Source organism: Lichenostomus cassidix, chromosome 12, assembly GCF_008360975.1.
Source record: "Lichenostomus cassidix isolate B80296 chromosome 12, HeHo_3.0, whole genome shotgun sequence".
Lineage (NCBI taxonomy): Eukaryota > Metazoa > Chordata > Aves > Passeriformes > Meliphagidae > Lichenostomus > Lichenostomus cassidix.
Genome location: NC_139493.1, coordinates 10,536,921 through 10,777,638, shown reverse-complemented (window position 1 = coordinate 10,777,638; position 240,718 = coordinate 10,536,921). Strand labels below are relative to the sequence as shown.

The window sequence follows — 240,718 nt, the reverse complement described above, 5'->3', positions numbered from 1 at the left end:
CCAGGCTCAGGCACTGAGAGCAAAGGCTGCAGCTCCAGGGAGTGGTGAGGAATTTTAATTCAGATCTGCTCAGCACATAACCCACAGTGCTTCACTTCCATGTGCTGCTGGTTAAGCATCAGAGGAGGGAGAAGTGGGGCTGCAATCCACTGCAGAGCTGCTGCTGGGGGTGAGCAGGGACTTGCACCCCTCCACCTGCCACTGCCCCTGCTTGGCTTCAGGCAGAATTTCATCACAGGGAAAGGGAGATGGAGCTGAAGGGTTGTGCAGGTGCCACCACGCTACCAGACACCACCAGTGCCACACACACGCTGCAGCCTGGCCTCCTGCCAGCACCACTCCTGCTCACCCAGCCCCTCAGAATGGGCTGGGGGGTGTTGATCCATTTGCTCTTCTCTCCACAGGTCTCCTTTGCACACAGAAGAGGGTAATGTTCTCCCAGCTTATCTGTCTGGGATGCTCTCTTTCTCCATCTGATGTGGAGCTGCTGCTCACCTTCCTGCTGCTCTCCCAACAGCTCTGCCTTATTAAGCAAAGCCACCACGACTGTGAGCAAACACTGCAGAACCCACACCTCCCAACAGGCACAAGGCAAACAACCAGCCTTCCCATGGCCACCACTTCTCAAGAGGGAGGGACACGGGATTAATTTCCCTTCCCTCCGGAGGAAACTCTTCAGTGTATGGAAACATTCCAGGAATTCAGATGAAAAACAATTCCTAAGAGATCAATTAAGGGTTTGCATAGATCGCATGATATGTGCTATCCAAAGGAAACTTGGCAAAGAAAGCTGCATGGCCTGAGGGGAGTCGATGGGAGGGCAAGATGTCAAGCATGGAAAACACTTGTCTTCTAAGAAAACACACAAAGACAAGAATGGCAGATGGGAAGGAAGGGCAGCTCAGGGGCAAAGGACAAGTGGTACCTTGTCAGTTGTGGAAGGTCCATGACCAAAGGCAAGAAAACCTCTGCCAAAGCACAGTAAATCCTGGCATGATTCAAAGCCCCAGGAAAAGCTGGGCTTTCCAGCCCTCCCAAAGTCAGCAGCCTCTAGGTCAGCATCTTGTCTTCATTTACAGTTAAAAAAAAAAAGCAATGGCAACACCAGCAAAGCTCTCTGCAGGCAGACACAGTGAGCCCTGGAGCAGAAGATATCCACATGCTAGAAATAAACAACTCTGGCTCCCCATGCAGAGGAAAAAAATCAGTTTTTCCCTCTGGCTGGAATGCAGGGTCAGCCTCGTGCTGCAGTGACAGCAGTGAGCCACCCTCCCTGTGGGCTGCACAGGGCAGCCCTTGTCTTTGTCACATCAAAAGCTTCCAGGGCTCAACCCGTGCACTTTTAACACCAAGTCCTTTCCTCCCATGCTGAGCTTATGTACATCCCATGCTGAGGCTGCTCGGTGCTAAAACCCAGCCCGGGGGCACTTGTGTGACTGGTGAGTGCTGGATCCCCAGTAAAGGCTGGAGTTGGCATGTGAGCCTGGCGTGCCTCACTGTAGTACCACGAGCACTGTGGCCAGCAGAGCAAGAAGTACTGGCCCCTTGTGAGCTTCCAGACTGGGAAGGCTGTTGTTGAATTGCACACCCGACTGGGAAAGGTCACAAAATCAGGAAATAAGAAATACCACCTCCCCTGCCCCCAGGAAGAGCAGGAGCAGTCACCCCTCACCCCAGGAGCAGTGTGGCCACAGCCAGCACTTTGAACAGCTTTGAAGATGCTGTGCCCGACTGGCACTCAGACCAGAGAAGCACAGCAGGAAACAACTCCCCTGAAGCATTTTCTGCTTCTCAAAGAGAGCCTTTGGAAAAGGGAAGGAGATAGAACTTGCCACCAACAAACTTCTTATGAAACTCCTGGATAATTTTTAGTTTTAGATGCAGGGAGAAGGGCGATGGAAGGAGTTCTAGAGAGCAGATTGCTGGCTCCTGTTACGGAAGCAAGCTTAATAAAATTCATAGAAATATTGGTAGTTCTGCTTTGCTGTGCCAAGAATGTGTTAGAATAAACCCTTCTGAGCAGAAGGGAGAGATACAATGTCAACTTAGCCTTGATATGAAAGATCAGCCTTCATCTCCTAAAGCACATCTCAAGCAGCAGTAGCTAATACACTTGCCTTCCCTCAGAGTAGGTCTCTGCACAGCCTGCCTCAAACAGTTCATCACTGTCACAGTCTTGTACAAATGGTACTGGGATGACCCTGGCTCATAAAGAAATGATAAAGGAATAAAGAGGGAGCCATTTTTCCTTACTGGAGTTTAATGACATTGCAGTGCAACACAGACCAGCCCGGTTTCCTCCATGGGAGTGCTACATCAAGTTATTTTGAAGCAAATCTACTCTACCCTGAGCCCATGAACAGAAGCATCTGGCCACACCACAGCACTCTCTTCACTTCCTTTTCCTAACCCAACATGCCAAAGCAACAGCCTTGCCTTCTGCCATACCAGCGAACACAGCAGACTGCTGCTGTCAGGAGCAAGCAGATTTCAATTTCAGTCCTGCTCTCTTTCCCCTTGAGCTTGCTCTGCTGGTAACAGGAGGAAGGAGAGGAAAACTCTCACACTCATTTTCAGAGCTTATTTTGGGAACTGGCAGCCAGACCCTTGGGACCAGAGCTAGTTGTTTGCATGGTACTGATTCTCTTCCAAGGCTTTCCTTAATCTGCTGAAATGCCCTTCAAACCTTGCCCTGCACTTGTAGGCTTACAGTTAACCACAGCAAGGGAAAACAAAGGGCATGAGCATTCTTGTCCCCTTTTCCCCACATGCTGATCACATGTAAGCTTGAAGTTCATAGCTTGCCTTTGGCTTAAGGATCTGCATGTCCACAGCTGCACCCCAATGTGGCTGCTGTTCCCTAATTAACTGCACCTCTGCAGCCCTTGCCTTGGTCATTGCCAAAAACCCTCCTCCAACTTCCAACCTAAAGCCCTTGAAACCATTTGCAGCCTACAAAAGGGCTCTCTTTGTCCTTCTCTCTCGGCACTTCCCCAAGGCAGGCAGCAACCCCAGCAGAGCCAGCACCTTTATTCAAAACAGGCCCCAGCTCTGATAAATGGTTTGCTGGTGTGGCCTCTCATCTTCAGGAATTTGTTACATGAAATCTGTTTTAGCTTAGAAGGTAAAACAAAAAACCTGCTCTTCAGCACAGCCACCCGCTGTGAGCAGAGAACCAAGCCAAGCCATGGTTTCCCATCACCAGTCCTAGCCAGGCTCACTCCTCCCTGGGAGCTGAGCACAGACACATTCCAGCTCCCAAGCCTGCTATGGGCTTTGCCAGGCTGCCCACAGCAAGAGACAAAAACAGTGTCACCCTGAGCAGATGAGTCTGTCAACAACACTGACTGAGAGTTGCTACGTGGGAAGTGCCAGCTCCAGTTTGACCATGACAGTACAACAGGAACAGCTCAAGCCTCTTGCAGAGGCTCATCCTTTACTCCAGGCTCTCACAGCACAGTGCTGCTCCTTGTGTGCACTGTTTGCTGAGTCCCAAAAACCTGATTAAGCCTTGAACTTTTCTAAGTCCTCTCTTCAACAGCATTAGTCATTCAGATGTCAGTATCTTCTCTCCGAAAATTGCATGTTCCTACACAGAGCAACAGGGACAAGATGGATGCTTGTTCCCTGAATGCCAGTCACGCTCTGAAGTCAACAGGGGCTGCACAGGCAGCTCCGTTTACCCAAACAATTGTAGCCACCCAGGCATACGACAAAGCAGACAAGAAAACAAGCGCCTGTGTCCTCAGAGAGGAAGGACTGCCCAGGCACTTCAGCAGAGTCAAGGTTTTGGAAAAAACACATGCTTCAGACTCCAGCAGTACACTGAACAAGTCAGAGTAGTGAAGCACAGAGGCTGAGAAATCTCCATCCTTGGATTTAATGGAAAGTCAGCAATGACAGGGGGACTAGATGACGTGAAGAAAGGGAAAGACAAGTTACCTTTTAGCAACAGCCCAGAGCAACTTTCTGAGACTAACATCATCTCCCTGACACACCACCACTGCAGTGAGCACAAGCCTGTGGCATGGTGCTGCTAAAGAAAAGGAATAATCCTTGGAAAAAGAAGACAGTAAGAACAAGTTAGTGCTTTACTCACCTGTTCAGGTGTCAGGACTGTCCAAACTGCTTGGAAGCCAGGCAGTGCAGAGGCAATCCTTGGCCTGGGTAAGGGAAAATGAAAGAGCCCAGAGAGTCCTTTCAAAAATAAAGCCATGCTGATGTCAGTTGGTAACAAAGACACCACAGCCAGAGCAGATATAGTGAAATAGACTATTTTATTGCTGCACACATGCTTACACGTTTCTTCTTAAATATAATGTCGCTCTGGTAAACTTTACAATCTTCTTAATTCAGCAAGTGGCTAGTAGTAAATAAAAAGGACAGAGGCAACAAAACACAGAAAGGACACTGGCAACAGAAGAAAAATCAGAAGATTTTTATTTTGTGATAAAATTATTTGCAGCAAGAATAAAGTGAATTCAAATCTAAGTTTTGTCCTGGCTCATCTTAATTAGAGAGCTTGCCTGCATGCTGACCATCTGCTTATGCATGCTTTTGGATAGCCCTATTTTGCCAAAAGGGATGGGGGGGAGTGAAAGGATCCCGAGTAATTGGACAATCTGACAGGCCTCACAGATGTGACCACTAAGTGCACGCAGACAGATGAGGCATTTGCTTGGAAGCCCACGTGGACTTGCTCTGCTGGGGAGGCAGATCAAAAGGCCACGCTGACCTTTTCTCCCACATGTACAACTGCAGCCTCACTTGCTCCACGCTGAAGGACGCAGGAATGGAATTATTCAAGAGCAGCCATATGGAAAATGCTCCCCAGCACTGCTGCTCCTCCTCTGCCTTCCTGCTGCTTTGCCCACTGCCAGTGTCCATTTGCTTTAGCAGCTGAGGCATCTGCAGAGAAAAGCATTAGCACATTCCTTGATAATTCTGCTTCTGCATCTCACTCAGTACAAGCAGAAGGCAAAGGCCACGTCCTGTTCTCCAGTGGCTCTGTGCAAGCCTCGTGGGCTGTCACAACCACTGCTGTGGAAAGCTGACTACTGAGATGTCAGAAGCAGAATTTCTGCTGGAGGACAAGAGATGTGATAAACTAAACCTCCTGCTTATGTTCAGTGTTATCTTCAGCCACATACAGAGGAGAAACACAGGCGAACTGAACCAGCTGGGTTAAGCTGCTGGTTTCTGTAGCAGGCTTTCATGAGCCTGACACCCCACTCAGAAAGAAAACAAGCAGTTCTCCTTTCACCCTTCTTTCTCCAAAATATATGAGACTTCAGATTAATGCTTCCTCAATAGCCCTTCCCCTCCCCAAGTTCACAGAGATGCCTTGATCAGTACAGTTGTGCTGGGCTCTTCAGTGGTCCTGTCAAAGACACACTCAGCTTAGAGGTGGACATGGAGGTACATTCCACAAATCACACAACAAATGCAAAGCTCCTCTGCATGTCACTGTCCCAAACAGAAGCACACCCTTGCTGCTTCCTGCTTCCATGCAGCAACACACTCCTGCATGGACACATCCTCCACCCTCACCCTAATATGACTGCAGAAAACAAACCACAACAACTCCTTGCACTTCTTCACAAGGGTTTTGAAACAGAATTGAAAAACTGCTTGAATAGCCCTGCCACCACCATCCCCTGCCCCAGAGACTTGATCTGTACAAGAGACACCACTTAAACCCAGATGACAAAGTGTACAAACATCTGGAGTTCAATCATATCAATGAACCTCATTCCTGCTCCTGCTGCCCCAGCTCTAGCCCCAGCTTCTATTAAGTGCAATCATCCTGACACATGATTTTGCCAAAGTCTGGCTTTCCCCAAGCACAGTGGCCAAAGCCCATAGTCTCCTCCCCACCCTGAGCCCACCCTGCCTGGTGCAGGTGGTGCCCAGAGCCTGCCCATGTAGTGCCAACAGGTTCAGTGCAGCACAGCTACAGGCAGTGAGGCTGCAGGTCTCACCTGCTGTGGGGTGTCAGTCTCTCACCTGGGAGGTTACAAAAGAAGAAAAACCCATCCTCCCAAATACATCCACACCTGAAGCAAGTCCCTGCCAAACCCTGAATCTCCAAACCCTTTAGCCATGAGAGGCACCACCACCATTACAGAAAACAACACCCCGAAGCTGCAGGGGATCCTTGTCCAGTTCCCACATCACACAATAAATGCACACCTGACACAGTATATTTCAAGCCCTTGCCTCATCAAGTGACCAAAATTATTACATGAGTTGGACATAGAAGCCTAGTGCCTGTGCAGGATTCTCCATGTGCTTCACTCAATGCCTCTTCCCCCTCCCAATGCACAGCAGGGAAAAGTATGCCCAGCCTGTGCCCTGGAGACCTGAGACTCTCCCAGCATCTCATTCCAGAGATGGACGGCTCCAAGGGCAGCCTATCTGGCAAGGCAAGCTTTCTGCAGGGTTATCACCTGCTGATTAGTGCCAAGGAGAAGGAACACCATTACCCTCATTAGGAATCCAGGCAGACAGCACAAGATAACAGACCTACTGCAGTCTACAGATTTCAAAAACATTCATTAATGGAAACAGTGAATTTCCTGGAGAACAACGAAGCTACCAGGCTCAAGGCTGAGCAAAGCCAGAAAGTCATAGAGTAGGACAGCAGCCCTGTAAGAGATGCAAAAGGCTCCTCTCCTTTTAAAAAAGATTTCCACTGACCCCTCTTTCTGGACCCACCAGCAACTCAGCCTTGCCCTACCACAATGGACAAAAATAAAGGGAAAAGTGCTGTTTCCAAGAAGAATGTGCTTCCTTCCCCTCTTAAAAAGGCTGCTCTCCCTTCTTTTGTGCATTGAAAGCTACTGCTTTCTAAGAATGAAAGGATTCTGGTCTCTACTGTATTCCCAAAGAAGCTTGTTCAGAAAGCAAAGCTTTTAAATTCTGAGCACTTCAAAGCAATGAAAAGCTAGGGAAGACCTGGAAATCACTTTGTTTTGGTTTTTTTCTTTCCATCTAAGTACTAAAAAAGCAGGTGAAGACAGTGCCTTCCACATAGACAAGTCCCTATTACGGAACCACTGCCCACTTCTGCCAGTCTTATAATGCTGACAAGTGACAGTGCTGACCTCCTTTCCCATATATTAAGAGTTTAATCCAGTTTTCTTCCTCTGCTGCTGGTAATTCAACAAATATTCTGGCAAGAGCCAGTTTCAGAAGTGTGTTGTTGGACCACAGAACAGGATGGGTCCTAACCCCAGGCAGTAGGAAGTCCCCAGAACAGCTCCCTCACCACTCCCAACAGCTCACAGTCTCCTCTCTGCACTGTATTGCACAAAGGAGCAGCTACTGACTGAGGCTGAGCTTTGGGAGCTACTTCTGAAAGGAGAAACAAAAGAACGAAGTAAAACCAAACACAAACCAGAAATGCAAATGTCCAGACACAAATAAATTAAAAAGAAACCATGCCTGAAGGTGGATGGGAAGGAGGACAAAGAATGGGAAGTGGGACATTCAGACTCAGATGTTCTTGCCCTCCGAGCCAACGCAGTGAGGGCTGTGCAGGCTGCATGAGACAGGCAGGGTTTGCACACATCAGCACTCGAGCCCTATACTGGCCAGGAGGTTCTCCAGAGCTTCAAGTTTCTGGTTGGCTTCCTCAATGGCACTGTAAGTCTGCACATTGCTGGTGATGTGGAAGCGGATGTCATCGACCAGAGGGATGGAGTCAGTCTCCTGCCGCTCCTCCACAGCCTCTGCATTCTCCTTCACAGCAGCTACAAACTCCTCCAACTCCACCAGCTGCACCAGGACAAGAGAACCATTAGACAAGAAGACAGGCAAAGAGATTAAAGGGTTGGGATAATGGTCTCAGACACTGTTTAAGGATCCCACAGAAAATGAAGGATTGCTAGGGTACATGGAGACACAAATCCTCCTACATCTCCTACAGACATCACTTGGAGATGCACCCTGCCATCCATCCTAAGGAGGCAGTAATACTCCAACAATAAACAGTCTCAGTTGTAAGCAATCTGCACCTCCAACAGTGCACTGTAACACCCTTTAACTAAGCATCCCTGGTTCTGGCATTGGGGCACATGAACTTACACAGCATTCCCCCAGGAAAGGCTCCCCAGCAAGAACCAGATGTTACCAGACTTTTTACTTTTGGGCAATGTTTTGTAGCAGAGAAGCCAGTGGACACTTGTGCCATTTCAAAGCTGGGAGCCACAGATGACTACCCTCCCTTGAGTCAGCCCCACCAGCACCAACAAGGCAGCTGCTCTGCTCTGCACCTAACCTGACAGAATTGGGTCACCCATGAATGATTCTGCATCAGGTTCCCTGGAACGTGTGGTGAGCTCAAGGGTGAGAGGCAGCTTCCATCTGTCTGTGCTACTGAACTGTGCCTGGGCACAGCAGGTTGCTGAGTTCTGCTCCATTACCACACTGCCAAAGTCTCTCCCTGCTGCCATCAGTGCATCTCCACAGGATGCTGGCAACCACTCATGTCTGAACATCAGCTGGGGTGGCTCTGGCTGTGCCAACACCCTTAAGAAGGCACATTGCCAATGCTGGGTCCAAGGACTCCCACTCAAGCTAGAGATGGGGAATGTAAGGGGAACACACAAGCAAAGCCCTACCCTGATCACTACTTAGGATATTCAGCAGCTTTCAAACCCTTTTCCAGAAGCCAGAATCTGAGTACATGCTGATATGTCTGTCATCCCCAAGCTATACACTGAAGAAAGTAACAGCCCCAGAAACATTTCCTTCATTGTTTTCACATGCCAAAAATATTTTCACACCTTTCAAGCTGCAGGTGAAAATGTTACATTCCCATGTGAACTGTACAAGCCATTTATAAAGATCTGTCTCAGGATAAAAACACTTCTTAGATTCTAGTTTATCCTTCCATATGGCAACTTTCTCCAAGAGTCCTGAGACTAAGCTATAATCACTCAGGATAACACTTAAATGGAGCTCCATAAGGAAAACTTCTGTGTTAAATTCATGACTTCTGGCTGTTCAACAGCAAATTTTCCCCTGTGGAAACCCTTACTATTTGATTTGTCATCCTGGAGGAGATTAGAGGTCACATTGATTTCTCCTATCTAGAGCATTATGCCAGGAAGAACCCCACCGAGCAAACACCAAAAAATATTTCCTGCGCAGAGCTCCCCTGCACACCTGGGTTCTCCAGTAGCCAGGCAACACCATGGCTACTTGGGGCACAGTGGCTGAAAGTTCAGTGAAAACCACCTGCCCTTGGTACTTGCAAATATTTTTGGGCAACTTTTTCACCCCACATTCCACAGGGATGTGCTAGACAGGGACCAGAATCTGGCTTACTGTATGGTGACATCAGGTACTGCCACACTCCTCCTCCTCCTCTGTCCTAACTCACCATGTGCTTTGCTACTTAACTGCTGTTCATTTTCAGGAAGCACATTAATCCAGAGAGGACAACCATTAACTACACACCAAAGTACAACCATTCAATCTGTTTTCTCTACAGCTCAGATCAGTGACACGTGGCCACTGCCACAGGGACTATTTCGGTACCTTCTCAATGATCTTGGCCATGTACTCTGTGCACTGGTCCTCCAGTCGGGTCAGCTGGAACAGCTTTGCAATCCTCCAGATGCTGATGATGTTGTCCTCATCGAGGATCTGTGCCAGGGTCCTGCCGCAGAGGCGCTTGAGGCCAGGCAGCAGGTACATGTCTGCCACACACAGCACGTCGTAGGCGTTCTCTGGGGACAGCTGGCAATGCACACAGGAGAGTTACTGCCCAGTCCTGAGCACACTGCTTGTCCCTGGCAAACTGATGTGTTGTTAGGCCCATTACTGGACAAGTGCTCACCATGAAGAGAAAGGAGCTCAGCCTTTCAGGCTGGGTTTCCCACTCAGTTACCACTGAGGAGTTTAAAGGGCAGCAGGGAGTTTCTTGTGCTGCAGGTAACCCCTCTAGCTAAGCACAGGGCAGTGCTGAAACACCAAGTGCACTTGGCTGCTAAGAAATGTTCAGCGTGGCAGTGGCAGGAGGTTGCTTTACCAGACATGCTTCCAAGAGACAAACAGAAGAGGCTGGCAGGACAGGGAACTTAGTCCCCACATTTTTTCTCCCACTTTATACTGCTGGACTTACATTTTCTGAAAAACATGCAAAATTCCCTGAAATTTCTTCCTCAAATTGGCTCTGCTAACTCAGCCAGCACAACCTCCCTGGCACAGGGGTACACTCAAGGATAGAAAATTGTACACAAAATATACTGTAGGTAAGGCCCAACTGGGTAACAAATACATATAGTACATCAAATACCAGTGGACCTTTAACCTGCATTCAAGCTGGATGAAATTATTGCACCAAACTTAAACTGTTGTGAATGGCTTTACACATTTTCAGGTTCTTGGGCAAGAGAACCACCTTCCCATTTTCCTCTTGGGTACTCGCAAGTGATCTGAGGATAAAAAAATGCTGTAGATAAAGTTGGACACACCACCTCCAGCTTCACTCAGCCTCTTCCCCCTAGCTGGGCAAATCCTATTTTCATCAGCCATCTGTGTCACTAACCTGGAACTAGAGCCTCTCTCTGTTCCTGCTAATGTGAATTGCAAAGAGCTCAGTTACCCACACAAATTGTTACAGTGGATCTGCAGGACACAGCAAGCCCTGGCTGTGCAGGAGGCGAGGGTCCTTGCACTTAGAGACCAAACCCCACTTGTCTGGATGGAGCAATGATAACTGGTGCAGCCTGGTCCACTCCCCTGATAACTAGTGAGCAGCAAACACACTGCTGTGCACATCCACACATGTGGTTGTTCACTCTGACAACCGCAAACAACTGATTTTTTTCTTCCCACACAGCTGTCTGCACCTGTGTTTGGACAAACAGCTCCCAGCAAGTGACCCAGCTGTGTAACACCCTGAGGCAGCTGGGCAGAAGAATGTAAGATGTAGGAGAGCCTTGACATGAGGGCTGCATACACATGGAAAAACAGAGCTCTTGCGATTATTAATCACGTGCTGCTTTGTCCCTACATAAGCTGCAGGAACCTCAGGAGTTAGAGGTGTTTGAGTCAGTGGTATTGATGGCTGCAGCTCCCAATTGCTTCATCAGAAACAAACCTGGCAAATGCTCCTCCAGGAACAGCCCTCGAGCCTACACAAGTATTCTGATCAGCAACTTGTCTTTGTGCCTGGAACCCTTTATGTCCTCTGCACACACTCTTCCCCCCAACTGCAAACACTGTCACTACTGCATGGCAGAGAAACACCATAAATCCTTTGTTAAAAGAAACATGGAATTGAGAGTGCTGATACTTAGCTGGAGAAACGCAGGATAGGGAGAACACTCCATATGAAAATGTGGAACTTAAGCTATATTCCTGTCTTCCTGACCATTTTTTCTGGTAGTTTCTCATGACAGGTGAACTCTGCAGAAGCTCACATCTTAGCAGCTTGGTTTGAAACCCAAGCTATGCACCATTCTGCACACAAAACAAATGAGTAAGATCCTTTCAACTCCTACACGTTGTTGGTCTGTCCTCCTGACCCAAGCCCAGACAGGGCAGCTGAGGCACCCCTTGGAAAGCAATAGCTGCTTGGGAAACATCCTTCCTGTGAGTCATCATGAGGAAAGCAGGCAGACTGGAGAGGTGCAAGGGAACAGGGTCAGGCTGCAGTCACAAGGTCAGGAGGATCTTCAAGCAGCTTCTTTCCCTCTCTGCCTTCCCTTTCAGCAAGTGGCTGAGGGAAGAGTGCAGGCAAGTGAAGGATCTGCTCTCTGGCATACCAGTGGCACTCCCACCTTTGCTGCCTGCCAAACACATCTCTCCCCACTGGTGCCCGGAGGTGAACAGAGCAGCAGAAACAAGGTCACAGCTGTATGCACTCTCTGTATGTGGCACCTAACCCAGAGCACAAACACTGCTTGGAGAAGTGACACTGGCAGGTGCAGCAGCATCTCCAGTCACTGCCCCCATGCCAGAACGTGTTCTGGGATCTTGCAGAGGGACCTGATGAAAGCATTGGCCACAAAACCAAAGCAGGAAGCTAATTAAACACTGGGATTTGCTGCACCTTCCATTAGGCAGAAAACTAAGTGAGTTAGGGCTATTTTGTTGCTCCCTGTGATCCTGAGCACAGCAAGGCACTGGTCTCCCAATGGAACCTTTGCCTACCCCAGTGATAAATAACAGTGAAAATAATGACTTGCTACAAATGGAAAAGTAGGCTATGATGCCAAGAGTAAATAAGCAGAATCTCTCAACCTATCCATATCTCCAAATGTGTTCAATCTGCCATCTACTGGCAGCTGCTTCCCTTATCTTTCCACAGAGCCCAAGAGGGAAAGCTGCAAAGCCCTGTATTTATCACATCCATAAACAGCAGGCAACCTAATTTCCAGGGTTTTACTATGGGATAAAAGACTAGGAATTTACTTCCTGAACTTCATGCCCATGTTTAGGACATGACTAGGAATTACTTCCTGGCTAACAGCACATCCCAGTATGTGGATTCCTGAGGTAGCAGAGTAGGTCAGTGAAATTCAAGAATACACACACAGACCCTGCTCCAGATTTAGAAAAATACTGCTGAAAACACCTCAAAGCTGACCAGCACTGAAGGAAGGACCAATGGCCAGCCTCACCTCTGTATCATCACTGTAGATGTAGTAGAGAACCCGGATGAAGATGTCTTCTGAGATGTTGTGGAGAGTCACCACAGGGATGCTGGGCTGTGTCTGCAGCTCCTCACTCTCACTGAAATGATCTTCAAGGAGGGCTTTGAAATAATCACTGCGACCACAGAAAAATGCCTGGAGAGGGAAGAAAAATCAGAACAGTAGTATTTTGCTTACTGCACCAAACCAAAGGGCACTACCAATCAGCTGTCAGAGCAGCTCAAAGATATTTCAGAAGTTGAGACGCTGTAACTTTGATTTTCCCTACATTTTGAAGATATATCTCCAGTATTTTTCCACACCTTATTCTATTCATGCCTTCCTTCAGAACCACAAACACAATTGGTAAACTTATGAGATTCAAAATTAGCATGGCACTAGGGCAGGAGCTTGAGTTGAGGTTGGATCTCAAAATTCATTCTTACTGCTGTTCACCTGCAGATCAAATATTCCCCTCCTCAGACACTGAACTCACAAGCCAGCAGCAGCAGAATTTGCAGCTGTGAATGCTGTAGCTGAACTTATAAATTTATCTCCACAGCTCTGCAGGAAAACCAGGCTTTGGTGCTTTGTTAAATGCTTTAAATGCAGTTTTCCAGCTGAGTCAATGCTGCTTTTGCAGAGTGTCTCCAGCACAGAAGGAGTGGGGAACACAAGCAGACTAGATTCATGGCAAAAAGGGAGGAGAAGGAAGTACAGCACAAGCACATACCTTATGGCACAAGAAGTTGTAATCTTCCACCCGGAAACACACATCAGGACAACTGTTGAAGTTGTCGGTGCTGTCAAATGGCAACTCCCCAAAACCAACCTAGGAAAAGAAACCAGAAAACCCTTCCTTTAACATTCCTGAAGAACTTGAACTGCTGATAAAGAGGTATCCCTGACACCATTGGAAAGAGGTTTTTTGCCATCTAACAGGGCAGATAATCAAGTGGAGGTGAAGTTTACTTCATGCAGTAGGTATCATAAGCATACTGGAGCTTAGGGCCAGCCTTTTACTGTGTACATGTAATAACATATAGATTACATCCATGTATACACCAGTTCGAAATGGTTTGGCCACAATTACTGCCTCACTTGAATAATCCAATATTGCTAAAGCATATTTTAGATTTCTGTTCTGATTTGCAGCCAAAAGTAGTGCTGTTGCAGTATTAATACTCAAGTGAATTATTTTAACACCAACACACCTCCACCCAATCTCACATGGCAACAATGATAACACACACCAAAAGAAAAATCTGTTTGCCTTATGTTATTTTAAAGTGACACTTCCAAATATTTTCCCTTTCACCTTATTCTATATACAGTGTCATTCAATTGTAAAAGAGTTTCTATTCCCAATCATGTAAAGACAATGTCTGAAAACAAAAGTTTCCCCTGGTTCTTGCTTTCCAAACACATGCTCCTGAGGTACCTGGGACGAGGAGTTTATTCCTGCTGTCTTTCATCTAGGAAAATTAAATCCTAAATTTGAACCTAGGAAAACCCTGGGCTGATGATAAAGATCAGACTCACAACAGCAGACTGTCCATTTCCAACCCACCTGCCTTCCACCCGACTTTCAGCTCTACTGAGCAGCCAGATGACTCCTCCCCACTGAGCTAAACAAAGACACAGCCTGGAACACGCTGGTGGGAGCTCTCAGCCAGGCTCAGCTCACACACAGTGAGGTTTCTCACAAAACAGGTTCTCGGATGTGGCAAGGCACCAAGCTGGCAAAAGCTCACACCACCACTGACCATGGCAATCTGGACCCATCTATCATGCTCTTTGTCCACAACAATATTTGGCAGCTTCTGATTCCTAATCACAGGAGAAGCCCAGTGATCAAAATCATGTACATGGCTGTAGCTGTAATGCTGGCTCTCCATGGCACCTTCTCCTGCAGTCTGGGTCACAAACTTTGATAAGAGGCCACTCTGTGGCACAGGAATTTTAGTTGAGACAAACGCCACATCTCCTACATGCATCCCTTCTTTGCTCTCCTCTCACCGTCCAAAGGTAAATCTCTAAAAGGAGTCCATCCCTTGGAAATGGATATTGGAGTTTTATTTATCTCAGAGTTTGTCTCCCAAATTACAAATTCCTCTGGGCTCAATTTCCTGCTTTTAGCCTTGCCTGGTCTCCACTCTGCCACTCAGGTTTACAAGGTCATTTCCAATTCCTATTATAAAAGCAGGTTCATGTCTTTGTTTCTCCCATTCAGCCACTCCCATTCAGCATGAAGTGGCTTTGCAGAATTTTCCCTTTTACTCCCCTTTCAAGTCTCTACTACTTCTACTCTCCTCCCTTGTCATGCTTGAGGAACCTAATCTCCTTTTCAGGATCTCCCTGCAGAAAATTGGCTTATTCCTCCCACCACCCCTATTCATACAGCCTCCTTCACAGGCCTCTGTGCAGGCAAAGCACAGCTGCCAAAGTCAAGTATTCTGTCCAGGAAACACAACACTGTCCAGCCTACAAGGTGCAAACACATTCACAATAACTCAATCACCATATAGAAATACTCTCAATACTCTCACTCTCCACCATCACATGCGGAGGATCAAGTCTTTGCTGCTACAAATTTCCTGTTAGAGCTTAAATAGAAATGTCGCTGGAGGCAAAAACATACAAAACAAATCAGTGGCAGCAATTTGTACCTTGGCCAGATTATCTCAGCAAGAAAATTGTAAATAAATTACAACACAAAATACAGGGGTTAGTGATCCAAGAGAAGATTAGCAGCTCGCAACCAGATGCAAGTGGATTGGAAACAAAAAAAAAATTAAATTGGAAACATGTTGTAAATATTTCAGTTAATTTTCCTCTGCCAAATGGGCAAAGCAAGCACAGGAGTCACTGCCATGGACAACCACAGTACACAGGTGCAGACAGACAAGATGGAACCCATCTATTTGTTTCAAACTTCTTCCTATGCATTACAAGATCTAGTTTTACCCCAAAAGTGGCAAATGGTCAGTGTGGATGGAAAGAACAGTATTTATTTCATGGCAAACTCTGTTCCTTTTAAGTCTGATTTCATCTTGGTTTGGAACATAAAATCTCAGTTAAAAGATAATTGAAAAACAGTTACAAGGAAACCATGTGCCTACAGTGTTATATTCTGGAAGCCCTGGAGTCTGTAACTCAGAGGTCACCTGGCAGACATGAAATTAAGAACCAGGCAGACAGTGAGAAGCCACATGGTTTTTGACAGTTGCCTGGCTTTTCATGGTATTTTCCTTAAATCTGTCACTGCCAAATTTTATTGCAGCAAACTGAGGAAGCAGCTGTTGTGGACAGAAAATTCCTGGCCATTACTACTTTAAAACAAAACAGAGACAACAACCACACTCGTAAAAGGAAACACTTAAAAAAAAAAGGCTTTCAAGTACAAACAGGAAAGAGAAACAGGTACCAGAATTATAAAACTGTTTGAGATTCCAAAGAATAGATAGCTCTCACTCTAGAAAGTAATAATAATGAGTCCTAATTGGATATCAAATGTTCATTATTGGTTTCGTTATATAACATACTACCAAGTATGAAATTGGAATGCACAAAGTTTCCTGCATCATTCAAATATCAAAGACATTACACGTTTATATTGAAACATAAAGCTGATTACATCCCCATTTCATATATTATGGCATTACATGACATGCAGCAGCTCAGAATGTTTCTTGCCAAATTCTGGAAACACTGGCTTTTATCCACAAGCCAAATACCTATTTTGTTCTGCATAGGCTGGAAAAAAAAAAGTATGTTTCTCTTGACAACACAGATATCTGTGCATGACTGTTCAGTTGTTCCTGACATTTTAGGTTACACAGTTTGTATACTATGCCTTGTATGGCAGCAAACCCTGCAAGAATGAGGATGTGCAATGCCTCTGTCCCAAAACAAAGATGTCCAATTCACACAATTTAACAATATGGAAACATTAGAATGAGATATAAATAGTATTAGGATGAAGAGCTTTGTTCATATATTCTTTGTAAATTAAAAAAACAAAGTGCCTAGAGAGAGAAAAATGGGAATCCTTTAGAACTTATCAGACTTAAACAAAGCACCTACACTTGTGCATGGTATACAAATTCTTTAGTGAGCAGGTGTGTGCCCATGCCCTCTTCACTTGCACAGCTGTAATAAGTCTAATGCTGCCTTCATTCCAATCTGTGAACACAGCAAGAAAATCACAGCTCACAACTCACACCACTGTCAAATGATTACATTATTCCAAATTTCCTCTTTTCCTTCCAGCTGCTATTCTACATTAAAGAATTAAGAAAGAAAGTGTTTCTAGCTCTCTAGAAGAACAGCTTAACCCAACAGGACTATGCCATCAAGGTCTAAAAACAAGCAATCAATCAGGAAGTATTCTTTTTATTTGTAAAGTGACTTGAAATATATGTAAATCTCACTGTTGGGGGGTCCATGATCCTTTCTTTAATTCATGGGGAGGTAATCTGAAGCTCACTTATAGTATCACCTCCCTTTAAAGCCTGCAAACATACAGAAAAGTATATTGGAAGCCACAAATAAATGTAGAGTTATTTGGAGGAGGCAGGTTACATGGGAAAGATTTCTGAATTGGTAGTTGTAAACTTGATGGAGAAAAACTCCCTCTATAGTGAAATATATCTGAGAAGAGCCAGCACATAACACGTTGGCTTATTAAGGTAAGAAACCTTTTCCATGTACACACACACACTCTCTCTCTCTGCACCAGACAGATCTATTTGGCAGCAGACAGAAAGAGACAAGGCAATAAAACTTTGCTACATCCCTCAGTCATATAATCTCTGGGCACAGTAGCCACCTAAAATGAGTCCACCTTATTAAATACAGTGGTTTGTATAAGAAAGAGGAAGATAAAGGACATATGTAAGAGTAAAATTAATCTGCTGATATTACAGAAAATACCAGATGCAGAAAGAACGAAGACAACGAATAGTTATCCTGTTCTGCAAATGGGAGAGAAGATCCACATATATGACCCCAACTAATAATATGATGGTATTTTAACATAGTGATCATCAACCTGCGGGGCTATTTCTGAGGGGCAAGACATAATTAGGAAAAGCAGACCTGTTGCCAGTCAAGTTAAATTCTCTTCAGAAGGACTCATTTCTGCTGGAAATATTTTCAGGGTTTGGAGGCATCTCTCCACTGCAGTGTGACAGTTTCTAGCAAGCAAGCCCAGCAAGCCATCTTCCACCTATATATCCCTTTGGGTACCAATGCCTGATGCTACAACATTTCTAATTCTCAAGAAGGATGGCAAAGAGAAGAGCTGGGGGCCAACTCTTGTCCCATTGTATTCAATGGGGAAATCCACACCAATCACATGGAAAGGGTTTTATTTACCAAGATTCTGTAGGCAGGAATATCCAAGGGGAAAGACCAGCACTGACAGCCTCATTACACAATTTTACAGCATTTCCGAGCAATAAAAGCCTTTCAGCATTTGAAGCACCAGCAAACCAGCAAGCACTACAGTCTCTATAGCAATAATTGACTGGACACAAGTGAGCAGATATCCCAGCCCCACAGAGCCCACAAGGAGTAGAAGTGCTCCCTACCCGCAGTTCAGCTGGCAGGGCGCAGTCTGCCAGGAGAGCCAGATCTTCCTGCAGCCGGCAGTTACCTGTGGGCTCAATCGTCAGCACTTTCACACAGGTCCCTGGCTTGGAAGAGACTGGAAGAAGCAAAAAAACAAAAGAGCAGAGATGCCTAAATTCCTCTACAATCATTCTCTCCCATTTAGATAAAAGACACTCCAGGAAAACCAGTAAAATTGCTGTTCAGCTTTTACTGCAAAACACACACAATTCTATACATACACACATTCAGCACCCCTCAGTACAGCTGGTGAGCAGGGCTGGAAGGGGATGCACATATTGTTGTCTCTCCTCAAACCTCTTCTTAATTCCTTATGCTGGAATATCAACTATGGCAAACAAAGTTGTCACAGGCATATTTCAAGCCCAACTGGCTCTTTGGAATCCATGTCATCAATTACAGTTAAGGACCATGGATAAGGCTGCCCTGATTCCTGCAGGAGCCACTCATACACTGCCTTCCCCAGCCAACCACCCCTACAGCCAACAGTGTCACCTAAGGTAAAGCCCATGCCAGGGAGCTTTTAAAATTATTCTGCTTCCGTGCCTCTCTGCTCTGTCACATGCTCTCACTTGGTCCCATTTCAGCCATGCCATCCTGATTTCACTGCAGGGAACAAAGGGATTTATTCTTGTTTAGCCAATAAGTTCAGCAGGTACAAGTCTGTCCTCTACTCTCCATCTGTAGATCCCTGAAGCACAAAGACCCCAAAGTACCCAGACTCCTGCATGTGCCTGAACTAAGCATCACTACAACCAAAGAGCTCAAACAGACCATTCAGAGACAGCAACTTCATTTGTCTTTTTTAGACCTAGTGTGTCTTCCTGTCTTGCCTCATCAGCCTACAGAATAAAACAGCCCATTAAAGGAAAAGCAAAATACACGATCATACTTCATTGGTCTTGCTATGACCAAAGTTGTTGTGGAGCTCACAGAAGCCAACCCTAACATCAACTGAGTACCAGCCCAAAGTATACTCATTGTGATACGATGCCACTGCCAGCATAGCCTTTCCTGTTTCTGGCTACCTTGATCCACCACCTCAGCTCACCACCTCAGGTTTGTTCCCAGGTCAGCACAGTTTGAGGGGAGAACTGGAGCGTGTAAGACATCCAAGAGTCCCTGACACATTGGGAAGCATGTGAAAAAAGACAGAGGACCACTGGAAAATGCAAAGTTGTGGTGAGGAAGGAAGCCTTAAGATACTGCTGGGAGCCAGAGAGACACAGAGTTAACTCTGAAGCATTCAGAAGAATATCTGACAGGTATGATTCACCACATTAAAACCCCTCACAGGTGAATCACGCCACCTTGAGACCTCATTTCTCCTGACATTTTGCACAGCATTACATGAGCTCCATCAGATGACTCTATTGGGTCGTGGGCGAAACAAGACCACAATGCACCACAAAACAAGATCTCCACCCCCTCCTCCACAACACTGCTGCACCCTTCAAATATGCCAGCACTGTACCTCTCCATAAGCTGAACATCCCAGAAAGATTTCTGGAAAGGGAAGGATAATCTACCAGTACAAAATAGCCAGGTACCATGATTGCTATACACAAGGCTCACCAGCAAGGAGACAGGCTGCCCTATTAGTATGAAATGCTACCGTCAGATAGATGATTTCCAGCGTGAGTAACCCAAGAGGAGGCCTGGCACCAACACAAACCAGACTGAGTGCATTTTCTCAAAGAGCCCTGACCAAGTACTTACACATCAGCATGAGAGATGGAAATTTCTTACTTTCAAATTAGAAATTCTTCATGGCAGAGAGACACATTTGTATTTCTGTAGTACTTATTGTAACAGTCACCAGGTCAGGCTCTGTAAATGCTAATGGAGCCAGCAAGTTTTAAGTAGTAGTCAAGGCAAAGAGCTCTTCTCTTGGGATCCACAGAGCATCTGTGCACTTTCCCAGTGACACAAAAGAACAGTGATTTTTCTGAGAAGCAAATCTATTCAGACACTGCATCTCTCAAATCCAAGGGCACAGCAATTGGTATCACACTAAAATCTTTCCTAACAGACATAACAAAAATCAAAGTTGTGAAATAGGAATAAGCTGCTGGCTGCCAGTGGGCACCAGGGACCATGAAAGAGGAATGCAAGAAAGAGGAATGAAGGGGTTTCTGAAAAAAGCAACATAAACAATGCAAGGAGCTGGAGGGAATAACCAAACTGTAACTGAAGCTGAGACTGGGTTTCTTCCCTGTCGAGCACAGCTGTATAGCATTGAACATCACCTACCAATGCATCAGCTGCCTTGGTTTTCCTGCTCAATGTTTCATTGTAGTCTTCTGGTTAAATTGAGCCAATGTACTACAAAACGTAAGAGTCACAAAAAACCACACTAAACTCCCAAAACTTCAAAATGATGCCCCACTCAGGTACATCTTCCTCCCAATGGCACAATTAGCTATAACCACAGATTCTGCACATCCAGTGTCTTTGCTACAAAGGTAAGCATCACAAACCCTGCCTCACCCTTTTTGCCCTAAAACTTGCTGAAGTAACTGCAGAACATTTATTTTATAACACGTGCACTTCTAAAGGAAGGATTATGCTTTTATCTGGACAAATTGTTTGAACTCTTCCAAACACTGCAATAGTTTTTTCTTGTTATAGCCACAATATACACACGGGGGAATACAGGCAAGCATTCACACCCAAGTATATCTCAGGTGCAACAGAAGGCACTAGGTCACCCTCTTCCTAAACTGCTGTCTGTGCATGCCAAGATACTAAGTGCTTTTGAAGTACTGATTAACTCTAGATAATGAGATTGCAGACACTGCAATTATCCAGTGGAGCTACAGAGGCTCGAGTTCATGTTGTTTTCTTGTTTCAACTTCATAATACAGATGCAAGACATGACCCTGCTCTGCAGACCTGAATTAGATGTCTATGCCACAGCAAGCACTTAGAACAGGCAGAGGTTCCTAACACACTCAAAGGAACAGTCATGCTTTGTCAAGTGCCAGACATGATGTGATCTAAGATCTTTCCAATTTTTTAACTTCTATAACTCTCACATATATATATCCCTTTCTGCAGAACCAAGTTTTCCTGGCTTCCACATAACATTTAAGAAACAAACTTTTAACAGTTGCTCTATTTGTTTGAATCCAGCCTGTCATAAATAAAAGTCAAGCCTAGTACTTCCATCAGTGTTTTAAACCACCCACTGATTGTCTTCTGTCAGGCCTCAGAATTGAAGGACTGTTACCTCCTCAAAGAACACAGAAAGTAAATTATTTGTCCAGTGCCATTATATTTCCAAGTGGTGCTTTTATCTGAAACTTGCAACTAACCTGAAACTTTACTTCATTATTTTCCATTTGAAAACCTACCAAGTCAGCCTTTTTGCAGTTCACAAATTTAAGTACCTTCTTTTCCTTCCACAATATAATATGAGATTTTAACTAAATGAATTAAGGTGGAGTGTCTCAGCTAGACCCTGGGAGAAAAAGATAAAAAGGAAAAAAAACAATCTCCAGCATCTCACTGAATTACTCTTGATATCAAAAGACAACACAAGATAATTTTGTTACCTGATTACTCAGTTGTTTTTATTTTATATTCATCCACCACTCCCCTTTTCTACCACTTACTTAATACAAACTGGTATCTTACAGTTTTTGTAGATACCAAGAAATGCATTTCTAATCTCTTCACATCCATGTTTACATGGCTGAACACCTATGATACAGCTTCCAAAAGGACTTGCACCCTGGTCTACATGGGAACAGCTGTACTGTGGTAATCTTGTACTCCACCACCACCAAACAACTGCACATGCTTAAAGGGAGACAAGCACATGGTAATATCTTCCATGTGATCTGTAGAGGAGGAATTTCTTGAGCCAGAAGTTTTCTCTCTATTAGTTAAGCCCTGTAACCTCAGGAGGCTGAATAATCACAACTCATATTCAAAATAAAAAAGTGGAACAGCTACACTTGTGCTTCTTAGATCAGGGAAGAAGATGCTATCGGCTTTAAAGCTACAGACTAGAGTCTCTTCTAAAATCAAAATCAACTTGACTAAAGCAAAAGAGTTAATTCAGAGCATGGAATGGGAATCAGAAGCTTCCAGCCTGAACGTTTTGTTACCCAATAATTTCTTCTGCTTCATGACTAACACCACTTGTGCTGTTTTGATTCTTCTTCACGTGTCCCTTAGCTTGAGCTAAGGAAATGAATGATAAACTCCAACTGTTAGTTTTCATGCAATAAGCTTATGTCATGATTAAATTACAAGCTATTTGGATAACAAAAAGTCCTTAAATAGGGTATTGTTTCATTTAAGGTTTGGCACATCCATATGTCATTAATATACACATTCCTTCAGAAATATTTTTCTACTTTTAAAAAAAGCATTACATCTCCCTCTGCACCCATTTTGGGCCAATTATAACATTTTACTTTGGTTAGGGGTCAGATAAATGCAGAAAATTACTTCTAATAGTATATATTTTATCTTCTCAGGGATTTAAACAAGCTGTCTGCTGCTGGAAGGCACTTCCTAATATATACTCCACTGTGCTCACTTGAATGTCTGGTAACCACAGCAAAGTGCTGCCATGGCTGCTCTACTATAAAGAAGGTATTCAATATAAATTATGAACATGCATGTGTCACAAACCACTACAGCTGCCCAACAGAAAGACCATGACTGAAAACTAGCATGCAAACACAGAAATTCCACAACAGGATCATTTTCTGGATGCCCCAAGGACACCATGAAACATCCACCATCATACTTTCCTGTTTCTCCCTGGAAGGGCACACAGGCACAGCAGAGACAACAGCAAGTCCAATGCTTACCAAATTCATAGACTTTTTTACATTTGGTCTCCAAATCATCAATGAGGTCCTGCAGCCGACATTGCTTGGCCAACCTCTTGCAATCACTGACATATTCTACATCAATATCAAGACGACCTGTCAAGAAGAAATGCAGTCATCTCCCTTAATCCACATGATTTAGGTGTAAAAATGGCAAAAAATAAGGTCTGAAGACCTGATGGCACAGAAATTCAGTAGATACACTGCCTCACTTTTCAGCATCCATGTACAACTCAGTCACAGAAGCTAAGACTTGGTACCTCCCCATCACCCACCACTTAAATCAGTAACAGTTTAGCATTTCATTCACAGTTCCACTTTCCAGGGTCTACCCTAAAAACTTCATTCAAGAGTCCAAAGACCAAAGAGGCTATACAAAATGTGTCTAATTCCCTCAGAAAATATAAAAAATAGCAGCACAATATCAGCAGCATGCCACCACTGGCTACCTGGGTTTTGGTAAGAATAGAATTTAGGCTCACAAGTTTTCATCCCAGGATCTTTATCATTGAAAATGTGGCAAGGGACATTTCTGAACACACTGCACTGGAAAGGAAGAGCCCTGAAGACAATGTTATTTTCTGGCACCACCTCCTGGCCTGAGAGAGTTCAGCATTTAGCATGCCTACAATACTACAATGGGCATTTTCACAGAAGGTTTAGGATCAATTTCTGTTTAGAAAAAATACTAGAAAGTAGTCAAAACATTCAGCATGCACTGCTCAGGTCTGCCAAACTGAAAATGTCCTACATGGGAAACTGGCTTTTCACCACCTTAGGAGACTGTTATACCAGATGACAGATTTTCCTTCCTTAAGTTAGAAATACAGTCTTCAAATCCATCCAACCAATCAACCTAAGCTGATTTTGGTTTTAATTGACTGTATAGTTACTGGCAGGACAACAACTGGCAAAAGGTACAAACAACTTGGAAGTGCTGGTGATTGCTCACATTCTCCCTTTCTGCCAGCACAGAGGATTTGCTGGCGACTCAAGCACCCAAACCCTGCTGAGTGCAAGCCTGTGCCACTCAGTGTAGAAGCACAGACAGCTGCCCACCAGCCATGTGTACACACATGGGAGGGTAAGGTCATTTACCTGTGTATAGATACTGCAGAAGAGCACCAAAGGCTGCTGGGTTAATCTGAAATAAAACAAGAGAAAGTCACATTTGGAATCACCAGGAATTTAACAATACGCTTGAAACAAAATCCTGAACAAGTGAAAAAAAACGCCACTTAAATAAGAACTCACACACTGTACCTGATTTCCTTGCTCCTCACATAACTAATGCTGCCACTCCACCTGGCTTACACAGCTCCTTACTGTCTCAACTGGTACTAATACCTCAGGTACCTCAGGGGACAGGACCTGACTAATGGAGGAACTCCACACACATGGTTGTAATATAGGCTCTGTAAAATCCAGGTTTTTACTGATCATAAACATTTCCACCTCTTCCTAATTCCAGAGGAAAGAAATGTTCTTGTACAAAGAGAGAAGAAAGCAGTATTCTGAGAAACTGGAATTATGTTTGTCACAAGAGGATTTGCACTGCCAGAGTCAAGTTACAGAAACATGTGCTGGAGTATTGGTGGTTAATGGATGGAATGCACTTATGGCCTATTTAGTTCTTGCTGCAAAGGCAACAAAAGAGACTCAATTAGTGCCAATTATGGAGGCAATGTCTTCACCACAGACCACCTGTCCACCAGGAATTAGACAGACTCAACTCATCCCACAGAGGGGTCGTGACACAGCTGGCAGATGGTAACAGCTACCTGCCACTGCAATTAATTAAGACATGTTTAAGCCCACGACAGAGGGAACAAAGGGGAGGTATGCAGTCTGCAGCCTTTTGTTATCTGAATAAGATGCTATTTTACTGCATAAAGTGCCTCCACAAGCCCTTCGCCTCAACTAGGGTCATTCTGAGCCCCAGGAGCTATTCACTGTGGAAGTTAACCCTCAACCTGTCTTTCCTACTCACTTACTTCACCCAGTTGAAACAGCAAAAGAAAGGATAGAACTGGAAGCATAGCCTTGCTCACCAGTGGGTGCTTCAACACTATCACATTTTTCCCCTTCCATTTGGTCTCAAACATCTCTGCAAAGTAGGCGCTGCGAGCGCTGAGGATGCAGCGGTGGGCACAGAAGGATTTGCCATGAACAATGAAAACAATGTCACTCTGGTAACCCTGCTCCAGCAACCTGTGAGGAACAGAGAGAAGGGAAATTCATTGCAGGATGAAAAAGGAGAGAATGGAGTTAAGCTAGTGAGGAACATGGTACAATTAGGTTTAAATGAACAAATAGCTCTGGGCATTACAGTCTCTCCCTGTCCAGGGGGAAGGCCAGCACAGGGGCTGGTACTTCACAGACTGGACTGGGATATCTCATTCCCTTCCATAACTCAAAGAAGTTTTGTTAGTGCAACAGGGAGGCTGGAGAATGAAACATTCCTGCCCTAGGTGAACACCTGAACACAGGGAACAGATTTGAAAGTGGAAGTAGTTGCCCACGAGCACATCTCTAAAAGTTAATACTGCTTTTAAATTGTCAGATGTCAAAAAAAGCCCTGCAGGACACACTTTCAAAAAGAATTACCCCATTACAAAGTCAGGTGCAACCTCCCTGCTCTCTGGGCACTGTCAGTGTGCACCCTGTAACTATGTCACAAAGAGGAGAGGACTTGGTGTCACACGCCCTCAGAAGAAGGAAGGATGTGACAGGCATGAAATGCAGACAATTACCACATCAGAAGTGAAGCCTTGTTTATGCCTGCATGCCCACACCCTCATTCTTTAAAAAGAAGAAACCAAAACTGCTACTCCTCGAGCTTTCAGAAACCATCACCAGTGTTTCCTAATGCCCATCATTTCTTGCATATATATCCTCACAAACATCCCCAAGAGGTCAAATCAGGTGGACATCAGGCATGATTCTCCTTCTAGAGAGCTAGACTGGCGCACAGAAAGGTATGGGGTCACACACAGAGATGATGTCAGTCTTGAATGCTGATCTCAGTCTCCTGCCACTAGAACATCCTTCCTTCCAGTGTCTTGCCCCAGGTTGCCTTTCAAAGCTGCCCTGAACAGAGAGCTGGAATATGCAGATGAAGAGCTCAGGAAGGATGAAGGGATGCTCTGCACATGCCTCATGTCCTTACCGCTGCAGGAAGACATCATAGTAGTCCCTCTTCATGCACTTGGCTGTGATCTGTTTGTACTCCTTCAGCAGCCGGCGAATGGCGTCACTCAGAGCTCCGTACAAACAACGCTCCCCATCAAAAGTGTTTGCCTCACACTTTGCTCCTGCAAAAGAACCACAGGCACAGGCCAACAGGCACAGTTAGATCCTTTTCCAGTGTCCTCAGATGGTCACTAGACAAGTATGGCTTCTGGCTGCTGACATGTTTTACTGTGGTCCCCTCTGCTGATGACCGTATTTACAAAAACTGAGCTTCCATCACATGTGTACAACCTAAAGCTGCTCTCCCACAACTGAATCCCTTTCTGAAGAAGTCATGGCTTGTTTAACCTGACCTGTGTAAAAAGCCTCTCGGCATGGCTCCAGCAGCATTCTGGGAAGACAAATCTCACTGTACAAAGAGTGCAATCACTTATTGGACTGTTAAGAGCTCCTCCTAAAAAGCAGTTCTGCTTTGTATAAGACAGGAGATGCCTCTTTAGGTTAGAATCTGCCAGAAATGTGGAGGACATTTGCATTTTCCTATTTGGAATTACAAAAGTGGTTGATTAAGATGCTGGGAATGCAAGAAAAAAATAAAATCTTTTGAGCTCTGACTCTGCATTCTGGTTCCTCTGGCAGAACACTACCAGCACCCACAGGAATTTGGGTGCTGAGAACCAAATGGGTAGGCACTTGGCTTGAAGAATTTGTCTTGCTTTGTTTGAAATTAGCAAAATCCCTTGCATTTCACCTTTAAGTCCTGCTTAAAAAGCCAGGCTGTCAGAAGAGTATGAGAGAATTTTACATAGACAATTCTTCATATGAAGTACAAGTCTTAGATCAGCATATTCCCAACACCACTGCAGCCTCACAAAACAGCTGTGATTTCAGAAAGTCATGCTGCCTTGACCTATCACAGACAGCTTCCCCTTCTGTGCATATTCAAGATTTCAAGCAAATCAAGAAATTTCAGGCAATTTCAAGAAGCAAATTCAAGCAGCAAATGGCCTGCAAAAGGAACCATGAAGGTGTGTGCAGGGCTCCTTCTGTAGCCTGAGATCGCTGATCAGATGGTTGGTTGTAACAGAAGAAGTTTCCACAAGGGACACCTAGAAGGATATACAATGCCAATGGACCAGAGAAAGATATTGCACACATATCAGGACACTTTTGCTCACCATTGGCTAGAAGGTAACGTACAAGCTCCTCATGTCCACACAGGCAGGCGTAATACCTGACAATAATGAGAGAAAGAAGATTAGAGATGCAGTAGGAAGCAAAACTTGGTGTTTTGGCACATCACCACACACAGAGCACAGCACTGAGCATCCCTGAGAAGCTTAGGAGACGACTCCTCATAGGAGTGAGGAATCACTACCAAATAGCACAGAAGCCTGATCTCAGCACCAGACTGAGCAGGATCTGTTCCCAGCAATCCTAGACAGTGCAAGGAGATCTCAAGGTCCCAGTCTGAGTTCAGCATCCTCTGTTGCACCACTAGCTGCCAAATCCACCCACATTTTAATGGAGATCATTTCATGGGCACTCAGCAATCCACTGAACTCTCAAAAACACTCCTTCCTCCTTCTGTTGTCAGTCTGGCTGCTACACACTATGCCAAGAAGGGAACACACCCGCACTGGATGCACAACAAATCCACCCCCCTAAATTCTACTTACAATGAGTTTTGTTTTCTCTTTCACAGTCTAAGCCTTTCATTATTGTCTCTGACAAGGACCTCAAATTGTCCTACAAACTAGGAGAATTCTGTAATGTGCACTGCAGCAGCCAAATATTACTCTACCTTTACTTTGGGAAGTTATTCTGTACCCTAAGTATATCGCAGATGTCTAAATGTACTTTGGAATTGTGAGGAGGTAAAAAGTTCACAGCACATTCCTCAGTCCCTCCATGGGGATTCCTCATTACCCACTGCATGTTCACAGCCCTGCCTGACAGACTATGGTCCCACAGTCACTTGGCATTTTACCAGGCCAAGCTTTCACCTGAAAAGACATGCTAGAATTTCACCGATTATGGTGGGGAAAAAGCCTAATCCAGCCAAGAGCAGAGTGCTTAATCCAGGTAATTCTGTCACAAAATCCTGGTTCTGAGCATCACTACAGCAAACTGCAACCAACTAGGGAAACAAAGATACATTTAGCACAGCACCCACAGGAAAGAGAAGCAGAACTATGTAGCCAAAGCTCCCTACAGGCAGAAGCTGAGACATTTTGTAACAGTGCTTATAGATGTGGATATAGAAAGAGTAAAGGAGCTCTGAAGGCCCTACCCCCCACCCAGCCAGTGCTCCAGGCTGCAGCACTCACAGGGGTGTACTGTCCCATTTATCACGGACATTAATTTCCACATCTCGCTGTTCAAGAAGGTATCTGTAAGAAAAGGGAGAGAGTAAAGTTATAACTTCATGCAGCTACTCACTCCTCATGAGAGGTAACTCACGCAGTTACCTTCTCCTCTTTCAGATGTAACTTTGAGTTCATAGATTAACTTCCAAAGGTATGACAGGATCTTGCACTGGGCTTGGGGAGCTGTTAGCTATGGCTGAAGGGGCATCAGCCAGATCTTCAACCCAAAGAATGGCGTTCTACAGCGTGGCCTGGCAGTTCCCTTCAATCTTAAGTGGTGCACATGGGGAAAGAGGAGACTCAAACCCATCTCTAAAGAAGCTTGAGTACTTCTGCAGCGCCTTCACGTTACCCAACAATGTTTCCAGCCTGGATGTTTACAAATAAGTGGCCAATTTTACAAGGCCAAGACTGGACTCCCATCCTGCTCATGGCTTTTCCTGATAAAAGCAACAACATCAGTGTCACTCCAGACTGTTCTTAAATTCTGCCACTTCCTTGTCCTGCACGTTTAGGCTTGATCAAATGCTGCCAGCACTCCCTCTTTGGCACCTTTAGAAGCTGGGCTTTGCCTTGCAGACAAATCTGCACCGCCTGGCTGTTGTTATAGCCTGTATTGCAACAAACAAAAAGTCCCTCTCAGCCTTCACAAAAACTCTCAAGTCTTGGTTTTTTATCCCCCACCACGTGAGTCCTCCCTTTCACGTCTCAAACTTCAGGTACCTCTGAGCACATTCAACATGCCAAGAAACTCAGCTCCTTCACTTATCCTTCCTTAGTAAGAACCTTGAAACAGAGGTGGCTTCTGATTATCTGGCGTATCACACCTTGAGAGATGGAAGAATCAAGTAGCACAAAAAGGTGAAGAACAGCCTTAGATTCAAATAATGAGATGCAGGGAAAGAGTCCTTTGCAAACCCTGGACCTTTGCATTACAACATCCCTTCACCCTGCAAACAACAAGCCCATCTGCCTCCTGATCCGAAATCACTGCAGTTAAGCTGGGCTGCTTCGGTATGAGCAAGGAGACTTGACCTGAAATTTAGTGTCCCCGTATTTCTCAGAGATACTACCACAGTCTACAGCACAAGGTGTCTAAACATTTCCACGATATTTGCTTCCCAGGGATGCAGCTTCCTACCAGCCCAAATTCCATTTCCAACGGTAAAGGAAGAGCAGCTGAAGAGAGGAGCCTTGTGCAAGGACATTTAGCACAGGCAGCACCCACACCCACGAGTACGCAGAGCCCGTCTGACACTCAGACACCTGCCGGAACCGGCCGCACCTCACCCGAACCTGAGCAGCCCGGCAAAGACCCGGCAAAGCCCCGGAGCACACCCAGCTCCTCGGGGTGCAAACGAGCTGCATTTATGTACGAGAAACAAACTGCTCTTTCCGCACCCCGGCCGCCCTGAGGAGCCCCAGGGCTGCGACAGCCGCCCTAGGAAGGCCGGAGCGAGAGCAAACACGTCCCGGCGAGGCCAGGCCGCCCGGCAGGCCCTGCCCCGCTTGCCCCGGTGAGCAGGGCGGTTAAAGGCAGCGGCGGTGCGAGGGACCCGCTCCCCGGCCCGGCTCACCGCACGCGGCTCACGTCGCCCTTCTTGCAGCTGGTGAACAGGTCGCTGGTGTCCATGGCCGGGCCAGGCCGCGGGGCGGCGGCGCCGCATTGACGCGGAGAGCGGAGGAGCGGCCGCGGGACCGGGCCGGGCCGAGGGGCAGCGGCGGCGGGGCGGGAGCGGCGGGCGCTGTAAACACGGCGGAGGCACCGCCCGCCCGGCCCCGCACTGACCCCTGCAGCGCCCCCTGCGGCCCGGAGGAACAACTGCAGGCCGCGCTGCCCGGGGACGCGCGGAACCAGCTGGGGCAAGGGAGTGATGGAACACACCTGAGATGGGGACTGCGCTGGAACACACCTGGGGACTGACCGGGAACACACCTGGGGACTGATCAGGAACACACCTGGGGAGTGCGCTGGAACACACCTGGGGACTGACCGGGAACACACCTGGGGACTGACCGGGAACACACCTGGGGAGTGCGCTGGAACACACCTGGGGACTGACCGGGAACACACCTGGGGAGTGCGCTGGAACACACCTGGGGACTGACCGGGAACACACCTGAGATGGGGACTGCGCTGGAACACACCTGAGATAGGGGGACTGATGGGGAACACACCTGGGGACTGATGGGGAACACACCTGGGGACTGACCAGGAACACACCTGAGATGGGGACCTGCTCTGGAACACACCTGAGATGAGGATTGAGCTCAGAACACAGCTGATAGAGGGTTTGGAACACACGGCAGGGCTCTCTCTGGACTACGTGCAGCTGTGGTGAGAGGAAATCTCATTAATCCGTACAAAGGTGGGTGCCAAGGGAATGGCACCAGACTCTTTTTGGTGGTGCCCAGGGACAGGGCGATGAGCAAAGGCCATAAACTAAAACACAAGAAGTTTTACTTCAACATGAGGAAGAACTTCCTTATGTTGAGGGTAGCAGAGCACTGGAACAGCTGCCCAGAGAGGGCAAGCTCCACCTGGGCACATTCCTGTGTCACCTGCTCTAGGTGACCCTGCCTTGGTGGGGAGACTGGGCTGGATGATCTCCAAAGTCCCTCCCAACCCTCATAACTCTGATTCTGTATGGGGTCCAGGCCTGGAGCAGGTGTGGGAGATGGTGGAGAGCTGTGAGGGACACATGTGGCACAGGGCTGGGCACACAGGCAGGGGCTCTGCTGGGGAACAGAGGCTTGTGCTAAGCCACTCTAGCAAGAAAGGTATCGTGGGCTGGTCCTGATGGTACCAGAGGGGTAAAGTACCCCATGGGGGAATCCTGTTTCCACAGCCTGGGCACCTGGCATGGCTCAGGGCTTCTACAGAAAGCTGTGATGGAAGAATTAAGGAGTGCACTGTGAGGAAGGGAGCCAGGCTGACGGCCCCCACCCCAGCAGAGGGAGCCTAGCCAAAACTGCATTACCAGATACAGCAGACATGAATTCAGGAAGATCTAGCCAATCAAAGCACTGTGCTCAGGTCAGTGTTCAGACACCCAGGAGGTGCGTTTTATTGCAAAGAAAACAAAACCACAACCCTGTTATTTCCAGGGCCAGACACAAGTGTTTCTAAGAGTTCTCCAGCAGCAATCCCGAGCAGTGGCCAGGGCTTGCAGACAGTTTGTGTCCAGCAGGAATGAAGGTGTTGAGAAGAACAGCTCAAAGCCTGGCTGTCATCTGAGATGAGCACATGAGGCTCTCATGAGCCAGCACAGATGAAGGTGCTTGTTGTGTCTGACTGTTCAAGCTGTCCCAAACCCTCTGTGAAGGAGAGATCTGCTCCTGCATGGCTGCAAAGGCAGATGGGAACAGACGAGATGCTGACGGCAATGGCTGCAGTGGGACCCTGCTGCAATGCTCTGAAGTCATGCTGCAATAGTCCTTAGGATAATTCACACCTTCATTTCACATCATATCCTCTGCCAGAGGGATCCTTAAAGTGTATCGTGAACTGTATTCTCAAGCTGCATGACATCCTTCACAGCACAGTTACCAGGTCACTCCTCATTGTTTCTTTCCACCCTTCATACTCCGAGGCAGCAGGCAGGATACAGAGCCCTCTGATACGTTAGACTCCATGTTACAGGCACAGTTCCAGATATGTGGGTGACACCTCAGAGTAATCTGCAGCTTGGCCATGCCAGACCACATCTGGCCACCATCCCACAGAGATGGAGAGCCACTCTGATCCTGCCCGTGCATCCAGACGATGCCATCACTGGTGTTCCCCGAGGCACTGCACTCTTCACACCAGCACCTGGTGCTCTCTCTGAAGAACCACCTCCATTTCAAGGCAAAGTCTCTGCATTCTAGCTGTGGTCCCAAGGAGCAGAGGCAGCAAGCGGCAGACAAAGCAGGAAGATGGAGCTGAGACCCTGTGCTGCTATCCAGGGCCTCTATACCGGTGACTCCAGAGAATGTCCCATTCTCACTCCTTTGCAGACAGGGACATCCTCACACAAACCATCCTTGACATGCCTGGTACGAGCCTCTCTGCTCACAGTCGACTCATTCAGCCCCTCGTGAATAAAGCAGGTTATCCTAGGCAAGTCACAGGAAACAAATATCCAAAGCTAAGAGAGGGGAAAAGTTCTTTCTTTTCTTTTTTTTTTTTTAAATTTTTCGTTTCCAACTCCCAACCACCACCAGGTGTCAGTGCGACCAAACATTTGGCAGACGGAACTATGGTGATGTCCGAGTAGGTGGCAAAGAGTTTTCCAGGAATTCCTTTGTCTCCTGCATCTGCACTGCCGCCTGGCACACTGCTCTGAGAAGTCCAGCTTTGACAGTTTTTATTAAAAAGAAGTTTAACTACATTAGGGTGATAGAAAAGCTTCCTGTTACAAATACTAAGACAAAGGTTTTCTTCCTCTTTACATCCTCCCTGCACAGAGCTGGAAATGCAAGCACTGAACAGAGTAAGTGGGCTGCCAACAGCCTGTCTACAGTGCTTCCCAGCCCACAGGTCCCCGGAGATGACCTGTTTCTGCAGGGCTGGCAGGAGAGGGACAACAGTGCAATCGACTTGACAAGATCAGCCTAGTGCAAAAAGATGATACAGAGAAAAAACAAACTGTAAAGGGATAAAAAGTATCACCAGACTAAAGTGAAATTCTATCAACCAGTAGATTTCTGAAGCTAAACTGGGATCATACAGCCAGGTGCACCCTGTCAGAGACAGCAGAAAAGTGTCCTCAGCCTCATGACTGCCACCATTAAAGAGTCTCTCAGACCACCTGGATGCTCCAGACAGAAAAGAGAGTCTGGAAAACCTCCAGGCCACAAGAGGCCAAAGAGCAAATCAGGAGAATTTGCTAGCTCGTTATTGAGCACACATAGTCCCCTTGGTTTCTTTAAAGTTTGAAGACTTTACATGAGATTGGGAGGTGCTGAGCCCAGCCCAAAGCATTGCTGTATCAGTGCCTTGTTGTTCTCTGAATTAGGAGAGTGGAGAGAAAACAGGGCAGCAAAGCAGCTCTTAGCAGGGACATGCACCAAGGAAGCAATTTGTGGGTGAAATGATTCACATCTGATTGGTGGCATTATCTTTTTAACAGCCACTGGGCATTGAAAACATATTTGATGAGGATTATTGGACTTTGAAACATTTACACGGTGCAGCTGCCTAAAGGCCATGGGCATGCCAGGCCCTGTTATGCTAAGTGCTATACAAACTCAAATTTTAACTCCATGCTTTAATTTACTCACCATAACAATCTGCATTTAATCCTGTGAGCCCCGAAGTGCCTTCAACACAGCCAGTGGACTTGTGCAGTTTCACTGCACAGACCCATCAGTGAGGGGTGGTCATAGAGGGCCATGTGTGGCTGTCCATGCACATGGACTGACCCCCACTACCAGCTGCTGGGACAGGAGAAGGAACTCTGAGCATCTCTGCAACTCTACCAAGATATAAAAGGAGCTGATGATCACTGTCTCCTACATAACACTGGGAAAGATATGGAGGCAGGCTAAAACCACTGAAAACTGGATAGGAAACCAAAGGTTATCACCTTTCTTCAATCCCTAATAAACTGGTATCAGAGTGGTCCTACATTGAGGTGATCTGTGATTCAGTTTGTATGCCAAGCGCTACACAAACTGCAACAACAGACTTTTACCTTGACTTTAGGCACACACACCAAGGAGGAACATGCTAACAGTCTCTATACATACAGTGACAGATTTACAGGCTCAGCATCAGGCTGCACAACTGGGGCCTTTCTGTACAAAGGCTCCCTTAAAGACCAAGTGTGAAGCTGCATCTCGCAGCAAGCAAAAATGCAGATCACCACGAGGGAGAGAAGTACTGGTGCCTCTGACCGAAGCGAGTCCCTCAATCCCTCGATGACAGAAGAAACAAATGTTCTGGGATTTCAGGCTTGACAGTAGTTTAGGCAGGGCTCAGAGAACAATTATGCATATTCACGTGCCTTTAGCACACATCTTCAGGGAGCTGGAGCCTCAAAGTTGCCTGAGGCACACCTGAGAAACATTCATTGGGGAGCTCTTACATCCGATTCTCATCTCATCAGAGCTGGCTCTTACATTGTTTAAATGCAGTGATTTTAAAGATGTTACCCCAATTTATACCTGTGGGATATTAAACACTTCCACCCTTCCCTCAGGGCAGGATGCTGAAATTGAAACAAAAGGATGAGAAAATTACTTGTTTCCCTATTTTAAAAGTTTCACATAGTCTTTATCACAAAATGACCAACTGAAACCAAACTATCCTGAAAAATAGCACTGCAGTGGAGAAGGCCAGCCAGTCTAAAACTTACACTTAGACAAGGGATATTTTCCTGCTGATTTCCCAGGCTGCTGTGAAAGAGGCATGTAAACGTCATTTTTGAGCAACTCTCCAACCTAAAGCACATTTCCATCTAAAATGCTGCACCATGGCACCGAATTTTATGCAATCAGTTGTGCAAGGGTAAAGTGCTCAAACTTTGCAAGCTCAGCTTGGAGTTATGGAGCTGAAAAAAGGAGTGGGGCTGTTTGTGGTATGGGGTGAAAGAAGGTGATAGCAGGGAGTGGGTGGGAGGGGTGTTTTTCCCCAAATGTAAACATCAGCTCTCACACAGTTAGTAGCTGAATGCCAGAGCACTAGAAAACCTGTTTTCACATGGAGAATGCAAACTCTGCCCAGGACATTGACGGAATCTTGGCTCCCCTCCATCCAGAATGCACAGATTTTACTGCACCTGCACGGACTGAATGTGATCTCAAGGTCAGGACCTGGAAAGTGAATTTGCTCCCCAGATCCGGACTCTTGGGGGCAGACAGCCCCACCATCTGGTTTCTCCAGTCCACCCACTCTCAGCCACTACCACAGAGCTACAGTAAGTGCATTTAAAGGTGATGAAAGCATTGGTGCTACTGATAGGAACACACACACAGAGACCTATAAACCCACCCCTCCCGCTTCCCTCGGTTCAGTGATCCTCCTGGCTCCAAGCCTCAGATGCAGGCTCAGGACTTCCACAGGGAAAACTTGCCCAAAGACCTGTTCAAATGTTTTCAGAAGTTCCTGAGAAGCCACCTGATCCCATGGTCCGTCAGTCAAGATAGGAGAGAAACAAGTGTGTTCAAGAGGGTGGTTCCCTCCCTTCTTCTTCTAAAGATGCGTGTCTTCCTCAAACACATCCACATCCTCGCTCGCCTGCTTATTGATCAGGACATCCCAGCTGTCAGGGCCATTGATGGTGTTTCCACCGTTCACGCTCGGCTTCTTCTCCTGCATTTCCGACTGGCTGTCACTGGCCACGTCCAGGGTGGGGTTGTCATGGCAGCCGTTCTCAACAAAGCGCAGCTCCTCACCGTGCGACTGCCAGGGACCAGAGGACACAAATGGAGACAAAGGGAGACAGGTCTTAATGCTGCTGAGAAGCACAATCAGGCTATGAGGGTCACTGAGAACTTTGTGGGGTCAGTGGGAAAAGGTAAATTTACTCCTAGCCCAACCCTCGCAGTGGAAATGAGCTGTTCTAAGCACACTTGAATGGACTTACACCTGAATGGACTCCACTGCTGCTCCAGAAGTGTACCCAGCTATGTCCTATAAGTGGACAGGGGAAATAATCTCCCTCTTAACTTTCCAATCCCCTCCATCAAAACGGCAAAGAGTCTGGTCACCTTCTCCACCCATCCAGTGCTCACCATGTTCTTCATCTTGGGCAGGCGCCTCTGCCAGCAGTTGTAGATGAGCCCCAACACAATGATGATGGCACAGATGGAGCCAATGATCACCAACACCACAAAGAGTTTCCCATAATCACTGCGCGTCTGGTTGGGGTGCGACTGGCAACTGGTCGTGGTTGAGTAGTTCTGGATACCAATCTGGAAAGAAGGAAGCAGTACACTGAAAGTCCTGGCCTGCAGGCAGGTGGAAATCCTGTTCAGACTTTACAGGGTCCAAGTCCAGGACCATGAATGTGGGCAGAGGAACTAAAAGCCAGGGTTGGAGAGTCAGGCTGACAATGTCTTACATGACTGAAAGACACATAACTATACACAACACCATTTTCCATCAAAGCTGACATGTCAACAAATGATAGTAGGCACAATCTTATTTTGCTCACCTGCACAAGGATCACACATTTGTGTATGACAAGGAGGCTTTCATGGGAAAAACTGTCCCAACTGAGAGTTCCCAAGACAAACTGTGGACCACTGATGGGTTCTGAGGCCTTGGTAACTGCTTGGCAGAGAATGTAACCCTAACAAATAGGTTTCCTTTAAAGCTCAGGTCCTAAGAGGGCATAGTGGTCTTTATGAGGTCTTGAAAGTGGACAGCTGCCCACTGAGCCTAAAAGCTTAGGAATAGCTGCCCTAGAAACTGGCCCCCCGTGGCTGTGAGCAAACAGCCCAACGCTGGTCCCAGTGATTTGGCAGATTTGAAACAGGTTACATATCAGTTCAATAGCAAGTGTGACAAGTGTCAGAGGATATCCTCCCTCCTCCTTGCAATCTCATGCTCATGCAAGGGCAGCACAGTGAGCAGTGTTTCATTCTTGACAGAGCCAGAGAGTCAGAGGTATGTGGCAAGGAGGCTCTGGTAGGACTCACATTAACATGGGGTCACAGTTGCAGAGTCAAACCTTGCAACCACACAAATCCTTCTTTCTGGACAGCTCTAGGTGCTGATACTTCAGTCACACAATTTCTACAGAGTTGGCTTTTTGCACTTTCTCTGGTATAAGCCAATCAATACACCACTGAGCACTTAATTTGCTTTGTCTAACTGCACCAGTTTGTTAGGTCAGGGAAAAACCTGAGAGCAAACAGCCAGCAAGGCAGTGGCCCGACCCTGCTGTTAAAATCAGCAAAATTACTCCAGTGGTGCAAAAAACTCAAGCAGAATCAGCCCCTCAGTGTCTACATATCCTGTAGGATGAAGGGGCAAAGCCAGAGGTCATGGGACTGATTTGCCCTCATCTCTATCCTCTTCCAAACTGCCCATGGTTAGAATATGTGAGGTCTAGAGGCAGCTGGCAGAGGAGTCTGGCATTTACTGACTCAGGTCCTCTGCCTGCCCTCTGTTTAAGGAGTGAAATGCAGACCCTGGAATTGCAGAAGGCATGTGAACGTGTCAAGAGAAGCCAATGTATTTAAAACAGCTGCAGGGGGAGCAGGGCCAAATGTGGGGCTCTGCAGCATCCACATTGCTCTTGACAATAGTATAGAAGGGGTGACACTGAGAATTCCAGCAAAATCAATGTGTGAAAAACAGTTTCACAGCCAAGCCAGAAAAGCAGGGAGGGAATAACCCACAGTTACTCTCTTAAAGAGAGAAGACATTTGATGGCCTGGCAACTACCAGTGAGGGGAGAAGGGAGTTTGCCAAGGGTCTGACTCATCTGTTTGCCTGCTGTTGGTTCAGCACTTGGTTAGACTGAGATATGCTCTCAGTTTGCAAGTTGCTTATTTTAATTGCATAACCGGACTTAACAAATGGATGCAGGCAGACAGGCTCTTACCTCAGCTAAGCTCCTCTTAACATCCCCCAGTGCCATGAGAACATCTTTTGTAGGGATAACGCCTGTAAAGTAGAGGAAGAGATCAGTGTTGCTCTCAGCTCAGGTTACTCAGTCAGATGTATTCATCAGTCTAAAATCCCCAACAGGATGGAGGCACAGGAATACACTATTTTGTTCATTGGTGTTTTATGTCAGGAGGCTGAAAGAACACAGGATCACAGACATGGGTACCTCCAAATACTCTTCCAAGGAATAAAAAAATCCAGGGATGAACTGATACCAGAGCCACCTAGGTACCCTCCCCACCACCAAAGCTCTCAGGATGTATGTCTGCTCTGGCAGCAAGCAGCAGCACTCAAAAAGTCATGGAGACAGGTTCATAAAGGTCACAGAGGCCATAATGTCAACAGTAGAAGTCTCTGTCACTAAGCAGGCCGCAGAAGCGGTAGAGGAAAAAAAAGCCAGGAATAAAGAGATGCTAAAATGTTCCAGTCCAGCCCATGTTCACTGTCAGCTTTTGTTTCTTTGGGGATGAGGGGAGGCACTATCAGGACTGTCCTAGTTCGGACAAGACTTAAGAACTGATAGGTTAGGAGGGGAACCAAGAGGAGGCTGTCATATCCTGCCATGGAGGGGAGTACATAAGCATCAGGAGAAAGCTGACACATGCTTAGGGAAAGGCAGTCCAGGGAGGGAGCAAAGCTGAAGGCAAAGTGCAGAAGATGGAGGTTGTGCAAGCAGTGAGGGACAAGGCAGAAGGCAAATTTAAAAGAGTCTCATGTCTTCAGTCCTTCTCCATCCCTCAAGTCCAATGAACACTGGGAACTGGTGGGATTGAAATGGACTGGAAAGCAAAAGCTCCTTCCAACATGAATGTGTAGCTCTGTTCAGGAGCCCCTTAAATACATTCCCCATCACAGGAAGGCTCCTTCAGCCAGCACTTACCCTGTTCCCCTGCCAGTGTCATTAGCAAGTGCTTGTCATTCTCATTGGGTTTGCTCAGAGAGATGAGCCAGCGCTCCTGCAGCCCTTCTGCCTGCCTGGAGAAGGCATCCTCCACCAGTGCCAACAGCTGGGGACCTCTCTCCAACCGAAACTCCTCCTGCCACAGGAAAGAAACCTTGGTAAGTGCATGGGGGGGACAAGGCAGCTGTAGCACTGCAGGTCTGATACAGCTAACACCTCACTTGTGCCCAAAAGCCAGCGGTGTTAAACCTGGTGCAATGCTTCCCTGCACAGTACCCAGGCTGGAGTCACAAACATCTCCTGACGCACCAACCCTCCTCCTCAGCTCCTGTGGCTGCCACATGTCCACACCAAGCCCAGCTCCCCTGGCACAGAGGAATCCTGAAGCAACATTATTGTGTAAGGTGAGAAGGAAGCAGCCAGGCTATTCCCCACAGCAGCGCTGGGTCAGCGGGTGCCGCTCAGCCTGACATGCTCCAGCCATCCCTCGGCAGGCTCTTTTGCTGCTTTCTCACTCCTGTGTTTCTATTCTTATCTCCAGTTGCCATGCCAACCTGAAGGCCACACAGATGATTAATAAAATGGAGAGTTCTTGTTGCCATGGCAATTTGAAGCGCTCAGGGCAGGCACAGGCCTGTGCCAAAAATGGCCTAATTGGAGAAGACATCGATGACTGGGGCCTGAATCACAAGAGCCTGGCAGTGCCTCCTCTCATCAAATTATGGGTTTTGGTATGGGGAGGCAGGAGGAGCTGCGTGAGGAAGGAGCACCGTGATGCAGCACCACAATGCTCAGCTGCAGCTCCAGCTCATGGTCCCATGCCAGCCTGAGGCTCTCTTTTGGGGCAGGCAGAGGAAGGGGGAGCAGCTGAGCCAAGAGCAGGAGGACAGAAGTGAGATGTTTCTGGTGATGGGGAAAGCAGAGGTTGCAGAGCACTGATGAACTCTCCATGGTGGAGAGGATGGAGCAGTGAAGGAGCCTGAATGCACCTGTACCAAGGTGGAGGTCACCTCCCGATGCATAGCCAGGTACCACAGCTGGGTCAGACCCTGCAGTCCTCATTTGGGCAAACTTCCCAGGTATGTCGAGTGGGAGATTTGCCCAGAGAGAGACTGAAGTGATTCTCTTCCCTGGAGCCCCCTGGGAAGACAAACTGGCTTCCAGCTTAACCAGGCAATAGAGACATCACCCCAGGGGCAGGTAAAAGCCTGGTGCCACAAAGTGTATTTTTTTATACACAAAAAGGCCAAGGTGCAACCCTCTGGAAGGGGCTAAGCACCCTCCTCCTCTCTCAGCTTTTCAGTGGGATTTGGTACCACCTGAGATCATGGCAACAAAACATTGAAATAGGTGAGGAATCCCCATTCACACTAATTCAAACTACAGCATTTGCAACACCAGGCTCTCCCTTACAACCCCAGAAACCCAAACATGGCAGAGCTCAGATACAGCAACCAAAAAACAAAAGGGACAGGCAAACAGTAGCTGAGGTGCCCAAACTGAGCAAATTACCAAGGGTAGGAAACAAACTGCATCAGCATCAGTGGAAAGGAGAAGAGCTTGATTCCAGCTTCATTCATGCAAAATGGTAATGGGAGGCAGGGAATAATGCGATGCTCATGTTAAATATGTATGTCGACAAATGTCCCTTTGAATAAGGGGTAGTACAGCACAAATCATTCACTGGGAAATATGTTTTGAAACATGAAATCAAGTAGAAAAACAGTTCAGTCCTGCCTATCCCAGGGCACCATCTTCCTCCAGCAAGGCAGAACTGAGGATTCAACAGCAAAGACATAATTTGATCAAGAGACATCTGCACATCTGCTTTTCAGTTCTTACCCTTACAGAGGTTTAAACAACACAAGTACCAGTGACCACAGGAAGGAAGCTACAACATATTACAAAATTATCCAGTATTTAAAGTCCACAGAGATAGGAGAGAGAGTGAAGGAAACAGGGCAGAAGGACTCTGATTTTCAAGGACTCATTTTGTGCATTACACTTGTGAACCATAGCAGAGATACTCAAAACCCTCCACACTGGTTTGCCTACAACAGGAGGAAAGAGACTGACTTTTCATCTATTCTTAGAGCAGTCAGCATGCGTCACTGTGTATAGGAATTTCCCTGTATTCCCTGCCCCCAGAAAGGTCACCTTTAAAAATAAGAGAAATAAACCAACCAAGACCTCACAGTAGTGGCAACAGGTCAGGGCCACAGAGCAACCCTGCAGTAACAGAACCAGCTGGCTCTGCCCTGAGCAGAAGCCCCACAAAGCAGGAGTGCAGACACATGAGGCCAGAACACAATTCCTCAATGAAACATTTTGGTCTCAGGCTGTCAAGCTCATAATAATTTCTTAGAATTATGAAAGGCACCTTGACCCCAGGCCTTTCACAACTGGTTTTTAAGTGCCTGATAAAAGGCCCAGCAGAAGTGAACAAGCCCTTTTACCAGGGATCCACAAGGGACTCTGGGCTCATGAATTAACTGCAGCTTTATGAGGATGGATGGACAGGCATTGGATTAGCAGAGCATGGCTGGTTAACAGACCCAGATAACACACAAGATAATAGGGTGGGGAGAAGAGACCCTTAAGGAAGATTTAGTGATAACTGCTTGATACTTATCCATGCACAGTGCAAATGGGAGTCCCAACTCCTCTGAGCCATCAGAGGATCGTTACTATATGCTGTAAGGAATGGAAGGAAAAGGAAGAGAAGGAAGTAGAACTGCACTTCAATCCTGCAAGAGGTGCAATGTTAAAAGATCTCATGTCTCATGACAATCCAGGTACTGACTGGCACAGACTAGCAGCCAGAAGTTAGGAAAAAATCCAGTATGGGACTGACATGTGCTAGACATTGAGCAAAATCATCTCTCTCCACCCACTCTTTTTCCCTTTTGTAGAACAGGAATATTTCTGTCCTCCTCCCCTTCTCTTCACAGCCTCTACAGGTTAAGTTGAGATTTAGTGTTTTTAAGATGTTTTGTGGTGAAAGCAGACAGCAAGAGCTGTGCCTGCCTTCACTTTCCTAAGCACCATTCCCCCCACCTCATCAGATCTCTTTGGACTGACTTACACAGTCAATGTTATCCGACATATTCAGGATGATATAGTTCTTTCCCGCAAGGTTGCTCCAGTCTTTGCAGATCACCTGGAGAGACAAGACAAAGACAGCTGGGTTCAGGCATGAATGTAATTCTGCTGCTGAAAGCACAGGGTACACAAGGGACAGAAGCAAGGGGCTGTGCCATACTCCCAGAAGCACTTCTCAACGGACCTCACTGTCCTCTAACTCTCTGTTCTAAGGAGCAATCCCCATTTCAGTGATTCCCTCATGGAGCTGGGACAAAGTTACTCTGCCAGCTTGCCACAGCTCAGCTTGACCTTCCATCTCCATCTAGACTCAAGGAGGACACAGGTTCTCAGAGGAAAGCTCTCTCGCCTGCAGCTCTATCAGCACTTAACACAAAAGCTAACCAGGAGCCTCTGCAGTCCTTAAACAAACTGGTGAGACAGGGCAGCACTTTGTAGGAAAGATAGGATGCACAGAGGAGCTAAGCCACTTGCTCAGGCTCCTGGGTACCATGGGGCAGAAAGCAAAATTAAAAGCTTTGCTTGGTACTTTCTCACCAGTCAGCTCCTGCTACATATCTTCTCTTAACCAGCTGCCAGTTTGCTGGATTCAGGAACTGCAGTTCACCCCTCCTCTCCCCCAGGCTCTCCTAGACCAGCATCCTCACACGTAACTGCACTCTGCTCCACCTGCTCTGCATCTGGTCCCTGCAGACAGCAGCAGCAAAAAAAAGCACTTTTTTCTCACTCCCTTTCCAGAAATCCTTGGGGCCATGTTTGTCCTGACACTTCCAATAAGCCAGGCTGAGGAAACAAGGAGCTTTCTCTGCTGTGCGTGCCCCAGAGGGAAGGCGTTCAGCCTCTGTTTATCAGAAGTATGATTTCTTGCAGTTGGGAAGATGTGAGGGGGCAGGGCATTCACCAAGGATGATGGATACCCTTAAGAACTGCTGTGAATAACTCTCCTGAAAATTCAGTCTTGACTGGGTGAACAGAAAAAACTACTTCTAGCAGTCAGAATTAGCGACAGGGTTAAACACCCCCCCCAGGACTGAGCTACCCAAATATCCTCACTGCAACCTCCCAGCCCACTCCCTGCTCCCAGTGTGACCTGTGCTGAGTCCCAGGGCAGCTCAGTTGGCAGCATGGCCATGCGGGCATCCCCAGCCTGTGGTGACGAGCTCCTCTCTGCAGCCACAGTCTCAGTGACTGACTCGGTGTCATTCCAAATGGGACCCAGTGCAGCCTCATCAGCTCTGTCCCACGGAGACACAGAAGGGGGGTGCTGCTCACTCCCAGGGAGAGTCTGGGTGCCTGGGGAGCTGCTTGCAGGAGAAGGTGTCCCCACAGGAGTTTCCACTGTCTGCTCCATTTCAGTCAGCATTGTGGGCTCTGGCACCTCCCACTGCACCGTGGGCTCCGAGACCTCCTCCCTGGCTGAATGCTCTTCCCCACCAGCCTCCACCGTGGTCTCTGCAAGCTCTGCTCCCGTGGTAGCCACAGTCAGCTCCGAATCTGCTCCCCCAGCAGCCCAAGTGTCTCCAGTTGTCACCTCAAAGAGTTCTTCTGAAACACTGGGAGATCTTGCAGCAACAGTAGTAGAAAAAGTAGAGGACACAGGTAGAAGACCTGGTCCCATGCTGCTCCCAAGGTCTAAGCCTGGAGAAACAGAGTCCTCTTCTTGCCTTCCTATGGCTGCCTCAGTCACAACACCTGGCCTGGCGGACGCTGTGGAAAACAGAAGGGAGAAGGAGTCCTCTTGGTCCGCTGGTTCAGAAGATGTAACTTCTGGTCCAGAGGTCTGGAGGCTCTCTATTCCTCCTCTTGAGTGGTCTATAGGGAGCAGCCCCTCCTCTTCCTCTAGCGTGGAGAAAGGCGTGTGCAAGTCAGGCTCCACAAATTCTGCCGGTGGCTGGACAGTGGCCATTTCCCAATTGTCTGTTTGTGTCCCGTTTCGTTTCAGCAATGCCTTCTGAGATGTAGCAGGAAAGGTGTAATCTAAAAAGAGATCCAAAAGACTTCATGTCACATCTGAACTAAGAACTCTGAAAGGGAGAGAATATCCCATTATATGTGTCCTGCCACATGTGGGGGTCAAATGGCAGAGGCCTCTAACAGCAGGCAGCCTGCCACAGCAAAGAACAATCCCATCCAATATGTGCACTTCTCCATCTCCCCATCCCATCCCAGGGAACCCACATTCCCAAGGGATTATTTCTGTGTTTGTTCTCTCCACATCTTTCTGTCCCAAGACACTTTCACAGACACTAACATATAACAGTTCTGACACGTGGCATCTCTAAATTGAGGTTATGAGTGTTAGGAATCAAGCTGCACCCCAGAGATTCATTTCAGATTGGATTGAGAAAGATATGGGGTGGTAGCAACAGTCAGCCACAAGCTAAATGGGAAATACTAGAGAAGAGAAACTACAGCACGGAAAACCAAATTCTCCTTCCTGGCACATCCAAGTAATACCACCAAACCCTGAATCAACCTGGGCATCTTTGAAATGCAAAATTTTTGTTTGTACAGCACTTCAGAGCAGAACAGTCATCCCACAAACATCTGCATTAATTTTGCTTTGCTACAGCAGCTGAATATAACTCCCCTCCCTTCAATTCCAGCCCCTGTTGTTCTGTGGCTCTGACCATGAATGGAAGTGTTGTTGCTAGACAAACATAGATGCTGAAGGAGATGCACCTCACAAATGTAAGGTCAGAGCAGGCAGGGGGTTCTTCTGGAATCTAACAAGGAGCTGGGACCCCAGGAAAAGGAAAGTATTTGGAAGATCAGATACATTTAGCTCAGAGTGGCAGGCACAAATCCAGCAAGCATAAATCAATCTTCATCTTTCTTGAGAAAATGCCCATACCCACGGAGCTCTGTTTCAGGAGTCTGCATCCCAATTAACTTCCCTTCTCCCCAAGACAAGCACAGCACATTCTCACTGAGAAGAGAAGGAAGACGATCCTTTCACAGCCAGAAATCAGCCCCCTGCCCTGTCTATGGTTATTAAGTAAATGACTGTCTGAAATTCCCAAGGCTCCCGTCTCCTCTCCTGCCTGCCAAAGCAGATGCTCTACTGAGCACAGTGGGCAGCAGCTGTCTGGATGCCTTACAGAGATCTGCACAAAAAACTCCATGCATCCCTGACTCCAATCCATTGCTCGCTGCTGCCAGAGTGGGTGTGAGCTCCCAGGCAGAGAGGGACATGTCAGCAAACACATCCATTGCCCTGGTTATTCCCTGGCAATCAGGACTGCCCATACTACTCCTGCCCACCCCTCAGGAGCAGAAAACACACTGTTCCATCGACCGCAAGCAGCAGGTGTAAAGATGCTCCTGTTCAGCTGGTGAGTGGCTTTCCTAACCCGCAGCTCATTCCCTTTATGGTGTCAGCAGCTCCTTCCAGATGTTGCCAAAAGATAAGCATGACCCTGCTGCTGACCTTCAGAATCATGGTGTGGGGATTGGCTCCCAGCTCTGTCTGCAAAGAGGCCACTGGGATTCACTGCCCAGGGCAGGCAGAAGTCATGTTGCTTTGCTGCTGTGTCTCACTAGAGAGCACCTCCTGAGTGACACCCCACCCAAAGACCCTGAGGCTTAGAAGATTTTTGCTTCCCAACAGCCAGCTGGTGATGCTTCCTCAAAGGCCAAGGAGGATGGTAAGTGTAATCAGCAGCAGCACAGACCAAAAAAAGCCCATCTCTCCCCCACTGCCTGGCACTGGTTTTCCCAAAGGCCCATACCAACAGGTAAGGTCCCAGTGTCTGCAGACACAGCCACTGCCTTGCTGCATGGAGGGTGGGTAACAGCAAGAGATTGAGGAGGTTTGGATGGGACCGTCTTCAGACAGACAGTGAAGTTTAGTGCATCACCCAGGGCTCTGCTACTCCTTCTGCTGCAGGCATAACTCAGGGTTTGCACCAAGAACCCCCTCTGCTCTGACATGCTCTGGGTGAAAAGTGAGGGTTTCGCCCCTTTAAACAAGGCCTTGTCAGATGAGATGTTATTTTCAAGGATCAGTGATCCAATCTGCCATCTCTTTTGCCTAAAGACATTCTAAGCTATTCTAAACTCCTCTGCACCTCCTCTCCTCCGTGCTCTTCTTCCCACCTGGAGCAGAGCACGAACTGGCAGGCAGATGGGCACAGCAAAAAAAACAAACCACGAACAAGCAGCATGAGGTTTGTCCCAGGGGAGCGAGAAATGCTCCCAGCCTGCCAGCTCTCCTTTGAAGTCACACACTCAACCTTTCCTTAAAGTGCTCTGTCACAGATTAGTTGGCTCCCGTGGGGGAAAGCCCCGCATGGTGCAGCCGTACTGCCTTTCCACCAACAAGATCTAAAGATCTCAGAGGAACTGCTGCCTCTGCCATCTCTCCCGGGCAAAGAAAGTTTAGGGAGAACCCATCCCACTCTCTCCCAGCAGACTTCTATCTTACAAGGCAGCCAAAGATTGAAACCTGAGCTGCTTCTCTGGGCCAACAAATCAACAGGGTAGAAGCAGACACAGGAATCCTCACACTTGCTACTAACCGAGTTAACATTCCCACTTGTCATCAGCTTCCCCACTACCCTGCACGTTAAGCTGGGAACATCCTTCTCTCTGGGTCATAAGATCTCACTGATTAGGAACTCAGCTCCTCTCAAATCTTGAGAGGGCTGTTACACAGATTCATGTAGAGAATGGTGAAACTTGGGGCATTTTGGTCAGAGTGTGCTGGACTGTGCCCCTTAAAACAAGGAGCTCTCCATATAACCCTATTACCAAAGGGGTTCAATCCTTTCCCAGGTTCAGGAAGGACCACAGAATCATCAAGGTTGGAAGAGACCTTCAAGATCTAGTCCCACCATCAACCCAGCAGCACTGTAATCATCCCTAAACCATATCCCCAAGTGCCACATCCAGATGCCAATGATGATGATTCAATCTTTCCTTCCAGACTCTTCAGCTAGACAGTTCCTGTCTGGAATCAGCTCCTGCTGTCTCACTAACAAGGACATCTGCCAACTTCTCAAGATCAGGTGTCTTTAAGGCACTCATATTTTCTTTTAGTTTACACCCCTCTTCTACAGTTTGAAGGAATTTTTGCACCCTGTCCATCTCCCTGGTATGATCTCAGCCCCTAAGCTGGTCCCAGCATCTTCTTCCCAAGCCTCCATCCAGACAAGCTGGTCTGTCACTCATCTGTGCAATGCAGAGCTAAGAGCATGCCCATTTGGAGAGTCTTCTCAGCATTTCCCTCGATTCCCCTTCCCTCCAACCCTCAGGGAGCTCAAAGGGCATCTCCCATTTTTAGCATCTCTTCCAGCACTCAGGTAGCAGCTCCCCTTCAGCAAATGGTCTCCTACAACCCCCTTGGCCCACCTCATTGTCCTCTGGCTTCAGCAGATCCTCTACACCTGGCTCCCATGCTCCGGGCACATGGCAGTGCACCCACAGACCTTTGCACCTTCCAATGCCAGTGCCATCCACTCCTGTTCCCACCAGCCTTTGTGGGGAGAAGCAGCAACCATGGAACAGAGGCAGAGAGATGCAGGCAGCCTGTGCTCCTGCTGCAGAAATGGGACAGCCTTCTGCTACAGGAGACAGGTATTATGGAGGTGGCTGCAATGCCAGATTTGCCTGGCTCGTTTATCAGCTCATCTAATGTCAGGGAGGAAGCAGAGCTCTGCCAAACTGAAGGGTGCCTGAGGAGGGAGAAGGTTGGAACTGCACACACCATCAGCTCCTTCCCTGCCAGGGTCTGCCATCTCCCACCAAGATCAGCAGTAGGCTGGAGCACAAGAGGAGCTTGTGGCCACACACAGACATGCCATGTGCTCCTCTCCAGCCATAAACAAGAGCAGCCAAGCCATGATGGAGCTGGCCTGATCACAGAGGGGGACAGCTCAGGGGAACCAACCAGTGGAACCATGAAACTGTCCCAGCACCTCTGGCCAAACAGTCTAGCAGGGATGGACAGAGGAGTGTAGCACGCAGACACATCATGTACCCTCCCAGAGCTTCTCAGCCACACCATCCCCTAGGGAGTCTGGTTCACCGATATGAAATTCCACACCTCTATCTCACCTCTTTGCCACCACATCCTTAGCTTCACCCCTTAATGCTTTCCATCAGTGGTGGTATTACTCATATTGCAGCATCCAGCTGCCTCCCACAATCCCCCAGCTTTTCCCTTCCAAGCTCTCTTACAAAAACTCTCAGGCAGTATTTTTTAGAGAAACCATCCTTCACAGCTTTTTCAAGTCCTGCCCTTTGCACCTCCCAGCAGACCTGGGTCTGGGTCGCACAGATGCATTTCCTTCACCTGGGGAGATGATTTTCTCTGAGAGAGATGAACATTCAAACCTCTGCAAAAGCCACCATTCAGGCAATGTCCTGCTTCCTCTGAAATCAATACCAAAACTTCCCTGACACCAGATGGGCCAAGATGTGGCGCTGTGCCAAAGCACGATTCCCCAGCCAGACATTTAATTCATTACATTCCTGTTTCTCTGTCATTCAGAAGAGATGGTTTCAGTTACTGCCCTACAAGGTTCCCTACCCTGTATTTGCTATTAACTGTTTAAAGCAACTGTGACAGCTCAGGAAGAGGGTGATCCTCATTGTTTTTAGTACACATAACCTGACCATAAGGTGTTTATTGGATTAAACTGGAAGATCATGTTAACCAGTGATTGAATTAGTGATAACTAGAAGGTACTGTAATAAAGACAAGACCACTCCTGGGCTCCAATCACAACACATAGCACCACTCTAGAATATCTGCCAACCTTGGGAATCACAAGGTGCACTCTGCTAAAAATGCAGCCAGGTCTGAAACTGTATCTGCTCTCCTTTTTGCAGTATAGAACAGTAAGGCTTACTGCAAAAAAAGTCATACTCCGGCTGATTGAAACTGCAGGGGGATTTCAAAGAGGCAAAATACAATTACTGGTGCTGGAATTGAGCCAGTTGGGGCTAATATACTAATCTTCCAGAAGAGCTAGGAGAGGTTATTATCCGCAACTCCGGGACAAGTCCACACACACAAAAGAGATCACAGTCAAAAGAGAGACCCAAAGTAGAAAAGTGGTTAGGCTTCATTATGGTTGAATTTGCTTGAGGCACAGACCAGGCACCAAGGACTACAGCTGTTCCCAAATAGCCTCATACCTTATTCCAGTTCAGTGCACGGACTGCAATAAAGCCAGAATAAGCCATCCTCACCCAAACACAGTCAGTCAGGGATAGCTGCACCAGAATTACCAGAGAAACCCTCTGTCACGGGTCAGCCTTTGGCACTAATGTCTTGACCGAGCTGGCTTGTCCCAAGACAGATCACCCAAGGTGTCTCTGTACACTAAACCAGGGCATAAACAAGAGGCATCCCAGGAGCTGAGCTCGGGCAGTCGGCTGCTCAGCACTAAGCTGCTTACAGAGACAGTCTTTACCAGGTGCTTCATTTCATTAATGCTTGGCTTGAAGATGGTATTAAGAACTGAAGATCTGCTGTCAGTCTGGATGAAGAGGCAGTAGATTTCAGCAAGGCTGAGAGATACCGGGATCTCTCTGGCCAGAGGCAAGTAATTCATCACAGAAGGAAGTGAATCTCACTCTCAGAAAAGATGGAAGGTATTTCATTTCATTAACTGGTCAGAAAACTAACTTTTCCTTGAATATAGTCTTTCTAATTTGTCTGTCCTGCTACCCCTCATCCTAACTCTCCTGGGAATCCCTTCTGCTAATTACTATGAATAATTAAAAGATTACAATTTCCTCCCCCATCCCACAAAGCACCACATGCTGTCCTAGGAAATCACCAATCTATAAGACTAGATTTGATAGCTCCCAGTACAGTCATGCCTTGGTTTTCAAACCCCTTGGAGCTAAAAGAGCAGTCCCTGGCTGCAACAAAAAGAGCTTCATGCTAACCCACTGTAACACTGGAAAATGGGATGATGGACTTCAATCATTGAGTACTCAGCTGTTGGGGAGGGGAGGGGAGGAGAGGAGAGGGACTAAGTGCCCTCATTCACTAGACATTCACAAGTCTTGTGTCCATTTGCAGGAGCCCACACCTCCCAGAAATTAATCATTAGGCTGCCTCAGCCTCAAGCCTTCACTGGAAGAAAGGAACATGTGGGGCAACAAGTCCTGACTAAGCCAAAGGAGAACACCGAGAGGTGCAAACAGGGAGCACTCCAGGGTGGATACACCACCATGTAATTCTTTCACCAAAAACAAGGGACTCAAAGAGACATGCAATCCTATTGACTCCTATCTTCTAACCCTAGAGCTGGATGAGATATTTTATCTGTTGCCCAGGATGTCCACGTAACAGTAGGAAACACAGGGGACTGGAAGCCTCCAGGTAAAACAAGATGAAGAAATGGGAAGAAAGGAAAGGAGGACAGGAAGAACCAGATGCAAGACCCTGCAGGTTCATTCTCTCTTCAGACTTATCTGTGGCTCAGACCAATTTGCTACCAAAGGTGAAGCAAAGCAGCCAAACCCAGACTACAACCTGAGAAGCTTCCGGGTTCCCTGGATGCCTGAAGGGATGCAGAAGTGACAGGTTCACAGCTCCACGGACTTGCCTTTTGGCTGAAGTACAAATCACACACTGCTTCTTTCCATAAGGATAAGGCATCCAAATTCCCACCAGACCTAATCCATCTCTCCCACATGTGGCTCCACTGGGTAGCAGCTGTGCATGGGGTGACACACATGCAAGAGCACACTTCTGTGCACCCTCAGACAGAATGAGACAAATGTCAGGGCCCTTCCACAGGCTGGTGCTCACTGATGTCAATATAGATTCACTGTTCCACAGCATAAATCAGCAAAAGCATATTATTCAGGAGAACCAGAGCCCCAGGCTGAGCTGTGCTCTGCCACTGGGAGTTTGTTCTCACTTTCTAATGGACTAACAGGTGGCCCTAGATGCCACATGTTTTCTAGAAATATTTTTAAAGGCTGTTTTTTGTGCACTTAACAAAAAAAAAAAAAAGGCAGCAGCTGCAGATTGTTATTGCTTTTTAGCTCTTGCAGCCTCAAAGTCACACAAAGGGGAGTGTCCCCACACAGACTTCAGAGTGACATAGAAAAGGAGCGATGGTGATGACTAAAACAGCTTTCAAATTGCAGATCTGGCCTATCTGCAAGACCACCACCAGTTGAGGCCCAAAATCTTTATACAAACACAGAAAGAAGCCAGCACAGGTCTCCTCTCATAACAAGTAATTTTCTCTCTCTAGGAGTACAACAATCCTGCCCTGTGCCTTGATTGATGCAGTGTCTCCAGTGTATGCCTGGGACAGAGCTACCAACTATGCTGGGCTATGCTTCACTGAAAGAATTCTCACATAAGGAAAACTTACACCATAAACTTTTTCCTTAAACAGCAGCTGTTTAAAACTGTTTAATGGGTTTATACATTGAAAATAACCTAACAGATGTCATCACACAGTTCCACAACGTATCACATGGCATCTGTCACACATGCAGCATATAAGTTCCACTGGTTGTCTCTCATACAGAGGCTCTGCATGACAGGAGAAGACTGCCCAATTTAGGGATGCTATTACAATATCCTTTATTGTAAAATGACACACGGCAGGTTTCTAATTAAATTTTAAGTAGAAATGTGCTCCCAGCTCTTGAATAATTCAAACTGTTCTATTAACCAAGGTTCTGAAATGCCATTGAGACATGAGCTCTGGACACAGCAACGGTCAGAGGAAGAAACAGCACTTGGAAGCAGAGCAGTGGTTAGCTGGGCAGCGGATAGGGCAGGGTATGCATAAAGGACAGCTGAAAGAGCACATCTGTTCCTGGAGGAAAGTACTGCAGGCGAGAACGGAAGGAGAGAGCAGCGTGTTCTGCATGCAAATGGGGCGAGGCACGTGCAAGAGGCAGGGCTGGGTTCGGTACCCAGTCATCTCCCTCTCAATGCACAAGCACATGCTGTTCTCCAAGTCACGTCCAGATCTCTGAGGACATGCAGGTGCCTGCTGGCACACCAAGAAAAGCGCCGCTGAGCGCTGCCAGCGCGTGAGAGCAGCTGAGCCAGAGCACATCCCGGGGATGCTCCGGCAGCAACGGCACCATCTGCCCCCAGCATCGCCGCACCGGCACAGCTGCCCGCGGCCAGGCCTGCCCCAGGGCAGCCAGAGCACGGCCACACGAGTTTAGCAGCACTGCCAGTGAGCAAAGGGCTTTGGAGACCTAAGCTGGGATGGCCCTCACCCCACACAGCATGCACTGTGCCCCAGCAGGCAGCCCGGGCCGCAGCTCTGCCGCAGCTCTCAGCCCTGTGGGAGCACAGGTGCTTTTTAAGGTCACAGAAATAGGAGTGGAGATAAAACCAGACTTGTGCTTTCTAATTGCAGACCTCAGTGAGACCTGCTGAGAGCGATACTGGATAAGGAGGAGGGATAAGGGCTGAAGCCTGGCCCTTGGGTAACACTTAATACATGTCCCACATGACATTTAAGAGCAGGAGCCTGTGAAATAATCTCCTAAGCTACTGGAAACCCTGCAATGCTCCTCCTCCTTCCTCCCAACCTTCTCTCTGAGAGCATCTCAAAGCTCATGAGGGGCTTGGGGAGAGACTACTGAGGGTACTCAGTTGTCTCAGAAAAAGCACTCCACAGAGGAAAGCAAGCTCCAATGCCAATGAAACCCATTTTGGCCATGACTTCTCAGGAAGCAGCAGGACAGGGTAGGCAACAGGACAGCTGCCCAAGGGACAAAACCTGCTGTCTTCTCTTCTCTTGGGCCAAATCTACACTGAAGTCATAGAGTGAGGAATCCAGAATTTGACCCACAGAACACAGCTCTGACTCAAAACCTAAGATGGCCTTGATCTCAGAGTCGGGCTCTTGAGACCTGAAAGATGTGCTTAATAGACAGCAACAGAAGAAAGTGAGAGAGAAGAGAGCATAAAAGGGGGAAAGAGAACAGAGGCCGTGAGACAGTGGGAAACTAAATGGAGGCAATACTTTTCCCAGCTCATAGCAGCTCAGGAATAAAGGCTCAGCTGTAACTTGGTTTCTAAAGCCTGTGCTTGCTCAGGGTTCACTGGGGACACATCAGGCACTGAGGTGAGAAAATAGAGCTGACGTTTAATCTCAGGCCCTCTTAGCGAGAGTTGTGTCAAAGCAGGAAGATAGATTCCTGCATCCTCCCACTTCCCCAGAGCCCCTGCAGAGTGGGGAGGATGGGGAGGAAGAATGGGGTCAAAATAACCTACCTGTTGCTGGTCCCAAGTCCAGGTTGGAGTCATTGAGCTCTCCCCCATCTTCCCAGAAGTACTGTGGGGGCTGCAGGATCTTGGACTCTTCATTCTCCTCGCTGGCAAAGCCTGACCCTGGAGCAGCATGCAGAGAGCCAGGGGCAAGGTCCGGCTCTGCAGCCTCTGGGCTGGTTTGCTCATGGGAATTCATGGCCTCCAGGTGGGACATCACAGCAAATTCCAGCAGGGAAGTTGATGTGAGGCCATCGGCAGTTGGGTCCTCCGAGGAGGCAAGGCAGAGGCACAAGGTCCCTGTATAATGACAATAAACACACATCAGAGAGAGGACTGACACCCAACGGGCTTGCCTTCCCCTTGCAGCCTGCTCCTGCCAAACCAACCTGCCCCGAAGATGGGCTGTGCTCTCAGCTGATGAGGAAAATTAGGCTATTTTGGGAAACATCCACAAGCATGCAGATGAACATTCACATCCAGGAGGAGTCAGTGCCAAGCAATCATCCAGCCGGGGGCATCTCTCTTTCTGGGGTGATGATTCACCCTCTCTGAGGTGTTTTTGCCTCTGTTAAAGGATGGGGTGCCCTGTTAATCACCCATCTGGAGAGGAGGTGGAATGCCTTGTATTTCAGCCATGAAACTCTGGCCTAGTGAAGACAATGACAGTTTCTATCAGACTGTTCTGATCTACAGCTATATTACATGCAGGGGGACAGATTCAAACCAATATTATTTGCAACCAGTATTAACAATGTTTTAAATCTGTAGGGTGAAAATTTTTTTGTTTGAACTTCATTGCACTCATGTTGCTGGTATTCATGAGGAAGGGCTGACCGTTACAGGCAAGAATTATATTGTGTCAACAACAAACATCCACTTAACACTAAGCAGGGAAGCAAGCTGCATTTTGCACTTTTCTTTCAACATTATACTCTTATTATTTCCATTTTAACCATTAGAAGGATTGACTGACACTTCTTGATTCCTAGATGAGACTTTAATTGTGATTTGTGTCAAGGTACATTCACATGCATATTGAACTTCAATCAAAATGCAAGAAAACAGCACCTGGAACTTGGCTTTATTCAGCCGATAAATACCCTGATAAATATGGAGGCATAAGGAAAAAATAAAATTACCAAAAGCTGTTTTACATTTAAAACAGTTTTGTTAAGCAAGCGAAGTAACTAATTTGGGTGAACTGAACCATTTACTTTGCAGCCCTCTATTATTCAGCACATCAAAACTAGAAGATCTCATCCTCTCACAGCTGATTTTTATTCATAGATTAGAAGAAAAAAAGGACAAGTTTTCTTGCTTTCTCAGCTCAGACTCAGTTTCTCAATTGTTAATGAACTAGTCACTGAACTGAACTAATTGAATAAGCTGAAATGAAGACTAATTTGGTATTTTTCTTTGATAACTTATTTTCTAGACAACAGAAATGCAGCAGCTCTAATCCATCTGGACTTCAGTTAAATATCTGATACAGTGCCTCATGCAGAATTACAAGAGACACAAGAAAAGAAACGTATTAGATGGAAAACCGTAAGGCATTGGCTATACAAAAATGACAGAGGATTGTGCTCGAAGGAGGCTACTAGTGGAATTCCTCAAGGTTTGTCCTTGGATCTGCTGTTCTGTCACATTTTCCTAAGTGACCCTGGAACAAAAAGTAGGAACATGATAATGAAATTAGCCAAGGACACAAAGCAAGGAGACATCCTCACTGCACAGAAAGACTGTAGGTACAGTTACGTGATTGTGAGAATGGGAATAACAGAAATACTATGAAAAGAAGTAGAATAAAGTGGCAAGTCACCCCCTTGGGAACTAGCACAAAACATTTCTGATACAAGATAGGAAAACATCCATTAGGAAAGTCTTAAGAGGAGAAACTCTTGTATTAGAAACAGCTCTGAGATACCACTGGAATGCAGATGTGAAAATCCTCACAGAGTCGTGAAGTATTAGAAACAAATTTTTCAAAGCACTGCTGAGACATCACCTGGATGCTGCACACAGATCTGGATACACATGGCCTGAAATGATTTAAGCAGAGCTGAACTGCCTGCAGGCAAGGGCACAGATGAGGCAACCTCCTGATGTTGCTTCCCACCACTGTGCCCTACAACTCCACATCCCAGAAGCACAAATCCAAATCAGGGCAAGTGCTAAAATGAGCTATGAGGCAATGGCAGATGGGTTGGCCCTGGTGCTTTCCTTGAAAACATTGACTTGTTGGCACAGAAAGTTTGGGAGTCGCTGCTCACCTGCCAGACTGATTACCAAACCTGCCCTGGGAATGCTAGAAGCCAGAAATGCATTTCTTAAGTCTTCTGCCTGCTCTGACCCTCTCCACCTTCCTCTACTATTCTCTGAACTCAGCAAAATTCAGTATTGGTTACCCTTTCCCAGAGATGCTTGGGCCAGGCTTCAGCACTTCTCAATCTCATTTATTTTGCTCTATTGATCCAAGGCAAGATCAGCTGAGGCCTGTGCAGTAACAAAAAGGGAATGGCAACAGAGGCAAGAGTATCAAAGGGGAAGAGATCTACTGCAGCATCAGAAAGCTAACCAAAACCCTCAGGCTGCCCCTGGGGATGCGCTGGCTCCCGAGCTGTGCACGAACAGTGAACTCCACAGCTGGAATCGAGAGCTCATACATCTTTTGTGTATGAGCATGGACCTGGGAAAACCTGGCCAGGCCAGCCCTGTGCTGACTGAGGGGTGCTCAGCAGGCTCCAACATGAGCTTCCCCAGCTGACAGACAACACCTGCATCACTGACAGAGCAGCCCACCAGAGAGAGCACTCATCTTGAGGAGCTTACAGCTTAAGCAAACATGACAGAGAGCAGCAAGGAGGAGAAAAGAAACATTATTCTCAAAGTTATTCAGCAAAGGAGAGCAGAAGGATAACAAGAGACCATGGCGGGTCCAAGGCCACATGGAATATTTGGTTTATATGTGACTACAACTGACTGCCTGGATCCTTAGCAAGCTCTTTATCCACCCCAATGCCTCAGTTTCCCTTGACTTCCATTTGCAGTTCTAGAGACACTAATCAACTAACCACACTACAAAACACATCCTGGGTCTCTCCAACAGCAAGACAAAGCCTCAAAATGTACCTCTGTGCCAGCATCTACACTGCCTCAAACCTCTGTTTCCGTCAGCTACACCCTGTTTTGGCTGCCTCCAGAGCTCAGCCACAGCCCATCCCACCACTTCTACAACAGACATCTCAGGGCAGGTGAACCTGGTAATCCAGAGAGCTATTTCCATCTATTCAGGAAGCTTGGATGCTGGGAGTTTGTTTACCCTCCTTTAACTCTCGAGTGTTTACCCAGTTAAAACCCCCTAAGCTGCATTATCTGGTTTACTGGGATGCTGCGCTTTCCTCAGCCCAAGATAAAACTACACCACCTCATCCCTAAGAATGAGTCATGCACAGCCTGAGCAAGCCAGGTTTCTCCTGGGCTGGATGTGAGTAACACCTTGGAGCCTGATCCACAGACACAGGATTCAGAGACTGGTCTGGGGGAGCCCTCTGTGCCAGCACCAGCACAAATGCCCCAGGGCTAACAGCACCACCACAGCAGGGTACAAATCTGTACCTCTCCAGACACCATCCTGACATCACTTCATTCACATCTTCTGCACCAGCAGCAAAAACTCAAAGGCTTGGGGGTGCCAAAAAGCAGCCCCAAGATTTGCCATCTTCTCCCTCTCTTTCAAGCCTCTTTCATAAAGAAGCTCCACGCAGCTGTCAACTCCGAGGCAAAGAAAGAATCAAAGCCCGAGCTGAGCTGGGAGGCAAGGGAGCACAGCTGAGAGAGGAAATCTAATGCCCAAGACCTCAGTTGCAGGCCATTTTCCTCCTAGGATGGGGAACAGGGATTAGACAACTTCTATCAGCCATCAGTCTCCTGATTTTGTATTCTAAAAGGCAAATCAAGTGATAGGAATAAAGAAACAAATGAATAAAGCCCCGCAACTGTAGATGGGAGGGAGTAGGGAACGGAGCCAGGGCTCGCCAGCTGCTTCAATGGGGCGTTTGTCTCTCATTTCTATTTTTGCGGCACCTCTGCGTAACCTGGAGGAGATGAGGCTCTGCATGCTAAAGAGGGCAGCCAGCCTTCGGGGAAACAGCAGGGCTGCGAGCACGGGAGGAAAAACCCTCCCAGAACAGACAGAGGAGGGGCGGGAAAGGAGAGAAAGTGGGAGAGGTAGGTGGAGGGGGGAGAGGGAACAAAGGCGGAGAGCACCAAAGCCAGGATGGGAGCTCCCGCGCTGGCTGCGTGCTGTCCTGCTGCCAGCACCCACAGAGGTGACACGAGGAGGCGATGCAAAAGATGTTTCACCTCCGTAAGAAGCAGAATGGGGCGATTCCAGCAGCAGGGAATAATGCTGCAGTGTTACCTTTCTGAGGCCGCTGAAAAAAAGCCAGCCAGGAAGATACAGCTGAAATGAGTTTGCTAGTGCTGACCTCACCGACCCCTCAGAAAACAGTTCTAAGTCAAAGTGGAGAAGCTTGTTCTGTTCAGTTCAGCAGAGGATTCAACACAACAGCACCAGACAAGGAGATGGGGGAGTTTTGCTTAACAGCAGAAAAAAAATATCTGAAGAAAGAATATCTGCCATCTTTCTCACAAAGTGCTGTGAATAACAGCAGTTTCACAATTCTAAATAATTCTAAAAGAACCCCAAAGTGTTTTTTACATTAGCTGACCGAGAATCACTTCATCCCTTTGCCACAAAGCAAATCACCTCTCCATGGGACAGGGCAGCTATTTAAAAGCTCCCAACTGGCCTATTGAACAGGACTAGAAGTGAAAGAGGAAATAAGTCATTTCTGTGTCCAGCTGAAATGAGAAGAGGGATTTGGGGAGATGAAATGGAATCTGGCTGTGACTGTGTCAAACAACCTTTAAAATTTTTTTTCTTTTTAATTAATAACAAGCAAACCTCAATTTCTCTCCAAGGAAACACACAATCATCCCTTAAGATGTCATCACATCGGCTTGATCTATAGAGGGGCTGGAGTGCTCTTCAGTTTAGCCAACAGAAGGTTGGGTTTACCTCTTCTTCCTGAGGTTGTGGCTACACCACAGTGCCACGGAGGCAGGATCAGCCTGCTGAAGGGACAAACATTTGCCTGGGGCACACTCTGACTTACCTGCCTGTCCCCACCAACTAGCAGAGCCTGCAAACCCCACCCAGGCACACTTGCACAATGGGTACCAGGCAGGGAGGTCACAGCATCCTGGTATTGCCAATGCAGCAGCCGCAACAATGTCCATCTGGCCCTGCTACCGTTGACCTTCCTTTCAAGCCCACCCCACAGCCAGGAGCTACCCAACAATGTTATTTCCTAGGAGAGCTGGGTCAGGAATGGGTCATTTACTGATAATCGGTTAGGACAGAAACACAATGACCAGATGAGGGAAGCATCTGCCAGGGATATTCCCTCCCCCAGACCACCGCGCCTGGAAAGGCCGGGGAGCAAGGCCCAAGGGCAGAGAGGAGAGAGGCCCCAGGGCAGAGCAGCCAACGGCACAAACCACTTCCAGAACACAACAAAACGCAGGGTAATTTAAATAACAAAAAAAGGATCCCAACCTTGGCCAGTGGAGGAAGAGAAGGAAATGTTGTTTGACTGAGTGACATCCAAACTGATTCCCACGCAGTCACCTGGAGCCTCTGCACTCCAAACCCTCAACAGCTTGCACATGGAAGCATATGGGATGACTGTGCATCAAACCAAGTTCTTTTGGTGTTCATTCAGATTTACAGACCATACCCATTCTGGGACACTCCACCTAAGAGACCTCTCCTAGTCCAGTTCCCACACAGATTTTCTGCTGCTCTCCCACACGGCACTAGACTACCTACACATCCAGCCATGGCCCTAATCTCCAAGATCATTTCCAATTAGGGCTTCAGAAAACGAGATCAGACTGCCATCCTCCTCTGCTACTGCCAGCAACCAGGTCCCTTACTGAGTGTCCCTCTAAAACCATCCACCTTCCTGTGGCTCCAGTACATTTTAGAAAGCCATAGGAAAAGCACTTGGGTCTGCGGGGAGCACATACTTACGAACCTGCACCAACAAGAGGGACAAGGCACAATGGAAGAAGCCCTTGCAATGGGACAGCTCTTTAGAGGGATGCTGTGCCAGCATCTTGAAGCTTGTACAGCTCTTTACAGCAAGCATAATGAGAGCTCCAACACCCAGATGCAGGGAGTGTGTGTCTGCACGTACTGAGTGGGCACTACCTCACAAAGGATTGCCAACATCTGCTCCCATGGCATTTCAGCAGAGGACTTCCACAGCACACAGGCTCAGGTATATCCACAGGAAGCAGCAAGGCACTGCCTGGGGATGCACCTGCTTTTGCAGATAATTGCAGATGTGCCATTTGTCAGCACCGAGGCCTGATGTCCCGGGGTGCTGGGCATCCTCATCCCAGAGCCAAGATGAGTCAGTCCTTAGGATCTGTAACATCGGGACTGCTCTAAACACCTCCACCCATCTGCACACAAGAGATTCCATGCACCCAGGTCACAGCAACTTCGACAAGCCTGCCTGTCCTTCCCCCTCAGGAAGGGAGGGAGGGAAACCATTGGCTCAACCATTCATGCTGGGAGTCACAATCTCACTTGGTTTCAGTCTCCCAGACTGTTTGCCTTCACTCCCTCCCCAGATTGTCTCGTAGCCTTCACACCTCCTTCCTCTGCTGCTGCAACGTCTGCTCTCCTCCTCGATTCTCGCAATTGACAATGGCAGCTCCCAGCTCAGGGCCGGGGGAGATGCAGCTCCTGGGGAAACAGCATCGGGTAGACAGTTCTACACAGAAGTGGATTTTCTTTCCTCAGTTACCTTTCATAAGCCTCTTCAAACAGCCCACAGGCCCCCAGAGGTTAACAGACCACGGGATGAAAGCCACTGATCTAACACAAAAACCACAGCCCACAGACTTCTTTGCCCTTTCAAAGGCCCAAAGCATTTCACCTGTCTTGCCATGCCTGTGCATCCTCTTCTCACTCTGCCCAAGTCTGGACTCTGTACCCCACAATGCTCAGTCTGATTTCCAGTACACCAAATAAAGGCTCATGGCTGCTCCATCTGCAAAGCCTCCCTTCCCAGGCACAGCAAGCCCTACTTCAGGTGCCAGAGGGACTTCCCTTGAGACACAGTCGCCTGTCAAAATATAACTGAAGCCTTTTACACCCCAAAAGGTCTTTAAAACTCCCAGCACAACACTGAGCACAAAATGGTTGCACTCCACTCCAGCCCCTGCAGCAGAGCAGTGATAACTACCCTGCTACACACTGCACCCACAAGATGCTCCACTCTCTGAATAACCTCATGTATCCTAGGCAAAAATAGCTCATGCAAAGGTTTGTTAGTCCCAGGACATATATATGGGCACTGACTACCTTCACAACACCAGGCAGGACAAGAAGAGCCATGGTTGCAGCTAGCATATAGAGGGAGGGCTGTAAAGCTGGCTTCCCAACACTAACACATTAAACCTAACCAAGAATGTACATCCAAAGCCTGGTAGCCACAACAGGGCTTCACCAAGCACAGGGACAGTGGGGGGCTGATCTGAGCCCCAGCAGGATGTATCTTCCTTGCCAGCATCCCTGTCCCTCTGAACAAACCAACACACGTGTTTGCTTTGCCTCGGTGCAGGCTGCGCTCGTGTGGCTGACAAATAGCCTCTCTCCATTCTTTCAGGATTACGTGTTTCAAATAGTGCCCTGGTTTCGACAAACAGCCAGCAAGAATGAGGAGCCAGTTCACCCAAGCACCAGCTACAAGCCATGATGCACCTTCCTCCAGCCCCTCTGCCCCGGCCCTGCAGTGGGGCTCTCGCTGCTGTTGCTGCTCATCCAGGTACCCACAAAATGCCGGAGCTTCTTCCCATGCAGAGTGAGTGGAAAAACTTCTGTGCACTCTGATCTGCAGCTCGTCGCCGGCAGCTTCCCCTTGAGGGCTTAATGTAGTTATTTCTACCCCTGATGCCTATAATTAAATGAACATTTCCTTATGGCAGCGAGGCGGCCAAGGAAAAACTGACTACAGGGAATTTTCATTCATCCTGATCTATACTCCCTCATCTCTGGCTTGTTCACACAATGCTAATAAGGCATCTTCTAAGCAGGCAGAAAGAAAAAAAGAACTTAAATAGCCCACATACAGACAAGCACCTGGGGAGACAAAAAGAGGAAGGAGACCAATCCCCTCCTTCTCCCCCTGCATCATTTTCCTACTTGCAAAACCAAAGGGGCTCAGATACCCTAGAGCCTGGAGAGATGTTTCCACACTCTGCCAACAGACTTGTGCTACCCACCAGTCTGATGGGACCCTGATGAGGCACATGCCCCATTTCAGCACATCCTGCAGGTTTGTGGAGGCTCCCAGTCCAGGGAAGCCTCCACAAACCTCCATGTGGGGAACCGTGCACAGTCAATCCATCCCTCTCTCAGGTATTAACTATTCCTGTCCTGTTGGACTGGAGAAGTGAGACCAGAGTGCACTGAATTATTTCAGACTGGAACTGATCCTGAACCACTGAGCAAAGCTACTAACCAGAACAGAGCTTGATGTACAAATACCCAGCAGTCTGCATCTCCACTTCTGACCTCCCATCTAGGTAGGGGCACAGTTTTCTAGGGACGCCTGGCCAACTGAGTCCAGCCACAGTGCTGCCACAGCCCACCAGGATTACAAATTTCACTAGATTAGGAAATGAGCTGTCCCTCGGAGCTCCTCACCTCCCAGCCCTATGCCTCTCCCTGCTAGGACAGCACAGAAGATCACAGGGAAAGCAAAAGACCCAAATCCTCCATATCACCACCAGCTGGACAACAATACTAGCAAGTTTCCAGCAGCCCCAGCAGAATAGGAAGCATATTCTCCCCTCAACACAGCAGTACTAGTGGTGGTCTTTTTGGCTGCCACATTTTAAAACCACCATGAGGTCCATTTTCTTCCTCTGCAGAGTAAATGTAGCTTTCAAGCTATGGGGATGAGGCCAACCCTTGTTGGCAGATTGGCAGGGTGGGAATATGACAGCTCCCCCCCTCACATCTTACACCCTTCTCTGGAGGAGACAGAGGTTGGGCTGAATTTGGGGACAGGGGCTTCCTGCTGAGATGCAACTGAAGAACCTTTGCCAGCTGTGCCTGTGGTTTTGCCTTAATGTGGACAACCTGCCTGAAGGAAGCCACAGAATTGGCTCCCTGCTCAGCTCTGGAAAGACTTATTGCTTCTGTGCCACAGAGTATTGGCACAAAACCCCAACAGGTTTTCAGATCCATTTTGCTCTTTAAGCTCACTATTGTTTGCAAACCTAAAACGCTTTATCTCTTCTCTTTAGGGAGCCCCAGACGACACAGACTCCCAGCTCACGGACAGAGCGGCTCCACAGATGACACATTCCCCCAAGAACATTTTCAGGAGATTGGGGTAATAAGAGAGATGTGCCAGGGGACTGGATGTCACTGTATCACAGCTCGGTCGTGCTGGAAAACAGTGACTGGTTGGTAAGTCAGCCCTTCCCTCCCTGCCAGAATGACTCAAGACAAAGACTCCCCCACACTTCAAATGTCCCCGTTCAGAACTCCTGTTCCACACTAACCAGATTTCTGTACAAAGGGATGGATTAGGGAGGAAGAGGACAATCTCAGCCTCACGAGTCTTTGGGGGATGCCTTTGTTGGGAAATTTCCCCAGACTATTTAAAAATAGAAGCAGAGCCTTCATAACTATTCCGAGTATAATTATTCCTGCTCTTAATTGTCTTTCCCTGGCACCCCACCTCTCCTCCAAATTTGAAGAGGAGGCTCTTGGGGAAACGCGGAGCAATTTGCGGCTGCCCGTTCTTTGTACCAGTTTCGCGGTAGTTCGCAAAATCACCGCGACGCCAGACCAAGCCATCGATACCCGGGCGGGCAGTCTGGGGCAGCGCTGCCGCAGCCGAGGCTGCCCGGCCGGGCCGAGTCGTGACCACCCTCCTCCCGGGGTCGGTGCCCTACGGCGTGCGGGGTCCCCGCGGGTCCCGCGCCGCGCGTCCCATCTCCGGGACAGGAGAGCCGGGAGAGCTCCTGTCCCCGCGGGGTGCAACCCACGTGCATCCAGCCCGCCATGCCGGCAACGCGGGGGGCCCTGTCAACCCCCGGGGTCCCGGGGCAGAGCCCACCTGCCCCAGAGGGCTCTGATGCCCGGGTGAGTGGCAGTGCCCGGTACCCAGGGAGAGCTCCGGGGTGGGAGACTGGGAGGCGGCGCAAGTCCCGGTACCCGGGTCAATGGTGCCGGCGGAGAACAGTGGGGTGATGGAGACCTGCGTGCTGCAGAGGTCCCGGTGCCCCGGGGCGCTGGACCCGTGGTGGACCGCTGTTCTCCGGAGCGGGGGGGTGAGCGGACCCGCCTCCCGCCGGGGGTCCCGGTGGCCGCGGAGGGGATGGACACCCACCCGCCGCCCGGCCCGCCGCGGGGCGTCCCGCCCCAGCCCGTGGGGATGGCGGCGACCCCCGCCCCGCCAACCTCACTCACCGGCGCCCAGAAGCAGCAGCAACGCCGGGGCCCGGTGCAAGGGCTGCATGGCGGCGGCCGCTGCCCTGCCGCGCCGCCTCTTCACGGGGAGCGGGGCCGCCCCGCCGCCCGCCGGGCTCTGCCCCTCGCCGCTGCGCCCGCCCGCCGCCCGGCCCCGCACCGCATCCCGCCGCCCGGCGCCGCCTCCTCCCGCCGCCGCTGCCGCCGCTCCGGGGGCGGGGAGCCCGCGGGGGGGTCCGCACTGCCCGCCGGCTGCGCGGACCGAGCGGCGGGGCGGGGGCGGAGCGTAGCCCTCGGCTTGCTCCTAATTTCTGGCCGCGGAGCCACCGCCCCCCGGGCCGGAGCCCCCCAGCCGCATGGCCCCGCACGCCGCCCCCGGTGCCCACAACGAGTGCCGGCGGCGCGGCTGCTTGCGCCGGGCGCGGGTGATCAGCCCCGGGCAGCGGGGATGCGCCGAGCCCCGCGGGCGACAGGGGCACAGCCCCCGGGAGGACAGCTCACTGTCAGCCGCAACACCGGGGCCGGCAGCGACGGCCCCCAGGCCAGACACCCTTTGCATCCTCCTGCTGACATCTCTTTAGCTGCCCTCGGCTCACGGAGCCACCGCTTCTCCCTCACCCCTCTGCTCACACCTCACTTCATCACCTGGAACAATTTCTCCCACTGGGCAAATTCATTTCCCCACCTCTGGAGTCCATCTGGTCCAAGCCCCTACTCAGGTGGGACACCTACAGCCAGCTTTCTAGGACCACGACTGGATGGCTTTGGAGGATCCCCGAAGCTGGAAACCCCACACCTTTTCTGGGCAACCTGTGCCACTGCTCAGTCACCCTCATAGTAAAAATGTGCTTCATGATGTTCAGAAGGAACCTCCAATGTTTCAGTTTGTGCCCATTTCCTCTTGCCCTGTCACTGGGCACCACTGGAAGGAAATGTGGCCCTGGATACCATTAGTATCTCTGTGGCAAAGGCACATTGCTGGCTCACATTTTATTTGGTGTTGCCACAACCTCCAGGTCCTTTCCTGCCAAACAGGTCCCCAGCTGGGTGCCCCCAGCATATACTGGTGCATGAGATTGTTCATGCCCAGATACAGCCCTTTGAAAGCCTTGCTGAACTACAGGAGGTTCCTGTCAGCCCATTTCTCCAGCCTGTTGAGGTCCCTCTGGATGGCTGCTTGACTCTCTGGTTTGTCAGCCAGATGAATATATGCCGCTCTTCCCAGTTTTGTGTTGGGATCCTGAACTCCACCATCTCATGGTCACTGCAGCCAAGTCTGCCTTTGACCTTCACAGCCCCAGCCAGCCTCTCATTGCTGCTTAATGTGAGGTCCAGCAGAACATCTCTTCTTGTTGCCTCCTTTATCATTCGCTGCATCCTGAGGCTTGGAGTGTTGCTTCTGTTATCTGAAGCTGTGTCCATGTTGGAGCCTCTGCCCTAGCAGGGACAGCTGCTTCCACACCTGCTGGGAAAACTATTCTGTTGTATGACACCACCATATCCAGGACTGTCACACTGATCCTGATTCAGCTGATGTCCCTTCCCTCATGCCCTTCTGTGCAAACTGCTGTGGTTATTAAAAAAAAAAAAACCAACCTATATTGCAGCCATTCTTGGGTTTATAGCTCTTGGAGCAGTTCTGGTGGATAGCACAGCAAAGGAACATGCTGAATATCCTGCTGAAAATCATTATTACAGTGACAGGGCCAACTGCTCCAATTACACTAAATTTCAAATTAAACACATCTTTAGTGGCCTCAGGGCACAACATTACAGTAAATGACTCAAGCAAGGGCTTTGTCAGACAGGTGTCCAAGAAATAAGGCTCAACAGGTCCTGTAATACTGCAGCAGTTGAGAGGGAACACATGCCAGCTCTTTGCACTTCAATCCGTCTTGCCAGTTGGATGGGCTGCAGCCATCCCACTCCCCTCCTGCAGGCCTACAATGCTTGGCCCTGCAGAAGAGCTGTGGAACTCTTGGTCCATCCCCAGACAAATGTTTGAGAGACCTGGTCAAGCATCACAAGACTGCAAACATGATATGACTCCAAACCAAAGGACCTGAAAGCCTATTGGTCCCTTCTCACTAGGCACTCAGCTCATGTTTGCAAGTTTTCCTCAGCAGTGGCTAGGAATCTTTTTTTTTTGTTTCAAAACAATTTTCTCATCACAGGCTCTAGGAGGGCAGGAGATGATAAAATCCAACATTGCAAGTTCTGAGTGAGGAAACCACTGTTCTGTCACAGCCTCAGCAAATGCCTTCATTCTTGCAGTGCTTGTGCTTGTGTGTCTGTTGCTCTGCCTCTCCCACACAGCATGTCACTGAGACAGAAGGACATAGGTCTGAAGGTGATCAGGATTTTTAATTCAAGCATTCTTATTCCACAGATAAGTGTTCATTAAAAACTCTCCAGAGCCTTTATTTCCCTGTAATAAATTGATTTGTTGTTGTTGTTGTTGTTTGAAGAATGAATCTCCTGAAGGAAAAATTAATGGTATTTTTTTTCTGGCATGAACTTGCTGTTTTTCAACAACTAGAGAAAGGTGTCAACGTGCCAAAGGCTGCTGAACTCTGTAATGAATCAAACAGCCACCTGAGAGTACTCAGTATTATCCACAGAGACCTTTACAGTTCCTACCAGACTGGCACTGGCACATGTCACCCCTTTGTGCAATTGCTGGCCTCTTTTTGCCAGCTCTCTCCTGTCCTCTGCTCCAATGCTGCAGCTTCCCCCAGCATGACCAGAGCAGGTAACAGACTGGCTGCACCCCTTCCTCAGCATGGCAAGGCAAAGCTGACAGGCTTGGACCAAAGTACTTACTTTTGGCTTCTTTTAGACCACATCCATCCAGTGCTCTGAAAGTCCTTTTTATCCCAGAATCAATGCAGCCCCCAGCCCCCACCGAGCAGGAAATGCAGCAGGAACTACAGAGCTGTCGCTTACCCATTAGATGCGATAAAAACACTTTAGTGCACTCAGATTCTAGCCCAGGCATGGCATTTAATGAATGCTCTTGTCATTTTTCACTTTGTTGCTGGTAATTTGGCTGTCTTCACATGCAGGTGGCTTACTACAAGTGGGTAACTAAAAGCCTTTCAGATCTCCTGACCCTGCCATATCCAGCTCCCAAATCTCAGAAGCTCATGGTGCTCCCTGGATTTATTTTGACGTTATACATCAATCTCAGACTGAGCAACAAAAGGGGAGTATGAAAGGAGAAGATACATCTTAGGCAAGAAAATTAAATAAAATTAGTGGCAACATCGATCAGCCAGGTCAGCGCTGCCAGCAGAGCAGAAAACAGCCAGCAGAGATGGGCAACACCAGTTCTCTTTTAAAAACAGCACCAACTTCAACCCAGCACAGCCCCTGCATCTCCATTTCACACTCCCTGGAATAGGTGCAGCTGGCTACGCTCTCTTCTGAGGCATTGACAGCTTTATAGTCAAAGGCTTGTCATTTCTCATTTGATCTTCTTCCAGCCTCCCTACCTGGTCTATATTCTCATATGATGTTCAGAGCACTGGTAAAAGAGGCTTTACAATTGCACTAAATGCTTTTTTTATAGCTGCTTCAAAGCTGTTCAGAAATTTTTCTTGGTATTACCATTATCTGTGCTTTTCTGTTCTTCCCCAAAATTGTTCAATTTCACAGTTACGTCTGTTAGGCAGAATCAGAAAGCAAGCGTGTATTTTAGGCTGGCAAAACTGAAAATCCTTCTGCTGTCTCCCCCTGTAAGTTACTGTAAGAGCTTTTGCCTTCAGGAAATTCAGCCAGCTTTCCCATTTCAGTGTAAGGGTCACATTTTGTTCCAAGATGCCTGCAAACAAATATTACTGAGGTAGAGGAATGAGGTGATAGCTAAGGGAAAGAATTTGGTGCCTAAGACTTGTCACTTAAAAAGAAACTAGCCACAAAGTCTAATCTCAAGAGAAATTTAACTTATTTTGATACTCCACTTCAAAAAAAAAGCAGCAACTCATTAACTTGAAATATGCTGGTGAGATGTTTTATTCTCCTAAATACAGCAAAACTGAGTTCACCTACAAAGGTGAAAGTGATATATTGCCTGTGCTCAGCAGAGCAAGAAAGTAAATAATAAGCAAAACAAATAAACAGTCAGATGTCTCTTGCTTTTCTGGCAGTGTTAGAAAATGCAAGACGTCACCACTACCAGGAAAAGGGTTTAACCTGCCCACTGACACTTACTTGTCAGGGCAGCAGAAGGTAATCTGTGCCCAACCTTAGATCAGAAGGAAACAAACCTATTCATGGGCTGTTCCCATTACGCTGATTGCTGGCTCTTTGGAACAGAGGCTGGGTGACACAGCAGGCTGGTGGCACACCATGCAATTTAACTCAATAATCTATCCAGCTATCCAGCCTTTTGGAATCCCAGCCCTCTAGAAGAGGAAAATTCCCTGCCCAGTCCAGCCCCTACTTCCTTAGGCACAAAGGAAGATTTAACCTCTCTCTTGTTCCACAATATGTTAATTTGAATTTTTACTAAGGTGAGGCTGCACCACCCTACACCCCCAGAGCTGCCCCAAGGCCTGGCTGAGCTGTCCCTCCTGGACTCTGGGCATGGCCAAGGTGCTCACCTGTGCCCTGACCACCAGCAGTCCCACCTGAGGGGCAGCACATGAAGGCCATGGGGCTTAAAGGGCGGAGCACGGGGTCAGCACATGGTCACAGCCTAGGAGCCTGCAAGGAGCTCCTGTCCTGACCCTGCTGCAATCCTAGAAGGTGGTAGCCCTCTGTGTGTTTTTCTAGATCTCTTCTCTCCTTGGGTCTTTCTCTCTGCCTCTTTCTTTTCCTACTTCTCTTTGCCTGGAACTTCTGGGTATGGTGGCATTTCATAAGTGTAAAGGTTTTTCTCAGTCGGGCTAGGTTTGTGCTGAGTAAATACTAAATTAACACTGAGTACTGCTATGCTGAGGGGTTTTATGGAGCATTCTATGTTGTATTTTATCATTTGCCAAAGATGGTTAATTTTTGAGCATTCAATTTTGATATCTTTGTCTGTAAGCTCTAGTGTGATTTTCACCTCTTGTGTATATCTGGTGGGGATTTGGCTTTTGCACTGAGAGAGCAACAGAACCTTGAGTTAAACCCCTGGATCTGAGTGTCCAGTGCTTGACAGGTGCCTCCATTGCCAACTGCTCACCCTTTAATCTGTGCCAGCTATGGTGATGAGCCCCTCTGGGCCAGTGCCAATCTGCCATCAGGGGCTGAAGTTAGGCTGGAGAGATCCAAAGAGCCTGGAGCTGCAGGCACAGTGGGGCTGCAAAGGGCCTGCTGGGGCCATCGCAGCAGGGCCCTGACATTGCTGCTCCTGTCTCTTTCTGAGCTGGGAAACCCAGGTAGTGTGCTGGGGTAATTAACTAGGAACTAGGGTTAGGGTTACACCTAGAGTTAGGGTTGAGAAATCCAAAGGGCCTGGAGCTGCAGGAGCACTGGTGCTGCAAAGGACCTGCCAAGGCAAACGCGGCAAGGCGCCAAGCTTGCTGCTCCACACCTTTCTGATGTGGAACCCCCACAGGGGTGAGCACCTTGGCCCAGCCACGAGCTGCCCTGTGGGCTGGGCTTGGGCTGCAGAGAGCTGTGGAGCCTACAGCTGCAGGGACACTGGCACTGGACAAGCCATTGCAAGGACATCCATCACTGCAGGGTGCTCTCAGAGACTGGAGGTTGCGTCTTGAAACATCACGGAATGGCAGTGCCTGGGTCTGCTGGGAGGGGCTGGCTGGAACCTCTGACAAGTTTTATATATGCTCATTTGCTGACTTAGCCTTTTAATTCTGGGACACTGTGTAACGTTTTGACTGTACCAAGCAGGGGTGAGTACCTGCTCTATTCATGGATAGCCCAAGCATGCAGCCATTCTCTGGGCAAAACCACAGTTCCTGCTCTCATCCAAAATCCTGCTGGGGAAGATGTATAATAAACACTTTTAGAGGAGTGACCTGGAGTAACGAATGCCTTCCAGGATAGGCTGTAATTAGATTCTGCTCTATTTAGAGCCCAAGAAAGATTTTCTGTATCAGTGTGAGCATTTCTTCACCTCTGCATCAGCTTGCTCCCCTTAGGGGATGGCACACTGCTCACCTGGAATACAGTGCTGCTACCAGCCCTGCTTGTTTCCCATCCCCTGTTGTAAATTGCAGGGGAAGAACAGGCACAAGTTGTGCTTTACTTTCCCAATTTCCTTCTGCTCCTGCTGCCTCCCATCCCTGAAGGCTCCTGTTTCTCTCCTCACCAAAGCCAAGCTGATTGCTACGTTAATAGCCACTCTGACAGCAAACCTCAGTGGATTCCTAGAGGGCACAGCAACACACAGCTATACTGAATTTGATTAAGGGGCCAGAATAACCTTTAACAGAGTCACCTGGGGCAAGGTGGCAGACAGCTCTCCAGCTGAAAGTTCACACAGGTTTCCCCACAGCCCAGGGGACAGAGCTCCCCACTCGAGGGGAATGACAACCCAGTCACATTGCTGTGTCAGAGCTAGCATGCAGAGGGATGGTCACAGCCTTCCATTTACATGAGAGGTGACTTTTGAGCCCCCAGTCAGGAAGGAGAAAGGAGCACATCTCTTTGGGGCTATTCACATCATTTAATCTGGGCCTCTGTACAGCTTAGAGAGCCCCTTTATCTCTGTGTTGAGCTTATCAACTCAGACAGTAAGCAAATGACTTTCTGGAAGGGATGAAAAATCTACAGAAGTGAAGATGTCATGAGGGCAGCAAGCCTAAGATCTTCTAAAGCTTTTGACTGGGGCAGAAGGACAAGCAGGATAAAGCCCAGTAAAGCCAAGAGGCTGATGACAAGGCACAGGGGCTTAGTCTCAGCTCTGCCTGTTTGAGAGATATGACCAGAGCCCAAAGAAGTGACTGTCAAACCCTTGCTGTACCAGGTTTGAGCAGCACACATCAGGGAACTGAGAACAGCAGCCATAAGGACAGGGCCTCCAGTACCCAAAACAGACAAGCAGCTCAGAGATGACACCCAGATTTAGCCAGAAGTCCATATTCTCAGAGAAGCTCATGGTCATGAAGCCAGACCACCACCAAACCAGCCAGTCCCTAGGTCAGAGGCAAGGTCTGCTGACAGCAGCCATAGTCAGGCATCATCCAGGAATCACTTGGCAGTTCCATTGCAGTAGAAGATAACCAAGAGAAGAAAGGCAGTCCATGGATCACAGCCAAAAGCAATAGGTACTGTGAGGAGGCATAAGGAGACATAAACCAGTATTTCCCCCTCAAAGCTCACATAGGCCCCAGGCTGAGCTTACGTAGAGCACCAGGCCATAGGTGTGGGTAGAGGCCCAGGAGAGCCTTAGTCAGGGCAATTAAGGCTCATTAGTACCCTCAGAGCTCAGACAATATAAACCTCTCCTTGAGCAGTAACCTAAGAAGGTGAGGGGGAGTTCCTGTCTCTCCATGTGTAAAGTATCTTCACTGGGTAGAACCCACGGGTGGTTTATAGCTTTTCTTACTAAACTGAAAAGGCTAATGCCCTCTTCAGAAAAACTCTTGCTTTTTTAATAGCTGATTAAGCTGGAATGTGGGTATGTATTTTCAGAGTGGAGGGATCAGCCTGTACCTGAAGAGGCTCTGAGGAGAGCCATTCACTGACTCATGGGAGCTATTGGCACTCCTACATATGGGTTTCTATGGGATTTGGTGGGACTGAAGCTCTTCAGCATCTTTTAGACAGGATCTGTTTAGACAATAATTGTCAGATCTCCCTGAGCACTAGATAATCCAGAGAAGAAACTTGGCACTTCCTCTGGGTTCCCACAACAGCCTCACCGCTCCTTAAGAGAGAAGTGACTTGCAAGATGAGCAGAAAGGAGTACAAGCCGTTCCAAGGTGCTTTTGCTGTAAAGATGCAGAGCTCAGCAGCCCCTCAAGGCTGCTCACAGATGTTTAGGAGAGGCCGAGGAGCATGCTGGATGGCTGGAGTCCTTGGCAAACCAGAGCTCCATGATAATGGAGACATTAAATCAGTGATGGCAGCAAGAACTGCATAATAGATGCAAAACACAGCAGAAGCCTGATCCAATTTTGGCTCTGCCTTGTTAAGTAGAAAAGTATTTTAGGAGATGGAAAAATACTAGGAAGTTCAGAGTGCATCCTCACTGCAGCACAGTAGGAGATGTAGCTGTTTGCAGTGACTCACCTGTATCTGTGGATACACATCTGCTGTAAACATATTCCCGTAGTGTCTTCACATGTTGGAATTCAGGTGAGTTGAGGTCAACAAGGGCAGAGCTGTGAGCATCTGAAACAGCCCTCCTGGCTGAACTGCAGCTGGTTGGACTGCTGTAGGGTGGGAAGATGCCACTATCCAACACAAGTGCTGCATTGTGAGCACAGTTACACTGGGAAAGTTCTTGTCAATCAGTTTCCAGACAGCTCTTTAGTAAACAGTGGAGATGGACAGAGCAGGTTCCAGCCAAGATCTGGCATGGGAGAAAGCAAAACACTGCCTGTCCAGAAATGCTGCATGTGCTAGTTTTTCCAAGAGGCTTTGGCATTAATTTGAGGAAAAACACACATTACTGAATACAGAATTTCACCTATTCAGGGGGCATCTGCCATTTGACAGGCAGATGGTGGTGGCACACGGGATAAGCCTAGGACTTGCAGATGTAGTGTGTGGGTTTATGGTCACAATAAAGGCAGAAGCTAAACCCTGTTGGTAGGAAGGAAAGAGCTTGCAGGAAAGTACTTATCCCCCTCTTTTTCCCAGATCACACATGCTGATGTGTTAGCTGGTATCTGCAGGCACTTGCTCACGCACCCCAAGCAGGTGCAGTTTGTGTGTGTTGTGTATTTGTTCCATGTTGAGCTAAAGTCAAACAGCTTATTATGAGATGCAGAGAGCCCTGCTGCTCTCTCAGGAGTGTGCACACAGCATGTTCAAATTAAACTGGATCAGGATCTTGCCCATCATGCCCTTTTCAAATCCAGATGCTCTTTGAAGCCAGTCTCACCCAACATTTGCTAACAGTCACAGTCCCAAGGGGAAGATGACCACAAGAATGGACACCACTTGTCTCCATAGAACCTTGTCTCCTTTACAAGGAACACCCTTATCATCTTCCATCTGAGCCCAGGCATAGCCTTTTGTGGACAGACCTCACTTCCCCCCAGCTCTTGCCTTTGTCCCTGGCTTCTGGGGGCACTGTCAAGAAGCAAGAAGCCAAGTGCACAAGCTTGGCTAAACTCAAGGTTGTCAGGGGAGCAACTCCTCATTCCATGAGTGTGGCTTGGCTTGCTGAGCTCCAGAGCCCTGCAGCAAAATCCTCACTATGTTCAGTGGGAGCATGGCTCCTGGCAAGGCAGTCCCTGCTCAAAGCAGCATCTGTTTTCACCTCTGTCTGCACCCCTGTCCAGACCAGACACCTGATGCTGTCAACAGCCAAAGCTTGCTCCAGGGAACCTGAAAAGCTCAGTGGCCGTGAGAGGAGGAACATGCCTTCAGACTGGCATTAACACTCCACTGAGCGGCTGATGCCAGCATCAGAGAGGGCGCAGCTGCAAGAATTCATTGCACTGCTGGATGCTGGCAACACAACAGGGTGGGAGGGCACAACTGCCTTTGTGTTGAGGATTTGGGAGGCAGAGTGAGCAAAATGACAAACAAGCGACTCCAACAATGGCATCTCTCTGTTGCCACTGCTCACTTCATGTGCCAAGTGAGGTGGGACCAGAGTAAACGAGGCAGGAGAAAGCTGTAGGACAAAACTGAAAGGTGCCTGTCAACAGCCCTGTCCAGCAGCAGGGCAAGGAGTTGGGAAAATCAGGAGTCCCACTCTGTTCCTGTGTATTCTCACATGGTTTGCAGTAACATGTTTGGCCACCTATTTAACTGTGGGTCACTACAGGCATAGCAGAGGCTTCACGAGGTTGCATTTAGGAAGCATTTTGTATTTCTCCAGTGTGACACAAAGCCTCTTTCTCCTCCCACACCCAACATTCATTCCCACAACACACCAGTTTCGCTTGACAAGCTTGTTTCATCCCTTGTTATTGCTGGTTTTGCTCTCACGGCCAGGACCTTCCCCAGCAAGGTATGTGGCTTCCCACAGAGCTGGGCAGTGTGCAAGCACTGGCAGTTGCTGTCCCCAGGGACAGTCCTTGTGGCCTCTGGCAGTAGGAGGTAAGGTGCTAATAGCTGTGCCAGCCCTGAGGAACCACACTGGACCTCATCAGGCAGTTGCAGGCACACAGCAGCTCGGCCATCCCCAGCACAGACCCGACCCAGGCACATGTTCAGGGGCAAAGGGAAGGAATACCAGGAAAGTGTGTCTATGGGCTGCCTGCAGAAAGTCCTGGTAGACAGAGACTCAGTGGGAAGGGAAAAAAACAGCCAAAACAGTTAAACAAATACACAGGAGGGAGCTGGCAGGCAGAGAAGGCAACATGCAGAGCCAGTTTCAGGCTGAGAGTCATGTGCTCAGCCCCCAGCAGGGCTCCAGCACTGCTGCCTCCAGGCTGGGAGGACACACACGCACACATATCACCGTGACAAACCCCACGGTGGCAGTGTCGACAGCCAGGGACACGTCTGCTTGGCCAGCACGCAACTGCAGCAGCCAGCTCACAAATTCTCCCACTCTCAGGCAGGAGCTTGGAGATGCCATAAGGTCCTGCAGCTCTGGCCAGGAAAAGCACATTCACTGCAGAGCTCAGCTGTGTCCTGGACAGGGATTACTGCTTCTCCCAGACTGGAATCCAAGTGGCAGCCAAGACACGAGATCAAGGCTGTCTAACCCAAGTGTGCATAAGGAAGGAAGGTGGGAAATACTGTGATGGGACAGTCTCAATGGGATACAAACATAAACAGGCAAGACAGGGAAGGAGCCACTGCAGGTGGGCCCTTGGTGGGAAAGGTGTTCATGGCACTGTCCTATGGGCAACCATGTCCTATCAGTCCACAGATCTCTCTGCTAGAGTTGAGAGCCAGTGCTGGCAGTTCCTACTAACTTGAAGAGCAAATAAGAGATGTGCTTGTGCCCAATTCCACAAACTGCTGAGCAGCTGGGCCAGCATCAAGGTTGCTCACTTATGCTCTTTCTTTCACTCTTAGCTGCAGGAGTTACCAAAAACGAAGGAAACATGTGGCTAGCACAGTTTTTCCCATGAGAAGTTTTCTTGTGTTTTGTAAATAAAGATAAAGTTTGGATGTTTTTGGAACAGTGTCCCAGAACTTGGGCAGTGCAGGCCTGGCCAATCAGGCCTGGGGGAAGGCTTCTGACTGACCAATCTGGGTGACTTTTGAGAACTCTATAAATGTGATGAAATCAAAACAATAAAGGTCATTCCTTCTTGCCACTGAGAACCGATGCATTCATTACTCTGCTAGCTGCTCAACAGCGACAGAAACACAGGAGTATTGAAAATCAAATGTATTTAAAACACACATAGTAAGAAAATTGCATGTGAACATTGAGCCCATCCTGTCCTCCCTGACCATGTCCAGCTTAGGGCTCCTCCCTAACCATGCCAAAAACCAGCACCATGGGTACTTCACCCTCAACAAATGGGTGAGAGAGAGAGGGTCTTCAGTTTACATAGCACTTGGATTCAGCCATAAACTGACATCTGCTGACAGCTGCACAGAGATAACACCCAGTAAGGCATGGGAAGCCTCTCCACCAGGGCTTCTGGAGATTCCCCAGCAGGTACTGAAGGAGTTTCCACTACCCACACAGATCATCATTCAGATCAGAAAGAGCTACATTTTGTTTCAGTTATCTTCCTCTGCCTCCCCCCTTCTGCCCTGCAGAAACCAAGCACAAGGTCAACCCATGTGGGCACCTGGGGAAATGTCAAGTGTCAGGCACGAAGGCCTGGAGCTGAGAGGCTGGCTGGTTCATGGAGAGTTGAAAGCAGTTTCAATTATCACCCATCAGGCTGTACAGTCGCCAGAGATGGGAACAGAGAATCCCTGAGGGTGCTTGCAATCCAAGGGGCATGGATAATGCTTTCCGAATGCTCCCACTCAGTGCCTCCTGCAGAGGAGCCCGTAACAACTAGTGACAAACAAACAGAAAACATGCCATGTATATGGCCAGCAATTCTCTCTCCCTGCTGTGCTTAGCTACAAGGCAAAATAGAGAACAAAGTTGCTAAACAGACTTGACTGGGCATTTAACTACTTAATTCTGTTCTGTTTACAAGGTCTTCAGCAGCTCAGCACTCCCTTAGTCCATAAGGCACAAAGCAAACAAGAGGATGTGCAGCCTAGTCCCTCTGGCTCAGGATGTCTGTGGCATTCCTGGAGGGCTAGAAGATGGAGGTCTCATCTCACAGAAGCACGTGGCAGACTCTGCTGCCAGCCTCAGAACTGCTGGACAATCAGCTTCCGCTTCATATCCCGGCTGAACCTGTTCATCTTGAACACTTCACTGTCATAGAAGGCTGAGAGGTTGTGGATGTTGATCTGCCGAGCCTGGGAGAAGGAGGAGGGGAGAGGTAAATGTTTATTTAATCAAAGTAAGAACCATGTGGTCTTCCATAGCAGAGACTGCATAAAATTTGACAGTCAGCAATCTCTGCGCTGCTCAGCAGGAACCAGAACTGCAGTAGCAGGGGAGACTGCAGGTCAGGAGGAAGGAGCATTGGCAGTGCTGAGCTGAGCCAAGAGAGGATGCTGGCTCAGCATCTGTCTGCTCTCTGCTCGTCCCTTGACTTCCACCAGAGCTAGAATCTAACTCGTAGCCAAAAGCCCCCAAAACCTCACCCAGGGGGAAGAGTTTTGCAAGAGACATCTGGCTGGGGGTGGTCACCCTGGCAACACCACGCCGTGGCTTTGGAAGTAGTTACTCTGCATATTTGATGCAAAGAGCCAAAAAGCACTAAACCAGGAATCAAACACTGCTTTAATGCCAAGCAAGGTCAGTACTTTGCACAAAAAGGCCGAGTCAGAAGTGCAGCCGTTGGACAGGATGAAGATGCATTAAGGACGATGCAACTGAGTCTCAGGAGGGATTGGAAAAGTTCATACACATAGATTTTTCTGCTTTTTTCTTCAATTTCTTTAAATGCAGATGGCTAGCGAACTTGAGTTCTCATTCACCTGCATAAGCACCATACTACAGGATTTACCATTCCAACCCCAAAACTTTATGGGGTGCATACAAACCGAGAAGGAAGAATATGGTGCTTCCAAACAAGAGAGGAGCAGATACAGAGGAGACAATCCTGACGCTGGCTTAAGCTGATTAACACCAGTCTTTTTTATGGTATCATAGAGCAGGAAGGGAATTTGAAAGTCTGCAAATGCCTCTGGTGCTGAGGCTGCAGAGAGAGCATGAACCAGTCCCAGAGGCAGCTTGTTATAAGCCCATACCTTGTCCACCAGGTCCTTCTCTGGGACTTCTATGGTATCTTGCTGGGCTCCATAGCGGTTTCTCTGGTATGTCACCTGCTCTGCCACCAGCTGCTTCAGGATGAAGAGCAGCAGCTCGTTGTTGTCTCGCTTGAATGAAAGGTAGCGGGAGAATGTCTGGGAGGGAGGATGAGATGAGCCATGAGGATCAGGAACAGTGATGCACTGCAGTGCCCAACATCAACCAACCCCCTCCTCCCACAGAGCACAAGGGGAACCTAATGACACTGCTGTCACCTGTGCCCTTAGTGTTTCTCAAATGACTTTGGCCTTGTCAAATCCCTCTGACAGCTATGACACTCCTCTGCTGCCTGCTCTTATTCCCATCTAGAATCTCGGTAGGGGCCCAGGTGCCTTTTGGGGGCTGGCACTGCACTGCTGTGGAGCTGTGCTGCCCACGAGGACACAGCTGTGGGAGGGCTGACCCTGGGCAAGGCACAGAGCAGTTTTCCTTAACCCAGAGTGCCCTGTGCCTCCCCAGCAGACGCTCACACTTGGCTGGCCATTTGAGGCCACAGAGAGAAGCTACAAGTTGTCCAGACAGAGGGCACTCAGCAGTGGATAAATGCCAGCCTGTGGCCAGCCAAGAGCTGTTCAGAGCCAGCCCCTGCTACTCAGAGAACAGGGCAGACTGCACACTAACCCACAGTGAGGACTGCCCTGTGGTTAACTCTATCCTGAGAGCCCAATAAAAATGTGAAGAAACAAACTGCCTGCTCTGCTTGATCACCTGGCAGCAGCAGCAGTGGGAGCCCTGTGCCAAAATAGCAAGCTCAAGGTATACTTCCTTCTCAGGCCCAACAAAAACATTGCCTCACCCCAGACTAATTAGCGGCAGTCATGGAACAGTGCCTTGTTTGGGGTCCCTCCTTGAAGGCACCCAGCTTGAGCTGTTGTTATTGCACCATGATTAAATTATTTTAAGTATCCAGATGTCTGAGACTCTGCCATGGGAAACCTGGGGTCAAGCTGGTAAGGAAACCTCACTGTGACTGTGGTATGTGTAGCTGTGAAATGGCCTTGGTCTCAGCTCAGGTAGTGTTAGTGTGACTGCCAGAGTGGCTCCCAGATGGTCAGACAAGGAACTTCCTGAACACATCAGACCCACAGGAATGCATTTACACAGGCTCAGCGCCTGGCTCCACAGCACAGATCCCTGCAGAGCATGGAAGAGTCTCTTCCCACAGGCAGGGCAACGCAAGGGCTGCAGGTTGCATTGTGAGGTGCAGCCCCAGCCCCCAGCCCAGCCGGTGCTCACCTTGCGCATGCTGCGCATGACGCTGAACTTCTGCGTGTCGATGAAGCTCTCCAGCATCACCCGGATGGCCATGTTGACATCGTCCTCCACCACGTAATCCCGCAGGTGCATCCGGGCGTGCGCCTCGGCCATGCGGATCATGGACTCAATGTGCCGCACCGTGATGGGGATGCTGCCCGTTGCCTAAGGGCAAAGAGGAGGAGACAACACCTTACTGAAGGATACAAGACACAGGGCAAGACAGGTGCCTTCTGGCCCAGAATCCAGTTCCTTTCACACTGCAGGGAGCTCTCTGCACCTCTGAGGGTGACTGAGGCTAAGGAGGCTCTGCCACCTGCTGGCACAGACACAGCGCGTGGCACAGCCTCCCTGTTCATCTTAATTCAGCACAAGGGGATGCTGTGGGTCACTGTGCCACTGTTTAGGGTCTTTCCAAGATTAGCAATCCAGTTTCCTCCAGCAAATTTTAGCAGTTAAAGAAACAAAAAGCCAATCAAAAAAGGTAGTTTCCCCAAGCTCCAAAGATTTCCCTCTGACCTCAACAAATTCCTCTTTCCCTTGGAGAGCATGAAATGAGCTTGAAACATCCCACAGAAAAAAGAGAAGGACATTTCTACAAATAATAATGGCTCCCTGTAATATGTCAGGAGCACGTGGATCTGAGTGAATGCAAACATCTCCTGTGGGCCTGCCAGACTGGGTGACAACAAAAGGACTTTGCTATGGCAGGCACTGTACATGTGTCCAGTCCATCAGTCCACACATCACCAACAGGCGAGACTCTGCATTTAGATGAAGAATCATCTGTTCAGCAGACACTGCAGGATCTGCCTGTCTCTCACAAAACAGTGGCACAGACTTTTGTGATGGGAATGGCAAGAATGTGTCGACATATGCTGGAGTAGTCTCAGGCTGATTTGCAGTCTAGATACATAAGGCTCTTCTCTCCTTTCCTCAGTATGCTCACCATAGACTCCTTCCTGAGGTCACTGTACATCCTGGCCACCTTGTCCTGGTCCATCTGGTTGAGTTTGGGGTGGACCTTCTCTTTGGCATAGATGATATATTTCCTCAGGATCTCTTGAGGAATGGGCTCAACCCCATACGTGTTGGGAAGAATGACCTCATTAGTGTCTCCATTCACTGCCTCCTTGCTGCCTGGGTGGTGCTTGACATGGCTGCCAACAACGAACCGGGCAAGCATTTCATCCTACAAGAGAGTAGTGCATTAACAGACACTGAGCACACTCACTGGACTCACTGAGAAAAAACTCAGTGGGCAGCTGCACTCACTGGACAGAAAAAACTCAGTGGGCAGCTGCAGCTGAGCATCCCAACAGCAGCATTAAAGCCCAGCACACGCTCAGATTCCTGGCACAGCCCCTACCTGTACTGAGTCCACCGTGTCTCTCACCACACACAGGATATCGAATCGAGAGATGATGGGCTCTGTCAGGTCTACGTTCTCTGAGAATGTCAGTGACGGGTCGTATCGCCCACCTGGGTCACAGAGACAATCCAGGTCAAACAGGCTCCAAGGCTGGAGCTTTGGAGGAAGGACAGACCTCCAGCACATTACAAGAGACTATTCAGCTTGCTTTATCTCTGCTCCAGACTGAAGGAACCAGGCAGAGGGAAGGGAAGCTGTGCCATTGGTCTCATGACTGTGGATTTATGCTGAGAGCCTGAGATAGTCCTGTAGTCTTCCAGCACTTACCTATGGGATTGGCAGCAGCAATAATGGTGCAGCGAGCTTGCAAGGATGTGACAATGCCTGCTTTGGAGATGGAAATGCTTTGCTGTTCCATGGCTTCATGGATGCTGGTCCTATCCTGATCATTCATCTACAGGAAAGCAAGAGTGACTTAGAGTGAATCTATGTCCAGACCCCACTGCTCAACACACCAAGGGGAATCAGCTCCAGATGCTCTGAAAAGGCGGCAAACTGCACTATGGACTAGCAAAGGCCTAAGCAAACTGCAGGAACTTTGGTCATCTGGGTGATGTTACCATGAGTTATGGAACGTCCTCAGAAGACAGAGGTTACAATCAGTCTCTTCACAGCTAGTCCTTCCCAGAGAGATGAAGCTGGGCTCACCTTGTCGAATTCATCAATCAGGCAGACTCCTCTGTCAGCCAGCACAAGGGCTCCTGCCTCCAAAGTCCACTCCTTGCTGACTGGGTGCCTCTGGACATAGGCTGTGAGACCCACAGCAGAAGCACCCTGGCCAGTGGTGAAAATTGCTCTGCTCGATGCCTTCTCCACGTATTTAAGAAACTGTGATTTTGCAGTACCAGGGTCTCCACACAGAAGCACATTGATGTCACCACGAACTTTGTGTTTGCCACCTAAAAAAGCAATAGGAAAGCCACATGGCAGCTGAGTGCATGGCTTGGCAGCAACCCTGCCCTGAGCACCACAAAGCTGAAGGGAGGGCAACCAGCAGGCATGGCAACCAGTTTACAGGGAAGTTGAGGGAGAAAGGAAGTCAGTTTTGGAGGCAGTTGTCATTGTAAAACAGACTTGCTAAACTTGCTGACACATCCTAACACATCCTTCTAAGTACATGATAATAAATAAGGCTGCCAGAAGGTCAAACCATGCCAGAAGGAGCATTAAACATGACCTCCTAGAGCAGGGATAAAAACTTGCCCAGGTTTGCAGCAGGAGCTATTTTCAGTCACACCATTTCTACTGTCACACCCGAGTTTTCAGTGTGATAAAACAGCCACTTCAGAGATACCCCTCAGTCTGTTAAACCTTGTCTGTTACCAAGCACACAGACAACTCTAATCACTCTCGTTTCAATGGCACAGACAAACCCAGGTCGTTTTGCCTTCCCCTGAGTCAGGCAGGACCAAGGGACACAAGTGACACTCACCTGGGTTTTTGGGCTCTCCGCCAAAGAGAGCTAAAGCCAAACCCCTCTTGATATCTTCATGTCCATAAATAGATGGGGCAATGCTGGCAAAAATCTGAAAGGGAAACCAGAGGAGTTGTCCAGGGAATACCAGTTCCCATTCTGAGCAGGATTTTGCATGAACATCAGCAAGGTGCCATATCTAAACCTACTCTTAAGATACTGCTGTTTCCAAAGAGTGTTTTATTATCAAACTTTTTTGATAATAAAACACTCTTTGGAAAGAGTGTTTTTCAAAGGTAACTACCCACCCAGTGTTGCCCAGAGGAGCTTCACAAAAATGGTTCTGTTGAGGCATGGCAGATTATTTAGTCTGGTGCTGCCACTGCCTCCACAACCCTGTTGTACACAAGGCACATCACAGTGGCTGTTATCAGCTCTTGTGAAGCTGGAGACCTTGATCTGAAGCTTACTCATTGCACATGACAGTACCTGAATGGGCTATGCCACACATAAATTGTCATCATAGTAAAATATTAAGAACAAATGGCTTATTTTCTCAAGAGTATTCTGAAAATAACCTGATGCTAGAGACTACTCATGTTAAAACACTCCTGGCTCGACTGAAGCTGCTGCATCCACTGCAACAGCAGTCACTGTAACAACAGCACAGCCAAGGCAGTGAAGATCCCAGAGAGATTAAACCTGTGAGGTTGAACATGCACCAGTACAGGAGCTTTATTCTTTCAAGTATTGGATTCATGTCTTAGCATATAGAGGAAGCAAAGCTAAAATCTTTACCACAACTTAAGCTAAGCAGTAACACCCCCTTTAGGAGACTAGAGATGCAGTCATCAGCCCCACAGAACACTTCCCCCACTTGGCTTTTAAGACACAAGGAGAGAAAACTGATCAGATATGAGCAGTGTCTTGAGTGTCTCTCACCTGGCTTCCAGCCCTGTTGTGATGTAGAAGAAGAAAGGGGAAGAAACAGAAGATAAGGAAGGGGAGAAACAGAAAATTTGACCTCCAAAAGTACAAGGGAAGTTTCTTATTTACTTCCCTCCTATAACTGACTCTCATCAACAGCTGTCTGAGAACAACAGAAGGCCATTCAGAGAGAACTGGGATTTCTAAAAGTTCCTTTAACCACTGTTTGGCCATCTGACCTGTTTCACCACTTTCTGATCCAGCTGCCAGGTGATGGCAAGATATCAAGAAGAAAAAAAGGTATGTCTGAGGCTGACCCACCTTCTCCCCAATTTGCTCATCTTTGGACAGACCCACAATCACTTTCACATCTTCATCAGTCAGTTCCCCAACAGCCAGCTTGTTGTCCTTCTTGGCGATGTGGTTGGCCAGAATCACAGTTGCAAACACTGGGAACCCATGGGCAGTGTTCAAGGAGCCATCGTAGTTGTTGTGGTAGATCCCTGTCAGCTCCTGGCAAGCAGGAAATGCTATGTCAGTGCCTGCACAGTCCAAAACAACCCTCTCTCCATTTTAAGGTAAGTCACAGAAGTAGGTGCTAAAATGTATCTGAGAACAACCCCATACCACATTCCCACAGATATTCTGGTGATGTTACTGTCAGAATTTAAAAATGCCCTGTGCTCTCCCCATACTTGAACAATGTACTCACAATCTCATCTCCTGGCTTGCAGCTGTCCACCAGATCAGCGAGGAGAATGGCATCCTTGGAGCGGGGCAGCCTGCCTGCAGCCACCTTCCCAGGGCTCTCCTGGATCTTGATGCGCTGGTAGTTCTGATAGACCGTCTGTAGGAACAAAATCAAAGTCACCCAGCAAATCCAGCAGGCACCAGCATGGCTTTTCACAGGCACCTCAGACAGCAAGGCCATTCAAAGATTTACTGGACATCAGTTAGAAAATTATGAACATGGGAGGATGGAAGGTTGCGAGGAGCAATTCCAGGGGGTGATAGACAACAGTGGGGACAGGAAAGCACTTTGCTGTGTCTCACCACTGTGTTTCAGCCTCCACACTGCCCACCCAAATACTGGGCCAGTTCCTGGGAAAAGGATGCTTCACTTTGATAGTTAAAGGTATCAAAGCAATGAATAAAAGCAATGAATAAAAGTCAGCAATGAATATAAAGCAATGAATAAAAGTCAGAAGCTCCACATCAATGATTCTGCTCTCTGGTTTCCTAAGCTGACAGATCAGGACAGACTGACCTAACTTGGGAAATAGAGCTGGACAACGTGTGCCTGCATTTCTAAAATATGAATAAATAACTCTGTACCACAGAGATAATTGTGGCAAAAGATTCAATCCAAACACCTACAGCGTGGCAATAAATTACTTTTGATTGCTAAACTGAGTACAATCAGGTCAAGAGCTCAAACAGACAAGATCTATCTTCACAGCCCCCTGGATCTAGCAGTAGACCCCTCTCCCCACAGCAAGCTGTTCCAAGGGTGGGAGACAAGGCAGGTCTGGAAGGAACAGGCAGTGGAGCAGGATGAGCAGCCAGCCCCAGCCAGGCAAGCACATCACCTCTTACCTCTTCCATGTTGATTTCAAAGGGGCCAAGAGACTGACACTCTGGACAGGATCCAGGTTTCACCTCCTGGTTCTGTGACTGGAAAAAGGGTCCCAGGATGAAGTTGCACTTGCTGCAGTTGTATTTGACCATGCTGAGCTGAGGCAGGACCCCTGTGCAACTTGTCACCACTCCACTGGTCCGGATCAACTGATTCAAGTGCAGTTGCCTGAGGAAAGAGAGAGATATGCTGAATGCCTGCAGGGAATAGAAGGCAAAACACCCTTCAGAAATGCTCTTGCTACAAGGCACAAGTTTACCTCAGGGATGCTGAAAGTTCATCCTTGGTATGATTTTTCTCATGTGCTAAGTTCATCTATCCTTTTAGATCTACCCACAAGTTTAGCTCACAGGTGAGTCCTGAGCACCCCAAAGCCTAATGCAGGCCCCACAGCCACTGCTGGTAGTTCTGCTCTTACCTGAGTGACCGCAGCTCTTCCACCAGAGGGAGGTGGGAGATACGGACATGGATCTCCTGAGCAATACGATCATACTTGGGGTACATGGCCAACACCACTTCCTTGGCTGCTTCATCAAAGATCTTCAGCATTTCTGCTGGGGCCTCGGGCAGAAAGTAGGCAAGGACATGCTCCTGGGCTGCCAGATCCTCATAGTTCACCACCAGACTCTCTCTGTTCTCTTAAGAAAAAGATGGGGTGAGTTGTAATTTCAGCCTGTTCACTCCTCAAGGAGTTTGCAAAGGATCACCAAAACAGACAAGCCTGAATCCTGCAGATCTCTGCACCTTCCCTGAAAAATGTTTAGAGGTTAAAATTTGAAAATGGGTGGAAAACCCTTTTAAATTTATTTCTCTAACACATTCTCCTCATCAGTACCAAGCTTGTGATTGTTCCTCTCCAGTTCTGCACAGATACTTCCCAGGCTCAGTGTCCCTGAGATTCAAAAGCCTCAGCCCAACACACAACTCTCTCAGAGACCTCCAGGAAACAGAAGTTAATAGGAGACATTATGTGTGCTGAATGGCTGGCAAAAAAACCTCCTGTGTCTTATGTTCATCGAAATGGATGAGACAAATGCCTTTTATTTCCCAGCTTTATAAAACTGATCCTGTTCTACTGCTCAAGCTTCTGCTCAATATAAAGAAGAAATACAACAAGTGCAGTTACATGAGCTGTTCCTAGATGTGACAATTTCTGCTTTTAAAACTCATCAATGACAGCCTTAATGACCGTTTCTTCTGGCAGCGCCTAGTCAGAATACAAGGCTGCAACACTGACATGGTTTCCAAAGTCACAAGGTCTATTTGTGTCCCCTCACTGGATAATCCAGTTTCCAGTGTGAGAAAGTAACTGGTGCAGACAGCAAGCAATTGTTGTCTCTTTCAGATCACAAACTTGCAGACCACTGTCTGCTGCCCCACATACTCTTCTGCTAGCATTTCTACGATATGAATATTAATGAGGAGCAGACGCCAGGGGCCTTCTAATTAGTCAGCCAGAATCAAAGAAGACAGTAGACATGTTTCCATTATTCATTTATCTCCACCAGCATCAGGGCTTCTTAAAGTGCTGATTCAATGTCTGAAACAAAGCAGGAAGGCAGAAAAATATCCACCTCTGGACTGGATCACCACAAAGTACCGTGACCCACATAAAGAGAGAGAGAGCCTCCAACAACCCAGCCCTACCTTTGCACATGTCACTGATCCTCTCCTTGAAGACATTGTGCCCACGGTCATCCACATGGGTCTTCAGGAAGTTCTTGAAGCGGTGATAGATCTCAAGCCGGGGAGCTGCCATGGAAACCCATTCCCTCACTGAGTGCCCTTTCATGTCTTCCAGATTCTCAATGCTCTCAATCATGTCTTCATCCTCCTCTTCCATGCCTTCGGCAGCCCGCTCTGCCAGCCGCCTCTTCCGCGCAGGACGGTCTTCATCTTCATCATCACTGTCTGAGGGTTGGAAGGAAAAACGGTTCAAGAGCTGGGATTCCCATTCCCACTCTTTGGGTTAGTCACAGGGGGATTGCATGGGCTGTGGAAGTAAAGACATCAGAGCCTGGGATACAAACCAAGAGACATCCCAGGCCCAGCCGAAATCCAGTTCCAGACTAGCTCCTACATCTTCCACAACATAGCTAAGACTTTAAGGATGTGAATAGGAAGATTTGTATGCAACAGCACACATTCAAGCCCATTAATGCACTGACCAAGGAACAGGCTTAAAGTGCATTGAAGGCCCTTCCACACAGCCCACAAAAGTCTGTACAGGAGCACCAACATCAACAAACTCTACAGTATATGCTTGGTTGAACCCAACTCTTTGACACAGGCCCAGGATCCTGACTTTGTTTCAGCAGTAACCAGAACAACACACCAAACGAGCTCCTAGGAAGCCCAAAGGAAAGGGATCATGCACTGGGGAATCCAGCCAAGCCCACAGCCAGCGATTTCACTAAGAGCCCAGATACACTGGAGCTCTAGAGACCTCCCTGCTAACCTGAGGGTAAAGAGCCCAGCTCCCCCACAAGGGCTGGGTTATCATCAAGCACCCAGAGTGGCACACTCGGTACAGCTCGTTGCACCTACCATAGAGCAGTCCCCTCCTCATGCGGCCCATGCCCTGCTCCAGCTCGCGGTCCCGCTGCCTCATCACTCGCTCAGCAGCTTCCCGCTGGCTGGCAGTCAGCTCCTCCACATCTTCATCATCCAGGGCCAGGCCCTCTGCTTCATACACATCCAGCTCCGGGATGGGGCGGTAGTCCCTAGCATACACACAGAGCATGGAATCAGGCCAGGAAAGCAATTCTGCAGCCCTCCTCTGGCTACTGCTGGGCAGGTGTCAGGACAGTTTTTCTGCAGCAGGACAGAATGTGTTGAGCAGGAAGGCACTTCCCAACGGAAGATGTCCTGCAGTAAAGGGCTTCAGCACCACTGTTAGGAATACCAAGGGCTCCAGCAGCATGGTTAGGAATGCCAGCATTCAAGCCTTTGTGTTGCAAAGTTCAGCTTGCCAGGCAGGCCTGGCTGAGTAAAAAAACGCCAAAATTCATGCCGGCAGGAGTGAAGAGATGGGATGGATGCACATCATGCATCCAAGTAGATCCTGGTGTACCCATCCTGGACCACGATGGCATTTTGCTCAGTTCTCCCAGGATTCAAATGACACCATACCCTGACCTTTCTCCACTTCCAGCAGTTCTTCAGCCCCCTCACCTCAGCTACCAGCACAGCAGAAGGATTCAAAAAAGGCCCAAGAGCCCCCTCCACCCGCGTTGGTGGCTGCACTGACATCGCCAGCACCCCATCGCCAGACTCCCCCCACCCCCAACAGTATCCTTACCTTTCCATCCCTTCCCCAATGAGCTCTTCCCCTTCTTCCTCCTCTTCGGGGAGCCCCTCGGTTCCCAAGAGCCCTTCGGACTCATCCTCGAAGGGGGGCAGGTCCCGGCCGGGGCTGGACGTGAAGGCATCGCCGCGGCGGGAGCTCCGCACGGGGCTGGTCACCGCCGCCTGCGACTCGGAGGAGTCCTGCGAGGGCAGGAGCGGGGTGAGGGCGGGGGGATCAGTGCCTCCCGGGGCCTGGGCGATGCAGGCCGCGATCACAGGAGGGTATATAGATCACCGATAAGTCATAATTAGCCCTCCTCGCAAATGACAATGGAAGTATATGGGGGGGGGCAGACGGGGGTAAACCCATCCTCCGAGCGCAGCGCAGCCGGAGCAGAGGGGAAGGGTCAGATCTGCCCCGGCCCGCTCTTCTCTGCGGCGCCGGGGACACCAGTGTTTCGGGAGTCCCCGCCGAGCGCACCCCCTTTGCCCTCCCCACCCCGAAATCCTCTCTGGACCCCGCACGGCCGCAGCGCCAAGTGTCCCGCAGCGGGGAGGACCCGGAGCCCGCAGCCCGCGGGGGTGGCACCCCAACGGCCCCGCTGCCCCGGCCCGGCCCGGCCCGGCCGCTCACCGCCATCTCCGCCGCTTCCTGCCCCGCCGGATTCCGCGCGAAAACTGCCCACGTGGTCACAAAAGCGCGCGAAACCTCATGAATAATGGATAACGGGGCGGGCCCCGCCGCTGTGAATATGGATGAGGCGGGGGCGGGAGCCTGCAGCGGGAGGGAGCCAGGGCCACCCCCGGCCAAAGGGCTCGGGAGCCTGGTGGGCGGCAGTGGCAGACTTTGGCAAACATTTGGGCATTTCCCTGTGGGCTCAAGGGGTGTCCTCCTGCCGGTGACCCGAGTCACGGAAGAGATCGCACTGTGAATTGCCGTGTTCATGCCTGCCTCTTTGGCAGGCAGCTAAAATCAAGCCTGGCTTGACCGGGTTTGCCCCTGACTCAGTTGAATCACCTTTGTTCTGATTCTCGCTAAAACTACAAGACGTGGGAAGGAGTTTCTGACATTCTATGGGGGTTTGGTTGTTTTGGTTTTTTTTTACTGTGAGCCGCTATGTTCTAAAAGTAACAAGGAGCTGATCAGAACTGTTCTGGAGGTACATCTGTCTCTCCAGCTGTTCAGTGCAGCGAGCAAATGCCATTTGGGAGAGGAACTGAAGTAAAGCGTCTGTCCCATAGAGACGGGAAGAGGAATTCAGAGAGACAAAACAAGCAATGAGCTGATGTTTGGCAAGGAGGTGGAATGCTCCCTCCCAGGCCACTGGGTCTTGCATAACAGCAGGTGGTTTGGATTTTGGAGACCTGCATTCTCTGAAGGGTTTCTGACCACTATTTAGTATCAGGCTATTTCTGCTCTTGGCTGCTCTCGAGCATGGGACAGTGACCGTGAAACAGGAGACACCAGAAGCAAAAGTGACTGAAGAGGCAGCTGACAATCTGAAATGGCTCTTCCAGGAGCCCAGCTGGATGATTCAGGCTGGTACTAATATAGCAAAGCAGGAGCATCATCATATAAATAGGAGAGTGGTTCAGCCTCTTCTCTGTGACACATGACGGGGAGCTGGCTGGTGCTCAGAATGAAACAGACACAGGGACCTCCCCAAGATGCCCTGACTTGTAGGGTCCTGGAGACCACCATGGTCTGGATGTGGTCACAGAATCACAGAACCATGAAGGTTGGGAAAGGTCCCCAAGGTCCAACCATTATAACCCAGCCCTACCAAATCCACCACTAAATCATTTCTCTAACCACCACATCTGTGTCATTTTTGAACACTTCTGGGGATGGTGATTCCACCACGTCCTTGGGAAGCCTGTCCACTGCTTGAGCACCCCTCCAATGAAGAATTCTTTCCTAATGTCCGGTCTTTTCTGACCTAAAAGATCATATGGCTTAAGGGAAGGCAGCCCAGGACATGGCTAAGTTGGTGCTGACAAGGCCCAGAAGACACACTGTGATGAACCGGTGTCACCACAGGGTGCCACTGTCTCTCCAGGCACTGGACAGCTGGATGGACAGACATCCAGACATCGGTGCTGCTGTGTCACACCAAGTGACACAGCAAGGACAAAGGGAGTGAGGCCTGCCACCTTTACATGGCAGGAGATGGTCAGAGGAGATGATGCAGAGAGCAGCAGTGCTCAGCTGAAGTAGAAGGATGTGTGCAGGTAAGTCCACGGAGCAGTCCTTGGAGGTGGGAGAGTTATGTTTGCACACGCCATGCTGGGGCTGACAGGCAAGGCTGGTTAATACAAATGAACCATAAGTGTGGATCCCCACCTCCTGTTTCATATAAGTAGTGAGTAAGGCAGGAGGTGAAGTGTCATGGTCCTTGCAGTGACACCCAGCAGACTCCTGACCATGAAACAGCTTTTGGATCTGGTGTCCCAAATACTGGGCTCCAGCCTCAAACTGAATCAGATTGGAAGAGCAGGTGCATTGGAAAGCAAAATGTCTCCTCCTAACACAGTTATGTGGGAGGTAACACATTCAACTAGTTAGTGCCTGAGGCTACAAGTGAGAAGACATGGATTTTACTTGTCTGTTACCAAGGCACTTTTTAGGCAGAAACACTCCACCTCTCTTTAAGCAGAAGTGTCCCTTCTGTAACTCAGAGATCTTGGTGTCAGCCAAGCCTTTGAGCTTGGATCCATAAATAGAACATGTCAAAATATTGCAACATATCATTAACCTGAACAGCAGTATGAGATGAGACAAGCTAAGGACTGGCTTCTCCAGATGTCATTCCAAAGGCATGACACCAGCATGAAAACATGTTTCAACCCTGTGCAAAATCAGAGGAATAGGGCTGAGGCAGGCAAATCTCCAGCTACAATCCCTTCATGAGGCTTGCTGAGGTGTAGCTGGAAAATTTGACCTGAGAAGAGGATCAAGCAGATTCAAGATGAGCAAGAGCTACATGTGAGGAGGGCCTGGAACCCTCTGTGTGTGGTGCTTGGTAGAGAAGAATATGCAACCTTGACCAACGTAGGGATCTTCTAAAGAGGTGTAGGCTCTGTAGAGCAAACTTCAGCTTAGCAAAAGCCCTGCATTCCTACAGAAGCAATGCCTGCAGCCACAGGTGAACCACAGGTAGAAAACCATGCTAGAATGTATCCTCCAGTCCTTGAAATGACTCAGATAACAAACGCTCTCCTTGACGCTTCCCTGTCAGTCAGCTCTTACTGCTGAGAATAATGTGCTGTGCTTAGCAGGTTATTTCCTTTAATTTCCTATATAAATCTTGGCTCATTTGTCACAGTTACTTCCTTGTTTACTATACTAAGCGTCCCTTTGGTTTGCCTGGTATTTGCACCGCCAAATCCTGCTCATTATTGACGGTGTTTCCCCTTAGCAGCTGTTGGCCAAGTTAGGCTGAGTTTCCTCAGTCAGCTTTAAATTCTCCTTAAAAGCCAAACTCCCTGGTTGTTAATCATTCTCCCCTGCAGGGACTTATTATCGACTCTCCCTCAATTATTAACTGCCCTGCCTCGGATGCCCAGGCTGTACAGAATTCCTGCGCAGGTGTATCCTGTTTCCCCTCGGAGGTGTGTGACGCTGGGTTGCAGAGCTCTCACGGTTGGGTGGCATGTTGGGCTGTGCGGGCTGGTCTGGGGGGCGGGATCGGGCTGTAAAGGACAGAGCCTGCCCGGCACAGGCGGACCCCACGCCCCCGAGGTCGCCCCCGAGGTCGCCCCCGAGGTCACCTCCGAGGTCACCTCCCTGGCCATCCCCACCGGCCGCCCCACGCCGCCCTGAGGACCCCAGGTGGGTCAGGGACGAGGCTCCTTTAAGGCAAGGCGAGCCCTCCCCTTTAGTCCCGCCTCCCGGCCCTTCCTATTGGCTCTCTACGCTATTTCTTTTGGCCCCTCTGACAGCGCCCGCTCTCTGATTGGTCCAGCCGGCGCCCTCTCGGGGACCGTCTCTCAATAGCGCCGCCGGGCTCGGCCGACAAGCCCCGGCTGTGGCTGCTGTGTCTCCGCAGGGCTGCGCGGCGCTGCGCTCGGGCCGCTCTTGTGCCACGCTCCCCGGCCGAGGGGAGCGGTAGGGCCGGGGCTGGATGGCGGGGCCGGGGCCCCGGGACTGAGCGGCGGCGGGTACGAGCGGGGCCCGGCGGGTACGGGCGGAGCGGGGCCGGCGGGAGGGGTGACGGGGCCGGAGGGACGCTGGGGCGCCTCAGAGCGGGGCGGCGGGGCCGGGGAGCGCGGGGAGCGCGGGCCTCCCAGGGCCTCCTGGTGCAGCCCGGGCGCCTCACGGCAGGAGCCGCGGGGACAGCTCTGCCCGGCGGAGGGTGCGATGGAACTGCAGCGGGTCTCCAGCTCTGCCGCTTCGGCAGCCTGTGAAACAGGCGGTGCGTCCTCAGCGCCTCGGAACGAGGTGACCACGCACTGCTACTTGTGTTGCGTGTTGTGCGCCCGCCTTCCAGAGGAATCAAAACCAAAACAGGAGAAACCTCGGGATATGCGTTGCTGAAATACGCCTCTGGGCCAGGGCTCTCTGTGTCTGAGCCTTTTGGCTTTTTGTTGGTACTTCTGCTTTCGGTATTTTTCACCGCTTTTTTTTTTTTTTTTCCACATTGTAGTTATTTTATTTTTAAGCTAAGTTCGGAACGACATGTGAGAATCGAATTGCAGGGCAGCGCCTTCATCACTGAGGGAAAATTCATGAAATTCTAAGAATGAAACGAAAAATGCAACTGTTGTGACAAAAAGTGGGGGTTGATGAGCGTTCTTAAAATGGAAGAGAAAAAAAAAGACGCTCTTATTTTTACTTTTAGTATATATTTTTTTAGTGTATTTTTATTTTTAGTGTCTTTTGTTACTTTTAGTGTATTCGGGTTTTTTTAAGCATTTAAGTTATTGAAGTAACAGTTGTATTTAAGCAGGGATCTGGTCAGTGCAGTTTTTATTGCACAAACAGAATACTGTAGGGAGCAATCTTAACCTCACCATGACCTGTAATTAAGAGACTTTCTGATAATGTTTGCAGGAAGGAAGAAAAGTTTCCATTTTTTTTATTAGAGTTGAAATTCTGGCAGTGTGTAATTCACCTTTCTATAGGTGGGCTTTGAGAATACAGAGAATTGCCAGCGATGTAAGCTCTCAATTTCAGTGAGCTTTGATATTGTTACGGTGCCATGATTCAAGGAACAATATCCATTGGTGAGACAACATTTCCCTGAAGGTACAGCAGAGCCTTTCCCGGTGCTGTCAGTGCAGCCCAGGAGTCATGTGCCTGTTCTTGCTCCAAATGCAGCTTGTCCAGGGCCTGGACTGAGGAATTGGCCTCGACCAAGTCAGTCTGACTTCCTCTGGAGAGCAGAAAAATATTTTGTTTTCTGGTGTATAGAGCTACATGCTGGATGGAAAGGGGAGACCATGACTGCAGCACTGGTTTCTTTTAATGCGGCTCTGGGGTGATTTTGTCCCCATTGCGTGGGCTGGGCTGGCTGAAGCGGGCAGTCCCGTGCAGGCAGGGTGTGGTGAGTGAGCTCTTGGATATGTTCAGCTGACTGGATTTATTTAGCACTAGACGGGGCAAGGACAGTGTACTGTAAGGAGCAGTGTTGCTGGGGGTGACAGTCCCTAGTTGGATCCTTTCTATCAATTCCTGGTCCTGTTGCTGCAGGATTTTTGCTGTTCATTTGGACAGGAATGGGCCGGTTCTCTACATCCTTGCTGTAGGCCGTAGCTATTAGAAAAGCATGACCACCTTGCTGTCTGTCTGATGGCCTTGGCTGCCCTCTCTTACCAGGATGCATGTTCTGGTGTTCTGCTTTGGGTACATTTTATCTAGGGAGGAAGAATACAAGTATCAGGCTGTAGCGAGCAGCCTGGCTGAGAGGTGAGCTTGATTCTGCTTTGCCCTTTGAAACCTTGTGACTGGAGTTCTGTTATGTGTGGCCAACTCCTCTCCTTATCAGCGGCTGCTGTTGCGTGATAGTGCTGGCTTCTAGAGAAAAATAATGGAGCCTGTTTGCTCTTTTCATAAGAAGTTGTTTTTCTAATGTAAATCTCTCACAGCTTTATGCTTGAGCTCTTTTCAGTGTGACAAGCAGATGGAATTCTTTGTCCCAGAAGAGCTACTAGGAGGTTGTGATGGTTCACAGTTGACAATATTACTCTGCCTGTGGTCTGTGAGGTTTTTCTCTACTTTTCCCCAGCTTTTTAAAAAATCGTGTAGAAATTTTTCCGTGTTGGCAGATGTGACCGTGCTTGCCCTTGCTGCTACTGAGATGTAACTGGTGTTACAGAGGAAGAGAATGGAGCAAAATTGCTAAGAGAAAATCCTTCTCAACAATGTCAATTCAGAGAACTGAGAAGCTGAAAGGAAGAGAGGATACTTCTGCAGAAAAGTCTGGAATGTGAAGCTTGGTTGCTGGAACCCGTAGTTAGAAGTAGAATTTTTTGGCCAAGGTTTTGCCGCCTTGGCACGAAGCTGCTCCTTCCAGGTCTGTGTGTTTATTTACTGTGATGTCTCTCATGCAGCACAGCATACGGCAGTCACGAAAGAAAATCCCAGCTCAGGGAGTATCTGTCAGCAAGGATGAATCAAAGGGAGGGTTTGTTGGCTGAGTGAGGGTGGGATGATTCCCCTGCCCCTTAGAGAACTTGGGAAGTCTCAGCCTCTGAAGAGAAAGAAGAATCTGTGACTGACAGTCTCAAGCAATTTGTGGAGAAGGTGCTACTGAACTCTGAAAGCTCAGCAGATGACACAGGGCTGTGCTGATTCTTTCCAGCTTGTGAGTCACCCAGAACCTCTAAGGGAAAATACCTTCTGAGCCCTGTCATGGGGGCTGTCAGTTTTCACCATGCAAGTCAGGGCTGAAGTCAAACAGGGAGAAATTTTTTTGGAGATAAATCCCGGATTAGCTATAACACACAGACTGCTCAAGAGCTGTCCCTGGCAATGTGCATCTTTAAGATGTTGGCTGACAGAAATTTATCTTTTTTGCATCTGTCGGTTGTCTGCGATCTCTTCTTTGGGGGTTGTCAAGAGGGGTGATTGGACCCTGTGTTTGTATTCAGCTTGTAGCTACAGTAATGCTTTAACAGTGAGGGTTCTGCTTTAGGGTGAGAAGAGATTTGCTCAAAACCAGATTAGTTCTGTTGTCTTGCAGAGGGTTAGAAAAAGAATGCTGAATCTTGTTTTTTGCCAGTGTTAAATTTGAAAGGTAAAGACTGTACAGTCCCTTTAGGTGGGTGTATGTGAGGCTCTTCCCGGTCTTGGACTTCAGGGTTGGTAACAGCAACAGGTTTTCAGTAGAGGCCTTCATCTTTTCTTTGCAGTAGTTGAAATCAAATCATTGACTGTCACTTCATGATCTGGGGACCTAGAATGATGAGTGTCCTGGATAAGTAGGGTTTTTGTCTGCATCTGATGATGCTGTATATTGCTGTTGAGTCCTGATTTCTTCTAGGAATCTGCCAAAGCTCAAAGAATCACAAAATTTAATCCCACATAGCACCATTTGAAGGTGCTTGTTACTCTCATATAAAATAGTTGGTTTATACTAGTCCACCCTAATGGCTGTGTGCAGACTTAGGGCAGGTGGCATTTTGTTGTGTAATACAGCCTTTGACATGGTGATAATTGGCTGTACCATGCAGGAAGCAGTTGTGCAGGGACCTAATATCAGGGATCTGTTGTTTTAACTCTGACTCACAACTGATTTAATATTGCTTTTTTTCTCTGCTTACACTGTCTGACCTGGACCAGAAGGAAGACAGGATGTTCCGGTCCATGATGTCTGTGATGACATTCTCTCTGTCTGACAACATCACACATTCAACTGCCCTGGTCACAGCACTGGATAATGTGACAACTCTCTCCCCAATGACAACGCCGGTGATCAATGACACAAATATTACAGTGCCGCACAAGTGCCTGTTGTTGCTCTATGAGGACATTGGGAAGTCCAGGTGAGTTGGAGGAAATGGGACCAGAGGAAACACAGGGCCTTTGCCACAGGAAACAGCTTTGTTTCTCAGAGTTCAGTTGAGAAGGGACTGGGGCTGGTGCCTTCCCTTTTAGAGGCTGAAGAACAGGGATAAAACCTGTTTTAATTTCTTTTTGCAGAGTCCGCTACTGGGATCTTCTGCTCCTGGTTCCCAATGTGCTTTTCTTTATGTTTCTTCTCTGGAAGCTGCCCTCTGCCAGGGCCAAAATCCGGGTCACTTCCAGCCCAATCTTCACTACATTCTACATACTAGTGAGTACCACTCTGTGCCTTTGAACTGATGAGTGGTTTTTTTATTACCACTCATAAACAATGTCACTAAACTAGTGGAGTGAGCCTAGACCAGCTCTTGCAGGGATAAAATCTGCTTTTCGTTGAAGGTGTACTACGAGAAGTGGACACAAAGATTTTTTTGCACTCTCTGAATTCAACTTTTAATAGATTCTGGGACAATATCTGCTGGATTTGAGTGGATTTTTCTCTCCTGTGGTGATTTTTTTATCTTTTCCTTTTTCCTTCCTTTGTTGCTCTAGAACACCATTATATTCAGGGACCCTTCTTTTTTGTCAGTGTTTTGTTATGGAGTTTTCCACCCCAGGAGGGATTGTTGTTTTCTTCTTTCATGTCACTGCTGTACCTTCTTCTGCTAAGGAGGAGATACTCATCCATTTGTGACTTATTGGTCATTTTCATTCTGTTACCACCTTAGAATCAACTTGGACTCTTGGTTCTCTGATAGGTTTAGCTGTCTCCTACCTTCATCATTAGGATCAGCCTGTGACTCAGAGAATTTAATCTGGAAAAATCTGCTTTTCTAGAGTATAAATCTGCACAGTGGAGTGTAGATACATCCAGCAAAGCTCTTAATTGCATGGTAGGGCTGTGACAGCACAGGGGTTGGTAACTGAGCCTCACTGAGCTGTCATGCTTAAAAATGATACATAAAGGGACTTGGGGATCTCTATGTTGCACTGTACAGCAGGGTAAGATATTTTAAAGCTGGTGGCTGCAGGTGACTTTCCTCTGCATTCCTGAGCATTGTCAGTGTGGAGTGAGAGGACTGCAGACTTATTTTTGTCACAGTTGTGAAGTGTGGCAGTTGGTATGGAGTGGTTTCTGTTATCTGATGTAATTGGTTTAGTCAGACATACCAACCATTTGGTTTTGTAGTTTTGTAGAGGGATATGTTTTCTCTGTTTCTTTTTCCCCTCCCTTGCCCCAGTGGAATGAAGGGTGGGAAGACTGTTAAGATACTGTTTTAAAGACTGGGTGAAGAACTCTTTGGAGCTTAATCTGACAGTGGAGGCAATTGTCCCTTCCTAAATTCTAAGGCAGTACTCCTATCTAACAGGTCTGAGGAATCTCTTTCAGAAAATTAACCCTAGTCTGCTACAGGAAATTCTTAGTACACATTATCAGTCTTGAAAGATGACCTGGAAATGGCATTCCAAAAGGGTTTCTGATCACTATTACATATATGCCTTTTGACATGAGCTCACTTTTGCTGTTCTTTTGCAGGTATTTGTGGTGGCTTTAGTTGGCATTGCTCGTGCTGTTGTCTCCATGACTGTGAGTGCCTCTGATGCTGCCATGGTTGCTGACAAGGTAGGTGCAACACTGATTTTAGAGGCTGTGCTTTGTGTGCTTCTGATCACAGCAATCTGCTCTGGCTTCCCTCTTAGGTGTGTACAAGAAGAATGTGGTTTTTTTGTAGTACTCAAAGCTATGTGTGCTATGGAATCCTGTTTTGAAAGCTGGATCTAAATTATCACAACATCCAGGATGGTAAAACAATGGATTTCCTAAAATAGACACACAAATAGTGGCAGCAAAAGTTTCCTGTTACAGGGATGATATGATTCTCTTTTTTCAAGAGGTAAACATTCAGATACCTTTAGTGGATAGGCAAGACCTGGCCTTTGTTACTCTTGCAGTATTCCAATGGCTCTTTGAAAATGTTTAATTTTTTTGTATTAAATGCAAATAAAACTAACTTCCCTTTTGAGATTGACACCTGAATGTCCTTGCAGCCACTCTGAGCACAGGGTGAACCCTTAGCAAACAGGAAATATTTTTGTACTTGCTCTTCCTTTCTAGTAATTTGACTTGTAGCAGAATATTACTTAAAACAAAAAGCTGTGCAGTTTTTGAGCTGTTAGAGAAAGAGGGGCCACCCACAGAGTACAGGTCTTTGGGCTTTATACTCTGGGATCAGTGTGGTTCCCCTGTTTGTCTATTTAATGTTGCTGTCAAAGCATTGTGATGAGCTGCTGTTGTGAGTGGCTGAATATTTGTAGCATTTTCATTCACCTCTGTCCAACAGATGTAGGTCCAGGACTTGAATAATGAGGTGGAAAGGTGTTTTTCTTCAGCTCTTGTGTTGCTGCTAAGTGCAGCAACTGGGAAATCATGTAGCAAGACAGATACTCTGGCTGTTTTTTTTCTATAAACACATGTTCTATCCTGTCTTTTATGTTTCTTTTGTGTTCTCTGACATATATGCACACACAGAGTATTTAATGAGATTAGAAGCATCTTATCAAATGCCTCTTAAAATATTATGTATCCTCAAGAGAGAGTACCATTCAGTGTTCAGAGGTAAAGGGTTAATAAGCCAGAATATGGAACCTTGTTCAAGGTTTAGCACTGATTTATTGCATGACTCCCTGAAAAGTTGCCTCACCTGCTTTTTTTTGGTCTTGTTTCACCAATTAAAACATGAGATTGCGAATGACAGGCTGGAACGGGGAGTGCTTTATACTTGAATATGCCTTAGATTTAAGGACCAGTAGCTTTGGAAGAGGGGAGAATACAGAGTTTGTTCAGGCATATCTGCTGCTCTAAGAACGGGCCCTGTTTCATGTTATACTTTTGAGGTCATCATGGCCTTGTGCTCTTTGGGAGCACAGCAGCAGGAGCACATCTGAGACAAGTGACAGATCCTCAGCTGGGGCAAACCATGGCCACTTCCTCTCTGTAAACCTGCTATTTGCTCATTCCCACACAACTGTTCTGTTTCACAAGCACAAACAGGGCTTGGAACAAGCATGTGATTGGTATCCCTACAAAGCATCAGAAGGGCTTGTGGAAATGACCAGCCATTGAGGTTGCCATCCCCTGGAGTTTTGCTTTATTAACTTCAAACTGGTTCCTGGCTCCATCTAATCATGTTTGTCTTGTTTCTGTTATCCCTCAGATCCTGTGGGAGATCACAAGGTTCTTCCTTCTGGCGATTGAACTGAGTGTGGTGATTCTAGGCCTTGCCTTTGGTATGTGTCAGGAGGTTTTTTGAGTGCTTTGAATGGTGCCTTTTCCCTTTCTTTCCACAGAGGCTGCATCTATAATTTCATGGTGATGCTGATTCTCTAAAGTGAAGAGGCTATAGAAAAACTTACAAAGGGTATATTGTGGAGTTTTAGTTAGAAGTGGCTGAAAGCCTGGTTATATTTACAGATCTATGGCTTGTGCAATTTAAGGGTTTATATGTGCTTTGTTTGTCTTGCACTCATATGATAGAGTATACAGCTTAAGTAAAGAAGATTTTTATGCCAAGATCAACAGTCTGATCTTTGCTTCAACCCCATTTTATTTAAGATGGTTCCTTTGGGGGCCCTTCTATCCCTTTTATCCCATCTTTGATTTGGTTATATCCTGGCTGCATTCAAATGCTTTATCTGTACCTGCAATTGTAATTCTACTTTTTCCAGTTGTGCAAGTGGAAATGCCTCTTCCTGTGGGTCAGAGGTAGAGGAGAGGGGTTGGTAGGTATCACTGTTGCATCTTTTAGTGGGACACCAGAGCAGTATTGTTTTCATCATTTTACGGCTCACAGAATAATTAAGATTAGAAGAAGCTTCTGGAGATTGCCTGCTTCTGTATATTCCAGTACAGATTTCTCTACCCCAGCCTCCCACCAACTCTTTTTCCTGAGAAGAAGCTTTATTAACATCTCAGTGTACCTGATGCTAGAGTCATTCCTGCCTTTTTTTCTTCTGTAACCTCAGCAGAACAACTTAGTTGTTTTCTCTGTATTAGTGTGGACAGGAGGAAAGCAAGTTACAATCTATTATTTTTATAAGCAGGATTTTGCCTATGAATGGCTCAACTCTTCAAACAGGGTTTAGTGAGCTTTAAGCTTCACTTGAAGGCTTCTGGAAATGTTTTCCTTTATTGGTTCTGGAAAGAACTGATTTTAACCAGTGCTGGGATTACATCCGGAGTCACTTCTGTACCCTGTAATTACAGGTCACTTGGAGAGCAAGTCGAGTGTGAAACGTGTGCTGGCAATCACCACTGTGCTGTCTCTGGCATATTCTGTCACCCAGGTGAGTATGTTGAAGCAGAAGAATTAGTCTTTGCAGAAGAAGGGACAGTGCTTGAAGTTGAGCAGTAAAGTGTGTGACTCCTCTGAAAGTGGCAGCTCTGCTCTTTGGATGAGGTTTTGGAGGAAGACCGAATGCTTGTGGCAGTGTATAAGCAGATTGTATCTGCTTGTCCTCTTCACTGCATAAATAGCTCAGATAAGGTGAAGAAATAAGATGAGGTTTGGATGGATTGCCTTGTTTAGTGAACCTTAAAACAAGAGTGAGGTTTTCCACATCTGAGCCACAAGTTCTGGATCTGGCCTTAAGGGCCATGAAAACCATGTTCTTTCCAAGTAAGTGCACTGCAGTGGCCTCTTGTCTTCTGAGTCTTTGAGAGCTTTTGAGAGCTGAGAGCTCTTGCTCCTCTTCAAACTAGCAGCTGGCCTGCTGGCTCAGTTTATTAGCCAAGGCTTCATGTCCCTGAACAATGCAATCTGTGTCTGGGTTTATTCTCCTCCTCGGCATGTCAGTGGTCAGCCCATGTCTCTATACTCAGGGCAGTGCCAGAATAACACACAGGGCTTTGTTCTGAGACCAGGCTCTTGGCTGCAGAGAAACTGAGCTGATCATTACCACATGATAAAGCTGGAGGAGCCTCATAAAATATCAAGTGTTTGAGCTATATCTGGGTCCAGCAGTGTTTACAAGCACTTCTATCTCCACTGTCTGTATGGTAGCTCCTAAACAAGACAGTGTCCTTTCCCAAACTGACTATATTCTGAATGTTTCAGCAGAAACATTTGCTTTAAAGATGGAAATGGAGCTCTAGGTCTATTTTAGACAGATAAGTGCTTGCATCCCCTGTCCACCTCAGTCTCTCTTCTGGAATGTCATTGATGCCAGTTTCCTTCAGATGCAGATTCTTGCCACTCTTTTCCTCTCACTTCTTGTCTTCAGTTTCTTATTCTTCTGTGTGAGCATAACTTGGTCTAAGCAGGGCAGGGCTTGTTTGGGTCATGGGGGGGCAGGCCAGCTGTTTTCTGAACTTCTTTAAACATAGTGTCCCTTGTCCAGGCTTGCATTTCAGTGAGGGTACTCCCTGTAAAAAAATCCTGTTGGTGCCACTTCTCTCCTAGGGCACCCTGGAAATCCTGTACCCTGATGCCCACCTCTCAGCAGAAGACTTCAATATCTATGGCCACGGAGGGAGACACTTTTGGCTTGCCAGCTCCTGTTTCTTCTTTTTAGTAAGTACTGGGAATGTGTTATGCACTCTGATAGCTTCTTTGTATTTTCTAAATGGAGCAAGGAGGATGATTTGAGTACAATCATGCCTTAATCCCCCTCCTGCCTTATACAGCATGGCATTGATGCTTCCCATGTGCGGGGAAGCTGGAGCAGTAAAGGTGCAGTGGGAGTGGTGTAAGCTGAGGCAGCTGGATTCCAGCTGAATTCAGATGTTCTTCCCTCCCTTGTTTCTCAGTGAGCAGCTGTTTTATGCTGATGGGGGTGAGTTGAGGTGCCTTTGCATTTGTGTTTAATATCAGCGGTTTGTGTTTCTGCCCCAAAACATCCAGGGCATGCATGATCCCACATACCTTTCCTGCAAAGATTGTTGAGTTCAGTTGCCAAGCAGTCATAGAACTGTTAGTTCTTTGTCTCAACAGGTGTATTCCTTGGTGGTGATTCTGCCAAAAACTCCTCTGAAAGACCGGATTTCTTTGCCCTGTAAGTAGGCAAAGAGTTCTTTGCCCTCTACTCTTTTCCATAGTAGAGATGGGTACAAAATCAAGGTAAAGCATAGATAGGAGTAAAAGTTTCCTGTATGTGTTTATTCTGCAGATGCATTCCATGTCTCAGGGTTCAGATAAAAAAGCAAAGGACTTGTAACTTATCTGTAGAAAAATTAGTATGTTGTGCCTTTGAAGAGCAGAGTAAGAGCAGTTACACTGCTACTTTAGTAGCTAAACAATTACATTAGGAAAACAAGACCTACTGCTCAGTTAATGATAGAGGTATAATGTAAATATATAATCTTCTGAGAGCCTTAAGAAATGGCTTCTTAATAACAACTTCTTTTGAAATGCTTATATGATGTTGAAGTGTGCATGCTGGTCATCCCCTGGGAAGGGAAGGCTAAGTGGGAGCTTCTCAACAATTTTCATCTGGGCTTTTACTTTATTAAGATGCTTCCATTTGTTTTGTTTTTTGTTGTTGTTGTTGCAGATTATTTGCAGTTCTTGAATAGAGAGAGAAGCTGTTATAAAGGTGTTTGCACTGAGCTCTTCTCTCTCTAACTAGCGTTGGCATCCCTGAGGGAGGGGATATGCATATCATAAATCACAGGCATGGGTCCTGGGCCTGATCTGTCTGGTGTCCAGCATACCTTGCTGCTCCTACTGGGGTCTCCTGAGCAGTTTTATTAGTGCTGTACATTGGAAGGGCATAGCTTCTGGTTCAGCTGGGCTGTCTTTGTTTGGTTTTCTTCCATTCAATTATGTGACTGACACTGGCTCCAGATGCTTGCCAATTAAATCTTTGCATGTGTTGCTTTCAAAACCCATCTTGTGTGTGTGTGCACACATGCAGGAGGGTATGGTTTAGTCCATTATACCACCATCATTGCTGCCAGCACAGGACAGGAAAATGCAGGCTTTATTCTTCAGCAGGTCTTAAAGAGACCTGGTGGTGAGATGCTTCTGCTTGGTTTGGCATCTCCATCAACCAGATTTCCTTTGGTCTGGTGTTTGAGGTTGAGCTTCATCTGTATCCATGTTTTTCCCACAGCCAGGAAGAGCTTTTATGTTTATGCTGGCATCCTGGCACTGCTGAACCTGGTGCAGGGCCTGGGCAGTGCCCTCCTCTGTGTGGATATCATAGAAGGACTGTGGTATGTACACTGCGGGAGGAGGTCTGCAGCCTGGCTGTTGTGTTGCATTTGATTGTCCTTCAACACTGCCTCTCCCAAGGAAACAAACCTATGCTGTGTTCCTAAGAAGGAATAAACCTGTTGGTTCTGTTTTGGGCTGAAAGACCTCTAAGTAATCAGGAAACTCTCAGTGGAGATGTTGTGGAGCTGCATGTGCTGCAGTGGTCTTGAGGGTGCTGAGTGAGAGTAATAGTGTGAATCCACTGATGTCTGGCCATTAATTGGTAATAAGAGAGGAAATAGTCTGTTTGCTAGAAATATGAAGATATCCTTTTATCTGGATTCTTGTTCTACAGGGAACAGTGTCACATCTGTGAGTCAAAATTGGAGCACTGACACTCTGCCCTTGGTCAGACTTTGAGTTTTGGCTTGGTACCCCCAAATGTCTGGAAGCAGTGACACATGTTGATGACAATGGCTGTTACTTTACATCAATTTAAATCTGTTTAGTATGATTTTTCTTGATCTCTGGACACTTTGGAGGGAAATTGGATCATTTGGGAGCATGTGAGGGGTGTTACCCATCTATATGGTGTTTGAGTACTAAATCCCTTCATATTCCCTTTTCCTGTTGACAGCTGTGTTGATGCTACCACATTCCTTTACTTCAGTTTCTTTGCACCTCTTATCTATGTGGCATTCCTGAAAGGCTTCTTTGGGTGAGTAGCCAGGAACAGGAGTTCAGAGAGTATATATTGTCATTTAATTGTTTTGCACTCAGGTTTTCACAATCTGTATGATAAAGACAGCAACTAGAATGCCAGTTAGAGAACCAGTCTTACTTTTTGCCCTTGAAGAATTTCGTGTGTGACCCGGGGCTGCTCACTTCTAAGCAGGGCTCCTTTGTATGCAGAGCAGAGCTGATGGCTGTATTCCTCTCTCACATTTCGGAGGATCATTTCTACAGCATCGGCATCCTGTGTAGTACAAAGTTTTTCTGCTGAAGTTGATAGCTAAATCCCTTAGTGAGGGATTGAATCCTGGGAGCTTAAATGGTCTTCTTGGTGGGTTTTGGGGTAGTTTTGTAGAAAGGGTGTGGGGTTGGATAACTCTTCAGCTGAGGACTTTACCATGGGCCCAAAAGTCACCAGTGAAAAGCCCTGGGAACGGCGATTCGCGGGCCGGCGACGCCGCCGTGTGGCCAGTCACCGGAAATGCACCCTGGTGGGAAAACCTGAGTGGATTAGTGTAGGGTTTAGTATTTGTTGGTCATGAGCAAGAAACAGCAGGATTTAAAGTAACTAAGAGCATAAAGTACTTTTAAAATATAAAAATGTACCTCTGCATCCCTTTGAAATTAGAAGGGAATGCTGTCTGGAGTTACAGATGAAAACTGCTGATCCACCAGTATTCGTACTTTTTCATGATGTGCACAGGTGGACCTTGAAGTGTACTCCTCTTCTGACTCATTTTGGTGTCAGTAGCCAGGCTGCTGTGGAGTTCAGTAGTGTTTGGGTGCTGTTGCCCTCATTAATTCAAAACTCCCAAAGATGGGAGTACTTTTCCCCACAGTAGAGTCAGGATTCTGCCGTTTGTATTTCTCTTAAGTGACTTCATCCAAAACTTCATTTAGCATTACTTTATGGCAGTTACCCTGCCAAAAAGAGAGTGTTTGAGGTCTGGATGCACAATTTCTTAACGCTGATGAGTTTCAGTTAAGGATAGGTGCCTGCGATACCACATTGGTCAAACATGCATTTTAAATCTTCTATCACTCCAGGTCTGAACCGAAGATCCTTTTCTCCTACAAATGTCAGGTGGATGAACCTGAGGATGTTGATGTGCACCTACCCCACCCTTATGCAGTTGCCAAGAAGGAAGGAATGGATTCTGGGTTCTACTCAAGCACTCAGATTGACACCACAGCCTACCTGGATGACGTGGCCTCTATGCCATACCACGTGGGCAGCATCAACAGCACAGACAGTGACCGCTGGAAATCCATCAACGCCTGAGGCAGGGCACCTGAATCACATGATGCCTCATTCCTTTCCTTCCAATCTCCCTGATACCACAGCTGGTAGGATGTCCACTGGAAATCTGTCCTTGGCTACCTGCCATGGCTTTCCTCTTGTCCTTAGGATTTCCAAAACCTATTGTGGAACTAAGTTGGCAATACAAGCCCTTTTGGAAAGAACACTTTGTTTCCACCTGAGAACAATGTAGAGCAGTTTTGTTCATAAACCTTTAAACACTGAACTTTCCTGATTCTCCACGTTCCAAATGTGAATATGACCCAGAAGATAGTCCTGGCTGACACCTCTTCCTTTTCAGTGACTGAAAGCACCTGTCTGCCACTTGGGGGAATAGTGTTTAGGGATGAGGGTGCTGATTTGTCTGCTGTATTGTACATATATAGAAAGATAGTGGTGGTTGAAACCAAAGATGGTCTTCCTGGGCTCTTTCAAGCAGCATGGCTGCCTGCATCTTGCTCTAATGCAACAGCACAGGTGGTGATAGTGTCTGAAGAGGGAAATTGGTCACTGGGGCTCACCCCTGGTTTCAGCTAACACTGATGAAAATTGTGAATTGGAGTTGCTAGTGGTTAAAAGGAGTGTTCTGAGTGTATGGGGAAATGTTATGAAGAGGAATGAACTCTTCTCTGAGCCCAGGGAATCTTTGGGGAAGGCTGGTAGCTCACAGCATGGATGTGAAGTGACTGAACAGTAGGGGGACAGAAGGACAGACAGTGCTGCTGTCTAGCGGAACTGAAGGAGCTGTGAACCAGTCTGTGGAGGCTGTAGTGCTGTGCATTTGAGCTCACAGGAAAATCTAAAGTAACAGCACTGAATCAGGGCTGAGTAAAACCTGTGAGGTAGGTGCATTTTCCATCTGCACCATGCTTCATGGCTTTGGCAGGGGCTCGGAGAGTGCTGTGAAGAAGGACAATGACTCTGCAAATGAAGGCTCCAGGGACATTCAGGTGCTTGAGGCAGAGCAGAAGCCTATGATGAGTCCAAGCTGTGAGAATTTTGTGACTGGAAGCTTGAACACCTTAGATGTGCTAGAATCAAGCTGGCTGGTGTGCTTCAGTGTGAGGGAAGTAGGAGATGGATGTGTATCTCTGGCATGATACTTCTCTTATGCTGCAGTTCAGATCCCTAGACTGTTCCTGGTCTGAGTAAGTTTTGTGGCCAATATGTTGAAAATACTTATGTGCATGAAGAGAGTGGTCCTTTTGAAAGCTTTCCGTAACTTCTTATTAACCTCTTCCATGCTGGAAAAGGGACTACTGTTGACTGAGCTGTCTGGCATGCAATTTCAAGACATGGTGTTCCAATCCAGGGACTGTTCATATAAAGGCTGCATCAGTCTGGTTTCTGGGATATCCTGTGCTTTCCAAGGATAAAGATATGTATTCCTCTAGCTTTGGAGGTGCTTTCCTACCTGAGTCCTCCAGGTTGGTGGAAATCTGCTATAAGCAATTTTCCCTTAGGGATGGCAGAGAAGAGGGAATTTACAATGTTTGGGGGCTGTGTGGATCTCTTGCCCCAACTAACTGCTGTTCCTGAAGAATACTGAGGTGAGAGTTTCTGGGAAATTGTCATGCAGGGTGCTCTGTGGAGGTGTTAGTTTGGATCATTAGCAGGTAGAGGAAAGCATTTGCTACTGGGTGTTCCCACCACAGGGAAATAAAACATGGGTAAGAACATGAAGTTCATATTGGTTGCCAAAACTATGCAGGCCTTTGATTATCCTTTTTTGTCATTGAGCAATGCAGCTTCTCTGTCTGCCTGGGGACTTTGCCCCCAAGGCCTCTAACTAGCACTGGCACCTTGAAAACAAACAGTGCCCCTACCCCCTCCTTTTTTTAAATTTATTTTTGGAGAAAAAAGGCTTCCATCTTTCTGTGTGTGAGAGCTGAGTAGTTTCTTGTAGGTCACAGCCTTTCACATTTCCACTTCATGCAATGACTGCAAGGGCTGGACAAGCAGCTGGCCAAGTCAGCCCTTGCCACGTTAGAGAAAAGTGTTCCATGCTCCTCTGTCACTGCAGTCAGTCGGCCTGAGCCACGCTGGACTGCTTGCTGTAAAAGGGATGGATGATGTGGTGCCTGAATTGCTGTGCTGCTGCTCCTAATGCTGCTTACAACACTGATCCTGAGCTGCTGTTGGTTAGAAAGGGTGGGGGAACCTGCAAAGCTTCCCTGGGCCTTGGACAGATCAAAAGAGATGAAGATTTCAAAGCAGTTGAGAACTAAAGGAGCAACTGCTTTTCCATCCCAAGGAGTATTGCTGACTGTCAACACCCTAACTGAAAGGAATTACCTGCCCTCCTTGGTGATGTGAAGAGCCTGTTATTAATTTGCCTTTTTACCATCTGAATTCAGTGCTGAAGGATCACCTGTGCAGCTTGTTGACACATCCATCCTGACCTTTGCTGGCAGGACTCCAGTATTTCTGGAGTGTCCCATGTTCTGCTGCTGAGGAGCTTCTGCACTAGGTCATAGACTGACCTTCCTCCTGTTGTGTATTTATGTATATATATAATGCTTTGGACCATCTTTAAAGTGGTTTTTGAGCTGAAGTGTGTTATGTGTGGGAGGGTGGTAAAAAGAGAGAAAATATAGAATAAATGTATATTTTTGTTTGTAAAATAAATAAAATTAAGTTTGGCATAAATGGTCCTACTTTATTTCTTGAATTAGATATACTGGGGAGAAAAAATAACTTGAAAATTTAAAAATAAAGATTGCAGGGAGGCACAGGTGCAGGTATGATGTAATTTTGTTTGCCTTTGCCTGCTCTTCCTCCTGGATCTTTGCAGGTGATGTCTACCACCTGACTGGAGTTACACCTGGAAAGGGCCTAGAGAAGGATGACAGGAATAATCACAGTTACAGAAACACTCCTGGAGGAGTAATTACATGGTTGAGAACTTGCCAGCCTGGAAGAGCAATGGTGCAGGTCTGTGAAACGCTGAGAGAGAACAGGTGAATAAGGAATAGCTGTTCATGGACACTTTCAGTACATAAACCAAGTGCCATCAAATGGAGTGAGCAGGTGGCAGATGAGAAATGAGGAGGCAGGTGAGGGTGTTCTGGGAAGGGAGCTTCAGCCACAGCTGTGCTCCTGCCAGGCTCTGTGCAGTGTTTCTGGGGTGCAAACAGCTGATGGTGCACGATGCCAATGCCCTTGGCTTGAGAGCTCAAGCAATGGACCAAGCCTCCAGCATAAAACGTACTGCACTGTTAACAAAAATATTCCCTGTTTCCAGGAATGTGCTCTAGAAGAGGCCTGGATGTCTGGGGGTGTTGGAGGGGTGGAGAGTCCCAGATTTTCCCTTAATGCTGTCCTGAGTCCCACTCGGAGGCAAAGCTCTGGTTGCTACATTAGCCACAGTGAGAAATAAGCGTTAAACAGTTAAAGCTGCTCCCATGCACTACTGAGGGGTAGTGTGTTGAGTAGATAAGTAACTCCTTGATACCAACTGGCCCCTGTTTCTGGGAATGCAGAAAGCTTGTTTGAAAAGATTCTGCAAAGCTGTTATTACTTGGTCCAGCTGCCTCGGTGTAGCATTATCTCATTCCTTAGGTTTAGGCTGAGGATCAGCCATGCCTGATGACAGGCCGTGGTCTGACCTAGGCAGGACCCACCCGTGGCAGGTCGAGCCGGAGCAGAGCGGCTGCAAGGAGCACAGGTGAATTCTGCCCCCAGCGCAGCTGCTGTAACTGACGAGAGGTCATCCTTCCTCGGCTTGGGAAAACCCCGTGAGTTGGGCGTGTAGCAGGAAATTTTAGAGGCAGTTTTGATGCCGCTTTCGCTCCCAGGGCGGTGTGGAGGGCGGGCACACCGGGACAGGACGGACACTCTCCGCTATTCCGACGCGCGTTAGCTCCTTGCGCTTTCCCGGCGCCGTGCGAGCCGCCGCTCCCGGCACAGACTACAGCCCCCAGCGTGCACCGCGCCCGGCCGCCAGCACCGCGCCGCGCTATTGGCCGCTCGGGCGCCGTGGCCAATGGAGAGCGGGTATATTGGCAGGCGGTGAGAGGGCAGAGGTGCCGCTGGCCGGCGGTGCGGGAGAGGGGCGCGGCGGGGACAGGCGACCCCGGCCGGCATGGGCGGCAGCGAGAGCAGCCAAGGCGGCAGGAGGGTCACCTTCGGGCTGGATGAGCGGGAGCAAGTGCGGGTGCTGCAGGGCATCAGGGTGAGGCGGCCCGGGGCTGCGGTGGGGCCGGGTGATGGAGGCGGGCAGGCTGTGGGGGCGCAGGGAGCGGGGCTGGGGAGCAGTGGGGCCGTGAGGGCAGGGGAGCGAGCTGCAAGGCTGGAACGGGCGAGTGAGGGAAGCCAGCGAGGAGGAGCGGAGGGAAAGCTGGGAGACTGAAGGAGTAGGGGTTGGGAAGTGATGGGGTGAGTGTGGGAAGGAGGGCTAGGGGCCTGGCCTGGCTGTTGCGGAGCGGGGACACTTTAGCTCCGCTTCCAAACTCAGCTCTCAGCGCCCTTTCCCTCCTCGCTGCTTAATGGCCTTTTTTTGCCTTCTTGTGCTTCGCAAGCAGTTTGATGCTAAGGGCGCTGCGCGGCTCTGAGGGCATCCAAGAGGAGACAGAATCCGAGAGGAGACAGCTGTGCCCTTGTTTGTACTGCCAAGAGCTCGGGCAAAACAGCGCTGTGTGAACAGGGAGATAAGAGCGGGGAAACAGCGAGGTGTTAGTGGGAGCGGCAGTGGGAAACTGCTGCTCGACCTTCGCTCGGAAATTGACAAGTGTTGTGGGAACAAGCCCTGCAGAGTGGCGGTCCTATCTTTAAGGAATTTTTTTCCCCCATGAATATTTTTGTTTATTTTTTACATGTTAGGTTTTTTAAAAAAAATTTTTACTATTACCGTAAATTTCATTGCTCTTGCTTCGTGATACTCTTTTCTGTGATTTCTCCCTAAAATTTGCTGGGAATGAACATACAGAGTGTGTTTTCCTGTGGCTACTTATTTTTCACTCATTTTGACTAATTATTTGATGAAAGCTAAAATTGTGCCTGTCTCCCTGTTAAAGTGTTTGATGGAGATAAAGTTGTTTTTGCCTAATTTCTTTTTACAGGATATAGACAAGGATTTGTGTCTTTAAAATCAGGAACTGGTCATGATAGCAAAGTATAATGAAGATGTTAAAAATGCTGTTCAGTTGGGTAGTAGTGGCATAACTAAAAATACTGTGGCAAGTATAGGTGGGGGAACAACCCCACTTCATTTTGTTCTGCAGCCAGACCTTCTGACCTTGGGAGGAGGAAAGGTTCAATTTTAACAGTGCTGTGAGAAGCCTTTTGGACTGAATTGCCAGAAGACTTCAAGTTAACTTTTCTTTTTTTTTTTTTTCCTTCCACTTCTGGTAAAGTTCTCCCTATACAAAGGGTTGACTTGTTTAGGGGTGCTTTCCACCTTTGTTGGTGTTTGTGGAAGATTGTCTAGTGAAGTTTTTAGGATCAGGCAGTAGATTGGAGGTTTTGTCACTTACTGATAGGGCATGGGTTTTAAAAATGTAAAGTCAACATACAGGTGCTGACCACCTGGGTTAGAGCAACATTGCAATGAGGTAACTGACAATACTTTTATAGCATCATGGGAATAACAAACAGGGAGGTTCCCAGTGAAATACACACCAGAACCTGACTTGGTTAATGTCTTCCCTGGTTGTATGTTTCAGCTCACTGAAGATGTAGTGAACCGGATGAAAGAAAGTAAAAGGGACAACCAGAGATCACCCCGTGCATCCAATGGCACAGCTCCATCTTCACTGGCTGCAGAAGGGAAACCCAGACCTACAGGTACTCTTGGAGCAGTGCTGCCAATGTGTGTTACAGAGGATGCCTGTGTTTTTCATTACTACCTCGTTGTGAGAGGAGCTCTTTGATTAGCCTGGATCACTCTGTAAACATTTCTAGCATTTCAGTGCAATAAACAAGGTAGGAGTATTTTGTCTTTAATTTCTGGCAAGCTGCCTTGTCTGTTTCACGTGCACAGTGGGAGTATATGGTGCATGGGTGAGGGAAGTAGTGCTTTTTATTCTTTGGAAAGAAGCTGATAGGGAAGGATAGTCTGTCTGGCACAGCTTAGACTAAGTGGATGATGAAAACTTGGTTTCTGAACTCATCTTTCTTTACAGGTCAGAAAACTATTTAATTTCTATTGGTGCTCAAATATGCTTTGTTGATATATATCAGTAGTGTGGATTTTATTAAGGCATCCAGACTTGCATGAAGTTAGGGAACCAGGCCTTTGCATTTAGGGATTTGTTTGCTGTCAGCCTATGCCTTTCCTGAATGTAGATTTAGCCTTATGGATGGCCTGACCTCCATCAGATAATTTCATCTCCACTTGTGGAATCTCTTGTAATTATAAGGAGAGGAGGAGATCGAGGGGAAGACTTATTGGAACTAGAGGAAGAAAATGGAAAGTAGGTCTACAACCATGCTTGTGTTTCTGTATAATAAAGGTTTGAGGAGTTAATATCCTCACACAGAAGATTTCTGTAGCATGCCTTATTCAGTGTGCTTGGTTGAAGATAATGCTGTTGGTGTCACTGTTTCATAACTATTAGTTGTCACAGGTTTTTCTTCTCTTTTCTAGGAATTCAGCCACCAATGGCAAGTGACTCTGCTGCAGAGCAGGAGCTCTACAGGAGGTGAGGTGAAGTTCTTGAAAAAGACAGTAGTTTAGCTCATTTTGGAATATATCTATGTATGCTTATGTCCGTGTTTTACATCAGTCTGAGCATAATGAGTGTGTGTTTGAAAGTGGCTGAACATGAGCCAGGTGGCCAAGAGGGCCAGGGCAGTGATTGTCCCCCTGTACTGGGCACTGGTGAGGCCACAGCTCAAATCCTGGGTTCAGTTTTGGGCCCCTCATGACAAGACACACATTGAGGGGCTGGAGTGTGTCCAGAGAAGGGCAATGGAGCTGGGGAAGGGGCTGGAGCACAGGTCTGATGAGGAGCAGCTGAGGGAGCTAGAGGTGTTTAGCCTGGAGAAGAGGAGACTTAGGGGGAACCTTAGGGCTCTGCAACACCTGAAACGAGACTGTAGCCAGGTGGGGGTCAGGCTCTTCTCCCAGGTAACAAGTAACAGGACCAGAGGAAATGGCCTCAAGCTGTGCCAGGGGAGGTTTAAATTGGGTATGAGGGAAACACTGAAAGGGTGGTCAGGCACTGGAACCGGCTGCCCAGCTAAGTGGTGGAATTCCTGGAAGTGTCCAAAAGGCTTGTTGATGTGGCACTTGGGGACATGGTTTAGTGGTGAATGTCGTGGCATTGGGTTAGTGGTTGGACTTGATCTTTTCCAGCCTTAACAATTCTGTGATTGTATTCTATTCTATGATTACATTTTAATGCTTGAGAATCCCCTTTGAAGCCTTTTTCAGTTCAGGGCTGCTTCTCTTAGTGCTGTTGCTGCATGCATTTTGTGTGACTTTCTTTCCTGTCTATGAGCCAAAGAGCAGCATTGTCAGCCAGGCTGACTCCTTTTATTGTTGTATGTCCCTTGATCTTTTCCAAAGCAGCGTCTATTTGTCTAGCTAACTCCTTCCTATTTTCACTATTTTCAGGTGATAATTAAGTACTTAATAGAGCTAAATATAACTGAAGCTTATGTGGTACTATGTCTATTGTTGCCAGAATTGTACCTCACTGGAATTGCAGATCATATTTAAAGGGTGTTGGGCTTTTGAATTCCTGCTGATAATGGGATTGTGAGCAGATTTTGTGTCAAACAGACTCCGGATTTGTGTTTTGGCTCTAAGCAGGGGTACTCCATGACAAGCCAAGACCCTGCTGCCAGAAGTCTGCTGATGACCTTCTCTCTGCTTTTGGTGCTCATACAGGTATGAGCAAGAACAGGCACTGGTCCATGAGGAGTTGCTCCGGCTGGCCAAAAGAGAAAGGGAAGCAGCCAGTGAGGCCAGGGAAAGGAACAATATTAATGAGGAGAGGCAGAGAACAGCCCAGCGGGTGAGTAACAAACCCCTGCTATGTTTCCCTGCAGGACAGGCTAAAATAGCTCTGCCTGAAGGGATTTGTTTAATGTCACTTGTGTGATGAACTTAGAAACTTGGGTTTAGGCTGAAGCACTCCTCACCTCACTCATCGCTTCACATTTGGCTCACAGTGCAGCTGCAAGCTCCACTTGCATCATGTCACTCAGTGCTGCAAAGGCATGAACAATGGCTGTGCTGGGGACAGCTTTACCAGTGGCAGGGAGTATGGTGTATGTGTGTGTATATGGGGTCCTTGTCTAGCTACAGAGAACTCTTTTCAACTCTCAAGTGTATGAAATGAATGTTTCAATATATACAGGATCACATTCTGCTGACCTGATGTATCCTGAGACTTTGCTCTCTTTTTTCTAGGGTATAACTGTGCACATACACAAATTAATAAAAAGTAATAATGTCTTCCTTTGAGTCTTTGATGATGCTGGTAGCAGAAGAACTCTTATAAAACTGTCAAGTGTTGTAACCTTTGAAGAAGGTCTAGGATTGATTTTTAGGGACTAGGAAGCATAAACCCTTTTTGTACACAGCACTGCCTCCCAAAGCAATTTCTTCTTGCCAGGCAGGCAGACTTACTTTTGGTGACTTCTTGCTGCAGATTTTACCATTAGTGAGGCACCTTGGTGTTGTTGAGATGACCCATTGGGTTGCTGTCATACCAGTGCTGAGAAGAGCAGTGCTGGAGGCAGAAGTACAGTGAGATGAGGCTGAGTAGAGCAAAAGACTTCTGTCAATCACTGCAGTACACTGGGATTGTCATTGGTGCTTAATATTCACGTGATACTATTTTACATACTGCCATTCCTGTGGCAATGGTCTACTGCCTGTGAGCAGTGCAGAGTCTTGCTGGAACTGCCACATTTTCCTGATCTACTGTGGTGTCAGAGTGTGACAGTGAGGTGGGACCACGTTTGCTACAGGGAGATCAAACTGCCCATTCATTTAGACTGTGGTATTAAAACTTTATTGAGAGAGCTAGACTAAGAGTAATTCTCTTTGCCTGGTACATATTGAAAGGATAGTTTAGGGAAAGGACAGATTGGAGTATGGATAGTCTTTACTGTGGTTCTTCCGTGGTACTGATCTGTATCTTAATCAATCTGTGCTTGATTTAAACAAAGAATCCTTCTGAGGTTTGGGGTTTTTTTCAATATATTGATTGCTTATGGGCCTGGCTTACCCAGGTGAAATGTGAAGCATTTTGAGGTTATAAATATATTTTTGTGGACTGAATAAATAAAACTTATATGAGAATGGCCATAGTGGTTCAAAGGAAAGGTCTTTATAGCTGTAGTCCATCTCTGATAGTGATTTCTAGTAGCTGCTAATGGAGAGCATATGAACTGAGCAGGTGTATAACAGTATTTCCCACCTATACCCTTGCAAATTCTGCTGTTCTAAGAGTTAAAGGCTTCGAAAGCAAGAGGTTGTATTTTCACTTTAGTGGTTACTAGTCTTTAAGGAAATTTTCTTCTTCCAGTGAATTGGTCTGTTTGTGGTTTTGGACCTGACTGTGCTTTTTGTCTCCGTGATAAAATTTGTGTATGATTGGATTGGTAGGTCTCTGAGATTGCTCTCCTAGATGCATATAGCTTGTGAAGGGCTGCTGTGTTGCAGGAAATTTCCTCTTGGTAGATTGTATCCTGACAATGGGGTGTTGCATCATTGCTGAGCTTCAGATCAGTGGTATCTGAGGCAGGTGACTGCTGCTCCTCTGCATAGGACATCTGGGTCAGCAGGTGCAGTATTAACCCTCTTTTCACTAGAAAGAGAATATTCTCTTTATGAATGCAATTAACTGGCTTCTGTAAAAACAAGGGGAAGAAGCTGGTGGATTTATTGTCCAATCTAAAGATGTGGCTTTGCTCAAAGTAGAACCTTGCCCTGCAATGAGGTGGAGTGTAATCCTGGAGAAATGTGACAAGCAGTATTTGTGAAATGTGAAGAGGGCACCTCTAAAATTAGTTGGGACCTGACTGCTTACATACAGAAGATTTTCTATTAGGTGAATTAGCTTTTGATCCTGTAGTGTTGCATATCCAGGCATTACATACGTGATGCCCTGTAAAAATCTGATCAGGGTTCCCTTGTGATAAACAGTGACCATGGTATGTTAGCCCAGAATGTGGTCCAAGAATGAGAAACTGTTAAATTGCATTGCTGTTTAACTATTTCTTGCTCAGTCATAAATTAAGGTCCTTAAAAAATGGGATAGTCTAGTCTGTCCTTGCAAAGATGGGGGCAGAACTATTGTTTGTCAGCTTCTGGGTATTTTCCTAAGCAGGAGCTGTTTTGGCCAGACTTAAATTATTGGGGTCCCTATCCGACTTGCTGTATCAGCTATGGTTACCTTATTGTACTGAGTCAATCCTACTCAAATGATGTCTGTCCTTTGTCTTCCAGTATTGTTATCTTCCCTTAGTAGGAATAGGGCTTGAGTGTTTCTTGATCTTGTGTTCTTTAGCCCCAGCAAACGGGACAAATACTGGGTGTAAGCTGCTCATCCAGCTCTTGTGGCAGTCTTGTCTTTCAGGTAGAAGATAGTGTAACTCAAGGTACCTAGTAGTAATCCAGGTGCAGGTAGCAATGGAAATTATCTGCTTGCATTTATAAGGGAGAAACTTCCAGGGTTGTTTTTGTTGTTGTTGTGACCTACTAGGGAAGTGTGGTTAAAAACAGGGCAACTCCCATGAACTCATAATTTGCTTCTTAGGCAGCACTTAATTTGGTAAAAATTCATAACCATGCCACAAATAATTAGAAAGTTTTTTTAGTATTTATTTCTTCAGTATTTGCAGTAAGATCTTGTGCTGCCCTGTGCCCTTAATATATCTATAGTTCAGTGAGTAGTAGCCCTCTCTCGTACTGTTGTCTCCAGCAGTGCTGGAACATTCTCCTTTAACCAAACCACTTGTTATAAATCCAAGTACCATAGCTGTATTTTGAAGTGATTTCATTTTGATTGTGCTGAACATTGCTTGTCATTTAATCTTTTCTTTATGATATTCACTCACTGACTTTTATTATTGGAAATATTGCTATAAGCACTTCAGTGTTATTATATAGTGCACATGAAGAGAGGGTGGACAAGAATTAAGCTCTGATAGGGAACTTGCTGTCAGCTTCTGGGGCTAGTTACTTGATTGTTTATGGGGCAGGGTACAGATTAAAACTTATTGTTATTTTACTGTGGTTTGTGTGTTTTTGCTTATTTTTTTTCTCCTTGAAGCGTATTGGTTTCAAGAGGGATTTAGAGTTAAGTACCTGGGTCCTGTTCTACATTTTTTCTTGATCTTTCTTTTTCTTTTAATGACTTTGAACAAGGTACTTAGCTTCTAGATACCTTAGGTTTTGAGTAAAACTCCTTACAGCTTTAGTTTAAGAAGCAAAACAGCTCTGTAAGTAATAGTGCAGCATTCACTTTCCTCTTTGAGTATGGCTTTTTGATTAACCCTGGGGACTGGCTCAAGTGGAAGTAGTCAGCTAAGCTGCTGTAGAAGAACTCTCCCCAATTTGTATTAGAGATAAAATGTTTTGTTTGTTTGTACAGCACTGCAGGATCATGGTGCTGACTGGACTCTTTGAATAATTTAATGCTGTGGGTACTTAGAACACAACAAGGATTATATGTACAGTACTTCAGAGCAAGGCCTAGGGTGTTTAACTAATGCTGGTGGCGTGCCTTAAGTCTCATGTGAAATACCCAAGAATTAACACAGCTATCTTTAAATCCTTTTCTATTTCTAGCATGAGGAACTTGCAAAGTTGCAGTCAAGTTATTTAATTGCTTCACTATGTTGTGAATAGTCTCACCATTCCCCTGTACCAGAAGCCTTTCCTTTTTCATTTCCAATTAATCAAAATGTGTTCTCTTAACTTCTCTGTTCTTTTGGTTTTTGGGGTTTTTTTATTTCTTTCCTACCAATAAAGGAAACTTTGCAAACAAAGCTGCTCTTTTTCCTTCTTTTTTGCTTTTCTAATCTCTGAAAGTTGAGCAGCATGTGCAGCATATGCATCGGGTGCCTCTTGGAGCCAGTGCCTCTCTGCCTGATGGTTTTCACTGAAACCTTTAAGACAAATCAATGTGGGATGGGAATGGATAAAAGCAGAAGCTGGGGGGGAATAAAAGCGATTAAGCGAAGACATCTCATTACTACTCTAGAAAGGGAGGATTATAACTTATAAAATAGGAGGATCTCATTTAGGGGCCATGTGCACTTGTGTTATCAGGACAGAGGGAGAGCAAATAGAATAAATGAAATTAATACTTTGAAAAGAAGCATTACCCGGATTTAAGAATTGAACTAATATGATTTGTGCAAAGCCCTGAAGTTCTTATCTCCCCATTTAATACCCCAAGGATAATGGCTTTGTCAGAGTTATTGACCAAAAGTCATCATCTTCCTTCTCACTTTGAAAGAGTGAATTGAGAAATGGGGTGATGGTAGGACAGACTTTGCACTATGACCAGCTGTTTCAGACAAGACTGACGGGCACTGGTTGCTGCGTGAAAACAGACTGGGCACAGAATTCCTAAATTGCTGAGAAAGTTTATCCAGCTGTCCATGATGGACAGCTTGCTATTGCAAGTGTTTCTAATCAGGCCTGTTCACTGGTTTGCAACCTTCACTTTGTGGTGGTCCCAGCATTGGGCTGTTGTGACCTAGAGTGGCTCAAATTACGGGCCTGGAAGAAAATACGAGGATATGAGTTTGTCTCTGGTTGCTCCAATAGCTGATTATAATTGGTCATTGGCTGTTGAATTCTTTCAGATGATTTCTTGCCCAGATATAATCTCTTTGTTTTTCAGAGCCTCTCATCTCCTCTTCTTGATTCAGGAAAGGTGGAATGAAGGAAGAATGCATGACTGGGAATGCATTTGATCAGGCAGTGGGTTTTGATAACAGTGTCACCTCGTGAATGTGGCATTCTGAGCTCTTGGGCTTTGCTTTGGCATACTGTGGACACTTTCACCTTTAGTTTAGTGTATATTGGGCTGCTGACATTTTAACTGGTATGTTTTCTTCTCCATTTCAAAGAATGTGGAGGTAAAACTGCTTTAAATTGCTGAAAATAGCATAAACAGCCAATTCATCGATGGGTACAATGGAGGAGAATTTTGGTGGTACGAAGTGATCAGATATTTTCTTTTTCACTTTGTAGGGATGTAGTAATGATTCTATTGGCCTATTTGTGGAAAGTTGCCTTTATATTTGTGGTAATTGATGAAGCTTTAAGTGAATCTTGTGGAGTTTTTTTGCTGTGAATTGCCCACTGTTGTTGATCAGTGCCAGCTGTAGATGCAGCTGAGCTGGTACTGAAGATTGTTTTAGAAATGGCACTGAACATGATTTAGTTTGTTAAGGCTTTCATTTACTTTGTGATAAGCTGGGGATCAGCTTCATCCTGCCTGATTAGCCATAGGTAAGCATTCCTAGATTAACTGGGGTTTTGTTGTGTGTAATCTCCTATCATTGTGACAAGCCGCGGTGACCGGATGAGGCCCAGCAGTAGTATGGTGTTTGTTGGAACTGTGACAGCATGGAGCCATCAGTGAAGTGACACTGCTGCTTTTGAGGTCAGGCCTCTATTGTCAAAACTTGTCTTTTTTTTCCTCCCTGTTTGAGTTGATGTAATGAGAGGTATTGTCTCTTTGAGCTTTGCATTATGGTTTGGAAACTGCTCACCTCAGGGACAGTTTGTTTGGTCCTGTTGGCTCTGCAGCTAAAATACAGCACACCCTTCCCTTTCTAGAGTTGTAAACCCGTGTGTAGGAAATAGGTTGGTTCTGGAAGGAGACATAGCTAGCACATGGGGGTTTGGTGTTTCCTGGCTTTTTATTTTCTGTAAATATTTCTTTATTTTTTATGGGTGAGGCAGAAAAACATTGAGTGAAATCTGAAAGTATGAAGGCTTGTTTTAAATAATAGTGCAAAACCAGGAAAAAGCCCCTTCAGTTTCATTTTCATTGATATTGCAGTTATTAGCAACACGTGTTTATGAAAGATACCTATTTTTTTAGACTAATTTTTATGTTTTCTTTAGAAAATGAGTGGTGCATTTAGTTATTAGAATATTCATTCCTATCTAACAGTATGGGTGGCACCAGTTGTGGGGGCGGCACCTCCTGGAGATGGTGGTTTGCTGTGGTTGGGCTCTTTGCAGAGCATTCACATGCTGTGTGTCAAACACCCAGACCTGCCCTCAGTGCTTGCTGAACCAGGTAGAGCCCTGACTAGGTTGGCAGGATTGGCAGTTATCTTGGGCTGGAAGTTGCAATGCAGTTGTTTTTGATTTGCTCTCACTAACTGACAGCTAATTCTTGCACTAATTGAAAAAAGCTGCCTTTTAAATATGTTGATACAAATGGAAACATGTATTTTTAGGTTTGAGACTTAATGATTTATTACCAAATGTCGCAAGCTAATGACAGGGGGTTTTAAATAGCTTCAGTCCTTGTTCCTTGTCCTCATTCTTGCCGTGTGAGCTTTAGACACTTCTCCAGACTTTCTCCTGAAGCAAATGTGTTAGTGTAGGGACACTTTAAAGTTAGGGGTCTGTTATTCTATAGTCTCAGGCCAGAACATCCCTCCTTTTCCCTACAGTTGGGCTCCTCTTTGTCTGCTACCTTCTGCTATAAAGGTGGGTATATTTTTTGCAGTGAAAGAATTACTTTTTTAAATGAAACCATTAAAACATTAAAGATTTAAGGCATCCCTATAGGAAATAATCTTGGAGTGTTAAGTGATGGACTTTGGAACGGTTTGCATTAAATTTAAGCTTGGCATGGTGAGGATTTACATGTCTTCTACCTCCAGCAAGCTAATAACTTCTGGTCTCTGGAGCATCAGTGAGGTCTAAATTTAACTAAAGCAATTTTGGAGAATGTGCACTACAATAAAGGCAGAAAGTGAAAACACAGCCAACACAAAAGAGAACGTCCTCTTCTCTTGAGGGAAGGAGAAGGTGTTATCTGGCTAAGGGTTAGATTCTGCCTATGTACTGCTTATTTTCCTGCTACTGCTGCTATGATTTGTCAGACATTTATAGCACTTTTTTTAACAGCTTCCAATTTCTGCAGCTAGTCTTTTATCTCCTGACTGAAGGTTAATTTGTGTTTGGAGAGTTTTTGCAGATTTCAGCAGCTGATGGTCGTTTGAGCTTCTCGTTTTTGTAGTCTCTTGAGCTAAGGGACCTTATCACAAGGTTGGCCTTTTTTAAAATCCAACAGCTGCAACAAATTGAAGTTGTCTGTGGTGCTGCCCACTTCCCCTGTCTTGCCTTCAGTTTTCTGTGCCCGTATTTCACACTTTTTTTTTTGTCTAGCAAGTTTATATACTCCACAGAAACTTCAAGATTCATTTGTTCTGACTTATGGTTACTGTAAAGCCGTTTCATCACTTAAGAAGTAAAAGATAAGATTAGCCTTCATTTTCCCCTATTTATAACTATTAAATAATTAATAAAGAAATAGGAGAATAATATGTTGATATTTTTCTGTGAATGGTCCAGCAAATCTAATAGTGCATCTTCTTATTCTACTGTTAGACTACTGTGGAGTAGCAGAATTCTTCTCTAATTTAAAGTTCCTTTGGTGGGGGGGATAAACAGCACAAAAGAGGCTCAAAGGTCATTCTGTATCTTAACTGTTCATGGATCACCACCTCCTCCATGCACTGTGGTGTCCAAGTCGGAATCACTACATTCCACACCTTCATCCACATCCAGTTTACCAATCTCACTCATAGGTAAGTTGCAGGTTATATTAGCAAGATGTTCAGCTAATAGGAAAATTCCTGGTGGGCTGGAATGTGTCTGTGTGACAGCACCTGTCAGTGCACAGCACAACTGGCATGGGTGTTGCAGTGAGTTTCCCATGAGTACACCAGCTGCTCCTGGGAACACATGAGCTTCTCAGGCCCACCAGAGCAGGTGTGCCTTGGTCAGGATCATATTTTCTCAAATACAGTGTCTTCCACAAGTCCCACTACAAATGGCTTTGTTGGATCATACTAGCAGATGAAATGGAGTCTAAATGGTATGGTCTGAATCATCAAAATAAACACTGATGTTATTTCTTTATTTCTCACCTTAAAGAAGAGTTAAAGTGAGCTGATACTAAGATGAAATTTCACTGAGGCTTTTTACAGTTTGTTTAGTCCCCCTGCTACAGTTGGGCATCCTCAAACCTGCCCCAATTTGCCGATGTTTATTTTAATCCTTGCCTGCTTCCCTCTTTCTCGCTCTCTGTCTTTTTACTTTCCCAAAGCTGCAGGACAGTTTGCTACTGCTGCCTCTCCTCGTTGGTGGTGTTATCAGGCACGTGTGCAGCGGGTGAGATTGCAAACGCCGCTGTTCTCTGGGATTCTAAGCATCAGACAATGTTTTACACGGCGTCCCATTCTCTAGCTGGCTGGTTGGACATGATGTTGGTACCTTATCTTCACGCTGACACACACTGGACATTAATAGAAATACATTGCTGAGGCACATGTGTGGAATTTCAAGCAGCCTTTCTAGCTGTGCTTTAGATAGTCTATTGTGTGCTTAACCTCTTGGAAGAGGTTTTGATGAGAAAGGCATGATGTTAACTCTTGGGCGGCTGGGTGGACTCTCTTAAGAGTTCCTTATTATAGCCAGCGTAGTATCCTCCTAATTGAATGCTGCTTATCTGTTTTGGAGTTTCAGCAGTTTTAAACCTATCTTTCTATGACCAGTATTCCTCCTTCCTAATGCAAATTTTTAGGGAAGAAATAGCTGTGTTTTGCACATGAGGATGAGGTAGGAAATGTGTTGCTGCAGGGGGAGCTGAGCTGCCAGCACCCTTGTGTAGCTTTGTCTAAAGTCTGTCCCTGTATTATTTTTGGCTCTCTGATTGCTGTATATCAACTAAAAAAATGACCTGGATGCAGCTGCTTCTATTTGCCAGGAATTCTTTCTGCTTTTGGAGCACATCAGAATTTTTATCGTTTCCTTTGTACTGTGTCTATATACTTTCTCTGCTTGTTTGCTGTGACCATCTGCAATTATCTATATTATTTATGAGTGCTGAGTAAAACATGATGGAAAGTAGCTTCTTAAAAGGGGCTGTACTAAGGGAAAGGAAATGAGCTGATGACTTTGATTTTTGGACAATGAAAATAGAACACCTGCAAGCTTGTGAGGGAGGGAAGGAACTGGAGTTAGCTGGATTTCTTTTTCCTGTCTGCGCATTACATTGGGGGTTTAGAGCCTTTTTAGCCTTGAAGACTTTGTGATAATGGGCAACCTTGAAGGATGATACAGTAGGAATCGAGTAAAAATTGATCAAACAGACAGATGAAGCAGGGCTATGTATAATTACTGTCCAAAAGAAAAAAGCTTAGAAAAAGTTTAATACTTACTTGAATAGAACATTAGACTAAGGATACATTTGTTAAATAACCAGTGCTCTTCCAATTAGGTCTGAGAGCTTTCCATGTACATTCACTGCATCTTCAGCCTAATGCTTTTGCTATGGGAAAAGTGGTTCACTGTCTGGCAGATGATTTCAAGCCCCTTTCTTTTTTCAGACATGCAGGTTCATGTCTCTTCCCTTCTCTCCATCCTCTCAACAGAATGGATTTGTTCCTTGGTTCATCTCGCTGTAGCTGTAATTGGCACTGTCAAGCTGAAACTCTGACTGCCCCCCCCACCAGCTTCCAAAATTCCAATGCATGAAAGGTTCCTTACAAAAGCTGTTCTCTTCCCAGCTGAGGACCCGAGCAACCACTCATTTTTGTATTTTCATATGATATGCTCTCCTAGTTTAACAGCTAAATGTGGAAAAAGGGGGATTGGAAATAAAGATATGTTAAATACCAAACCAAAACAACCAAGCCCTCAAAACCAACAAACCACACAAAGCAGCACCCTGAAAAAAAGCCCCAAACCAGAAAAACTTCCCTCCAAAGCAACAACAGTAATGACAACAATCACTATATCAGCTGAAAATAAGCTTACATGTTTCTTAAACCCTTTTTCCTAATTTTTGAGCATAGAAGAATTTTGTTTCATTTACAAAACTTGAAAAAGTATGGGAGCTTTAAACTGCAGAGCCACCTGCAATTTTAAAGATAATGAATGTCAGTCCAGCCTATAGTTTTCTATAATTTAAAAAGTTGTCTCCCCAGCTGCTGTGCTGTTTCCTGTTCAAGACTCAGCATTTTGCAGTGTAATTTTTCAAAGCTTTGTGCTACTGAAGGTTATCATAGGGTTCTGTTAAAAACCTGCTTGCCTGTGATTTCCTGTTAAACAGTGATCTGCAAAAAGAGGTGGTTCCCTGCTCAAGTAAGAATTTGATACTGTTCCTTTCCTGAGAACAGAAGTGGGATGCATCAACACCCTTTCCCATCTGATGGCTCTTCAGAGGTCACCTCTCAGGTCACTGCCCTTGTTCCAAATTGTGCTGAATGTCTAAATGCAACCTTGAAGCTGTTGCCAACCATGTGCATTTTCTTTTTTTTTTTTTTTCCCCACTAGTGTAGAAGTAGTCCATCAAATTTCATGCATCTGGGGTAAAAATAGGAGTTTTCATTGTAATTAATCTAGGTGGAGTATCAGTTTGTGCCCAAATTAAGTGGGGACCATTAGCTATGCTTCTGCTCCAATAATGTCATCCTACCATAGCAGGCTTTTTTTTTTTCTGAGCTTAATAAGGAATATGGTAAGGTACCTGGAGGGAGAGGAGCTCTAATGGTCTTAGCTGCCATTCTCCTCTGTGTAGATGGGAGTAATGTGGTTGATAAATACTTCACTGCCTCAGGCCTTGCAAGTGCAGGCTGCTCCCTTAGGAAAGAAAGTAGCTCAGGGTGTACCATGGGTGTTCTTCAGGTGGAATTGAACCACCTAGATGGAAGAGATTTCCTCCAGCATAGGAGGAATTTTAATCCCCCCTAATTTCGGTGTTTTGCTGTGAAGTATCTTGGTGAGCAGGTAATGGTAGATAATAGGTTTTTCTGACCACATGCAAATTTAGGAGGAATTTTACCTTGTTGTTCGCATATCTGTTTAGAAGTCACATCTGCTTTCTATACAAGGAATATGTCTTGCTGGGCATTCTAAATTTGCAGCAGAAGTTCACATGTTTATAAGAAGGAGTAATAGGCTTCCATTTAATCAGACTAATTTCCTCTAGTTGCTTGTTGCCCAGCAGATGTTGCTGTTGAGCTTGGTTAGGCCTCGCTGTGCAGCTCATGGAGTCATCTGCCTATTTTAAGAGCTGTGATGCAGAGTGATTGGGAGCTAGGTTTCCTCCTTGATAATTCATGTCATCTACTGGTAAGTCAATACACTGTCCAGAAGCTTAAGGTACATCTTGTGTGGGCGTGTGTGTAAATAAATAAATGGTATTAGGATGTCTTTTTTGACCCACACATTATGTTTTTCACTTCATTACTGACTCTGAATTCTTCCTAAACTTTCTGCTTTCATTAGCAAAGCAGCTTGATAGCTTGATTTTTATAATTATTTTTGAGGGAGGGTGTTTTTTGGTTTTTCAAGGAAGCCTTTAAAATGTGAACGTGTAAAGAGAGTCTGATAAACAATCTATGAACTGCATATCCTCATTGACATATATACCTTTGCGTTTAGGATTTGGGAAAATCTGTCACTGGCCTGGGAGGTGAATTATGTTTCTTATTTGGGGTCAATACCACTGCTCAGTTCAGTGGCTGCTATGTATATTGATCTTGAGACTCTATGCTCTGCTCTGCTGTTCTTTGGGATGTGATTCTTGTTGTAATACCCTTATTTTGGAACTAAAACGTTTTTAACGTGCATCTTGGTTGCATGCCAGAGATGATGCCTTCCTTCTCTGAGTTAATGCTTTTTTCCAGCAGTGTTGAGAGTACTTGGAAAGCAGCAGTGAGTGTTTCCTGAAGGTGGCACTGAAGGGACACCCATGAAGGCTTCTTTCCAGGGGTGGAGCAGGAACTGCTGAGCCCTCAAATTGCTTGCATACCGATGAAATGTCTCAAAGTTTTTGCTTATTTGTTTTCATTCCGACTCTAGGTTCTCCAGGAGTTACCATAATATTTTTCAGGATGAGTTTACACTAACTTTTTGAAGTTCCTTGGTTTCTATAAAAACTGTAGAATCATAGAATGGTTTGGACTGGAAGACCACCCTAAGAATCATCTAGTTCCAACTCTCCTGTCGTGGGCAGGGATGCCATTCTCTAAGTCAGGTAGCTCAGGGCCCCATCCAACCTGGCCTTGAGCACTTCCAAGGATGGGGCATCCACAGCTTCTCTGGGCAACCTGTTGCAATGTTTCACCACTCTGAGTAATGATTTTCTCCCTAACATCTAATCTAAACCTGTTCTCTTTCAATGTAAAAGCACTGTCTGTCATCATTTGGACTTGTGAGGTCACTGTGTACTGATACAATTTACAAACCGGAGATGTGTGCTGCTTTTGTCTTTTATTTTCTGGCCATGCTGCTTGGGGCTCACTTTCATGCTTAATGCACAGATCTGGAACTTGTGACATTGCTGCATGTCCAGGCTGCAGAGGGGAGGACAAAGCTGTTGTGAAGATTGTGCAGGTTTCCACACAAATGGTGTGGTAGTTCAGCCACCTCAGATTTCTCTTTGTTCTTCAGCTCTCTAGTTGGTTTCTAGTAGCGTTTCTTGGAAGGGTTGATAATAGCTGCTGAGAGCAAGTTTGGTTTTGGAAATGGTGGAAGAGGCTGGCAGATGCTGTCCTAATGACATCATGCTTGCCATCAAAGCAGAAATCACTGCCTCCATTCCTCAGATCCCCCTGATTTTACCTGTACCTTAGCCTTCTAATGAGATAATGCCTCCAAAACATCCGCTGTAAAATTTTTGTATTGCATCTGTGTCTCTTTGGCTTTGACTATCTGCAATCAGACTATGTAGACTGTCTGAGAAGGCCAGAAAAAAAGGAGGCGTTTCTGTCAGCACAATTTGGAAATGTAAATGCAGTGCTTTTGTAAAGGTAGTATTTCAGGTCAGTCTTCATTGATATGGTAAGTTTCTGACTGATTTGAGTAATTTGGAGCTTAAAACATAAAGATGATCTAGCTGGCCTAGGCTGAAATGAATTATTGCTTTTAGAGCAGAATCTTCTCTTGAGAGAGAAGCTGGTGGTTGACTGGAATTCCTGCAGATTCTTGGGCAGGAGATTTGTATCTTTTCATCTGTTTTCAAGAAGGAGAAACAAGTTATAAAAACCACTTAAGGTTCAGTTAAGATTTATTCTGGCTGCATAACTGCCTCCCATAATAACTTTAATATGCATCATCCTGAAACTCCTAATTGGCCCTGGTGTTGGCAGGGCTTTCAGACACAGCAGAATCTCCAATGTTCAGCATCTTTTAGGAAGGAATGTAGCCAGAGAAGCACAGAAGATGAAATGGCTGCCTTATAAATTCTGACTGACCTTGAGAGTCCTTGTTTTAACAAGCAGGAGGACTCTGTTGAAGCCATCTAGGTGAGACCAGTGGTGGGAGTTGTCTGTAGGTGGGCAATTGGTGAGGCAAGAGGAGAGGATGGGGAAAGGTCTTGTGGGTTTGGTGGGAGGAGGTGGTTTCACTGTGGGCCATGTACCTACTTACCCTGTTGTTTCTGTTGGTTGGAGTCTTGTCTGTACTGACACTGATTAATTTTTTTCTCTGATAGGTGTTTGTGGGGTTGGGCTATGAAGGCCTGTGGTTTGAACTAACCCATTTTGTCAGAGCTGGTTTCTTTATTTAGCAAATTACCCCAGTCAGTTGTTCCTCTCTGCTTAGTGACTGCCTGGTCCCTGTGTGGGTGCTCATGAGGCATATCAGAACCTGACTGACTGGAAAGGTTGAAATTTTCCTTAGCTTCTCCTGTGCTCCCCTTTTACCTGGGTGGGGGTGGAAGCCTGTCAGGCTATGCTGGGGTTGTGTGGTTTCTGTGAATGATGGAAGACTGTTGTCCTTGCTCTCCTGGGCTGACAGTTGGACACCTTGTGCAGACCCTAAATTCCCTTTAAAACAAAGCATTTGGCTTAGTTTATTTCATTCCATTAAGTAATTTCACTGCTAATGCATAATTATCTACAGCAGTGACACTCGTCTATGCTTTAATTATCGCAAAGCTGCACAAGTCCCCCTCCCCCCTGCCTGGAAGTTGTCACTTGTGCAGGGTGGTTTTGCAGAGATAAGTGTGTAATACACGGCAGTGCTTTGGGTCTCACAATACTCAGTTGCTGATTGCTAAATGTAGGCAATAGAAGAGGCAAGGATTTTGGTTTTAGTGGTTTTTATCCGTGTGGAGTGAGACACGTTGGGAAGGAAAAAGCTTATCAAAACTTCATAATACTGACTTGAAGATAAAGGTGTGAGCAAGTGCTGATTGGAGGCATTAAGCTTACAGGTGTTAGGAAAATTTGGAAGCATAAGTATTTGTTTTTCTTTTGAAGAGATGCAAGAAATGAAGCATCGGTGATCCTGGGCAGCAGCCCAAGAGCCATGTTTGTGTTTAAGGAAGATTCTTTGTATTTATCTTTTTTTCTTCTCCCCCTCCCTGCTTTGTTACTGACTCTTTTTTGTAAACATCCTCTCAGAGTGCAGAAGAGCTCAGTAAAAATTATTGATCCAGCCAGTCATTGTGAGGAAATACAACAGAAATTCAGGGTATTTACTTCTGAACTGGGAGAAAATGCATACTTGAGTGAAATACCTGCTGTTTCTTAACACCACACACTTGTTTGTTAAGGACTGATTTTGGTAAAGGAAAGAACAAGGTCAGCATGATCTGAGTAGAGGTTGTGGGCAGTATGATACCTGTGTCATTGAAAGGTAAAGGTCTGTTTGGGAATTAAGTGATTTATAAAAGATTTCTAAACCCTTGCAAAATGAAGGCAGAAAAAGCCGGAGGGAGCTCATAATTATACTTCTCTAGTTTCACAAAGCTGAGAGAACTGGGTTGGAGACACCTCATTTAACTTGCAATGATGCGCTGAGGTTTGTGGATGAAGAACACCTGGACCATGTGTCAAAAAGTGAGCAAATCTTGAGAGGGACCTGATGGAAATGAAGATGATGTGAGGAAGCAAAACCTATGAATTATCTTATAATAGATGGAAACGAGGCCATTTGTTGGTGTTATCTGCTGGCAGAGATGTTCTGCCAACTACCTTTGTTTGGAACTCTGGCCAAGATGTGCAGTATGTAATTGTGCTCCAGCTTCTATCCTGACTGAATTCTTAGGATTGAAATTACACTTTTTCACATACAAAAGCATTGAATTTTTTTCCCTTGTATTGTTATGATGAAGGCAATTTTTGGTTGCTGACTGTCAGGAGTGAGAAAGGGAGGACTGTACAGCTTGTGTTACAGCATGCATCCTCAGTCTCTATTGCACCTGGCTGGCAGCAGTGGCACCTGTTTGAGCAAGATTCCTTTGGCCTAGAAGTATGTTGTATATTTTCTTTGGCCCAAGGACATAGTGTTAAGTGTCACTTGAAGACCTTGCAGCTTGCTGAGCTCTAAAGCTTACCATCGAGTTCATACTTGTTTCCTGCGGTACTTATCACTGTAGTGGTTTATGTACTTCGCAGATAAGTAGGTTGGTGTAATATGGTGGTCAGTTTGGCTTTCTTCCTCAGGAAGAACTGCACTTCCTACAAGAGGTTATATGCTCACTCAACAGTAATTTAGTCTTAGAGCTTTCTTTCTGGGAACCTGAACACTACTGAAAAATTTCCAAATGTGTCTTCTCTAAATGCTGTTGGTTGAAATACCTTTCACATCTGGCAATGAGTGCTCACATAGAAAGAATTTAAAGTGACAGAACTGATACCCAGAACAGTTGCTGGGTTTTTTGTTTTGTTTACAACATGTCTCAAAACCTTCCTGTAGGAGCACAGAAGTAAACACTGACTTAGTGGCTTTTCTGACTCACCTGATAAAATCAGCTTGCCAGGTTTGATGTTTCCATCATCGTCTATGTTATCTGATTCTCTGGAGCTGTGCTCTCAACTTTGTAATTCTCTTTCCATGTAACGATCGGATGAGAAGTTACTCTTTAAAAAAAAAATTATTTTTGCAAAGATACAAAGGAAAACAGGGAGATGAGGAGAACTTCATGATGGAGGTGATGGAGTTCCATTGCCTCAGTTCTCTTGGCTGACATGAGTGAGATACAGCATGGAAAGAGCTTTCCATATCCCTGTAGTAAGGGAGATTAGTTGATCATTGTAGGGGAACTGCTGCAGAGAAGAGTGGGTGAATTATTCCACTGGGGCACGTGTGGGAGAAAAAGTAGTAACAAACCCCATAAGCCTTGGGGTTGGGTTAAGAGGGAGAACAGCACTTCTTGGCTTTGTGTACATGTGATGCTTTTGCCTCCTGTGAGTTTGTTGGCTGGTGTGGAGAGAAGCGATCCCAGCCTGGCAAGTCAGCCTCCAGTGTGGCTGATGATTAATTGCCCTTTTTAAATTGCAATTATGTCAGTCACAGAACCTGTGAATATTAATTCCGGATTTGCTGCTTGAAACAGTGAGCGCTGATGAGACAGGTCCACTTTACTCATGTTTCAGAAGTGGGATAAGTGCTGCAGCCAGTAGCTATTACTGAAAAGAAAGGCTGCTGTGACTCTTAGCTTTGCTTTTTGTCTGTCTTGCATCTTCTTTTCCAGTGTTTCTGTTCCCTTCTTCAGAATACTCCCTGTGCTTACAATGGATTTTCCACACTGACAGTAGAAGGTGGCAGGCTGACACCCAGAGTGAGTTAATCACTGCAAGCAATATGAGTTACCTGGGTTTGGTGGATGGCTTTCCACCATTCACTGCTGCTTCCTGAATCCCTTAGAGACTTAGAATGAAATAGGGATTGCTTTTTTGCTGCTCCAGCTCTTTCCCTTCATCTCAAATGTGTGTAAGCATTCATTCCATTATACTTGGATCTTTTGAGATAATTTTCTGACTGTACCCTCTTGGAAGGGTATTAACAGGCAAGCATCAGTACACCATGATGGTTTTGCCTTCAGTAATCTGCTTGAATACATGAATGATGAAAATCTTGGTTTCTTCTGTGGTTTGGGTCTCTCTTATCAGTCCTGATCCTGTCTAGTATTTTCTGCATGGAATCAGGACAAATTATTGCATCTTGCTTGTGCTTTACTTTTCTTGGAGTAGTAGTTATCTCAAAAAGTCTTGTCATGTGTTGATATTCACTGATATCTTTGAAGGTGAATGGTGTGGTATGTTTTTAGAAAACAAAAATAAAGCCCCTCAGAACCCTCTAGTGTTTTTTTATGCTTTTTTGTTTGTTTTTTAAAGATTTGTCTTTCATTTAAAGCTTTTCCAAGTTTTCAATTGTGAGTGATTTTAAATACCTACTTATTTCATTGTTTGCTTGTGGAGTTGGTATATGCTGAGTTATCAAACTGACTTATGATTTACAAGAAACAGAATTAGATGGTCGAAGTTGCACAAAAATTGTCCCCTGTTTGTTCTTTTAGTTCTACATTTTCTGTAGTTTGTATAAGTTGATTGTTTCCTGAAAGTTTTTAAGAATGGAGGCATCAATGATCTGAAAGTGTTGGGCATGTGAATGTGAACTAATTACTTCAGTTGCTCACTGTAGTTACTGTCCTACTGAGTTAAAGGCACTATGTGATAACCCCTTCACATGCAAGGGATGTGACTTGGAGGCAACAGGAGGGCTCTTGTAGTTCTGTGTCAGGCTGCCAGGGAAAGGCTAGAGGAAAATTAGATGCAGCAGAGAACAGAAAAAACTATTTTCAGTTTTTGCTTGGTGTGGTCCTTTCCTGGAAGAAATATCTCTAGCAGGCAGTTAAGTATATTTTGCTAAAGACTTTTTACCAGCCTGGGTAGGCATCAAGAGCTGGCCTAGGACAGCAGGTTCAGTGCTTCATTCTGGCTTTTCTGTTTTCCCCATTTTTCAGCTTTCATAATTGAATGGTAAATTGCTTGTTTTCATCTGACCCTTTCATTTTGGAAGGCTCCAAGCAATCTTGTATGGCTGCAGTTGCCCTTTGAGGTGAAAATGAAGCATTTCATTTTATGAAACGAAGATGTTGAATAGACAGTGCTTTAACAACCAAGTTAGCTTCTTGTCGCTAGTTCTTGTGGGTGTTATTTTTATCCTCCTCCTCCTTCCTGTTTCCCTGCACTTTGTCTTTACCCTGGTGTAGGAGCTGCTTTGTCCAGTGCTCAGGTAATGGCATCTAAGCGTGGGTGTCACATGAGAAAGTGGTCACTTTTATGACTGCTCGGAAGAGGTATCAGAATTGCCAGCACCCCAGCTTCTCAAACTGTCATTTGTTGGTATAGAGTTTGCACTTAGAAACCTGTTGGCAAAATGCAGAGTTTTCAGCAATGTCTGGCTGATACTGAAGTTTCCATTGCATGGTAGGACTAGAGCAATCAAAAGCTTCAGCCTCCATTTCTGTTTGGGTAGTGTCTGTTTTCCCCAAAAATGCTTTGAAAGCTTTGTTTTGTTATCAGAAACTGAGCTTTAGTTTCATGTCGCTTGTCCTTAGGATAATATTTCCTAGCTAAGTGGGTATTTGGAACATTAATTTTAATTAATTGAAGTAGTTTTGAAATACATATTTTTTGTACTTAAATTGTTTCAGTAGGATTTGTTTCTGTAGGACTGTAGCAGAGTCTGCATTACAAATCCTCCCTACAAGACACTGCCAAGACACTCCCTGTTTTAGGTGGCACCTGACAGACAAGTCTATAACCTGCTGCTCAGTGGTGTGAGGTGTGTACACTCCTCCTGTTGACACAGGGTGCAAATATCAACTCTTGTTCAAGAAATCCCAAGGAAAAGTCACGTTTAAAGACTGTAGGATTAGAGGTGATTTCTGTCTTGAACAACATGTCTAATTATCCCTCACAGGGGAATGATTTGATACTCTGGTGATTTATCTTGAAAAGGAGTTTAAGGATATTGGGCCAGGAACTAGACATTCTCATTCAGAAAGTTAAGGTGTTTTGGAACAGAATATGCTGATCATCACCATCATGTCAGTAATTTCAGTTTTTGGGGACTGAGAATAAATAGTAAAACTTGCAATGGCTCTTTGTCTTGTAAGAAAGAAAGATATGGCTGTAACTTGTAATGTGACTTGAGAGAGCAGCCAGTACTGTGGAAAGCTTGGGAGGAGAAGGCAGTCTGCTTCTGTGTGTTGGTACCCTAGCTGGGGTGTGTATATTTCTTCCCCAACATCATTTTAGTAGACCTGGTCCTTTTTACTTGGCAATTCCAGTGCTTGTGATTTGAAGGTAGGCTTTTCTTCCTTGGGGGCTGTGGTCTGAAAAGCTCAAGAGCTCAAGCTCTGTGACCAGTGTGAGGAGGAAGGTGGGGATGGAGGAAGGTGTCTTCAGCTGCTGCCTGTCTCATTTCTGTCAATGTAAAGAGCTTTACAGAGACAAGTAATATTTTTCAATTGAGTTTCTCTTTTAAAGACACTCTGATGCTAATGTTGATTTAATAAGGTTCTCTGGTTCTCTCTCCTTGCTTAATTTGAAATGTCTAATTTTGTGCTTCACAGTTCTGAGCACAGAATTAGTGAGGGAAGAGGAGCCGGAGGCAGGAGGAGCAGAGTGCCACACCAGAAGTTGCCAGGGGAGATTGATTCAATAGAGTGAAAAGGTGCAAAAGGTTGTATGTCCACAGTTCAGAGCAACGTGATGATGGTACTAATGAGAAGGAGAGCTTGGTCCTTTAAAATGTTTTAAGATCTCTGTGGGTGTATAACCAACATTAAATGGAAAAGGGAGCATTGAAGTGTTGGTTTCTTTGAGTGGATTTTTCTTTTGATTTTATATGTATGTAATATATAATATATGACAGGCAGGAAGGATAATATTCTGAGATAAATAGGCATTTTAAGGTTTTTATTTTAAAGGTTGTTTTGCTAAGTGTGGCATTTATTTTCAGAAATGTTGAGAGGTTATGAGAGATTGTGAATTTGATCTGGCTAATTTATTTTGTCTGAACCTGAATGTGTATTTTTCCTGCTGGAGTTTTGTGCTTGTGGAAGAAGCTGTTGACATCCATGGACATTTAATTTCTTTGTCCTGGGGGTAAATGTAAACTCCCCAAAACCACAGTGCCAAAAGATTATCTAAAATATTGTGCAAATAATAATGGTAGTGGAAGCTTTTTATTTGCCTCCTGCTTTGTTAGTGAGCCTTTCCTCTTCCTCATAGGAAACTACTCCTATACAATGAAGTTAAAGCCTAATTTGCCTCTTGCTTGAGTTGGATGACAGTTCTTCACACAACTGAACCGGGCAGTGTAAAAGGACTGCAAGATGTGTTCAGCTTAGTTTTATGATAAGCTGCCAACATGTTTCTTTGAAAACCTCATTAAATTGCAATTAAATCCACAGGAAAAGAAAAATAGGCCATCTCAGTGAATACTTGGTAGATGAGTTTGTGGTTTTCAGTGCTGGCCAGGGGCATGATCTGCTTCTTGCTGTTGGAGCTCAGTGAAAGCTTTGGTGAAGTCTCGCCACAGAATTACCAGAAAACAGCCCCCAGCACTAGAAGCTGTATGATCATCCTCTGCTTGGGTTTCTTTCATGCCCTTGGTCAGAGAGCAGTATCTACTTCTTGATTAAAACCACGTATAACACCCGTACACCCCCTTTCTTCTCACATTGTTTCTGGTCATAGGATCTGCTCTTTTGCCAATTGCTTCTGCTGAATTTGATAGCTGGATTCTGCAGAGTTATCTCAAACATTTGGTTGGGGAGTGCATTTGACCAAGCAGGCCTGCATAAGGAATGAAGCTTTAGGCTCAGCTGTTAATATAGATTCTAAAAAAAGCCTAAGCCTGCCTTTGAGGGTTTCTTTTCTGCTGACTTTCAGTGCCTATAGTGACTAGTCTTCAGGAATATTTATCAGATCACTTGCCTGTCTGGTTATTTCCAGTCTATTGCACTCGTCAACTCATTTGATCAATAAATCAATCAACAGGTTCTTAAAATTACTTTCACTGACTTTGGAGGTATAGCATACAAAAGGAGTCTACAGAAAATACGATTGTGTGTGCCCCAACTATAATTACAGAGCAAACAGAGTAGAGATAAGTTTGTAAATAGGATCTACTACAATAAATATAGCAATCTGTCTTTAGGGTTCTGTGATACTGCGTTGGATTGACTCTTTCAATTTGCAAACTCATGAAGCCTGAATCTTGGCTCTCTCAGGTCATCTGACTGCTATATTTAGAGCATACTGTATTTTAAAGCTAAATTTCAAGCTTCTTGCTTTTGATTAAAAGGTCCAGAAATAAATACTTCTCTGGTTCCTTCGCATGTGACATAATTTTTGAGCTTCAGGAGCTTCACTAACAGCCAAATGTTTTCTTAAACTCTTTTGCTTAACTCTTCTTGTTGTACCCAGTCTATGCTGCCATCTTCTCCACAGCAGCAAGACCTGGTTTGTGTTCCTTGTTGACAGACTTCCAGGTACTGCTCCTTCATAGAAAGAGAGAATGCTTTCCTCCTGCCCTGAATTTTCCAACCATCTGCCTTGAACATTGCCCAGTAAATGTTCATTGAATCAACTTTGAATTCTTGTAGTTTTTAGAAACATTAAGCACTTGCACAATGGGAAAACTGCTCTTTGCAAATTGTCCTATCAAATGGAAATCAAAATTTTGCTGGCAGTGACATAGATTTGCGAGTTGCTCTTGATACAATCATGCCCTGGAGATTGCAATGTGAAAATAAAAAAATGCAGTTTTACAATAGCCTGAAATCCTTGTTGTTGCTGAATGGGACAGTCCTCTTTTTGCAGATGATTTCGTTGTGATATACTTAGACTTCATTAAAAGATGCAACCTTGCAACGTTTTATCACAGCCTTGAGAGGAGCCGAGAGTGTGTGTATTTGAGAGCCAGTATATTCTCTTCCTAAAACACACAGTGGGTTGCAAGTGCTTTGGAAGCAAGAATCAGAGTCTCTAGTGGACATTTTGTCTGTAGCTCAAAACCACAACTTAATTGGCAGCCTTTTCATAACTGACTGGCCTAGGATGAAGGGAATGCTGCAGGTGAAGATCCAGGTATATTTTCAGAATTGGTTGTAGGGAAATTCAGTGCTGGCTGCCTGTGTGTCTGAAGTGACTGGAGAAATGAGGGAGATTAAGTTCCTCACTTCTGTGTTTTTCATTTCCTGGGCAGTCTCTGATTTTTCTTTCTATGTGTTTTTACTTTATATTAAAAGAAATATTATGTATTTCTTTAAAACTGTATAGTATTTGAAATAATAATTTTTAAATTAAAAAAAAAATTAGATTTCTCTTCTGGTGGCAGGAAGTTTGTATTCACTATACTGTGCTAACCTGTATCCTTTGGCTGGTGCTTATAAATACCTGTTTTGTTCAGAGGCAGGTAAAAATTGCATGTAGTATCTGAGAGCAAATGTGGGAAGGGAATTCCTTCTGAGCACACAGGGTTCATAATTTTTACTTCTTGGAGGCACATGGGTTGATTATGAATACCATCTTGATTTTTTTCAAAACAGTTTGTGTGTGTGGTACTATGTTTGACACGGAAGCTAATATATTTGGTATTTAAGAATCTGGCGAGAGAGCTCTGTCCCCATACGCAGGCACAGCAATGAGACTGGGATGTAGGCATGCATAACTGTTATTTTCCCCCGTCTGTCCTATCCCTAGAAAGCCATATGCCACCCTTAGGCTAGTGTAATGGGAGTCTGCATTAATGATTATGAGCTAGAAATAATCCAAGAAGAGTTGGGTGGCCTTTGTTTCTAGCTTTACGAGAAGTACCTTATTGACTCAGTAGGGTTTAAAATTTGTTCTGGGATAGAAAGTCATAATTAATACAGATTTTCGTTATGCTCTTTCTTGAAGTTTTGGTTGTTGGTTTGTTTTTCTTTTTCTAAATTGGTCAGGGACTTGGAGATTCTTAAGTCTAATAGGCAGAGTAGGAATTTAAGCAAGAAGGTAAAAATTTAGAGCGAGTTGTTGACTCACCTGCTATCAGAAATAAGCATCTTGAGCATGCATCTCTAGAGAACCTACGCTCTGCAAGATTTCTGTAGCCATTGAATGTCTGTTGGCAGCCTAAAAAATGAAAACTGTATGTATGTATGTATAGAAGTGGTAATGGGAAAAGGAGAATGTGGAAATGGGCTGGAGTATTAAAGCAAGCAATGAAAGCAGATGGTTTACTTTGGATTTTATAAAATAGGTTTCTCTTAATTTTGTTTTAAATGAAAACCATCAACGGTCAGCATTGCAAACCTATTTGTAGCCGTGCCATAAGTATCAGCACACAGTTGTCCCTGAATCATAAAAGGGCAAAGGTTTTTTTGGCTGCTTCCCATCTTCACGTTTACAGAATTGTGTATGGTCTGTATACATTAGAGTTAAGCAATTTCATCAACCTTTCCTCAAAATTGGTTGCTGTGTGTCTCTTCCCTCTCCTTCTCCCTTGTCAATTGGTTACATCTCAGACTCTCATTACATTTAGTATTGATACTGCTTCAATTTTTCACTAACCTGGAAGAATTGAAGAGTCTGGAGTGGATACTGAATGTCTAGATATATTCTTTAAATTTCTATCATTGTGGACCATGATAAATTTAGAGCTGGATTATTGCTTTAAGAAGAAATGACTGTTTGCTCATTCAGTGATGAAGTCTGGTCATCAAGATGTTGGAATATGTGCTGCAGAGCTCTTCAGATACTGACATGAGTGCAAAAGTTGTTGCCAACAGCTGTCTTGGGTTTTGGGCACCTGCTGCCTCATTTCTCGCATCTCCCACTCCATCTTCCACTCCTGAAGCTGGCAGTGCCCCTAAAAATACTTTGTGTTGAGTTCTTAAGTAGGAGGTCTCCTCCAAGCTGGTAATCTGGATTCATGAGTCATTGGTCACACTGCAGTGAAATCTGTTCTGCCACAGAGTTACTGACTATGACAAGGTAATGGGCTTTAGGGGGAAGCTGATTCCAGTCAGGCTGCAAAGGCATTGTCCTTCCGAAAGCTGCTGCCCTGTGCTGATCCCTTCCTCCCTCCCTGCCAATTGCAGAACTGTGTTTTGATTCCTCACTGACATTTTTACATTTCCCCAGACTGAGACAGACTTGAGTGGTGTGCATGATGTGTAAGGGTGATGTAGCGTATGGGTCTGGGAAAAGTTGCTGGAAATTGTCCTTAGGAGCGAAATGCTAATGTGGTGCTATATTCTTGATTCTGTTGGAGGTTGGACTGTTGATACATGTGTGGGAAGGCATCCCCTGCCTGAATAATCAGTGCTCAAATGTGAAATTTTCAGACGCATAGGTGCATTACTCACACAGTTCCCATATCCATCCAGAGTCTTCTCCAAGTGGGCTGTGTCATCTTTCCCTTCTGTGTAAATCCCTAGGACAGAGGTTGCTAGTTTGGCCTGAGATCCTTTCTATAACCTTTTGCTTCTGATACAGTTAGGAGCAATATCTTGATAGGGTTTTGACATCAAATTATTAAGTCCAGTATTTATTCTGGTTCCTGTGCTTGCTGTCCAGTGGGTTACCTGGAAGAGAAAAAACCCTTTTCAGAAGAAGAGTTCAGAAGTATTGACCAAGGGTATTGAAAGGTGACTTGTGTCCCAGGGCTGGAATTATAAAATTCATAAGCTGCCATCTGGGAGCTGGAAGTGAAGGTCACTTAGTTAGGAAGCAAGAAAACCAGATATTGCTCATTCCTTAAACGGATTGCTTAAACTTCCAAAATATTAATGGACAGGCTGTGTCTCTTGTTATCAGTCAAAGCTGGTAAATGCAGGTCTGCAAAGAGATCTTGGCACATGCTTAAAAGTTAGCAAAACTTAAACCAGTAGCCCTCTTGAGTGTTCATTTTTGTATTATTTTATTAGTGTATTTTATTTAGTTGGGTTTTTTTTTCCAACGCAGAAATATGTCCTACTGCATTTACACATGCAGTTTTAATTTACACATGCAATTTTAATAAATACGTGTTTTAATTTTCCAGTTTCCGTTCAGTGGAGTGTATCTATTCCTATCTTTGGCGTAAAAATGTTCCCCCCTCCTGAAGGCTGACAGAATTAGAGCCTTTGGCAGTACCTGCAGAAGAGATGCCCTGCGACTAGTAACAGTGTTGTATTCCCTAAAACCCTAATTCTGCTGCTGTACATTGTATCTTACGGGGCACATGTTGGTGATAGGGCTGGTTTCTTCTTGCTCTCTTCTCAGCCCCTGTCCAGTGCCACGGAGTTTGTACCTTGTGTTTATTTTGTCATGCAAGTGTTTGTCCACCAGGAATGTGTCAGTTCATGGCTCAGGCACCCAGGGATGACAGATGTACATCCAGTAAAGAGTTAGTGGTGTGCATGACCTACCTGCTGAAATACTAGCAGGCACCATGAATAGTGCTGTGTTCCTCCTGTCCATCTGCTGAGGATGGACAGCCTTGCAATTGCTAAAATATAAAACCAAAACTAAGCGCATCTGTCCTGGCTGTAAAAATCATCAGGAAGAAAAATGTTATTCAAATTAGGCTTCTGTCAAGATTGGTCAGTGATTACCAGTAAACACCTGTTGTATATTTGTTTGGCCAAGGACTTGATGCTGCTATATCAAACCTGTCTGCAGAAAGGGGGGAATTGGCTTCTCCCATTTGAAATGTAGATGTTCAGTTCCAGCCCTCTGAGCTGTTGCAAAGGATGAGGATGGACGACACACATACCTGGTGACACATCATCCCTCAGTTACCTGAAGTAGTCACTCTGTGCCATTAAAATGATGGCAGATCCCATAAAAATTTTACCCTCCACCGTCTGCTCCCACTGGCAGTGAACTATGACCAAGAGGAAAGTTCCTTGTGCCCTGTCAACTCCCCTCAAATAAATAATGATAATAAAAAAGGCCAGCCATTCTGAAGTTCCTGCTTAGCCAACATGCTGCTGATTGAAGGTAGCCCTGAGAGGCAGGGAAGGCTTGCAGCCCTTGACAGGAAATGAGAGCTGTGCCTGCTTCATTAAATGCCTTGGCTTCAAAAGGAGGTGGTTATGGGCATGAAATGTTTATCATCTTGTATTTGCTTTGCTGCTACTGGGTTACTGTGTAAGTAAAAAGGAGTAATAAGAAAAGAAGAGGCAATACTGCATCTGCTTTATCTGCTTGTCTGCACACTTAAATAGGCTTGTGGACAAAAGGAGCAGGTGGAGGCAGCTTGGCTTTGACAGAGGTTTGGACTGTGCACTGAAGAGGTTTTCAGTTGCCTGTGAAGAAGGATCTGGTTGGTAATCTGATCAGTCAACTGGCTTTCTGTTAGCAATCACTCTTTGAAATTGTCTGTGGAAGAAGATGACTTGCTACATAGGTCAGCTTGTGTATTCAAAAACACCCTTTAAAAGATTACTCATTCTTGGCACATAATTGGAAGCAGCACAGTTGTTGACCACCTTCTTTTGAGTCTGCCCAGCATTGCCACGTTCATTGGTGCATGTTGTGTATCAGCATCTCTAACATTGTGCAGCACCTTGCATGGCTCCCTGAAACTGGCTTTTCCCAGCTGCCTTTGTTTAGCTCCCACCCTACATGGGGATCCTGCAGCAGGCTGTGGGGGCTTTGCTTTGCTTTTGGTTCAGGGGGTGCATGTGCTTTTGTTGTGCTTTGGCAGCACAGTTCCCAACAGGGGACAGCACTGCATTGCTTAGATGCTTGTCATTTTTAAGGAACTCTTCTAAACTTGTCATCCTAAAAGCTATATTGCACAGCAGCAGGCAGCCTCCATAAATCACTGATTTCTCTTTTTCTTCTCTTTTCTTTCCTTTCTATCTTGTGCTCTCTTTTCTCCAAGCCTGTGGATTTGGACGCCTGGGTAAGCTCTCTTTTTTGTCTGGATCTTGCTTATTCCAAGTGTCATGTTGTTACTGCGCGCGTACAGATTGTTATTGCTGAGCACAGATGCAGGATTTTATTTTCTGTCATTACATTTTAAAAGGTGTTCAGCTAGAAAATTGCATATTATTTCCTCCATAAAGATTTCCACTGGTTCCTTTTGTGTAGCTTACAGCTGCTGAAACCAAACTTGATCTGGTGATGTGTATTGTTGGCCAAGAGAGTGGCAGAAACAGGAGGAAATGAAGGTTATACCAGTACTGCTTTTTAAGGCCATGAGTTGCATCTGGTTTCTAAAATAGAACCTGGTCACCTGCCTTCAACAGAATGAGAAGTAGGACAAAAAGGCAGTGATTTGTAGGCCTCGTGTGTCTGGAACAGTGATTGCAGACAGCTCCACGGTAATGGTGATATTTCTGCTGATGCCAGTGGAGGTTGGGTCGAGGCTCCCCAATGGCTACTTGCCTGGTACAAGCCTCCCTGTAAAGTTCGGCCATTCAGTCTCAGGCATGAAGTACACAAATTGCCTTTTACTATTTCAGTGTTGCCCTTTCAGCTCTGCCATTCCCTTTAGACTTGGCCAGGAACATGCCAGCTAGCTAATTTTGGAGTTAGCTCTGTTCTTTAGTGAATTGCTGTCAATTCCTTCTTCTCATCTTGGAGTCCTTAATAGCATTTGTTTTTCTCCCCTGCCACCTGGACTGCTACCAGAACTGGAAGAGATTTTGGAAAGCATGAGGTATTAGAATTTGCAGTTGTGAAGTGTGGCAAGCTGAGGTGCCCAGCCAAAACATCTTTGCTGTGCTGCTGCAGAGATGTAGCTGCCTACCTTTGGGGGAAGCTGATAATGCCTCTCAGCAAAGACAGGATGATGTAGAAACCAGGCATTTGATAGACTCGAGAACCTTTCCTTTATCCTTGTAGCTTATTTCCTTGGATTGCTTCTGACTGATTATCTAGGCATCATCTTGCTAGTTTGTCTGTGAGTGGTGGAAGTGCTTTGCCAAGAAGATAAATATTTTTGCAGTAATCTTGCCAAATGCTGTGACTTGCCTTTTAGGAAGTTCTTTATAGGCTGAGGTTTGGACCTTTCCTTCTAGCTTGAGTTGCCCTTTGCAGGGAGAGAGAGAGAGGTTTTGGTTTTTTTGTCCTCCAGTAGAGTCTTCTCCATACCCTCTTCCCAGATCCCAGAATCCAAACATTATTGAGGAGAGAGACAGCCTGATGGTAGCTATCAGCTGTGGGCTGTGCTAACACTGCACTTTATTCCTGGGTGCCACATTCCTTGCTATCTTTTGACCCTGCCAAGAAGCCCTTTTTTTTTTCCCAGACAGATTTCCTCCCTAGTTTTCATGTTTAACAAGGTGATGCAGTGGGACTGTGATTAAAAATAAAAATCTGGTGATATTTTGGGGTGGGGGGGGTGAAGCCAAAGCTAATCTGGGAATGGTTGTAGTTAGAGTGAAGCCCAGCTCTAGATCAGTTGCACAGTGTGATGTGTGGCATGTTGGTGTCAGTTCAGGACAAGGCTTAGAGTGTCTGGCTTTGTTCATAGAGAATGAACCAATAATATTTCATTACCTCAATTAGGAGCTGGTGAAATACTTCTTTTGGCTTGTCTCTCAGCTAGCAGGCCAGTGCTCGAATGCTTTAGTTGAGCCAGTATATAATGTATAGCTTTAGAAATGTGCTTGCACAGTTTGTTTCTAAATGGGTTACTTGATAAAGGGAGAGAAGGAGACAGAGAATCACACATAACTCTGCCCTGGTTCTTTGTCACTGTTCAAAGCAGCACTGAGATAACCTGAAAAACCTTGGGCTGCAGAAAAAGTGTAGAGATAAAGTAGAGGAAGAATTTGAAAGAGCACCCAACCATTCCGTGGATCCATGCCCATGGAAGCTGTATCATGTTAGTAGTATGCCTTCACTGTCCTTTTGTAAGAATGCAATGCTTGTAAATTCTGACACCATCACAGGGCATTCTTGAGCATTTCTTGAATCTATCTTATACCTAGCTTTTGCAGAGAGGCCAATTGCGTACATGTTCTTTTATAAATACATCTCCTTTTCTAAATTTGCAATGTCTTCCTGTGTGTTCTGTAGCTGAGTATGCTCTTTCTTCCCTGTCTCTGTTTTGTTTCCGTGTTCATACTTCTTGGACATCACACTGTGTTCTACACATCTTAGGTGTCATCTCTGGGCTTTGGTCACCACTTGCACAATATATTTGAGCTCCAGTGTACTTCTGCAGCATGGAAGTGAAATACAGCTTTTTGATACCTGATTTTCAAATCAGTGTTATCATGCATGTTTTCCCTTCTCCTTCCTTCTTTAGTTCTAAAGGCATTTTTTTTGAAAAGTGTATTGATGCTTTGTTTGGCACTTGCTATCTCAATCCCCTGTGAAATTGTAATCATCTCCATAGCAGCCAGTTCTGTCTGGGACATCACAGGCTTCTGACTTCAGGTAGGGAATAAGCAGCAGGCCTAGAGGAGCTCTTAATAAATATCCTGTATTCATTCAAAATGTCCCTGGTTGCCTAACCCAGTTTGGAACAGTGAATATTTCAAATGACACATGCTCTACTATAGCGTTCATACTTCAAACATCATCATAAAGTGTACTAAAGTTTTTAGTAATAACAGCTGGGGATAGAGGGAAACAGAAAGCAACTTTGAAGCAGATCTGTCACAAATAGTGTTTCTCCCTATACTTCAATGCACTGAAACATCAGCAGCTCTTGAAAACAAGCAAGGCATTGAAAATATGTTTGTGTTGCAAGTACGAGGTTTCTCTGTAGCCCCTAGTTCATCATACATTATGGGTGATAAGTGGGACAATAGGGAATAATATGGGAGAAATTACTTAGGGGGAAGAATGGGGAGTACTCTGAGGTTGTAGTCTGCAGTTGGGAGATCTGGATTTGGTTCTTTAACCTCAGTTTTGCAGGATGCTGGGGAAGCAATGAACAGAATGTCTGTCTGCTGTAGGGTGGGTTGGTGTGGAGGCATTGTTCACTGGGGGCATTCCAGCTCCAGTGAGGTCAGCTTGGCAGTCCATGGGTTGTCATTGTGCAGAGCAGCACACCCCTAACGTGTCTGCATCTCAGCACCCTACTTGAGAGATCAGGTATTTGGTTTGTGTTGCCTTCCAGAGGGGTTGTAAGGAAAATCATCCTGGATTTCTTGGTGAAGGAGGTCAGGCAAGCTCACAGGTTAAAAAGCTGAATGACTGTGTGGGTTTGCTATCCACGTCTCCCCAGAAACAGAATAAAGCTCTTGCACACCAATGTTGTTACATGTATTGATTTTTGTTCTTCCAGAATATCCATCATCACGGGAGACTAGCACTGATACATAATTATTTAGATTAAACAGAAGCTTTCTTGAGTTGATAAGAATTCATTATTTTGCTCTCCTTTTTTTCTTCCATCATATGAGATGCACCTCCCATCTGAATCATTCAGAGGGGTCAGTATTGTCATACTCTTCTTTCTCTTCCTTATTTATTTTATCCTTAAGGAAATACAAGTCGCTTGGTGGAGTAATCTGATTTTATGGGTGTTATGCAGAAAATCTGCTGGAGAATCCCAGTCGTGTGGTCATCCACCAGACCACCTCACCTTCTTACATCTGTTTAATTTCATTTGAAATTGCTTAGTCCCTTTCTGTGTTATAAGGTTGGTTCAGAGGGACAGCTGTGGTTGTCTTACCAGAAAATGGTTATAATTTTGGCACTTTAAAATACCCATCAGTGCCCCTATTGTTGCTGTGAGATGTCTTTTGTCCGGCTGCATGTATGGGGCAGCTCATTCTTATCACTCTCCCCATCCTATTCCAGCTGGTTTGTGGGTGGGAACTTATGTAGCAGCTATAGGTTAAAGAAAAGCCAGAGATTTTGCTTTTAACCTAGTGCCTTTGAGAGAGAGAGGATTTAGATATGAGTCTCTACTGCTTGTGCCTTATCCTGGTCCTGTTTCCTGGGATAGCAAACAGGGAGACCAAAATATTTCTTTTTCTTTAAAACCAAACAAAGAAACACATACCACCACCACACCCCTACAACCTTCCTATTTCATGTATTCCTTTTCTTGCTTGCTTATCAACCACCCTCCCTGTCTAGATCAAAATCTCTTCTAAGCCCTATTATACCACTGTATTTCCATCAGCAGGGGAGCAGAAAGAAGGACATGCACAGCAACTTGCTTTCAGATGTAATTTTTCTCGTTAGCAATGGCTTTTGGCCATAAAATGACAGGTCTGAGCCCACGGGGATATTTCTGTCCCAGCTGCTTAATCATGTTGGACCAGAATTTTCTGTGGTTGTACCATCATCAGAATTTAAGAGCAATGCTGCTGGGATGCAATGGATTGGCAGGGTTTGTGTCCATGTTAAGCAAACGCAGCAAGGCCCCAGAATTGCTGCTCCTCCATCTTTCTGAGCTGGAGAACCCAGGTACTGGGCTTGGGTAATTAACTAGGGCTAGGGTTAGGCTTAGGCTAATCATCCTGGTTTTGAAAGGTCTTCTGCTTTCTGATAATTTATGTGGCCCCAGAAGTTTTGAGGCGGGATGGGGAATGAAGAACAAGCGCCATTTTTTCTTGCTCTGGTTGCTTGTTATTTATAAACTTCAAAAGTTTGATTCAGTTCCATCAATGTCATGTTTTCTTAATGCTAGGTCAGTTCAGGGGTGGGAATGTAATGAAGTGGTGCTGGCTGTAAGGAGCTAGAAGGCTACAGCTGTTGCTGTACCCACACAGACTTTTTAATTGAGTACTGTTTAGCTGATGAATACCAGATTTACTGTTTGGAAAGTGTCACGCTTATGCTTTTGAGGATAGAAGAGAAATTCTCTGACACCCATCTCCTGTCTGAGTCTGCAGCACCAGCCAGAGGAGCTCTGAGGGTGCTGATGGGGAATGCACAAGACAGCATGTGGAGAGAGTACTTAATTATCTGGATAGTCCTGTGTATGTCTGTTGTAGGGAAGTATTTAATCCTTAGAAGCTTTTGGACACTACAGGGGCTATGAGTTTATAAAGAGGAGGATTTGAGGAGATTTTTTTTTTTTTTTTTAAGGTAAGGGGAAGAGCATTTGAGTAATGACTATCATGATTCTTGGAAAAACAATGACATGGATAATATGGAGTTCTGAAAAAGGGAATGGAAAAGTGTCACCTTTCTATGATTAAATGTTGTCACTTAATATGAAGTAAAATCAGGGTTTTGAGTTGGTGTATGATGCTAATAAGAGCATTTCCAATGTTGGGGGATAACCCAAAATGAGTTGCAATACCTAAGGTTTGTAGTTCCATTGAGGAGGATCCCATGCATGAGTCCTGAGCAGTGATTTTTTTCTTTTTTCTTTTTTTTTTTCTTCTTTTTTAGTTCCTTCCAGTCTGTGTCCCATGTGCTTTCCTTGCACTCCATTGTTTATTTTTAATTACTTCTACTGATGCTGTTTTGTTGTCCTTCCCAGGTTGTGGAGCTGCAGGGCAAGGAGGCAGAGTTGAAGCGACAAGAGGCTTTCTACAAAGAGCAGCTGGCTCGCATTGAGAAGAAGGTAAGGTTGTCTTTATTTCTGGTCTCTCCAGTGGTAGGACATGGATCTGTGAGGATCCAAGGGATGGAGCACCAAGAAATGTTGTGCTGAAACCTGAAGCTGTCAGCTCCCAGTATCTTATCTGCCCCCCACCCCTTACATATGTGATGGAAAAGCTGTACAAATCTTTTGAGCAACTTGCATTTGAAATATAAAGGTTGTTTTAACTGGATGATTTTTAAAAAAAGATTTCTGGTAGTTCAAACTCTATTATCTTTTTCACCATGGGATTTACGTGAAAGCTAAATTGAAAAAAAAAAGTGCCCTGTTTTTTATTCCTTTTGTTAAAAATCCTTTCCTAAATTAAAAAAAAAATCAACCACCACAACATAAATCTTGCTATAAATATGAATTAAAGTTGTATTATTAATTTTTCTCTGGGGAGCCAAACAGTTCAAAGAGTGGTGCTGCAGTACACTGCCTGCATCTTGCTGGATAAGCCTTTGAAATGAACGTGATTTAAAGAGACACTGTCAAGCATCTTTTAAGCCTGAAATGACCTTTGAAAATCCATTTAGGGATTTGAATCTCTCCCCTAAACGTGGGATTTGCTTCTCTGTTTAATTGTTTACCATGATGAGTTTTTAAAAATTGATGCCATAAAAATAGGAGCAGCCATGCTGTTCCTTATGAACTAATGTGTTCTTCACTTCCTGGCAAAATGAAATAATGTTATAAGTAGTCTTTATTTTTTAATAAATGTGGAGAATAATCTTCTCCAATTTGAAGCAATTAGAAGTCCTGACAGGGAGTTGCATATATTCAACTTGTAGTTGTGTTATGTGACTAAAAAGAAATGCAAACAATGAAAAGGGTGGGTTGTAAAGAGACAGAAATCAATCAGTTTTACTACCAACATGTAGCAGGATGCTGAGTATGGAACATGGGAAAATTGTAGATTATAGAAACGGTAGGAAGCTGTTGGCATATCTATTCCTCTTTTCATTCCCTGCTACTGTATGATTGTCCATGCTGCATTTTTTTAAGCCATCAATGGTAAAACATGCCTGTGAGCAAATTCACATGATACAATTTTGCAACACTTTAATCCATGTGATTCATTAAGAATAAACTATTAAAACTACCACTCAGTGTTGCATTCGTGTTTTAAATTCTATTTCTAGATAATGGGGATTGTTCAGTGAAATTGCAAACAATCTAGCAGCTATCGTTCTAATTATCACAGTTGTCCATATGTTCATACGCAAAGGGAATTTTTGCAATTTCTTGGTCCCATGCTGTGTGCTTCTATTATATTCCTCTCTCCGGATCTGGTTTCATGAAGCGGAAATTGCAGGGAAAACCTGTGTGTCTGTCCTTTATGGACAGTGGAGTGGGGAGAAGTTTGTGTCAAGGCTTCATTGTCCTCTTTTTGATATCTTTTGTTGCAGTTTGTGTTTTCAAGTCCGTGTCTCTTGCTACAGGGACAGCTTTATAAACAATGTGATGGATATTTTAGTGCAGGATCTTCTCAGGGAGCTGAGGTGGGCTGCCCATAGCCCTATTCAAACTGCAGAGCTACAGAGAAACTGTCCTCTAGTTGTTATGTGTACAAAAGCAAGTAGATTAAAAGAACAGGTTTTCTATCCTCTCTTGAAACACTGGATAGTTTCTGACCCGTAAAGACTAGCGTTTTGCTGGTAATAAAATAGAAGAATGCCTCCAACCGTTAGTCTGGATTGGAGTGGGAGGTGGTGGGGGCTAGAAGGGAAAGGAGAGAAATGTACTTGAAACAGTGTAATAAAGCTTAATTGTATTAGTTTTGAAAAAGGTTTTTGATCTTCTCTGTGGATAATTTTATTCCTATAATGGTTGGAAAGATGGAAAATGCAGCACAGAACAATCTTTTTTATTAGCTGTTGCTTTTATATAATTCTGCTTTTATTTGTTGAATACACGCAGACCTTGACATTTATTTATTTATTTTTCCTTCCACTGTGCTAAAGCTTTCCAACTCAGGCTTAGATATGTTTTTATATATCTATGTATGTGTGTGTCTATATTAGAAAAAAAGCTCTCAGTAAGGGGGATGGTGGGGGAGAGCTCTGAAATAGAATTTTGCTTTTTCTGCTGTTTTAAGAGGGGATGGTCACTCAAAGTGTGGTTACTGGTAGTTCAGAGGTGTTTGGCTGTGAGTGAATGAATATGATGGCTCAGTATGGAGTTAGCAAGCTGAAATTTCTCCTTCTTAGGACCAGGCTATCAGGAATTCCCCTTTCTCCTCCCCTGGTGTGTCCAGGTTGGCTTTGTCCCCACTTCTGCATGATAACAGAATTCAGCAGTAGGAGACTTAGAGATTTGTTTTTGAAGGATGTTTTGAACTATTGATGTTAAAAACCCAGTATCTTCCCAGTAGGATGCTAAGAGTAATTGTGTTACATACTCCTTACAACATAAGAGCTGCTTAGTGAATCAAACACAGAGACTGTCCTGCTTCTTCTGACAGTGGTCAGTTTGCAAAGGCTTTGAAGGAAGAATAAAAAAAAACTCACCAAAACAAAGCCACAAAGAAAACTTTTGGAGAGCAGCTTTGAGAAGGGTCCTCCTAAGTGTCGTCAGTTGGAGGCAGACACATGCCCTGCTGCACAAGAGTTTATTTTCATTCAGTAATTCTATTCACAGAAAGCTGGATTAGTGCCATTGTTCTTCTATGCATCTCAGGCATTTTTCCTATAGCCCTATTTAGTTCTGTGCCTCCCAAATCATGTGGCAGTGTGTGCCACAGGTTAACTTACATAATCTATAAATTCTCTGTTATCAGCTTCAAATATTTTTTTTTGCATTTAATAGCCTTTATGTGAAAGAGATAAAAGAAATTCTCTTCATTATTCATTGTCTGTAGACTTCTGTTCCCTCTTTTACCTTCCCATTAAGGTGAGCAGTCCTTGCCTTTTCAGCCTCTGCTTGTGTGAATGATTTTTTTCCAGGTTTCTCATTCTACTTGTTTGTCTGTTGGCACTTTACCCCTTGCAGCTCTGTCTTTGAGAGGTATTGACCAGAATTGAACTCAGTGCTTCCCTTGAATGCAGCAGATTGTGTGAATACATTATCCTTTTATTTTGTAATCTCTGAAAGAGTACTGTAATCTACTGGACAGAGCAAAGAATTGGAAGGAAAAACCTGCTCATTTTCTAATAGCCGTTTCTCTTTTGGGAGTTTGAAACAATTATTTAGTCCATCTATCTCGGTTATTCCATCTATATGATGGAACAGCTTATAATGGGAGGGCAAAGTGTTGTGAAACAGTAAAGCTATAAAAATGCTAAAAAGGCTTTGCCTTTAGTTTTGCATGAGATGAACTATGGGTGTACCTTATTTCAAACAGATCTCGAGAAACTCAGTTTTTCCAGACAGTTTTATTAAAATTTTCACGGGAAAAGGCATGTACGAAAAAATAATTTCAGTGTTTCAGCTTTTGGGGTTTTCCCTGCTCTTCTGCTAAAGCCCTGGAAGAAATGAGACAATGAGTGCAGCAGTGCTGTGTCACACTAAAGATCCGTCTAGTTCAGTATGCTGGTCCTGACTGTGACTGAAAGTGAATGTCCAAGGATAACTGTAAGAACTGAACAGATTGGAAAAGAGGTTGTGGAGTCTCCTTCAGTGGAGATAGTCAAGAGCCATCTGGACACAGCTCTGTGCCATGTGCTCTGGGATGACCCTGCTCGAGCAGGGAGGTGGGACCAGATGACCCACTGTGGTGCCTTTGATGGCTAAAAAAGGGTTACCTGATGCAGAGGCTAAGACAAAGTTAAGAGAATAAAAAGTGGACAAATTTATTAAAGGCCTTAGGTACATTCAGGGCAAACAAAGCCCACTCATGAGGCCACACCCAAAAATGGCCAGCGGGTCATGAGCTCTTCACATTTTATACGTTCTGTCTTATTGATATATTGGGCCTTGATTCTCCAGTCACACCCTCAGTCAATGATGTCAACCACCCCAAGCCTGCTCCCCCCAGTTCAGTTATTTACATATTTTGGGGCTCTGAGGTAGCAAAAATATCCTTGGATTTCCACTCAGAGGAGATTGTTTTGGCTGAAGTGCTGGGAACAGAAGTTTTTAACATTTTATGTGAAGCCCAGAACTACACCAAAGCTATAGATACATGAAGAATAAAAGCTAAAAATTCTTAACGCATCACCTTCCAATCTGACTCATTCAATGCAAGGTTATGGGGTACTTGCCCCAGATTTTTTGACCATCCTGGCTAGTAATTTTTGGAACTTCTCCTCATGAATTTAATCCTTTCTGAGAGCTATGAGCCAGGACTGTGTGCGCAGTGCTCGGGATGCAGGGGGACCACGAACATGTGTGGCAGCTGTGTCAGAATCACTGTTTGGTTCTCTGTTTCTTTGTGGTGCCTGACACTTGATTTGCACTTCTGACTTGTGTTGAGCGAATGCCACACACCACACTGCTGCTACTGGCAGCATTCCGCTGTTCTGAGTGCAGACTTGAATATATCCAGTGGATGTACTGGGATTAAACCAATGCTGGGATTAGTTGCTGGGAATATTCTTCCCACTGCACCCTTCGTTGTCAGTTTGTTTGGGGTTGTGTGTGTGGAAGGAGATGGTAGGTTTTGTTCTACCTGCAGTGCATTGCATGCTTCTTAGAGGGTTTTTTTTTAAAATCAAATTTTATTGAAAGAATTTCTTGCAGAGGATCATTATGCTGGTAAACCCGTTCATCTTCCTCACTTTAATTTTGATAGTTTGTTGCAGTTGTGTGTTTCTGTCTATTGGGTTGCTTGTATGTTTTTGTTTTGGAGTGCCTGAAATATATTGGTAATCAGAAAAATTAGACGGGAAAGCTCCTTTGAACTGACTGTTTCTTATATGACTGTGTGTGATTGCACAGCTTGGAGCTGGTCATACAGACATTCCATTCTATACCTGTGTTTCCAATGTGGTTGTCCAATCTCCAATAAGTAATCCAGTAATGAGACCTGACTAATCTAAGTGGTTAAACTTCTAACTCTGACTTGTTAGAGCAATTTTGCATCTCATCCATGTAATTTGAATTGTTTCATAGAAATAGTATCTTCTCTCAACTGTTTTGAAGGAGGTTTTGTACTGTGGTGTTCCTCTGGGTAGAAAGAATGGGAGTTAGACCTAATAATCTGTAGGGAGAACCTTAGAAACACTTAACTTGAGAAGCTCAAGATGATGTTTTTTCATGCATTTATTTGTTACTGAGAAGTGGGCAGGAAGATGGAGCAAGCTTGTTGTAAATAGTTGACGTATATACTGCTCAGAACTGGGATTTTTATTAGGGATTCTGTGTATACTTTGTCCTGCTTTCTCCAAGTGGTAGAAACATCCTTTAAAAAGTATCGTCACTTTAAAAAGTGCAGTCTCTCCTGGAACCCTTCACACGCCAGGAGATTTGACTTAGCATATTAGTTGTATACGTTCTCCCAAGTAAATATTTGTTTGACTCCTTTTGCTATTTGGCCTCTTGCTGAGTTTAACCTGACAGAAGCTAAGGGCAGTGCTACACTACAACAAAAACATGGGCAGCTCTTCGGAGTAATGTGACACAGCAGAGAAAGGCTGAAGGTAATCTTGGAAGATAAAGTGAAACTCCTCGCTGTAGATGATGCCGTCTCTTTGTTTGGATTTTGCTAAGCTCCAGCTCCCACGTTATCTCTTGTTAGGCGGCTGTGGGCTACTGTGAGCAGTGGGTGCATTAATATGCAACGTTTTTCTGCTTGTAGTTTTTTAGAGCAGTAAGTAGCACAAGAGGTATTCATAAGCTGTAGAGTATTTGTGCAAGTGGGAAAGGAATGTATTGAATACATACCTTTTTTATTAATAAGGTTGACTGCACCTTTTTCTCTGCTTGGCTTCACAAATCTTGTAATTTTGTGTGTGGCATTTATCTTGTTTGGTTTGTTTAAATTAATCTCTTTTTGCCCTTGTACTTTCCATTTAATTCATGTTTGTAAAGCATTTAGGATATGTAAAGAATGGGAGGCGAAGTTATTTTTGTTTGTTATTCTTATTGGCCTTGATCCTCCTTCTTGGAGCTGTCTCCCACTTTGGTGTGCCAAGGTCACCCCTAAATGAAAGTCTACTGTCATTTCTGGTTTATGGCTGGTAACTTGTCTCAATAAAATTTACTGCAGAAAAAAGTGATAGAAGCCTGAAAAAAACCCCAAAAGCCTTACAGAACAATACATTGATGTTGGATCTTCATCCTCATCAGTTTAAAGCAGACTCCATGGGGCTGCACAAACTGGTGTCACCTGACAAAGGTGACAGGGGACTTCTATTGAAGGGGATGAGAAATCTATTCATCGAGTTGGGATGCCAGGCTTGTCTGTATCCACGAGACCTAGAGATCAGTTGCCTACCTTTGAAAAAACAGGCTGTGTTCAGGTGTTATGTCCAGCCAAACCCTCTGCCCTCTCAGTGGGAGTTAAAGACTCAGTGCCGTTTGGTCAATGAATTGATGTGTCCTGGCAGGTGTCACTGACACCATTTGCTTTCTCCTGTGATGTCTTGGGGCTGTGTGTGAGCTATTGTCATATGTGTAAGAGCTGCTTTGTTTGCCTCCAGCCCACCACCAGCTTGTTGCTCTAGCCAGTGCTGTGGGTACCTGGAGGAAGAACAGCTAGTGTGAAGTGAAGTTCTGGTCTCAAAAAATGTGCTTCTCTTTCAGAAGAATTTCTTGTCCCCATCTCCATAATTGAACCTTACAATATTTTTTACCATTTCAATTTCTCTTCTGATTTGATTTGTTCAGTTCTCTATTCATCCCCAGCCTTTCCTACAAACCCTTCCTCTCACAAACCCACCAATGCTTTCTTTGAACCTACAATATCTATGATCCAAAGAAGCAGTTTGCCTTTCAGGTCAGTAGAGCAGTACAGCAAAGCACCCAGTTCATCAAACTGTTGATTTAATCCTCTGAACACAAGAATAATCCCCAGCGTAGTTTTCTGAGATAGGCTGACAAGATCTATCCTAATCATTCAGATTGCTTCCCAGTCGCTCAGGTTGCTTGTCTGGAGCTGTGTGGATGCTGCTCTCAGGTGACAGTGGCTCTGTCAGTCTCCCAGGGCACAGCCTTTGATGTTTAGAGAACGGAAGATCCTGTCCTGTGCGTGCATTTAATTTCTGAATGGGAGCAAAATGAAAAGGGAATGAACCTGAAATCATCATCTGAACTGCTTCCAACCTCACATCCTCTTCCCCTTTTCAGTTTTGCTCAGACATTAAATGCCATGCTGGGGGAGGAGGAGGGAGGGCAGCATCCCTGATTTCTGCTTTCTGTATCCATTAGGGCTGAATAGCATCTAGAGGAGGGTAATGCTCCTCATAGTCTCCCCATCTGCAGGGTGAGGTTCTTTCCTTGTTGCCATTGGCCAACACACAAACTGACTTCCAGTACCTTGTGCTCAATTCACCCATTTAATAGCTTTTTTTGCTGAAAGGTTGTGAAGTTTAGTAGTTAATATACCTCAGTACACAGCTTTCAGAGATCAGATAAATTGATTGGTAATTTGATGAACTCAAAGAACATCTATAATAGGGTAACTAAAACGTGTTAGATGTCAGCACAGCCTCCTTGCCTTCTCTGCAGTGTGTATGTTCTCTCTTCAATATGTGTTGACTGGTGTACAGTACATTACATCAAATTACAAGCAGCCTCTATGCAAACAGCAGCTAAGTGTTTGCTTCCTCTTCAGCCTGCACGATTAGTGCAGAGATGCGTTTGCAGTCTGTGTGCTGAAGGGTGAACTGTCAGAGCCCTACGGTGATTTTGTTTCCCTGGCATTTAGAGCACCTTTGCAGAGGGAGAGAATGATGCTTCATTTTGGAGGAATCCATCCTCAGGCTCGACTTGTGAAATAAATGTGGCAATGTGTGGTTTGAACTTAGTGTCTTAACACTGAATTTAGCAGCTGAATTTAGATAACAATCTGGTATCTGGTCTCATCAGTGTATCACTATGAAGACTTGTTAAGGCAGAACAAAAAGACCTAGAATGTGATCTTGTCTCTTTGTTAGAACTCCACACTGGAGCATTCGTCAAGTCTAGTCCAAAAAGAGCAAAACAAGAGGTTCTTTTGTCTTACTTCTGAGCGCTTTCCCCATTATCTAATATTTCTTATACCCTCCCTAGCCATTTTTTATTCAACCCAGTTTCCCCTTCATTTCATTCAGCTTCTTATTGCCTAATAGTTTAAATTTCTATTTCCTCCCACTTTGTGTTGTTTACATGCTTGTCTATAAGCAGGATTGGTATTTATAAGTGTGTGTATGTATATTTATATAGATAGAACTGTTACCAGTAAAACCAGTGCTACTTTTCTAGTGGAAAGCATTACACACACACACATTTCTCCTGTTTTTACTGTGGTGCAGTTGTACCTCAACAGCATCTACATCACCCTGCTGCAATAAATACTAGTGCTGCCTGTTATTTCCATGTAATTCACCAGCCAGTGTACAATTAATTTCTGGCCCTGTTATTGCAGTATTGGCTATTTTATGAAACTATAGAGAGTTAGCGCAGTGAATTGATTAAATATGTTCCAGACCTTGGGCTGGAGTCTGTGTGTCTGCTGGGATTTCAATGATTGAAGCTTGTACTTCTCTTGGGATATTCCAGGTTTAGACTTAGTCATGGAAATTGGTTCAGGTAGACAAAACTTCCCTGTGTGTGTGGAATTCACTTGCATAAGGGCCTGACTTAGGGGAATCTGAGATTTCTATTTCAGCCCACAGTGGCCCTTCCACATGTGGCAGGAAAAAGGCATTACTATTGTGATTTAAAAATAAAGCCAACACCAGGATTCGTTTTGAAAAGGTCCTTAAAATTCTCTCTGCCCTTACAGAACATGCTGTCATCATGTTAATGGAAAATATGGCTAATAATTACTCTATAAATTGGGCAGACTCCTCAGAACATCTCAAATTTGTGCTGAATTAAGTAGTCCAAAGATCAGACTTTAAAAAGCAACTACTCCATATTTACAGCGGCTGTACCTTCTGAAGTGTTTAGTAGTTTACTGTGGGTGTGTTAAATACATGTTTCATGACAGCCTGGGGCCACTTCTCTGAAGGTTTTTTCCCCATCTGCCAGTCATTTTAAAGAAACATAAATAAAAGAGCTACTCCAATTTCTTGAACATATAATGCACGTTCCCCAGAGACCAGGGTGACTCAGAAGTAGCTTGTAAATAACATGTTTAATGTTTTTAAATAGATGTGTACCATCAGGCTCACAGTGAGGTCTTCAGCCACTGCAAACTTGCTTTGCCTGTCGCAGAATCTCCTGCAGTGATGAGGGGTGGGTTTTTGTTTGGTTGGTTTTAGGGTTAATTGGTGGTTTGCCCATACATTCTGCTGCCCCGAGGATGATCCCAGTTGCAGTTTACCATTAAACACCTTGGCTCAAATGATTATTTCCTGGCTCACGCATTTGCATTTCAGCCCCATTGTAAATAAAAATGAAATCTCCAAGAGGCCACAGAGGAGCAAGAGATGGAAGTGTAGGACCTGAAAGAAAGCTCTAAGCCTCTGCTTTGAGAAGACTTATAATAACTAGGTTATTTTATGTGAAGAGCTAGCTTTTCTTTTCCTTTCCAATTATTGCATTTCAAGTATTGTAATAAGAAAACCAGCTTAATTCCTTCTCCTTTCTTCTCCCTCCCTATTCTTCTGAACAGAAGCCAAATTTTTTCTTTCATAATTTCAAGCTGCAAGGTTGCTTTGAGCTTCCATGCCTGGGTCAATTGAGGAGTGCCTGGGTTGTGGATTTTTTTTTCCTCTAGAGACGTCTCATGATGTACTGGACGGTACACAGAAATCATCTAATTTGCCCTGACATGCAGCAAACTTTGAACTGGCTGGACTGTGGTTGTTGAGCAGAGCAGACGACTCATATGGGCGTGTAAAAATGCTGTATTGTGTGTCTGTCTGAGCATGTATATGCATTTTTTTAACCTCATTTTTTATAATAGTTATGTATACCGCAGAATTTCCTTTGGCTGTTTAGGGAATTAAATGTAGTGTATGAGACCTTTCACCTTTAGGTCATTTGTTGAGATGCAGCTTCCGTTCGCAGCAGCAAAAACCCATTACTGCCTGATGGCTAATCACTCATTTATGTGGCACTGAGATAACTCTTCCTTCAGTTAGAGACAAGGGTTTGTTGCAGGGAGAACAAAAAAAATCCCCCATAATAGTGTCCTGGCTGTCTATTTCTGGGATAGGCAGAGGATGTCCCAGGGAGGAACACAGTGTTTGTCATTGCCAGCTGAAAGCAGGACAGTGCTGGGTTTTAACTCTGTGTGTTAATTTGTTCTGTGGAGAGAGGATTTAGCTCCAGGTCTGTAGTGTTTGTGGTGTTTGCTTTTATTCCCTCCTGTTGTTCCCCAGCAAAAGCATAGTTCTGTCCCTTCTTTGTGTTCCTGTTGTCTGAGCTCAAGCTGTCCCCAGCTGAAGGGCTTGATTTTTTTGCTTGGTCTTGTGCAGTAGATACAGGTGAAATATTGGTACTTTTTTCCCATGAGCCTGAAAAAAATATCCACTTGTAACAAACACTGTTTCCCAAGCCTCTTTTTGTTACAAAGTTGTAGTTGCAGCTACAGGAAAAAAACCCATGATGATTAGGATGCTTATACCAAAAAGTTTCTTCTGGAACTTTAAGCCTGCCTTTATCTTCTCTTTCTTTAGTGCCAAGTTCAAGGTCTCTTGTTGCTTGCATGTGGTACTCCTTACTGTTGGAGACTGTGATTAAATTCTGAGTAGATTTAGCTTGCATCTATGGGTGTGTGGTACACCATGCATGTGACATTCTTCCATTTATATTCCTGAGAAGCCTTGGCAGCAAGGCATTGTGAGATTTTGCAGATTTAATGCTAATAAATTATTCTTTCTATTATTGGTTAATGAGCTAAAAGCGAGACTTGCCTTGTTGCCTTTCCTCTGCCTGGATTTTGTAATGAAAGTACCATAACTGAGCTGGTGGTGGCTGAAAGCTGAGTAAGGCCACAGGTGATGTCCTGTCCCCAGGCTGTGTCCAGAGTGGTCTCTGCTGCAGTACAGGAATGGAGCAGTTGTGTGGCTGGCCCTTCTCTCTGTGGCTGCTTGATTTTCATGTTAATATTTGTGGCTCAATAGCCCCACTGGGAAAATGCTTCTCTCTACTGATTGGATGTCTGTGGTCCTTCTGGGCTTCTCTTTGGAGACTTCCCTCTTTGCCAGCTGCAGAGGTGTCTCTTCAATGCCTCTTAGGAAGTGGCAAAACAGCTGCATTAAAAAACAGGTGAAAGAGAAGATTGCTAAAAGCAGAGAGAGAATGAGACTGTCAAATGATGGAAAGGAAATTGCTTACAAATATTTTCTGATTTCTTTCTTATCCCTTCTGCCATCCTCTCTCCTTTGTCCTCATTGTGGTTTATTTTTATCTTAGGATAAACATCGTATTTATTTTCTCTTTGCTGTGTGGAGAATTTCAATCTTTTGAATAGCAAAATATATATAAAAAGATACTGGTGTTCCTTTCTCTGGAATAACTGATGCCTTGCAGGGAGAACTAGAGGTTATGTGACAGTTGTATTGTAAAGGCAGGCCAAAGGAATCTGTGTTAATCCATTTTTTTTCTTGTTATCAGTGTTTCATTTGATATTTTATTTTTCTTTTTAAATAATAATCAACAATATTTCTTTGCAGAAAGAGCCTAATAAAATTTTTTGCTACCTGTAAAAGAAATACATCATTGCTTTATAAGTTCATCCAACTATTAATAATAAAGGAGAATGACATAAAGTTATCCTTTGTAATACTATTTTTGAGCTGTGGAGCTGGGAACTTTTTCCAGGTATTCATTAACTGGGGTTTCTAGCTCACTGGAAGATAAGAGAACATTGTCCCCATTTTAAAAGTGAGACCTTAATGCTTAAGGTTAGTATTTTCTATAATAGCTTTTGTCTCTTCACTTTTTGGTTGTCCAGGTATGGTGTATTTCTTCAGATGTGCTGATTACCTGTAAGTTGAGCTTGAAGTTTTGAATAATGAGCTTCTGAGCATCTCCAGACAGAGCCACAAGCCAGCAGGCACTTCTGAAAGTGCGGATTTGTCTGTGTCATTAACCGTGTACAGTGACCTGTGAAGTCCTAGCGGTCTTTTTGGCTGTAATCATTAAATCAGCCTCTCCTACTGGATAAAATGGGAAGAGAGCCTGCAAGCACAGTGAGAGAACCTTGACTGAAAATACAAATATCTTCAGAAAATGCTCTGGGAGTAATAATAATAAAGAAAAAGTACAGTGGCAAAATAAATTGCTGCTGATACAATTTTTCTTCCTCTCTCAAGTTTGCCTCTAGTATGGCAGTTTTTCTCCCTTCAATAAATAAATGCAAAGATGGGAATCGCTGCCAAAAACTGTCACATTTCTGGAACTTTCAGCCCCTGATTATTCACATTAAGCCTCTCCCCCCCCCCCCCCAACAGTACAGTATTCTGAATATGTACACCCACCATTCTGTCAGATCTGTGCAGTCTGCGTCTGGTTCATCTTCTGTGTCTTTGATGTGCTCCATAACGTAGGCAAAGAGAGGTCTGATAGTCTCTCTAAAAACCTGACAGTTTGTGTGACAATCTGTCCACGAATCCACAGGCTCCTTGTCAACCAAATGAGCCTTTGAATATCAGAGGTTTCAGAACAGTGCTTGCAGCATTGCATATGCACCAAGGGGAGAGTACAACAGGCTTCCTTGTAACCTGAGAGATGTCTGCGTTTTCCTTAATCATTCCAGGGACATCTCATCATTGCTTGTTGGCTGGTTCTCAGCCCTGCACATGTCGGGGTTATTTAGCAAAGCTTGATTTACTGGAAACTGCACATGGAGAATAATTTGTAGTTGGGGGTAGAGGAAAAACCCTGGGAGGGGGTGGAACTTCCAGGCTTTGGCTTACTTCTGTTTTTCAGTGTTTTTTTGTTTGTTTCTTACAGTGACTCTCTTCCTTGCAGTTCCTTTATGCATGCAAGTGTATGAATGTGATGCATTTTCTTTAGTGTTCTCCAGTTCTCTTGCACATCCTGCTGCCTTGGGTTCCTCATATTCTGCCTTCCTCTGGGAACCCAGTGTACTGCATTCATTAGCTACCTGTTGTGTAAAAGGATGGAGTCATGAATTTGACTTAGCTTTTTTTTTTTTTTTTAATTGGGACAGGAACTGTTAACTGGGCCAGCTGCTGCAGTTTATAAATGGGACTTGGGGATATTTTCAGCAGAGAAAGATGGAAGTTTTAGCTGCAGTATGACTGTCCGAGGTGGTGGGAGTTTTGTTGGAGGCTCTGTCAAATACCAGCTTTGGCATGACGGCATCAAACCTCAGTTAAAATGTTCCTTCCTTCCTTCCTTCCCAAAATAAGCTCCTGTGACAGGCCTGACAGGGGAATGTGCTTCATATCTTTTTTATTGCATGACAAGTACTTGATGGCTGCCAATTTTGTTTGGTGGTTTTTTTTCCTCTTTATTTCCCCTTGAAAGTGCTGGTCAGCCTTTGAGTGAAAGTTTCATCTGCATTCCTCGGCACTCTTGATATTCTGGCAATTCCCTTCTTTTTCTCTTCTCCTTTTCCCTTAGTATTGATTCTCTCCATTCCTGTCACTCTCTCATGGACAATGCCCATTTGTTTGAGGCAGCATCCTGTGATCTTGGGGTTCATTCTGGCTGTGGGGTGGATCTGCTGGTGGGACCCAGCTACCCTGCATGATGAGCTGAGAAGCTGCCCAGCACATTAAGGGCAGGTGGTGCTGTGCCCTTAATGCCATGGGCACCACGTTATCTGCTCAGCTCAGCCACGTGTGCGACTTTTCTGAAGCAGATGCTGGGAACTCTTGATGTTTAATCAATGCCTGGGAAGCCTGCTTACCTGCACTTGTCAGGTATAATTGATTTGGGCATTTGCTGTGAATTCCTCACCTTAGCTAAACTTCCAGCTAGGTGGAGAGCAGGGTGATACTCCCCTGCAGCAGTTTTGGCGTTAATCTGGGCCTTTCATGCTATTGCTGTCCTTGTCAGAAAGCCCGAGTTACCTGCTGGCATTTTATGGCCTTTCTCTTTGAAGCTGCTTTTACTTTCCAGAGTTTGTTTAAAGAATGGCTAATGCTTTGTTTGTAGTCTTTCAAAAGGATGTACTTTAAAGCAACCTCATATAAACGTGGCATTTCTTTCTGCTTTTTCTTTTTTCTCCTTCTTCCCCTTTTAATTACTTCTGTAGTAATAATTTCCTTTTGGCTGGCTGCCTTTCTGACTTGAAGATAACACAAGGTTTTTCTGCATGTTTCCAGTGAGGCACTTGAGGCTTTTGGAAGACCCTAATACCGTTTTGCTGTGGGGTATCTGTTTTAATTAGACTCTTCCCAGGGTACCTTCATAGAGACAGTCTGACTCTGGTGTGGGATCACAGTCTGGGTCTGTAAACCCATTTTCACTCGGATGGAGTATCTCGGAGTGGGATCTGGTTCTGGGAAGTCCTGGGATGCATATCTTTGTTTGAGTCACTGTACTTTAGGGATTGTAGCTTAACCTTTTTGTACCTAGTTTGTTATCCATAGGGTAAACCCAGCCACGTTCCTTCTCCCCAGCTCTGCCTCCCTCAAGCTTTGCAGAGATTTGTATTCTGTGGGATTTTATCTTTGAGAAGCTTTCTAGATATGCTACAGAATTAATATTTTGCTTTCAACTCAGGATAATATTGCAGACATGAGAAGATCTGTTCAAAGAGGAATGTACTTCTGCTCCTGACTAGTTTAACTTGTCTGTGTTCTTACTGTGGACACTACTCGCTTTATGCTTTCTCTGAATCTTAATCCAAAATTTATGATCTCACAGCTTATTGCCGAAGGAAAGAATAGAATGACACAAATTCAATGCTCTCATTTCATTATTGGTCTCAGCGGGAGGAGTGGATGAACCCACACATGAACAGCAAACAACAGAGCTGTGTTTAGAAGTTGGCTTTGGCTGAAAAAAAATCTTTTTTTTCTGTATCAGCAAGCTGTTTGTAGTTCCTTGCATCTTTTCTCTGTTACCTTTTGAGAAAAAAAGCATCTGAATTTTCAAAAACTCAGTTTAACCCTTAACTTCTGTGCTCTCATGATATGCTCTATAGGCGTATTTCTCTTCCTTGTTAATTGGCTTTTATTTGTACGTGCACTTGATGGGAAGGAGGAAATGTGAATGATCTCTTTGAGCTAACTGCTGGTGATACCAACAAATGGGCTGAGCAGGAACTCCAGAGGAGCGAGCTCAGGAGGTGAAGAGATTGTTTCTTGCAGCACATTCTGAAATTCCCAAACTCCCTGTTTTGGACCAAAGTTGATAGCAGTGATTGATTGTGTGGGTTGATTTTAACACGTCCAGAGAGTCGTCCAGTGAACAGATTGGTTCAGCTCATCTGCCTCTGTACCTATGGGAGGGATGCAGGTACACAGGGTAATTTTTCAAATCTGTTAGGAGCCATTTGCACGAGACTTCTGAGTGATGAGAATGAACAGCCTGGTCTGCAGTGCGTGTGAGCCAGCGACCCGGTGAGGTGTGGGGAACCTGGGTGTACCTTTGCTTCCCTGAGGCACTGCTGGGAGCAGAGGTGGCTCCCGAAGCTGGCACTGACCGATGTCACTCTGGAGCTTCCTGGAGTTCCTCATGGCAGCAGCTGCATTCAGGGCATTTACGTGTTCCCTGTCCCCAAGAGTGTGCAGGCAGGTGACAGTTGTGCAGCTTTTCAAGGTGGTGTGAGGTCTTATTTCTGGTTTCAGAAGCAGCTGGAAGCGGGAACTTGAATGTCTCCCAGCTGACATTTAATATGTAAGAAGTAATCTTTGCTTTCCTTACCTGTTTCTCTCACAAATTTGCGGTGCCCTTGTGGGGTACATCCTGGGTTGCCCCATTCACAGCCCTGCCTCTCGTGCTCTTTTGAGTTTGAGTTGGGCTTGTGCAGGGAGTTTTGCTGGGAGCTGGCGAGCGTGGATGTCAGGAGAAGGGATCGAAGCAACACGTCTGTCAGGTGCGAGGCAGATTGTACCATCTAATCCCCCGGCTGTCGTCTGCAGCATTTGTCAAGGCCTCCGCTGCCCTGCTCCCTTTCATCAGAGCTATCACTGGCATTCATCTAGGCTGGCAGCATTTCAACAGCTGTTAATCCTCTTTGTATCTCTAAACACTGTGACCACTGACAAGTTTCTATACTCTGAGTGTCAAAATATCTCAAGATAGCTGTGGTGATGGTGGTTGGGTTTTGTTGGTTTTTAATCCAGACACCTTCTGATCTATTGGCCCAGAGTGAACTTGGTGGAGAAATCTTTGCCCCAGTGGCAGGTTTTTAATGCTGCTGCTTGATGTTCACAAATAATTTCACCTAAAATCTGATTAATTGCTAGTTCCTCATGCTTGTTTTGCTCAGTTTTCTGTTTTACATGTCACCGCAAGTAGCGCATGTTTCACCAAAGTTGTAAGGAATGTGGTTTAATGTCAGTGTGAGAATGAGCTGGCAGGGTTTTCTCTGTATGCTTCAATTACTTTCCCTCCTGAAATAACCCTGAGAACTCAGTCTTCTGCTATAATGTTTTCTTACTTTCTATGCTATATGTTCTGGAAAGGGCCTGGGCAGTGTAGCGAGGTGTAGTAGTGAGTGTTGGAGTTTCTCTGCAGTTTGCAGCCAAGGAGGAATGCTGAATTAAAATTACTCCAAATTTAGCTCAAAGTTTTAAAATTGATTCCTTTTGGAAGGGAATTTTTAGCACAAGGGTGTTTTGGAAGAGTGGAGAGCAAGGGTATAGCAGCAAATCTGTTGTAGAAAAACAGCAGGGTAAAGGAAAGTGGTTCTGTTGCACTTTAGGCTCTGGTTATTTGTTTTTACAACTTCTTGGTGTTTTTATTATTTGCTACGAACCATCATTTAATAGCAGGGAAAAATCTTTCAAACTACCATTTCTTTGTTTAGTTTGTTTGTCCTCTCTGGAGAGCTCTCTCCCCATATGACAAAGCTCTGATGTTCTGAAGCTGACTCCCCTAAGGCTCAGCTTTATTGAGAGAAGTGAAACATTTTAGGTGGTTCATTCATTCTTTCTGTGTCTTTTGTTATTTGAGCCCTTATGGTGTCCTTTGGTCATGTTTTTAAACTTATTTCTGCAACTAAGACTGCCAGGAGCTTTATTTAATAATAGTTGAGGTCTCATGTTCAACTTTTTCTTTGTGAGCTGCCATTTTATCTCAAGCATCAAATATTGTGAAAGTAAATTAAAAGCAGCATTCATGTCTTGTAATTTTGTGTGGAATGTTCTTTCTTTTACTGTACCACTGAATATCGTTTTATGAAGATAAAGGACTTCACTAAGACTACAGACAGCTCAGACTTCGTTTCAAGTGTAAATACCACACCTTAATCCTGCTGAATAGCCCTTGTGTGGGGATGACCCTGCTGAAGTTGGAGGAAGTGCTCAAGTGGTTCCTAGCTTGCTTCCTTGTTTGCAACCATATTATAAAGCCCTGGAATGTTCTAGGCCACTGGAACATTCTGTCCTGCCATAGCGTGGTGGGTAAACTGCTGAAAATGAATCAAGTTTGTGTCTGTATAGATGAGAATACTTGGAAAATTATTCTCTGTTTGTAGAAGCCCCAGATCACAGATCCTGCTGTGACTGTGGCCATGCTGAAAGGCCCTTCTCTTGCCCATCTAGCCCATTTGTTGCTCATTTAATGTTTAGGACAAAAGGGAATGTGACTTTCCCAAGGTGGGAAAGGGTCTAAAGGCCAAGGAAAACTTACTTAAAAAATCTGCTTGTTGAACAAACTCAGATTTAAATGGTGGTGTCCTGTTTTTATTACTCGGGGAAGCATTTAAAGGTACTGATTCATAGCATTGGAAATATTGTTTCATGGGTTTTAGCGGTTTGAAGGGGAGCGATCTCAACCAGCAGCAAGTGGCCCAGTTGGATCACATGCAAAGATGTTTCCTTCTCATTTTTAAAACTCAGCAGCTTTATCTGCAGGTTGAAGGGATTCTGTGCCCCTCCTCAATCTTTGCATGGTGCCATGTGCCTGGTGGCTGCTTTGAGACCAAGTCTTTCCTCCTTTTCCTCACTGAGATTCTTGCCTCTCTGTTCAGGCTCTTGCTTGCCTGCTTTTAGCAGCTTCAGAATCCAGAACTAAAGCCCAGGTTCTTTTCCCAGTTATTTTTGTCTGTGTCCGTAGTTGATGTTGCTGAAGATGAGCCTGACTGAAGTGCTGGGCATTTGAACTCTCTTTAATAAACCGGGCAAGGTTGTGCCCCAACCACTTTAATCGACAGTACATCCGGCAGATGATTCTGTTGGCTATTTTTCCTTTCTTTAGGTGAATTAAACGTGACCTTATGCTGGGTCTCATGTACAACATATTTGTTCCTGTTTTCCTCTCCCGCTGCTGTTTCACTGCAGAGTGCTGCAGGCTAATAGTATCTGATGGGGCTACTTCCTATTGCCTGAAAAATGTTTAATTTTGCTACCTTGCTTTCTCTTTTTCCCAGTTTCTCTCATTTTGATCTCTCAGATCCAGTCCCTTTGAGAAATCAGACAGTATGAAATATGAAAATTGCTTGGGTAGTAATTGGAGAAACGGTGAGACCTTTGAAGCCCAATGGAGATAGCGCTTACATCTACTTATTCACATTATTTAATTTTTAATGGCAAATTTAATTAATGAAGCACAGGTCTTGTGGTTTCATGTGTGAATAAGTAACAGCAGGGAGCTGCAAGTCATGAGGTCTGTTTACAGGCCAGAGAAAAAGGCACCATTAAAAGCTGAACTTTTCAATATAGGAAGGAGAAAAATAGATTTAATAGCATTGAAGTTTGACCACTGTGTAACAAGTTAGTAAACAAAAACATTAATGATAATTTGCCGGTAAAATGCATTTTGAAGTGGTTAGTCCTCCATGATTTCTCGGTTTAAATCTGTCTCCTAGGTCAAAGTTTGAAAGAGCAAAATCTGTTCGGTGTTTTTTTTGGTATGTAATATAAATTCAGGCACCAGAGATAAAATGCTTAAATATAGCACCTTGAAGCCCAGGCTTTGAAAACCTGTGTAAACCTTCCAATTAGCTGAGCTTCACACAACTTCAGAGATACAGGCAGCTGTTATCCCTCACTTGCAGATGGAAAATGGTGACTTGCCCAAGATTGCACAAGTGGCAGAACCACTAATAGAACTTGAGTTATATCTGTCCTTTCCTTTTTCCAACCACCGAACAGTATGTGTCGGCTCATCGTGCGCAGGACCACAGCTGCATTTATGGGAAAATAAATGAAGAAGGGCAAGAATAGCATTTTATATAAAATGACCAAATTTGGCGAGAGACGAGATAGCAGCTCAAACCAGCCCTAAATGAATAGCTGTCCTCGCTTTCAATACCATTTTGTCACTTTCTTTGATTGATTATTGCATATTTTCTGCTAGTGCCTTTTCAGAGTAAGAGCCTTGCAGATGAGCTTTGAGCGAGGCAGTTGCCAGCGGAGTCCAGAGGCTTTGCCTGACGCAGCTTTATCAGTGGTTTAGTGACACAAGACCTTGTAGTGCAGTTACTGGGGGTGTGCAGCCATTCTCTCCTGCTGATTGTGCCTGGGAGGCTCCTCAGTGCAGCCCAGAGGAGGAATGCATCCTCCACATTTAGCGACTGAGCAGTTGCGAGCTAAAACTCTTTCTATGCAAGTTCAGGAGGATTTAATGCAAACCTCTTAAGCCCTGCAGCAAGACACTCAAGACTCTGTTTGGCAGTGCCTTAACTGATACCTGATACACCTCCCTATGTTGTTAAAAGGGAAACAGGCTGCATAATTTTCTTTTAAAGAATAAGTAACATAAGTAGAAGCACTGAAATGTAAAATGGATTTTCCAGTGCTAGCAGCCAATTTTGATACTTGCGTGTCAGTAACTTACAAGATCCTTCACAGCAATTAATGAAAGAAGAGAAAAAAACATGGCCAAACTCAAAATGACTTGGTGCTGGAAACACCTTGTTTTTGTGGTTACATGGAATAATCAAAGCTCATGGCTGGCTGGTTGTGACCTTTTTCCCCCTCTTTTCCTTCACAAAGGTGGAGCTTGGAATGAAGGATATGTTGTGGCCTTGATGCGTTTTGCTGAAAATAAAATTGATTCTTAAGCAATTTTTTGTGTCCTTTGAACTGAATATTCTGTTTGTTGTTGGAAATCGTTATTAATTATAGAAGATGACTTTGTGACAAGATGAGATCTGAGATGCCTTTAATTTCTAGAGCTGAGCATTCTATTCTTTGTTTCAGAATGCAGAGATCTACAAGCTGACATCCGAGCAGTACCAGGAGGCAGCTACCAAGGCAGAGGAGCGGATAAAGTGAGGAGCCATTTTTGTTGTTTTCAGCTGTTCCAATTGCATTTCATAACATTCTGTGTGTAGTTTCTGGATGTTCCTGTAAACAGGGTGTGAAGTTACCTCCTGTCAGGTACTGAGTGGGGTGAGGAGGTGTAAGCTGGCATCCTCTCTTTCTGTGCCAAGCTTGACAGAGTTTAGTGTAAAGTTGATAGATCTTGCAAGGAAGGACGAGGGAGAAAAGAGGGACTTAAATAATTAATATGAAATAGGAATATTTACTAGGGTTTTCAAAATAGCAATGGAACATGTTTAATCTGATGCAACTTTGACCCAGTGTATTTAACCTATGTGTTGCAGCACTGGGCTGGTGCATGGGAGTAGGAAGAATAGCTCCACATCTAAGGTTTTCATTGTCCAGGGAAGAAAAAGGCACACAGTCTCAATCTCATCCCTGTAAATTTCAAGCTAGAGTTGTAATTATCATGAATGCTTTCTTAGAATAGGTGTGATGATTTTTCTGGTCTTTTTTATTGGCCTTAGCACAGTAAGTGCACCTTTAATGTTGTCTTTTTACCATGAGCATATGTAGTGTCAAAATTATGTTTGTATTTGCCAGTAGTGTTATATAACTTATTGTTCCACATGCACTAACAGCTGCCCAAGAAAAAATATTTTCTCTAATTCTTTAATATTAATGAGGCTAAAGCAATTACACTGTCAAGAGCAGCACTCAGATCTCAGTTGGGTAAACAGTTGGCCAACATGCAATAAACTGGAGTAGCAGCATATGTAGTCCGGTTGGGTCCAATCCAGACTCTACAATACTTAATTGCATAAATAGATAATATAGCAGTGATGAATATGTTAGTGGGGTGTGCAGTATATTGTGCTGTCTTTATTTAAAATTATGTTTGACTGCCAAAGCGTCACATAACCTGTTGTAATTTCACATTTTTGTTTGGACAGTCAAGCAATAAGTTGCTAAAGAAACCAAAACAAGGCAGATAACACATTGCTTGCATTTCCATACTGTTTTCCATAGCGGAATTCTAAATTCTCTTTTTAAATAAAATGAAAAAAATTTGTAGGACATAATGTTCTGATAGTCTTTCATCAACTGAATCTTTTCTTGGATTTGCTTCTGCAAATGTGTAATCAATTGCTGGGAACTCTTGTAGCTGTGATTTGTCCTTGTGACTTGGTAAAGGAAGTGACTGGGACCTGGGATTGTGTTCTTCATTCACTATTACAGACTGTAACTACCTTATTTTTAATAGTAGTCTGAAGTTTGGTTCCTGATGTTTTGGTTTCATTTGGCCATTTCTGTTTCTTGTGGAGATGAGGGCTGGTAATGTAGGGAACTCAGGAACGCAGCCATTTCTTGCAAAGGTTAGTGGCTGAGACCAACACAAATGCTAATGAATTCTTTCCTTCAAGAGAGTGTGTTTGTGGCCTCTTAAGGGTTTCTTCCGCTTTTCTTTGAGCCTTTATCATCTAACAGTCCTTGGCTTCTGCCATTATTGTCTAATGCTCTTCTATTTGATGGCAGTATGAACGTGAGCCATTATAAAGGGACAGGTTCCTTGGGCTGTCTTCTTTGCAGCAAGAAGGGACACCTGCCCTAATGTGAATTTTGTGTAAAAAGATAACGTGGCTGCGGGTGTCTTGAAAAGGGACAAGCTGAGTGGCACGAGTGAAACTGAGGGTGAAGGTAAACATCATGCATTCTGTTCCTTTACAGCAGAAATTGCCAGCAGTAGCCAGGACTGCACTGAGCTGAGCACTGGAGTACATGATCTGGGACTGATAATGCCCTTTGATAATTGTACATGCAGGAAGAATCATTGCTTTCCCCCATCAGCCTGCAGTGTGTGTGTCTCTTGCAGCAGCATGCAGTGACCCTTTTCATTTCATTTCTTTGTGTACAATACTCTGTACAAACACTCCTAAAGAGTTCATGTGCCTCACACCTGGGTCGTGATATGGCTGGGTCAGGGGAAGGTTCCTTCCTTCACTGGCACCCATGCTCAGTTGGTAGGACTTGAAGTCTGTATGTTGTGAGGTTCTCTTGTTAGGCATCGTACATTCAAGTCTTTCTACAACCTGTTTATGGTAATAACTTACAAGATCCTGTGACTTCAGTGGAAAGAATAGTTTGCTTATCCTGTTTTGTACTTTCATATTAGACATACAAGCACAGTAGGTGCTAAGACAGGTTAGACTGATTTATGCAGATCTAGTTCTTTGGTTGGCAGGAATAAACTGACACTCTTGCAAAACTATGTGAAGTGGAATATAGCCAGACTATGAATGAAGTACAGGTCTGCCTGTTTCCAGTGCTGGACTACAATAACTCCTTCAGGAGAGGAAACCATGAGTGGCACTCCCTCCATCTGCAGAGGAGTCCATAGCCTTCATATCTCCATATTCTCTTCCCTAGTTTCTATTATCCTTGTTACACTGTAAAGACCTGCCTCTGGCACTTTGTGCTTTGTGAGACCAATTTACCCTGTGTTTGTTCTGCTCTGCCACTGTGTATCAGCAGAGCTGATGGAGGAAGAGGGAAATAGGGCTGGGGCTGTTTCCACAGTGAGTACCCTGTTTTTCAGAGTCTGTGTCAAGGCAAAGAGAAGAAATATCTGAAACAAAACCCCAGTGTTTTCTCGGCATTTAATGACTTTTGTAATTCTTTTATCAACACTTGCACCTCTGAAAAAGTAGTCAAGTGTTCCATGGAGTGTTTCCTCTCCTTAGTGATTGTCAAGCAATGCAGGATTTAGGAATATTGTACAAACTGTCCACCAGTGACCCTTCACAACATGCCTGCGAGGTAGGCAAGTAAACCTTCCTATCTCCCTTTGTGTAAAACCAGAAGTGAAGTACTTAGTGCTAAACTTTATATTAAATCACTGACACGGTCATTAGCTCGTGGTTTCCACTTCAAGGCTTGATGCCTGCACAGCCTGACTTGTGCAATGGACTTTGCTCCTCATCTCTTCACCTGAACCCAGCCTGCTCCCATCTCCACATTCCTCCTATCAGAGTGTCTCCTTCTCCTTTGTTTCGGGCTCTGTCCAACCTGTTTTATTTCCTCGCAGGAAAAAGATCCTAGCAACAAGATACCAGTGAGCACAGCTTTCAGCACCTTAAGCAACTTGCCCTTGTTGCTTGCATGCTGTGGTGAATTGGATAGTTGCCACGGACATATTGTCTCAACTATGTTGTTATAATTGGTGCATTATTATTTTTCTCTTTTGTTAACCAACAGAATTAAAGTCAGGGGACCTAGAACTTTACCCCCTCTTCTTTCCCTGTTTAGCAAACTGTGCACATCAGTAACCACCCACAAAGGAAGCAGCGTGTAAATAAAAAGCCAGTGCTCCCCGCCCTTCCCTTCGCTCCACATCCTTTTCTCAGTGCTCATAGAGCCATGACTCAGACTGGGTTTAGAGAAGACAACTTGCTAATCCCCTCCCCGCTACAGAGAATAAAATGGCATTTCATTCCAAGCTCTATTAATGCGCTCGCTCCAGGGATAAAGCAGCACTCCCAAAAGGCAGTGGCCAAATTTTTTTTCTGTTGCGTTGTCTTTGTCTTCTTTTGAGTGTTACATTTAGATTAGCTTCTGAGGATTAAATGTTATTACAGTCCCTGGATCTGTTAAGGGGAAGGAAAAAACCATCAGTAAAGAGGTTATGGCTTAGTGCAGCACTCTAGATTTATCCTCAGAATGCTGGTTTGGTTTTTTTTTTTAGTGATTTATTTTCTTTTGTGAAGGTTGTCTTATCACTTTTTTGTTATTTATTTATTTTTGTAGTTGTTAATTTTGGATGCAAGAATTGGCCTGGGTGGGGGTGTGACTCCACAAGGTAAAGCTGCAGGAGTTGGATGAGGGGATTAGGAAGCTTTTAAAAGATAAAATTGTTCTGAAGCTGAGTTTCCCTCTGAGATCTCCCTATAGTTTTCAGACCTGTTTCTGAAGCTGCTTGCTGATGACTCTGTTGCTTTGCATGTTATGCTGAGGGGACTGCATATGCTTTGTGCTGTTATCAAGGAGTGCATAAAGAATGTCAGTATCTTATCCTGGTGGAGATCAGCCTTGAATCCAAGGCAGCTTTCCAATGGAGAAACTGCCAAAGAGATTTACTCCATGTGGGACTTGCTGTGTAAGAGTTCCATTTAATGGTCCTAAGATCTTTAAACTTAATGGACATAAGTATTTAAGGTGATTATGTTAGAGAAACCAGCAAGTAGTAAGTATCCTCCTGGGCTGAACGTGGAGTAGGGAACCACAGACTCAGTGAGGGTAGGGGAAGAAAGTTCATAGATGGATTGTCTGCTGGGAACAGGGAATTTATGGCTTGCTTTCAGTGCTCATGGAAATGAAGGTTTTATTGAATTGCACAAGATTTTATGAGGCTGATGGCCCCTCAATTTGAATGGCAAGATTAACTGGAACCTAGAGTAACTACCTTTTTTTGTTTGTTAATGTAGATTTGGAAAGTTTATACAATAGTTATGGGGTAATACTTGAGTTTGTTAATCATGAAATCTACTATCAGGCCTTGGGTATTTCAACAGAGTACTATGCCCAGGAGACAAGGTCTGAAGCAGTTATTACGTGGACAGTTGTGAAGCCAAAGGAGAAGGGTAAAGACATCATAGTTTTCAAACAAAATTGCTCTGGGATTTCTTCTTCTATCATTAGATTAGATAAATGATTAATTTAGTATTGAAATTAAGAGCCTCTCCAACAGGGATTTAAGAGTTTTCAGAAATAAGAGATTGATTATTGCTGGAAGCTCATCCACAGCATTATTTCAACATAGTGCTTTTATGCCCTGCAATGATGATACGTTCACGAAAATTATTTGACTCCATCCCAGCCCTGTTCTTCCCTCAGTGCTTGGTTTGTGTTAGTTGTTCCTTCTTCTGTCTGCACTGAGTCTGTTTCATAATCTTTAAATAAAGACATGGATTATTAGTCAAAGCTTTTCTGTTTCTCACTTTTATAAAGTTGCTTCTAGTAGGAAATTGAAGTATTCTCTAAGAGATTATAATGCATGAGTTTCCTCAATGTTATTTCAAAGGAGGGTGAAAGTATATGGGCGAATTTTGACTTTGTGTCATTATACATAATGTGCATTTTACTGAAAGAAAAAGTTTCTGATAATTTTCAATTCTGCTTCACAAAGTTTTTCACTCATTACCTTAGCATGTAAACATTTTCCTTAGGAATTCTGGAAGGCTTATTGTTAAACAGCTACTTGTACCAGTGCACTGATTTCCTAGCAAAGTCTATTCCCCTACTGCTTTAGGAATGTGGTATGTGGAAACTGAAGTTGAATATGTGCAGTGGATTTGGGTAAATGTTCCAGTTGGGCCAGATTACTGTTTTCTGAACCAAATTTTAAATCATGAAAATTTATTAGATCATGTACTTTATCCAAGCTGTTGAATCTTCTTTCTGAAGTTCAGTTCTTGGGGATTGCTAAGATGCTGCTTCTAAATAAGATTTTTGTTTTGCCCAGTTAGTAAAATGATGTTTCAATCTAATGTTCACAGTATTGTGTTTCCTCTCACGCGTGATGAGAGATGACTAATAAATGAATCCACTGAACTGAGGTTGCAGTTCTGTTAGTGCTGAAAAACTGGTGTCTCTTCAAAACTGCAGGAGAATTTCCTCACTGGTACATTGGTAGAACTTGGGCATTTATAAAATAAGATCTGAATAGCAAATACTGGAATAGCCAAGCAAGACGTGCCAAAGACTCCATGTAGACTGTTAGGGATGTTTCTGTTGCTATCGATTTTTACATGGAAAGCACTTGTTTTCTGTAGTAATGTTGCCTTTTTATAAAGCCCTTAGATCAGGGTTTGTTGGCAGGCCAAATCCAGATTGTTTTCAAAAGCAGAGCTATTTGTGCAGCTGTTAAAACAAACCTCAGTCATACTTTGTGCATCAGAGGACATGAAATATTTCAGTTCACAGCTCTTTATCATGGAAAGTACAGTGAAAATAAAAGCAGATCTCTGCCCTCACATTGGGAATTACATATTCCAATGTTTACCATGGTGGAAGCAAGGTTTCTCCAGGTTTCATAGCATTTTACTGTGTATTTACAAGTAATGGCAGATCCACACCAAAATCCAGAACTTTTTGTGCCTTTGGTCTTCCCCTCCCCTTGACTTGAGTTGGGAAAGGTGTCATGAATATTAATTAATGACCCATCTTAGCCTATTCCTGCTGTGTTTTTCTGCCTCTGTCTTCAACATGTGTGTGGTATAGTGTGCTGGTGGTAATGTCATGGGGTTGATTTGTAAAGGACTGAAGTTAAAGTTGTCTGGGGAAGCTTTCCAGAAAGAGTAGTGAATTAAAGATGTCAGAAGCAATAATGCCTGAGAAACCACTTGTTACCAGCGAATTAATGACTTGTTTGCTAATTAGCAGCCTAAGGCAAAGTTGAGGTAGCACTCTAACAATCTGGTCATTAATTCAGTTGCAACTGATTTCAAGGGCAATGTTGCTATTTTGAACAGTAATTGTATTGCTGATTCTGGATTATACACGCTGTGTCCTTACTGTTGAGTCAGAGTCTCCTCCTGGAGTGAAGGAGAGATGACAGAAGACACCAAAGACAAGTACCAGTGGGGGAAATTTGAGGAAATAGTTTGTTATATAGGTCAGAGCTTCTATATGTTTGACTTCTGAGGAAATAAGCACTGTGGCAGGACTGCTGGAACACCTTGCATCCTGGTGATACATCTGCAGAGGAAGTTGGTGGTGTTTAATGTTGACCTGATGAGAGATTAAAGTCCTTTTCTCCCTTACAGAAGAGGAGAAAAACCATCTCTGCCATCAGATCAGGCTTCAATGACTTTATTTTGTTATTTATTTATTTGGTGTGATTTTGCTCTGATAAAATAGGTTTCTAGGGTATAGGATACTCAGCCTATTGTGAGAGAACCCTAATGGGTTTGATTCTTTCTATACTTGCATTTTTCTTGTTAGTCCTGGAAGTGTCTCTGCTTGCAAGTCTGGGTCATACACATAACAACTACAATTCAAACTAATTTGACCAGAAAAAGTGGCATTTGGAAGGCAGGAGTGCTTGTTGAGGGACAAATCTTGTTTCCTCAGAGAGAACTGGTCAGTGTTGTGCTGACTGCAAGAGCCACCAGCAGCACACTGGAGCAGCCTCAGTAGGCACAAGCTCACTTCACCTGAGATGCTTCATGTGCTCTTCTCCAAACTTAAACCCATGTTATCTAAACTGTTTTCTATAAGGATTTTTTTCAGTTTTCTGAGGAGTTCTTGAATTTCTGGTATTTACTTAAAACCAAAACCAAACAAAATCCCAAACTCCCCCCAAAAATGGACTTCTAAGACTTTTTGTGTGTTTTCTTTGAAAGCACCATTACTGATGTTCTCAGAGGGATGAATAGCTGCTTAATGGGGATCTTTGCTGAGTCAGTACTCAGCACTCAGAATTGCACAGCTTGGTAGAAGAGGGCATCGTGGTTTTGAAGATTAGAGAATGTGGGTGGAAGCAAAGGGATTTTTTTAATGAGGTGAATGTTTAGCTTCAGATCCCACCTGAACTTTAACACCACCAGTTTCAATCTCCTCTCAAAATTTGTTTTGGCATCTTCAGCAGGATATGTCACTCTGTCTATGAAGAATATACTAATGGACTCATATTTTTGTCCATCACTGGTAGCCCTTTGTGTAGTGTGAAGTAAACTGTAGGAACCTAGTGCAGTGCTCAGTGGCATTTTGGAAAATTAACTGCTATTCAAATGAGTAGTCAGGGTTTTCTTTTAGAAAGAACATTTCGTTTGTAATCTGACATTATTGTAAGATATCTCACATAGGAGAAATTTACTGAACCTGCTGTCCCTCATGTCTTATGGTTATATGAAATCAGCATATCACATCTTCACTTACTTTCTTTAAAAACTTTTTGGGAAGGTATTTAATAGACCAGCAGTTCCCCAACTAATGCCCAGACATTATAGCACTGTCACAAGCTGTATATTCTTAAGACTTGTGCTGCATGCCTTCTACAAACTGCATGCCTTCCCTTCCTGACCTGAGATTTTAACCAGTTTTTAGATGATGTTTTTTATCTGAAGGAAGAAAATCCCTATTCGGGTCACTTGTTGGGCTGTGTGTTGTTTTCAGATTCAGTTATTGCTTGCTATATTGCTTTTCTGCCTTGTGGGAGCTGAGCCAGCTTCCTTTCTGATTCAGAGAACTCCTTCCAGCAACAAGATTCTGACTCATTCCTGCTTGGCTTCCAGAGACCGTTTTGCTGCTAACTTTAGGCTCTTCATCTTTGCTAGTCAACTTTTAGTAGCTTGGCATCTTTGGGAAAAAATGGTGCATGGCTTTGTGGGCAGGAGATGTGGTTCTGTTAACTTCTGTATCTCTTGGCAAGGGAAGGAAGAGGCAGTAGTTTTCCTTTCATCTTCCAAACTGGCAGTTTCTCATAGCTCAGTATTCTACCATCATAATCAGTAAAGAATTTACATCCAAATGTACATGGGATTATCCACTTGTGGTGAAAAGTCTCTCATTATTCTAAACCACTTGCCATCTGCCATGCAGAGTGCTAATAGGAATGATTAGTTATTGCATTTGCAGGTTCAGTAGGATAAGGATCATTTAATTTTGTATGGTTTTGTACAGTTTTTGCATATCCCTATCTTTCTGCTCCCCCAGTGACCCACAGCCCACCACTGCAACCCCAGTGCCTGCAGCTTAGGGGGTGCTAAAGAAGTTGGTCAAATTTGGTTGAAACCACACTTGGCAAAACACTATGAAGTGTAAGTCAAAGTCTTTTAGGATGACCCATTGGTCACATGGGAAATGACCAGTTGTGTGTGAGGATAAACCATGTAGGAGGACAGGAGAATTTGTGATACACTGGAGTAAGTCAGATGAAGAGCTGGAATCAGCATTTCATGGGCCATGCAATCTCTTTGCATCAATTTCATGACTGAAATGAAGAAATTGTTGTTGATTTTCAAAATTAGAGTTTGTTACAGAAAACTGTTGGATTTTAGTTACTTTTGACATCAATCTATATGTTTCAGAGTTTGGGGTTTTTGTTGGTTTTTTTTTGTTTCTTTGTTTGTTTGTTTGGTGAATGAAATGTGGTTGGGGCAGGCTGTTTCTACTGAATGCAGTACTGTGACACAGCAAGTGGCTGACACTCGAGATCTGGACATTTGTGGTAACTTTTGTTCTCGGTGATATAGAATCTAATTACTTACAAAGAAGATGATTTCAGAACAGCTTCTGTGTATCTGTGATCGGAAGGAAAGGAGGTGTCTGTGCTGGGAGGGACAAGGGTGCAGTGAGTGCATGAACTCCAGTGGGGAATTGGGTGGCAGTTTCAGACAAGCTGTCAAAACAAGAATGGAGATTGGGAAGTACTTGAGTGACAAATCTTGTAAGATCACAGAGTCAGCCAGAAACTCACAATACTTCAAAATATTAGTTCATTAGGGGTTTCATGAACAAGGCATGGAAAAATAGAATTGGGTGACCTGTTATTGAAATGCAGCTGTCAAGGGGGAGAAAGAGAGAGGGAAAATACTGCAGGTGTGCAGGAGTGTGCTGCTGACAGTGTGACAAGGCATGTGAGAAGGATTTAGACCAGAATACAGAAGCTTCAGCTGAAATTTGGGGGTAGCACCCCAATTCTTGTGAAAATTGTCACGAGGTTTCACCTTTTCTTTTAGTTTATCCCCTCTTGCTCTAAAAAATATGTTACTTCTGCAAGCCTTCTATTCCACCCGGATCAGTGGCAAAGCCTGATGAGCAGTGTTTTCAATACTTGAGGCTGATCAGAAATACTTCCTTCCTGATCACATTAGTTTAGCCTCACAAGACATGCAGTTTGTTTACACTGTGCTACGTTATGTAGCTTAAACATTACTGATTTTTTTCAGTAGACATTTGGATAATCTATTAAGCTTCTTCCATCTCTTATTTCCCTTGCCAAACAGCTGCCTCGTGACTCTTACCTCTTCCATTCAAACCACGTTATCGAGCTGACATGCAGGATCAGGGAATCCCATAGCTTGAAGTGAGGCCACAGTGTTTGCTTTGTGATAGTGCAGCATCCTGCAGCCTATGCTGAAAGTTAGCTTGCCTGGCTGTGTGTTCTGTGCTGATGAGTTTGTTATAAGTGAATGAAATGCTTCAATTGTGTTTAATTTTCTGCTGTAAATGTCAAGGATGCTATAATGAGAGAGAATGAAACCTTTCTATGTGCTGTGTGTTGCATCTGTCTGGAGTAATTTTTCTGACATGTTGGGGAAGCCATCAGAGCCAACTGCTGCCCAAGAGAGGATGCAGTTTTACAGGTCAGTTAACCACCTATTGGGTTTTATATATGTACAGTGCAGCCTGGCAGCACACGGCATTTATGGGAGCAAAGCATCACTGCGCTTAGTCTGAAACGTGTAATGGGCCCTGGATATATAAACATACTAACCAACTATACGATGCATCTGATTCCTTACCAACATGCAGAAACTGCTGCTGTGTGTCCTGGGATTTACTGGCAGTGCTGCCTGTGCACCTCATTGCTGATCTCTGGGGCTGTCTGTGCTGTAGCGACAGTGGTGACAAATGTGATTTGCTCAAGTTGGTTCAGACACTCATCTTAGTCAAATAGTGCAGCAGAAAGTAGCTAATCCAGTCATTGGATTTGGTAGCCCACAAGAAATTCCAGGTTTCTTCCCCATTTAGGTTGCTGCTTGCAGCTGTGTGCTGGAGCCAGCTGCTCTTATATGAGGGACCCTGCTTGTCTTTGTTTATCAGTTTCTGAGCAGAGGTATCGAAGTGTCTGGGTTTTGATACCATCAGCCTCTATCTTGAGTTTTTTGTTCAGCTTGAATGGTTTCCCAGAGTAAAATGTAAAAAGAAGATCTTGCTCTTAACTCCATCTGGAATTGCTGTTCTTCCTGGTAAAGCCAAGTGATGGTGTGTTAATCACTGTGGAGTTACTGATTTTGCACTACTCTAAAGAGCTGCCAAGTCCTAAAGCATAATGTTGCATCTCTGCTTAGGTAGTCTGATCTTTCAGCTGGATGGAAGGACCAGCAAATACATAGACCTCTTCCAGCTTTCCCTTGCTTTCCAATATTGAGTTCATCATTCTTTCAAAAAGGGAACCTGTCAGCAGCACCTAAGCAGTAGCCATTGTGCTGTGTTGGAAACCTTCTGTCTCTGGGTCTGTATCCTGATGATATGGCCATAATCGCTTTTTGCAGTGGGTTTGGGTGTTTGTCTTCAGAAGCTGTGTTGCTTCTTGATTAATTGATGGACATTTAGACCAGCTCTTTTCCTGCTAGTACAGTCCTTATGATAGAAATTCTCAAAGAACCTTGCTTTAACCTCTCAGACGCTTAGTACTTCTTCTTAGGGTTTATATCCATGTAGGAATGAATTTGCCAAGATAAATGAATGCAGTTATTGACTGAAGCAGCCGTTACCTGCTGCTATTGAACAGTTAGGAGAGGGTTAAGAAGAAAACCTCTTCTGAGCCACTAGATTGGCCCTGACTAAGATGAATGTCTAATTCACTCCCAGCGTCCTTACTGCTGCCAGTAATAAAAAGCTTGCTTCACATATTCACCCCACTGCAGACGTTTCTCTTAAATTAAATATCAAGAGGACATATAATAGCACGATTCCACGCCAAGCCAATATTATCAGATTGATGTCAGCAGTGATAATAGAAGAAGGATAAGTTGATGAGATTTCATTTATTAAATAAAGTAAAGGGAATATGCACTGATAGAAAGGATTTGGTAACTCTTGGTGTCAAAATGCAGCAAGATCGTGCTCATTCTGTCTTACCTCAAGGGATAGCAGAGAGAAGGATGCCCTTTGTTTCATTTTAAGAAAACCTCTCCCTTCTTTTCCAGACAAAGACCTGATTTAAATCCCTTCATGGGAGGGGGAGAGGAAGTTCTGAAGTCATGGATTTCATGTGTATGGAGCCTTCCTGCCCATTGAATAGTGGCGAGGCAAAGGTTTCTTTCCTCTCTGTGATTAGGCATTGCTAATGAGTTTTATTTCTAAATTAATATTTTCCATTTTCCAACCTGTCATCCTTACTACTTTCCTCCTCCTTTAAACAGACGAGAGTGTGTGTTGTTGGTTTAATCTTCCATATTCTGTATGTCCTGTATTTATTTATTTCCAAGATATTGTCAGAGCTTGTCTTCCATACTTCCCCCTGCAGATACTGTGCTATCACTCCCCAGCCTAGCCTTTCCCTCTTGCCTTTTCCTAGATGCTGTAAACGAGCCTCTTACACCTTGGTTGATAAGTGGTAGCAGATGCAACATATTTTATTTTAGACAGAGGCCAACTGTCTACCTCATTTGGTGGTGACATATTATGCTGAAAACTGTGACCCACTTTAGGAGAAAGGTCAACACATACAAGTCTTCTGCTAGTTGTGTATACAAACCTCATCCCTTCTCCACCATTTTCTTTGCCTCTCATATGAGTAATAGTAGTAAAACCCCTCAAACAATGACACATCAGGAGCAGTGTGGTCAGGTGTCCAGAAGATGAATTTTGCTAAAGGTTAGTTAGTGCCAACAGCCTTGAGCTGGGCTGAGGATAAAGGGAGATAGTTGATGAAGGTCCACCTCCTCTGGAAGTGAACCCAAGATGCCATTGCACTCTACAGCTGTGTTTGTAGTTGGATGCTGCTGGTTTAATTCCTTTTTCTCTCAGGTATGTAGGAGGAAAGCCAGGCACCTGTAAGGTGCAGCTCTTGTGTGTGTATAGGGCTGCAGTTCCCCCTCAGTGGAAATGTTGCAACCTGAAGTTGAGACTTACTGTGAGCAGGAGAGTGGCATCCCCTTGATTCAGACAGGGCAGGCATTGTGATTGCTGTGCAGGGAGGAAAGTACCTCAAGCAGTTGTTCACCAGAGCACTTCAGATACCTCTTTCCAGTCCAGATGGGTACCAGAACTAATCTGCTGGGTGTGGATAACTTATGTACTCCCAGACTCCCCGGTAACTTCTATTGATAATTACCTAAACCGACTTTGCAATTTGTTGATTAGTGTCTCTAAATCTGTTTTGAGAAGCTGATGCAACTGATGCATAACCACAGCTTGAGGTTTTATTTTGAAGAAGTAAAGGAGAATAATCTTGTTATGATTTTGGGTACATAGTACTGAATAAATCCTCCCTGTGTTGTGGGAAGTGGTGTGTAGGAATGCTGATTTAGGTACTTGCTGGGCAATGCATACTGGTCTGTGTTGATTGATCCCTTGCCTCTGGCAGGCTTTAGGCAACAATACTCACTCTTGTGGCTTCTTGCTCACCACTGTGTGGCTTTTAAATAGCCCCATGGGCTTGAGACCAAGGGGTTTCTTGAATAATAGGACGATGGATTTTGCAGTACTGATTGATCCCACAGGTGGGTCCTAACTTTATATTTAATCTAGGCAGTGAAGACTGATGCCATAGGAAGGATGGTGGGAGAACAAATCTAAAGCAAAGCACAGTTCCTATAGCTCTCCCTGCTGACAGCGACAATCTCAATCATATTTCTAAGTATTTCTGAGATGTTTGTACCATGTTGTTCAGTTCAGATGAATACAAACTGGTTTGTGGTATACTGTACCTTTTAGCTCTTCCAGGTCTCTGTATGAAAATTACAAAATACCCTTCAGTTTAACATCAGTGAGTTTAAGAAACCTAATTTTAAAAGTCTTAACTTTTTCAATGAATTGAGGGATTTGGTGGTATTTCCTGACCTGGTATTGTTTGGTATCATTTCCACAGTCTCACTGATTTGATTAGAGTGATATTAAAGTTAGTGACAAAGCAAAATGCCAACATTATGAGTTTCTGAAGCTCTCTCTGGGTTCTTTTCTATCCCAAAATTTGAAGGGTTTTTTTTAGAATATGGATTTTCAAGGCTTTAAAGGTGATTTGCTATATAACATAGAAATTAGAAATGAACACTAACCTTTAGGGATTGTGCATGGAATAAGTTTCTTCTAAAAGCTGTAAGATTAGTGAAGAGGTGGAAAAAGAAGTCTGTGTAGTATCTTGGTGGTTTCTGATCCAAATCTCAGTGTTGGTAGAGTGTGGCTGTCATACTGTTACTGATACATTCCTACTCTGTCCATGTATGTTGGCAGTAAGTATGAGGACTGAAGAAGTATTAATTAGAATATATCTCAATCTATTTTGAGAGTGCACCCAGGTTGCTGATATGGAAAAGACAAAATTGTTTTTCCTTTGGTCCTGCCGCTTCTTTCCTGAGCATCTTACACAGATGTGCATGATGTGGAAATTCATATCTGAGCTCTCCAAAAGCTTTGAGAAGATCTTGGTTTAAGATTTCCTGTTTCTTAGAAATCTGTTCCACCTGAGAGCCTGTGACATGCCCAGGGACAGGTCATGTTTTCTCTCTCTCTGCCTTGCCATGAAGCCCTTTTGCTGGATGAGTGCCTGTTGTTACTGTGGAAATGAATACATCATAGCATAGCATTAATGTCTGCCTGTAGCATCAAGTGCTTTGAAGGGAGAGGTGTGTGTGATATTTGGGCACAGATCTCTAAGCATATTGAGGGAGGAAATGCAAGGAATTAAATAGATTTATGATTTAGAAGACGACACCTGAGGATTGCTACACCTAAGCATATGTTCTCTTATTCTCTGGTAAAACATACCATGGCCATGGTGCTGCAAATTCCTGCAATTTGTGTCTGCCTGTCTGTGCAGCTGATGTCACTGTCATTACTGTGTTTGTGCCATTGTTGCTGGGATTGTTTTACAACGACCTTCCCCTTTATTGGTACTGTTGCTGATGATGTGCCATATGTACACATGCACATTAGAGTAAAAGAACATCATCCTTAATTGTTCTTGGGTAGCTGTCAATGCCATTTACAGAGTATGAGTACTAATTGCTGCAGAAATACAAAGAAACAGATATCTGGTCTTGCTATTATTCTGTTTTTTTTCCTAGTCACTAGGAGAATTGTAATGCTTCCAACCATGCTGGATTTCTTGTAGTGTTTAAATAGATGAGAATTCAATAGATCGAGGTGGCTTATTCAACAAGTCTGTTCAGTTCCTTGTCAGACTGTTACAGATCTAGTGCAGGCCCAGCCAGGATTCTTGAGTTCTGCCAAAGATTTCCAGTGTGAGTTGAGAAAATCATTTAAATTCTTGGACTTTTGGTTTTTTTTCCTTCTGACTGCAGAGGAGAGATGATGTTTTATATAAGGGTAAAACAGCCTTCTGTGCCAGCTAAGAAAGATCATGTTCCTTCTTGCTGCTAAGTACCCTGGATTTTTCAACTGAAAGACACTCTTGGTCGTTGGACCCACTTTGGTGATTACTGCTCCCACCAGTTTCTCTATTAGAACTACATGACTGCAGCACAAAATTAGTGTGTGTGTTACAGGCAAGTGGTAGTAAGTGGATGAAAACTCCTCTTCACACATCTTTCCGTGCTTGTTTTCCCTGCAGGAGGAGGAACACTGATCCTATCTGTGCAAACCTGCAGTCTGAAATTCTGAAGTGCTACCGAGAAAACAAACGTGAAGTGCTCAAATGCTCGGAGCTGGCGAAGGAATATCAGCGCTGTGTTAGCGCAGCTCAGAAGGTAACAAAAGCTTCTCTGTTGTACTGGCTGGCTTTGCTGTCTTGTTTTGCATGGTGTTTTCTTCTGAGGAGTGTTTTGGAGAGCTGTGGTATCTGTTAGTCAAATTGCAATCTTCATAGGAGACAAATCTTCCTTTGGATGCATTTTCCCACATTCATTCCACATTTCCCAGTCACACTGTGGTATGTCCCAACTTCATTCCCATCCGTGGGTCCTGTTGTACTGAGCTGCCACCAAAACAGAAAAACCAGTGCTCCCAGGTTTCAGAGTCAGTCAATGATTTTCCCTAGTTTTGCCTTCTTGGATGTTATATACTGCAAACAGTAGGTAAATCCATTTTGACAGTGTCTGCAATGTTTTCAGCAGGCTCTAAACATGTTCCTGTTATGGGACTTTGCAGTTGGAGGTCTTACTTCTCTTAATTGCTGCATGGGGAAAGGTTCTGTACTGGGCAGAGCTGCTGTCTGTTAAGAAAATTGCACACTCCTAAAAACCGTTCATCCTGTGTGGGAGGCCAGGAAGCCTTATGGCTCTTCCTTCTGAGATGCAGAGTCCCAGTAGCTTCTGTTGATGCCTTAGGACAGTGGCTGCTCAGTACCTTGGAAGAATTTCTGGCTATTGAAACAAGTGAAGGGGAAAAGAAAATGAAGTATTTGGACATTACAACTAGGGTATGGTCCTGGGCCTTGTGAGAATTCAGTGGGTCAGGTGTCCCTCAAGGGCAGGCTTTTCTGTTTTGGTTTTTTTTTTTTTGGACAGTAGCAAATTCTCCAAGAGGTGCTGAGAATATAGTGAAGTAGATTTGGGGAAAAGGATGGTAATAGAAAATTGAGACTTCTCTCATGGGATTACTGAAGCAAAGGGTGGGAGAGAGGTGGATATTTCGTGGAAGCATTTCTCTGCATTAGGATTGTGAGGGGAAGCTGTATGCCTGATATAAGTATAACATGAAACAAGCTGCCAGCCGGCTCCCAGAAGAAGCCCGACAGAAGGAGATGGGAAAATTGTCAGGATATATTAGACCAAATGTTGTTGCTAGTCCTAGTGGAATTTTTTTCCTTCCTGTTTACAAAGAAGGTCTTTGTATGTCTGCAAATCAGCAAGGTTAAAGCTGCCAGGGAAAGGGCTTTTCTCTGATATCTCTGAAGTCCCCAGCTCCCAAAACATGTGGTTTCTTTTTCTTCCTCAGCTTTAAAGTAAAGTGGTGCCTGTGCTGCCACTGCACAATCCGTGCCCCCATTGCTGTGTGCAGAGCATTGGTGCATCTACTGCCAGCCTCTGTTTTCCTCCTTGCCTCCTCTAAATCAGGCTTGTAGCCTTTTCAGTGGAGTTTATCTTTAGCAAATGCATTTACCAATACATCTTTATTGCATGCAGTGCGGGCGGAATGTGATTACCAAAGAAGACAGATTGCATTAAACTTCAGCATATTTGCAAGCTGTGGCTCCAACCCGCCTGAGAAAGGGGCTGGGATGCTGCCAACCCTGAGCCCCAGCCCAACATTATTAAAGAGTAAATTGGAAGCTAAATGACTGGTAACAGCAGAGGGCAGTGAAAGATCCTAATAACTTGGATCTTTTTTGTATTTGGTGGAGGTTTTGGTAGGTTTTCTTTATAAACCAAAAACTGGGGGTTGTCTGGTTGTCTTCACTCCCAGAGTCTTCAGTGAACTTCTGAAATTTTTTTCCCTGCTGTTATTAGAAACTACCTGGAAGGAGAAATGCACAGGACATTAATTTGTTGTGGGTGATGACAATGTGGCAGAAAATCTAGCTGTTTTAGGAAGGATCTTGAGAGACTAAGGAATAGGTAACTAACACCTTGCAGCTAGAAACAGGAACTAGAAGTTTCTGCAAGTACAAATTCAGATAAAACTTCTGTAAGGCAATATGCCTTCTGTAGTTTCCTTTTGTTCCAGGACAGCTCAAGCCCTGACAATTTGCCTTACTGTTCTTACTGACTCTTCTGACTCCTGAGATACATGTAGCAATCACAAGCTGTTGTTTTATCATTTAGGATTAAAATTCCCTCCTCCCTTCCCCTTTATAAGCTGTTATTTTTCTCTAAGTTTAAATTAGCATATATACCAAATGGCATTGTCTCACGCATTCCTCATTCAGGAAATTCAGGTTGGAGGAATGTGGGAAAGAAAGGCCAGAATCTCTTGATTTCTGGGGTATTTTTTACCTTTTTTTAAAAAAACACTATTTGTTTTCCAGTGCAGGAGGAAATGTAATCAAAGCTGGATGTGTGACTTCAGCTCACTTGCATGCTGGTGATTTGTTCTTCTACTTTTTACTAAAGATTTTGTAAGGCTTGGTGAATATTCTTTAATGAAGCATCTGGTTCTCTGCAAGTTCTTTTTGATGGCTGGTAAAAATGTCTCCAGGGCATGGTATACATTAGACTCAGAGAAAGCAAGCTCTAGATTTCTAGACTGAAAATTACAGCTTACAGTGGGTGAGAATAATTCTTTGTATCTTCCTCCTTACTGTGTTTGTTTGAGCTTGTTCCTTTGGACACCCATTTCCCTTTGCCGGTTGTTGTGCTGAGATACGCCCTCTGTTATTTCTGCCCCACGAACAAATATACCAGGTAATCTTTCAATGAGTTTTAAAATTTGTTTTCTCTTGGTGTCCTGTACAGCCCCTCTTCCTGGAACAGGTTACTTTATTGTGGTGCATGGTGGGGATATGGCTATTGTTGCCTGTTTTGGGTATTTTCTGGCCATTGGGCTATCTCTTGTAGTCAACAGAGAGAAATGATCACATGGTGCATCTGATTCAAAAAAGTCATCAGAAACTGGCCAGCTGAACTGCCAGCCAGAGATGAGTATTTCCCTCTGCCTCTTGGGAGGCACATCCAGAGCATAGCCTACGAAGTTGGTGCCAGGGATGCTCATGGTTATGGGAGCAGGATCCTGCTCTGGCTGTCTGCCTTTGTAGCCAGTATGCTTTCAATTTGCCCTGCCTAACCTGCTCATGAGCTTTTCCCTTTGTACCATCCTGAATGTTGATTTCTGGTCGTGTCACTGTTGACTCACTGCAGCAGTGTCAGCCTCTTCAGGCACTTGCTGCATCCCATGCTTTGCTTATGTGGAAGTTCTCTGACTTTAGAGGGCGTTACTCCGATAGGTCCTGTTTAATTTAGGAGTGTTTTATCTTTTCTGGTGGTCTGTTTCCATGGCTCTGCAGAACTTGAGCTACAGCATAAAAATCGCTGGCTTTAAATCTAATAAAGGCTGGGATAATGGGACAGCTGTAGGAGGGGCAGTTCCCATTGTGTCTTTCAAAATTGCCTGTAGTTTATTGACCGCAAGTTTCACCAAGAGCTACTGCTGCCGTTAGATAATGAGAATTGAAAATTGCTGCTGCTGTTTCCCCAAGGTTTTATCTCGTGCCAGTGAGAGGGGGGTGTGGAAGGAAAAGGAGAGTGGGCAGTGGAAATCTACGTAATTTCTTAGTTTGGGCCCAGATGGAAGAGGAAAACAAATGATTTTGTTTTAAAATGTCTGAGTCCTATTAGTGAATTGCTTCCCTCCCCTGTGCAAATATGCACTCACATGCAAGCTTTCCAGAGTGTGTTCCATTCTGCTACCCTTGCGTTCTGTTCACACCAATAGGCAAATCTGAATTGAGGGAGAATTTTAGTTAGTTACTTTGTTACATAATTGGTGGTTATACCAGGGAATCTCCAACCAGCTGCCACTTGGAAAATGAGGCCTCTGGTGACCATATATTAATGTGATTTGAGATTTCAAACAGAACCTGCTTCCTGCAACTGTGTGCAGGAAAAATATCTGTTAGTGAAGAGCATGTATCCCTTCTTTTCAGGGGTTTCCTTACTGTCTCTAGGTGCCTGTCTTTCACAGATGGACCAAGGTGAAACTTTTGTGCTCTAGCTCCTGGCCAAACCAAGCTATCAGGAGCTGTGTACTCAGACATGTGTATTCCCTTGTCAATAGTGGCTGTATACACTGAGCTAGGAGTCATTCATAATCCTGCACTTTCTCCCTGTTCTGTGTCCAGCTTCTCACAAATCTGCTATTCATAACAGACAAAGGTAAACTTACTTCTGTCAAGGCTTTAGGGCTTGTCTGCGTAAGGAAATTACAATGTAATAAACTGGCGAGTGAGTTTCTCTGTATGTGAATGTTCTGGGTTTGTAATGAAAGTGCAGGGAAATTCACACACATTTGCTGTGAGTCACTCTGCTGTGTGCAAACAAGCCCTTGCTAAATACTGATTGACTGAATTCCAGTGAATGGAGACTTTTAACATAACCTTGAATCGTTTGTATTCTGCTTTGCCCTTGACTATAATAAAAAGGAATGTGGTCAATTTATGGCGTTTACATTTCCAAGTGATCTCCGTGCAAGCCCAGTTCCCTTTTGGCACACAAAGCAAAGCATTACAGCTCTTCTGGAAGTTTGTCTCTAATCTGTGGACAGGGACTTACACTGCTGAGAGGATGCTGCAGGTATTTCTGCAGTGTCCCATCCTGATGGAGCAGTTTTGCTCAAGCACTCTGGATCCTGCTGAAGTGTGGCCTGCTGGGAGCTTTCTTTTCTGCAACCTGGATATCTCTCTGCTTAAGGTAAACAGCTCTGGGATGAGTTGGATGCCATGGGCTGCACTGCAGGTATCTGGTCATTCTGGATCATCAGGCTCTTGCTAAAGTGTTGTTTCCATTCTAATGGACTGCAGAGTACTTTATAGACAGGTTGTGTACTTATTGGGCTGGAGAGGAGCAGTCAATGTGTGTGGCTGGAGGAAGAAAGTTTGGACCAGGTATAGCAAGGTCTGTATCTGTACTTGTGAAATGCCAGGATTTCTCCTCCCCCTGGGATTCTGCAGAGGTAGATCTTGGCTGTTGAAGCCTCATTGAAGAGATCTATCACATGGTGTGCTACTTGAAATACAATATATCTAACTTGGAAGGCTTTAGGGTTGTTTGAGCTTTCTGGAATTCAGGTTTGTAGTTTCAGATAAATCTGTGTGTTTCTGTCTGCAGGATACTATGCCCAGCCATCCTCAGCCAGGTCTCTGCCTGTCCTGCCTACCTTTTGTCAGTCAGTCCTTGCTCAAAGCAAACATATCTGTAGAAGGATTTGTCTTGCCTTCTCTATAAAGGAAATTCTCTTTTTTTTTTTTCCTTTGTTTTTAGTTTCTCTTTCAACCTTTATTTGGGCAAATGCTGTGGTGATAACACTATCAGAGGAGTTTATGACTCAATAAATGGCCCCCACAAGGGAGTCGGGGGAGAGCTGCAAGCTGCAGGCAGCTGCTGTTTGTTTAGTCGTAAACACAGAGGAGCAGTGGATTAACTGTACCCAGGCATACCCTGACCTGGTATTTGCAAAGGTGAAGAGGATCCGTATTTTGCCTCTAATTATGAAGGATGGAAACAGCTATTGTTTTGATTTTCAAGGCAGCAGTTGTAGGTTCTGGCGCATCTTGGGTCTATACATAACATTTCATATCCTCAAGAGTTCACTGGTGGATAAACTAAAAATATAGAGCTGCCTGAAAGGACATAAACCGCCATATTAATATATGAGACAGGTTCCAGAGTAAATGCTGGCCTACTTAAAATGGAAATATCTGCTGCCTGTACCTGGTATTTATGAAACTGGAGGCATAAGTTCTTTATTTCTCTGTGTCTCAGCACTTCATGAAGCTCTGATATTCCCCACACCCTGGTGTGTTGTGAGCACTTATTAACCCACACAAACAAATTGCTCTCTCTCTCTGCTCTTTTTAGTCCCTGTAAAGCTCCTCCTGAAGTTTTTAAAGAAAATGTGCAGAAATAAATTTAAAACTCACTTGGCTGTGCTTCAGGGCTTCTCTTTCAGAGATACTTAGTTCATATTCTGCATCATCTTTACCTCTCAGGTTCTTGTATCCATTGCCTAATCTGGAAGGAAGATTGCTGACTGCATTTCTCTTCTCATAAACAGTCTCTTGTCTAACAGTTCAATGCCCAGTCCCTGTGCATTTATCTTTTGTTTCCTGGCTTTTGATTGTTTGGGGGTTTTGTCATTGTTACCGTAAGGCAAATAGCTTTTGAGTCTAATTTCTTACTTGATGGTTCTGATTTCAAATATACTTACTGGTAAAGTTAATCTGAATATGTATGCTTTAGAGATGATTTTGAAAGCAAATTCTGTAAAAGAGGGAAAGAAGTCAGTATGCCATTACAATTCCTGAAGTTGAATTATTTGGCGTTTTGTTACTTCTAAAATGTGGTTTTGCTACAGTTCTTGTTTTAAAACCTAGTTTGCCTAAAAAAGTGTTAAAAAACAGTCTAAAAAAATTTACAATAAAAATACTGTAAGAGTTAGCTGGTCAGGAATGAGACAGCTGACCTGATGCTCTGATGTGGTCTTTGAGTATGTATATCTAAAAAGTGTCATCGGAATTTGGGTATCAAAATTTCACCCTTTGTATCCTCCTTCTTTCTTTTCAATAATTATTTCTCTTTAGGCTTAAATTAGTGGGACTACATGGATCAAACATTTCTTTAGTTCTGTGCTCTCTGTGTGGTAGGTTAGGCAGCATTTTTCTGAGAACTGTAGTCCACCTTATCTAGTATGGAAAATAGTTGCTTGGGGGTGAGAGTGTGTTGTGATACATCTGGTTGTTTTAATGCCAGATTCTTTCACAAAAGATTTGTAGCGCTGTTGGCAAGTGGGAAGTGGAAATTCTTACTCAGATTAATTCCTGGAGACTGATGACCAAGCAGTCTTGGACAGAAAGAAGTTTATTTCCAATTTTTAAACTAGGTGTTTTGCTGCTGAAGTTAGATTGAAACAGATCCACAAAAATTGCTGTCGATAGCAACTGCTGGTTAGAAGCACAAGGTCATTGGTCAAGTGCTTTCAGACTCTCAGGAAGTTCCAAAGTAGCCCTGACTTCCATAACTTCCCTGCTAATGTTAGATCCATTCTCTGACAACCTGGCTATAACTTGGGAAATTTTATCAGTGATGCCAAAGCCTTCATGACAAACTGGGGAAACCAAAGATTTGTTACGCTCTTTGTTGGTCATAGTCTGCACAGGATGGTTTCCTGCTGTGTGCAGTTTGCAGTCTCCACACAGGTATTTTTGTCGCAGGTCTTGGGGCTGAATACCTTGAGGACTAGTGGGATTTAATCCTTCACCACTCAATTGAATGTCTCTGTGTAGGCAACATGTGCAGGGGTTACTGTGGTAGCAGTGGTCCCAATCCAGTGGAAGAGTTGCTCCCATGCAAGCAAAACTGCTCTAAGTAGCCCTTCTTTGGAAGTCAGTGGCACATGAGCTCTCCTATTAGTGGGAAGCCAATCATTTTCTCATCAGAACTGTGACATACTGGAGGAGAAGGTTTGCAAAAGTTGCCCTGATGCTGCTTGCTAGTGTTTGTTCTCTCCACAGAGCCTCCTTGTCCAAGGCTGTGGAGCATTCATCTGTTACAAAATCCAAACTTCGAGGGAAGGTTTCTTTCTGTGTCATGCCTGCAGTAATTGTTTGTGATTTTCACCCCTCTGTGACACTGTCTGTCTGCCCAACAGGCCTCCTTGTCTGGAGATATTTCCTGGCACACTTGTGATGCTTCCAAAACAATTTAAAGCTTTCAGTCCTAGCTAGAGCTTTGTAAACCAATTGAAAAAACCTTTCTGGACACCAGTGCTTCAAATACAGGAACAAGGCATGTTGAAGACAGTGTGTTACAGTGATCTGAATACAGTGCTAGAGTTAGCTCTGCTGCTGATACTTCCATCTGTTGGCAAGAAACATTCTTTTGGTTATATCATCTTTTTTTGTTAGAGAACTTTATTTGGGGCATTTAAGAGTTGGTGAAAGGCTCTTAAAGACCTCTGCAGCCACAGAAGCTGCCCAGAAACGCTTATTGTAATTAAAGTTTGTTATCTTTGTAATGCAAGGGAAGCAGGAAATGAAGCCTTGAGTTAGGATGGGGCTGCAATGTCTGGTGTATCTCCTTGTTTCTGAAGCTGGAGAAGTGCTGCTCTACTGTGTTGAGCATGCAGAAATGCAGACAAAATTATTTTGACAATGTGTTCGCTCTTTGTCCCTGCTGAATGCCTGTTTGTCCTGTATAAATGGATTTCGGGATCAGCCAATCTCCAGTTCTGAATTAGTCTAATAAGGCATGGTAGGTAGGGTTTAAAGGTCATTTTGCAAGCAGCTGGCTTCCTGCATATATTAGGGGGAATGATTTTTTAAATAATGGTATTGGAAAGCTGTTGATTTAACTTTTAAAATACCTGTATGCTATAAAATGTCAGCTCTTCTGCCTCTGTCCTTCAAGCACTCTGCTTGCCCTCTGCCTGCTCATCTTTCTGTCATTTCTGATTACCTCTGCCCCTCTGCCTCTGCATTCTCTCGCCTTTGGTTTATCAGTCCATGTTTGCTGCCCACAAGGACTTGGCTTATATTTCTGAGGAGCTCATCTGTTGAGTTACTTCTCTGAGCTGTGGAACACAAAGCTCAGGGTTCCTTGGTTTGGGCAGTTAATAAAGCACTATTACACTGTTCTTTTATTGGGGGACTGGGAGCTCTGAGCAATCACCACCACATTCACAGCATTTTTGTGTCCCAGCAGGTACCTAGTTCCCTTCTCAGGAGGAATTTAACATTGGTACAAGAAGATCATGATTTTTAAACTTTTTTTTTAACTCCTGAACTGGTTGAATCATGCACAGTGATTATTGCCGTTTCCTCTCTATGGGAGTCTGTACTTCAATCCTGACCTGATCCAAGTGTTTTTTATGAAAAGGGAGGATGTACTTATTCATTTGCTTGTTCCCTGGATTCCTCTTTGAGTTTGCTGATGAGGGTGATTTCAAATGTTCTGATGACTTGTAAAGTGTGGACACTGTCTTAAAAACTGAAGGAAGCACCCACAACTCCAGGTCATGCAAACCTTTGCACATGGCAGTGTCCTTCTGCCAGGTTTGAGATGCTACCTTCCCATTACAGTTATTTGTACCTGTACAGACTTCTGGATCTTCAAGTGTTCTTTCTCCTTGTTTGGAGTTTTGTTCACAGTATATAGCCTCAGGAAATAAGACAATTGGACAAAAAAGTAAGGTTAAAATTTAAGGACATGATAGCAGCTGCAACATTTTTTCTTCTTGCATTCAGACCAAACTGCTGTGAAAATTTTACATTTGTTTTATTTTGTGAAGGATGTTTCCTACTCATGACATGCAGTTGTTCTGAGTTTATTTTCTTTTTAGTACTGTGCACTGCCCTGACAAAGCTACTTAAAACAGTTCGGTTTCTGTCTAGGACACATCTTTCTTCTTTAGATGTTACATTAAGAACACCTCCTTTCTGTTCTTGAAGTCTTTTCTATGTAGCACTCTCCTGACTATTGTGGAAATAGGAGAGTGACCCAGGACTGAACTGATTTGTGGGTTCTCTCTGGCTGCCTGTAAGGGCTCAGACAAACAGTGCCCAGATATGTGATGGGTCCTGCTCAGCTGCTGTTTAAAAAATGCTCTTACGTGAGTCTTTTTGCTGATATGACTGTAAACCTTGCAATTTAGAGGAGTATATTATCTTAAGATTAAAAAAAAATCCAAAAGTTTCTAAATATCAAAGAATTGAGGTTTTTATCTTCTGTGTGAGGCAGCAGAGCAAGTAGTACACTGTGTTTCACTTATCTACATGATAGCTTTATGAAAGAAGTTCTTTGACAGAATAGGAGAGTTTCTGGTTATAGATATGATATGGAGACTTGATCTCTCCAAAGGATTTGAAAAGGAGATTGAATTACTGTTTGTTTGTAGCATCTTAATTCCATGTTTGAGAACTTCTGCTGATTCATTTTCACGGGTGGAAGAAGGGAGGAAATGTATCTTTCTTTTGAGACAGTGCCTGGAGCTAATCATAGTGTGCTGGGAAGTTATATGGATACTTCTAATGATCCTCTGGGCTCTCTGACACTGTCTCTTCATGGATTCAGGTGTACACCAATTGGTGACTTTGAACACAAGAGTTTCCCTCAGGCCATATCAGCAAGAACCATTGAAAACTTTTGTCTTCAGTAGTGCTAAATGTGGCCTACTTAGGATTACCATTATTTAACAAGCTCTGAAGTATTTCAGGGCCCTAGGATGGTGTCAGTACTGTTTAACTTCCTGTGGCACATCAAGGTTGTATTTCATCTCTTACTACCAAGCCTAAGTGTGATGAAGAGTATTCTGAGGCTCAGGAAATCTTCTCAAATCTTGTAAAAGTAGACAGCCACTGAAAAATGTATTGGATGCTGTGATCCAGGTAGGAGTGTTCCTAGCTGTGTGTACCTTGAGCTGTCATGCTGAAGGCATGTGATAGAGTTGGAGTGGACTAGAGAAATTTTTGTGGAAAGCTTGTATAGCACCAGTGATCACTGTATTGTTCTGCAAAAGCCAACCTTAAAGCTCTAAAGCTTGTATAGACTCCAGATTGACCTCTGAAGAAGAAACAGGTTCATTGCTGAAGGTAGACTGGGTGTAATGTTTTAATGCATTCCCCTCTTTCTAGTCTTTAGCAGATGTCTTGAGGCACATGGGTTGCTACTTGGTTTGAAAACAAGAAGCATTTTGGAAGCCATTAAATGTGAAAGTCATATTTTGTTCTTGCAGCTGCTGATGGGTGGCTTGTGTGCACACAAAGCTATGATGTGAGCTTGAGACAACAGAATGCTCTCAAGTTTCTTTTTTAACCCACTATCAAATGAGTGCTGGTTGGGAAAGAGCCCAGGCTGAGCGAGATACTTCCTAGTGCCTTCTTGTTTTGCTGAGCCTTGATATTTGCTACAATAGAACCCCATAAAACACAGGAAAGTCTCTCCAATCAGGTGGGTGTCTTAGCAGGTTTCTTGCACTGATGGATTAGAGCCAGGCTGTGTTCAGTAAATGTGGCTAAATAATAAAAGGTGAGATTGTGTGCAGTGATCCCAGGTCTCCTTTCTCCAGCTGCTGCCTCCTGTCTGCTTGCTGGGAACCTTTGCACAGGCAAATGGCTTTGCTTGAGAGAGCAGGCTATGCACTATTTTCTGACACTGCCAAAGGTGGCTGACACAAAGCCAAAGGAGAGCTTCTCTCTGAGGAACTGAAATGTCAACAAAGATGTTGTACTGCTTTGCAGAGCCCTGACTTGCTTTGTATAAAAACTGAACAGATGTTGGTAGGTCGGGAGCTTTGCCACATACGGAGCAGCCCCTGGAGAGCAGGGCAGAGCCTGCTTAGGTGACAGGAGTGACACTGTTATGGGCTCAGTGTGCCAGCACTCCCTGTGAATGTGGGGCTCCCCCTGAGCCAAGTCTGGAGCTTTATCCTGGTTAAGGAAGAGGGACTCACATAACCATGTTGTGCCTCCATGAGCCTGGTTTATGTCCCACTCTCTGCTTATCTAAAGCTGCTGGTGAGTTGCAGTGATGTTCCTCAGAAGGCACAAAGGCTCTGAAGTAATAAGTTCCTGTATACCTTGTGAAAACAGGCAATTAGGTTGAGGGAAGGGACCCCAGTGGTGCTCATGCAGGGGGAAAGGATATTGACTCACTCTTTATTAGACGTGAGTTTGGTCACAGAGAAACTTAACTTTGAGGCATGAATCTGGAGGAATCCAAATGACTTCATTTCTTCTGCTCATGAACAACCTATTTCCACTTGAAGACTCTGGTTTGCCTGCATGTTTGAGGGGCTGACTTCTGCTTACCACTGTGATCACCTTCCCTGGAGAGACTCAACAAGGGTGGCACTGCAGCAACTAAGAAGATTGTCCTTTGGAATATGCCTTCTCTGTCCAAGTATTGATTTCCTTCTTTGCTTTTGAGAAATGGGAACAAACCCCTTGTTGCAAGAGAGGGCTACAGAAAGCTTTCAGAAGTTTATAGCTTGATCCTCTAAGGCCTGTTCTCTTATTTTAGGATGAGATAAAAGATAGAGTATTAGGTGTGTGCAGCCTGGAAAAAGAAAAGAGCTCATGGATTTAAGGCAGCCTTTGGTCTTGCTTCCTGCACCTCTTTTTGTGTTGCTCAGGCAAATGTTTCATGCTTGGAAAATTTGAGCTCTGGGGATCAGAGCAACTGTAGATCCTTGCTGGCCTCAGCACCTTCTGTTGCTGATGAGCAGGCAGCTGTCAGCTCCTCAGTACCTTGTCTTTGCTGCTGTGTGTAGAGGCAGGACAGCAGTTGAGATGAGGGAAGAGGAAACTTTGCAGCATTGTGGTCCTATGTCCAAGGACTTGAGTGACAGACAACTGGGTGTGAATGAAACAGCCTCAGGTCTGCCAGCTCACAGCTGGGTGCTCAGTGTGGCTGTCACAGCTTGTTCAGAGGTTGGTCACAGGGTCAGTGACTTTTGACCATTTTTTTTCCTTCAGTCCCCACTGGTCATCCTTGTCTATCTATTATTAAGCCAACTTTGGCATGGCTGGCAGGAGCTTCTTCCAAAGCCTGATGGAAGTGAGGTGTAGTAGTTGTGGAGTGTGGCTATTGAGGAACTGGTTGTGTCAGCAGGTCTGCAGGTGGGCCTTGGACAGGATAGCAGGGATTCATATTTATAAAGTTTTCATAGGCCCCTTGAGTGCAGTGATAAGCTTTGAACCGTGGTTTCCTCTGAGCTCTGCTTCCCCACAAAATCTTCAAGCATGATCCATCAAGGAGTGTGAAATATATTCAAAATCCCACTGCTGCCTTTTTTTCACAGTCAGCAGGGTTGTGCTTTCTTCTCCGGTCTGGAGTTGTTTGCTGTTGAGAATAAGCAGTCTCTTTTCTTGTGATTCCTTACCTCTCTTTGGGACATGATGCCATCAAGAAAACCAGCTGTTCCAATCTGAGAGCTGCCTCTGCCTTCATACTCTCTTGTTGATTGTGTTGAATCAATGAAGTGCTACAATACTGTAGAGAAAAGGAGGGGGTATGAAGAAATGAGGAGGGAGATCACACAGAAGGAATATACAGGAGAGGATTCATATCCTGTCACATGGTTCACAGTGGCTGTGTCTGGAACTAGATCTGCTATAATAACAGAAATTCTCTCATGAAAACTTGAATCCCAGGTCCAAATCCTTGCCTCACTAAGTTGTGTGATCTGAGAGTTCCAACGTGGAAGAGAGAGCCAGCTAATCTGAGCATCTGGGGAGACCTGGCAAGTCCTGGCTGTTCCTGCTGAGAAGGTGGTGGCTTTGATAAGTGTTGTGGGGAAAAATACTTAAATGAGAGAAGTAAGGGAGATAATTTCTGGATGCCAGCTGTAGCAGAAGGACAAGGTTCAAAATACTCTTCTTGTAAATCCTGCAAATTGCAATTCTGACTCCCTTCAACTCTTGAACCACTGTCTCAAACCTTTGTCAATACAGACTTTTTTCCTGTGAAGTTTAGCTTCAATGGCATTCCTGTTCAGCCAAGAAAACTGCCAGGTTGTGCTTTGACTTTGGTTCCAGCTGTTCAGTGCAAAAAGCTTTCATTGCTGCTATGAAAAGCTTTTCTTAAGGGACAACATAAAGCGGGAATGTTGTGGTGCTTGAAGGCTGAAGCAGGCATCTTCCCTTGAGATGAGTCTTCTAAAGCACAGATGTCTGGTGCACTGTCGTGTGGATTAAAGGTTATAAGGATTATGTGTTCATCTGTAGCTGTTAATCTACCCAGTAGAATTGGATCCAACGGATGTTTGGACCCTCTAGGCTGTAACTGTTCATCTGGGTCCTGCCAGCTCTTCCTTGTGATCCTTGCTTCTTCCTTTGCTCTCTCTGTTGGTACTTTCCTTGGCTTCATCAATTTTGATTTGTGCTTACCGTGGTACCTGGTTCATCCTGACAGCAGGATGGTAAATTCACACCCTACTGTGTGTTTCACCTCAGGCAAGCTTGTGTTCTTCCAGATAATTGCTTCAGAATCAACAGTTGGAAGCATTTTTTTGATCTTGGCATGAATTTCTCAAGTACCACTGAGGTTCTGATGAGCTTCTGGAAATGCATGTTGTAGAGCTGTAAGAACTTGCCCTCCTGATTCATGAGTTGGCATTTCTTATTAACAAGTTTACGTCTAGGTATGAATTTTTTTTTTTTTTTTTTTAGACCAACACTATCCTTTTTATGGTTTTTAAACCTACTTCCCTGAGGTTGCTGTCTGGAATCTTTCTCTTAAGCTTAAAAGCACTAGCAATTGCCAACCCTGCTGGGCAGGATGTAGAAATGTGAAGGCTGAGGAATCCCCATTTTGTCTCACTGGCACCAGAATCAAGTGCTGTATAGCACTGCCAAGTTGTTTTCTCCATTGTATTTTTGGTTTCATTAATTTTTTTGTGGTGTGCTGAATTCCAGATTGTTACAGTGCCACACTAGCACTGGGGTTGGTCCTCATTAGATCAGGACAGTGCATAGCAAATGTTTGAGCTAGAAGCAAAGGTAAATTGCTCTAGAGCTCTTCTGTGATGCTCTGTGATTAAAATTCAAGCTATGGTTATTTTACACTTGTTTTTAACTGTATGTGGCTCACTGATCTCCTTCTTGCCACTTAGCACAAGCAGTTCTGGCCATATGTAGGATTTTTCTTGTAGTCTGAGCAAGCAAGTTAGAGATATGTTCTTCCCTGGGTTTGCTACCTCCTCTCCCTCCTCCTCCCTCCATCTCTTTTACTCACCTCTTTCTAGTCTGGGCTCAGATTTTTCCTTTCCCCTCTGTCTTCATTTTTCACCTGCTTCCTTCCAGTGCCTCTGCACCTTCTCCCTCCCTCCCTCCTCTCCTCTCCTCTCTCCTGTCCCCTTCGTTTGCATTCCTTTCATTTCAAAACCTATATCGGAGCTGACACCAGGCTGCCTATTCCCTGCAGCACTGAACTGGCGGTTTGGAAGGAGGAGGCTGCAGTTCCCTCAAGGGGCAAGACAGAGTTCAGTGTCTGTCTTATTTTTAAACATGCATCTGAACATGGCTGATCAGAGGAGCAAAAGAAATCTTCGGGTTCTGAGTGCTGGAAGCTCATAAGGACATAATGTAAGCCTCTGCATTGCCCTGCTCCCCCTGCACTCCTCACTGAACATGAAAGCTGCTTGGCACAGGGAGTTTGACTGCAGGAAAGATGGGTGAGATTCAGAGACCCCATGGAAGGAGGGTAGAAAGGTGTGGGTGCTTTCCAAGCCTTGCACCTTCTTTTTTTGCTTCAAGTTCTTTTTCATTCTCTCAGGTTTATGCCCTCTTTTTAACCCTGAGGGATCCCAGAGTACATTACCCAGCTATACATCAGGTCAGGATGCTGTTTACCTTGGGCAAGTGAAAGACTGATGACTGGTCATCATGCTGGTACAGTGAGGGGAAAAGCTAGGATATTCCAGTTCCATGTTCTTACCACAACTACTGCCATGACAAGGTACCAGAGATCTGCAGGTTTTCCAGTAGGAGTAGGAGCTCTGCTAAGGCAGGTTTTATACCCAGCTGGTGAATTTCCTAAATGGTTTTGCTGTGCAGCTCTAGCTGCTGGCATCTGTTCAGGCAGCGCAGTGACGTAGTCAGCTAAAGGGCAAAAAAAAGGCAGGTGCTTACTGGTCCAACAGCTCCTGCCAGCAGATTAGGATCAGAAGTGAAGGAGAGCATATTGAATTAAAGCTGTAATCATAATTTCAGTTTAGACAAAAGGTATGCAGCTTGGCAGAATACCAGGGCCCTGACTTTTGTAAAAACGTGTCACAGAGTCCTTTGGGACCTTAGGAAGATCAAGACCTCTCTTGAAAACCTTCTGTCAGCTGTGTTACTTTCTGTGGCACAGACTACTTTGGTTTGGCATAGACACTCCTTTCTGCAATGTGTTGGACACTTCTAAACCTTAAAGTGGTCAAACCTGGTCTAGCTAGCTAAGGGTTCAAGGTGATCACAGCAAGTTGTATGGGGGAGGCTGCAGGCTCATCCTCTTCATGGGTTTTTTTGGGTCCTTGCCTAGTGAGCAGCAGAGGAGATACCTGACAGCATCAGAACTCAACACCAAATGATTGTGAACTGAAGCATGTTGACTTTGTTCAGAGTAGATTGAAGTAGGCTCTATTCTGAAGAGAGAACGCTTAGGAGGCCAAATCTTAGTCCTTCAAAAATGCTCTAATCGTCCTGGAAAAACAAATGCTTTTGATTGGAGGAAAAGTGTTCTTGCAGGAGGATCTCAGTGTTTATGCTGTCTAATTTCTTTCTTTAGAAAGAAAAAAGTGAGAGTTAAGACTTTCCAGTGACTGGTGAAATGATATGTGTGAATGATACAAGGGTTGACTGCTGGGATGGATCTGGCCTTCTGTTCTGATTCTGCCTTTTCTTGCCAAAGGATCCATGTTTTTGGATTCTGATCAGGTGTGTTCAGTTCCTGTCCTTTTAACAGTTTGCACGGTATTTATGTGGAAGAGGTTGTGCATTTGAAGTGGGTGAGGAACAGAAACAAGAACTGGCACTGTACAGCTGATTTCTTCTCTACAGTGCTGCATATTCAGTTGTCAATTTTTCTCTACTTGCTGAAAATTTTTGGTTTCTTGTTTTAAAATAGCTGGTAGGGAGAGAGATGATCCATTGCCTACAAGGATAGCTGCAGCCAAGTGGCAGATAAACCTTCCCTGGCTGTGTTCTTTCAGCTCCTCCCTGCACTGGAGATGGCTCTGCTGGAGTTGTGGGTCCCCTGGATATGTCTCTCTGTGCACTCATTCCTCATGAGCAGCATTGTGTACTTATTGGCTTACATATTGAAGTCTTGACTGGCATTATTCTTCCAGTTAGACATTTCTTGAATAGTAAAGCTACATGTTTCAGACTGTCCTTTCAACCTGAAAAATCACATATCACCCCTTTCTTACCAGGTTATGTGTATGGGGGAGCCCTAGATCACAGCAGCAAAACTACCTGAACTGGCTGCTCTGATTGCACCATTTGCTGGAGTCATTGAGGCTGGGAGAATTCCTTGGGAAAGCAAACAAACTGCTACAATTCCAGTGTGCTCCTATGTGACCTTGCTTTTGCTACAGTGGGGAACAGTTTCTAGAAAATGATAGAAAGGATATGCCCAAAGTCACTTTCATATGTAACTTAAAGTATCCAGGATTTTACCCTAGGTCCCTCAAGGTAAAAGGCTGCTGTGTTAACCCCAGCTCTTCATCTCTTGCCAAGTCTGGAAATCCGGGTTCTTAAGAGAAGCTGTTACTTGTATGACCTTCATGCGTGAAACAGTTTCTCTTTTGAAATGTGTTTTCCCCTTTATCAGTTATTCATTGAAGAGTCTCTTTGCATCTGTAGAATTTTGAAGGGTAGCTATTATTTTGCCATTTTAATTTTCCCAGCTGTTCAAATAATTGTTTTAACCTCTCAGTGCCTGGAAGTGCTTTTCATGTCCTGATAGCTTTGCATTGTATTTCTTTGGTTTCGTGGTTTAAATTACCAGTATTTTCCCTATTCCAAATGGTTACTCTGTGACTTTGTTCTCTATAACTTGAAAGTCTGTGCTGTTTTGAACAACACTGACAGCAAGGCACTTGTGAACTTTCACTCTGGGATTTTGGGTGGCTCTCACATCCTGATTTAGCGTTTGGGCTCTTTTGTTGTTGTTGTTCTCTCACCCCACCCCCACAAAAGAACTTTAGTACTTAAAGATCCCATTAAAATCAGAACAAACTGCTTATTCTGAAAGGTCTTGCCAGTGACCTCTCTGGAGTTGGATTTCATTGTATATAGGGATGGGGCTCTGACAGAGACAATGAAACCAGCACAGAATACATCATCTTCATGCAGTTTTACAGGTAGCACAGTCAAAGCATTTAACATGACAGTGGTTTCTCTGGCCCTGACACAAGGCTGTGACAGCCGAGGACAAGGCAAAGCTTCCCACTGGTCTGGAGAGGAGGTGATGATTGAGCTGAGCACTCAGTTCCAGGGTGGTGTTCCCACCTCCAAGGAGGAGGGATGCATCTTCTGTCCCACCTGGAGCAAACCACTTCCATCTGGGAGTGCCTCCAGAGCAGCAGTGTCTCATTTCACAGCTTCACTTTTATTTTTGATGTACTTATTTATATTTTTTTTCAATGAGCATTTTTTTTCTTGAGTATGTCTTTAATAGCCTTGCCATAGGGACAGAGGTGAAATTTGAAAATAAGTGACTACTCTGTGATATTCTGGACATGTTGCTGTAGTTTCTCTTGCGTGTTCTTCTCACGTGTTCTGGAAGTTGCAAAAGGTGATTTATAATTCATCAAACTAAGCGTAAAACATCTGACTGCAAAGCCTATCAATCTGATCCCATCTCTTTCCAGCCCTTTAATTAGGGAAGCCTTGCTGAAAAATGTACCCATCAGCTACTGAGAAATGGTGCATTCCTGGACCCTCAGTATAGATCTTGAGTTATCCAGGTGCCAAAATGCTGTCAGAACTGACAGATCTTAGAAAATACACCCACAGGCAGAACATTATCCATTATACTAGCACTGAGCAGTGGGCAGTAAGGAAAAAATCAGCAGAGAATGTGTCTTTATCAACTTTAATTGGCTTTTCCCGTTGATAAAAATCAGTGTATCCGGCAAGGAAGAGAACCTATCTAGCAGTTTGATTTTTCCATCCCAGAGCTGAAGGGTGCAGTCCATCTTCACTGACGTGTGATGTGGACTTGTCTCAGCACAGTTCCTGGCAGTGCAGTGGAATCCACAGCCCACGGAGAAGGTTGCCAGTCTGTCCTCGGTGAGTGACCATGCTTAAACAAGTGTGAAGAATGAATTACTCTGGATAAGTTGGATTTCATCTCTGCTCTAGTTGCTCAAAATTTACTTCAGACCGAGCCAAACTTGGTTAAACTTTTCTTTGGGCGCTGGCTGGTAACTGCTCCTGGAATACAGCTGGCTGGGCTGTGAAATCAAGGATCTGGGCGATGGATATGCTGGTTGAAAAAGGAGACAACAGCCAAAGGAAGCAGGAACTTTGCCAGAGCTACAGGAAATGCAGAGATTTGGGGGACAGAACAAGCTTCTTTTAAGTTGTTTGGCACTGCAGGTTTACATGTAGCTTTACATCAAAGGCAGAGGAAACAGCAACTGTGTGGATCTCTCCTGGGAAGGCTGTTTTGACACCTTGTTGCAGCATCTTACATTTATTGAACTATGTAAAATGTTTCAGTTCTTCCTTGGTGCTTGTGTCTATTGCTGTTAGATTTATGACAGTTTTAATAAATAGTCTAGTCAAAATCATTGCAAATCTGTTATTATACTGGTTTTTTTCCTAATTGATTAATGAGAACTACTGGTTTATTTATGATGTATTGCTTGTTTTGCTAAATTCCACAGGATTTCTGAGAGGAGCTTTATTTTAAGTTTCTATTCTGCTAAATCAAGCTTCTCTATCTTATTTCTATAAATACTGGAAAACAGAAGTATGTCCACTCACAAAAGGCAGTTTAATAAGTGAACTTCACTAGAAAAGTTTCTTTTCCGTGGTCCTTGGTGATCTTAAAAACAGACTGTAAGACCAACACAGGTTTGCAATCATATAAATATCAGTTTAACCCTTGTGTTTAAATATAAAAAAAAACCCTAAAAAAAACCAAACTGTAAAGGTTTGTTGTTAGGACAAATGAAGGAGCAGTCCTTTGTCCACAGCCTGCTCTGTAGCGAACCGTACTGCCGTTGGCACAGATCACCGCGATCGTGTGGAACAGATCTGCTGAGCTGTGGCTGAACAAATTGGTGTTCTGAAAATGCTTGTCTCCTCATTGAGTGGGCACTGTTGAGGATTGAGGGTGCAGCAGCGGAGCAGGAATGTGCTGGGGCTGTTTGCCTCTGTGCACACTCTGGCTGCAGCATGGGCCTCCCAGTCACCAGCAGCCTCTGCCCTTGCCGGGGTTGGTGCAGGGTACAGTAGGTTCCCTGTTAGGATAAACTCTGCAGCCTGCACTGTAAAAGCTTTAAGAATATGATGGACCTTATGGAAAAGTAAGTGTTGATTGTGTGTTTTTTGATTTTTTATTTCTGCTTATCATACGGCTGTGAGAGACACAGCAACTTCTTGTGTTCGGAAGGTTTCTTTAGAAACTTGAAGCAAGTGGGAGGGAGGGATAACAAAGTCTATTCTGTTCCTCTAATTCAATCTGCCTATTTACAAGCCCAACTCGTCAAGTATGTTGTCACTGTTCTTTGCAGCAAGAGGAAGACTGAAGCCTTAGAACACTTCTGGAGAATATCTACAAATCCACGTGAATAGCCTAAAACATGATAATTCGTGTGGTTTCCATGGATTCTGGCCGTGCTGCAGTTAGGGCAGTTCTGGTGTGTTGCTCCAAAAGCCACAGCAATTTTGCCAGGATGCAGTATTCTTGCCTGCTGGCCCGAGGCTCTGGTGGTGTTGCTGTCTGCTATTACATAGTTGTCCTGTGCCTGTGAGAAAGAGGGGATTCCTGCATGTGAGGCTTGAGGAGGTGGTAAAGAGTTGTAAGATTGATTATGTACTATAAAATAATAATTCCTGCTAAAATGAAGGTGCGTAAAGAGATCAGGATTTTTATATCTTGTTTTGAGATGGTAAAATGTTTCTTTGGTGGCCTAGAGTTACTAAAGGTGGTGCTATCCTAAATTCTCAGTTTACCAATGCACAGTGTAAATGTAGATGGACAGTGCCTGGCTCTGGCTTTGTGTCAATCATTTCCTAAATGCCTGTTGGCACCTGAGTGACCAGCTCCTCCTGTTTAAAAGCAAGGCTGCATGATTCTTCCATTTTTCTAAACCATTTGCTCTCTTTAATTGAGCACTGGGAGCCATTGTGTGCATAGTGCTGCAGGATCCTTGTTGTGTAAGGGCATTGATAAATATGTATTGTGTTGTCAAGTGTTTGTAGCTACTCTGCAGGTAGTGATGGAGGAGTGAGCTGCATACAGTTAAGAGTCCTTGTGTCTCCGGGGTCAATAAAAACAAGATGGCACAGGGAATTGTGGGAAGTGGAGCCAGGATAGCTGCCTTCAGCATCACCTGCTAATAAACCAGCTATTTATAGATCAGCTGAGGTTTAGTCAACTAGATTGTTAAATTAATATTTACATACTGGCCTCATTGTCTTTCACTGAAAATCTCATTTGCATTAGTGCTTGGGCAGAAATGCAGCTTCCTGTGCTCCCAATACATGTGTGTTTGGTCACAGTCCGTGGCTTGCAGTGTGTGTGTGAGAAACCATTCCTGATAGATTCTTGCCTTGCAAATAAATCCTCTTCTCCCTGTAGCATCATTTTCCCATCTTTCTGTGCCTCTCATTTCTTGCGGAAAAGCTCACCTTTGTTCCCAAATGTCCGCAACTCATCATGAGGCTGATCTCACTAGAGAGAGAGATGAGCAGCATTTCTGCATAGCAATTCCTAGTTAATCTCTGCCTCTCAGAGAGAGACTTGAATTGTTGATGGCTTGTGGGTAATTTAATAACTAGCAAACAAATAAGATGTGTAGATTGTAGCAACTTAGCCCAGATGCAAAATCCCCACACCTATTTGCATCTGTTTGAAGGAATTCTGTTGTAAAGGTTTGCTTTTTCACATTTTAGCACCAGTGAAACAGCATCGAGAGGAGTTGCTGCTCGGTGAAGCTGTGTTGATCACAGCAGGCTCCACACCTGGCTAAGCAGTTTCAATCCCCTGTGCGTGCGTGTGTGTGTCTGTGTGCCTTTCAAAAGGGAAGAGTAATCTACTTGCTAGACGTGTGTGTCTCTCGTAGTCCTTGGAAGACCTTGAACAGTCATTTAACTTGTGTTTATTTGCCCATCTCTACCTGGGCAGATATTACTTCTGTGGTTTGGAGTGTGGAGGTTGAATGGATGTCTCGGATTCGTTATGGATGAAGAGTGTTACTGAAATGTAAGGTATTCATACCGTCTCTTCAGACAGCTGATCAGAGTTCAGATTCACCTTCCTGTCTTGCTGCTTCTTGCTTCAAAGCCATTTGGACACTTGGATTGTGCGGCAAGTCGGAAGGCAGTAATAGCAGGGCTGTGATGCAGACAGGTGTCACAGCCTTCGCTCAGATTCACTTCTTAGCACTCGCAGGGCTGTTGATAAGGTGCTGTTATGCTGGTATTGTGTTATTCCTAATCTATCTTTGGCCTGCAAAGGGTCCATCAGCATCAGTTTCTCTGACACCTCGGCAGGCTCTCTGGGCACCTCATTACTCTTTTCAGGAAGAGAGCGTTGCAATCCTGTTACTGCGTCCGCAGAGAGCAGAGCTCACCTGCCCGTGCCAGCCCAGCTACTGTAAGGTGAGAGCTCAGAATGGAGATTGCAGTTTATCTCTCCAGGTACATGAAGCACATCATATCACAACAATAGTACAATATTTCCTGAAACCACTCACCTTTTATTTACTCTGTTTAAGACAGCAAAGCCTCGATTTCCTCCCCTTCAAATATCCCTTCTCTTGGCCCACAGGAGAGGGGGTGGGACATGGGTTTGGGAAACCTGGAAGTCAGTTCCTTAGTACATCAATTCCCGTGACTTGGCTGTGCTCATTTCACTGCTGCCTCTTCCATTTTAACTGTAATCCTTGCTGAAGGCAGAACCTGATTCTTACATTTTCAGATCTACCAGGTTTTTCTGCCTTCTGCTGCTATTCAGGGGAGATGGGGGTTGGGAGGTGGTATTCTGCAAAATGTCAAGGTCTCTTCCTGGAGAGCTGACAGCATAGGTGTTTTATATGTACATGGGCTATCAGGATGAGACATTCCTACTCAGAAACATTGGCTGAGACAGACAGACATTCTTCCTGCCACAGAGAGACAGGCAGGCTCACTGTTGCCAAGCCTTGAAATATTTGGCATGTTTTCTATTGCCCTAGTTTTGTGGAGTTGTACCTGAAGTTTTACAAGTACATGAGAATTTTAGTTCTGTGTTTTTACTGAAAAAAGAAAAGGGAAGGAATAAATAAAATAATCTAATCCTCCTGCCTAGACAGAAGTGGCGTGAGAACGTGAATCAATTGCTTAAAACCAGAAGACAAATGAAATAACCCTAGTGTATTCCTAAACAGTTTTACTAGTAAACCTTGTGGTTTTGTGGAAGTTTCTGACTTTCCTCTTGGGTTTTCAATATGTGAGGAATCTGCAGCAGGGCTTGTTTTCTTGAGTGAAGGGATATTTGCAGCTCTGTAAGAGTTCACACATCTGCAGTGTCCCTAGCAAGCAATAACAAGCTGACCAAAACAATCAGTCTCCGCGAATTAGAAGAGCCCTGCATTTTTCAAATTTTCTTTGCGTTCTAATTTGTGCTTTTTCAGTTGTTCCAGTTTTCAAGCCTTTCTTGCAGCAGGATCTTTAATTTCAAGTAGAAGCCAAGATTTCTTGTAAGAACATGGTTCAGGGTAGCGGTGTTTTGACATTTTCACAGTTATGTCATATATCATCACACCTCCCTGTGAGCCGGCAACACCGTTTACACGGAGATGAACGTAATTATTCACAGAAGGGGCCCTGTTAGAGCTTCGGACTCCCTGGCTGATCTAGAGGAGCCCAACTGGCTCTGCAGGTCTGTGTCTGTCTTTCGTGGGCTCACAGCACATGCAGCTGCCTGTGCACTTTCACATTGGTTCCATCGGCCGGCGCCAAGGCACGTGCTGCTGAAATCACCGATGAATTCAGAGGCACCACTCGCACCTCTGCACTGCCTGAGCAGAGGGACACATGCAGCCAGGCTCCCACAACAGAAAGGTTTCCAATAAAGCTGAAACACAGAGGTATTGTTTGTCCAACTGCTGGCAAATGCACAGAGCCATTGTGTGGGTCCTGAAAGCCTGGGCGCTTTATTCTCTGCAGACTGAATGGCAGCCGCGGGTAATAATAACACAAGATTAAAAAAGCCAACATTATAGGGGCATTTACAACCCGCTGAGAGAATGAAATCTCAGCAAGGCTGAACTGTGTCTCTAGTGATCCTACGTTTTTACTGCTTGATAAGGAAATGATGGGCAGCTCTGGAGAAATGGCCACCACAGAGCAGATGAAGGGGGAGCGGGTTGGCTGTTCAAACACTGCAGTGAGTAATGGAAAAGCTGTCTGCAAATCAAGTGACCAGCCTGTCCCTCCCTGTGCTGGCTGAGCTGGGGGGATGTATGTGTGCAAGCACACTGTGTTTCCTTCCCAGGCTGGCATCAGTGGCTTGGTTTGCATAGTTCAGAGCCTTGTGCTTGGAGGTCTTTGGTTGGCATCATCCAGGCTGGTGCTTTGGTAGCTGTCAGCAGTTCCACTCAGGAGAATTTACATGTGAGAATGTATTTGTGGACTGACTGTGGAAAAGAGATGGTGGGATTTGCTTTCTGCCTGCAGGAGCAGACACTTTTTCTGTCAACTTAAATTTAGGAAGACAATAAATACTGAGCTTCCTGAATGCAAGTTCCAGTTTTAAGTCACAGTAATGACAACTACCTTACACAATTCAAGCTCATCTGACACCATCTTACATGTGGAATTTTATTATTTTCAAAACAAAGAAACCCCACTCCAACAAAAAATAAAAAAGAGACCATTTTTAAGGAACAGCTCCTTATCTGAAAAATCAAGTCTTTAATTCAGTGCTAGTGTTAATAATTCTTTAACATAAATGTCTTTTAAAGTTCTTTGGGTATATGTATCTACCTAAACAGCTTTGTAAGACCCAGTTTTCCCCATGCACACATGGAAGTTGTACTTGATAAGCTGAAGACAGAGTATCAGCCTGCAGTAAGATCTCTCAGGATATGCCCAGGCTGCAGAATAATGATGGCAGATCAAACCAGCCCTAACCTTGCTAGCCCTGAGTATTACCAGCAGGCTCACCCTGGCAGTGCTGAGCCACAGGAATTTGTACCCACCTGTTCAGGCAGGTTGTGCAGCTCTCTGCTATTCAGCAGGTTTCTGAGGCAGCTTCTTACAGATGTGACCTTGGTCTTTGCCATTAATGATGCAATGAATGAAACAGTGGGAAGTATTTTAAAGTAACAAAACATGGATTTTGCTCTGTGGCTAAGGCAGGTGTACGATTCCTTTTGAAAAACATACTTGTCTGTTCAAGTCTTTTGCTTTGCTTGTGCCAGGCATCATGGCATGGAAATTGCTAGGCACTAGGTACTGTTTCTAGTGTGGGACTTCGTGAGGATTCAGAAATTCAGACTGCTTCATGGGTTCATTTACTTGGACTAATGAATCTGCCTCTGCCTCTGTTTCCCCAAGAGTAATGTGAAGTTACTTACGTCAGAGGGATTTATGAGCTTTTTTCTATATTGGCCATTTTGTAGAGAGTGAAATTCAGAGGGCTCTGCAGAAGGACAAAGTATTGGAGTTTATTCTCTTCTAATCCTGGTTACAGAAAATTGGCAAATTCCTGTTTAAAGTCTCTTTGAACACAAAGTATAAGCACTCTTTGATTTTTTTGTCCTCTTTCTTTTTTACCTCCACCCGATCTCCTTCCTTTATATGTTTTGTTTTTATTTTAAATCTTGCCTGTCTTAGACTGCAAACTGTTCAGGTTGAGACCTGAAGGCTCCTCTGCACTGGCACAGATATGCAGAAGGCAGCTGAGGGCTTGCTTTGTTTCCACAGGTTGCAAGTGTGAAATCAAATGTGTGTTAGTGGTGCGGTCTTTGTGGGAAGAGGGTGTAAAGAGATGTTGAGTGACAGTAGAAAAGAATGATCTGGGGGGGGAGAGAGAGGATGTAGCTAAAGCTAAATATGATGTTTGCTTTTTTCCAGAACCTTTACAGGAGAAGCATGAATGTGTTCCCAGTCCACAACTCCCTTGTCTCTTCCTCTGCTCCCTTTTTTCTCTCTCATCCTCTGGGGCTGCTGTTTTAGGATGAGTTGGTTCCAAACAGACAATACTTTTCAAGCAGATAAACGGACACCTAAGCAGCTGCACTGGTATCTATCATGAGCAGACATGCTGCACAGTGAGGAAAACCACAAGATGGGACTGGCATCGTTTGTCATATTATAAAAAAATACAGAGCTCCCCCTCCACTTGAGCAGCGTCCACAAGACAATTGAACAGCACACTTATAAACTGTCACTTTTTTTCCAGTCTCTGAATACGTTTTCAAATGCTCCCATTAAGCATTCCACCTTTAGGTCCTCTGTAAAGAATGTGTTTTAGACAGATGGAAGCAGGTCTCTGTCTTGACACAGATGCAGGACTATAAATTTGCAGAAGAGGCGATAGGAGATAATTATTTAGAAGGCTTTTGTGGCTTATTCCAGCATCTGGTATTCTACCGGGGTGTCCTCTGAAGAGGGATAGGGACAGGATGGAGCTAGAGAAATGCTGAGCTTGTTTTTCACTTGGTAAAGGCTTTTAATCTTGAAAGAAAGATTGGGAATTTACTCAGGAGGAGACACTGAGAAATCAAGATGCCTCTCCCAGTGTTCACCATTCTCCCTTCGTTTGCTCAGACCCGTGGTTCAGGTTGTAGGGCATTTTATCTGCTGGTCTCTTAACTGGGTGTGCCTGTGGCTGGGCATCTCCATCTAATCTCGTAACTGGACGTCTCCCTGGCCTCCCAATCTGTCCACAGCCTCTCCATTCCGATCCATGTGTCATGCCTGGCGGGAGCACCCAGTGCTCTCCAATCCGGACTGCTGACTCCCTACTCAGTGCTTCCGTGACTCCTTGATCTTGTCAAAGGGGAGTGGCACAGTGAGGTGTTTAGTGTTTCTTGGGTGACTTCTGAAACCTCTATCCAAGAGGCGTGGCTCAGTCATTTGACTGTCTCGGTTCAGGTCATTAACATTTCAAAAGGGCTGTTAATTCTCCGTCTGGTTGCCTGAACTTGGTAGAAGATTGTCTAATTGGGGCTTGGTGAAGGCCAGCCAACCAGACTTTTCTTCCTTGAGATCTAATCAGATCTTGCAGCTCCTGGGACCAGATATTTCAAGATACTTAAAGATTGGCAAGAGTTAGACATATAATTAATTCTTTACAATCTGATACTCAAATACTGTAAATGCTCAGTCAGCAATAAGCTTCTGGTGCAGAAGAGTTCAGTGCTGAGTCAAACAGGCTGATTCTGCTGAAACAATTTCAGGTTATAATAATAATAATTTCAGGTTTGTACTTGGGTAGTGGAGGGTAGTCTTCTAAAACAATTTTTTTCCTCTTTTTAATTTTAACTGTAGGTGCCCCTATTCTTTGGGAGGTGTTTCATAAAAACAGGTAGAAGTTATATCCCACATCTATCTGTAAACAGACCTGAGAATTCCCAGTTTTCTTTTGTCTCTATCATTGCTGATTTTTGCCTCTTCAGTCAGAAGAAAAGGAGAGAGACATTTACACCCATGTGGGTGAGATGAATACAGCTATCACACAAATAAAATTACTGGCTGCCGAGTAGCAACAGCTTAATGAAAATGTGAAGTGTTAAACAAATAAAGCCAGTCAAGCTCATAATACTTCTGCGTGGAATTTCACTGTATCACTGAGCAAAAATAGAATTAGGTGTAGAAAAAGGATATCTGGAGAAGTTTCTGCCTGCATCTGTTCTTGGTGTATGAAGCTGGACTATACAGGATTAAGCCATACCTTAAATGTGGACATGATACCCTGACCCAAAGAGGAATTCTCTTTATCCAGAGCAGGAGCCTGCCAAAGCAAGGCAGAAAGGAACAAGATAAAGCACCAGATTTTCTCTGAAGCCTATATGCATATTGTACAGAGGAATGGATCCCTCGAGAACTGAATTTTTGCATTTCTTTAGCATCTTTTCTTGGTGAATAATTATCATACCTCTGTGTGGTTGGTAAGTAGCATTACTCTTAGGTACAAAAAGGGAAACTGAGATGGAGATTTATTTCAGCTGCTGGAAGAAGCTGGGACGTGACTGACAATAGAGCCTAGGACTAGTTCATGTCCTCCAGGCAGTGCTGACCCTCCTGGAGTGCAGGGCAAAACTGCAGGGTTTAGTAACACTGGCAAGCACCTGGTGAAATCCCCAGGATAAGAGTTTAACAACCAGTGTTGAGGTCCCATCTCAGAGGCACAGTGCTGTACCTGAGGTGGTGTGAGGTGTTTTCAGCTGCTCTTTGCACTCTACCGGAGGACTGGACTTTCCTGTGCTTCCATCTTCATGAAAATTTCTGGAGTTAAAGACATGCTCATTAGAACTAGGGCAGGTTAGTAATACATTTCGAGATCTGGAAAGGCAAAATGCAGTATGTAAATTTGGGATCAGCTTGTGAAGAAGCCCTGCAGCCAAGGAGTTGCTATATTTGCCTCCAAACAAAATTACATCCTCTCTCCCTGGCTTCTGTCTTAGGTCTGTGTGTGGCTATGAACAGTCAATGAATGGGATGGGGTGATCCCTAGGATTTGGGGGGGCAACTGGGGTTGCTTCTTCTATCTTCTCTCTCTCTCTTCCTCCACACACTCCCTGATGGTATTTCTTCAAGAATAAAGCACGTTTCAGCTAGGTTTGGTCTCAGGTTGTGTGGAGTCACTGGTGTATTGAAGGTTTTGTGTCTGGGTCACGCGGAGCTTTAATGCACTGGGGAATTAGAAATGTTCCAGGAGTTTAAATTCTAAGCGCCTTTATTTTTCTGGGTGACCTTGTGAAATTTCCTTGCATCAGACCTGTATCTTGCTGTCCTGCTGCCTTTATCTAATTTGTTTTCTTGTGTATGTTGCTGACATCCAGTGAAGTGTAATTTGTTTGAGAAGTGGCACTTATAACAAGGATCCTGCTAGTAATCCCCGCATTGAATCCCTATATACACAATGTTCCAGGAATAATTAAAGTCACAAACTTCAATCTTGAGGGATGCACAGGGGAAGCCTATCCTGAAATGAGGCTTGGCATATCTGACTTTTCTACTTCCAGTGCTTTTTAGCACTGTAGGATTTGCTATTTTTGTTCCTGGACTGAAGTAGATTTAAGGGGAAGTCTGACATCCTGAATTTACACGTCCTAACAACAGTGTTCATCAGTCAGTCTTCTTACCATGTCCTTTCTCTACCCCTTCTCTCTATTAATTTTCCTCAATAGTCTGCAGGGATCATTTGCCAGCCTGATTCAAATTCCTGCACTTCCTTGGCATCTTGTTTTATAACATCTTGCATCATGTACTTTCCATTTCTGTAATCCATTTAATCCAAGATACTGAAATGGCTTTGCAGGTATTTATTGCATTTCTTTCTTCCTCGTGTAAGGAGGTAACAGGTCATTTATACAACTTAATCCAAAGTCTCTTGGCTTCTGGGGTTATATTTTCCTTTTATTTTCCCACTGATTATTCTGGAGACTGGTAGCAAGAGCAGAAAAGACAGTATGGAGAAGTTGCCAATATTTGTGTCTATTATTTTATTATGTTGTGCCCAGAGCACGGCTTGGCAGTTCAGCAGTTAAACCCCTGTGGCCAATGTCCCGCAGCAATAATGTTACTGTTTCCTCTGCTTAATTTTTGGAAGTGTTGGGCTTAGGGTTTGAAATAATGAAATACTGTTGCATCAGTAAGTAGTTTTCCATTCCTTTTGGCTTTGGAAGCGAATATTCACAGTTGGGTGAAGTTCATTTTAATCCTCACAAAACCAGAGCTGGATTTGTACAAGTTGTCATTGTTCTGGTTTAGAAACACTCTGTGCCTTCTGGATTCCTTTATCCCTCCCAGGGGCTAATCCACGAGCTTGCAAAACACTCAGGGTGGTTCCAGTTGCAGGATGGAGTGGCATCCAGTGTTATCTCCTTTTCCTCCTGCACTGCCTTCTACCACTCAGCCCAGAAAGGCACAGTAGTGTTTGGAGTGTGCACTTTCTGATGTGTACAGATAGTGGGATGTAATTACCTTCCTCTGAGGTACAGTCATTATACTGGCTGTAAAAAGAGAGGGTCACAGTCCTAATGGGAAATGATTTTAAAGCAATCTTGACCAAGTCTAGTGGAGCCATTTCAGAGCACTTAAAACTCAGCCAGTCCTTCATGGCACTTGTGATATGTCCACTTCATGCAGCGAGAGGCAATGGGACTAACACTTGTCGAGGGATAAAGAAAATCCATGATAAACTGCAGCACTGGCTTTGGGCAAGCATTGTGTGCTGCCATGGGGGAAAGGTACTGACAGAGCCCAGGCTTGATTATTATTGTTCTTGATACTAATTTGGAAAAACGCAAGGCTCTCACAGAAGCAATAAGCCAGTAGTCATGAAATCTGCCACCTAGGGTTTCCTGTGCTACAAGAGCTGCCCCTCTGCTCCCAGGCTTGATTCCTGCAGAGGCAAGGGGATTGTTCCCATTTCCCGAGCAGGTAGCTGGGCAAATAGTGATACAGTCTCCAGATCAGAGCCAGATTACTGGTGGATGCACTGTTAGTTTACCTGGGAAATTCAGGCTTCAAAAATGTACTGTCTTGCAAGGCAAATTTGGTCAGAGGTTGTTGAATTGGAAATATTACTTTGTGTTGTAAGACGTTCAAGAAAGACAGGCTTCAGCATGCTTTGGTGTGTGCTGGCGTTGTGCTGGGTAGCAAGGTGAGGAGAAAGATTTCAACAGAGCTGATGGAAGGTGGCAGTCAGCAGTTGTAGGTCATATTGAGGGGCTCTGGCAGGTCTGTTGGGATCAGCCCGGGACTAAAAAGCAAACACCACTTCACATAAGTGATTTTCTGTATTTCAGTCCTTTACAGAAGCACAATAGCCCAGGCTGTACAGGTTAGCAAAGCTGTGAGCTGGTACCCAGGAGAGCAAGAATAACTAGTAGTGAAATGCTCTATGTCTGATTTTCATCCTTTGAGCTCCTCTGTAATGTTATTGGAAAACAAAAATTGTTTAAATAATGGAACAGACCCGATGAAATTGTGCAGTGATGCAGAAGGGGTTGGGGAAGGGTTATTTCCTTTCTTTCCATTACTTTTATCCTCCTGCCTTGCCTCCCAAACGTGGGTGGAATCTACATGTCAGGCGCTAGCGACATCAGCCTGGCCCGGTGGCTTTTCTTAATGGCAAGAATGAGATTAAATGCAATTAACATTGATTGAACAAAAACTGCCCTCGGTTTGTATGTGGATTAATTAACAGCCATCCTTTCAGCATAGCCCTTTGCAGAGCCGTGTTTGTTCCTCCTGGCCCCGGTATTTTCAAGCACATGTCCAAAATCAAAAGCACTGAGCTTGTTCCCTACTGCGACGTCTGGGGTTACCAGCCCAGCAGGGAGATGCAGCCCCCCAACAGGGATGATTTTTTGTGCAGTCTGCTGACTGCAGAGCTGCTCAGTCAGTGGCAAAATATTTCCTGTTAAGCAAGGCTAATGACAGGAGCTCTCTGCGAGTTAGAACAATGATCAGAACAATTGTCTGGAGGAAATCAATGTTATAATGCATGAACAAACAGGTGAGTCTCAGAACAGCTGGAGATTAGTTGTGCTGGTAAATAACTTCGTATTCGGGTGATGCAGAGCAATGGGGAGGTGTCAAGGCAGAGCAAAGCAAGCAGTGTGCAGGCTCTTGTGAGCTGAAGGAGAGGGAGGAGGAAACCAGAAAGACTGTTTCTGTTCCTTGCATTCTGTTGGTGGGGTATGTGGAGCAGGAGACTTCCACGTGAAAGCGCTTTCCAGGGTGTTCTGACAATGTGTCTGGTGAGTTTTTTGAAAAGCGTCTTTTCTGCTGTCAAGCCAGCTTTGAAGACACCATCTGGGGAAGTAGCCAAGAAGTCATTGGGTGAACTTCTCTGCTTTGCAAAGCTATTAACACCAGTGCAGAGAAGAGGGAAAACAAAACTCTCTTCATAGCTTTTTGAATTAATGTTTTTTGTTGCTGCCAGGCATGCTCCTGCCCCTCCTTATTCCAGTCCCAAGGACAGCAACTGTTGGACTCCTGAAGGATGAGAGAGACAGAGAGGCTTTTCTGTGCAATAACTATATGGCACAGAAGTGCTGTGATCCATTAGTCAGCACAGCTGCTCCACAAAATAGCCAATACCCTGAGTGTAACAGAACAAATTGCACATAACCAAAAAATACCTACAGCATACATCAAACCAAAGTGACTCAAATGTCCCTTGCAGCACTTTGGGGTGCTAATAGCCCTGCAACAAATGCCTCATCCAGTGTAAAGGCCTTGAACACCCATCTTAGGGCAGGTCAGGATTTTTATATTTTGTTTGTGCCTCTTTCCACACTAACTGAGATGAAAAAGTTGTGCGGTCACGTTGCTGAGGTCTGCTGTGTGCCAACAGGTATTGGGGTGCTGAGAGCTGCCTGCACACAGCAGGGAACTAGGAACTATGGAGATTAATTTCTACTTTGTCACTGACACTCCAAATGCACCAAGTCATTTATCATGGGGATCTGCTTTCTGATTTCTTCATAGCTACACAGTGCCCATATGTGTGAGCACCGTGGTGCGACTGCTTAAAGGGATGTTAGAACAAAGGCAAGGCACATGCTGGAGGAAACTTGCAGGGTTTATCCTGTGAGACTAGAGGCTGGTTAAATAAATATGTCTTAACACAGCTGAGGCTTGGCAAACAGCATCTCTGGCAAACACTGAGGGAGGAAGTTCTTCAGGGTCTGGCTTTTCAAGGAGGGAGATTCCTCTGCTGGCTGAGAGCCTCCAGAGAGGCCAAGGCACAGACTGGTCAGAGACTGGGGAGGTGGAGAGGATGCTGCAGATATGCCAGGCAGCCCCCAGCTTCTACACCGGGATGCAGACTGAGAAGGAAGGAACAGGACAGAGGAACAGGTGCATTAGAAAATCTTGCTGCAACTTGCTCACCTCAGTACTGGGTACCAAGGCCTCAGCTCTCTGTTAGAGAACAAGGAACGTGTTGGGCATTGACTGGACTCTCTTCTCAGCAGGGGTGAGATTTGTGGAGCAAATCTTGCAGAGCTCAGCCCTTACTCCTCACTCAACTGGAACCAGAACTGGAAACCTACTGGCTTTCCCACAGAGAAAAGTGGCGGGCTGTGTGAGCTGAGCAGCCCATTCTGGCTGCAGTTAGCTCCCAAGCACAGTCCCACAGTGGTGGAAGAACATGAGTTAGTGGCTCGAAGGTCCCATTTGTTGTGAGAGGCATGGAAGAAAACAAGTGCTGTATGCCCTCCAGCTGGACTTGCTGTCAGGACTGAACAGATTGCTATTCCTGTTTGTGCTGGTGAGGAATTTGACTTTGTATGGACACTGTTTTCATATGTAGAGGTGCTGGGCTGGAGCTCATCAAGACTGGAACCTTGTGTCTACCTGCATTGCATTGGCAGTGGCACTAAAAATAACCTGCCCTCCCTGTGTGAGAAGGGCACTGTTCCCTCTCATCAGATTGTGTGTGTGGTGCACTCTCCAAGGCTGCTTCTTCCCTGAGGTGTAGTTCTGCTAAAACTGCAGCAGAGACCACCTAATACCAACTGGAGGGCAGTTATTTTATGAGGAGGCACCAAAACTTTTCAGTCTGAGCCTCCACTCCATTAATTGGGAGTATCGTGTCATGTGAGAACAGCGATTGCAAACTGCCTGGACTTGCTGCATATTCACCTTGTCTGGTGTATATGCAATGATAAGGGCATGGAGAAGAAGTGGAGCTTCTCCTTCTCTTTACTGGCTCCTTCTGCTCAAGGTAAGTGTTGTAGCAATCTGGTAGCATCTTGCAGGGAGGATTCCAGGTTGGAAGAAAACGAAGGGGGGCAAGTCTGTGTTGGCATGGTTGCAATGCTAAGTGGAGTTAAAATGTGGGCAAAGAATGGGTTTAGCCTTAGAGATATGGCTGAGATATTCCTCAGACCATCAGTTGTGGGTCTAGGCTCACTGTGGCAAAAGATTTTGAGGGTTTAGTCATACAGAGTGAGATGGAGCCTGATGATTTTGCATGAGGAATGTTTGTGAGCCTCCAGCTCAATGCATACCTGGTATGTGGATAGGTTAGGCTGGAAAGAATCCATTGGGGTTAAGAACTGGCTGTTTTCATTTGCTCCTGAAATAAGTAAAAATGTCATAGAATCATATAATGGTTTAGGTTGGAAGGGGCCTTAAAGATCATGTAGTTCCAGCCTCCCTGCCATGGGTAGAGACACCTGCAACTAGATGAGTTTGAAATATGTAGCAGTTGTGATTTGAAATTGTGTAACTATGTTATTGTTAAAAATTGTTTCAAAAAAAGAAGTTTTCTTGTCTTCCAGAAGGGTTAACCACAGAGTAGCCACATAAGTGATTTTGGTTTTTTTCACAAAATGTAGCATTCCTGGACACTTCACTGAAGTGTTACAATGTGAATACAGCAAATTACTTTATTGCAAAATTGATCGTGAGTTGTTAGTGCTTCACTCATTGCAATTTCAGTGAGTGCTATTGGAGTTTTTAAAATTTATTGTTCTGTGCATAACTTTTAAGGCACTAATCATGAGAAAAAATACCTGGGAAGTTAGAATCAGTGGAGTATTATTGATGGTTCATTTGTCAGGTTTCTGCATAACCTTTGTCTAAATAATTTGGTGAACAATTTTCTCTTTTGAAGGTTTTCCAGTCCATTGTTGTCAGAGATGGGGCTGTCTTTTGGAGATGCAAGGCCAGCACACTCAGTCTACATTGACCATGTATCAGCCAATACCAGCCTGCTGTGCAGAAGTAGCCCAAATGACACCCTCACCTTCTGACAGACAGTGCCAAGTGTGCTAGCATCATTATTTTGTGATATTTTCCATTGTGATTCACAGTGAAGAAATCACAGTTCCTCTCCTCAGAAAGGCAAATATCTGGAGAGTAGAAGTGAGCTCAAATACAGCCCTAATAAAAACGGCTGATAAGACTGTATGCAATGAAATGTTCAATTGTCTTTATCTTACTGGCTTTAGCTGGGCCCTCTGAACACAGATGAGTACTGTCTGCTCTGCAAAATGGACCTGCATATATCCAGAGCGTGAGAAAAAAGTAGCCTGTTGGTGGGCTTCCCCCCCGTGATTCTGCTGTTCCTGTAGCAGCAGTTCACTGGCACAATGATACCATTGCTGGTGCAGGAGAGCTGATTGCCCAGGTTGTGAAGTGGGATCCAGCACTGATATCTCAGATTCTCAGAGGGAGGGGTGTTATAGTTGCTGTCTGGTGTGTTCTCATCCATGGCTCATGGCATTGTTGGTTTGATTTCTTTGACTTCATAGAGGTGATAAGAGAAAAATAGGAAGAGACCGCAGCAGACTTTGCAATCTCCATCCTAAAAACATTTGAAGCCTTCTGTCTTATAATAACCCTCAGAAGCTCACAGCTCATATGCAGATACCTGCAGGATCTGAGGAGGTACCTCTTATTAGATTTCAGTGGGGACAAAGCAGATGTGATTTTGCTTTGAATGTTAGGGAGGCTTGGGCCTTAATAGAATAAAGGCTGTCAGATACATCAGGAGTTAGGGCAGTCTCTGAGTCCCCATCTTTCTTCTTCTCCCTTCTCTAGTGCTCTTATGTTGATCTTTTTCCAGGATGAGTGAGTGGTGGGTGTTTGATGGCAGCTAATCAAAGTGCTCCTGTGTCCTGGTGAGGTAGGACTTAGTGTGGGGCTGCACTTAGTCTTGTGACCTTGCTGCTCTAAGGCTTACCTGAAATCATGGCTATTCTCTCCCACTGCAGGCCATTGAATTTACAATCCTGATTGTTGCAACTGAATATATGTTCTTGATCATAGAATCAGCCTCACCTTTGGTATCATGAGCTGCTCTCTTGCTTCCACAGTCCTCTCCCCTTGAGTATCTTGCATTTTGCAATAGGTGAAACCTGATGATTTTTCTGTGGGATTTTCACCCTGCCAATGCTACTCTTTCATTTTTGATGGAAACATTCCCATGTCAACAGCTGCATAACTAGCTTTCTGCCTTTTTCTTTTGTCTCTTTTCTCTCCAGGCGCTGTTAGTTAATTCTGGATAAACATCATCCGCCAAAAAGCAGAGGACAGGGACCACAGACGCCCTTGGAAGCCCCAGCATCCTTCTGGACAGACACTGACCAAAACCAGTGCCTTCTGCCCTCCATGACCCAAGACAATACAACATGATTCCTCCTCTAACTGCCTGCATGCATCAGTCTCAGAGGACATTCCTGGAGCTGGAAGAAGGGTCGTAGGAGAGGGGGATGCTATAGTTTCTTTTTATTGTTTTGCAATGTAAAGAATTATGTTGACCCCAGGTGCTTCCAGCACAACTTGGGGTCTTGCCCAACCTGAGCCTGGTTCACCCTGTTGTAGCTTTGGTTTCATCAACTTACATCTGAGTTTTAAGAGCTGTTGCCTCTGTTTGTTTGCTCTGGAAAAAGGGGTCTGAAGTATTTGGAAGTAACCCTGACTAGCTTGTTAGGATTGACTGTTCCTAGCATGCTCCCATTGGTTACACCAGCAGGCAGATTCCTTCCCTTCCAAGGTTCCCTCCATAACAATAAAGTGTTTAACAGTCACTGTGTGCTGTGAGATATTTTCAGTCCCATGAGTTTGTAAATTGCTGTTTTCTGCCCGTTGCCGATGCCAACAAAAACTCCAAATGGGTGTGAGGAATAGAAATATTTCAAGTCACAGTTTATAAATCACAAAACTTGTTCGTTTTGCTCCCAGGATGACTGGCTTATTTGAAAGTACTTGGTGCAAAGTCCTGGTGGAAGGGAACTGGTGGTGGGGAATACTGGAAAAACCTTTGCCTGCTGGATGCAGAGCCCAAGTTATCTTTCTTTTCACCAGCTCTTGTTTGCAGTTCTTGCTTTGTCTGCCATAAACCACCGTCCCTTTCAGCCTTGTGCTGTATGTTGAGCCCTCTCCTTGCTGTGTGAAGAATGGAGGAAGCTGGGTGCATCTGGAATCATATTCTCCTAGAGGTAGGTGGGGCAGAGTTGCAAAAGGCCTGTCAGCAAACCAGGGGAGCAGGTCTAGTTTGGTGACTTGATTCCCTTTCTCTGGGTAGAGCTTCTCTGGCAGCATTAGCTGCTTCTGTCCTCTCTGACTGTATCTGACAGTTTTTGAAGAATGTGAACATGGATTTTTGGAGGTCGTGTCAGAGTTTAATGCAGTGTTTATGAAAATGGATGAGGGGGGCTGAGAATTGTTTTCTGTGTTATATTCTGCTTCGTCTCTTTTTCCTTTAGACAGCAACTTAGTGCTTTACATCTTCATTACACAACAAAATGCCTTTCCTTCTTATTGAGAGCTGGTGCCATGACACTTTTCATCCTCAGAAGTAATGTTTGCTTACCCATGGCTTATGTCTGTTAGTCTCAGATCTTGCAAAAATTCCAGCTTTGCATCTTTTTGTGTAGGTCAAACTTGCTGTCCCCAAGGGAGGAAGAGCAAGTTTTCCAAAACAAAATAGGACACTTAGTGCCCTCAGATCTGTTGGAGGAGGACTGGGTGGGCTTTTGCTGCCACTGCCATGCCAGCTTTTGGATCTACTTTGGGATGGCCACAGAACTTTTGACTCTGCAGGCAGAAATATATAACACTAGGGTCTATCCCTGACTGGGTTTGAAATTGTTGTTGGTCTGAAGAGAAAAGTACGTATTTTGTCTCTTCCTCATTTTCCTCTTGCCCTTATCCAGCATTGCCTTGGCATGAGTAATTTGCATGTCATTATTTCAGCTGCCCTAAATTGGGGGGGACTGTGATGCCAGGGTTGATTATTTGGCGGCACTGGGCAATTTTCTCTGTTAGGCAACTGTAATACATTTTCATGTTCTTTTATAATGAGCTTTATTTACCAAATTGGCAATTCCTCTGTTGAGAAATAACTGATTACAGCATTCGGGGAGTTGCTGTCATCTCAAGACATGCAGGTGTCTGTGGAACATAAACAGATGTGATCATTCAGACAGTGAACTCGATAGAGGGTAGGGGGGAAAAATCAGCCATAAAATCATAAATGTAACAGCTACAGCTAATGCTGGCCAGGTGCATTGCGGCTGTTTGCAGCCCAACAAGGACAAAGTGGTACTCAAAGGCCATCCAGTACCTCCAGATGAGGGACTGCTGGATTGTTAGCTAAAAATACACCTCTTGCTTGTCATTGCACTTCAATCCTGCCTTGCCTAACTCTGTCTCCAAAAGTCTCTGAGGACAGACATTTGTTTGTGGTGCAGCCTTGATGTGAGAAACTCCTCTGTCCTGCCACGTTGGGTTTGATTTTAGTTACTCTGTGCTGAATGTCTACAAACTTCTTGGTGATTGTGTCCGTGGGGACTGTGGTCCTATCTGCCTTTCAGGCCGTCCCTTTCCTTCGGTGTTTCCTAGTGCCCAGGAGCAGTTTTGTTGCTGCTGTTGCCCTAATCACTAGCACAGATACCTGAGCCTGGGGGAAAACACAATCACCAGAGATGTCAACAGGAAACTGCTGAAGATGAAGTTCAGTTGCAAAGTCTCAGCTGCTGTCCAAGTAAAAAATGTTCAGGTAACAGAACTTCTTGAGCGAATGTTTTCCCCCTCACTTTTGTTGCTCCTGTACTACCAAGGCCCTTGCAAAGAGGGGAGAAGCCCTGAACCTTCTCCTGGGCTCCCTCTCCTTATGTTTCTCCTTGACTGCTTGTTGGACATTTGGAGCAATTTTTTTTCTGTGCAAGATTGTGACAGCAGGTGTCAGTTATGCTCCAGAGTGGCAGAGATCATTATTCCTGGAGCCTTGTGGTCAGTATTGAATAGATGTCTTAACCACACTGCTGCTGCCACAGCTGGCATTAATGGGCAGCTAGGACAGCAGGATAAACAAGGTCTGAATCCATTGTGGAAGCTGAATTAGAGGCAGTTTCCTCCAAAGGCAACTTTGAGGTGGGGTAGAGGCAGCCAGCCCTGCTGCTGTCTGTGCTGCATGTGCTGGATAAAAAGCAGCTCTTTTGTGACCAGGAATATCTGTGGCCTCTTTCACTGACTAAAACCAAACCTGCCCACAGCCAGGTGCAGCTTGGGCACAGTGCTCCCTTCAGCTGAGCAGTGCATGTCCATTTTGCCTGCCTGGTTACTGCAGTTCTCTGCAAATTGGGTAATTTTGTGTACAAATGCTTCCAGTGATTCGGATGCAATGTGCACAATTGTGGTAATTTCATGTGAAAATACAGCTTGCAGAGTGCCTGCTTTAAGAGTATGAATTGTTTTAAAACTTGCCAGATGAATGGAAAGAACAACCTTTTTATTCATGCATAATTTCTTAGCATTGCAGGAAGGGAAAAGAACAAAAACAGTGAACTTAGAGAAGATACAGGAAATAACAGAACTGATAAAAATTTTCCAGTAGGCCTCAATAGCTTTTTAAATGAAACATTCAACAAGAGGCACTTTGAGATTCCAGTGTGCAAGAACATCACCGGCGCTCTAAGCACCAAATTTGTGATCTTGCATAAAAACTCAACCCGTTGCCTCCTGTTGTTAATATTTCACACTTGACTTTGCAAGATGCTTTATCTAATATCCTCTCTGCATTTAGGCAGCTACCTTCTCTGCCTTGTCCATAACGGGAGAGGCGGGAGGAGGAAGGCAATTGCCAAGTGTGTCTGTAATCTATGTAGGAGGGTTTTGTGTAGCTGTAGGGGGAGAAGAGTAAGTCTCATTTCCTATTTTATAGTCTGCTGAATCCTGTGATCTCATGCTGTGTGCTCCTTTTCCAAGCAGAATTTTTCAATTTGTCTTTCGAGTTGTTGTTATTTTTTATTTCCAAACTGGTTAAAAGTGTTTGTCTGCAACTTGTTGATAAATTGTTTGTGTCTGACTCCCTAAGGTGCTTCACTGCCAGTCTTGTACGTGTCTCAGGACCACCTTTTTCTTCCCTTGTCTTGTGCCCCCCTCCAGAGAGCTGTTGCATCCAGCACTGAGGCATTATCAGCCCTTTTTTGGAAACCTGTGGGAGTGTTTCCAAAACACTGTTCAGTGTCCTGTGACATGTAACCCCCCACCTGCTCCTATTCATGTGGGTTTTATCCTTGGACAAGGTGAATGTGATATTCCTGAACTGACTCACCTGCCTTGCCAGCCCTATCACTCTGCTCTTGTGTGTTGGATTCTCCTCACTTCCCCAGTTCTCAGTTCCTTGGGGGAGCAAAGGCTGATGTGGACTGAAGTGATTGGGCTGTGTCACCTCTGTGCTGAGGCTGTTCAGGCTGGTAATGCTGCCCCTCCATCTCCCATTCTGGTGTGTAATTGTGCTGGCAGAGTGGTAGTTTTGCAGCCTGGGGCAAAGCCAGAGGAAGCAAATGGAGCAGCCACTGGTCTCAGGAGAGCTCCCTGTCAAAAGTGTGTCTTGGATTTAATGACACGTGTGCTCTTTCAGACTTTTTATAGAGGTCAGAGCATGGCAGGAAACTTTCCTCTGCCGTCTTCCTAGGGAGAGCAGCACACGAACTTTTCTTTCCAAGTTGAAATCAATTGTTCCCTCAGGGCTATGTAGCTAACTGCTCCTGAAGCTGGTTTCCCCTTGTGAATGGCCTAAATTAGATGCTCTCCCTGGTTTCCTTCGTTGGAATAGCTTGTGCTTTATCCAGCCATTTCATTTGTGCCATTTGCTACAAGATGTTGATAGCACTTGTCTGGTTCCTGCTGCCCTGTATTGTTCCCTGTGGGAGCTATTGCATGGAAGGCCTGCTGTCCCAGGGAGTTCAGGAGAAGAGGCAGCAGGGACCTGGAATCTCATTTTGATTTCTACTTTGATCCTCCTTTGTTTTCAGAAAGTATGTTTAAAAATAATTCCTGGTATCTTTGGAACAGGTTTGCTAATTGATGTGAGCTGAAACAAAGCCCTTTGGCTCACGTGGATGTTTCTGAGGAGTTAGAATCTGTTTGCCTCCTTATGGATCCCTGAAAGCTCAGTTTCAAAATCCTTTTTGAATACTGAGTTGATATTGGGGTGACAGCTGTGGGGTAAGTTGTCTTCATTCCCATCTACTGCTAACATTTTTGGCAAACTGGTGCGTGCAGTTCAGTCCTATACACTTCCTACTGCCTGCTCTACAGAATTAAAAAAAAAAACCCAAAAAACTTTCAGCATTTAAGACCAGAAAACAGTTTGGAGTCAGCCAGACACCCCAGCTGTATCCTTTCTGTGTGTGTCTGTGCATGAGCAGCTCTGCTGGAGTCTCTGGGTGGGAATCTCCTCCCTGACAGTGGGGCAGAGCTTTTGTGTTATTTAATCCTTGAACTGTCTGAGTTAATCTCTGTAATGGCCAATAGTGGAGGACATGAGTGACACTCCCTCAGGAGGAGTGGAAAGGATGCTATTTTTCCCCTCCTGTGACCTCTTGAGCATCCCTCCATACCCATTTTCTTGGTGATGGAGTCCATCGTCATAGTGACTTGGGTTTTTATTTTCTCTGAATGGGGAGTGCTACTGTAAGTCAGGATTAGCTAAACATAACATTAAAAATAAAGCACGGCTATTAATTTAATGGGTTCCTCGTTACAACCATCATAAAACAAGTAAACAGGAACTCTGCCAGTGCTGCCTGCAGTCCTCCTCCAAGTGGCTGAACCAAGGGAGAGATTTGAACTCTTGCCATTTGATAAAGCCATGTGTGAACATGGCTTTTTAAAAATTAATTCTTTACTTTTCCTTTAGTAGCCTTTCAACTGCTGAGGAAGCCTGGCCAGTGACTGCAACAGAGCTTTGCAGCTCTTAATGAGACAGAGGGGAAATGCCAGTTCAGGCCTTAGCTTAAATCATATCAGCCAAAATAAAAGCTTACAAAAGGCAGAGAAATTGTTCTTTGTGGACTGCCTCACTGAAACAGCCTTCATAGTCCCTTTAATCTTTATTTACTTATTTTTCTTTTACAAAGGAAAATCAGTTTTTTGTTGGGACTTCTCCTCTACTCTTTACCTTCCAGAGTGCTGATGCCAACTAATGGCAAGTTCCTTGGGTTGGAATTTACTGGATTAAATGGATCACACTGTGGCTCTGTGGTGGCCACATGGACTGAGTGCCTGCTCCCAAGCACAGTTCTGTCACTGCATCTCAGGGCTCTGCAGTGGGAAGGCACACAGGGGTGTCCAAGCAGAGTGTAAGCTGAAAGCTGTAGAATTATCTGTGTGCTGGGCTTCTTCCAGATTTAAAACAGGTGCTTGTGCAGTGCTGTGGAGTCTTTAAATTAAAGAGGTTAAAAAAAGAGAAAATACTCATCCATTTGTTTGAAGACTCCATTCTAGTTATTTTTATATACTGCCTTCTGGTATCCTGAAGTTTACATTCCCAAACTGGAGGGTGGTTTACAAAATGGAATATCCACAGTAATATATTTAATATACTTCATGGCTGCTTTCCCTAACCTGCTAAGGAAATCCAGCTGTGAAACCTCAGTGCCAGCTGTTGGTTCCACCCAGCTGCATTCCCCAGTGCCAGGAAAAAGGAACTCTGCTGTCTGAAGGAAAGGGTTGCCATTTACTCTGTGGCTAAACAGATAAAAAAGAGGATTCATGCTTCAGAGTCTAAGCAGATTATCTTTGTGAAAGTACCCTCAGCCAGCAGGGTCTGGCTCCTCATCTCCTCAAAAAAGAAAGCAGATGTCCTCTTCTGAGGCTGCTGGTGGTCCTGTATTGTTCACTGCTGATCCAAAACTCAGGGAGTTTTATTTGAAGTTACCTTCAGGCAATGAATGGGATTAGATCTCTCTAGGTTGTAGGAATCCAATGTTGAGGTGACAGTACCAAGTGTGACATCAGGAGAGATACATTTGCTTCTTTGTCACTGGTGGGCAGATGTTTCAAAGTGTGGTTCTTCTGCTGGGTAGAAAAACTTCATCCAACACTGCAAGGAATGGCACAGAAAAATGTGACCCATGTGCACACCATAAATTGAAGGTGATCTTTATCATTCTTCTGACTGTGAACTTGGTCACTGCCAACTAGTGCTTACCTTGTGGGATTGCTTGAGAGGTCCAAACTCAGCTCTCTGGAAATACCCAGCACACCCAGTACAGGGAGGTTTTATTAAGCTGCACTCAAGAGAATTGTGCTCCAGATCACTTTGCAGTCACCCCTGAGACTGGGAGCTCTAACACTGCTACAGACCTTGCAGCACTCCGAGCATGCAGATGACAACATAATCACAGCTGTTCTCAGGAGGGCAGAATTCTGCCATTCTCAGCTTGAAAGAAAATTGGATTTTAATGAGGAGTACAAGGTGAAAATTTCTGAAACTTGGAAGTCTTCACCATCCTTTGAGGATGTGAACAGTGGAACAAAAAGCATGAAACGTGGCTCAGCCTTGCTCCTGCCCCCAGGGCTACCTTGTGAGCAAGGCTCTCTGGGGAGAGCTCCTGGCTTTCCTTGCTCTCCTTGCTCCATCTGGTCCACAGGAATTCCATCCCTTCCATCCAGTCTTGGATTTTAGGATTAAGTAATTCACAAACCGGTCTGCAATATTTCTTGTTGTTGCTGTACATCCCTACATATTCTCCCAAAAGTCCTGTCCAAGTTTTTTAAGCTATATGAGATCTCTACCTGCAGACTGCAGGAGAAGCACCTTCCCTGTTGTGGTGTCCATGTGTCCAGAGAGGCTGTGCCTGGCCCAGGGTTGTCCCTCACATGTTGAATGTGGGGACTGAATAGTTTATGGGAGTGAAGGGGAAGTGCTCGAGGAAAAGGAGTGGTTGAAAATGTACCTTTGACTGTTACCTTGGGAAAAACTAATAGCCTTGGTTCAGGTTTTCTAAGGGCTCTCCAAGCCATGAAAATTTGGGTTAGTGAGTATGGCAGGTGAGTTTCAGAGCTGCACAATAAATTAATGGACTTTTCCATGCACCTGTATGCAGTGTAAAGTAGTGTAATGGTGCCCTTAGTCCAAACTTCTTAATGCAAAGTCATCAGTGATTTTGTAGCCCCTTACTGTTAACAGAGATACTGCCTACCCCAGGAGTGAGACAGGGACTTCTGGAGAAGGCTGAGGTACTTTCTGCCTTCCCTGAAGCACTCTGCAGGGCACTGACTGTGGGGACATCTGTATAAACTGAAAAGCAAACTGATCCTGCTGACTCTGCCTCATTTTACTTCCCCTGACAAGTAATTGAGTGGTTGCACTTTATTAATGCTAATAACTTTCTAGTTTGAGCTGTTAGTGTACAGTTTGATATTTATATTTATTTATTTGTAACATCCAGACTTTGTACTGTCTGGATTAATCCTCTAGCTAATCTGATGCTGAGCCATTATTGTGACAATTGAGTCACAATACAATTTGACATTCATGCTGTACCTGGTGTAGCTAATTTATGTAACTCAATTTATAAATTACACAAATAGGTTACATAATTTACCACATACCTTGTACACTTCACAGTAATATTCCCAGCTTGCAATTTGAACAATCTTTATACTGAGAATAATTTACACTGAAGAGTTTTGAATAATTTTGCAATCTATTCCTGGACAGATAAGGAATCGTGTGTGTTAAATAAACACTTGCTAGTGTTGATTTTAACTTACTAATCATCCTGTCCCACTTCCCAGATAATCACTAGGCTGTCCTGGGTGATGCTCTGCTGGCAAGGCCAGACCTCTGCAGCAGTCCTTGTCTTCAGCTTCTGCCTTTCAGGAGCTGCTTGCCTGGCAATGATGGATTTCTCCCTCTGCCATCCAATGGAAACTTCAATGCTGCTGGTCCTTCCTGGAAAGCCAGCTCTGCTGCCTGCAGCCTCATCCAGGAGTGCAGAACTCCAGCTTCTCTATCCCCACCTGAGCACATACAGGATGGGTGGTGTACCCACGGTGAGGTGGGGCTGCAGGTGAGGAGGGAGCTCTGCTTGTGATGCAGGGAGAGAGGACATCTCCATGGGGTGTGGCTCAAAGATGTTACTTGTGACAAGCCCTTGGGAAGTTTCTGCTTCATCCAGCTGGTGTTACGGTGAGGTCCTGCCTCAAACCTTGTGTCATCACCCCTCGTTTGAGGGGTCTGTGGGCCCATATCCATCACTCCTGGACCCTGGGGTTATGTGAGGGACCATGAGCATTATGGTGGGTCTGGCAGGTGTAACCCTGGGTGTCCAGCAGTGCCCAGAGGCAAATCTGCTCCTTACAGCTGGGCACAGTGCTGACCTGCTGCTAATGTTGCCAGAGCTCCTGCTCTCCAGGTTTGGGTTTGGCCTTTCCTCTCTTTTGGAGTCCAGCCTGTGGCCAAACAGCTCCCATGTGGGCAGCAGTAGAGAAGAGAGCCAGTGAGGCAAGGACCTGGAGGAAAGGGCTCCTGTGAACATCAGCATCACTTTTCCTTCCCTTGTCCTGTCACTTTTCATCCTGCTACTACTGCCTGGCTCCTTCACTTTTTGCTTCAGAACCCCATCAGATCCCCAAGCTATCACCCTGTGACCGATTCCTCTGAGCCCCACAGATACCAAACGTGTAAACAAGATATTTGGGGCTGTGGGGATGGAGGTCTTCTCACAGCCCTGGCAGCCACCATGGCCACCAGCCACCTCCCACTGATGCTCAACACTCTCACCTTCCCCATGGCCCTGCTGGGAGGAGACATCCCCTCCCTGAGCTCCCTGGCATGTGGGGCACCACGGCTCTCCCCAGCTCTGCCTCTGCTCCTCCTGATCTCCGTCCCAGTCAGAGCCAACAAATGAGCTATTATGTGCACACAATCGCAGCACGTGCTCGAGCCCGACCCACACACCCCAAACCCGCGTGGGCAGACCCCGACCCGGGCAGCTCCCGTAATTATCTCCTGCAAGGCAAAACAATTAGGAGTTTCTGCTCTCCTCTCTCTCCCTTCCCCCTTCCTCTTCATTGTTCTTGGCAAAAAAAGGTTAATTAAACTCAGAAAATATCCCTTTTCTCCCCCCTCCTAAGCATGAGACTTAATTTTCTCTTTATATTTGTATTTAATTAATTCCTGCAAAGGCTCTGACTATATTTTTTGGTATAATTTCTTTCTTTGTCTCTCTCATTGTTAATCCTTGCATATTCAGTTTTTTCTCCTCCCTTTTCCCCTAGATTTGAAATTCTATTACCATTTCAGAAGGCAGGCGTTTGAAGAGAAAATTGAATACCCGTCCAGTCTTGATAAGAAGGGACATTTGGTACTGACGGTAATTTGTGAAGCAGATTTCCCTACACCCCGTGGTTGGTCCCCACCTTTCCATGTTTGTTGTGGATGATGTGTGTGTGCCACGGGGGCGTGGGGATGTCACATCATTTTGCAGCCTTTCTATCCCCAGATTAGTGCGTCAGGGCTGTGATGCCGTGGCAGCTCTGAGCGGGGATGGGGTGACACGGTGACGTGCTGTGTCTGACACCTCCCCTGCGCCTTCACACCCCTCGGGAGCCAACCCTGCACCCCCACTTTGCTCTTTTTGCACAGGGGTGATGCCCTGTCGTGTTGGCCCCGTGATTTTGGGGGGAAGCAGGGCTGTGTTTTCAGGAGAGCTCCAGGAATATCCCCAGTGCCAGGAATATTCCCAGCTCTAGGAATATCCTAGTGCCAGCAGTTCTGCGAGCAGCTGCCCTCAGCCTCCCTGTGCGGAGCACGAAGGGTCATTCCCGGGTTGTGGCTGTGGGAAGGCGCTGGTGTCTGCCCGGGTAATGCATCCACATCGGGCTGTCAGGGCTGTGGATCCGCCCCAGAGGTGGCCCTGGGCACAACTGTCCCCCTTGTGCCCTTTCCCACCTTGTCCTCGCACCTTGTGCGGGTGTGTGGTGCTGCGCTTCGGGCATCTGCTGACGGTGGGAAAACAGCTCTGGGCATTTATGGTGACTTCTCCCGCTGCTCCGGGCTCGCTGTCACCTGCTGTCACCTCCCGCGCACGGGACATCCCGCGCCGGCCCCAGCATCCCTCCGCGCTCGGGGATGCGGAGCGCCCGCAGCCAGCCCGCGGGTCCGTGCGCCCCTCGCTCGGTCCCCGCTCGGTCCCTCGGTGCTGGCGGTGCAGCAGGTGGCACTGTCGGCCCGCGCTGCCGCCGCCGCTCCACCGGGCCGGGGCTGGGCCGGTCGGGACCCCCCGGGTGTGGGGCTGAGCTGCCCGAGCTGCATCTCGGTGAGGGTCCCGGCCGAGCCGGGCACTGCCTGCCCGGTGCTGGACAAGTAGCGGCACCCCGATGTGCCGAGGGATGGAACAGAGCCCGACATTGTCTGGGTGATGCCCGTGACGGCTGGGACTGAGCTGAAGTGAAATATTCCGTGTTTCCTTGCCCGAGACTCCCTGGGCAGCCAATTCCAATGCTTGACAGCCCTTTCAGTGAAGAAATTTTCTGTCATGTCCAGTCTAAACCTGCCCTGGCGCAGCTTGAGGATGTTTCTGTTCTGTCACTTGTTACCTGGGAGAAGAGACTGATCCCCACCTGGTTACAAGCTCCGTTCAGGTAGGTGTAGAGAGAGAAAAGGTGCTGGCGTTGCTGCCCCACAAGTGCCCAGCCCGAACTGGACAGCCACCACTGTTGTCACTGGTGTGTCTGTGACCCCAGAGAGCCCCTGCACAGGGCTGGGGGTTGGGTCCTGTTTGGGGCTGGAGGGTTCTAGGTCCCAGCAAGGCAGGACCATGGTGTCCATGGACCTGGAAGTTCCAAAAGAGCCCTAGGGAGAACTCCCCATCCTGGCACAGCTGTGACCCTGAACTGGAGCAGGTGGGATATGATGGAGAGCTGGAGGCAGGATGTGAGAGTCTGGAAAAACCTTTTAGATCCAGGGGCAGCAGCCTCGGGGTGGTGGGCAGGGGGATGACTGCAGGAGCTGCAGAGCCCCTGGGGTGCAGCACTCTCCCCACCTCCCTCACTGCTGGGTAAATCATGACGGCTTGGACTGAGCTGAAGTGAAATATTCCCTGTTTCCTTGCCCAAATCTGTAGTTTCCTTCTGGCTCTGAGGCTCTGGGCCATATTGCACATTTGAATTTAAAAGCAGACTTGTGCTTGGGCTTGTTATTTATTTATTCTAGAATTACTATTTTCTTTAACATCAGGATCCTCTTTTTCTGCAGCTCTGTGGTTCCTCTTGGAGCAATGACTGATGGACCTGGGTGCAGAGGGCTGGGGACAGGAGTCAGAGGTTGGTCCCTGGCTGTGTGGGGTGTCCTTGGGGATGTCTGGAGCTGGCAGGGAGAGAGTGGTGGAGGGGAGAGCCTGGTGCTGGCTCCCAGCCCTGAAAAGGGAGATGCAGTTAAGGCGATAGCTGGGGGTGCTAATGGGCACCCCTCTTCCCCTCCCTGCTGTAGGATTTGCCATCTGCTGTGTGAGAAGCGGCATTTGCTCGCTTCAGGGATGTCACACTGGGGATGACACGTCCCTTCTCAGCATTGCTGGGCCGTCCTGGCCGGGCTGTGCTCTGCCCATGCCCAGCGAGCCTCATGTCCCCGAGGGCTGGGCTGCAGCAGTGTGGGTCTGGGCCCTGGGGGTGGCTTTGCGGTTTGTCATGTCTTGGTTTTATTTTACTCCCTGGAAAGCCAGGAGGGTCCCTGAGACTGTGGCACAGGATGCCCAAGTCCCAGTGGCTGTGCCATTGCAAGGGATCAGCCTCACCCTTGTTTTGGGAACGGGAGCAGTGCCACGGAGCAACTTCAGAGCGCAGTGCTGGTGGGGCAGGTGGGAGGAAAGGGTGGAGAGAGGCAGCGGGAAACAAGGATAACTGGGAGAGGAAGGAGAGGGAGGGGCAGGGGCAGCACAGGCGAAGGAGGAGTTGCACAGAGAGGAGGGCACTGGGGAAGGAGGGGTACAAAGCGAGGAGAGAGCCCCGCTGCAGGAGCAGCCACCCCGTGCCGCACTCCCAGCACGCCCATCTCCCCGTCAAGCTGCTAACGAGGATTAATTGCCTGTTCCAGGCTCCAGTGCCGGGCTGCAGCCGCTGCCGCCTGCCCTCCGGTGTGGGTCCCGATGGCTCCGTGGGTAATTTATGGCCACGTCGGTGCAGGCAGCTGTTCGCAGGTTGGCAGCAGCGCCGCTGGGAGCCTGTGCCTTGTTTGAGGCTCTAAATAACCCCATAGGCTCTGCTCCCCATCCTGGCCGGGCTACCCAGCCAAGCCGCAGGGAGGAGAGGGTGGCAGTCAGAAATCACTGCTCCATCCCCACAGGCATCAGGGTCCCCAGGCCAGGGGAGCAGATGGCTGCAGCCAGCTCACGGCAGCCTTGTCACAATGGGGTCCCTTAAATACCGATACCGCAATTAATCGGGATTCACTGACCACTGCTAAATCCTGCTGCCTAGCTGCACATGGGGCAGGCAGCCGGTGCGGTGCCCAGCGGAGGCTGGAAGTGCTGCTGGCATCTCTCTCCGTGCCCTGGGAAACGTGTGCAGACATATGCTTCCCCAATCTGCTCGAGCCTCGGTGCATTTTGACTATTCCCTGCAAATGGCCTCAGAGACTTTTGGCTGGGGAAGGAGGTGCCAGGGACACTGAGGCAGTGAGATGGTGGCTGCCCCACAGCTCCTGTCATGGCCTGATGGAAAAGGACAGAAGGTTCAGTCCTTCTGATATAGGATAAGTCAGGGATGCAAGAAAAGCCCCAGGGCCATGTGCTGGCTATTTTTTGGGATGTTGGCTCTTCTAGAGCTGGATCTCCATTTTGGGGTGATCTAAGTCACCCTGAAGCACAGCCAGAGGTATAACCCAATCTATAATCCTTTGTCTTCAAGGATTTAGTGTCTCTTAAGCCTTGTACTGGCTCAAAACAATTGGAAAAGGAAAGCAGAGCTTGCAACCATCTCCCCAGAATCCCGTGGCTTCTGTGAGCACTTCCAACATCATGTCATTGGTTTTCAAGTCAGGAGGATGTGACCTGACCTGGTGCCTGCAGCTGACATCACTTCCCCAGGTGAGGTGGCCACAGGGCACCAGGGAACACCAGGATTCCCCCAACTGCACCCAGGGCAAGCCAGGGGGCCACGCTGGCTGCTGGCCTTGACCACTGACATTCCAGGGTCTCTGGGGGAGCACCCCACCTGCAGCCTGCCCTGGGGCTGGCTGCCATGGCTCTGTTCTCCAGCACCTTTGGCAGAGCACAGAGGTGATGTGTTGCCAGTGTGCTGCTTCTCACGGGCATTGGATTGCTTTCCAAGGGCTTGGCTCTGTGTTCCTGACTTTGTCCCCCCATTAGCTACATGTGGAAGCATGTGCTCTTCCCTACTCAGCTCCTCAGGCGCTTCTGCCATCAGACAAATCCAAATCCCTGCCGTGGGGTCAAGATCAAGGGGAGAGAAGGGGCCCAGAGGATGGGGAAGAGGTATCTGGGGGTCTCACCAATGCTGAGGGAGCAGAGAGAGCCCCTGGGGGTGGAGGGGTTTTGGGAGTGATCAAAGGCCCTGCCTGGGGCACTGGAGATTGTTTATACCTGCAGGATGGGGGTTTCCTTGCTGGTGGAGTGGGGTTCTGTAGGCTGGAGCCCAGTGGGATTGCAGCAGGCACAGTGTCGTGCTGGGGTTTATTAGGAGCCAGTTAATAACTCTGCACTGGATGGTTCGTTAAAGGAGTTAATTTAGCCTGGGCTGCTCTCTAATGGGGGCTACAAGGCTCAGCTGTGGCCATGTCAGGCTGAGCCTCTGCTGCCTCACTGCCTCAAGCCTTTGCCCTTCAGCCTCACTCCAGCAGCAGGGCTTGTGGGGTGAGGAGGTGCCAGCAAGGATGGGCTGGGGTCCCCATGGGATTCCTGCTGGCATCCCCTTCTCTGTGACCCCCAAGGCCTGGCTGGGACATGCAGCACCCCTTCCCCACCTGCATGTCCCCATTCCTGCAATGAGGTACCAGCAAAGCCCACATCTGCCCTCCCTGGTCACCCCCAGGTAGCTGAGCTTCCTCGTGGCACCACATCAGGAACTGGCTTTAGGAATACATATTGACATTAAAAAAGGCCCCTTTGTACCTATTAATTGAAGTCATTAAATTTAATGGGATGGTTATTGCATGTTAAATAAATACTGGCTAATTATGAAAAACATATTTGCCAAGGTTTAACTATAGAAAAGATGCCTCAATTACATGGTTATTAAACCTCAAAAAATATACACTTTTAATAATGAAGTGACATTTAAATAACATATATTAACTGTCTTATTAAATGTTGATTCTTTTCATATTTGAGGACTTTAATTTAGAGCATTTTCCCTGGCACTAACTCTACGATGCATCATTAGCTGTCTTTCACTCATCATTTTGTAAACTTTTTTAATAAATAGGCTGAAGTGTTTGTATTTGCTTTTGTTTTCCTAGCTTCCATCTCTCTCTTCAGGCAGCAGTGCCAGGGGAGTGTGCAGGCAGAGCAGGAAGTTCCAGGCAGCTTCTTCAAAACACTAAACCCTTCCTAAAGATGGTAAACCTCTTCCTAAATCTGTCATCCTAAAATAGGCAGGCAGGCAAGCTCCTCAGGATTTCTGACACATCCTTATGGAAAGGACCACTCTGCCTTGCTCTTGGTTTTCCAGCTTGAGTTGGTTTGTAAGAAGTACCCAGGAGATGGAGAGCTGGGTAAGAACAGGAGCTCAAGGCTGCAGTGGAAGCACCATCCTAGTACAGCAGAGGGAGGCTTACTGCTGTCTCTGCTGCCAAACTGTGGCACTAATCCTTGGAAAAGTCAGTATTTTGGGATGCCTGCATCCCTGCCAGGTGTGGGGAACCTGCCTGGAGAGGGATGCTCCATGGGATGCACATCCCCAGGTGCTGCAGCACCCAGCCCTGCTGCTCACAGGGATTCCTCTGTGGCCAGAGGGGCAGGAAGCAGGGTCTGGGCTGTGGGAATGGCATGGAGCAGCACAAGGCAGGGTGTGCAGGCTCCTTCCTTAATGCATTTATCGATTGCAGTGTACACGTCAGGATGTAATTTAGAAATCACTCTCCCAGAATCAATTAAAGACCTTACTGGCAACATAGGCACCTCTTCTAGCCATCACCCTTCCCTCAAATGCACACCCCACCAACCCTGCTCAGCTTTTGGGGAGTTCTTGTCTCCCTCCCAGCCACCTGGGAGTGTGGGTGCTGGGAGCACCCTCTGGCAGACCTGCTGCTTTTCTGAGAGCTGCTGTTGCCTCAGCTGCATCCCAAACCAGCCATCAGTTATGGGCTGTCAGGGAGCCAAGACCCCTCATCTTCCGGACACATTGTTAATGTTCCCTGCGTCCGCAGCGAGGTGAGTAATCTGTGCTCAGGAGGCCCTGTGGGCAGCACAGAGGCACTTAAATTAATTATGGAGAAGTTAAGTCCCAGGGGGGCTCCCGGGGGCTCAGCCTGGGCTCGGAGGCAGTCGGCCGTGCTGACTGCTTTGGGCAGGGGCTGGAAGGTCCTTGGCCTGCCCTGCGGCTGCTCCGTTGCTGTGAGGAGCTGCAGCAGTGTTAGACCACAGCTGGGGTCAGGAGGAGGGTGTTCCTGAAAGGCAAGTGGGGATGACATCGGCAAGGGGATGTGGCACCTCGTCGGGCTTTCAGGCCCAATGAGTGTGGCCACCCACTGAGTGGGACAGTGACATGCCAGCGCTGGCTCTTGAGGGCTGAATGTGCTGCCCCTGCCCCGTGATGGCTTTTTCTGGGGCACAGCCAGGGCTGCCTGCTACATGGAGATGGTGTTGGAGGTAACTGGCCTCCCAAACCTGCCAGCTCACCCTTTTCCCTTCCCTCCTCTTGTGCTGCTTGGCGTTGGCAGGGACAGTGAGGTGCAGCTCCCAGGCCAGTGGGTCTCAGAGCAGCTGATGGTGGCCCCAGGTCTCCTAACACAGAAAGGCGTCAAGGTGGGGATGGCTGGACCCATACGAGCCCAGCTGCTGGCACAGGTACAGCAGCCTCACAGCAGTGCAGGTTCAGCAAATCACAGTCTGGACTTGTTTGTTTGGGTGGAGAACCTGAGATTCCAAGATGTATCTCTGGCAGTGGGGTGATACAATTGTTACTCAGAATTCCTGTGCTACAAGACATGGGCAGTCAGAGTCAGCTGCTGCGGTAAGAATCAGGCTTTGTGTTCTGATTTTGACTTTGTTAATGTTACAGGGTTTGTTCACAAGATGAAACTGAAAAATCCTTTTACAATGGTAATCTCTATTCCAAGATGTAGACCTTTGACTATGCCTAAAAGAATTTCCTTTTTGTCCTTCCCCCCCACCCTCTTCCTTACTGTGATGATGAACTTCCATCAAAGCAGTTGCAGGTTGGGTTTCAATTCTATAAAAAACATTTTAGTCAACAATAATTTTCCCATGGAGGGCTGGGGTTTGGGTCTTCTCTTTGCACCTTCTCTCCTGCCAGCTGTCACAGGTGCACAGATGGAAGTCAGAGCCAGAGTGAAACATCTCTGCTCCATCCCAGCAGCATTATGCTCACAGTGGTGATGCCAGGACTCCTCTGGCAGAGGTGTGAGGAACAAACCCAGCTCAGCTCTTCCCCTGGCTCTCCGGTTCCTCCCACCCCAGCAACAGAAGAAACTCAATGACTTCCAGACCCACCTCAGGAGGGTTCTTGGCCAAGAAGCTCAAGCCAAGAGGCCACAGGTGTCCTCAGGCTGCAGTGTCCTGCTGCCCTGGGGTGAGGCTTGTGGTGCTTGGTATTTCACAGGCCTGAACATTTCCTCCTTGCCGAGGTTTGTGATGCTCCTCAAGGGATCTCTGTGCTGCAATATAACATCTCTGTATAGCGAAATTGTCTTAAGTAATGGCTTCTGCTGATTTTTTTAAGGTATATTTATCCTATCTTTTATTGGAATAGAATTAAAGCAAAATTAGAAACTAAAATAACTTTAATTATGAACTTCATGATTCGGTATGTTGTAAATCTTTCAGCATAATATTGTGCCATAAAAATGCTATTTTGTGATAATTATTATTATTATAATTAATGTTCCTTAATTGCTAATGTCGCAGGCATGTGTTATCTCCCAGGTTTTCCTGCAGTGTCTCTGGAGGAGCTCCTGCACAGGGGGGGATGTGGAGGATCCAGGCAGTACCTGGGTGGGTGCTGGCTGTGTTCACATGGGTGGCTGTCCCTGTGCCCAAGTGGTGCTGCCAGCTCATCCCACCCTGTGGATTGCTTCCAGTGCTTCCCAGATAGTTACAAGCTGTGGATAATGCCTCTGGCCCAGGTTTGCTGTGGTCACACCCACCCCCTTGGTCACCCACAAGCTCCCTCTGACAGGGACATGGGCTGAGTGTGGTTGGATGGCTCTGCCTTTGGTCCAGTGAGAGCACCCCGGGGCACCCCTCTGTCCTTGCAGGGGTGGGTACAGATTCTTGGGAGGAGGAGATGCAGGGTGCCAGCAAGGGGAAAAGGTGATGGAGAAATAAGACTGGCCAGAGGTAGGTGGGGATGGAAAAGTGGTGGGATGGATGCAGTGGCCAGACCAGGAGTTAGCAGTTCTCATTAGCATCCTTTATTAGCTCAGAGGATGCTGCTGGGGTCTGTGAGATGGGCAGAGAGCACATCCTCGGGCCCAGGTGTGAGGGAGGGGCAGAAGCATGGGGATGGAAAATGCCTGATGCCAAGCACGTGAATTTTTCATGTGACCCAGAGGCCTCACTTGTAACAGCATGGGGCTGCCCAGGACCAGCTGAGAGAGGGAAGGCATGAAAATAGCCACTGAACCACCTGCTTCACAGTGGTGAGTGTATATGGGATGAAGATGAAACCAGGATACATTTTTAATGACTCAGGCAGGGCTGGGTTTCTTTAAATAAGACTCGACAATGAATATGTGCTCCTGAAGCTGTGTAGTGCACCACGAATGCATTATTTACAGCAGCTTCTTCCTTGTCCATTTTAATTTTACATGGGTACTGGAGAAAGGCAAGGGACTCCTTGGCGTCTCGTGGCCACCCACTTGTTCCATGTGACAGGGGTGAATTTTTGAGCCACCAAAGGATTTGGTGTTGATCTTTCCACTGACTTGAGTCATGGGGAAAACAGCCATCCTAGGAATGGAGCCTGGCACCTGGGAGTGGGGGCAGCTATGGCTTGAAGCTTCATCTGACTGATGCATCATTTGGTCTTAATTGTGCCATTTTCCACCTTCTCTCCATGGGTGAAATGCAGGGGGGGATGTTCTCAGGCCACCACAGCCTCCCCTTGTCCCTGCACAAGCTCAGCACAGAATCTCTGCTCCTGGCACTGGTGGAGGACCAGAAAGCCTTTGGGAAGTGGACAGTGACACATGATCCTAGTGGTGAGGCTCCATGAAAGTGGTCCTCAGCTGACCCTGGCAAGGGAGGGGATGGAGCAGGTGGGAATAAACAGCAGTTTGGTGGGAATGGCAGAGCAGGGGTGGAAGAGTTCTCCAAAGGACACAAAGTTTCCCCATGTCTCTTCTCCTGGCTGTCCTGTGGCTCCCAGCGGGATGGGGATCCCCACACCATGTGGCAGTGATGCCACATCCATGTTGCTGCATCCTGGAGATTTTGTGGGCCTGGGGAGCCAGGCAGTGACTTTTTCCCTATCTTTAGAATTGCCCTGACTCCAAGTCTCTGCTTGGTGCACCCTGTGCAGGGATGCCGGGCTGCCAGGAGGAGAACAAAGTGGTTCCAGCACTCCTGAGCAGCTGCAAAGGTGGGATCAAAGTCTGGGAGTTGACGGACACGAGGCTGCTTTCCCCAGCACTGCCGGGCCTGGGAGGGTTGAGATGGCAGCTTGACGGCTTGGAAAATAGGCTGAGATGAAGGAATATCAATACGGAGAGCGAGCTGTTCCTGCCGAACAGCCCCGGGGCAGCTAACGTGAAATGCTGGTTGTCTCGGAGGAGTTGACAGGTGTCTGCATCAGGCATCCTGCTAATTAAGCACCGTCATGAATCACAGGGCTGAGGGATGAAGGAGCTCAGCCGGAGCAGGTATGGCCAGAGGGGATCTCTGCAGGACCTCCCTGCCCCCGGGGATGGAGTGGTGCATGCATGATTTGTCGGCTGGTGGATACACACTCATCGGGGCGGGCGGGTCCTTTGGGAGCTGGGGATCTGCTTTGAGAAGAGCAGAGCGAGCCGTCCCACTGCTTGTCTGTCCTTCCCCTTTGTGGCTGTGTGTCCTTCCGTGGCTCCCCTGTGCTGGCACTGATGTCCAGACAGATCTCCTGTCACAGACCCGGCAGGGTCCCCCGGAGCATCCCCCACAGCTCCCAGCACCCATCCCATCAAACCTCTTCCCAAATCCAAGTGTGCCTCACTGCCAGTGTGACAGGCTGAGGAAATGAGGATATTCCCAGACTTGTCTCTCTCCTGATACCCTTCAAGAAGATCCTTTTTTTACTGAAATGAGCAGTGGTGTTGCCAGCCCAGTGAGGCCTTTGCCGTAAAGTTCCCAGGAACATGAGCATGGTGGGGTGGAGGAAGGGGCTTCTTGCCCCTTTGTGGACCCTGGTGATCCTGAGGGTGCCTGTAGCAGCAGGCACAGAGTAAAAGCTGTTCTGGCAGACAGCAAAGTGCCTTCCTTTCTGGGCAGAAGCAGGAGTGAAGGAACACTGCCACCCTAGTGACAGCCCCTGTGCCACCCCGTGTCCCTTCCCTGTGTGCCTCTCCAGCACCTTTTGCCCACTGCCCTTTGTGCCTCTGCAGCTGTGATCCCCTGAAAAATGGCTCTATTCATTACCCATTTTAATTCCACCCTGGATCCCCAGAGCTCCGCAGACACAGTTTGTTATCCTGGCTGTCAAGAAGTGTAAAGAGCTGCTGATGCCTCCTGGAAAACTTTGACAAACCCTCTGGTCAGACCCAGTGCTACTCCCCAGCCCGGCTGCTCAGCCTTTCTGCTCCTGAGGCTGGATTAGCAAAGATGTCTGTGCAGATGGGAGGAAGGGAAAAACCCCATTCTGCCATCTGGGCAGAGCAGATCCCTCCTGGTGCCCATGTCCTTTGGTGGGATATCCTGGGACTGTCTGGGCAGAGCAGAGCTGCAGAGTTTGGCTGTAAACGTCCCTAAAGGTCACATTTGGATTCCAGATTGTTCTCTGGGCCAGTCAGAATTCATAACCCAAAAACCTTTAGGCTGAGTTCACTGGGTTTCTCTCTTCCCTGTGTGTTCAGTGCAGGGGGTTTAAACTGGGGTTGCATGTTCTGGGGGTTCATTTTCTGATGGCCTGTGGGTGATAACCAAGGGAGGTGACATGGGCTTGACCCCTGCCCTGTGCAGAATTCTGCCTTTTAGCATAATTTTTAGCAGTCAAAAATAGCAAACAGTTGAAAAATTGTTAATTTTTCTGATTTTTTTAGGTCCCTCACCACTCAGACCGGGAGAGCAGAGCAGAAGAGCCTCCCCATCTCTTCCTCCTCCCTCCAGGGACCTAATCCTCTCCCAGTTAGTTTCTGGTTTTGACAAAGCAGTTGTTAGGCTGCTTTTAGAGAACAAGATACCCCTCAGTCTCTCTGGTAACAGAGGCCCCAGACACCCCAAGCACAATTTGTCTCTCAATGTAATTTCGGTCGAAGTCGGGTTAGAAGTGCCGAGTCAGCGTTTAGCGCAGTGAGGAGGAGCAGGGTGAATCCCTCACCTCTCACTGCTGGGAGTTGGGTCCAGCTGCCTCCGGAGCCATCCTCTGCCTCCAGCCCTTCCTCGCAGCACCCTGCCGAGCGTGGGGCTCAGGGATGCTTTTGAGGTGCCACTCAAGCGGCTGTCCTCGGGGCACAGCCAGGCTGTCAGCCCGCGGGCTCCGGCGGGAGGGGTGAGGATGCGCAGGGAACGGAGCAGTCGGAGCCCCATGGGAGGCAGGATAAAAGGCCAGCTTCCTGAGATAACGAGGGTCTCTCTGCGGGGGTGAGGTGCCCAGACATGAAGGGGAGCCGTGTGAGTGACAAGCGTGTCCCAGTGCCCGCTGGGCATGGTGTTCAATGAGCCATCGGACCAGCCACGGGAGCTCTGCGGGTCACTGTGAGCCTGAGGCTGTTTCCCACCCAACACAAACCCGGGGTCCCCTGCTGGCACCCTCCTGTTTCTACCCTGGGCACTGGCATGGGGGGCTCCTGGATTTTCTGTCCTCTTTTTTTCCCTTCTCTCAAGGCTGGAGCCTCGGTGAATCAGGAGGCCCTGGCAGTGCACTCTCAGCCAGGTGCCTGTTCTTTTCTCAGCCCCACCACCTTGGTTCCCCTTGTCACTGGATGGATGTGGACAAATCCATCTTTCAGCAAAAATAAATCGCTCCAGTTTCCTATCCCAGGGGCACACGGGAATGGTAGCACCGGCCCGGGGTCGGTGCTGCTGCGTCACTCAGTCCTGCTCTGGGGAGGGAGAATTCATCCCTCTCTTTTTGCCTCTGCGGCAGGAGATGGCAGCCTAGGGACCAAGGTGCCCGGGCACCAGCCCTGCGATAGAGCAAATTTAAAAGCAGTGGTGGGAGATTGCCTGAATATCTCTCCCTTCTTTTTTATTCGTTTAAGAGGTTTCGCTGTCTCGGTAACTCCCCTGAGAGACAGGAGCAGCAGCCTCTTTGGATGTGAATACCTGACAAGTTTTTAATGTGAAAGGAATTCACTAAATTTAGTCTCTTGGAGGAAGGGGGGAAAAAAAAAAAAAAGGAGAAGTGTTTCTTTCAGTCTGGGGGGAAGCGATCCAAATCCCAGCCACTTCCCTGCCGGCAGAGCTTGATGATGTCTTCTCTGTCTCGAAAGCTTTTAAGTCTGGGCCCCATGTGTGTCCCTGCACAAACAAGAGGTGGGAGAATGGCAGGCACTGATGCTGTGCCCTGGGGGAATGAGCCTGTTCTCAGCTCCTCTGGCCTCCCGGAAATGGATGCTGGTGAGGGCTGGATGGGGAGATTAATGAGAAGAAAACCTTGATGTCCAAGTTGCAGGGATATAATCTCTGCTCTCAGGTGCTCTGCTCTCTGAGTAAGGTGTGAGCATTGAGATGCTGAGGGTGCTGAGGGGAGTGCAGCTTTGCTGTTGAACTCAACCAAACCACCCTTTTTCTCCTGTTTTCCTTCCTACCCTCACTGGAGCCTCTGGAGGTCCATTTCCTTCTCTGTTCTGGTGCTTGAGGCTCACCTGTGCCTCGTGCTCTCCTTCCATGTCCTCTCCCAAAGTGCCTTGTGCTGCTCCCTCAGCTTTGGGATTCAGTTCCTCCTGTCAGAGAGGCCAAGGAGCTGCAATGTATTTGTGGATACACACACACACACACACAAACACAAACACGTGCTGAGACCTTGCAGAGGAGGTCTGCATGTGTGCCCGAAGGAAGGTAACCACACACCTTCCTTCACAGACAGGGCAAGTCCCAAACTCCCACGGTGTGTCCCTGCCTAAAGGGCAAAGTGTCCCCGTGTTGGGAGCTGGTGGGGCTAAAGGTCTGGCTGGTTGCACCCAGGAAAACCTGTCTGAGCAAGCCATAATTGCATTCCACTGGGGTCCTAGTAAACCAGAGCCATTTACAGCTCCATCTCCTAATGTGGAGGTCTGGATGGATCCACTCCCTGCCCTTGCCCTCCCAAAGGTCCCTCCTGCAATCAGTGCATGTCGTGACGAAAAACACTCTAATCATGCTGATTTTCACAAAGTTCCCTTCCTGATGGAGAGATGATGGAACATTTCCTTAGGGTCTACTCAAACACAGGACAGGGGAGAGGCAGGGTGCCAGGGGGGCACAGCTGTCTCCTGAAGGGGCTCTGTGGTCTGAATGGTGACAAGGAAAAGTAGGGGAAGGTGACGAAACTGGATGGCACTGAATGTCCTTAAAAAAGACTGAGCAGTTCAGACCTGTAATTATTATTTTTAAATGTTTTTTATTATTTTTCTTCCCTTTGTAATTTTACTTTTAGGTGGAGTGG

General features: G+C 45.5%; 5 protein-coding genes across 8 annotated transcripts; 2 read left to right on the top strand and 3 right to left on the bottom strand.

Annotated features, from left to right (window-relative positions):
• Positions 1-4,258: 4,258 nt before the first annotated feature.
• On the bottom strand, positions 4,259-30,471 carry ABTB1 (ankyrin repeat and BTB domain containing 1). 2 transcript variants are annotated; one of them, XM_085072594.1, is made up of 12 exons: positions 30,273-30,471; positions 28,657-28,719; positions 27,505-27,560; positions 26,304-26,448; positions 25,186-25,345; positions 24,233-24,278; positions 23,114-23,230; positions 18,245-18,360; positions 13,384-13,482; positions 12,639-12,806; positions 9,547-9,747; positions 4,259-7,779 (listed from the first exon to the last, which is right to left on the bottom strand). In XM_085072594.1, exons 1-12 carry the CDS (start codon positions 30,326-30,328, stop codon positions 7,573-7,575), a joined length of 1,434 nt encoding a protein of 477 aa, XP_084928720.1. In that variant the 5' UTR covers positions 30,329-30,471; the 3' UTR covers positions 4,259-7,572. The 2 variants fall into 2 exon arrangements, with proteins under 2 accessions (XP_084928720.1, XP_084928721.1); XM_085072595.1 differs by lacking the exon at positions 30,273-30,471 and adding an exon at positions 29,077-29,298.
• A 1,262-nt stretch (positions 30,472-31,733) lies between these two features.
• Positions 31,734-64,267, bottom strand: PODXL2 (podocalyxin like 2). The gene is made up of 8 exons (XM_085072593.1): positions 64,091-64,267; positions 53,527-53,820; positions 43,393-44,279; positions 42,286-42,360; positions 39,180-39,336; positions 38,235-38,296; positions 36,415-36,594; positions 31,734-36,082 (listed from the first exon to the last, which is right to left on the bottom strand). Exons 1-8 carry the CDS (start codon positions 64,137-64,139, stop codon positions 35,873-35,875), a joined length of 1,914 nt encoding a protein of 637 aa, XP_084928719.1. The 5' UTR covers positions 64,140-64,267; the 3' UTR covers positions 31,734-35,872.
• Positions 64,268-75,497: 11,230 nt separating this feature from the next.
• MCM2 (minichromosome maintenance complex component 2) lies at positions 75,498-88,190 on the bottom strand. The gene is made up of 16 exons (XM_085072592.1): positions 88,105-88,190; positions 87,484-87,671; positions 86,730-86,905; positions 85,830-86,093; positions 84,601-84,820; positions 84,143-84,350; positions 83,259-83,393; positions 82,868-83,059; positions 81,638-81,731; positions 80,854-81,104; positions 80,473-80,599; positions 80,143-80,255; positions 79,723-79,965; positions 78,756-78,938; positions 77,459-77,614; positions 75,498-76,558 (listed from the first exon to the last, which is right to left on the bottom strand). The coding sequence occupies exons 1-16, from the start codon at positions 88,108-88,110 to the stop codon at positions 76,448-76,450; spliced, it is 2,667 nt and encodes an 888-aa protein (XP_084928718.1). The 5' UTR covers positions 88,111-88,190; the 3' UTR covers positions 75,498-76,447.
• Positions 88,191-91,444: 3,254 nt separating this feature from the next.
• On the top strand, positions 91,445-107,349 carry TPRA1 (transmembrane protein adipocyte associated 1). 2 transcript variants are annotated; one of them, XM_085072588.1, is made up of 11 exons: positions 91,445-91,631; positions 95,254-95,456; positions 95,614-95,746; positions 97,013-97,099; positions 98,691-98,763; positions 99,740-99,819; positions 100,935-101,045; positions 101,466-101,526; positions 102,586-102,688; positions 103,306-103,386; positions 104,448-107,349. In XM_085072588.1, the coding sequence occupies exons 2-11, from the start codon at positions 95,266-95,268 to the stop codon at positions 104,680-104,682; spliced, it is 1,155 nt and encodes a 384-aa protein (XP_084928714.1). In that variant the 5' UTR covers positions 91,445-91,631; positions 95,254-95,265; the 3' UTR covers positions 104,683-107,349. The 2 variants fall into 2 exon arrangements, with proteins under 2 accessions (XP_084928714.1, XP_084928713.1); XM_085072587.1 differs by lacking the exon at positions 91,445-91,631 and adding an exon at positions 91,745-91,911.
• Positions 107,350-108,689: 1,340 nt separating this feature from the next.
• On the top strand, positions 108,690-217,530 carry CHCHD6 (coiled-coil-helix-coiled-coil-helix domain containing 6). Of its 2 annotated transcripts, XM_085072589.1 has the most exons (9): positions 108,690-108,874; positions 110,364-110,484; positions 111,287-111,341; positions 112,535-112,661; positions 139,535-139,555; positions 145,055-145,138; positions 165,484-165,554; positions 181,067-181,202; positions 216,985-217,530. In XM_085072589.1, the coding sequence occupies exons 1-9, from the start codon at positions 108,785-108,787 to the stop codon at positions 217,006-217,008; spliced, it is 729 nt and encodes a 242-aa protein (XP_084928715.1). In that variant the 5' UTR covers positions 108,690-108,784; the 3' UTR covers positions 217,009-217,530. The 2 variants fall into 2 exon arrangements, with proteins under 2 accessions (XP_084928715.1, XP_084928717.1); XM_085072591.1 differs by lacking the exon at positions 139,535-139,555 and having other exon boundaries at positions 108,691-108,874.
• Positions 217,531-240,718: the final 23,188 nt, after the last annotated feature.

Bases quoted from the DNA above. Each gene is read 5' to 3' on its own strand.
- CHCHD6 (XM_085072589.1), top strand. From the start codon at position 108,785: ATGGGCGGCAGCGAGAGCAGCCAAGGCGGCAGGAGGGTCACCTTCGGG. The intron at 108,875-110,363 runs GTGAGGCGGCCC...TGTATGTTTCAG, and splicing joins GGGTGCTGCAGGGCATCAGG to CTCACTGAAGATGTAGTGAA. The intron at 181,203-216,984 runs GTAACAAAAGCT...TTTTCTCTCCAG, and splicing joins GTGTTAGCGCAGCTCAGAAG to GCGCTGTTAGTTAATTCTGG.
- ABTB1 (XM_085072594.1), bottom strand. From the start codon at position 30,328: ATGGACACCAGCGACCTGTTCACCAGCTGCAAGAAGGGCGACGTGAGC. The intron at 18,361-23,113 runs GTAAGCATTGGA...TGCTTCTTCCAG, and splicing joins TAAAAAAGTCTATGAATTTG to TCTCTTCCAAGCCAGGGACC. The intron at 7,780-9,546 runs GTACCGAAATAG...GTCCTGGTGCAG, and splicing joins TGGCCAAGATCATTGAGAAG to CTGGTGGAGTTGGAGGAGTT.
- PODXL2 (XM_085072593.1), bottom strand. From the start codon at position 64,139: ATGCAGCCCTTGCACCGGGCCCCGGCGTTGCTGCTGCTTCTGGGCGCC. The intron at 53,821-64,090 runs GTGAGTGAGGTT...GTCATTATACAG, and splicing joins GCTGCTGCTTCTGGGCGCCG to GGACCTTGTGCCTCTGCCTT. The intron at 44,280-53,526 runs GTAGGTTATTTT...ATCTCTTTTTAG, and splicing joins GGACTTGGGACCAGCAACAG to ATTACACCTTTCCTGCTACA.
- TPRA1 (XM_085072587.1), top strand. From the start codon at position 91,831: ATGGAACTGCAGCGGGTCTCCAGCTCTGCCGCTTCGGCAGCCTGTGAA. The intron at 91,912-95,253 runs GTGACCACGCAC...GACCTGGACCAG, and splicing joins CCTCAGCGCCTCGGAACGAG to AAGGAAGACAGGATGTTCCG. The intron at 95,457-95,613 runs GTGAGTTGGAGG...TTCTTTTTGCAG, and splicing joins GAGGACATTGGGAAGTCCAG to AGTCCGCTACTGGGATCTTC.
- MCM2 (XM_085072592.1), bottom strand. The intron at 83,060-83,258 runs GTGAGTACATTG...CCTGCTTGCCAG, and splicing joins GCAAGCCAGGAGATGAGATT to GAGCTGACAGGGATCTACCA. The intron at 80,600-80,853 runs GTGAGCCCAGCT...GCTTTCCTGTAG, and splicing joins TGATTGATGAATTCGACAAG to ATGAATGATCAGGATAGGAC.